The 288,358-nt window shown below is 39.7% G+C and overlaps 3 protein-coding genes and 1 non-coding gene across 10 annotated transcripts; 2 read left to right on the forward strand and 2 right to left on the reverse strand.

Annotated features, from left to right (window-relative positions):
• Positions 1-14,578: 14,578 nt before the first annotated feature.
• TTI2 (TELO2 interacting protein 2) lies at positions 14,579-26,235 on the forward strand. Of its 2 annotated transcripts, XR_011534274.1 has the most exons (8): positions 14,760-16,846; positions 17,978-18,164; positions 18,715-18,807; positions 20,410-20,597; positions 20,676-20,819; positions 23,058-23,220; positions 24,163-24,345; positions 26,038-26,235. XR_011534274.1 is itself a non-coding variant. In XM_008527527.2 (7 exons), exons 1-7 carry the CDS (start codon positions 16,200-16,202, stop codon positions 24,265-24,267), a joined length of 1,527 nt encoding a protein of 508 aa, XP_008525749.2. In that variant the 5' UTR covers positions 14,579-16,199; the 3' UTR covers positions 24,268-24,365. The 2 variants fall into 2 exon arrangements, 1 of the variants encoding a protein (XP_008525749.2); XM_008527527.2 differs by lacking the exon at positions 26,038-26,235 and having other exon boundaries at positions 14,579-16,846; positions 24,163-24,365.
• Positions 15,335-15,438, reverse strand: LOC139080163 (small nucleolar RNA U13). The gene has a single exon (XR_011534443.1). It is a non-coding gene; the product is annotated as a small nucleolar RNA U13 (small nucleolar RNA).
• Positions 22,298-34,214, reverse strand: MAK16 (MAK16 homolog). The gene is made up of 10 exons (XM_008527529.2): positions 33,753-34,214; positions 31,356-31,405; positions 31,154-31,263; positions 30,983-31,047; positions 30,629-30,780; positions 29,825-29,879; positions 26,840-26,914; positions 26,006-26,119; positions 25,174-25,239; positions 22,298-24,983 (listed from the first exon to the last, which is right to left on the reverse strand). Exons 1-10 carry the CDS (start codon positions 33,765-33,767, stop codon positions 24,789-24,791), a joined length of 897 nt encoding a protein of 298 aa, XP_008525751.1. The 5' UTR covers positions 33,768-34,214; the 3' UTR covers positions 22,298-24,788.
• Positions 34,215-46,322: 12,108 nt separating this feature from the next.
• Positions 46,323-217,462, forward strand: FUT10 (fucosyltransferase 10). 6 transcript variants are annotated; one of them, XR_011534275.1, is made up of 6 exons: positions 46,516-46,790; positions 54,435-54,786; positions 59,204-59,498; positions 106,357-107,192; positions 109,084-109,665; positions 126,776-127,496. XR_011534275.1 is itself a non-coding variant. In XM_070598499.1 (6 exons), exons 2-6 carry the CDS (start codon positions 54,706-54,708, stop codon positions 217,348-217,350), a joined length of 1,395 nt encoding a protein of 464 aa, XP_070454600.1. In that variant the 5' UTR covers positions 46,516-46,790; positions 54,435-54,705; the 3' UTR covers positions 217,351-217,462. The 6 variants fall into 6 exon arrangements, 5 of the variants coding, with proteins under 5 accessions (XP_008525746.2, XP_070454600.1, XP_070454601.1 ...); XM_070598499.1 differs by lacking the exons at positions 109,084-109,665; positions 126,776-127,496 and adding exons at positions 194,388-194,516; positions 217,297-217,462; XM_008527524.2 differs by lacking the exon at positions 109,084-109,665 and having other exon boundaries at positions 46,323-46,790.
• The last annotated feature ends 70,896 nt before the right edge of the window (positions 217,463-288,358 follow it).

Below are 288,358 nucleotides of genomic sequence, written 5' to 3' on the forward strand. Positions count from 1 at the left end.
CTCACAGATGAATCTTCTATTAAAGCCATATGCACAGATTCAGAGCAACAGATGTGATCAAATTGGAGCAAGAAGGACAAACTGATGACCAGTCATGCAGGCTTGTACAACAAAGCCATTCATGGGGAAAAACTCAAGCTGTTTACTATGCCCTGGACTATCAACAGCATTGGATTGCTACCAGTGCCAATCCCATTTTTTAAAGCATCATGCCCATTTAGTTTCCTTCTCCAATAAACTGGCAGACTGTGTAGACAGGGAGGACATGACCGATGTCACCTTTGTGCTTTTGCATGGCACTTGATTCTGCCTCTATGTGACAGTCTCACCAATAAACTAGGGGCTGTGCTCTGTAGATGAGAGAGAAACAACAGCACCAGGAGGCACAAGAAGACATTTGTGATGGCTCCTGAGCACTCTTCATAGTCTTTATCACCTCTCCACCAGTGCCATAACTTGGCACACTTTTCTTATCCATCTTCCCTTCTCTCTCATTCCTTCTTTTTCCCCTCTTCCTTACTTTTCCCTTCTTTTCTTCCCCCAGCCTGCTCTCAAATATTATTGAGAGCACCAAAGCCATTGCAGAGTCCTCCTAATGGACCCGAATTATCATGAATTGTTCAAAATATACACCAATTACTAAGAGTTTACATCCAAATGATTGTGTAAGCAACCACGGGGACCAGCTCTGAGTTTCCGAATGTTTAAGATTATATATGTTCATAAACTCTCAAGAAGGTGGCTAATATCCTCAAAGACAGGAATAGAATCCATGGTGACTTTGATATATTAAAGACACAATGCGATATAAGAGAGGCCAATAAATCCAAACCCAAAAGAAGGAAAAACTAGGTTTGCTTCAGTGTGGGAGAAATTGATTTGGAACCATAGTGCATGTCAATTTGGGCATAAGTCTAAAAATTCAAACAAATCCAAAATGCAACAGCACAACTATACCCAGCCGGAAAGTCATTCTCTCTGCCTTCCTCAGTACTGACCAAATTTCTGTTGGATTATTTCACTCAGATTTTACGTCTGCAGAAAACTAGAGAAGCTATAAAATTCCCATGAGAAAGAAACTGGAGTATTTTAAATCTGGATAAAGACCAAGGGGCAAGAACTTAGTGATGGTCTTCAATGTTATGTTGCAAGCACGAATCTCCATCACAAACTCAAACGTTCCAGAAATGCATTGTTTTCTTCCCTTTAAATTGCCTTTGACCGAGTTGCCAACTCTCTCCACATCTACAGTGTTTGCCTTTCTCCCAGAATTATTCACAAGTCTGAGTCTTATACAGATCAACCCTCTCCCCCATCCTTCTGTACACACTACTTAACCACTGAGCTATCTGTTCTCTTGCATCATCCTTGGTGCCTAGTGTGGAGTAGGGGCAGCTTGCTGAGGTGTCAAGGGCCCAGCTTATCCAGGTTCCACACAGCTGCCTCCACTGGGACCATCTCCTGGATGCTTCCTGGGAGCTAAGGGGCAGGTCTCCTCTAACCTTGGGACCTGCTTCCTTGACCCTTTTCAGGTTGAAGAGTTGTAAAGTGAACCTCTTGGATTCTACAATGAACATTTTGCTATACTGTCATGCACCGCATAAGGACATTTTGGCCAACGACTGGACCGCATATATGATGGTGGTCCCATAAGATTAGTACCATATAGCCTAGATGTATAGTAGGCTATACCATCTAGGTTTGTGTAAGTACACTCTATGATGTTCACATAACGATGAAATTGCCTAACAGCACGTTTCTCAGGACCAAGCCGTCGTTAAGTGGTGCATGATTGTATTTGTTTTATCCCATATCTATCCATCTGTCCATAATCACTGTATTTTTCAATGCATTTCAAGGCAAGCTTCAGATACTAGTACACTTTTTAAATTAAATTTTACAGCTATCTTCTCTTTTTGCAAGTGGACTGAGAATGACCAAAAATCTGCCTTGAATATGAAGTAAGCATTTTCTGATAACTTGCGGATAAATTTTGAAGAATAGCTCTGACTTCGGGTGGTTTTAGACATAACTAAGATGTGAAATCATTTTATATTTAAAATGTAGTGATGGTGGTAAAGGGGTTCTTCACTGTTTCAGGTAACTTTTAACCTCGCTAAATTATATGTTGTGTGTCGAGGCAAAGAGAAAGAGAGAAAGAAAGAGAGAGATGCATCAGGAGTGTAGGACATCCTCCCCTTACTACACATATTAACATTTCTCGCACAATTACCCATGGAATATTCTCCTTTTGGACTTTTTCCACACCCTAAATTTAGCAAGCTAGAATTATCTTTTAAGCACCAATTTAAGCAAACTTTTTTGAAAGGAAGAATGCCTATGAGGGGGAAATCTGCATTTCTTTGTGGTTAGAATGCAATGTCCTCAATTTGATTATTCTGCAAAGAAGCAGATTCCTCCTTTATTATATATTGAGCATATAGCAAAGACAGTAATCCAGCAAATGCATTACAGATTTGTAAAATTAAAAACTTCTAGGGGCTGGCCCCGTGGCCGAGTGGTTAAGTTCGCGCGCTCCGCTGCAGGCGGCCCAGTGTTTCGTCAGTTCGAATCCTGGGCGCGGACATGGCACTGCTCATCAGACCACGCTGAGGCAGCGTCCCACATGCCACAACTAGAAGAACCCACAACGAAGAATACACAACTATGTACCAGGGGGCTTTGGGGAGAAAAAGGAAGAAATAAAATCTTTAAAAAAAAAAAAATTAAAAACTTCTACATTCAGATTGAGAAACAGGCCATGCATTACAGACATCCCTGCTTTCTGTGTTCTGGTAATCCTGCACATTGAATTGAATAATTGCCTTAACTGTGCCAGGTGGATTTCATTATTTAAAGGAATTCTGTGCTGGGTCTTTTTATGACAAAAGAAGTCTTTTAAATGAGATCTATGGACTTTTCACTTTTTAATTTATAAACTTTGACATGCTAAAATCTTTGTATAAAACCAGTTTTTCTTAAAGTGAGCTGTGCCTGTAGACTAAAACCATTAGAAGCAATTTCTTTAAAGTCTGATTTGCAAAGAGAAATGCATGAAGCTAGCACAGTTGAAGAAAGAGCAGTTTGAATGAATGATTTTTGTTTGTAGTTATTGGTTTTAAAAGGGGGAAGGGCTCAGTATTTGAGAAACAAAAGTTTTGTTGGCAAGAGTCAGCGAAGAACTGTGGCTGTGTTTTAGGAAATCATGGGCACTTTCCCTTCTGCTCCTCATTATGAGATTAATTTGTATACTGGAATAAACAAAACTAGCACTGGAATCCAAACAATGGGCTTTATGTCCAGTTTGCATCTAATTAGTTGGGACACCGTGGCCTTGGCCTCACTCTTCTCCGCTGTAAAATGGAGATAATGGTAACTGCCTTAACCAGAGAATGGTTAAGAAGAGTACATAAAAGAATGTATGATAAAAACTCAAAGCTATATTCAAATATAGGCTGTTTTTGTTTCTAAGGTCATAGGGATTTAGTCCCCCCAATAAGGGGACTACATGAGAAGTCTGTAATAAATAAGAAAGCTTGTATATTTCCCCCAATCATCCTAATCGATACAGCATTCTTTATTGAGCATACAGTATGTCACAAGTGCTGCACTCAGGATTTGCTTTACTTTATTGAGCATAGCTGATATCCATTGAATTTGCCATTTGTAGAGAAGTCTGATATGGACAATTCTACTTAGAGTCAAATATTGAAAAATACATATCTAAAACTTTTTGAATTTATTCATCAGCCAATGCATATTAATTAAGTGCCTACTATGTTCCAACCACTGTGTCAATGTGGTCCCTACTCCCAAGATGTTTATAGTCCAATGAGAGAGACAGATACTAAACAAACATAACATATACGTGTACCAACCGTGACAAAGCAGTGCCTAGCTAAATTAAACTTGGGGGTAGGCAAGAAAGGCCTTTCTGAGCAAGACGCATTTAAGCTGAGACCAGAAGATGACCAGAGTTGGGGGAAGACCAGACAGAAGAGTATACGTGAGTTCTTCGAGGCAAGATAGAGCTTGGTTTATTGGCGAACAAATCTTGTGTGACTGGAGTTAGTGAGAGAGGTGAAAGAGTGGTACATGATGAGGTTGAAGGGACACAGGGATTGGATCATGTAGAGCCTAGTAGCCATTGTAAGGAGTTTTAATTTATAACAATGGGGTTTAACAAGAGAAGGGACATTATTTGAATTAACCGTTTAATGGAGATGGGATGGTGAACCAGAATGGAAGAAACAAGAGGCCAGTTAGGACAATGGAGTGGTTCAGGTGAGGTGGACTTGGACTGAGATGGTGATAACGGCAGCAAAGAAAAATGGAAGAATTCAAGATATATTTTTGCCGTAAAATCAGTAGGACTTGCTAATAGATTGCATGTGGGCTGGGAAGGAATAGCAAGGATGACAGTCAGGTTTATGGCTAAATGTCTTGGTGAATGAAAGGATTATTCAATAATAATGAGATTATAGAAAGAAATGTTTTGGAGGGGAAGATGTACATTTCAGTTCAGAAATATTAAATTTACCCATGGAACATACAAAAGGAGATAGGTAGGAATTCGAATGTATGATTCTGAAACTCAGTATTGGGTATGAGCTGGACATCCACAGTGGGGTGAACATATTGATGATGTTAAAGGCCATGGGAAGCACGAGGTCATCTTGAGAGAGAAGGCTGGCAGTGAGAACAGGATCCATGACTAGTCCTGAGGAACTACAACCTTTCAAGACCAGGAGAAAGCAGAGGATCTGGGAAAAGAGAAGGAATGACAAAGAGGTGGAAGGAGAACGAGGGAGGGTGGGCTCACCACAAGCAGAGAAGAGGTTTTAAGGAGAGAAAGATCAAGAGTCAGATGTTCCTTAGAGAGTAAATAAGAGGAACTTAAAAGTGTCCACTGAATTTGGCAATAAGGAGGCTTTTGGTGACCTGAACAAGAGCGGGTTAGCTGGATTGGTGGGGTGGAGGAAGAGTTGAGTGTGTTGAAAAGTGAATGAGAAGAGAGAAAGAAGCCATGCCTAAAAAACTGAAAAGAAACAAAAATAAGTGAGTCTAAATGTATATCAAGTTAGTTACATAGCCATAAAGAAAAAAAAAATTATTTCAAGTGACTCGAAACGTAGCATTTGATTGTAATTATTTACCAGATATATCCTAAAGACAAAAAAGAACAGCAAAGAAATCTTCAACTGTGTTCAGTAATCTTATAGTATTTAATAATTGACGCGGGGTTGGTGAGCCGAGGAGTCGAAAGAAAGATTTCTTGGGCTCTCAAGATCTGGCAGTAGTGCTCTTTTATTTAGAGAATAGTGTGGAATAGCATGGGGACAGGACCCATGGGCAGTCAGAGCTTCTGCTGCCGCCGCTTCTGCTGCAAACATGGGTGGAGTAAGGCTAAATTTAAGGCATAGGTATGTGAGCCATCTCTTTACAAGACAAAGGAGAGAACATGTAAAAAAGTTAAAATGGTATCAGTGCAGGTGGGGTCTGGCCATTGGGTGGTCCCACAACTTTTAGATAAGAATCAAATCAGATTAAGTAAAGGCCAGAAGCCACCACCCTAAATCAGTTACATTAGGTTGTCAGACAGTAACCAACTTAAGTCCTTGCCTTCCCCATTAAGAGTTTCCAGAGATAAGGCCATCCTGCCTTCCTCCCGGTGCAGAGGGAGAGGCATGGAGATTTCCTTCACAAATGCAAACGTCTCTCAAAGGGCAAGCAAACTCTGCTCCTTGGAGCCTGCTTCTCATCTGCAGTTTTAAAATTAACCGGCTTAAAATCCTCATCATCAACAACACAATTGATATTTTAATACCCTATGTGTATATTTATGATAAAGAAAGTAAGAAATTATGTTAATATTATTAGGAAGCAAGATTTTCCCTGAAAGAGAAGAGAGGAAGATTTAAAAAGTATAAGCCTGAAATCTTACATTTGAATTGGAAATATCCATATGAATTCATGGTTTATTTTTTCTTTCTAAGGAACACATATTTCCTAGATGTGCCTGCTGAGCCTGGAAGCCTAGAATCAATAAAAACTCAGGAGCAATGGCATCCCACTGTTTGGACTGTAGCCTTTAAATAACATTTCCCCTTAGAAGAAACCAGGGGCCTTTGGAGAAACGGTTGATTCAATCTTGCCATTCTAGAAAGCAAGGAAGCAATCCAAGCCTACAGGGTCATGTCAAAAAGACACAGGAGCCAAAATGAAAAGACTCCCGTTGAGCTACACATGTGTGGGAGCAGGCAATATATGGGAAACCTCCGTACCTTCCACTCAATTTTGTTGTGAGTCTAAAACTGCTCTAAAAAATAAATTGCATTTAACAAAAATTTTTTTAGGACTCCCATTGGCAAAAGATAGGACAATTTGAGTATGAAAAGAATGACAGTGGAATAAAGCTCATCAAATCTATAAAATTCCTTGAGATGGTATGAAACTAACAAGAACAACAGCAGAATATCAGGTATTCATCGAAGGCTGCTAGGGCACTAAACTCATTATTCTAAAAATTGGTACATAAAGGGGAAGATTCAAGCACACTTCCTGCTTTTCTTGTACAGACTATACTTGTACAGGGTGATCAAATAACTAGTCATTGATGGAATGTTCTTTTTAAAGCAGAGTCCCAGGTAAAAGATGTGAAAAGAAATAACAGAATTAGAAAATCGTCATTTGTAATCCTTAATGAACTAACACAATTAAGCAATGACCATCTGTGGCTGCTAAAGCCACCAGGAGAAAGATCAGTGGGGAACTTTGTATCAGAAATATCTCTCTTCTCATCAATAACAGTGGGACAACACGTGCCTCCTGGGATACAGTCAGAAGTACACAGCCCCGTCCTCTAGGGTAGATGCTAAATTTCATCCTGCCTCTAGAATGAACTAGCTCTTTACAGGAAATGGGTGGATAGAGGAACAAATTAAATGACACCGAGAAGAAGCACTCTGTGAAATCCAGAGTTTTAGTCATTTTACAGGACAAATGGCCTTGTTTCTTCATTGGCATTTTCAAAAAGGGAAGCTATAAGAAAGTTTTAAAATCTTAAAAGAGAGAATCAGGTGCAAAGTAATAATTTTTCTGTAATAAAAAATATTCTAAGTGAATGATAGATGGGGAGTTGGAGACAACATGTATGGGTTTGTTTTGTTTTAAAACATTTTGCTGGGCAGAGAAATAGGATGATGGCTGCCGACGAATATGGCATCAGGAAGAACATTTTAAGGGTGGAATAGAGGGAGAATTTTGGAGAGCTAATGGGAATGCCATTGAATGATGGTCCTCAAGGAAAAAATGTGAGCAGGACCCACCCCTTGGGTAAGACGTTCTTAGATCATATACTACCTTAATAAAAAATACATGTATAAATATTACACTGAAGACACAGACATGAAAAGGAAGCTAAGCGAACCTAGAATTTTAGATGGGAGAAAGGTATATTGCAGACGTAGTGGACTTATATCATAGTGAAAACTGACTCATTTAGTCAAATTTTCAACATTACTATGACTCTTGTTATATTGATGTATATTCCATGTTAACGAGATTCTTTTGTTTATAGCTCTCTTTATACTCTTTCAAAGAATTCTATTAAGAGCCCTTTGGTGCTTGTTGTACAAATTTTATGAACATGTGAACCTTCAAAATAATTAGTATACTCTTTAGCCCAAACTAGCCTTCATAATCAATGTTAAAAAAAATTTGTAGCCTCGTATGCAAAAGGATATAGTGCTTGCCTCATTTTCCACAGACATTCAAGGGTTGTAAATATTGTACTACCATTTTTCCATTTGGCCTGTAATCAGAAAAATAGCTCTGCTGCAAGCAGTAATTATCTTACAGTGTGTTTCAAAATCTTATTATTAACCACGTTTAGACCATATGAATGGGAAGACATAGCTGGAATACTTTGATGCTTAATCACATTAGTTTTTACTTTCAGGAGAATGAAAGGGAACAAACACTTTTTTTTTACTTTCTCGCACTTTTGTTTTTCCTTATAAAGAGGTTTCTACCCCAAATCGTTAATAATATGGTCTTTGAAAAACTGAGAGGTATTGCTAAAAGTTTAGCCTCAAAATCTCTGGAATTTATTGCATTCTTCCATTTCTCCTTAAAGGAAATATTTTAAAATTTAATCTCTTTATACATAACCACATTCATACATAAGTATATAAATATAATCATATGTCTGCTTTGTAAAAAGGTATTGTCATTTTTTCTTTCCATTTTCTTTGTTTGCTAAGCTCCTCCATCTTCCTCTCTTCCTCCTTTTCCCCACATCAGCACCCAAGATCATCTGAGAATCTGGAAAGTATCCTCCCATATTTTCTCCTTACTCAAGTATTCTTAGACCTACATACATATTATTATGGCTCTAAATATACAAACGTTCGTTTTTTTAAAGCATTGTCTTATAAACAGGAGATCATAGCTTCTCTTGCATCTTAGATTCACCGTTGAACAACATCTTGTGGAAACCCCTCCTAGTCCCCTGGTTTAGCTCCACTTCATTTTTTGATAAATGGCTGGTGAATTCCCCAGTATGGATGTGCCATTGACGAGCCTTCACTTCATTTTCAGGTGTTTGCCCTGTGAGCACTCACGCAATGAATCCACTTGTTTATCCTTGTGGTCTTGAACCTGTATCTTTACACATGGTTATTCGTATTTGATAGATTCTCAGGAGTACAGTTGTCACTGAATTCATCTATTCTTTTAAGAGGTGTTGCCAGATTGCTTTCCAAAAACTGGAGGAAGACAAAGAGTCAAGGAGAGGAAGGCAAATATGGATAAGATGTCTGCTCCATCAATTTAAATTATGTGGATTGAAGGAGGGGACAGGTGCAGGGTGGAGACCAATGCAGTTGACATAATTTTTAAAGACTGTCGGCTCTCCTAGGTCACTGCCTGGGCCTCTGTTGAGGGGGGCCATTCACAAGGTATCAGTGAGAGTGACGTTCTGGGATTGTGTACCTGGAGGATTTGGAAAGGAAGGGTAGAGCTGTGAAGAGCACAGGCTTGGGGAGTCAGACGCGCTGAGCTTTAAGTCGCAGCTCTACCACTTTCGGCTGTCAGCTCTTGGGCACGTTACTCAACTTCTCAGAGCTTCGGTTTCCTCATCTGCAGATTGGAGATAATGACACTAGCCTCCTTCCCAACAACGCCCTATCACTGTGTCCCCTGGCAGATGAAAACCTGTTGAAGGCAGGAACTATATCTAATTCATCTTTGCGTCTTCATATACCCAATCCCTAAATCGGTTTTCCCGCCTGCCAACTCCCGCAAGGCATTTTGCTCAAACTAGCGTTGATTAAAAGTAAGAAGAGAAACTATTTTTTATTATGGAAAATTTTGGACTTACAGTAAAATAGACTAATATAAAGAACATCCATGATCCACTACCCAGATTCAATATTGTCGACATGTTCATAATTTTATTTCATCCATCCTCTATCACTCCTTCCCACCACCCCTGCCATGGAGTATCTTAAAGTGAATCCCAGATATCACGTCAATTGTTAATATTGTGTGATTGGGGCCGGCCCCGTGGCCAAGTGGTTAAGTTGGTGCACTCCGCTTTGGTGGCCCAGGGTTTCGCCAGTTCAGATCCTGGGCGCTCATCAGGCCATGGTGAGGCAGCATCCCACATGCCACAACTAGAGGGGCCCACAACTAAAATATACAACTATATACTGGGGTTATTTGGGGAGAAAAAAGCAGGAAAAAAAAAGAGAAGATTGGCAACAGTTGTTAGCTCAGGTGCCAAGCTTTAAAAAATATATATATATTGAGTGAATTTCTTGTAGCAGTTCTCAAAGTGTGGTCTGGGACCCTGACAGTTTCCAAGACCCTATCAGGAGGTCTGCCAGATCAAAACTATTTTTATAATAATATTAATATATTGCTTGTCCTTTTCATTCTTGTTCTTTCATGAATGTACCATGGAGCTTTCCAACACAGATTGAATGCGGCAGCAGATCTGAGAATCCAGCTGTCTCCTACTAAACCACATATGAAAGAGAGTTGCAAATTTTCACAAATCTGTTTACAAAAATGTAAAACAATGCCATTCTTCTTTAATTTTTTTGTTTTGGAAAATATAGTTGTCATAAAAATAAGTTTTTAGGGGGCCAGAGCCGTGGCCGAGTGGTTAAGTTTGCGGGCTCTGCTTTGGCAGCCCAGGGTTTCACCAGTTCGAATCCTGGGTGTGGACATGGCTGTGCTCATCAAGCCATGCTGTGGCGGCATCCCACATGCCACAACTAGAAGGACCCACAGCTAAAAACACACAACTATGTAGCAGGGGACTTTAGGAGAAAAAAAGGGAAAATAAAACCTTTACAAAGAAAAATAAGTTTTTAGTTAATGTGCAATGAGTTTATTGTCACTATGTTTAAAAGAATTTAATGGATATTTTAAAAATCTGTCAGTTTTAAAACCTAATATGGAAAAAAATCTATCTATCTAAATATCTATCTCATGTAAGGAAAAGCTCTCTGGGGTCCTCAATCCTTTTTTAAATTAGTTTTTTAATTGAGATTTAATTTACATACCATAGGATTCACCATTTTAAAGTATACAATTCAGCAGGTTTTCGTATATTTACAAGTTGGGTAACCATCACCACTAGCTCGTTCCCAATCATTTTTATCACCTGGAAAAGAAACCCCACACCAGTTCGCAGTCACTCCCACTTCTCCTCTCTCGCTATGCCCTTTCAGACTCCACTGATTTGCTATTCTGGACATTTCATATAAATGGAATCTTTTGTGTCTGACCTATCTCATTTGGCATAATGTTGTTAAGGTTCACACATACTGTAGCATATATCAGAATCTCATTCCTTTTTATGGTTGAACAACACTCTATTGTACCTACCAACCACATTTTGTTTATCCATTCATCAGTTGACGGGCTTTCAGGTTGTTTCACTTTTGACTATTATGAATAATGCTGCTATGAACGTTTGTGTCCAACTTTTTGTATGAAATGTGTTTTTAGTTCTCTTGGCTATATACCTAGGAATAGAATCGCTGGGTCATATGTTTAACTCTGTGTTACTCTATGTTTACCTTTTTGAGAAACTGTCAAACTGTTTTCCACAGCAGCTGCACCATTTCACATTTCAGCCGCCAAAGTAGGAGTGTTCCAGTTTCTCCATATCTTTGCCAAAATTCGCTACTTTCGGTGTTCTTGATTCTAGCTATCCTTGTATGACTCAATAATATTTAAGAGTGTAAAAAGTTTTGAGGCTAAAAAGTTTGAGAATTGCTTTTCTAACTAATAGCTTACAAATATAAACATTAAAAAAAACATAAAAACATTGAAAAAAGAGAGAGCACTCAGAGATACAGAGGACAAATTGGTGGTTGCCACAGACTGGGGGAGAAGGGAGTAGAAGGAGGGGAGAAATGGGAGAAGGTGGTCAAAAAGTACAAACGTATAAAATAAATGCACCCTGGGGATGTAATGTACGGCATGGTGACTATAATTAATAATACTATGTTGTACACTTGAAAGTTGCTACAAGAGTAGATCTTAAAATTTCTCATCACAAGTAAAAAAATTTGTAACTGTGTGGTGATGGATATTAACTAGACATCGTGTTGATCATTTCGCAACATATACATATATTGAATCATTAGGCTGTACACCTAACACTAATGTAATGTAAAAAACTAAACAATAACATTATCAAATTAACAATAATTCTACAAAGTTGTGAATACCAGGGTAATCAAGTTTGCCTGAGGCAGTCCAATTTACACCTTTGTATCAGCATCATTAATAGGGTCTCCTTTAACACTCAACATGCCCTGTTTAGATGCCAAATTATGTGAACACCCTAATAATAGATCTATGTTCAAATTTCCCCAATTACCTTAAATATATCTTTTTACCATTTGTTTACTGAAAACAAGATCCAACATTGCATTGGATTGAGATGTTGTTAAAAACTTTATATTAGTTCTCTCGCCACCCCATTTCTTTCATGCTAGTTATTTATCGAAAAAACTGGGTAATTTGTGGAATTTCCCACATGCTTAGCTTGGCTGACTATACCGCCTTGGTGTCTTTTAATCTGTTTCTTTGTCCTCCATATTTCTCACCATTTGGTAGTTAGATCTAGAAGTTTGATTAGATTTGGGGTCAATTTTTGTGCAAGAATATTTCATAGATGGTGTGTACTTCCTATTGCTGTGCGTCAGGAAGCACATGATATCTGCTTGTCTCACTTTTAGCGGTAAGATAAATTAGTGGGTTCGGGTTTTGTTAGCTCCATCCAACCATTATAAAATTTCCCGTCAACATTCCACCCCATAATTTGAATAGCCCTGGATGATAGTGGCCCGGTCTCAGCACTTCATTAGAAGTTGTGAATAGTGTCTTTCCAATTCTACCAGTTCTGTTGTATCTGTCACCCCAACAAACTACTTGGGTCCCCTGAAATATATAGCAGAGAAGATACTTGACTTTTTCCTCTTATTTACCAGTTTTCAAAATAAAGAGTTGCTTCCTTAGGTGATCCAAGAGTGAATGATGAGGGATTTTTTTCTTTTAGTATTACCGTGAATTCATGGATTTGCATGTATTTGACACTTTTCAATCCACTAGTTATTATTCATTTTTAAGTCGAAATCGTTTCATCTTTGGCCAAAGGGTGTCCCTTCATCTTTGCTCTTGGGTTCTTTTGACATAACCTCAGTAGTGTTTGAAAGCCACTTGCTTTCTGGCATAATAAAATGCCACAGGCTCATCTTACACAATCTCTGCCCCAGTTCTGAAATCAGTCATTTCCTAAAGGAGTCCTGGTTCCTCTTAGTGGGCAATGGCATTTAGATCATGAATTTGGACACTAGCGTTGCTCATTGCCATTGGATTGTCATTGCTTCTTGGCCTTTTTGGTGAACACAGCTAGGATATATGTATATATTTTGGAGAAAAAATAAAAATTAATCATGAACTCATACTACCATTGCCAATTCAAATTTGCAATTATAGACCTAACTTCATTGACTGCATACTTGTATCTCTTTTATCTTTCATTGAAGACCCTGGTTTCTAACATTAAGATAGTTATTTGCTCTTTTATATACATAATACGTACAACAGCATCTAAATAACAATAGCAGTGTTATTACTAACACATATTATTACTAAATGCAGTTTGATTTCTTTACCATTCCTTTTTGTCCTTAGGATACGTCACATTAAGGATATACAGTCAAAGTAATGCGTTTTAAAGTCAGTTTCTTATTGCTCCTTGTGGTTATGCCAGTAACTCAATATATACTTCGATCAATGGCTTTTTTTTTCTCTGAGGAAATGCTTTGTTATTTTCTTTAAAAGAATAATTATGTAAAACAGTTATATGACTCCAAAGTCAAAAATACAAAACACAGTATATGAAAAGAAGTCTAGATTCCATCCCCCTTTCTTTCATCCTGTTCTTTTTTATGGGTAGCCATTTTTATTAGTTTGTAATTTATACTTCCATTGCTGCTGCTTTAAAATGTAAGCAAAGGCACACATCTTTCTTAGAAGAAAGGCGACACATACACGGTCTCAGCCTTGCTTTTTTCACTTAACAATACATCCTGGAGTTCCACGGCCTCCACAGAGATGGTCTTCATTGCTTTGTCCAGCTGCACAGAACTGCATTGTGTGGTGTACCCTGGTTTATTCAGCCAGTCCTCTGTGGATGGGCATGTGGGCCCAACAAACATTTATTACATGACTTAAGTGTGCCAGGCACTGGGGATAAAGACATGGCCTCCCGCCTCAGGAAACTCCTAGGGAAGGGGGCGAGACCTCGGTAATACAAGTACTTTCCTCATAAGGGAGAGAGATCTTGGATCCACTTAGCACAAGGGGCACGTGGAACAGGAAAGACAGGCTCACACACAGGAGGGATACAATAACTGTCTGTGGATTGGCATCTATGCTCCCACACGGGCCTTAATATGGGAGAATATCCTTGGGAGAAAACAGTATTTATCAATGTTTGAAATTGCTTAGAAAATCATGAGTGCCACCAATTGGTCAAGGAAGGGAAGACCAAATGAAACCGGCAGAGAGGAAGGGTCCTAACCACAAAATTCCTCCGAAAAGAGGAAATGTAAGTTAATACAGAAACTACGAATTAACAACAAGAGCTAACACCTGTATAGAACTTCCCACTGACCAGATAGCTCTAAGCAGTTTACATATATTTAACTCCTTTATTTCTCATAGCAATCCTAGCTAGGAACTATTATTACCTACATTTTACCGTTAAAGAGAGGAAGGCACAGAGAGGTTACCGAACTTTTTTGCCCAAGGTCACACAGCGAACCAGGGAGGGAGGGGGCAAGGAAGGAATCGCAGTAGGATACGCAGATAGGATATTTGAAAGGGTACATCTTGAAGATGGGACGAAGTGCTGTAAGTCTCCCTGCACCGTGAACCACCACCCCTGGGAGGAGACCCTACTCCTGACATCTCCCTCCTTACGCACACACATGCGCGCGCGCACGCCAAGATCAGGAGATTCCCGCAGGGCTTTCTCTTGACTCCTGGGGACCCTGAGACCGGAGAAATCCCCAGGCCAGCAGGCGACCGGCTGAACGCACCGTCGGGCTGAGCCCACCCGCCGGGCAGCGCAGGTCTGAGCGGCGGCGGCGAGGAGGCGCGGGGCTTCCGGCTGAGGGTCCCTCCCCGCGACGCCGGCTCTCCGACCCTCCCCGCGCCGGACGCGCGTTGCTCTGCGCTCCTGCCCACGCCTTGGCGCGAAGGGAGCGTGCTTCCCGGGCTCCCACGACGCAGTCGAAGCTATGTGAAGTCACGGACACAGTCCCACAGGTGGCCAGCCACCGTGACCGGCCCCTGGGGAACCCAAGGTCGTTTGACCCAGCCCCACCCTCAGGGAACCCGCAGTGAGGGGGACAAGCAGTGCAGACGTCGCAGGAGACGGGCTGGGGCAACGGGGCCGCAACCTCAGCCCCGCGCGGCTGCCCGGGAACACGTGGCCCCAGGCGGCTCCCCAGACCGGAGCGCCCACCACCTCCCAAGAAGCCCCGCGACGAAGGGGCCACAGGCGGGTTAGCGATTCGACGCTTAACGCAGGTGGATCTTTAAATGCCTGCGTCTACACACTTAAGAGAAGCTAACTCCAAAGAAAACCCACTGAAATCTGGGCAACCTAGACGTTAAAAAACCAACAGACAAAGCTAACAGGAAAACACAAAAGCAACAACAAAAGAACAGCAACAACCAACTTAAAACAAACACTAACAAAAACGACGATGATAATGATGACGATCCTTCTAGTTCATGTCAGATGGGTAATGTGCCCACGTCGTAACAAGGTTTGTGGGTGGCACATGTCACACAGCCGCGTGAACACCCAATCATCACGCTCATGAACTACAAAAGGATCACAATAAGGTTGCTGTCACAGAACCCTGGGGATGGCCCACGGACTTTTAAGAAAGGGTGACAGATGTCGTCCATATATATTCAGACTTCACGTATAAGAAGATCCTGTACATTTTTAAGACTATCTCCAATATTCCGTGATTTCTCTTGTGTTTCTACCTTAAAAGTGAAAGCACAAAACAAATCAGCGAGCGGATTATTGTCTATGCAAATTTTCTCCATAGCTCCACCTTTTTTGAACCTGGATCTCTACGGCTTTACGACACTAGGTCGTGAAATGACGAAGCGTTGCCGCCACTATTGGCGGAAGCTAGCCTTATGCTTTGCGGCAACGGCGTTAGCGAGGTTCGGGTGTTGTTAGGCACGTTGTGCGGGAAGGGCTGCGGGAACCGGTGACCGTGTTCGTGTCGTGCCTTCATGCTTTAGGGATTTATTTCTTGAACTCTTTTTTTTTTTTGAGTCCTCAAAAAGGCAAGAGTAGTTTCTTCGCTTCGCTGTTGGGAGGCTGCGATTCCGTTACTCCCAAAGAGGACTCTTTCTTGCAAGCGTTCCCTTGCACGCACTTTACTCTTAGGCTGGTGAGACTCGCCCTCCCTCCTCCAAGACGTCTCGCTGTTTTGTTTGGTTTTAGTTTTGTTCTTTGAGAGGATTCCATCCTCCGGCTTTCCTTCCCTATTTTTCCTTCCTTCCTTCGCGCATCCCCGCCCGCCCCCATCCCCGTCCTCTGGGAGAGACCAGCCCTCACCGCCGCCGGCTGAGGAATGGAGCCTCACGGCTGTCGGGAGTGCCCATCGCGGGAAGGCTCGTCCTTGCCTGGAGAGCGGGCTTCCTCCGACCTCGGACAGGCCTTGTCCCAGATTTTGCACCATCTTAGCGGCCTGGATTCCCGACGTGGCAAGGCCAGAAATGCAGCTCTGCAGGACCTCAGTGCTCTGATAGAAGCCACAGAGGGTGATGAACCGTTTGGGGGGAGTGGCACATCGCTCCGCGGAATGCCCGAGATGCTGGGGCAGGTGGCAAAAGCCCTGGAGAAGTATGCAGCCCCACCCAAGGAGCAGGGAGGTGGAAGCGATGCTCACTCTGAAGTGGCCGAGAAAGCGGCAGCGGTTGGGTTACTGTTTCTTAAGCTATTGAGGAAAGTTGGGGCTGCCGAGAATTCCTTGGTTTGCCCTGCCCGGAAGGCGTGCCTCCGTCTCTTGGCGGGACCCATCTATATTTTTGCCGTCTCGCACAGCTTGGAGCAAGCATGGACCAGCCCAAGATCGCAGGACGTTGCTGGACAGGTGCTCGCCTTACTGCTTCAAGTTACTGAGTGTGCTTCTGTGGCGGGATTCCTCCACGGAGAAAATGAGGATGAGAAAGGGAGATTTACTCTGATAATGGGACTTCTCAAACCCGATTTGAATAAGTGAGTATCCCTGCCGAAAGGGCCACCGGCTTGAGCTTCAGCCCACTGTTTTGGAATGTGAGAGCTCAGAGGAACCTTAGTTTCTTTATGAGTAAGATAAAGGTGTTCTAATAGCTGATCTCTTAAGGCCCAGAAGGTTATGATTTGCTGTAAGTGACAACTAGATAATGGCAAATTCGACATTAGAACCCGGCGCTTCAGACTCCATTTTCTAGTGCTCTTTCCAGTCCTTATTTCGACTGCCCTGGCAATTGGAAGTTCTGTCCCATTTATTTAGACGTACCTTTCTTGAGTTAGGTGAGGATGGGATTTGGGGGAGGATTTAAACTTAGGGTTTGAATTTAAACTTAGAGATCTTGAAACTCAGCGCTAGTTATTAGATAGGGATAGTTATTAGATACGGAAGCAATGTTTGGGATGTAAAAATGAAAGCCCTTTAGATTGCTGTCAGCTAAAGTATTTTCTGTGAGTTTCCACTTGCTACTTTGTTAGTATTTGTAACGCTGGAGTGATTAGAAAAAAAAACGTGTACTTAACTGTCATTTTACCAGGAACTTGGAGTCAAAATTTAAGGCTCAGTTTTGAGGCAGTCTGGGGCTTCTTGTTATTGCTTCTGAGGAGGACCGGGTCAGACAGCCTCTCTGAACCTCAGTTTCATTATTTGTAATATGAAGATAATTTTACCTATTACACAGTTATTTTGAAGATTGAGTAATGTGTGTAAACTCACTTTATAAGCTGTAAATTGCTCTTCAAATATTGATTCATTTGCTCTCTTGATAATAATAATACTGAAGGCATTTCCTTTACTCCTCTCTCCTTCCTCAACATGTCCTCACTGTAACCACCACTACCAGCACCACAGATCCTTTACATAGCTGTGGTTATAAATTGCTACTTCTCATTGGATGAGCTTTAGACAGAGCCCTGGGTGATTCTTAAATGCATTTAGTGTAAGTTCTTTGAATTATTTTGATCTAAATCTTAAAATCTATGTTATAATATCGAGTTATCTTATGTGGGATGTGTTGTTTTTCAAGGATAAGAAAGTGCTCTGTTAAGCTTCAACTGGTTAATTTTCTTTGCTAGTTAACACCATGTCACTTAATGTAGTTTCACATTTCCATTTAGGGAAACCTGGAAGAATAACCCTGCCACCAAACATGTTTTCTCGTGGACTCTGCAACAGGTCACTCGACCCTGGCTGAACCAGCATCTGGAAAGGATACTTCCCCCATCATTGCTCATCTCAGATGACTATCAAACTGAGAACAAAATCCTGGGTGTACACTGCCTCCATCACATTGTGCTTAACGTGGTGAGCAGCCTCTGCTCTCTGTCATCTGGATGGATGGGACAAACTGCCTCATCAGGGCCGTTCTCATTCATGATATCACTATTTTATTGTTGCTTATGTTAATATCTTTTATTAACTGGCTTTCTATTCATGCTGTTGTGTAACTAAATTCACTTATTTATGTTTTTTTCTCTTTATATTTTTCCTCTGCCAACCTGGTAGAGGTTGTATCTCATAGGTAATACATATGAGAAACATGGGCCATTATTATGCACATAAGGCATGGGGCATTGTCAAACTGAATAATTCGACCTTGAGTAATTAACAATTGACCTTCAAGGAGCAAAAAAAAAAAAATCAGAAACTGAAAGGGATTATACCCAAATGTCCAAGCTATTACTCAAGGAAACTTTTTTTTAAACTGTGTATTACGGAGTTTTTAAAATATACAGAGAAGTAGAGAGAATGGTATAATAAATCCCATGTGCCCATAATTCAATTTCAGAAATTACTCAACATTTTGCCAACCTTAGGAAACTTTCTTTTCATTGGGCGATTTGTCTGATTGCAGCCAGCTGCTGATTTGCTTCAGTATAACAGGGCCCAGGTCGTATACCATGCCCTTTTCAACCACCTGTACACACCGGAGCACCACCTCATCCAGGTAATTGTCGGATCCGTTCATGACTGTGAGTCTGAGTTCTCACGTTTGAGTAGAAGGTGGCGTTATGTGAATCAGAATACTTGAGAAACCTTTTCCTCTCTTGGAAAGTGAGGCTGACAACTAAAAGCCCTTGCCAAGCTGAAACTGTGGAGGTGGCAAGTGACTAGTGAAGATATCTCAGTACCAAGCAGGCATCCACATTCTTGAATCTCTACAGAAAAGCCAGTGTTTTGTCCTCATCTGGGTCAGTTACGTATCACTCAGGGGCAGCTTTATGTCTGGAAAAGTTCTATTTTTATTTATTTAAGTGTCCTTCTTTCTGGGCTGCTTTATATTGAAAAACACACTTAAAACTCCTTGTGTGTTGGATATTTTAGTGTCATGTATTCTTTCATCCAGTAGACATTGAGTACCTACTGTGTGCCAGTAACCATTGTAGGTTCCGAGAGTGAATGAATCAGACAAGGTTTCTGCCTTTAAGAAACCCCTTGGAGAGACATTTATGTAAATATATGTACTGTATATGTAAATACAGTAGGGAGTGATAGGTCTGTAGAAAGAGGGTTGTGTCAGTGCGGTGGGTGTCCAGCAGTAGGCATGTAACCAGCTTTGGTGTTGGGGTGGAGGATTCGGGAAGGAGGTGATATTTGCTTATGAAGGATGAAAAGGAGTTTCTTAGGAGGGGAAAGAACATTCTGAAGACAGAAGAAACAAGTTATATAAAATTAGAGGTAGAGGGGCTGGCCCCGTGGCCGAGTGGTTAAGTTCGCGCGCTCCGCTGCAGGCGGCCCAGTGTTTCGTTAGTTCGAATCCTGGGCGTGGACATGGCACTGCTCATCAGACCACGCTGAGGCAGCGTCCCACATGCCACAACTGGAAGAACTCACAACGAAGAATACACAACTATGTACCGGGGGGGCTTTGGGGAGAAAAAGGAAAAAATAAAATCTTTAAAAAAAAAAAAAAAAAAAAAAAAAAAAAAAATTAGAGGTAGAAATAACCTTGATTCTTATTTTATGCCTGCCTCTCCCACACCTCATCCTGCCACCTTCCTTTTTTAAATAATATTTTAGGTTTGAGTATCCAGGTACTAAGAGCCAAAGGGTTAGGGCTCTTGAGATGGTAATTTAAAAAAAAAAAAAACTAAGAGAAAACCCAAAGATCTCAGGAGAGCTAACGGGGATCACCTACACTCTGAAGCTTCAGATAGGATGGTCAAATTGGATACAAATTAGGACCCTCTTAGACTATTTGGGAGCAGTTTTATTGTAAGTACATGTAAATATCACTTAGATTTAGTAATTCTTAGACTCCTAAAATTTGAGTTAAAGTTTCAGCTCTGCCATTCTTCCCATTTTAAAGATTAGCAAAGAACAGTCTGGAGGAGAAGGTATTAACTTACTTGAGACTGTCAGATGGAGATAAAGAATGTAAAAAGAAAATTGAAAATATAAAGTAATATACAGTCATTATTGTGAGTATCTTTTAGAATTCTATGACATGGACCCCAAGGAGAGTAGATTAATGAAGTTACTGGAAAAATCAGTAAGTGTTGTGAATACAAATCGATGACTACAGTTCCCTGCCATTACTTCCTCCTAGGCTGTGCTCCTGTGTCTGTTGGATTTATTCCCTGTCCTGGAGAAAGGCCTCCACTGGAAGGGAGATGCAGCTCGACCCACCACACACTGTGATGAGGTACTGCAGCTGATCCTGACCCACATGGAGCCAGAGCACCGCCTCCTCTTACGCAGGACCTACGCGAGAAACCTACCAGCCTTTGTGAAGAGGCGAGTCCCTGGGCTGCTGGTCTGGCTGTACTCCTCAACTTCATCTCTGTGGGATTACATTTTCTCTGTTGTTTCTAGGTTGGGGATCCTAACTGTCCGGCACTTGAAGAGGCTGCAACGAGTCATCATTGGTTATCTGGAGGTTTATGATGGACCAGAGGAGGAGGCTAGATTGAAGATACTGGAAACCCTAAAACTTCTCATGCAGTATACATGGCCCAGGTATACCAACCAAGCAGAGAGTTGTGCTAAGAGGGGCAAAACTCAGCCAATTTTCTCTTCAGAACTTGCCCAGATATACTTTCAGTACAAAGTATTAAGGACATGCCATATATTTGAATACCTCCTATTTTTACACACCTGTTGGATTTTGAATAGAAAGTGGCATTTAAATGATAAAATATACCTGTAGTTACTTCAGGTGTATATCGCTCTAGATTTGTAATACATATTAGCATTTTAAAGGACATTTAGGAGAGTTACCATAGACTTGCTTAACTTCGTTCATCCCAGTGTTTCTTCAGTCTGATTGAGAATGGAATACTTTATAGCACATTATTGAACATCTGCAAAGCACTGATTAGGAGAGTACTAATTTAGGGTATGATTGCTTAGAAAGCATGTCAGCTCTGGCTTGAGGTAGGTGTCAGGATCAGTAAACTGGAACCCAAACGTATTGAGTCAGCAAAAGGCTTTCTTGCATGAAATAACGAAGTCTAATTCAGCTGGAGAGTCCAGTGCCTCAACAACATACGTACACAAATAGTCCCCGACTTACTATGGTTTGACTTAATGATTTTTTGACTTTGCAGTGGTGCAAAAGCTGTGCACATTCACTAGAAACTGTATTTCGAATTTTGAAGTTTGATCTTTTCCCGGGCTAGTGCTGTGCAATAGGATCCTATCTCGTGAGGCTGGGCAGTGAGCTGCAGCCCTTAGTCAGCCCCATGATCACCAGGGTGAACAACCCATACACTTGGAAGCATTCTGTACCCACACCACCATTCTGTTTTTCACTGTCAGTACAGTAGTCAATAAATTACATGGTATTCAACACTTTTTATAAATAGGCTTTGTGGTAGATTATTTTGCCCAACCGTAGGCTAATGTAAACATTCTGAGATCATCCAAGGTAGGCTAGGTGTATTAAATGCATTTTCAACTTGATATTTTCAGTTCAATGGATTTATCAAGCTGTAACTCCATTCTAAGTTGAGGAAGATCTACATATCTGTTCTTAACTGTATTCTCTCATTTCCTTATAATGTACCTGACAGTCACATTTGTAACTAGGTTGCATTTAGTTAGTTACTGTCTTTCTCCCCTACTGAACCATATGCTCCAGGAGGATGGAAGACCACATTGGTATACTGAGAATACTCAAGTTTACTCAGTACCTGGTATTAAGTACACAAATATTTGAGAAATGAATAGACTGGATTAGAACGAATAGATGGATGAATGAAATTGATTCTGATTAATACTGTCAGTCCTTTAAGAGCAGAGACGAAGATTCCAAGTACAGATCAGTGAGCAAATGTAGGGAGGTTAGAAGATGGATGTCATCTATGGAGGGGGCGGGGCCTAGGGAGTGGGAAACAGTGGATTGTATGTTGAATGATGACAGGTGGAGGGCTTAGTGGCACACAAATTATAGAATGCTGCTTGGTATCTTTTAGATCAAGATAAAGGACGCCAACTTTTCCCAGTCACATTTCTGTCCAGAAATGTGGTTTATTATGTATATTTTCACATTACAAGTTATTTTTCATCTTCTATTAAGGCTTTGTTTTTTATTGTGATTAAAAAAATACAAAATTTACCATTTTAAAGTATACAGTTCTGTGGCATTAAATACATTCACAATTTTGTGCAACAATCACCCCTATTTTGATTCTGAAAAAGTCCATTTCCAGAACTTTTTCATCCATATAGAAACTTTTAGAAAGACTAAGTAGAACAGGCTGGGCTTAACTGATGGTAATCTAGGATCTGGAATTAAAATGACAGAAAATTCAAATTGACAGTTAAGTCCCAGAAGCCACGGTTATTTCCCTCACTCTATTTTTAACTTCCAGGCCTGAGACTGCATAAAAGTTGAAGGACTATGGGCCATCTCCTGTTCTTTGGCTGAAAGTACAGGCAGGCCCCTGGTAAGGGAAAGTCCCAGTTCTCCCTTTCCAGGGGAGACTGTTTCCTTCCAGTAGAACCAAGCTTCTGGAGGGAAGCACTGTATTCCTTGACAGGCCAGTGGTTCTGTATGTGGGTAATCTTGTAGAAAAACATAGAGGGCTTGAAACTAAGAAATCTGGAGTCTGGTCTCTAGTTCTGCTTTCAGCTCTGTGGTCTTCAGTTCCTTCATTTATGAAATGAGGACTTTTATACTAGATGGCCTTTGAAGTCTCTTTTAGACTTAATATCCTGATTTAGAGTTTGAATAGTTTTTCTTTTTGATTCCAGAGTTTCCTGTAGACTTGTGGTCTTATTGAAGGCTCTCTTGAAACTGCTATGTGATGTAGCAAGGGATCCAAGTCTCACACCTGAGCCTATTAAGAGCGCCTTGTTAGAGGAGGCCACAGACTGCCTGATTCTCCTGGACCACTGCTCTCAAGGGCGGGTGAAGGTAAGGGACAGTCTGCAGCTCCATTCTCGTTAGGTCTCATTATCCTTAGGTGATTCTTACGATTGATTATAATTTACTCTTTATGTGCCTGACCAAGTCTGTAAATGAACATGGAGGGTTCAGGTCTCCACCCCTGAGCCCTCTACCGTTCAGAAGTTCGATCAATACCTATTCTTCCTTTAAGGCTATTCAGAACCATTTAGACCAAAGGGCAAGAGGATCAGCAGATGTCTCTGGGGAGAGGACAGAGAATGGGCAAAAGGATCATGATCAAGAGTTTATAAAATTTAAGTTCTGTTCTAGTTGTCTGAATAATAATAATAATAAAAAGATGAAATAATGGGCTATAAGCCACCAAGGAGTAACAATATAAATAGATTAGCTCAGATACCAGAAATGTTTCCTGTTTTTCAGGGGCAACTATGTTTTCCCATATTTTTTTTGTTCATATGAGAATTCTTCCTTTGGTCTCATATGCCACAAAAGTTAACTTCTCAAAGCCATCGCATATAATAGCTATGTGTGTATTTATATATACTTAATAAACTATTGCCACATTTCTTATCCCACTGAGAAATCTTCAATTGAAAGTTATAAAGCAGCATGAAAAGAAATTCGTATCTTCAAAATATTTTGAGATAATATAGTTTGTTGTGTTATTAGTTTATTCAAATTATTTCATCTTGGCTCTTGAATCTCAGGCAGTTTTCAGGCCCTAAATCCTCTCTCATCCACTTTGGCTGGTATTGAGCTGCTGCTTCATGAACCAGCAGGACATTTCCAAGCATGCCAGCAGTTTTTAAAGTTACAGCTGTTCTGTGAGCTGTCCCCTAGTGTCATGTATTCTGTCCTTTTGAGTATGGTACCAAGAAAGAAGAACCAAGGTAAAAGGGAAGGAAGTAGCAAAACAACAATCAAACCCTGCTTGGTTTCATGTTTCAGGGTCTCCTGGCCAAAATTCTCCAAAGCTGTGAGGACAGTAAGGTGGTGACCTGTCTCAGAAAAGTGCAGCAGGCTTCGGAAGGCGCTCCCGGCGATGGAACTTAACATTTGTACGAATTTCCTGAAGAGGAAAGGATTTTCTTTCTATTCCAGTTGTATAAATGTGATTATTTAAGGAAAAAGGTATTTTTATACAAACAGTATAATTTAGATCTGTGTCCTTTTTTCCTTTTACTCTCAAAGAAGTAGGGAAAGGAGAACAAGAAAAAATTGAAATCCAGACATTTCTAAATAAAGTTCGGGGGGAAGACAGCAAGGAAAGAGGGGGAGTGGGTAGCATTTAGAATTTAAAAATATTTACACCCACAAACTCATCTGTTAAGCTTCTTGGGTTCAAGCTGTTACTTCAACACATATGCCAATGCTATAAAAATACTGTGTTCACAATTTAAGGCTTTCCTCCACTCTTTCAGATTTCTTGCCAGAAGTGGCATAAATATTAAAAACACAAATACTGTGTTAAATACAACATAAAGAGCAAAATCTGGAGGTGTGTATGTGCTTAAGATAAAAGAAAGGAAGAAGTTCAAAATGTTCAGTCCTGTTTATAAATGTCTGACAGGAAATCACGTGGTTTTGGCCTTGTCCACAGGCTCTGTCTCCTGTTCATACTCTATCTCTACGTATGCTCGTTTTCTCCGCAAAGGTCCTTTCAAAGGCGTTTTGCCTTTGTGTTTGGCATCAAGGGCCTTTTCTTCTTCCTCACTGGAGGATTTATCATCCTGATCTTCATCACTGCTGGCATCCAGTTTATCCATATCCTAATGTGGGGAGGGAAAAAATAAAACAGGAGAAGATGCTAGATTCATCCCCCAAACTTCATTATCCTCTCAATTTAGAACAAACTAGAGAATTTATCTGCCTCTGTGTGTTCAGAAACCCTCATTATTTTGGGGTGTTTTAGTTTTTTTGCTGAAGGCCAAAGGACAATTTTTTACCCATAAATCTCACCTCAAAATCACTTATGTCACTCTCATCAACCTCATCATCTTCCACAAACTCTCTCTTTCCCACCTCCTAAAATAAAACATATTGTTAGGTTCAAAACACCTAATGAATTCAGCTTAGACATAGGGTTCTATTCTTTGATAAATAAGTGCATAAGTAACACAAACAGAATCAGAGTCTACTTACAAGGCAACTAGAATCTACTTATTTCCAAGTTTAATACTGTTGAATTAAAAACACTGTAGGGATATCAGTTCTCATGCCTGATTTAAATCATTGCAGGTGAGACATCTTCATTTTAATTGGTTAAAATCAGTATACAGGAAGGGATTTATAAACAGTTCTCTGTAAATTCAACTAAAACTATAATTTTAAAAATCGAAAATAGTTTACTAATAGGACAACTACACCTATGCACCTATGTGAGTGTACCACGTTGATTAAGTACCTACTTACTAAATCTGCCCTTTTCCTAAAAATACTATCACTCAGGTACTTCTCCTATATTAATAGTAAGATTAAACTCTTTGTAAATTTCAGTAGGTTCCTTACAGTATATTCCATCAGCCAATGAGGAGTCTTCATTTGTCATCTTGCAGGAAAAATTTTAGAATGCCAATAAATAAGATTAAAATTGTCAATGCAGAGTTTGTTGGCTGAACGTGGAGAACAAAGCAGCCACTACTGAACCAAAATTAATCTCATGATAGGAAAAAATGACCAATTAATTATTTTTGGTTAGGGGACAGAAAATGATATTCTGTCTCAATTACATAAAAATAGATCTAGTCTTATAGATTACTGCTTGACAAAGCAAAACACAAACAAGGCTTACTTCATCATCATCTTCATCATCTTTTTCCTCAGCATCCGAAGAGTCACTCCCTGCCTCCTGCTGCTCCAGGGCCTTGTCAAAGGCATGAATGGGGAAGTTGTAGATGTCGCCATACTGAAGAATGTAAACAGAGACTGGCTTTAACTACATTTGGATCATACACTTAAAGTCCACTGTCTGACAAGCATATTACTTTTATCTCAGTGATTAAATGAGAATAGTTAAATTGAGTAATATTTCTATATTGTTTTCAAGCCTAGAGCTGGCAATGTCTTAAAAAGCCCATTTTGACATTTAGTTGTTACTGGTTAACACCAAACAGGTAACTTCTATGAAGGATAGAAACAGATCACTTAAAATTTAGCAGTCTATAAAACCCGTGGATTGGAACAAATATAATTTTGCTGACCAAGAGGAAACAATAAGGAAAAAGTAAACTTTATTCATGTTTTCTCTGTAAAGGACACATTCTTAGAATAAAACTTACTTTAAAGAAACTTAAAAGACTAGGATAATAGGAGGATCAAAACTGTATGGCTTTTATACAGACATCTGGAATTGCTGCATTTGGGGACAGGAGTTGGGAATAAGGGCAAAAGGGCAAGGTCTCCTATACTGAATGGAGTAACAGGGCAGCCAAGGCAAGTCAGGTACTTGCGCCAGTGAAGCAATGTGAGGAAGCCAGGGCCTATATGATAGTTATTTTATTCCAGAAATAAAATCAAGGTGAAGATCTTTAAGAATAAAACACATTTCCCACTATTCCACATTTCTTAGCATGATACTACCACCTAAAAAATAAAATTTGTACCCTAAGGCTCCTAACTTTCTCACCGTATCTTGTTTCAGCCTCTCCAGCAATTCCTTCTCAATGGCATTGTCCAGCTGAGCAGCGATTAATGCCTTTTCCTACAAGACAAAAAAGAGCAAACCCATTTACTTCATTAGGACTCATGTTTTGGCCTGTTTAAGTGGAAGAAACCAAGTTTTGATAAGAAAGAAAATATAATCACCTTTTCCCTCCTGCTCTTGGGCTTCTGCCTCTCCAACCAGATATATTTCTTCTTTTCCCCCCCTCAAACTTTGTTGTGAAGCTTTGAATTTTAAAGATCCCTATGGTTTTATAAACAGCATTCTAAATTAACTTCTAACAAAGCCTTTGATCAACATACAAAGCAGGTAGGCCTATATACATTTAAGTGTCTCAGAAAAGTAGCAATCCTGAAGCAGACTTTGTAAAAGCTGAGAAAAGGGAGCAGAGACTTTTACTCATTTATATTTTCTAAAACCATTAGATTCCATGTGATAGAAAGAGGAAAAATCTCTTCCTTCAATGATCTCTCATGGGAGATGACACATGGCATCAACCTGTACCACCCACAACCAAAACATAAAAATCTATACCTTTCTAGCCTAAGATTGTGCAGCAATTTGATAGTGAAAATCCTAGAGGATTTTTACAGTGCTACATGTTGAAGCTACGTGAGAATGATGAACAGTGTGTGGGCTAAGTCGCAGTGCAGGGAGATGGGGCACACAGATCAGTTAAAAGGCTACTGCGATGTTCCTTATTCTCTACAGTGGGTGCTTACCCTCAACGGTCATCCACTGAGATTTAGCAAGAAAATACTCAAAACTACTTTTTCCTTTAGAAATTAAGTGTTACAAATATTTTTTATGCCTACTGACATTGGTGCCTTGACTCTGTCCATAAAGCCAATAGTTGTGTGTCAGATACAGTGACCAAGATATCCCGAGGGAGAAATAGTGCACCAAGTTTGACAGTGGTGATCTCACTCCTTTATTCAGAATATTACAACATGTAGCTATTTGTTTCCTTGTTTATGTGGATTTAGAGATGATACTGAATAGTTTGTAATAAGATAGGGAGTAGTTACAAAGGTGTGCTGGTTATTTAATGGTTTAGTAATTAAAAACAGCTGTGAACTTAAAGAACCATCCATTTTTCACGAAAAAATGTTCCATATTTGCCACCCTCTTCTAAGATGACAAATCGATGTCAGTGGTATGTAATATAGCAGAAGTTTTAAAAAATAAACACTCTGTTCTTTCAAGAGAGAGACAATATTTTAATAGGCTGAAAGAAATTGTTTTTTTGAAGAAAAAAAAAAAAGACCTGTTCTATGGATAGAACATTTTAAGAGCAAGTGATTACATCTATATGTGACATTGCTGAAAACATGTGTCTCTTGTAAAAACTGCAATCACATACTTAAACAATTTGGAAATAGAATTTTCCAACCCATTTAAAAATCTTCCAAATCTACTTTCTTTTTTTTGAGGAAGATTAGCCCTGAACTAACATCTGCTGCCAATCCTCCTCTTTTTGCTGAGGAAGACTGGCCCTGTGCTAACATCTGTGCCCATCTTCCTCTACTTTATATGTGGGATGCCTGCCACAGCATGGCTTGACAAGTGGTGCGTAGGTCTGCACCTGGGATCTGAACCAGCAAACCCTGGACCAAAGCAGAACATGCAAACTTAACCGTGGCACAAATCTACATTTTTCAGAGGGCTTCAAACTTATTTGGTAAAAATAAAAAATTTAATTTCTTCTGAAAGGTTTGGAAGAACAGCAGCTTGACAGTCAAGGAAGATGAAAACTCACTAGGCAGATTTGAACAAAAACATCTGTGTAACAGGTGGTGGAGAAGGAAAAATGAAAAGCAAGCGCTTAATGCAAGCACTCCAGAGCGCACTGCTCTATGTATCTCAGACATCTGTCACTTATCATGGCCCTTAAAGAGAAATTTATACTCGGCAAAAACAAAATGTTCATTTCACATCACAAACTATTATTTATAGTATACCTATTAGTGCAAGTAGACATGTATAATAACATTTATAAATAATATATTGGGGAATATGTCTAAAAATTTTATTGATTGTGGAGTATCAAAAAAGTTTCAAGACCAATGATATAACAGATTTACAATACAGAAATCTATGTGATTAATGGGAACAAAAGCATCAAGATTATTAAGGTCACTTCTTGATAGGATATGACAAATGGTCACGCAGATGTCTGTTGGTGGAAGGGAGGTAAGCAAAGCAAATCCCTAGAATCTATGACTGAAAATCTGAACTTGTCAGGAAGAGCTAATTCCTGGGTCTTGAAAAGCATAAGAAAGTTCAGGTTAAGTGAGGTCCCAGTGAGGCAGAGAGGCAGGCTTGCTTTCTGAGACAAGGGCTGGAGTTTCCTCACAAGATTTTCCAGGGATAGCACAATATTAGCACACTACTCATTACTTTAGTAACACCACCACCCAGTTTACTTAAAGAAACAAATGATCCTGATCGATTCCTTACCAGCTACTTCAAAATCCAAAAAACTCAGTTTAGTGGCGAGTATGACCTGAATTGACATGAGGCTACTTAAAAACAGTTTTTAAAAATTCCATCTAGTGTGAACATTCTTGTATTTCACTGAGGAACTACTAGCGTGTTTGATTAGAATGCTCAGACTCTGCTGAGGGTAATACATAATATGTAACATAGGCAACACATTAAATCTGAATTCTGAAACATCTGACCTCCAGAATTTCAGACAAGGAGCTGTGGATCTCTATTTAAGGTATTCTTTCTGCTCTCTATTACATATATCCCTAAAACACCCGTATTTTAACCTGCCCTGAAAGTCATAATCTTAAGATATGGAAAATCAGATATCTTATTCATTAGTTAACCGCTACCCAGAGCAGTTCATAGACAATGATGACTGAGTCTTTCTCATTGGCCCTGCCTACCAGCTTTACCCTCAATGAAAACAGAGACGCTATAAATATCAGAGTAAGTTACCTCTCTTCTTTTTTCCCTCCGCTCCACCTTTTTACTCAAAGGAACGAGTTTCCTCCTATGGGAAATAAAACACATCATCAGAGAATCCAAGTACATATGCTTTGTGTTCCTTTAAAAAAAACTAGACGAAGAAAGGATTGTAATCAATTTCGTAGGGCTCAATACAGCAAGATTATATAGTTAAAATTTTCTAGAAATTTAATGCTATAAGCAGTCAGACATTCTTACATATATTTTAACGTGGCTGGTTTCATTTTCTTTGGTCATTCTGAGACTTGCGAGGGCATCCATTATGCTAAGAGGAATGCTTCAGTGAACTACGAAAAAGGAATTTTCTGTAGAAGACTGACATCTTTAGCATTCTATGCAGGTCACAATGGAAAATATTAGAGCCTAATGCTCCTCAAGAAGGTATTTAATTAATTCTGTGGATTTCTTACCATTTTTAAAAATTAGCTTTCAATGAACCTAGAGTAAAGTTCTTACATTCCTGTTTATTCACATTTTATAGGTCATTTTCAGATCCCTAATTTTAAGATTCCTTCAGGGGGTTATAAATGAAATTTTCTGAAGCTGATTTTCAGACAGGGAGGGAAAATCAAGTTGTACTAAACTGTTTTAAAAATCCTGGAAAATCAAAGGGCACGACTTTAATCAAAAAAGTTTCTTCTTAGCATGTCATGAAAGATTATCCAAAATTGAATTTAACAGAAAGCATTACTAGAGGTTTCACAATCTCTCAGCTTCATAACATGATCCATAGAAAGATAGATTTAGAAATAAATGAATGATCCAAATACTTACTGTCGCTTTAGTGTAAGTTTTCGAATTCGAATTAGGTACTGGGTGATCTTGGTGAATCTTTGCTTACATTTGTGTCGAATGAAACGAGGCCAATAAATCAGATTTTCATCTATTTGCTCCAGTGCTTTCTCATAGTTTTTATGAAGCCGGACCTATCAAATGGAAAAAGGAAGCTTGAAGGGCGAGGGTAAATGATCAGGTCTTCACTGTTAACGACACCTATGGGGCCTTATGAGGATGGCTTCCACAGTTCAATCTACGTGTGGTCAAGGAGGAGAGACGAGCATGTGGCATTTGTGCTCCTGATCAATATAACCATTGTATGGACATGTAGTTGTATGTCCCAAGTCTTACCCGTTCCCAGAGACGCCTAGGAAAAGCTGCTCGTTCTATAACCTTCATATACAAGTAGCACTGTCCTGGAGGATGAAGTAAATACCTTTATTATTATTTACAGAGAGACCAAAGAATATCCTTTTAAAAGCTGTTGAGTAGTTCCCATGCAAGTTAAAACTGGGGAGTCACCTTTCTCTTCTTTGACAGTAGCATACTGACTGTTTGCCAGGGGACAGGATGACCGATTACACAGTCCAGTCAGGCTGTATTCATTTCTGCAAAAGCCCTGAGTCTTGGTTCTAGAATGGGAGGAAAAAAGCAAAAATTCTAAGATGGGTTACCAAGAGGGCAACTGAAGAACTCTTTGTCCAAGATGCATATTTAGACTCGCCTTATTTTGAAGGAACAAAATTGCTTGTTTCCTAGTGTATCCCAGATAACCTGCAAGACAAAGGAAAAACACACTTCAATTGCTCTGACGCAAACTGGCATATTAATCCAAGAAAATAATGCCCTAGGGCAGTGCCCTGCTTTACTGAAGGAAGGAGTCTTTGAGGAATGAGACAAGGAAGAAACGTTTTGTAAACAGTATGACATGTTTTCCTTTCTTTACAAATAACAGATTCTTGTAGAAAAAGTAAATACAAATTAGCAATAACCATAACCCCCATTACCCAAAGATAAAATTTCATTAGTGTTTTGTAAATATTTTTTGATACGTAGGTACGTTCCACCAGTATGCCTGTGAATATTTTTAGCAAAAATGAGATCATATTATATACATTTTCTAACTTTCCTTTTTTACTTACTATTTTCATTATCCATTGTTGAAGGCTACACGCAGTACTAGATTTTTGGATATACATACCATAATTTTATCTCATTAAGGGCAAGGAAAATCAACTATTGCTATCCTCCACTAACCAATATGCTCTATTCATTTAGCACTTATTCTAACTTAATTTATGTAAGGCACTGACATCCCTAAGTCCTGACACACAAGAGGCACCCAAGTATTTGTTGAATGAAGGAAGGTATAGTCCTTAAAGAGTTTTATCTGTCTGGTTAAGGAGAAAAATACGTAAGCAAAGCATCGCAAAGCAGCAGTCTAAGTGCCACAACAGAGGCATGTAAGAGTCCGAGAGCCTTTGAGACAGCTGCTTCGAGGAACCAGGAGAGGCTTTCAAGCAGTTAAAGGGAAAAATACACAGAAGTGTGAAAAATGGGGCAGCATTTTGGGAATTTTGTAAGATATGTGTTGGGGGGGTAGTGGGGTGGAGGATGGTAGGAAATAGCTAAGAGGAAATGAAACGGGAAAAGCAGGAGCTCATTCTGGCTTGCAGCTTTAAATCTCATCTCTACGTTGATGACTCCCAAACTGTCATCTCCCGAGCACTAGACTCGTGTATACACACCTAGAGGCCTACTTGACATCTCCACTTGGATGTCTAAAAGGCACCATGCACACTAACACGTCCAAACGGAGTCCTCAACTTCACACCTCTCCAAAGAATACCGTGTTCCTCCCCCAGTATTCCCGTCTCAATTAATGAAACCACCTTTGGACTATTTGTTCAAACCCAAAATCCTTTGATTTCTCCTTTTTCATCTTCACTTAATCCGTCACCACGTCTTGCTGGTGATCCTGATAAAACAGACCACTAACCATCCACTGCTTTTCATCTCCACCATTACACCTTAGCTGAAGCTACTTTCATCATCCTCTAGTCTCCTTGCTTTCATCCTTTCTCTCCTTCAGAAGCCTCTCACACAACTATAGAACTTTTCACAAACATAAATCAGATGTCATTTCCCATTAAAAGCCCTAAAAACGCTTCCCGTAGTCTACATGACCTTGCCCTGGCAAGCACATCCAACTTCATTACCTCTCTCTCTTCCCTTGATTCCTCTAGCACAGCCACACTGGTGTCTTCTATCATATTCCCTCCTCTCTTACCTCCAGATCTTTGTACTTTACTCTTCCTGACAGGATTGACTGCTTTTCCCTCAGCCCCTCAGTGGCTGATTCGTTCTCATCATCTAGGTCAGCTCAAATAACTTGTATTCGGAGAAGCCTTCCCTGATCAGCCCCATCTGAAGGGGTGTTTCCCAATTACTCTCTGTCATCACCCCTGGTCTTTCCTTTACAGTATTATTACAAAGTGCCATTGTTTTTATCTGTTCACTTGTTTACTAACTGTAAACAAGGAGACATCCCCACGAGAGCGCTCCAGGAAAGCAGAGGTCTTTGGTCCGGCTTATTAACAACCTAATCTCCAGTAATTACCACGATGCACACTGCAAGCACTTAAATATTTCTCCAACAAATAACTTAGTGAAGGAATCTAAGATGCTTCTGAAATTTTGACTGGGGCAGACAGCAGAGCAAACGTAAAGAAAAATCTAACAGAAAAAGCAGATATAAAAGTAACGTGCAAATGGATGAAAAGGATCCTTAATTTGACGTCTAAACCTCGCTGTACCGCCCCCACCCCCGCCTCCCGAGTCCCCAAGTCCACATTCAAAGTCCCTCACTGCCAGGCACGAAGGACTGGACACGCCGACCCTGTCACGGAGGTGGCGGTGGGCTGGCCCCTGAGCCCCGCTCGGGCAGCGGGCTGGAGGGCCCGGGGAGACACGTGAGAGCCCCACGCTCGGGGTTCTGGAAGCCTCGCTTCCGGAGCGACACGAGGCAAATGACCAGCTGAGTATGTGGCTCCTGAGTCGCCTAAGTGGGCGAGACACTCTGCGTAAACCCCGGGTGGCACAGCAAAAGGAAGAGACTCACATCATCAGACTGCATGCTGTCGGCACTTCAGCGTGCAGCTCCGAGCCAGGTTCCGGGAACAGCCATGCTTCTTCCGGAGAATCACTTCCGGGAAGCCTCGTCTCACCTATCGCGAGAGTTCTGATTGCCCAGCCGTGCACAGCGCCTCCTGGCGGTCTAACTCCCGCCGCGCTTCCGCGTTTTCCGCCAAGTCCGGGCAGTCCCCTGGCGCCCGCGCAGCGTGGGGCTTGTCCCCGAGCTCATTCTGGGAGTGTACACCCGGTTGATGGTGCCGTACGGCCCCGTGCTGAGTCGGCTGAGTCCCGGAGCCCCGAGGCCGAGGACGCCGGTGTGGCCGGTGACGGTCCCTGTGTACTGGCGGCCTGGCTCTCCCGGCGGCCTCTTCCCTGCCGGGCGGGGCGCGCGGGGCGGCGCGGCTGGGCTCCCGCGGCCGGTCGGTGCCGCCCAGACTCGGTCCCTTCTAACCCGGGCCCCCCACTCCCGCCTCGCTCCTCCCCCTCCCCCCGCAGACACTCGTGTTTGTGCAGTGTTGGGTCCTGGCTTTTGAAATTCGTCCATCAGATAATATTTCAAAAGACTTTCTGAAAGACTGACAGCTTTTTCCTGCTTCTTATTTTGACAGGGGAAAAAGAAAACCTTTACTAGCTCATATCGTTTTTCAAAAGAAAGGCGACTTTATTTAATACCAAAAGAGTAAGAGAGGCACAATCTCAGAATAAGGATGGACCCTTAATTTGCATATCACATTATAAAATAATTCAGTACATCATAAATGTAATTTTGCTGCATGCAGGTGAAAACTACGAATTAGAACCACCCTGGTGGAAAGCACTGATTTAGCACTGGTTTTTGGAGCCAAATTTAGGTTATAAAAACCAACTGTGGTTTACTAAATATCTTTGGGCAAGTCACTTAATCTTTATCAAACTGTTTCCCATTTGAAAAATGCGGATATGGGAGGACTAGAGGTATATTAAATGCATAGTTTATTTTGCTTCAAATGGCAAATAGTTGTGATTGTTCTCACTAGCCTACAGCCCTATACAAGGCTGATTTAGAGACCTAGACGAAAGTCATATACGTACACATGCCTTTTTCTTTTCTTTTTGGTCTTTCAACATTGTTCCTTTCTGTTTTATTAAAGTCATAATAGTTTATAACATTGTGAAATTTCACTTGTACATTGTTATTGTCAGTCACCATATAAATGTGCCCCCTTTACCCCTTATCCCCACCGCCCAACCCCCTTCCCCTCTGGTAACCACTAATTTGTTCTCTTTGTCCATTACACATGCCCTTTTATGTTAGTAAAATCAAATTTAAAACAATGTGGAAGAAATCAAAAGCTGGACAATACTCACCGCCTGCCACTCACCACACTCCCTGAATTGTTTTAAGGAGGCGAAGTGGTGTATTTTTTGTTTGATTTAGTATTGATTTAGTCCCTGCTCTCCACCAACAGCTGGGTCCTGTGAACAATCTTTTTAAAAAAATTGAGGTGTCATTGACATATAACATTATGTTAGTTTCAGGAGTACAACATAATGATTCAGTATTTGTATATGTTGCAAAAGGATCACGGCAATAAGTCTAGTTAATATCTGTTGCTACACATAGTTACAATTTTCTTCTTTTGATGAGAACTTTGAAGATCTACTCTCTTAGCAACTTTCAAATATGCAATACAGTATTATTAACTAGTCACCATGCTGCACATTACATCCTCATGACTTTATTTATTTACAACTGGAGGCTAGTACCTTTTGACCCCTCCCTTCACCTTTTTTACCTCCCACCCACCCATTTCACAACCCCATCTCTTCCCACCCTTGGCAACACCAGTCTATTCTGTGTATGTATGAGCTGGATTTTTTTCCTTTTTAGTTCAACTTATAAGTGAGATCATACAATTTTTGCATTTCTCTGTCTGATGTATTTCACTTAGCACGATGCCCTCATGGTCAATTCATGTTGTCACAAATGGCAAAATTTCATTCCTTTTTTAATGGCTGAATAATCTTCTAGTGTGCTTTGAGTTATATGAGTCCTTTGTATTTTACATATATAAAACATACAGTATACAAAATACACATAATATATAATTATATTACTGTCATATATAATATAATATTTAATATAAAATATATACATTATATATATTCTTTATATATTTTTATATATTCATATTTTGGATATTAACCTCTTATCAGGTATGTGATATGCAAATATTTCCTTCCATTTAGTATGTTGCCTTTTCATTTTGTTAATGGTTTCCTTTACTGTGCAGAAGCTTTTTAGTTTGATGTACTCCCACTTTGTTTTTGCTTTTGATGTCAGAACAAAAAACATCATTGCCAGGAGCTATGTCAAGGACTTTACTGCCTATATTTTCTTCTAGAAGTTTTATGGTTTCAGGTTCTTAAATTCAAGTCTTTAATCCATTTTGGAGTTAATTTTTGTATACGGTGTAATATAGTAGTCTAGTTTCATTCTTTTGCATGTAGCTGTCCAATTTTCCCAACACTGTTTATTGAAGTGATTGTCCTTTCCCCATTGATTATTCTTGGCTCCTTTGTCATAAATTAATTGTTTATATATATGTGGGTTTATTTCTGGGCTCTCTATTCTGTTCCATTGATCTATGTTACTGTTTTTATGTCAGTACCATACTGTTTTGATTACTATAGCTTTGTAATATAGTTTGAAATCAAGGAGCATGATACCTCCAGCTTTATTCTTCTTTCTCAAGATTGCTTTGACTATTCAGAATCTTTTGTGGTTCCATACAAATTTTAGGTTTATTTGTTCTATTTCTGTGAAAAATGCCACTGGAATTTTGACAGGAGCTGCATTGACTCTGTAGTTTGCTTTGGGTAGTATGGACAATTTAGCAATATTAATTCTTCCAATCCATGAGCATGGAATATCTTTCCATTTATTTGTATCTTCTTCAATTTCTTTCATCAGTGTCTTACAGTTTCCAGTGTACACAGGTCTTTCACCTCCTTGGTTAAATTTATTCCTAGGTATTTTATTCTTTTTGATGCAATTATAAATGTGATCATTTTCTTAATTTCTCTTTCTGATAGTTCGTTATTAGTGTATAGAAATGCAACACGTTTTCGTATCCTGCAACTTTACTGAATTCGTTTGTTCTAACAGTTTTTTGGTGAATAACCTTGACTTGCTACCACATTTTAGAAATGGCTCTTAGCAAGTTTTTCCCCTGAAGTGTGGGAACTTCAAATGGAAATGCAGAATGTAGAAACATACTTAAAGTGAGAAATACATATATTTTTAGTTACAAATAATACATGATTACAGGCTAGTTTGTGTTTAAAAGCATAAAAAAGTGAGCCTTTCATCGTCACTCCTTCCAAAAGCCTTTAATAATTCATCAAATAATTTTGGAGCACCTGCTATATGCCAGATACATTTCTAGATGCTAGGGCACCTTTTTATGCTGATATAATACAATATATACAACTCCACTTGTGAAGTATACTTACCAAAAATCAACCCTGAATCTGATCAAGCTTCATGATTTAAATATCACTTTGCATGAAACATGGGGGACGCGGGAATATGTTAGATGACATCATAGCCATGCCATCAGCAAAATCCAGAACATGGGCGATTTTCAGAACAAAAAAATAGATTTCTTCAACAAATGTATTACAAGAGAAAGAAGCAAGAGGGAAAAAAGGTAGATTGAAAGGTTAAAATAATATAAAAGAAATACTCTTGGAAATGTTGCACGGTAAATGGGTATTTGATGATATTAGGGTAGTATTTTTAATTTTTAAGTCTGATGATATTGTGATTATCATTTTAAAAAGTGTCTTCTTGGGGGACTTCTGCTTCTAGGAGGATGCAGTAGACATGCTTTTCCCTATTCCTCCTACTAAGTAAGGATAAAAATGCTGGACATCATATATAAAAACAAGCATAAGAAGACTCTGACAGGTGGAGAGAAGGCAGACTGCCTACGTTCTTGGGGGCCTGAGGAACAATGTGGTGGTGAGCTCTTTGGGTTTTCTTTTTGCCTCATATATCTCAAATTTGGAGCTGAAGAAGCTGGCATCTCAGAAATGCAATGAGTGCAAGCAACCAAAAGCCCTAACAAAAGCTTATTCTTCTTAGCCAAAGGACCAGGAAAGGGGCAGTCTGGCAAGATAGAAAACTTTTAGATAACAACCGCTCTACTCCAACTAAACACCACGCAAAAAACCAGAACAACCCCACCCATGCTAGGAAAGGCCAAATGGCAATTCTAGACTTTCGTCCTTGCAAGGCTGTACTGAGATGCCCCGAAAGCTCAGTGGGGTGGTGTCAGAAAAGGCCAAGTAAGGAGAGGTGTATGACAAGTCAGCTAAAACAAGAGGTTTAAATAAGAACCAGAGTTTCATAACATAATATGAAATTATCCAGATTTCATTAAAAAAAATCACTCGTCATAGCCAGAACAAAAAAGCTCTCAAACTAAACGAAAAAGGACAATCCATAGGTGCCAACGCGTAGAATACAGAGATGTTAGAATTATCTGACAAAAAGTGTGAAGCATACATGATAAAAATGCTTAAATGTTTGGAAAAAAATGTCAAAAATAGAAAGCTCCAGCAAAGAAATAGATGATATAAAGAAGCACCAAATGAAAAATACAATAATCGAAATAAAAAGCTCAGTGGATGGGCACGATAGAATAATGGAGGAGACAGAGAAAAGAACCAGTGAAGTGGAAGATAGACCTATAGAAATTACCCGATTTGAGCAACAGAGAGAAAATTTTAAAAAGAGAGAGAGAGGCAAAGCCTCAGGGACATGTGGGACTATAAGAAAAGATGTGACATTTCATCAGAGTCAGGGAAAGAGGAGAAAGAGGGCAGGGCTAAAAAAGTACCCAAAGAAATAATGGTAGAAAACTTCCCAAATTGGTCAAGAAACATAAACCTATAGTTTGCAGAAGCTGAGCAAACCATAAACAGGATAAACCCAAAGAAATATATACCAAGGCACATCAAAATTAAACATCTGGAAGCTAAAGTGAAAGAAAAAAACCTTGAAAGCAGCCAAGGAAAATGATACCTTACCTATAGGGAGGGAAAATTCAAATGACAGATTTCTCATCAGAAACCATGGAGGTCAGAAGGAAGTGGCACAATATTTTTTCAAGTGCTGAAAGAGCAGAACTATCTACCTAGTATCCCATAACCAGCAAAAATTTCCTTTAGTAATGAAGAAGAAATCAAGGCATACTCAGATGAAGGAAAATTAGAGAATTTGTTGCTGGAAAACCTGTCCTAAAAGAATGTGTAAAAGGAAGTTCTCTAAACAGAAAGGATCAACCTCAGAATATCAGGAGGGGAGAAAGAACATGGTAAGAAGAATTATGGATAAATACAATAGGTTTTCTTTCTCATTTTGAATGTTTTAAATTATGTTTGACAGTTAAAATAAAAATTATAACACTATTTAGTGTGGTTCTAAATGTATGTAGAGGAAATACTTATGGTGAGAGTAGAGAAATGTAAAGGGAGATAATGTTGCTACACTTCACTAAAACTAGTAGAATGACAATATCAGTAGACTGTGATAAGTTATGTACATATAAAATATAGTACCTAGAGCAACCATTAAAAAAGATATACGAAGCAATATACTCAATATATAGATAGGTAAATTATAGATAAATTAAAATGGAGTTCTGAAAAAATATTCAAGTAACCCAGAAGAAGGGAGGAAAAAGAAAGCAGAGAAATGGGACCAGCCCGGTAGCATAGTGTTTAAGTTCACATGCTCTGCTTCGGTGGCCTGGGGTTCAAGTGTTCAGATCCTGGGTGCAAAACTACACATCAGGCCATGCTGTGGTGGCATCCCACATATAAAATAGAGGAACATTGGCACAGATGTTGACTGAGGGACAATCTTCCTCAAGGGAAAGGAAACAGAGAAACAAAAAAGCAGAGAGAACAAACAGAAAAACAAAAGGCAGACTTAAGCCCTAACATATCAATAATTACATTAAATGTAAATGCTCTAACTATACTAATTAAAAGCAGAGCTTGGCAGAGAGGATTTAAAAACGTGCCAATTATATGCAGTCTATAAGGAACTCTCTTCAAATATAATGATATATGTAGATTGAATGTCAAAGTATAGGAAAAAATATATCACACAATTAAAGAAAAACAGGAGTAGGACATTAATATGAGATAAAATAGACTTCAGAGAAAAGAAGAGGGACATTATATAAGGTTAAAAGGGTTGATCCACCAAGAAGTCACAGAAAACCTAAATGTGTACACACTGGACAAGAGAGCTGTAAAATATATGAAGAAAAAACTGATAGAACTGAAAGGAGAAATACAGAAATCCACAATTACAGCTGGAAACTTCAATACCCCTCTTTTGACCACTGATAGAACAACTAGACAGAAAAGCAGCAAAGAAATAGAAAACCTCAACGACACCACAAATCAACAGGATCTAATCAACATTTATAGACTACTCCATTCAACACCAGTAGAATACACGTTCTTTTCAAGTATATATGGAACACATGCCAAGATAAACCATATCCTGAGCCATAAAACAAACCTCAACAAATTTAAAAAGAATTGAAATCATACAGAGTATATTTGATTACAATGGAGTCAAACTATAAATTAATAACTGAACATAACAGGAAAATTTCCAAACACTTCGAAACTAAATAATACAATTCTAAATAATCAAAGAGGAAGTCTCAAGAGAAACTACATTGAACTGAATGAAAATTAAAATACAACATATTAAAATTTGTGGGACACAGCTAATGAAGTGCTGAGAGGGAAATTTATGGCATTAATTACATACATTAGAAAAGAGAAAAACTCCCAGTAATCTAAACTTCCAACTCAAGAACCAAGAGAAAGAAGAGCAAAATCAACCCCAAGCAAGCAGAAGGAAGGAATAGTAAAGATATGAACAGAAATCATTGAAATTGAAAACAGTAGAGAAAATCAGTGAAGCAAAGAGCTGGTGCTCTGGAAAGATCACTTGAGAAACTTCCAGCAAGACAGACAAATTAAAAAAGAAAGAAGACACAAATTTCCAATATGAGGAATGAAACAGGAGAGAGCACTACAGACCTTGCAGATATCAAATGGATAATAAGGGAATATTAGGAACAACTTTACATATATAGATTTGACAAGTTTGATGAAATGGACCAATTCCTCAAAAAACACATACCACTGCAATTTATTGAGTATAACACGGTAAAAAGTGGGCCATGCAAATGCCCGGGGAAGGACCATTCCAAGCACATGAACAGACAAATCCAAAGCCCCTGAATTTGGGCACTCTTGGTGTATGTGAGGAACAGCTAGGAGGCCATTGTGGGTGGAGAGCAAAGAATGAGCTGGAGAGTGCTGGGAAACGAAGCTGGAGAAGTAGCCAACAGCCAGATCATATGAGACCTTATAGTTCACGATTTTATTTTAAACGGCTATTTTTGAATGGAATATTGGCATGATCTGATTTATGATTTGAAAAGATCACTCTGACTGTCATGTGGAGGCGCACGTGGAGGCAGGGGGAGCTGCTGGGAAGGTACTGCAGTCGTCAAGATGACATGGATCGGGGCTGCGGTGTGACACTGGAAGTCATGAGAGGTGGTGGAATTATGGATATATTTTGAAGACAGAGCCAGCATTCCCTCATCTATTAGATGGGAGAAGTGAGAGAGAGAGGAATCAAGGATGACTCCAAGGATTTTGGCTTGAGCTCTGGGCTAAAGAGTGGTATCTTTGTTAAGACAGAGAAAGCTGAATGAGGAGCAGAGTTTAGAGGAGGCAAGACTCGAAATTTGGTCATATTAATTTTTATTACTCACTAGATGTTCAATTATAGATGTTCGTACCTAGCAGTAAGCACAGAGCAATCCCTGCCCCACAGTGATACTGAAATCCTGGCTGGCGAACGTTGCCCAGTCCCTCTACTCCAGGGGCAGGCAACGTTCCCTGACCAGGCACGGGTTCTGCTTTCTAGGAAACAGTGTTTCCAGAACAGTCTCTTGCTTTCCAAAGCTCTTTCCTCGACTTTCTAAGGCGCGTTCATTTTCCATCCTCCTTCTTGACCACTTCTGAAGACATGACTCATGTCGGTAGTTGAGTACCCTTCTCAGTGTGTGTCCTGCCCAGAGGAGCTTGGGGGCCAGAAGCATTGTTTGTAATTAGAACAATTCCACCCACTTCTAGTCCAAGTTAAGAGCACTTTCACCATGTACAATTTTAAAAACTTTGTGAGCTTTCTATGTGGAATCTGATTTAAGTCCACTTCATTGAACAAAAGCCACACACATAATTTTTTTCCGACAAGCTTCTCTCTACAACCTTAATCCTGGCTACTCTGAGTGTGTCATACTGCTGTGGAAGGACATCTTTACAATTTTTACTAGCTCCTTTGTTTGGCTGAAAAGATCTACCAGGTATCATTTTAACTCTGTCAGAGTTCTTGACTAAAAATCTTCCTGTCTCACCTTGAGGATCTTTTACTGGTTGGGGGGACTGGAGGTGAGGACCAGTTTTATTTTCCAGTCTGCTAAATTTTGATTGCTTTATATTCCCTCTAAATTCTGCCTGTAAAGTGGCCTTTCATTTTTTTTTTCCTTTAGCTTATTTCTTTCTGTCAGTACTTTATAACATGTAGCTAAAAAATGCAAACTGACACTTTTAGCATTCTGCCTGGAAGTCATTTTACCCAGGTACACAAGTTCATCAGGTATGTTTTATACCTTCCAAGTTACTATAGGTGATACTTTTACCAAATATTTTGCTACTACATAACATGTGTCATCTTTTTTCCAGTTTGCTACAGTAGTTTTCTCATTGCTTTTTCAGTCCTTGCCTACCACCTGGTCCCAAGGCCAATGCCACATATTTTAGACTTTTTTTCCCCACAGCAGCAGCCCACTTTTAGACGCCAATTTCTGTATCAGTTAGCTATTGCTGTGTAACACACCTCTCTGTGTTAACTCAGTGGCTTAAAACAGTACACATTTATTATTGCTCATGTTTCTACAAGTCAGATGGGCAGTACTGCTGACCTGGGCCAGACTTGGCTGATCTGACCTGGGCTGGCTCACCACGTGTCTGCAGTCAGTTCGTGGCCTGGCTTGTGGCTGACTGGTCTAGGGTAGCCTCACTCACATGTCTTACAGTTGGCTGGCTATTGACTGGCGTAACAGGAGTGACTGAATCATTGTCCCTCATTGTCCAGAAGGCATCATGGGATTGTTCTGTTGGCAGCTGCGCAGGGTTCTAACAAGAGGAATGGGAACACGCAAGGCCTCTTGAGGCCTGGGGTCAGAACTGGCACCCTGTCACTTCTTTCACACTCTGTGGCCAAAGCAAGTCCCAAAGCCAGCCAGGATTCAGGGATGGGGAAATACACTCCACTTCTTGATGGGGAACATCAAAGTCACATTGCAAAGGTAGTGGATACAGAAAGGGATGGAGAATCAGGACCATTTCTGTAATCAATCTATATAGTTAGAGCAACCACTTGTTATATAGTTTGGGTCTTTGTTTTTAACTAAGTCCCTTTGTTGATTTATAGATCATCAATTAGGGGACACTTTAGAAACTATCGGGTCTCACCTAATCTTGTGCATTAATGCATTTTACAACATCCATGATAAGTAGCCATGCAGCTCCTAAGAAAATTCTAGTGTAAGGGAAACTATTACTTTTGCTTTCTGTCTTCACACATGTAATTCAGGTCACTGTCAAACAACAAAGATGACGTAAATTATTTAATCCTCCCTAATTTTTATCTTTATCCCGAATATTTTTATCTTTATCCTGAATGTGTCAATTCAAATATCACAGATCTGGGATTAGGAACATCTGGTGATGACACAAGACCACCGGTGAATAATGCTTTAAAAAGAGCTAATGGAAGATGTCACAAGGATAGTGGCACGAGTCTCCTGAATTTCCTTCTTCCCATGGACACACTGAATATACAGCTGTACATGGAGCAATTCCCTCTGAGGGAAATCCAGAATCTGTCAAAATCTTCCAAAGTGATGTGCATTTTTTTTTTTTTTAAAGAAGATTAGCCCTGAGCTAACTACTGCCAATCCTCCTTTTGCTGAGAAAGACTGGCCCTGAGCTAACATCCGTGCCCATCTTCCTCTACTTTATATGTGGGATGACTACCACAGCATGGCTTTTGCCAAACGGTGCAGTGTGCGAACCCGGGGTCAGAACCAGCAAACCGTGGGCCGCTGAGAAGTGGAACGTGTGCAGTTAACCTTTGCACCACCGGGCTGGTCCCGCAAAGTGCTGTACATTTTGCATTTCCACCAGCAAGGAATGAGAGCTTCTGTCACTCTGCTTCCTCATGGACATTTGACATTGTTTTGTTCTGTATTTTGGCCATTCTAATAGGAGTATAATGGTGTCTCATTGTTGTTTTAATTTGCATCTTTTCATATGCTTATTTGCCGTCTGTATATCTTCTTTGATGAGGTGTCTGTTCAGGTATTTTGCCTACTTTTTTAATAGGGTCGTTCGCTTTCTTAGTGTTGAGTTTTTAGAGTTCTTTGTATATTTTGGATAGCAGGCCTTTATTAGATATGTCTTCTGCAAATATTTTCTCCTAGTCAGTGGCTTGTCTCATTCTTTTGACCTTTATTATCCTTTTAATGTCCATGGGATCAGTAGTGATGGCCCCTCTTTTATTTCTGATATTAGTAATTTGAGTCTTCTTGCTTTTTCATTGGTTAGCCTAGCTAATGATTTATCAATTTTATTGATCTTTTCAAAGAACCAGCTTTTGATTTCATTGATTATTTTCTGTTAGTTCTCTGTTTTCAATTTCGTTGATTTCTATTCTAATTTTTATCATTTCTTTTCTTCTGCTTACTTTGCATTTACTTTCCTCCTCTTTCTCTATCTTCCTACAGTGGAAACTTAGATTATAAATTTTAGATCTGTCTTCTTTTCTGACATTCATGATATATATCAATGCTATAATTTCCCCTCTAAGCATTGCTTCCACTGCATTCCACAAATTTTGATAGGTTGTATTTTCATTTTCATTTAGTTCAAAATGTTTTTTGATTTCTTTTGAAAATTCTTCTTTGACCCATGTGTTATTCAGAAGTCTGTTATTTAGTCTCCAAATATTTTGGGATATTTCTGATATTGATTTAATTGGTTTTATTCCACTGTGGTCTGATAGCATATTTTGTATGATGTCTATTCTTTTCAATTTGTTAAGGTGTATTTTTATGGCCTAGTACACCTGTCTTTTGATGTACATATGTATGTACGTCTATTAGGCATATACCTAGGAGTGGAATTTGTGGGTCATAAAATATGCATATATTTAGCTCTGATAGATACTGATGGACAGTTTTCCAAAGTGCCTGTAAAAATTACACCCCCACCAACAGTGCATAAACTTCCACATGCTCCACAGCTTTGCCTTTGCTTTGTACTGTCAGTCTAAACTCTGTAGCCATTTCGGTGGGTCTGCAGTAGTATATCACTGTCTTGTTAATTTGCATTTCCCTGATGACTAAAGAAGCTAAGCGTTTTTTCACATGCTTATTGGCTATTTGGATTCCGCTTGGTGAAGTGCTGTAGGAGTGTATGGTCCCTTCCCTCCTTCTTTTTATTGGATTGTTTCTTATTGCATCTGCATCGTAGTTCTTGCTACATTCTGGGTACGAATACTTTATTAGATAAATCTATTGCAAATATCTTCTACTCTGTGGATTGTTTTTCATTCTCAATCGCGTCATTTTTTTTTTTTTTAAAGATTGGCACCTGGGCTAACAACTGATGCCAATCTTTTTTTTTTTTTTTTTTTTTTCCTGCTTTATCTCCCCAACCCCCCGCCCTGTACACAGTTGTATATCCTAGTTGCAGATCCTTCTAGTTGTGGGATGTGGGACGCCGCCTCAACGTAGCCTGACGAGCGGTGCCATGTCCGCGCCCAGGATCCGAACCCTGGGCCGCTGCAGCGGAGTGCCCGAACTTAACCACTCGGCCACGGAGCTGGCCCCTTAACCGAGTCTTTTGATGAACAGAATTTCTTACTTTTAATGATACCCAATTTGTCAATCTTTTCATTCGTGTTTGATGTTTTCTAGAAGTAGATGCCATTATTATCAACCCGTTTTCCAGAGAGGTTAATAGAGGGGCTTGGCCAGGGAGCTCTCTGGGCAGGACTTAAGTGAGCAGGCCTAAGGCAGCAATCACTCTCGGGCCCGGCCCTCCCATGGTCTTGAAGTCCCTCCCTAGGTTTATCACCTCCTGCCTAGACCAGGGCAAAATAATTTTAACTGGGTTATCTGAATTTGGAACTCAGTAGCTTGAAGTCAGTTCGTTTTCCGTCAGTAAAATAAAAGTAAATGATCATCCTGCCCAGTCTACCAAACACTGGTACCCAATTAAAGGTACAGAGGCCTCTGCTGTGCTTAAAGTGTTCTCAATTTTCCTGAATAGGTGACTTTGAACGTGCTCGAGTCTTAGTACATGTATGGCATAAGGACACTTTGGTCAAGGACAAACCGGATATATGACCATGGTCCCACAGGATTAGTACCACAGAGCCTAGGTGTGTAGAGAAGGCTGTACCGTCTAGGTTTAAGTACACTCCAGACGTTTGCGCGACGAATTTGCCTGATGATGCATTTCTCAGAACGTATCTCTAAGTGACTAGGGACTGCCACTAAGGCAAGCAGAAAGTGTCCTGTGACTTGCTCAGGAGCCTCCCAGGAACTTTCAAAAAGGGCTGGGCGCCCCAGGCTCGCCAGCGAGGGGCGGCCCGTGTTCCCTGGAACCCGGGTCCCGCTTGCTTTTAAATGGGGCACCACTGAAAACCTGGATCCAGGATGCCTCGGCCTGGACGCGCTGAGTGTGATCCCGCCTGTCCCAAATCTCCTCGCCGAGTCTTCGCCGCAGCTCAGGGGGGCCGCAAACTGAAAGTGAAAACCGGCGCGGCGGCGGCGGGCGCAGCAGCCTCCTCCACCCGGGCGAGGTGAGTGCGCGCGCTGGGTCTTTTCTGGCTTGAGTGACAGCTTGGTGGGGGCAGGATCTTGGTGCTGAGAGACAGAGAGACTTTTCCGGTGACCGTGGAGGCCGGGACGCTGCCCGCCGGACTCAGAGCCGAAGGAAACCTCCTCTTTGTGCCCAGAAGGGAGTGTGTGTAAGAGAAAGACGGAGTTGTGTGCTCCGAAACAATCCGAGTCTGTTTTGGGAAACCTTGGGCAGCACTTTCCAGTGACACTGCCTGAGATGTCAACCTGTCTGGCTGCTGAAAAAGCACAGGTGGGAGCAGGTGACCGCAGGAACTTCGCCGGAGCCCGGGGGAGGCGCGCGGGGTCCCGCCGCCGCCAGGGGCCGGAGGTTCCCACGGACCTCGCCTCTGCCACGGACTTCCCCGCCCCCCAATTCAGAACCAAGCTCTGCCTTTGCGTACTGTGAAGTCCTTCCTTCTTTCTCTGTGCCTTCACTTCGAATCACTTGTTGCTAGAATCCTGTGCTGAAGTAGCAGCGAGTCTGACTTTTCAGCTGTTGAGAACGTTGTGTATTTAATGGAGAAAATGCCCAGAACAGCAGGGTTTGGTTATCAATACGCAAGCCATTTCCTGGGTATTTTTGTACCCGATTACTGCCCTCAGAATAGAAGTCAGTTTGTATGATATAGAAATAACATCGGTGCGATTATAAGACATTTTATGGGGATCTTTTAATGATTCTTTACTATATAGCAAATGCCGCGCAAAATGACTTTTTCTTAACATCACAGCTCCGACACGTGCCCCCTACTCACTGCCACATTTCCTTGAAATAGTTGGGTAGTGTTATGCGTGTCGTGACTTGGATTGTTAATTACGTTTGTGGAATGCATGCACTCTGGCTGGGTGCAGTTTTGAATATGGCAAGTTGGTCTCCAGGGCCTCATTCCTCTTTTATATTCTTCGATCTCTCAAGATGAGACACCCAGGGGCTCGTGACCAATCTTGGGCTTGTTAATGATGTCACACTACAGTGAGGGCATTGTTTCTCCCTGGTCCACCGTGGTCTCTCAGACCGCCAGCTTTCGGGTCAGTCCTGGCCATCTGCACTGAATAAGCAGCCCAGGTATTTGTACAGTAAGGTGGCAGAGACACCCATCTAGACAGCATCCTAGCCTCAATTTTAGAACTTTCTCCTCCTGCCTGGGCGCCAGAGGCAATGTCCTAGCATCAGGGGATCATTAAAGTCTGCTCCATGTTTGAAATTGCTGTGGTAACTCTTCGTTTGCTGGCTTCCAGCTAGATGGCAGTGTGTAACAGTGGATCAAATACACAGTCTCAACTGTTACTGTTATTATGGCTCATCTTTTATTCTTCAATTTTAAAATTAATAGTTTTACAAACAGTGCATTTCTGAAAACAAATTCAAACTAGGGTTAAGTTTAGGAAATAAAAAAAGAACATAGTTTGGACAAACAATAATGTTATTCGTATTTGTGTAAGTATTGCTCGGTATGCAGCTGTTGCCAACCCATATTTAAATGCTTTCTAAATTTGGAATGTAAAGAGTTGATTTCAGCAAGAACTGCAACATCTAACTCAATTACCGGTATCCTACAGTAAACATTTGTTATGGTGTTCGTGAATATGGGTTTTTAAACATTAAAAAAACTTGTTAATTTTATTTGCAATGTTTTTCAGATATTTATTTCTTTGAGAATAAAATTTGAGTTTTCAAAAGTTAATGCTGAATTACTAAAAAGGAAAATGAAGATAAGATAATCCTAAACTTGTTATATAGAAATATTTCTTGTTCATGACGATTCAAATTGTCTCAATTCCTGTCTCTTGATTAAACTTTCTTCTTTGGAGAGTTTTTGCTCCTGGACACTATTCATGGGATTGAAGAGCTTAATTCTGGGATGAAAACTCAGAAGATAGTCTGGTCCGGCTCTTGATCTTTAGGTGTGTGAAGTATTAGCCACATTTTGTCAGTGTTATTGAACCAGTTCCTTATTCATGATTACATAAATGATCAAAGCAGATGACAATCTTTAATTCAGATCTTCTGCCAGGTAGGAACATTGTTGCAGAGTAACCAGTAGGCCCTTCATGGGGAGAGATCGGTTACTAAGACAACCTTGAAAGGAAAAAGATGAGAAAGAGTCCTGCTCTTGAGGAGCTGGCTCAGTTCGTAGTATGATACAGAATCTTCAGTCTCGTGTCCTCACTTCCACTTAAAAAACCTGTTCCTTTTGAATGCTTCTATTTGGGGTTTTATCTCATTATTTTTTTTTAATCTGGGTATGTTTTTATTTAGTTTCTACGTTAAGTAGACCCACCAAGTGAGATTGTATAATTTGAGTGCTTCAGTATGTGTCTAGAATTGAAGAATGGCGTCACCTTCAGTTCTGCAACAGAAATGTGAGGGAGCTCAGGCTACAACTTCTGTCCCCTCATTAATCACCCATCTTGATTCACATGGCTGCCAGTATCCCTGTCTCTCTCATTATTCTCTATTTGTCTCACCTGAAATGTGTCCAAGAGGATGACCTCTCCGGATAAAAATCCACGCCAAAGCACTCTTTACATAAAAATAAATGCTCAGCAAAATATGAAGTCCATTAAAAAAGAATGAGGAACACTTTAACACAAATAAATATTAATAAAGAACATTGGGTAAAAGTGGAAACTGGAACCATTGTGCCACATTCGTCAGGTGCCCCAGGGCGAGTGGCAGTACTAAGGAAGGCTTCTGTAAATTAACAAAATAGGTCAACTTTTTAGTGTTCCACAGTTACTTTATATGCACCTAATAAAGCAGCTTTAGAAGGTTTCCTAAAATTCCCCAGCCTCCTGCCTTCTCTTCACTGCTGTGATAGGAACAAGCACAATGATGTGGACGTAGATCTCCCGACTTGGCATTGCAGAGGAGTAAGGCTTCCCAAAGCAGGTAGCCTTGAAAGTCTAGGAGAATGGCTGGGATAGTGAAAGAGGTATGGATGTGGTAGGTAGGGACCAGAGCACAGAAGAGGAAGCTACATTCTGGGAAGAGCAGGAATAAAGGGTACCGGTGGTGGAAGTTGGAGAAGTAGGGTGGGGTCCAGGGAGTCTTGTTTTCTAAGCTAACGAGTTTGATCTTTATCTTGAAATCTTTGGGAAACCATTGATGGAGTTTAATCAGAGGAAGGATATCCAATCCATATTGCAGAAACAGCTCTACAGCTGAGTGGAGAGTGTAAGGGGTCAGACTGGTAAGAAGAGCAGTTCTGGGGCTTTTGGAGAAGCCAAGTAGGAATGAATAAGGAGTGTTGATGAGGATAAGTAGGGTTGAAGGGTGTTAGTGGAAAAGTGCCTGGAGAGTTGTCCAAAAGGCCCTGACACCTTCCCATCAGCCAATCACATCACGTTTTTCCCAGGACAGCCGCCATTTAAGGGATGCTCTGAGGATTTATACATTATAAAATGAAAACGTTTCTTGGGAGAGTCAAACCTATTTGAGAAATTACACTTTAATAGGAATAATTTAAGTATGGTAATTAGATACATTCCTTCTAAAGACTCTCCCTGGTATGTGTAACCTTAAGCTCAGTTAAGATAGTCGCTTATTAGCCCAATTGACTCACCAGTTACTGGAGGAGAGACTGATCAAAGGAGTCTTCCCAGGGCTCCCTGCTTTCTGCCTCACCTCTTTCCCCTGCCAGAGGGGAGAGGGAGGAAAAGGTAGAGACTCACAAACCCTCAGGGCTAGAAAGCTCTCTGTGGCGCCTAGCATTGGTTTCTCATCTTAACACTCAGAGGTGCAGGGCAGAAGTCATCTCAGTCCCATTTCGGAGACCCTTAACCTACGCCTTGGGTTGGCGCTGCGTGGCTGATGTTTGAAGCTGGCATCCTCAGGCTAGTTGGCTCTAAGATACTCAGTTTCTCTTCCGTCTGTTTTAATTCAAAATAAAGTGGAGAAATTTGAACTTATTTTAGCGTGAAAATGTTCCTGGTTTTGATGGAATAGCAGTTGTGGGAGTGTGAGGTTGTCATGCCCAGCTCCAGACCCCTCTCTGGGCAGCAGATGGCCCGCCCTAGGCAGGGCAGAAGTCAGCTCCAGGGTCCAGAGGGTGGGTTAGTGAGAGTCCATTTCTGATATTATCTGCCATGGTTGTCTGAACACACGCACATTGCTCCGTCCCGGCAAGGAGGGTTCTGGGCGCCCTCTTGGAGGACTCTGGGATTCACCCTGAGGGCAGTGATGAAACAGAAGGGAGCTTTCCTCTTGGAGGCCCATCACATTGGAGCTTGCTGGCCTTCACAGTGCTCTCTGCAGGCCCGTCTGTCTCACCAGTTGGGAGAGTGCTGACTTGATGACAAGCTCCCGGGTAATTAATACCACATATTAGAGTGACGTGCCTGGAGGCCTGATTGGTTGCTTCATGTTATAAATCATAACACCATCTACACCAGCTGGCTCTATTCTTTAGTGGTGGGTGTTTAACCACAGCGCGATCCCTGAGACCCCACGTTACTTCTGGCTTTGGGAATATAAGCTGAATTGAGATTTTTTGGATGGAAGGGAATTTGTAACCTTAAGTTCTTCGGTCACAGTTCGTACAGCCGTGTGAAGACTTAAAAGGCCCTCGGACAGCTTGAGCCGTGTGGTAGCTGTAAAGATATCCCGAACTATGGCCTTACCTTCTCGCTCCATTTTTTGCTTTCCTTTAGTCCTGACTCTTGTATTCTTAACTATCACTATTTTCCCCGTCTCTTTCCTTTCCACTGATCTCGGAGGCAGCTGACCTGATTTTCAGATGCACTTCAACCTTTGAAGAAATGTGATCTCTGGCAAATCACTTAAATTCACCGAGGCTTAGTTTCCTTATTTGTGGGAACTGAGAATAGTAATAATACCTACCTTGCCTGCTTTACGAAGTGGCTATCGATAAGATTGAGTGGAGTGATGTATCTAAAAATCTTTTGAAAATGATCTAGTTTTATACCCATTTAAAATGGTAATGTTATTTCATTACCTAATCTGGGTTATGTTAATTATAGTTATAATGAATTGCTTTTGCATATAAAATGACAATTGGATAATCTTTCTGTTACACAAGGGAAAGAAATAATGATACTTAACATTTATTGCTTACTTTCAAGAAACTGAGGCTTAGAAAGATTTAGTAACTTGTCCAGATTTATATAAATGACAGAGCCAGGATTGGAACCTAAAGTGCCAGCTCCACGTTTATGTGATTAATAGCAACTAGCATTTACTGAGTAGAAGGAAAGGTGCCTTTCAAGTTCTTGTAGATTTGTGTTACTTTTTTCTTTGCTATACCAGCCGACAGCTATTCTGCACAGGTTTTGTCTGAATCAGGCAGATAATCTGTGAGTATTAGTATTATCCCCCAAATGGGAATTTTTTTGGTCTTAGTGTTAAAAATCTTAAAAGAATGCATGAACTTCAGAGTCTGACTAGTTTCTGGTTGTAGTACTTATCAATGTTATAGTCTTGGACAAGTTACTTTACTTTGTTCAAATTCAGTTTGCTCTCCCTTTGAGATGAGATGGTAACTACTATTGCACGGAATTGTTGGGAAGATGAATGAGCTCATGCGTGCTGAGTCGTGAAGGGCCTTGCTCATAATAAGTCGCTCAACAAATACTAGTGATCTTTTCTTTGGCGAAGTATTTCTCCTTTTGAAATTCCAATTGATTGGGCAGCAACATACTTTATGTGAAGTCAACTTTGTTTTCCACTTAAAGTTATAATAAAAATTATAACAATATTTAAAAATAAGATAGCAAATAGTTATTGGACATTTATGTGCTGGACTCCGAAATAAATGTTTTACCAATCTTATATAATTCTCACAATAAGTCTCTGATTAGGTACCATTATTATCCGTATTTTGGAAATTCAATTATGGAGCAGCTAGGTTAAACTGGCTGGGGAGTTGAGATTTGAATCTTGACAGACTCTAGAGCAGGTACTCTTTTTGTTGCTAAGGAAGATTTGCCCTCAGCTAACATCTGTTGCTAATGTTCCTCTTTTTTGTCAGTGAGCCACTGCCACAGCATGGCCACTGACAGACAAGTGGTGTAGGTCTGCGCCCAGGAACTGAACCTGGGCCGCCGAAGCAGAGTATGCCAAACTTAACTACTAGGCCACTGGGGCTGGCCCATAAAGCTGGTACTGTTAATCAGTGTGGAATGTGGGAATTCATGAACGAAAGAAGAAAAATGCACTTTTGGTGATTTCTGAGACCAAGAGTCATTTTGTTGCTGAGGGAAAAAAATATCCTGGACTTACAAGTAAATCAAGGTAGATCCGTAAGAGGGAAGCATAGCTTTAAGACCTAGGTTTTTAGCTAGAATTCTGCATCTGTTTTTTATATTTCTGATTGTATCTTTAGTTCTATATCCTAGAGAGATGTAGCTCTGACTAAAGTCAGATCCTTGGAGTACTGTGAGACAACACTGCCCTCTCTCTGGGATGTTGATCCTTGCTTGGTTCTGACCTCTGTAGTGTCATTTGCCCAAGACCTTTGACTTCATAGAACCCTGGGAATAAAAGACATTCTATGGGACTATTTAGTTCATTTTTAAAACTTTTTGAAAAGATCATCCATTACAGGTAGACGAAGATCTTATTTCAAAACTTCCAAAGAATCTTATGCCCAGACAACTCACTGCTTTATTACACTTGCCATAAAAGACTAAACGAATAAATTGGTAATCAGAATTCCTTGTGTTCTGGCTGAAGCTGTTTTCCTTGAGAAGAGTTGGGGCCAGTTGGTCATTATCCATTTTTGATCAAAGTCTGAACCTTTTATTTATTTTTTCCCTAATTTTTACAGGAGTGGGTGGACAGTCCTGGTAATTTCTACTCCACTTCTCTACTCCTTTCAAACTTGGACAGAAGGAAGTTACTATATATAAGTGACTTGTGGAATTTAATCTCTGATGGCAGAGAAAATTAAGTGGAAAGAGAATTTTAGACTGATTGTAGATCTGTCACTCTCTTCTAAGAGGCTCTATGACCTTGAGCAAGTCACATCACCTCTCCGGTTTTGGTTTCCTCATCTGTGAGTGAGGTATTAGGACTATATGATAGGGTTCATATGGTCAGAGGTTTGTTTTAGTTTTTGTTTGTTTTTAAGATATGCTTTTTTTGCTGAGGAAGATTGGCCCTGAGCTAACATCTGTTGTCAATTTTCCTCTTTTTATTTTTTTCTCCCCAGAACCCCAGTGCATAGCTATATATCTTAGTTGTAGGTCCTTCTAGTTCTTCTATGTGGGATGCCTCCACAGCATATGGCTGGATGAGCAGTGTGTGGGTCAATGCCCAGGATCCGAAGCGGGGAACCCCAGGCTGCCGGAGCAGAGTGTGCAAATTTAACCACTTGGCCATGGGGCCAGCTCCTCCTTTTACTTTTAAAATTTTGGTTTTCTGCATGATAACCCTGCAGGACCACATTTATTTATTTATTTTTATTGAGGTAACATTGGTTTATAACATATAAATTTCAGTTGTACATCATTATATTTCAAATTCTGTATATGCTACATCATGTTCACAACCAAAAGTCTAGTTTCCATCTGTCACTGTACAAATAAGACTACATTTATTAAATGTTCTGCACTGTGGCTAAAAGATTATTCATTTGTTACAGAATTTTTTGATGCCTTCTGGTTTGAAGAATTTCCAGCTGCTCTGATGATAGCTTAAGAAGACTGCATGCTGTGCCCTCTCGATGCCAAGCCCAGCCCACTCAGAACCTCGGAGCTCAGTCCTTCATGGAGACCAGGTCTCAGCAGGAATGGCAGTGGAGGAAATTGGCACCCAGATGGTTCCTCCACATGAAGTTGTCCGGGGCTATGGGCCGACTCAAGAACACCTGGTAACCAGACCAGCCCTGTGTCAGTCACCCAGGGCAGGGCAGCATGGCGCGGATTCAGAGGAGGAAGCTTTTGGCCTCTTGCCTGTGCATCACAGCTACTGTCTTTCTGCTTGTCACACTCCAGGTACCAAGAATTTGGGTTGTGTAGTGTTGATTCTTGGGCCTTTGCCCCCACCCTTGCCCCCACCCTGTTGTCTCCAAGTGCTTTACTTTTTGCTTAATCTCTCAGGATTAGAGGTTTTCTGTCTAAGGCAGGGAAAGTACTTTTTTATTAACAGATGAGACTGAGGTTTAGTGAGTGGGTGTGTCAGGTAGAAACAAAATCAATGAGATAGAGGATCATTTGTGACTCTTGTAGGGTCCTGGATTTAAAGGAATGGGAACTAAAGCTCAGTCTGTCTTATTGGGTCTAAATTGAATGGTTTCCTCGAAGTCAGTCCCCTGTCATGATCACTTCTGAACGATGGCATTTTTGCAATGACTATTCTAGGAACGAGATAGTCTGTTCTGCAGAACACAAACATCTGCACTAATAAATTTGTCATTCTTGACACATGTGACTAGACCAAGGACTGTGTTGGGGTGAATGAACTAAAACATTTCTTTAGCCCTCCCATTTATTTCGTTTATAGTCATGCATCGAATGACGATGTTTCGGTCAATGACGGACTGCATATATGATGGTAGTCCCATAAAATTAGTACCATATAACCTAGATGTATAGTGGATTATACCACGTAGGTTTGTGTAAGTCCACTCTATGACGTTTGAACAGCAAAAGAATCGTCTAACGAAGCATTTGTCAGAATGTATCCCCATCGTTAAGCGATGCATGACTGTAGCTGGTTATTCTGAATTTCATTTGCTGATTTCAAATTAAAATAAAAATTTCACAATGATAGTAAAAGTATAGATATGAGTTCAGATATGTTTAGCACCCATTCAACTACCAGCTATCCATTTCAAAAGCCACAGGACTTTCGAAGAGTCTTTGTGGATGTGAGTAGTTCAGGTGTGGGGCTGGTGGAGAGGAAGGTGGTCTCTGGGCTTTCTCCTTCTAGAGTATCTTCCTTCCCCTTGATTGAGATGGAATGAGATAAAATTTACAAAAGCACTTTGGCAGCCAGTCTGGCCCTGTACTTCTACTGCCTTCTGCTGCCCTCTGGTTGGAGGAATCACTTAACTCCCTTCTGGTCTATCTTGAAGGTCCACGATCTGCTTGTGAAGGAAGGGCTGGAGTTCTCTGCTTCTTTCTATGGAAGTTATGAGAGAGCTGTGATCTCACTATGCATGTACTTTGGCACTTTTTCCAGTTATGAGGAACGCCTGTGTCTAAGCTAAGAGCTTTCCTTTTGATGTCAGAATAAATTGCTATGTTTTTGATATGTGTGACATTTTTAAGCTTCCAGATTATGAGAGATGGTGTAATTGCTGGAACTAAACCTTCATCTGGATCTTGGTTTCAGTTTCCCATCAATAGGATGGTTTGGGCTATTTCCCAGTCCTCACTGATGCGTTGAATGCTTCAGTGTTCAGAATTGCGGCAATGCTATTTTTTAAAAAAACGTTATGAATGAAAAAATGTAATGCCTATGCGTTTAGGACCATCCCCGTTTTTACAGGTTTGTAGGCTAGGCGGAGAAATTTATTCTCTCACAGTTCTGGAGGCTGGAAGTCTGAGATCAAGATGTCAGCAGGGTCGTTTCTTCTGAGGCCTTTCTCCTTGTCCTTCTGGATGGCCATCTTCCCCTGTGTCTTCACATGGTCTTCCTTCTGTACTTGTCTGTGCCCTACTGTCCGCTTCTAATAAGGATACCAGTCATATTGGACTAGGGCCTACCATAATGATCTCATTTTAACTTAATTACCTTCTTAAAGACCCTATCTCCAAATGCAGTCCCATATTCAGGTATGGGGGGGTTAGGGCTTCACATATGAATTTTTGGGGGGAACCACTTCAGCCCATAGCAGATCTTATAACATAATTAATAAATAAACATGAAAATGTTATGTTGACCCACTGGAGGAAATCATTCATTTGAGGCATCCTTTTCCATATTTAGCTGTATTTTGTATATACTATCTGTAAATTCTTTTAGTGTATACATATCTTCATTTATTTTTGAATTTTGCTTACTTTTTAGTTGCACAAATAATTCATGAATAAATCTGTAGTATTTTAAAATGAATCCCAGACATCATATAATTTCACCTGGATTTACTTTCGTATGATTCTCTAACAGATGGGGACTTTTAAATTTTTTTTTTGTTTTTTTTTTTTTAAGGATTGGCACCTGGGCTAACAACTGTTGCCAATCTTTTTTTTTTCCTGCTTTATCTCCCCAAACCCCCCATGTACACAATTGTATATCTTAGTTGCATGTCCTTCTAGTTGTGGGATGTGGGACGCCGCGTCAACGTGGCCTGACTAGCGGTGCCATGTCCGCGCCCAGGATCCGAACCCTGGGCCACCGCAGCGGAGCACGCGAACTTAACCACTTGGCCATGGAGCCGGCCCCGTAAGAATTTAATGTAAACATTTAACTATTGTCACACTCAACAAAATTAACAAAATTACTCAGTGCCATCTATATCCCAGGCCATGTTAAATTTTTCTTCATTATCTCAAAAAGTCTTTTATAATTGGTTGTTTTGAATCTAGAGTAAACAAATCTCACATGTTGCAATTAGTTCCTGTGTCTTAAGTTTTGTGGATTTTTTAGTTTTTCTTGCTGTAAGTTTCTCCTGCCCCACCTTTTATTCCATGTCATGGGCTTGTTGCAGAAACTGGGTCATTTGTCCTTTTGAGTTTCCCAGACTTTGGATTTGGGTGATTCTGTCCTCATGGTTTTGTTTAGTGTGTTACTCTATCCCCCATATTTCCCACCATCTGGTAGTGCTATCTGAGGCTAAATATTTTTTAAAAAGCTTTTTGGCAGAAAAATCTCTCCTTAAAGCAATCCCTGTTATTTGAAATGAACTTAGACCTCACGTAATAGACATTAATCAGAAATGTGGAGCAAAATCTGTCTTTGAAGTTACATCCATGGCTTTCCAAAAGCCTTTCTTTAAAGTTGTTGGTTGTACATTTGCAAGGAAAGGTTGGGTGAAAAGATAGAGAGTTTGTGGCTACAAGTCAACTCCATTCCATCAAGCTATTGGGGAACAGCCACATTATTATGTTATCATAAAAATGCTGAGAAAGCCATTGGCAAGGGTTAGGTTATTCTTCAGTTTTTGGTGGTTGTTTTACTGTTCTAATGCTGAATTTGGTGTCACAGTTGATACATGATTTTTTAAAGCGAAATAACTCTTTACTCTTTTTGGAATACTACTTGGCTTCCACTCAGTGGTAGTTAATATTTTTTTGGCCTTGGATCCCTCAAATAATCCAGTGAAAATTACAGACCCTCCCCAGGGAGTTACAGACTCTGTACTCCATCAGTGGGTAGTAGCCCTTTTCTGACACCAGGGGTACCAAGCATATAAAGAAGGCACCATCCTTGACTGTTGAGAATGGGGCCTGAGGGCCTCACGGGTCGTGTCCTCTGTCGACTGGTAGAGGAGTTAATACAGAAAAATGTGCTTTCTTTTAACTGCTTTGTTTGTTGCATAGTCTGACTAGTAATGTTTCAGTTATATTTGAAACAGACCAGCCCCTACTTTTGTGCTGCTTTCTCTAACATATTTTTATAATGCCGTGTCAATACCAAACCTTAAAGTTTGATGAAAAGGCAGCACTTTTGGAGAACAACTGCCTGTCTGTTTCCTCTCTGCCCACCCTGCCCTCCAGATTATTGTCACTGATGGCCTGGCTGTCCAGTGACCCAGACTATCCTGAAATAAATAAAAAATGTGGTTTTACTTGGGAGGGAGCCAGTACTCATGGTCTACTTCACCATCTTGATGCTGTAGTGGATATTATTAGAAATATAAGACCCGTGTTACCACTTCTTTAATTGTAATAAAAAGAAATGAACTGGTACTTTATAACTCATTTCCCCTAGAGTGTAATCTCTAGTAATAGCCAGATTATAACCCTGACTTGCACAGATTTCACGGAGACGAAACCACTTCTGGTTATCTGAAATGGAGGAAAGATGAATCTGTTATGTGTTTAGTAGTATTAAGCATCGTTGTTCGTAGATATTTTGGTCAGAGAGCAATGTGACAACAGGAGGGTCAGAGAGATGCAATGTTGCTGCCTTTAAAGCTGGAGGAAGGGGACCAGGAGCCAAGAATTGTGGGTGGCTCTAAAAGATAGAAAAGCAAGAAAACGGATTCTCTCCGAAAATTTCCAGAGAGGAATGTAGCCCTGCCAACACCTCGATGTTGATGTTTTAGCCCATTGAGACCCATTTCAGATTTATGGCCTCCAGAACTGTACAACAGTAAATGTATGTTGTTTTAAATTGCTAAGTTTGTGGTAATTTGTCACAGCAGTAATAGAAAACTAAGGGGCTAAATCATCAAGATGAATGGGAGATGTGCAAAAGGCAATGAAACAGTCTGACCCTGGTCATAATTGTCTTCTCTTTTAGGTAGTGGTTGAGCTGGGAAAATTTGAAAGGAAGAAGTTTAAAAATTCCAATTTGCGAGATGCACATGCAGAAATGGAGAGAGAGCCTACACATCTCTATCCATTCCTTGAGAAGGAAGCACTGACCCTGAATAGGAAAGGAAAATTGGAAACTGAGAGCTACCCCATTATGCTCTGGTGGTCCCCACTGACTGGGGAAACTGGAAGGCTCGGCCAGTGTGGAGCAGATGCTTGTTTCTTCACCATCAACCGGACCTTCCTACATCATCACATGACCAAAGCGTTCCTCTTCTACGGTAGGTAGGGTCTTTGCCTTTCTCCTTTTGTTTGCTGACATCCTGCTCCAAAGATGAGTTACTGCTTACCTCCCAAGGAAGAGATGGTGGAGGTCTCCTTGAAAACACCATGGCATGCCTGATTTCCTTTGCATTTGCTCTATGGGGGCCTGAGCATTTAGCAAAGCCAATAAATAAACAAGCTTGACCAACATAGAGGTGGTTGGCTGGACCACTTGGTCTTTATGGTGGAGAAGAGATATCTCCTCTGACCTTTCACATTTGGGCACTGTGCTTACTGAATTTGGTATTCAGGCAATTGGGTATTGATTATATTGCTGATATCAATTCAGAATGTCACCTGTGATAATTGCCAGGAGACTTTGATTACCATAACAGATGTTTAATTGGACATAAGCTAAGCACAATGTGCTTTATTTCATTAGTCAGATTAATCAGCACTAAAAATAGAGAGATTGCTCAGCATTGACTTTCAAGAGCAAGTTGGTGTTGATTACTTCCTGAGGCTGTTTACATGTCATGCTGGGGTTGAAGGGCAACCAACCCCAGCAAGGTGGAGTTAGCAAGATGCCAACAGCAGTTAGAAAGACAGAACTCCGGGGTGATGAGTAGTTGGGGGAAGGGGGAATACAGAGGAGCAAACTCAACCAAATATAGGCAAGGTACATCATTTGAGTCAGGAAGTCAGTGGAAGGAAATCTACTCTAGACTGGTGTGAATGTGTGTATGTATTTGTGTGTGTGTGTAAGTCCAGGGCTGGCTTTTGAGAGGTGGGACTGAACCTGGGATATAAAGCACAGTGTTCTGCTGCACAACAACTTAAATAAAGCAGAAAATGGGTTCAGTAGGAATCAGGTGGTATATATGCCGCACAGTTGGTCAGGGCTACAGAGCAATGGGCACTAGTGCCCTGGTATAGGTAAGGAGTCAGGGAAATTCCAGGTACTTAAAAATCCAGATATAATTGAGTCCAGATCCTTCCCAAGGGCCTGCTGATGTCCCCAGCCACTTGCTTTCCACCTCTTCTCTTAAAAGGGAATCAGCACAAGTTTGAGGAGTGAGGGCTGTTTGTTTAGGGCCAGGCTGGCTGCTAATTGGTCCTGAGGGGAGAACAACCAGCTGAGTAGTGTCAAATGCTAATTTTGAACATCATTTGATTGTAGGTCCCACTGAAAGTGTGATGTAATATATGGAATTGTATCACAGTAACTTTCTAAAATCTAAAGAATTGTGAATTCTGAAACACGTAAAGCTCTGAGAGTTTGTGTAAGGGATTATGATCCTCTAGTTGGTTTTGAGATGGAGCAAAACTAAATATGTGAGTTTAATTTCCCAAATTTTAACAGAAGCCCCTAGAAATATGTCAGTTATACACACAAAAGTATAGATAATATGATGGGTATGATGTACCTACTACTTGGCTTAAGAAATAAAATATTACAAGCAAAATTGAAACCCTCTGTGAGTCCCTCCCTGACCCCAGCCCATTGCCTTCCCTCCTACCCCAGAGGGAATCCATCTGAAGAAGACCCCTGAAGTTGGCAAGTGTGTGCGTGTATAAGTAGGGCTTTGCCTTTCTCCTTTTTAGTTTGATGAGCCCCATTTGTTTATTTTTTCTTTTGTTTCCCTTGCCTAAAGAGACATATTCAAAAAGATGCCACTCAGACCAATGTCGAAGAGCGAATTGCCTATGTTTTCTTCTAGGAGTTTTATGTCTTCAGGTCTTAGATTCAAGTCTTTAATCCATTTTGAGTTAATTTTTGTCTATGGTGTCAGATAATGGTCTACTTTCATTCTTTTGCATGTGACCGTCCACTTTTCCCGGCACCATTTATTGAAGAGACTTTCCTCTCTCCATGGTATGTTCTTGGCTCCTTTGTTGAAGATTAGCTGTCCATAGATGTGTGGACATTACGTATTTTTAAAGAATGTCTCCCAGAGTTTTCTGACCTGCTCCAGTCTAGAGGGATTGTTCTCTTTGCCTGTTGCACAGACACCGTCCTGCCTCCCCATCACTCTGGGCATTCCCTGTGCCTCACTCTTGTGTTGAATTTCCCATTTCTGTTATTTTTTATTTTATTTTATTTTGAGGAAGATTAACCCTGAGCGAACTGCTGCCAGTCCTTCTCTTTTGGCTGAGGAAGACTGGCCCTGAGCTAACATCCATGCCCATCTTCCTCTACTTTATACATGGGATGCCTGCCACAACATGGCTTGCCAAGCGGTGCCATGTCGGCACCAGGGATCCGAACCGGGGAATCCCAGACGGCTAAAGCGGAACGTGCAAACTTAACCACTATGCCACCGGGCCGGCCCCTCCCATTTCTGTTATGCATTGTTTTCCTTTCTTGGTTTGTGTCTTTATTTGGTGTGTTCTGAGAAAGGTTCATGGAAGGTAAGTTTCTTAAAGACTTTGTATGTGTGAAAACGTGTTCATTTCACCTTTCTCATTGATGGTTTGGCTCAGCATAGAGTTATCTATCTAATTATCTAGGCTGGAAATTCTTTTCTTTCTGAATTTTTGAGGTGTTTTCCCACTGTCTTCTAGCTTCCACTCTTACTGCTGAGGAATCCAAAGCTACTTTGATTCCCCATCCTTTCTGTGTAGTGTGCTTTTTTTCCCTCTCTTTCTTCTCTGGAGAAGTACAGAACCTTCTTTTTTCACCAGTTTGGAAATTCAGAAATGATGGCTTTGGCGTGGATCTGTTTCCTTCCACTGAGGCAGGCACTCAAATATCTGGTTACTGGGAAGTTTACAAAGCAGCGTTTAGCTTAGTGACTTTTCCAGGACTCACAGATCTGCAGATGAAACACTTCATTTACGGGTATGGTGAGTGAGACTCGATTCTTCTCTCAGGGATGGATTTGACTCCAGCCAGATTCCTAGGAGACTGATGTGTCAACCAGAATGCTTCTGGTTTGATTCTCAGATCTCAAATCTTGTCACTCTTCAGCTCCTAAAACCATCAGTGATTCTCACTCAGAACTGTATATGCCATTGTTATTATCCTGGCATTCAACACTGTGTAACCTGACTGTGACCTGCCTTCTAAACTTAAGCCCTCTGATGCTTCTAACTTCTCACCATTGTTCTTTCAGTTTCTATGTCCCAGAGTATCCTTTTTATATTTATCCTGTCAAAATAATTTACTGAATTCCTACTATTTGTTTGGCAATGTGGATGAATAATATAGTTTCTGATGTCAAAGATTATTGTCTTGAGACACAGATATTACCCAACTGTAATGCAGGGCTAAAGTGCATATATACTGTAAGAGAGATGTCAACAAATCTTGAGGGATTTCAAAGATGAGAGAGAGCACATACACTTGGAGGGATCAGGAAAGGCTTCATAAGACGTCCTTCATAAAATAGGAGAAATTTGAAGTGGCCCTTGAAGGATAATGGAGTCGGATTATATTGGGATTGGAGGACATTTCAGTGTGAAGAACAGCATGAATGGGGACATGGAGGTAGAAAATTATGTGTAATATCTGAGGCACAGCAAAGACGTTAGTTGGCTATAGCACAATTTTATATAAGAGACAGGTAAAGATTGAGGGATATATTGGGTCCAGGGCATGGAGAACCTTGAATATCGGCTTAAGATTTTGCATCATGTTAGAAGATGTTGTCAGGGAGCCACTGAAAGTTGAATGGCTTTTTAAAAACCAACTCAAGTTAACACCTATGAACCATTCCTGATTCCCCTCCATCAGATGTAGCCTCTGTTCTCTAAATGTCCACAGACATTTTATATCTCTTTTGTGTCATTTACTTGAGCATCTACTGTATGCCAGGCATAATGCCAATCATGAGGAATAAATAAGACAGATAAGGTAACTGGGCCATTTAGCTTTGTCCTGTATGATCTTCTCTTCTCAAGGAGAGTATAAAGTTCTCAATTCATCTTTGTACCTCCCCCACCCCCTCCATCAGCACAGTGCCTTGTACATATTAGGAGCTCAGGAAATATTCATAGAGACTTGGAGCCATAAAGGACCTTAAGAGTCTAACCTTCTCTCCATAAAGGTGAGAAGGCCGAGGCTCAGGAAGGTTAGAGATGTGCCAAGATTACATTGCGCTTAGCAGCAGAGTTGGGCCGAGAGCCAAGGTACCCTCACCCCGATCCAGTGCTGTCTCGCCTGTACCACATTTGAGTGTACACTCATGAGTATGATTAAACCTGGATGTTTGGGTTTTGGGATTGCTGAAGGTATATGGTTTTTAACAAACTGAATCAGAAATTCAGTTCATTAATAAGGTCTGTTGAGCAGAAAAGAAAGAAGACAGCACGCTTTTCTGTCTGAGGGTTCCAAATCCTAATTAAGTAGGTCATTTACAACTGCAGACGGGACTCTGGTGTAGCAGGATTGAAAAAGAAACAGCAGGAAAAATGATTCAAGTATCAAAAGCTGACCTAATTAAGGGAAATGGAAACTCAAAGGATTATGTGACCTCAAAGCTTTTGTAAAGCAGAATATTTTTCATTCTGTTTGTTACCTTTGTGGCCTACTTTTTCTGCTTTCTAGAGATGATTCATTTACTTAGTATAAACACATTTCTGGAGGTAATAGTTCAGGACTTTTACCAGTGAAATACAGTGAATCTTGTGTCTGGTTTGAGCCATTTGAGAAATGCAAGGATTTAGCTACATTAACAGTTCTCTGAAACAAAAAGCAAGGAGTCACAAGTGAATGAATAATCTTTTTTAACCAACAGTCCATAGAGTTACGGAACTTAGTCTTAGAAACTGTCAGTGTAGTGATTTAAAAACACAACAGTGCATATTTAAGCAGCTCTCTCTTTTTTTTTTTTAAAGTGTGCTTTTTTGGTGAGGAAGATTGGCCCTGAGCTGACATCTGTTGCCAATCCTCCTCTTTTTTTTTTTTCTCCCCAAAGCCCCAGTACATAGTTGTGTATCCTAGTTTTATGTCCTTCTAGTTCTTCTGTGTGGGATGCTGCCACAGCCTGGCTTGATGAGCAGTGTGTAGGTCTGCGTCCAGGATCCAAACTGGCCAACCCCGGGCTGCCAAAGTGGGGCACTTGTACTTAACCACTATGCCACCAGGCTGGCCTCTGAGCAGTTCTCTTGAAAGGTGTCTCTCATGAAGGAGGATTGGAGTGCCCTTGATGAGAATGAGGCTGCAGTAGGGAGCAGCTTATGCATTAGGTGAGCTTTTAAATAGAATTGTTAGTAAATATAGGTGTATGGAAAGCAAAAAAAAAGTAGGCTACTGAAATACTTTGCTTCCTCAGGAATATGAGTATTAACACACTTGATGAAGTCTGGAGGTTGTGAAGAGGAAGGACATGGGGTTGGTCATCCTCAACGGAGACCTGCAATCCAGCTCTCTAGGACTGGGTCCTGAGGAATTGGTGGGAGGCCTAGTGCCTCCACCCCCAGCCACAGGCTCCTTGTTCCCTCACTCATGGTTTTCAAAACCCTTTCTTGAATTTGATTTCATTTCTTTTCAAAACAGCCTCACATGATGCAGTCTATACAGAAGGTGAAATATAGTGACGTACATCTGAAATTTATATAATGTTATAAACCAATGTGACATCAATTTTTTTAAAAAAACAGTCCCAAAGGTAGGAATTTTATCTATTTTAGTGAAGAGGAAACTAAAGCACAGAATTAAAGGGCTTGTCCTAGGTCACTTATGTGGCTGGTAGGAACCAGGACTTTCTCCTAGTGGAAAATTATGAGGCAATACAGTCCGAATTATATTTCTGACCTTGGAGAAGACATGGAGTAAAGGAATAATCAGAAATGGGTAGTATCATTCAGGAAACTTTCTTGAAGGATAAAAGGAAAGTTTTTAGAAAAGAAGATGTGGATACGAGAGGAGAGTTTGGAGAGATTCAGACATGAGGATATCATGAGCACAGCAACTGAAATCAGCATAGTAAACGCTGGCCTCACACGGTAATGAACAGGCTGTTCTGGTTTTCAAAAGGCCTCCTGAGTGTATGTGTCTCTTTCTACACCATCTATGGATTACCATTCTCAGAGAGTTGTAATGAAATACATTTGGAACGAACGAAAGCAAACACAGTAGGCACTTCCTTTGTTTCAGGGGACACTTTGGGATTTCTTAGGCTCGGTGTGGTCATGTATAATTGAAAAGAGAGGGATGTAGGGGTATAGCCACCCCTGACACAGGAAGGGTTAATAATCACTGGAAAAAGCTTGCCAACAAACTGTGACTCGGAGGTGAGAAGGCCGGTTAGCCAATGACAGGTAAGACCTCCAGGGGGAGGCAACCTAAGACAGGCATCGGCCGCCCGGGGCATAGATGGAGACACGATATCAATATCGGGAGCAGGAGGGACCGTTGCCTAAGAGACCTTGCCTGCTCTGAGATAAAAATATATGAGCACAGCAATAACATGATAATATCAAAACAGAGGCCCAGGAAGGGCTCCTTGAGAAATCACTAAGAATTCTTGGCATTCACTAATTATTTCATCCAGAACACCTGTGTATGTCTAACAGCTGTAAGCTATGTATATATTGAAACGCTGGTTACAGTAAACTCAGAGTGGCCATCAGCCCTCTCCGCATCTATCCTGATGTGTACATTGGATTGCGACACTGACAAGGGGCAGGAGCCCAGCTGTTTGGACAGGGCCTCTCAGGGGTCAGTACCATGATGGAATCCTCATTCTTCAATGTCTGGTCCCTTTTTTCAGTTCACCAAGCATTAGTCAGGCTTTAACAACTGAAGATGTCAATCTAAATAGGAGATTCATGCTGATAGCAAGTGTGCTGTCTTCACAGTAACAGGAGTGCTGCTGCTCCTTGTTCAGGGTACCTCCTCCCAAAGATTGTTAGCCAGAAAATGGAATGAGAATGACAAGGTTGGTTAGTGAGCTCGGAATAACAGTAAACATTTTGATGGTCTTGAAGGGTAGAGGAGATAACTTGATTATCTTCCTCTGTCCCTAACAGATTAGCAGTAGCAATGATCACTGTCGTTATTGGTACCTGCTCTGTGCCAGACACCTGAGAGGCACTCTCCATGTGTTCTCTTATTTAAAATCACTGTAACGCTGTGTATTACCCAAGGCATTGTTACCACTTTAGACATGAGGAAACAGGCTCAGAGGATGTAAGTGACTTGCCCAAGGTCTCATGGATGGTAAGTGCCTGAGCTTGTACCCAAACCTCTATACCAGATTCTACAACTTGTTCTCTGTTTATTAATATTTTAGCACACTGTCTACACTAGATGCCATAAGCATGCACACCAGATCCAGTGTCTTTCTCCTCTGGAAATGCTGAACAGTGGATCCTGTGACCATTCGTCTCTGCATCTTCCTGGTTTCATGCAAGCATTTACTCTCGTTTACTCATTCCCTTTTAGACATTTCATTTGTTCATTCGTTCATTCATGCCCTATATGATGAAAAGCATGATATATGGAATGAGATGAACACACTTTATTTATTTATGTTTCTCATTGTCCCTTTAAAATCTTATTCAAGGGGTTAATTTTCACCATCCCTTAACTGACAACTCTGACAGGTCTCCAGCTTTTGTGCTCAGTCTTAGGGAATTGACAATTTTATGGCCACTTTAAGTTGCGAATACCCTGTCAAAGTTAGTAAGTGGAATATTCGGTCCCATGTAGAATCCTAACTCTGAACGTGCCTCGTGTTGTAGTTTTTTGCATTCCCCAGCTTGGACCACTTTCCTGCTGCAAGCCTGCGGTGGGAAGGGGCCTGTGGTCTTTCTGCTCTCTATGCCCTCCTTGCTCCCCTTCTCCCACCTTCACCAGCTGCTCTTTGGAGCCTGTCAGAGTTGCAGTGGGGAGAGTGAGGAGAATTAAGGAGATAGGGCTTTTCTTACTGGGCTGTGTGGCTTCATGTCCTCACAGCCTGGCACATGGATAGAGCTGGTGTCCTTGAGTGGGCCTGGCAGATGATTAAAGTGTACTTTTTCCATTCTGGGGCATTTTCATGGCATATGGAGTTTCCCTGATGGTCTTCTGGCTTTTACACTTTCCCTTCCTAGGAGGCTGCATCTCTGCTCTGGGTAGTCACATGGGATGGCTCCCAGCTCCTGGCACCCTGCAGAACACATCCAACTTCATCCTTCTGAAGTCTCCTTGTCCCTCCTAGGGCTCTATTAGGAGGACCCAAGACTCCCACATGCTCACATCTGTCTGTTGGAAGCACTCACCCACGTCTTGCCTCGACCAGCTTTGGGACTGCAGGCAGATCACAGCACAGCAGCCCTCCTGTCATACAGGCAGGTCACCGTGCCCTCACCCTCTAGATTTTCCTGGTGAGATGGGTTGGGGGAGTCAGACCCTGGCCCACAGTCCTCCTGAACTTCCTCAGACATGAGGTGGGCACTAGTCCTCTGTGTCTCTAAATTGCAAGAACATATTTCAGAGTTCTCTAGGTTGCCCCTTTGAAGCAGGAGATTTAGAACAGAGCAACAGCCTTCACCGTAGAAACTCTTCAAGTCTTCTCCCAGGCTCTTCTCTCACCTTTCTGTCTTCTTGACCCTGTTGAAGAATCCAAGTGTCATAGAATAGGTTCTCCTTCATTCCCTCTGTAAATCCTGAAAATGGGGACAGGTGTGGATTTCCGTCTCATAATTGCTTTGAATCTTGATGTCTGTCCTATCGGTTGCATCCCAATGTTCAGTTATTTGGTGACTCTGTGGAGAGTTACCGTTTGCCAGGCCCCTGGCCACCTGCTGGAGAAGCATAGGAAACCAACAAGTTGTCCCCTTAACATGATTCTATCACAGTTGATGTGTTGACACCCTTGATAGATTTCCTTGTACGGCCATCCCTGGTCGTCTTGATTGTGTTGAGCATCTCCCGAGACTCATGAGTGACATATCTGTGAACCATTCTCAGAGGGTAGAGAGTTCTGGTGATCTCATCCATTTCCTGTTGATTCTTACTAGTTTTTCTCTCGAGAGGTTGACTTTATCTCAGGCCCTGTGCATTGAATGCAGATAGTAGGTAATTGCTAACAACATTCTGGATTAAGACTTACTTGGGAGATGGCAAAGAAATGGACTTCACTGGACTCTTGGAGCAGTAACAAAGTTGAACATGAAAAAGAAACTCATAACTGAGTGATAGATTGTACAGTATATACAATATATGTATATATATGTACATGTGTATGTATCTCTGTCTATGTGTATATAGCTTTGCTATAATCAAACCCTTATTGTAAAGATACATTTCATTTTTATTTAAACAAATAGTTGTTTGTATCATACTTTACAGAAGGTAAACCCAGTTGCAGAGCTTTGTTCAGATTTCCCCAGTGACTTTGCATCTCATTAAAATTCCAAATCCTTTCCATGGCCTAGCAGAATGCCTGCCCTGCTAGGCTCACTTCTTCAGGTTCGTGTCTTACCATCGTTCACCCTTGCTGACTCCTCTCTACACTGGGCTGCTTGGGTCTCTGAAACAGTGAAGGCCTTTCCAGCCTCAGAACCTTGCACTTGCTCTTCCACCTGGGATGCTCTTCCCTCACTTATTCCTTCACACCAGTCAGATCTCTGCCTACGTGATGTTTTCTGAGAAAGGCCTCTTTCCTCATCTTCTTTCTCCACTAGTGTTCCCCTCCCACACCGCTCTCTGATGGCGTAAACCCTCGCCTGGCTTTACTTTCTTTTCATAGCACTAATTACCCTGCTGAAGTTCTCTTACTCATTTTTGGGCCAGTTATCAAGTGTCTTCCCATGTTGGAATCTAAGTATGAAAGAGCGGGGACTTTGTTTTGTTCACTGCTGTGGTCCCACTGCTTAGAACAGTGCCAGGCACACAGCAGGCGTCAGTAAACATTGTTGAATGAATGAGCGAATAAGTGAAACTGGCCTGATCCTCACATAGTCGGGGAGGAAATGAAAACACTGGTGTTATTATCTTCATTGGGTCTTGAGATGTTATAAAACGTACCCAAGTTGTGCTTGACACTCTTCTTGAATGAGTTCAGTAGACCCTATGATTAAAACTCTGTTTTATTTAAATTACATTGTATCAAATTTATTCGTGTACATAGTTGAATTAAACACTCCGGTACGAGGCTTATTTCAAAGAAACAGCAGAATCTGCCCTCATTTTCCAGATCTTAGAAGCAATCACTTTTAGCTGATTTAGCTCTCTGTTTTCTTAATGACACTTATATTGTTACTTCCTAATTTTGTAATTTGTAGTTTTAGGCATTATCCGTTGACTTCCCAAGAAGGAGCAGGAGGACTTCAGCTAGGTGGTTATTCAGCCTTTACATTATTATGACTCACATAATTGCAGTTCACAGCTCAGCTATGGAGTGTGGCTACCTTCCAGGGCACTATTTCTAGGGGTTTTCTCTTGGGCTGGTCAGATTTCCCAGAGAGGATTCTTTCGGTTCTCCACCTGCAGGGTGTAACAGGGATGCTAACCTTCTGGGAGCTCAGTGGGGAAGAAGAAGACTGAGATTCTTAATACTCAGATTGTAAACTATCGCTTATTTCTCTTTTCAGTGTGATACCCCTGATCTTAGCTAGACCTTATACCCGCAGCCCAGAGACCCTTTCTTTTGACCTCCAAAGAGTGAAAACCTCTAGGACTCCATCACGGTGGGGAAGGGACAGTTGCTCTGTTCCACAGAATAAAGGGATCTGGGTTTTTAACTGTCTCTTGAGCTGACTTTTAAGCAATCCTTTGCATTTAGTCCCATCTTCACCTCTTCTTTTGGATGTATCTGATGCTGTCAAATTCTTGAGCGTTTTGGGGGGCTTGTGGGTAAATTAGGTTGCTCACTGGCCTTCCGCAGTGCAGACTTTAGATTCATCCTTCTCGAGTCTAAGTCAGCGACTCTCATCACTCTGCTTTCCACATGATTGCTATTTATCTCTTTGTTTCTTTGGGTTTATGCCCTAAAAAGATATCTCTCGACTATTAGTGACTAGTTAATCCACCATCTTTAACTCCAAACTTAGATTTATTCATTGATTTGCCTGACAAAGAAAAGAGCTGAGAGTATGAATTGACTCTTTAAGTCTTGCCAAAGGATGAAGAAAATTTGCTCTGGCCACCCACCGCCAGGCACACGCCAGGCGCTGAGCTGCAGAAAGTCAGCATGGCCACCTGGGGGACAGTTGTGTTGTAACCTCTATCATGTCAGTTGGATATGACTGATTATCACTTTAACTAGATAAGAGCTGGCAGCCAAGGTCAATAACACGAGCACATGGCTGTCATGAGAACAGAGGCATTCAGTCTTACTGTAAATGCCCAGCGTGCAAGTGTCAAGGTCCCTGGTTGGAAAGTGAAAAAACCAAAACTTTGGAACTTTTAATGGGAGTTGTGATAATTTTGTTGATCATCCGTGTAATATCAAGTGTGGGTCATTCTTTCAACTTGTGTTAAATTCATTTCTGTTTCTAGAAAGTTTCTGCAAGTAATGCTAGTAACGGAGAACTGAACCAAAATTCTCTGCCACTTCAATTTCTAAAACTTGAGTTTTAGAACTTACTTATGTTGCTGTAGATGAGTGGTTCCAAAACCTAACTCATCCTAAGATCATAGATAAATGAACAAACAAAACCCTGATTCCCTGGGCCCTCCCCAGACTTACTCAGAATCTGTCGTGTTGAAGGCTCGTAATCTGTCAGCTGTGTGCCAGCTGGTCCACGTGGAAGATTGGCTTGAGAGGCATTTTGCAAGGCTTTTAGAAGGTGTGGAAGAGTTGGCTAGAGATTTGAAAACAAAACAAAACAAACTTTCAAGAAAGGACATGTAACCATAATGCACTGGTTTGGCACAACCGTAAGTAATGTTTATACTTGTAATAATGAAAGCACTGGATATACACTTAATCAAAAATGGATGAGGAGGGAAGACAAATGTGTAGGGGAAAGGGGTGTTCCAGGAGAGTTAAATCTGCTTTTTCCATAGCAGCAAGAGGATGGGTATTATCTAAAACTGAAAAATCATGACATAGCACATGAAACCTATTATTTAGATATTTTTGAACTGTAAATGCAGAAGAAACACTGGAAAGAATTGGACTGGTGACTTCTGGCATGTGGAAACAGGGAGTGGGCGTGGGGCAGGACACCACGCTTTCACTTTGAAAGCTATATGTAGGTATTAATTTGATACAAATAAAAACTTAGAGACTGGCCCAGTGTTGTAGTGGTTAAGTTGGTGCACTCTGCTTCAGTGGCCCAGCGTTCATGGGTTCGGATCCTGGGTGTGGACCTAGACACCGCTCATCAAGCCATGCTGTGGTGGCATCCTCCATACAAAATAGAGGAAGACTGGCACAGCTGTTACTCAGGGATAATTTTTCTCGAGCAAAAAGAGGAAGATTGGCAACAGATGTTAGCTCAGAGCCAATCTTCCTCACCAAAAAAAAAAAAAAAAAAAATTAAGAAAGATTGGACTAGTCAAATACAAAGACAGTAAGAACAGTTATTAATAAATTATCCAATTCCTAGACTTTTTTGCTTTATTAAGATACCTTTTGGGAAGAGTGTTAATAATGCAAAGACATTAATATTTTTCCTAGCCAAAGTATTCATTTCCTTTCATGAAAGAATCGTGTAATAATATTACTTGATTTTCAGTCTTTCCAGCTAAAAAAAAAATCAACTGAGTTTTGCCACAGTTAGTTTGGTACAAGGACAAAGGATTTAGTGAGCCTTGTAATGTTTAGTTTTAAGTTATTCAGTCAGGACTAGGACTTCTCTTAGCCTTGTTTCTGACTCAGCTTCTCCTTTCCTTTTCAACCCTCTCTGTTTTTCGGTAGCATGTGATAATGTAGAGATGAAAAGAGGAGCAAAAGTGGCTGGAAATCTGAAAGCATTTCTCAGGTTAACCTTAACAATCTGAAAGAAGGCACAAAAAGTGACTAGTGCCAAGAGTCAGGCCCTTCCTTCTGGCTGGGTCAGGAGGCAGTGGGCAGGTTTCATTTCTGCAGTCTCAGCCATCTGGGCCAGTGGACATGCTGGCACCCATCCCATGCCTGGCAGATTCTCTGATACCCAGAAATCCTCCGAGACAAGCTGGCAGTTCCATCCGTCAGAGCAGACAACCACGTCTCTCACAGGCACCCCCCAAAAAAAACCATGCAGCGTTAATCGATGCCTTCTCTTTGCTCTTCAAGTTTTAAAAACAAACGAAACAAAAACAATGTAAACTGAGGAGTGAGTACAGCAGACCCTTTGTTTTCATAGATTTTACAGGCACAGTTTGATCTGCCCCATCTAGACAGTTCTAGGGCACAGATTCGAGTCTCCTGGCCTTTGAGAAATGGTGGTGCCAGGGAGAGTCATGTGCCTGCTGGACAAGAATAGCCATCAGCCGTGTCTCAACTGGCTTTGTGTTATATTCTTGTTGTATATGCTGGAAATCACTTCAATAGTGAAAAAACAACCTCTCTGAAGGAAGTAAATTACTAGTGCTGATAATGGAAATGAAGAAAAAGCAAAGTGTTTTAAGAAACCATGGTTATTAGGCAGAAGATTGCTGTTTAAATAAAGAATCGAACCTTGGACTAATTTATCGTTTGGATCTTGTGAAATAGTCCACGTAACTCCATTTTTTGAGGAAATGTGCTACGATATTTGTGATTTGGGAGAATTTGGAAATGTGTCAGGATCAGCAAGAATGTCTCACTGATGTCAGGATCCGTTCTTCATCGTGTATACAACTGGCATCTAAGAGACATTTATTTTGTGTGGAGCCCTGTGCCGGGTGCTGGGGTTACCGTGGTAAACACGACAGGATCTGCCCTCATGGAGCTTATGAAGTCTGTAAATAGGATGCTACCAAGTAGGAATGTGCATTTTGGCTTTAGACAGAGTGATCAGGGAGGCCTCTCCGAGGACATAAGTTTCAAGGCTGAGACTTGGAAGATAGGAGGAGACAGTCCTGTGACAATAGAAGGAATTAACTTCAGGTATAGGGAACAGCTGATGGAAATGAGTGGGAAGGAGTTTGATGGCTGGAGGTTCAGAAAGAAGGTCACTGTGGCAGGAAGACCATGGGTGCTAAGGAAGATAGTGCGAGAGGAGATTTGAATGAGAGGCAGGGACCAAGTGACAAAGGGCTCCTGAAGAGGTTCCGTTATAGTCTAAGTGCAAAGGGAAAAGATCAGGTCTTAAGCAGGGGTGATACGATCTGATTTTCATTTTGTTCTCTCCTGATTTAAGTTTTAAAAGATCCCTGTGGCTTCTCCACGTAGAATGGATTGGAATGTGAAAGTGGAAGCAAGACACAGTTTCTACAAAATAAGTGGAAATGATGGTGCCCTGGATTAGGGTGGGAGGCAGTGCAGAAAGAAGTGGGTAGATTTGAGATGTGATTTGAAAGTAGAATTGATGTCTTGATTTCTTAGTGGTATCTATTTTCATCTATGCAGGTGTCCAAAGGGAAAAATGAACCGTGCATATTCATATAACTCGTTGGCCTCTCAGACACTTTGTTCAACCTCACGTTATCAATTTCCCACAATTGTGATGCATAAAAAATGTGAATGCAGCTATTCATTTCCTCCCTGACAGGTGAAAAAAAATATGTCAGTAAATTATTGATCACCAAATATTTTGCTTCCACAGGCACATAAATATTTAATCCTTGAGGTTATCGACATCTGCATATTTTACTTTCCTGAGTGCAGACATCTAAATTTGATATCCAAGTCACTGGTAACTCTATATTTCAGTTGGGTGTGAGGAGCAGAGATTAAAACCTAAGTGTGCAGTGGTAGTCCTATAATCCACTGCCAAAACCTTTAATGTCTAAAAGTGCAAATACAGATTCCTCAGACTCATTCATTTACTGATGACGCCATTGGCATTTAATCAGTAAATCTAGGAGAAAAAACAGCCAGTGTCATTTATATGGGTCATTCCCCCCGACCCCTCTAAGAGTCGTTTGAATCACCTGGAAAAATTAAAAGAAAAATACACCATTTTGTTTCCCACTCCATACCAAATCAACGTCTCTGGAAATGAGGTCTGGGAATCTGTACTCTTTATCAAGCTTCCCAGGAAATAATGATGTCGCCAGTCTGTCGGAGAAGAGGGGAGTATCAGGGGCACCTCCTAGATGATCTCTTAGCTGGCTTCCACTACACTAATGTTTTATGACTTGATGTAAAATCTCTGAGTTCCATCATGGGAATTTGAGGATGTATCTTTAGTTTTATATCCTGTTGTTGCTTATATATTGCCTATGATTTATTGGATGCTTAGTCTTTGATAACAGAATAGCCAATTATGACATTATGCCTTTGAGATAATAAAATCGCCTTTAAGACGTTTGCCTTGTGAGAAAGTTTCCAGCAATGTTTTATGTTGAAATTGGAAAACGGTTTGTAATTGAAAATGTGAATTTTGATGCTTCTTTCAAGGAAATTATGCAATTAACATATTCTTTTAGCCACATAGGCAACAATTTACTCTTTCAGGAGCACTTATTGGACCAAGACAGCATCTGTGACGTCTGAAAGTGTCAGAACCAGGGGCCTCCACTTAGAATAAGATTCTTATTATTTAGCTGATGCTGAACAAAAGCGGGGAATCGAAACAAAAGCATAGGGATGAGATAGAAATACTTCTCTACTGTCTCCACCCAGCAGTGCACAGACCCAGAGTGCGCATTCGCTGGGGGCGTTGCATGTGTTGCCATAAAACTGTAAAACAATTGAGGCTGAAGGGGGCTTCACGGTCATTTGACTTAACAGTCTGCCGCAGTGCACGTGTTCCTATATTCCTTTAAAACAGTCCCTTTAAGTTCCCCTATGATCAATGACTGTGAAACTCCTACTGTGAGAGACTCAAATCTGTGATACATGATTGGCTAGGGTGGCGTGTGTTCTCTTTATTCTCAAGGCAAGGAAACTCTAGTTTTTGTTTTCTTGTGTGACATCAAGCAGTTTGCAAGCTTCCTGGTTGAGTTGTCCCATGGTTTGAAGGGAAGGCGAATGCTCGCTCTCTAATTTCCTAAGTTGCCCACTTTCAGCCTCTAAATTCAGTTTTCCAACACTCCTTGGTTGGGTCACCAGTGAATGGAGAGGAGTTGAAAGCATGGAGACGAAATGAGCTTTTTGTTTTTCATGGCAACCAAGGTACTTCTGTTTTGCTTATCCTCTGACGCTGATCCCCTTAGCCAGTGCTCTGTCTTCATACTGACATTTGGTACCAGGAGAGCATTATGCTCATATAAGTAGCTGGTTTTCCCAGTTACAGTTAGCGTATGAAATGGTGGTTGGTAATGCTGGTGGTGGTGTAGAGGGTGGTGGTGAGTTTTGGCACATAGGAAGTGTTTGCTAGGCTTAAATATGAACTTGGTTATTTCTTTTCATTTTTGTTAGGATCAAGTGTTTTTCCTTGCTTCCTGCACTCATACCTCTTCTGCATTATTTACTGGTCAGCATTTTTGATGTTGTCTTCCCCTCCTCCTCAATTGCTGCATGTATTTTTGTTATGAATTATAGAAAGTACATATCTTCTTTGTAACATCTCATCATATGCTATTTTATATCACTTTATTTCTTGGAAGAAAAGTTTTTCTTTACGTTAGCCAAACTATTATTAAATACTCAGACTGATAGAAAGAACTTCTCTCTTCATGAACAAAGGCAGGTCTAATTTTATGCATTTCCACACTTAGCATTGAGATAATGGTAGCACCTTTTGGCAGAGGGAGGGTAGGGTGAGCCGTATCATAACCAAACTATGTACCCCGAATTGCTTGAGAAGCTCTGTGATGTAATAGAAAGACCTGAGGTCTGAGAGTCAGTAAGAGCTGGGCTGAAATTCATCTCCACCACTTGTTAGATCTGTAAAATTAGCACCATTACTGAATCTCTTTAAGCTTCTTTCATGTGTAATATGAGGATAGTTCTGGTTTCTTTAAGGTTTTTGTGAAGTTTTAAGACAATTCCTGTAAGGTACACAACATATTGCCTGGGGCATGGTAGATCCTGAATAAATAATGACAGAGTTATTAATGTAACCTGAGAGTTACGTAATGTTTATGTTCACAATATTCCTTTATTATCCTTTTAACATCCATGGGATCTGTGGTGATATCTCCTTTCTCGTTTCTTGTTTTTTGAGGAAAATTAGCCCTGAGCTAACATCTACCACTAATCCTTCTCTTTTTGCTGAGGAAGACTGGCCCTGAGCTAACATTGGTGCCCATCTTCCTCTACTTTATATGTGGGACGCCTGCCACAGTGTGGCTTGATTTGTGGTGTGTAGATCTGTGCCTGGGATCCGAACCAACAAACCTTGTGCAGCCAAAGCAGAGTGCGCAGACTTAACAGCTATGCCACTGGCCCATCCCCTCCTTTTTCATTTCTGATGTTAGTAGTTTGTGACCACTCTTTTTTTTTCTTAGCCTGGCTAGAGGCTTATTAATTTTATTTATATTTTCAAAGAACCAGCTTTGGCTTTCATTGATTTTTTTCTGTTGATTTCCTGTTTTCAAGATCATTGATTTCTACTCTGATTCTTTTTATATCTTTGCTTCTGCTTACTTTGGATTTAATTTGCTCTTCTTTTTATAGTTTCTGAAGGTAGAGACTTATGTTACTGATTTTAGATCTTTCTTCTTTCCTAAGATATGCATTCAATGCTATAAATTTACCTCTAAGCACTGCTTTCTCTGTATCCCACAAATTTTGATAAGTAGTGTTTTCATTTTCATTGGTTCAAAAATTTTTAAGTTTCTCTTAAGGTTTCTTTGACTTATGGGTTATTTAGAAGTGTGGTGTTTAATCTCCATATATTTTGGGATTTTCCAGTTATCTTTCTGATCTTGATTTCTAGTTTAACTCCATTGTGGTCTGAGAGCAGACATTGTATGATTTATGTTCTTTTAAATTTGTTAAGGTGTGTTTTATGGACAGAATGTGGTCTATCTTGATGAATGTTCCATGTGAGCTTGGGAAGAATGTGTATTCTGTTGTTGGATGAAGTACTGTATAGGTGTCAATTATATCCAGTTGATTGATGGTGCTGTTGAGTTCAACTATGTCTTTACTGATTTTCTGCCTGCTGGATCTGTCCATTTCTGATAGAGGGGTGTTGAAGTCTCCAACTATAATAGTGGATTCGTCTATTTCTCCTTGCAGTTCTATCAATTTTTGCCTCACCATAGTTTGACAGTCTGATGATAGGTATCTACATGTTCAGGATTGTTAATCATGTTTATATTCAGATGAACTGATATAAAGTTAAACAGCAATGATAATAGGATTGTAATAGGTTTAAAAACTAAACTAATAGAGATAGTTTTTGGGGAAAGTAGATTTCTTTCCTTTTGAGTAAGTTACTGTCTTCCTTGCTGGTGCAAGGCATCCATCTGATTTGGCGGGAGAATAGGACTGTTACAGAAGAAAAGTTTGACATTTCTATTCAACTTTGACATTGATAATAGGATATTTCCTGTACGATAATAACACCCTTCTAATGTCAGACTTTTGAGGGGATTTTCTGAATTTCTTTAGATCCTGCTTTAACATAACAGGAACTAAGACTAGGGAACTCAGCTCATTGGTTCTGCTCTTGAGAAGACACTCTCTCCTGCTGTGACAGCTTGGTCACAAGCCTTGCTATTCCATCGTAGAAGGTAGGAGAGGAAGCCTCTTGCTCTCTACTCTCTAGTCCTAGGCATTGTTGGGAAGGGAACCAAGAGAGAGAAGAGGAGGAAGGTAGAGGCCCATGCTAGACCCAAATCCTGCCTTGGGGTCAGGTTTTGAAGGGGAGACTTTATAAATATCTTGATGTGTTGAGGAAGCCCAACGCAGGCAAATCTTAAGCTAAAATGTGGGGTCCAACTTAGTTAATTGGTCAGACTGGCATGGCCAGGCAGGGGGCTTCTTGTCTGCTCTCCAAGCTTCTGTGTTCTTGAGTTGGATGTCTGCTTAATGTGAAGGTGCAAAGTGTCCACAGCAAATGGAGGTGAACGCCTAGCCACGGTCTGGTAGGGTATATGGCAGACACTTAGATACGAGGTGATTGTGTGCTCCAGTTTACCCAGGACAGCCCTGTTTTCACCTGCCGTCGCAGCATCCTCTCCAGGTAATGTCCTCTATTAGTCTTAAAAGTGTCCCAATTGTACCGTAAATGACGTGGTTATCCTCAGAGAGGTATGCCCCCAGTGAGCACTGAGGGGGGTTGGGTCATCAACAGAGCATCCCCAGGCTCTGATAGGGCCCCTAAGTTACACCAGGTGCCGACTTTAGCTGCAAAAGCAGCAGAATGTTCACTCCCAAGGTAAGAGAAATCAGAGGACACCACACAGGCTCCAGGACAACTTTTCCAATGGTACACATGCTCATGGAGACGATGTAAAGAGGGAGGTAGAATCTGAGAAATCTGACAGACGGACATTTTCACCCAGAGAGACTTAAGAGGACTGTGTTAAGGTTTTGCATTAGATTGGATTGAATCTATTGGTTTTTCCTTTATACCCGGGGATGAGGATTCATCAGAAAAATTGGATTAGTTACACAGAAGATGCATTTCGTTCCCTCTGTAATATCTGAACTGCACTACGTGAGCAAATTTTGCAACCTGGTCGCTGAAGAATTAATTGCCTTTTCTTACAGCTCCTTTGCATCTTTGCTATGCTTTCTGTCCCACGCTCTCTCAAGCTGTTTAGACAAGATCGCTGTAAGCTCGTAGCTAGTGGTCAAAACTTTCAAAGAAATATTTAGCACCAAAATGAAATAGACACAGTCCCCATTTTTGACTACTTCACATTTTCCTTCTCATTCAATACTGTCCACAGATGCAGGCGGTAGTTCATGTGTGGTTGGAGTTCACCTTATATCTGCAGTCCCGTTAAGAAGTGGTCTTCAGGGCACAGTGTATCTAAAATTGGGGAATGCTTGGAGATAGTGTGGTTTTAAAAACACAGTTTAATTGAGGTATAACTTTCATGAATTCCGCTAACCTTATGGCTTAAGATTATGATTAGCTTTATGAATCTGAGTTTCTATATAGTGTCTGTCTCAGACAACAGGATGAGTTAGGGAGTCACTGCTACTCCTTTCCCTCTTCATCTGCTTATAGGAAGCTAGAATGTGAGGGATTAATTCAGAATTTACAGAGTTGAACTTAATTTCATGAAACCCAATAAAGTGAATTTTATGGGCTCTCTAAAATGTTGTACATGGTGAGGGGGGACCAGTCTGAACTCGGGCTCCAACACCATGTGTAGCCCGTGGTCCCACCTTTTTCCCCTTCTTCTCCTGCCAACTTAAACCAATCTAAGCTCCCCTGAGTGGAGGGAGCCCACATCATCAGTGTCCACTGGAGGGACAAAGGTCATGTTAGCAAATATATGTATACAAGTCTTTGCCTTAGACAGAAAACCCCCCGTCTACTCATCTTCTTATCACCTTCTCTCTTCTCCCTTTACAGTCTTATTCTCCAAGAAGGATATCAGAGCCATCTCCATCTTCTCATTGCCCCTGTCACCGCCACTGCCCACCCCGCTGCCAACTCACTTCTCAACTCTCTGCTCTGGCCCCATCCCTCCACTGAAACAGCTCTTGTTAAATTAACAGTGATGTCCCTGTGGCCAAATCCTCCACATTGCTAAGTAAGATGAAGGCCTTTTCTAGTCCTCATCCTGTTTGACTTCTCAGCAACCTTTGACGTTGTTAACTATGTCTTCCTTCCTGAAATATCCTCTGTTCTTTGCCTCTCCAGCCCAGCATTTCTGGCTTTTCTCCTCCTTTGTCTGCCCTTGCAAAGCTGACCCTTCTCTAGGTGGCCATTAAATGTTGGAGTCCATCAAGACTCGATCCATGGACTTCTCTGTTTCTCACTCTGGACTCTCTCTCTGGGCTGGTGGTTCCCAATCCCATCAGCCTGAAGGCTTGCTCCTTATAACAATATGTAATTAAAAAAACATAGACTGCCCTATCTGTAATCTAAAGGAAAATAATTTATATTTAGTATTTCAGTATGTGCGTGCTTGGCCATATGGAAGGCATAATGAAGTAGCCAAATGCTGTGCCTCTGTGTGGAATCGTTGATTGTGAATGTGAGTATTCTTTATGCAGAGTCTGCATTGTAGACGGATAGAGGAATGTTTCACTGGCACTCGGTTACCATGAACAGTGGTGTGATTTTCCAAAATAGTGAGTAGCTCTGGGTAAATACTAAACAACAGTGCACTTTTCCCTTAAGTGACATGGTTCTTACATTCTTGGAAATTCAGTGTAAATTGAAACTAGGCAAGAAATACAAGCCTTACTGTTTATATGGAAGATGAAGTTAGATTCCAAGGTCAGATAATTAAAAACAGGTTTTTAAGTTTCATGATGTGTGGGACATGGGACATTGCTGCTCTGTGAGCTGTGCTGTGCCTTGGAAGGTGTCTAGCATCCGTGGACCTCCCATTGCCCCTCCCATTGAATGGCAGTAGTAATCCCACATCACTGTAAGACACTTGTCCCCATCTCCCCACCTCTGGAAAATTCCAAATGTCCCCTTAGCGGTCCTACCCAGTAGTTGAGAACTACTTCCCTGGGCAGTCTTCTCCATGGCCGGGGCTGCAGCCCATTTGCAGACAACACACGCACTTATATCTCCACTCCAGACCGCTCTTCTGAGCTCCATATCCAAATAACCTATTGTCTGTTTGGTATCCGATTTATGTATCACAAAGTCACCTCCAAACCCAGATAATGGCTGCAGTATCTGTACGTTTCTACGGGTCAGGTAACTAGGTGGCATCCTTGGAGCCTTCCTCCCCTTTACCCTCCATGGGTATCCACTCCATCAAAAAATACTTTGATTATATTTCCTAAGTACTGAAAATACTTTCTAAGTGGTTTTTCAGAGCTCCTCATTCTCCCAGGCTCTACCGTAACATCTTTACTCTAAACTAACATAACCTCATACCTGGACCACCACAGTGGCCTCTGGCTCACCCAGCTCCACCCAGTCAGCCTCTTCTCTGGCCTTCATTCTACTCTCCCTCTTCCTCTGGCTGCACTGATTTTCCTCTGGTCCCTCATGGTTACCATGCTGCCTTCTACCACAGACCTTATAACACATGCTGCCTCTGCTCTGGAGTGTTCCTCCTCCCTCTTCATTCTGTTTATTCCACTCATCCTTCAATCTCAGGCTGTGTCACTACCTCCAGGAAGCCTTCCTTGACATCTCTGACAAAATCAAATCCCCTCTTATGGGCTCTTATTGCATTTCATAACACATGTCTGAGTTCTGGTGTTACATTTACTTTTTTTTTTTTTTTGGTGAGGAAGATTTTCCCTGAGCTAACATCTGTGCCAGTCTTCCTCTATTTTGCATGTGGGATGCCGCCACAGCATAGCTTAGCTTGATGAGCAATATGTAGCTCCATGCCGGGAATCTGAACCCGTGAACCCTGGGCCGCTGAAGTGGAGCATGTAAACTTAACCACTACTCTACTGGGCTGGCCCCAGATTTACTTTTTTGATTAGTTGATTAATGCCTGCCTTTTCTACTGTACTGTACACTCCATGAGAACAGCGGCATTTTCTGGTTTTGCTCACTATTATATCTTCAATACCTAGCATGGTGCCTGACACACAGTAGGCCCTAAATAAATGCTGAGTGTTCCTGAAACCTGAAATGAGATTCCTGTGGCCAGAGAGTGACCTGTTCCATTTTTTGACAAGAGGGGGCAGCAGAGAGCTGCCAGAGAAGAGACCTCTGGTTTGTCTCTTAGGTTAGAAAATCCAGTTTGTCAGGCTGTTTAATCACGAGGGGGGAAAAGGAGGGAGAAATGTCAGGGTGGAAACTGAGAAGCAGAAGCACAGATTATCCAGAAGAAAAGTAGAGCCAGAGTGGGAACTTGTAGCTGGAGTTGGTAGAGGCAGCTGGAACGAGCTGGGCAGCAGTCTGTGCCCTGGCCGTTACTTGTCACAGGGCTTCCCTGAGGTTGGGAAGAATCCTGCCCCAGGGTATGGGAAAGCCAGAATGATGCAGACAGGGCGGTAAAGGAGGGGAGAAGCCAGTTTCTTCTTGCGGGCCACAGCTTTGTTTTGGAAGCTTGAGGCACAGAAGGGGTTGGTAGTTCTGTCCCCTGCATGGGGTATGGGACTGACAGTGGGGCTGTGGGACCCTGGGAAGAAGGGGAGAGAAGGAAACTAATATATCCTAAGTACCCTCTGTGTTACAGGCTCAAAATAGTCCTATAAGGTCAATATCTTCCTCGTTTGAAAGATGAGGGTGCTGTGGCTCTGACGGGTTACAATAATTTGCCCCAAGTCATGGTCACGTGGTAAACTGAGTTTTTAGGCCTAACTCTCTTGGCTAAAAAACTCATGTTCTTTCTCAGATACTCTAGAGACTTCTTACAGATCTTGGTATTGGCTGTTTCTTACTTGCTGTGCCTAAAGAGAAATATACCCTTTTCAATTATGTGCCATATTGGTAGATTCAGAATTTTTACCAGTTACTATTATCCCTGTTTACGGGCTTGTCGACTCTTGGGAAATTAAGTGTACCATAAATATAAAACATTGAAATTTAGCTGACAGTTTATAATCTCCGATTGCCAACAAGCCTCAGAATTTGAAACATCCAAGTTCTAGATGGCATGTGTGTGAGGGTCAAAAATTGCAAGAATTGTCATCCTGATTTTATATTGAAGGATATGAACTAATTGTGAGGTTTTCTTGGTCAAAATGTTAGTCAAGTGAATGCAGGAAGTAGGGTCGCTGCTCACACGTCATGAGCCAAAATTAGGATGACCTCAGAGCTGCTTACAGGATTTCTAGCCTTGAATATAACTACCAGAGAAGGAAAAGTCTTATGAAACCCTTAAGAGAGCACTTCTCAATAGAACACAGTCCACAGTATTGGAGTGTTGACTCCAGCGTAAGTTGAACACCGCGGTCGAAGCCCATCTCTTCGTGATTAGCAAAGCAGGGGTGGGACCTGAGGCCCAGGGCCTCAGGGGAGAGGAGTAACCACTCTGGGAACGGAAGACCACTGAAGTCAGGGCAGCACGGGGCTCTCTCCCTGTTATCTAATAGCAGAGGAAAAAATCTTGAAACTGGACGTGTGTCCAAGTTTTGGCAGGGAGAAATGTGTGATTTAATCAACTAGTAAGTAATGCTTAGGAAGAAAAGGCATTCTCATTGCAAAGAAAGAAGTGCGGTGAACAGCGAGTGTTTGTGTTTGTTTTTTCCTCTTGGGAGGGGATGGAAGGTGGACCTATCGTCACTTACTGTCTCTATTTTCTCCTCCAGGAATTATTTAGATTATATCCTCTGTGTTGCCTTGTCTATATTTGTTAAATAATTTGGTTTAAGAGGATATTAATGACAACAGTGATGGCTTTTCTGTATGACACTTCATCACTTAGAAGAATACTTCAGATTGCCCACAGGTGGGAAAATGAGTTCCAGAATCAGTATCAGTCACTTGCTAGACTCACCTTGCGTTTTTTGAGCATCAAAAACGTGTCAACCTTCTCTCCGGCACTATATTTGATTTTGTAGCGTATACCCTCAAGGAACTGAGAAAATGGCAAACAAGTGGATTCTTCCCCCCAAATGAATAAACGGTCATTTAGAACTCAGAACACAATTCCTCATAATCATGACATGTTCCAAAGGCAATCCCATCCACACCTTTTGAATCCATAGTGAAGCGATACTATAGCAATAATAGTCCAAGCCTGAATTCTGGGTGCTAGAAACAGGAGACTGACTACATGGAGATCATAGAAGATCCAGGACGAAGAGAGAATGTGACATTTGAAGATTGTTTTTAGTTGACAAAATATTAGGTGCGTTCCCACGAGGTGACACCAGAGGGCAGTATGTACAGTAAAACCTCATAGTTGGAACAGGCTGCTGAATTCTTACCATTTCCAATTAGGTTTTTTTTTTTTAATGTTTAAATATCATCCCTTAATTCTTTTCATTCCACTACATAGATAAGAGGAAAAAGACATTGGAATTACATACCACGATAACAAAAAGTATCTTAAGAGGATGAAGAATTTTGTTAATTTTTATTAAATTAGCTCTTAATTTAAAAAAATCAAATAGAATTAAAAGGTTTTGTTTTGATTTTTTAAAAAGGCAGTTAGCATCCCCTCTCCTCGATACCTCTCTTTCCTGTAGTTTCTTCTGGAATTTATGTTCATATTTCCAAATGATACGTGCATCTTGAGGCAAATGGTTATTGGTTTATTTTTAATGAATTTCCCCAGATGCATGTGTTTACGATCTCCCAGAATCTATGTAATATAGTCAAGTTTTATTATGTTAGAAATCATTGTTTGCTATATGATTGTTATAATTTTAGGTTTTCATCATGGCACTCTTCAGCCATCAACAACCATCGATCTTCTCGTTTGATTAACCCTCCTTCAAGCTCTGCCCCCTTCTAATTATTTTAACAATTTCTCAACATCATATCATCTCACCAGCATCGTTCACATTATTATGACTGTGAAATAGTGCTCAACATAGAGCTAGTGATTACATTTCCTTTTTGGATATTTTACTTATCTAGAGCTAATAATTGTCTTTTAAATATTGCCTAGTTTTTATTAATAATTTATCATTAATTTTATTTTAACAGTATTCCATCAGATATATCAAATACCTATATATGTGTACAGAATTTTTATGTGTATAAAATAAAGACATTTTAGGTCCGTAAATAAGATGTAAATAAGTGGTCTGACATATCAGACCTCCAGCCTCTGGGCTGGGAGTGTCTTGGTCACAGGCTGCGTGTAAGAGGCAGGGGACCTGGGATATTCTTGCTCTGTAGGTATCAGTTTTATTTCTCCCCCCAGGAACGTTTGTTCTGCAGCTCGCCTCCTGCTTTAACCTGGACTTGTTGCTCACTCATCCTGCTGCATATTCTCATTCTGGAGCCTCAGATATCCTGAGGGATTTCTTTTTTTTTGCTGCTTTATGATAAATGCCCTACTTCCCAGGTCTATTTTCTGCTTTCTTGACTTACTCTCTTGAGTGGCTGCAGCCTGTTTTCTCATTGTTCCCTCAGAAGAGTATAGAGAAGTTTGGGATCTGAGGCTGAACATCTTCTTCCCTCAGAATTTTGAAGGGTTTGCCCCGTTGTCTTCTAGAAGTCTGATGTCATTCTGATTCCTTTTCCTTTGTACATGAACTTTGTGACCAGTCAGTCACACAGGCCAGATTAATTTAGGGATGTTAGATTGCTGATTTTGGTTAGTGACAATCCGGCTTCGTGTCTTTGAAGAAAAGGTACCGTATATACTAACTGAAGAATACTGGTGTCTGGAATTGGGTTTCTCTTTAGAGCAGGTTGTTACTCTTTGTATCTGACAGTGTTTTGCTTCCAATTACTTTGCAGATAACCAGTTTTCTGAAAACTCATGATTCATGACATGCCTCGCTGTGGGTCTTTTTCTTTCGGGGGCTTGTGTCATTTCATCTCTGAAAATTTATCTCATACTATTCATCGTGTCATCTTCTCTGATCGCTGTGTTTGAAACTACTAGTAAGTAGGTATTGGACCTCCTAGATTAATTTTCTATGTTTAAAATTTTTTCTCTTTTCTATCACTTGTCATTTTATTCTGTTTTCTAGGAGATTTCTGTTTTATTTTCTAACTCTTCTACTACACTTAAAAATTTTGTTATATTGCTTTTAATTTCATCTTTTTCTTTTACTATTTTTGTTTTGTAGGTGCAATAATGTAACATCTCTTTGATTAAATAAATGATAATACTTAAGAAAGTTATATCCTATATTTTCCATTTTTTGAGGATTTCATTTTTGTTTAATTCTCTCTAGTTTGTGTTAGAGGTTTATCTTACATTGTCTGATGAGATTTGTTGTTATTTTAGAGTCCAGCATTAAACCACTGACTGGAAACTTTGAGGGGGAGATGCTTATAAGACCTGAGGACTTTCCAGGAGGCTGATGGAACCTGCCTTCCCCTTGGTGATGACTAAATGTCAGTGCAGTAGATGTGGATCATTTCTCTGGAGCTGCTCAGTTTCTGGAGGGAAGTGTTTGAGTAACATAGACCTGGCTGTCAACATTCTGAGCTGGTGGGGCTGGATCTTGGGGCTTTACTTCCCTGTTTTCATCTAATGCTCTCATTTATAGCTCTGGATGCCACCCTGCCCTCTATTGTGCCCAATGCGACCAAGTGTGGACACTCTCATTTCAAAAATATCGAGAGAGTAGTCCTCCAGTCTCCTGGCTGAGAGTCCATTGGTCATAGGCTACATGTAAGAGTGAGGGAACCTGAGAAGATATTACCATTCCGTAGTTAGATTTTTTCGTTAATCCCAATCTTTTCATCCCTCATCCTTGCCTTCCGCAGTCCCTGTCTCTTCCCGGTCCTGTGTTTCCAGTGTCCCGGGCTCAGTCAGCTCCCTCCTCCTTCTCCAGGGCACCTTCCTCCATTGAGTCCGCCAGCTCCACATCTTTCAAAATGCATTTAAATCCCTCATCTGATTCAACCCTTTCTCCACTTCTTTGTCCTTGTAGGTTTGTATCTTCTTCTGTGTGGTCATTTTAGTGGGGTTTGGGAGTGGGGAAGAGATGGACTATATTGAGCTAGGAGGTCAGGGAGGCTGAACATAATGAGCCAGGCTCTGAGCTCGCGCTGTCCTTATCGTGCATGTGTGCTTAGGTGTTGCTAAAGAAAAGACTATTCATGACACTTGCTAAAGATGGTGAGGAAGGCTTTATTCAGGGGAGGACTGTTGAGATAGGTGTAGGGACCAGGGCATGGGGTCTTGCAGTAGGGGGCAGAGATTGGGCTCAACTCCAAATACAGCACGGCAAGTGGGAATTTATAGCCAGGGAGCGGGGCAGGGGTCAGTGGATGGAAATTCCTAAGAGGGAACATCACGGACGATGGGGTTCTGGCTAAACCGACCTAATAGGATTCTTGCTGAAGGCCAGCCAGGGTGATCAGTCTTCACGTGGGGGTGGAGTGGAGGGTGAGGAACACAATCAGATGTCAAGGGTGATAGGGGATGGAAGATTCTGGTGAAACTGACAGGATTCTCGCTAAAATTGGAAAATGCAGAGGCAAATATGGAAGCTCAGAAGTCATGGTCTATTTTAAGAAGAGCTTGGAGGAGTCTGATTGGAGTTTGGTCAAAGAGAGAATCTTTGTCAGTGTCCTAGTCAACTTTTGGGGATTTTTTTTTTTTGAATAGAGAAGGAAATAATGTATTGTTTGGGAATAAAAGAAGGAAGACTATAGCTAAATTAAGGAAGACTAGTTTGTTAGGTTTAATTAGTAGCTACAGAGCTTATGCCCTTTGAAGGAAAGATACTTACTAAATATATCAAGTCATTCTGTTTGGCTCATTTTAGAGGGCACAATCTACTTACAATATATACATATTGATTATGAGTCTTAGTGCTTGCTTGATCAGAGTGTACTAATGCCTTTCACAGCATCATTGTAACATTGTTCACTTAAATTCTTCTGCACTTATTTGATGCGATTAGCACGTTTGCCAGAGTGGCTAGAGAAGGACAGAGATGCTGGAGAAGAAGAGAGACGTTTGATAGTTTTCCAAGATATGAGTGCCAGCACTTTTATTTTCGAAAATAAATTTAAGTGGGTAAACAAATGAATAACTAAAATAAACAAAACTATCATGGTCTTATGTACCTAGGAAGTAAAATGTTTTTTGTTTTGTGCTCTGCCATTCCTTTATGCATGGACTCCTTCCACCAATGCCCAGAGTCTCCTAAGACGGCAGAGCAGGGATACGATGAGTGACGTGGGACGAGTTGTCATTTGAATGAAGCATACTTCCTAGTGGTTAGCTTGATGGGCTTCAGGCCAGTGGATCTACTCAGACTGGAGCAAAAATAATGGCCTGGGCCTCAGCAGCTCCCCATGCTCTGCTACTGCAGCCCCACGGATGCCTGTGAAAGACAGGCCCAGTATTTTCAGAATCTTGCCTCTTGCATGGCTTTGTAGTTGAGCGAATCAATTGGATCAAATTGCAGTTCCAGTTATATAGTCATTGCTGAGTGTCAGTTTTTGAGGCCTTTTTATGTTGTCACACTGGCTTACTATTTATTCCCTATGCTTCACTTTCGTTTTCCTTGGCCCTATGTTTAATGTCTTTGAAGACATTTTGAGGCCTTATTCAAAAAGTAACTTGGTAATTTTGATTTCAAAGGTTCTGAGTTTTACTATTGAGAATCTTACTGTCCCAGTTCTTTAGACTGAGGAGGATGAAAATGTGTCTTCAGTGAGGATGGGTTTTAAATAGAGTGCGTTGTTATTTAATCAATGCTCATAGGTTAACTCTGTCAAAATGGTTTGTGTTGTCTGTATGATGCATGTGAGGGGATGTGACTCTTGATGTCCAGCCAGTGAATGAGAACTCAGGAATTGTCAGATGCCTATTCTGAGCTGAGAATGGTGAATGCCTTGGCAAGTACATTGAATTTTTGAGTTTCAGAGTTCTCTGATGCTACCCAATTGAAATTCGCATGTGCTCTATTTAGAGCTGATCCCAAAATGGCGTTCCAGATTATTCCCTCTTAGTGTGACATACTGTGGCTTTAAATCCAAAATGAAAAATTTTTAAGATTCTTTCTCTTCTTAACTGATGGTAGCTATGCGATTTTTCATTTTGAGATAGAGCCATTCAGTAAAGTTGGACCCAGCACATCCTCTTCAGCATATCTGCTAGGGAACAGATTAATAGAAAATAAAAATATTACTCCATGGCTCATTTTGGCCTCGTTCCAGCTGTGCTGTAGATTAAAACTACTTCAGCATTTCCCTGTCTCGCTCCTTCATCCTGATTTTGTGTTATTCTATCTTAATTTTCTTATGTACCTTGGATCAGTGAATGTGCTGTTTTTCTCATAACGTCATTCACCAATTCTAATCCTCTAATTCCTTTCATGCAAGCTCAGAGATATCTCTCTGGTGCCATTATTTTTCCTGAGCACTAGCTCCAAGTTACTGGGGGAGGATTTGTTTTCAAGGCTTGGCATCTGAATGGCCGGGACCATAACACCCAATGGCTATCCACTGCTCCTTATTAGACAGAGGGGACTTGACACTATGATCGGAAATCTGAGTGAGATGGCTGTTAGGTGGTCATCTGGAACAGGCAGCTTGCCTGAAGGATCTGGCTTGTGCAGACAGCACGGCACTGGGGCGCCTGCATGCCAGCTCAGCTCTCAGATTGCAGGGGAAAGAATTGGCTCTGATGTTTCACTGGTCCAGAATCTCAGCTATGTACTAGACTCCAGTGCATATCATCAGATGGGAGAGTCAACCCGATAAGTTTCCATTTCCCAACTGGGAAATAATTCCGGGAAGCTGTTTGGCTCTGTTGGTGCAGTGCAGAGAGCTGCTTTACTGGCTAAGAGGAACCAGCAGACATTTGGCACATGGAAATGTACACTCATGCACACACCCAAAGGCTCCTGAGTCTTATCCCTTGCCAAATATGTATCAAATGGGAGACTCCTGACTTTTCACTTGAGAAATTTCCAGTGCAAGTTCATGGGAGCATCCCTACAGGCCTTTCAGAGGTTGGACTGCTTTTTTCTCCCACAGTCACCATCAGTAGGCAGAACCTCCCGTTCTGTGGATGCTACAGGATCACAGCTATCTCAGGGCTGCTTAGCAACACAGGAGATTGATCAATTCCAGCCTCAGATGCCAGCTATTTGCAGTGCCTACCAATCCTCTGGGCAGCATTAGAATTACAGAAGTGGTGGGGAACTGAAAAGTGATGGCTTCCTTGGATCAGGGCAAGATAACACTCTAAAACCCAAATATTCAAGGACTGTTTCCCTGTGGAATGGTCATTTACTGGTGGATTGAAGGACATCTGTTTGGGTCCTCTGGTCCCCTCCGTCCTTTCATCTAGGAAGTCTTTGATTCTATTCCCTAGTATCTAGCCAACTCTCAGACATTTCCTCGAAGTAAGTATATAAGGCATCAAGGTCAGATCGGAGACTGCGTTCTGAACCAAAGCCACTTCACACGTTTTTGTTAGATTAGGTTCCCACAGCTGGGATTATCTCTGTGCTAGAAGCTGTTTATGTTGGGCTGCTCTGTTGCATTATTCAGAGGTACTGAAATCTACACCACCTCCCTCTCTGTCGAGCCTCTGGTCCTCTAGTCTTCGGATGAGTTCATAGTTATAACAACAACAAAACAGCATAAAATGGGAGAACATTAGCTCTGCTTTTCTTTGGCTATTTGCAGAGAAGGAATGTGTACAGTTTTCTGTGATGAAAGTCTGCACAAATTCTGAGTGAATTTTGAATTTATTTTACATGGGGAGTGGGGTAATGTGCCGCTCACTCCCTTAGGATCCTGTGAGTGTAGAGTTGAAAGTGACCATGCTCTTTGATCTGTCCCAAGCCTCTGTCTAACTCGGAATGCCTCCACTGGCATCCCCAAAAGATATTGCTCCAATCTGCCCTCACTCTGCTTTTTAAAATCGATTCTTGAAAGGTGAAGTTTACATAGAATAAATGCACGCATTTTAAGTCAGCTGTTCATGACGATTTATCAATCAAGATCCAGAGCATTTACCCACTCCAGAAGGTGCCCTCGTGTCCCTCTGTAAGTCAGTCTCCTTTTACTCCCTGCTCTCTGCCACCTCAGGAACCACTGATCTCATTTCTATCACCAGAGGTTGGGTTTGCTAGTTTAGAGACTTCAATAAATCGAATTGTACACTGCAGACTCTCTTGTCTGCCTTCTGTTGCACAGTGTATTTTTTTTTTTAAGGTTTTATTTTTTTCCTTTTTGTCCCCAAAGCCCCCCGGTACATAGTTGTATATTCCCCGTTGTGGGTCCTTCTAGTTGTGGCATGTGGGACGCCGCCTCAGCGTGGTTTGATGAGCAGTGCCATGTCCACGCCCAGGATTGGAACCAACAAAACACTGGGCCGCCTGCAGCGGAGCACGCGAACTTAACCACTCGGCCACGGGGCCAGCCCCTGCACAGTGTATTTTTGAGATTCCTCTATTTTCCAATCAAGAAGAGATGAAGCTCTGACTTTTAGCCTCCATCGTAGACTTAGATGATAAGAAATAAGACTTGGCTGAACATAATTCATGCCTCTTCTGCCTGCACTGAGGCTGTTGAGGACTTGAACCTTTTTTCTTTGATAGGCGTGTGGCCTGGGGAGTAACTAACTGTCCTTACGTGTCCAGGACCAGGGAAGTGCTTAGATGTGGGGTTTTCAGTGGTAAAATGGAACAAGTCAGGCAAATGGAGCTGCTTGGCTTAACTTAGCCCCCTCTAGTAGGTGCTGGAAAGAGCAGTAGGGTACCAGGTGTATGAGCTAAACAAGAGGGGAAGAGCAAGAAAAGTGGGCATTTTATGTTTCTTCACCTGGAGCTTCTCAGCTGTAAGGGACGGACCTCTGGGAGAATCCTTCTAGAGCTTTCTCCAGCTGGAGGGTTGGCTGGGCTTGCATCACTTATCACTTACCTGATTTCAACTGAGGATTTAGTTTTAACATTTTTTATAGTTTGGCCTCCTATTTTATTAAAGACACATTATGTTTTATTACTTTTCAACTTTCCAGAATACTCTTTTAAGAGCTCTAACATTGCCAACTGTTAATACTTTTAAATGTAATCAAGATTATGAAGTACATATTTGAAAGCACTAAGATTAACAAAATAAATTAATAATAATTGTTCCAAGGTGCTTTGTTTGATAGACTGCAGCTTGATTATTTTGATGTGTTTAATTTTGAAAATACAACTAATTTTTCAACTGAATTACAGGGCATTATGCTAACATGGCTTTTCTGAGGATGTGATTTATATCGGATTTCTGATTTATATCGGAAATAATTCATTAGCTGGATGTTAGCAGAACACATTCACCTGTTCATGTTCATGTAAGCTATACTCTGCCAGCTTTCTTTTTGGGGCGGATGAAATTCCTGGCAGTTAACTGTGCCGCATAATTTTCCACATAAATTCTGAAATATGATACTGGATAAGCATGCAGGATTCCTAGAGCAGTGTTTCCTAAGTGGCACTGGGGACGACATGGCCATTTTGGAGTGTATCTGTGAGCTTTTACATGTTGTACAAAGTCTGTGAGACTTTTTTACACTTCTCTTCAGAGAGGTATCTCATTTTTTCCTTTAATTTTTTGATTTTTAAAAATTACACAGGTAATGCATAAATATATCACTAGGGCAATTTAAAGAATAAAGAAGTCTACCAAGCAAAAAATGAAATTTTATTTTTACTTTCTCAATCCCTGTTCCAGTCAGATGAAATAGCTATCCTTCTAGAATTTTTATGTATAATTGAATACAGCCTATGATTTTGTTAGTGTTTTCTTTTCTTTTTTTTTGTGTGTGAGGAAGATTGGCTCTGAGCTAACATCTGTTGCCAATCTTCCTCCTTTTGTTTGAGGAAGATTGTTGTTGAGCTAACATCTGTGCCAGTCTTTCTCTATTTTATGTGGGATGCTGCCACAGCACGGCTTGATGAGTGGTGCTAGGTCCGAGCCCGGGATCTGAACCTGTGAACCCCCGGCCACAGAAGTGGAGTGGGTGAACTTAACCACTATGCCACCCGGCCAGCCCCTTGTCTGTTTTTTTCTTAAACTGAATCATACCATAGATATATATTGGTTTTTCCATTTAAACATGTTTTAAAGATTTTTTTCATGTTAGAATATATCAATTTACTTCATTATTTTTGAAGCCACATTGATTCAGTAGTAGGAAGGTACCTAAATTTACTTAACCATTCCTGTCAATGGTTATGTAGGTTCCTGTGTTTTTGTTGTGTTATGGTGAACATATTTCCATGTCTCTGCTCATATGTGCTTATTTCTTTAGATATCTGAGAATGGAGTTGTGGTGTCAATGGATAAATTAAATTCAAATTTTGTTAAATACTGCCAAATTGGCCTTGAAAATACCATACCAGTTTTCCCTCACAGTTTGAATTCTTTTGAAACAGAAATAAAAATGGATAATTATATTTTGCAAGCTCCAACAGCAAATTGGGAATTTGCTCTGCTTTTAATAAAATCTAATTTATTGCTTACTTATACATTTGATTTGTATGAACCGTCTCAGAAAAACTTAAGACACTTGGCTTATTGATTTATTTGCCAGTTATAATTTCGTGGACTTCATATGAGCTCAGAATTAGAATGAATTTTAATATTTTCCATGACTGATGGCGAAGATGTTTCCATATAATAAACACTAATGAAAATGTGGTCAGCATGGAATAGTCAAGAAATTACCTCTACCTAAAAGATCTCCCATGCTAAAGCTCAAGTTAAGAGTCCAATTCTTTAGCATTTCCTTAATTCCCATTTTCTATTCTTATAACTCACTGGTTCTTTGTCAAATCATTGACTTTGTCAAAAAATTTTTTTTGCGAAGAACTAATAACTGGATACCAAGTGTTGCTAAGACTTCATTATTTTTCTATGAGGTGGGAGTATTACTTACTAGTCTACCTTGAGTATTATCACAAGTAATTAAAATAAAACTGCTATACTTGTCAGAGTGAATGAGGCAGGAGAAAGTTCCTAAGATGATGTAGTGATTTTCTCATCAATTCATTTCACCCATTTCTCCCTAACTTAGTATATCCTTTTATGTTGACAGAAACCTAGTGACCTCATTGGGTGGAGATGGAAGTATGAAGTCAAACAGCTAGAACTATGAACTGAAAGTCCTGTTTATTTGTGATGGAGCTGATATTATTTTCAGATGACACTTGTATGAAAGGCTTTCAGTGCTTTGAGTTAATTTTAAGACTTTTTTAGAATTCCTAGTGGCTCCACATCGAGCTTTGTCCCTTTGACAGATACTTGCTGTTAGCATCCAGTTTCTACTCTTACTTCTTGCTCTCTTTCTACCTTTTACTGCCAAAATAAGCTAAGGCCTGACTTCCGCAAAATAAGACCTAAAATGCATTTATTTATTCTCTAAATAAGAGAGGTGGACCTTACTTGTTTATAGTATTAAACTTGGGCCTATAACGAATGATTTATACATGGTATTACTAATGATTGTTAAGGTGGGTCTAAAATCCTTGCCCAAGTTTGTTGTTTTGCTATTTCTGTGATGAGGCACGTACATTAGAAAATCAAGCTGGAATATCCTAGACATGATCAGCTTTGGAAGAAGTGCTTTCTTCTGCACAGTTTCTCTCTTTGTTAGAGAGACTCTAAGATGATTATACGGAGTGGGACACTGATGTTTTCAGTATAAGGAGAGTTTATTTCTCCAGGTCATAGCTTCTGACTAAGGTCAAACATGGCCCAAAGGCTAAGTGGAATATAATGATTTGGCGGTTCCATTTCTGCCTGGTGGATAGACTTGCTTTGGAAACAGCACTCAGTTGGTGTCTTGATCATTGGTTTCACAGGATATAATTAGCTTGGAGATTGATTGCTGTCTTCAAGATTGACTTTTGTAAAATGTCCCTCTGGCCAGGAGTCTAAGATACATGGACAGTGTGCGCTGAATTTTAGTTGCTTTTGAAGATGTCAGCAGTACCAAATGCCTTAGGATACAATGCACCCGCCTTATGAAAATAGCTCTTTCTTGACCCAGTTTTTAAAGTTTAGATTTTTGTCCCACAAAGTGGAAAAATTGGAAGCACATTGGAGTGAGTGCGTACACTCAATGGAATAATGCTACATGATCATTAAAAAGAATGAGGCAGCGCTCTGTGCACTGATATGGAACTATCTCCATGGCAGTTTCACAGATAATGCCAGGTTCACAAAAGTGTGCATTGTATGTTTTCATTTATATTAAAAATTTTCCTTAGTTCTAAAAAGCATTTTTCTTTTTCATATTTTAACGTCTCTGAAATCAGCATGTGCCTTGCAGTCATTGTCAGCCAGGCAGCAGCAGTGTTGTAGTTGCGATTGTCTGTGTGGGCACCAACTGGGTTGTCCTTCCATCTGGCATGGTGGGACAACTGAGCCTTTTGATGTTTCCATCAACAAACCATTTAGGGACCATTTGAGGAAAGAATATGAGTCAAGTTGTTATCTGAAAACTTTCGTTGACACCTTCTGGTAATCCAAGAAAGCATCGTCATCAAAACTGGGTGTCACTGGTTTGGAGGAAAGTCTAAGGGACGATAGTGGAGTCCTCTTTTAAACAATGATGTATTGCTAACAGTCTTAAAGGCACAGAGCAAAACATTGTACAGAAACACACGGACATCAAAGATTCAAAAGTGATTTGGAAGAGTTGGACTCTGTGAAGACATTTTAGATACTTTAACCAATTTAACTTAAATTTTTTCTTAGTATTCACAAGAGTGATAAATGATAAAACTCTATAAGCAAATCTAAAAGAGCTCTTTCAGTAAGTATAAATAAAAATTCTAAGTATAAGAAAGCGTTCTATCATAGTTTAATTGGAAATACTTTTCTTAGCGACAAAAAAATAACAGTACATCTTAATCATTTATTTTTCCTAGCTTCAGTGAAATGTGGTATCTATCCTCATTTCCCTCCCTCTTACTCTTCCTTCTATCCTTCCTTTGTTCCTTTCATCTATCCATCCGTTTTTTAAAAAATGAAGAACTTACCAGAAACTGTTAACAGAGGAGAAGGACCCGGGTGTCTGGGCATGGGGTAAGGAGACCTACTTTTGCTATTTAATCTTTTGTTCACTTTGTTTTTCTCAAAGCTATACATACTCCAAGTTTAGACGGCAAATAGCTATCTCCTGAGGTTACCACTTGCAAGACTTTTATCTGACTCTTTTGGTTGTATCACTGGATTTCTAAATAACATGCTGATATTACTATTTCAGGAGTTTTCAGTATTAGGCATTATCTGTTTACTATCTATCTTGGAAGATTTACTCTTTAGCTCAACACACACACTCATCTTCCCATATCACCACCCTCCACTTATGTTATCGCATATGATCGATCAATATTCACTCTTTACATTATTAGGACTATGCAAATGATTTTCATAGATGCACCACATAGTACACTCATTACTTTTCTTGTTTGTCCTAAGTTAATAATTGGGTCTTATTTATTTTTTCTTAATTGCTTGTTGTTTTATAGACTTATCGGAAATTCAGCCCCAAACTCTTTGCCCAGTCAGAAATGATTATTCCTTTCTTTCTCCTGCCAGGGCTATTTGCATTTGTGTCATTCTACTTTGAATTTCAGCTAAGGGTTAAAGTTTACTTTCATAATGGTAAGATCCCTTGGGGCTCATTTTGTTCATCTTTGAAGCCCCAGAGTTCCTGGCTTAAGGCTTTCCAAATAGGAGAGCTCAGTAAAACCTTGCTTTTTAGGAGTGGCTGTGCTTCTCTGAGTTAGTGGTGGTGTCTCCTGTCCCCAGGTGTGTGGGCCGCGATAGAGAAAATCAGGAGAATCAGAATGTGAGACATAGAAACACCCTAATGTGGCTTTTCCTAACAAAGAATCAATTCTTCACATGCCTCGAGAGATATCACAAACCCCAATCCAGAGTTATGTAGCCTTGCCGTGAAAGTTTCATTTTGGAGTTCAGCAGAACATTCTAGAACTCTCTGAAGTGGCTTTGCCAACAAGGCCTTGGTGACATCAGCTCCTGTCTCCCTGAGGTGGGAGGGCGTGGGGTGCGGGGAGGAGTGCCTTAGGCTGCACTGCAAACTGTTACTCCTGCTCGTTGCTTCTTGGTCTTCACAATACTTCCTTTTCCCTTTTCTAATTATTACTGTGGAAGAAACTGAATTTCCTTTTTAGATCTAGAAACTGTCAAGCACTTTAATTTGCTATTCAGCTTATTGCAGACAGCTGTAACAGGGAGGTAGAAATTCTAACAGTTATCTTGAACACTGGAAATTGTTTGAGCTTTATGAAACAAATGATTTAATCCAAGGCAGGAAATGAGAACACACTCGGTGAGGTCACTGTGAGTTTAGCTACAGCTGAGGTGATTAACAATAGGTGTGATTTATGAACTATTGCTTTCTCCTACAGTTGTGTCTTGCCCATCCTTTCATAAGCTTTAACATCTTTTGGCCTTAGAGGTTTACATTTCCGATGGGTACAAGGTTCTGTAGTAAAATCTTTTAGCAAGAAGAAAATCTTTATCTCTTTTTACCTTAAATGTCAAGAAACACAATGGAGAGGATTTGTAATTTGTGATAAAACTTAGAATGTGGTCAAGAGTTTTACTGGAGACCTTTACTTTTATCTCATCATTCTGTGTAGCTACCTGGGTCATCAGTATTCTGGATATTTTAATTAGCAGCCCAGAGAAGGAATTTACAACACAGTACCTGGATGAGGGATGTGCTTTTGATTTCAAGTAGTTTGATGGTTCCTTTCTTAAAGGGAGTCTCATTTTCTGATTTTATATTTTTCCTTCTTAGATAGGATGCTTGTACTTTTTCTGCTTCCACATTCTCACCACATGGACTAAGAGAGAAATAAACAGAAAGGTAGTTCTCTGAGGGGAAAATAGAAGCCTGGGATGGTGAAGAAACATAGTATTTTTAGAAATATCAAGGAGCAAGAGAGCAAGAGAAAACTTGCAACAGAACTTGGAATAAGAAGTTGCAGTCAGATGGAAGTTCCAAGCTTTTGAAATGGGCTTCTGTGTGAATCATAGTCTGAAAGGAGAACAGAAATTGTTTTAGGTATTTCAATAAGTGGGAATTTATTATGGGAATTCGTTACAAAGGGGTTGAAGGGCTGGTGGAGCAAAAGAAGGCAGGGGGAAGTTTATGCAAAGTGATTAACTGGAAACCACTGCCACCCCCTGGGCTGGAGAAGCATGGGGGGGGGGGGGGCGGGTGGAAAGCTTTACCTAAAGCGTAGGATGGCTTGTCTCTGAGCTCCGCTGGTGAGGGCGAGCAGGAACCCATGAGCCAGCACTCCTGGGTCATTGCCTCTGCACCTGTCAGTGTCACCATGGTCTACAATGCCAGTGTCTCTGCCACAGCACATGTGATCACCGTCCCCAGTGCTGCTGCTCTCTCCATGACACGAGAAGGCTTTTAGGAAGCGTTCCTTCTCCCCCTCCCACCTTCTGGTCTCCCTATAGTGCTCCCATTGGTGGGACCTAATTGCAAGCCAGTTGCCAGGGAACCTGAGAAATGAAGTTTGCAGGGTCTCCGCCCTGTGCAGCACAAAGCGTAACATATGAAGGTGGGAATGGAGCTGAGAAGCTAAGAAGCCAATGACTAATGCAACCTCCTTTTAGAAAAAATAGCTTTGAACCCAGGTTTAGCTGAGCACTGTAATCTTGGGCAAAAGACCATTTTAATACAAAGCTTGCTGTTTGAAATCCCAGTGGAAGGCATGGTCTGTCGGGAGACCTTGTTGTATCTGGAAGAAATTAGTCTCCACCAGAGAGACCCTGCTTTAGATTCTCTGCTTTCATGCACGGATTGGCAACATAAAGCATTGACCCATGGACCCATTTTGGTGGAAATTGTTTAAAAAATTAAACAGGGAAAAATCTTCCAAGTCTATGATATTCTCTTCTTAGTAGGAATTTGTAATCAGTATATTTCAGGTCATTGCAGGGAAAAAATGAACATGAAAAGCAACTTTGTCTCATTGTATATAGTGTTGGTCCATCATGTGAAAGCTCTAAGAACTGCTCAGATCTCTGGGTAGTGTGCTCTGAGTGGCAGCTCTTGTGTATGTTCTGGAGTCGTGTGTTGGAGTTAAGAAGAGATATGTGACAGGAGTTTCTATAGGTTTACACTTGGCTCATTGAAATGAGTATGTCATGTACCAAGGATTATAACTGCCCCAATTCTGTGCACCTGAGATCTATTTAAAAAAAAGAAAAAACAAAGGAAGAGTTATGCCCAAAGGTAGATCACGTAGCTTACTCCAAAAGGTTCAAATCAACTTTGATGGTGAAATCAATGTGAAATAGAAGACCTGAAAAGGATTGGGTTTAGGGGGAAGATGACTAGCTTAGTCTGAACATGGTGATTTGTGCTTATCTGTGGGCTATGCAAGTGGACATTTCTAGCATGCTGTTAGATATCTGGTTGAAGCTCAGGGAATACTCTGGATATAGTACAAATTTAGTTAATCTAGGACTAACTAGGTTTAGTTAAATCCTGAGTGGGGATGGAACAACAGTCGTGTTGGCATCTTTTAGACTAAATCATTGGAAAAGAGTCACTTTGGGGGAATGTGCTAAAAATAAGTAATCATCCCTCTTACCCCTCTTCCTGCCCAACCATATTGGATGTTGTCAGAGGTTTTAAATCTGAATTTGTGTCCTTGGTTGAAGGAATCACAACAGGTACATTAGGCCCCTGTTTAGTTAAGATCGTGAATTCCAACCTCCAGGTAACGGTGCTTGGGGAAGATGAGTGGCAACTTAAATTTGGACAATGGAACCTTAGACTTGGCCAAGAGGGGTCTGCTTTGGCCTTCCTCTAGCTGTCTCCTTCACATACAGTGTGAGGAGTCCACAGGCCAAGGTTACAAGCCCACCCGTGGCCATGTGTGGCCCATGCCTTCCCCCTTAGACATCACACTCCAAGTACCAGGGCCCCAGAATTCCCTGCCCCAAAGGCCACAGTGGAGCCCACTTCCAGACCCTGTACTGGTCATTTGCCTAGTGTGTCCTCCCAAGGGCAAACTGGGCTGCTAGTATGCACCCACGGCTTGAAGGTTGGCCAGGGGGTGACTACAAAGGCATGGAATGTAAAGGAAAAATTTTGCACTGGACACTTGTTAAAAATGGCAGGATAGATTTTATTTGAGCTACTATAGTAGAGGAGAGAGACTTCGGTATAGAACTGAGCTCAACTCTGAATGCAACGAAGACAGCTGGGGATTTATAGCCAACAAGCAGAGTGAGGGGGTCAGTGGATGGAAAATTACTAAGAGGATATCAAGGGTAGGAGGATTCTTGCTAAAGTGGCTAAACAGGATTCTTGCTAAAGGCAGGCCAAGGACTTAGACATCAAGCGTGGGGATGAGGAACTTGATCAGATGTCAGGGGTGGGGGGATTCTCACTAAAGCAATGTAGCAGGATTCTTTGCTGACACTGGGCTCTGCAGGCCACAGGCAGAGGTTGTAGTGAGAAGAGGGCCCAACGGAGCCTGATTGAAGTTTGGTCAGGGAGGGAGTCTTTGTCAGGATGGAACTTGCACTTGCAGGTAGAGGGTCCATGTCCATGTACACAGGGTCCCTTGCAGTATGGGACAGAGCCAGGGGTGGAAGGAAAAGGAGGCCAGGCCCCACTGCATTTGAGCTTGGAACTCTCAGGGATCTGCAAGCTCTGAATGGGAATGTGACCTTCCAGCCGCAGGTCCCTTTGAGGGACTTGAAAGGCTGATGCCAGCAGGGGTGGGGGAAGAGATTGTCTGGTGGGGACTCTTTCAGCTGCTGAGGAGAAACCTTAGAGACAACGCACTCAGATGCTTCGGGACGCACATGGACAGTGAGGGCAGAGAGGGCCAAGACCCCAGAGAGGAGGAGAAAAGGGGTGTTTCCCCTGTGCTGGTCCTGAGTGAATGGAAGGGAAGGTTTTCGGGATTAGGTGAGGGTGAGTCAGCAAGATAGGGGGCATCCTCTCCCTTCTCCTCTTTTCACCCCCTGCCAGGCCCCAAAGAGAATCATAATTTGTGGTAGGAGACGATGTTAATTTTGAATACGTTATACTCATCCAATGCGAACTGTGGCTCTGCACTTTTTTTTAAGAAATCGTGAGTATACATATGTTAAGGTAGAAGGATAAAACATTGAACAGCTGGTTAGATTGATTTATAGCCTTAAATATTTAGGCATATGGTATGCAAGACACTATTTATACTCTTGCCTCAGGCTCTGCCCTGGTAGGAGGGAGACGCAAAGTTATTGACTGGCCTACAACACAGGCTCATTAAGGGGGCTTGGGAAATTTCCATGCCCAGGGGGTAGCATGGACAGCTGCCTAATTGAATGTGGTTGATTGAGAGAGGGCTACAGCATCTATAATCGAGAGAGGGCTACATGACAGAGAGTCGATTAAGCTCAGGTAAAAGGACTCATGAAGAGAAGTGATGGGAGAAGAGGGAAGAATATGGGTCTAGAAGTTAGTGTGAGAGCATTTTGAGTTGAGTGGCCTGCCAGGGTCCCTCTGAGTTGACTAGAGCTGGACTGTCTGCAGAGGGGCGTGTGTGGTGCCTTGGTTAGAATTTAGCCTGAGGTAATGGGGGCCTTTCTCAATTACCAGCACCATTTTTTCATTTTTAGTTAACCCTCAGAACCTTAGAGAAAAATAAATAATCTGATGGTGTTGTGTGGGTAAGTGGAGGAAAGTCATGTGGAATGGCATGAAAAATAGCCATGAACTATGCATATGCTAGATGATAATATATATATAAGGCAGCTCCTTGGCCTAAATTGTTTTTCCTAAGAAATTTTAGTTCCCTCTGTTGGGGTATTTTTTGTGGGACCCCATTTTATGCGACACACAGTTTTATGGTAGAGGTTCTTTTTAAAAAGAGAGATTACCTTTGGAGGATATTTTGTGGGAGCATTTCTCTTTTCTGAATGACGGCATGCCTGTCTTCCCGGGCAGACTGGACTTAAGCTGGGTAATATTTTTGTGGCTGTATTTGGGAGTGCCAGGAGTAAGTTATTCAACAGAATCAACGTTATAGCGGGGCCAGGGATCTTTCTGGTCCTTGACCATCAGCCAGTCTGGAAATTCTGGTCCCCAGCAGGGGTTTTAGCTCCAGATAAATGACTCACACGTTGTTAGTAGAGTGGGGTTAATAATACCTGCTGCGTTCTGTTTTCACCAATTTGTTTGGGAATACTAAAAGAAGAATATATGCCCCTGCAGGAGAAAAGGAGCACGTAACATGTATCGTAAAGTATTGTTGCTTTTCTGCTTGTCTGCTATTTCTAATTCAGTCCCTATAGTCAGAAATCTGGCATCATTTGCTGGCATTAATTTTATTCCATGTTGCAATTCCCTTTACAGTGCACTTTAGTGCTCAAGATCTATTTGTGAGCTGTTACTTAAAGGAACGAATAAATTTGTCAGTATTCAGTAAACACAAAATAACCCAGGGAATTGAAAGTTTGAATCCAAAGTTATTAAATGGAAGAGCCAGTGAAGATGACCGTATAAAACTAGGGAACCAATCACTTGCAAGTTAGCCACATTTTTATGGATTTACCATAGTTCAGTTGATTTTCATTTCTTTAAAGATCCCAGTTCCAAATCTTTTTATAGTGAGCATTGCCCTGGAGTCAGAGAGAGCAAAGTAACTCAGTCGTTTCCTGAGTCACATCAAATACCTTTTAGAAATTGTTTAATATCGCCACTTGTATTCTAGGCCATGCTATCCTTGGAGTATTTTAGGTCTATCTAGTTCTAATTTCTAAAAGTTGAGTGTTTACCATCAGACACTCTAGATTTAGGGGAGGAGCTCACTGAATGAAATAACGTATATTTTTAAATCTTCCCCAGAAAATTTTGGTTTGGAAGAATTTGATTAAAAAACCTATTCTATGGCAAAAATAACCAAAACCAATAGTAACAAATATTGGAGAGGTTGTGGAGAAAAAGGAACCCTCATACACTGTTGGTGGGAATGCAAACTGGTGCAGCCACTATGGAAAACAGTATGGAGAGTCCTCAAAAAATTAAAAATAGAACTACCGTATGATCCAGCTATCCCACTACTGGGTATCTAGCCAAAGAACTTGAAATCAGCAATTCCAAAAGTCCCATGCACCCCAATGTTCATTGCAGCATTACTTACAATAGCCAAGATGTGGAAGCAACCTAAGTGCCCATCAACTGATGATTGGATAAAGGAGATGTGGTATATATACACAATGGAATACTACTCAGCCATAAAAAAGAACAAAATCATCCCATTTGCAACAACATGGATGGACCTTGAGGGAATTACGTTAAGTGCAATAAGCCAGATAGAGAAGGACAATCTCTATATGACCCCACTCATATGAGGAATTTAAAAATGCAGACAAAAAGAACAGACTAGTGGCTACTGGGGGAAACGTGGGGTGGGGGGTGGGCACAAAGAGTAAAGGGGTGCCTCTACAACACGACTGACAAACAATAATGTACAACTGAAATTTCACAAGATTGTAACCTATCATTAACTCAATAAAAATTAAATAATAAAAAAAAGAAATGGAACAAGAACAACAAATATATGTCAATTACATCTCAATAAAACTGGAGGAAAAAAAACCCTAATGTGATTTTGTTGTGTGCGTTGTGTGTGTCTGTGTGTTGTGTGTGTGCATCTTGGGGAAGTTACTAGGAACTACTTTTTAAGGTAGCAAATAATGGGAAGTGTTTCTGGAAAGTTAGGTCCCTTTAACTTCCCTGTCTGTTAGAGAGGCATTCCCCCACTGTTAAAGATAGCCCCACTCCTACAAACTAAATAGAATTCAGATGGATGTATGAGAATCTCATGCTCTCATTTTTAAAAAGCCATGTTGCTTTTTAGAGCATGCATATAAACAAATGTTTCTTGCCTAGATTCTGTGGGCCTTTTTTGCTACTATAGACTGCATTTGCGAGGGACCCTCTGCGCTTCTCCCCTTCTTTCCAACATCGAGGCTCCAGGAGCAACTTGCCAGAAGGTATAATGAGCCTGTAAGCCTCATCTCCTGGTTATAATGAGTGAAATGGTCATTATAATTGATACCAGTTTCAAGTCCTACTCCTTTTACCAGCACAACCTAAGCGGACCTAGGTATTGGTCAAAATAAGGTCTAGACATAGTCATTTTTAATTCCTCTTACACTTTACTAATGTAGGCCTCAGCGGTAAAACTGAGGTCCTCCAGTCTCTGGAGCACTGGAGGCAGGCTTTGTGTCTTTCTGCTTCTCTGTTCTGTGTTTTGGATGTGCTGTGGCACACCCAGTGTGAGGCAGGTTACGAATCACCTATGTGCCACATAACAGCAGCCGACTTGAGTCACTCACTCAAGACACCTGTGCCTGATCCCTCAGTTAATTCTAGACCCACCTTTTTTTTTTTTTTTTTTGGTGAGGAAGATTGGCCCTCAGCTAACATCTGTTGCCAATATTCCTCTTTATGCTTGAGGAAGATTGTCACTGAGCTAACATCTGTACCAGTCTTTCTCTATTTTATGTGGGACGCCACCTCAGCATGTCCTTGACCAGTGGTGCTAGGTCCGTGCCCAGGATCTGAACCTGTGAACCCTGGGGTGCCAAAGCAGAGTGCACAAACTTAACCACTACACCACCAGGCCAGCCCCCTAAACACACTTTTAATTATATCTCCTCTAATCTCTAATCTTACCTCTTGACCCCTGCCTCTGACGCCTATGGGTTGGACTCCAGTTTTCCCTCTCCCGGGCAAATGGCCTTGGTGCCCTGTACACCTTCAGTGGAAACTTTGTTCTAACTCACGTTTGTGGGTTCCAGCTCCCATCATTGGCCACTTGACCAGCTTAGAATCTTTTTGAGTAGCAACCGCTTCGATGCGTTAAATTGCCTTTCTTCTCAAATTCTCTTCTCTTTCGTGTCCTCAGTTTGTCTATTAACCTTTGCTGACCATCCAACTCTATATGCCATTAAATTTCATGTGTGTGGATGAGTATTCTTTTTGATGCTAAAGGTTAAATATAGCAAGTGCCAGGTAAACAAATATATAACCATTTTTAGATGTTAGTCTTTCATTCCTGATCATCGAGAATAAAAGCCTATTATGAAGAGAGTAGTACTTTCTTCAGCAATTTCTCTGGGCTCAATGTATGTCCTCCAATATAATCTTATTTGATCTTTAATTGTTTAAAAGTCTTTCTTGATTAATTGATTTCTCATTGATGTACAGTTGGCACCAAAGAGTATATATTTATTTGAAAGAGTGTGCACTGGCATTAAATCATTTTTATGAATTCTACTAGAGAAAATGTTTTATTCTGCTGGAAGCATTTATTTGGTGCTTTTCTTCCCAGTGGATGCTGTAAGATGGATTTTGTCTTTTTGCCATTTCCTTATAGTTAAAAACTCAAATCAGGAGCCACAAAATTATCAGTATCAGGAACGCTTTAGAAATTCTGTATTGTGTATTGTGATATTGTTTTAATTCTTCTTTCTCGGTTATAGAAATAACTTCTTCCTGATTGGGTCTCCACCCACACAGTCAGGAAACAGTTGCTTACCACATCCATCACTTCTGTCTGCACATTATCATGTTTCAGAGGTTTCCCAATTAATCCTGTGGAAGCTAGAATCACTCATAATTGTAATCCTGTTATGCCGTCTTTATTTCTTGATGTGCTTGTTAATTCATGTCCATCCTGCAGCGGTCTGTAACATAGTGCTATTATCAGCTCTTTCGTCCCTAAAAGCCTCTTGTCTACCATTTTGACTAAGATTGATTCACTGTACTTTGTTGAAATCGATCATTTTGGATTAAAAAAACATCTATCCTGTATATTTGTTCTGGCTACTTTTGCATGATTTCACTTTTTTTCCAGTTAATCAATCTACTAAGGTGGTCACTTTTCCCGTTTTGGCTTCGTTTCTCCTGCTCTTTTCTTTTGTTAAGATCTGTCAATCTCTTTAATTCTCCTGCCCCCTCTTAGGCAAACCTCTGGGAAGAAAAGCCAATTGCAAAGGCAGTGGGATAAATTTTTCTTTTAGAACCAGGCTAGACACTACTCCCATTGGCCTTTTTATTAAATGAGAAAGAGGGTCCCTCTCCTTGGGGATTCTCTCCCTGAGCAGGTTCTCGGGTGAAAGCTTCATGACGGACAACCAGGCACTTTGCAGACACTGTAACGTGCTTCTTATTTATAGCCCCAAACTCCTCTTACCAGGTGGACTCAAACTCAAACACCACAATTCTTTTGGACATACTAATACTGTCTTTTCTTCTCCTAGGTACTGACTTTAACATAGACAGTTTACCTCTGCCTCGCAAAGCCCATCATGACTGGGCCCTTTTCCATGAAGAGTCTCCGAAAAACAATTACAAGCTCTTTCACGAGCCAGTCATCGCCTTGTTCAACTACACTGCCACGTTCAGCCGGCATTCCCACTTGCCACTAACTACCCAGTACTTGGAGGGCATAGAAGTCCTGAAGTCACTCCAATACCTCGTCCCTTTGAAGTCCAAAAACAGCCTTCGAAAAAGACTGGCTCCGCTGGTGTATGTTCAGTCAGACTGTGACCCCCCATCAGACAGAGACAGCTATGTTCGAGAGCTGATGACTTACATCGAGGTCGATTCCTATGGTGAGTGTTTGCGGAACAAAGATCTCCCTCAACAGCTGAAAAACCCAGCCTCTATGGACGCTGATGGCTTTTACAGGATCATTGCTCAGTATAAGTTTATCCTTGCTTTTGAGAATGCGATTTGTGATGACTACATCACTGAGAAGCTCTGGAGACCTCTGAAACTGGGGGTAGTCCCTGTGTATTATGGATCCCCCAGCATCGCAGACTGGCTTCCAAGTAATAGAAGTGCTATTCTCGTATCAGAATTTTCTCACCCCAGAGAACTGGCAACTTACATCAGACAACTGGATCACGATGACAGACTGTACGAGGCCTACATAGAGTGGAAGCTGAAGGGTGAGATCTCTAATCAGCGACTTCTCACAGCTCTCAGGGAGCGGAAATGGGGCGTGCAAGACATCAACCAGGACAACTACGTCGATGCATTCGAGTGTATGGTGTGCAACAAGGTGTGGGAGAATATTAGGCTTCGGGAAAAGGTAAGCAAATCAAGGTTTGGCAAAGAGGTGCTAGGATGGCCATCCTGGTGGTCTCTGCCATTCTGTACCCTTCTGTTGCCTCATCACTGCTCCTCATTCCTATCAGAGAGGCAGGCTCTGCAGGAAGGTTGAAGGTTTCATCACTATCCTTTGAGGACTGTCATAAAGTCTGCTGGTCAGGCCCTTCTTCCTGAAGGCCTTAAATTCTCTTTTTATTTCTTCTGGAGGACACCATGCTGCAGATGCTGGGCAGTGAGACAAGGAGGCTGCACAGGAGGGAAGAAGGCCAAAAAATAAAAAAATTGAAAGTTCTGAATCTCATCCACATAGTCAGTCCTTCAACCTCTCTTCAATGCTGTGGTTTCTGCCAGACCCCTCACACTCATGCCCCACGGCTGCCATTTTGAAACTTATTTTCGTTTCACATACACAATCAATTAACCTCTCTGATTCCTGCTCTTTCTCTTTCTGGCATACACACATATGCTTATTAATATCTAGAAACTGTTTAAATAATAGTGAGGATAATCCTACAAGGCTTCTTTTCCTGAAATTATTGTTAATGAAGTTCTTAGTAATGTCTTTAAATTTCTTGATGCCCTTAACGTTTGTTTATTTGCTGACTTTATTTATTTATCCCAGGAATGGTCCCACTTTGTATATCACTGAATTCGTTAAAGGTAATTTATTGAAAGAAAAAGGAAGGTTAGTTTCAGCTACCTTTGAAATTTTTAAAAAATGAGATGGCCCACACATACGTCATTCCCTGGCCTGACTCCTATATACACATAATGTTTTACCTAAATTCTCTGAAGGCAGATAATTTTTGTTAAATATTTAAATGTTTATTTTGGATAGCATATTAATTTCAGTTAAAACATAAACCTAAACAGTATATGGAATTATTTTTATGTATTGCGTGTATACTATCTAAGACTTTCATTTGCTAAATAATGTTTAGACAAATTTAAAATATTTGAAAGATTATTTTCCTCATTTTAATTATTATGAAAATTTAAATTCTTTTGTCTGCTTTCATATAACAAATTTTTACTCATAAAATCATTTATTTTAAGCTGAGTGTCTTGGTCAGCAACAGGAACACTAAAGATTACATCATTCTCAGAGAATGCATCCTGATTTCCAGTGACTTCCTTTATGACCTAATTTAAAGGGCCACATTACAGCAAAAACCAAAATACACACGCTACTGCAAAGACACATAAGAAAGTAGAGACCACATTAATTGCCTGTGCTTTACCAGTTATTTATTCTGAAAATACATCAAAGCCAAAAACAGGACTTCTGAGGGTAACGATCTGCCTGGGCCATCTTTCACAATCCTTTCCAGGCTTGGAGATTATATTTACAGAAAACTCAGAGAACTACACAAACCCTGCCTGCCCCTGCCAGTCACAGAAGCCCTACTGGAAGGACTCCTGGGGCCTGGGAAAGAGGGTATAATGACCTTGATAAATAGCTTTTTAAAAGATACAGGAGAATACATACTTTCCTGCATTTCCAACAGAAACAGCTAACTGTGGTATTTCAGAGTGCCTGAAGGCGGTGTCATTGAATGTCCTTCTCTTTGGAGTCTGAATAAAATAGAGCGAGTAGCCTGTCCTCCGGTGTGCTCTGATTCCTCCCAGAGAGGTGGGCCAGGAAGATGGTTAGAAGACTTTGCTTGGTTTCAGTGAACCTGTTACACTTCTCAAATGCTAATGTGCTCATTATTGAAAAGCAGAACAAAAGATACCATGAAAGGAAATTAAAGGGGTTTAGACCAGTTGTTTTCATTTGCATTCATTTTACAAGATTTGTTATAGCTTATATATAGTATATCTTAATGTAAGCTACTTAAATATAAGTTTCTTCACTTTTTCTCTTTCAGCCAAAGGAAAGAAAGCTGAAAGAAATAATATGATTTCCTCTAACTCTGGTTATTTTTTATCTCGCAGTTGGTAATAGTTTAAGTTGTTGTATTTAGGTATAGAAAATACTATTAGAAAATTAAATTCATTTCCCCTTTCTCTACTCTCCATCTGCTCCTCTCCCTCTTACAAACACACAGACCTAGTGTATTATCTACTGCTGTGTACACACTATTATCACAAACTTGGTGGCTTGAAAGAACATACCTTTGTCCCCTCCCCATTTCTGTGGGCTAGATCATGGCTGAGCTGGGTCCCCTCAAGGCTGCAATCAACATGTCACTCAGGGCTGGGTTCTCATCTGGAGGCTCCACTGGGGGCAGGTCTGCTTCTCAACTCACACACTTGTTGGCAGACTCACTTTCTTGAGGTTGTAGGACTGAGGGCTTCAGTTTCCTGCTGGCTGGAGGCTGAGGGCTGCCCTCAGCTTCTAGAGGCGGTTCACAGCTCGTTGTCCTGTGGGCTTCCCACCGTGGCTGCTTACTTCCTCAAAGCCAGCAAGGGAGAGCGAGATTCCAGCAAGACCAGTGCTCCAGTCTTAGGTATGTAATCATCTGACGTAATCACATACATCCTCTCACCTTTGCTGTTTTCCATTGGGTAGAAGCAAGTGACAAGTAACACCCACACTCAAGGGGAGGAGTTACACAAGGGCATGAATACCAGGAGCCGGGAACCATGGGGGCCATCTTTACTGTGTCCACTACACCAAGTGAATCTGAGTAGGCTTGTTCGTTGTGTCGTCTGTTTTGTTTATGTCGGGGAAAGTCTTTCAGTATTGAAGAGGCCACCTCATGAGTTAATTTTAGTCAAGGAGCATTTATTGATAAATAATTGTGTCTGCAAAGAGGCTAGAGCAGGGGAGACAGCAGGGAATCCTCAGAAATATAACTTCATGGAACTTGGATAAGTTTTTAAAATATTAGCTGTATTGAGGTATAATTGACGTACAGTAAACTGCACATATTTAAAGTGTACAATTTGATTACTTAGGACATATACCTGTGAAACCATGGCCACAGTCAAGACGACAAGCATTTCTATCATCCTCCAAAGGTTTCCTTATGTCCCTTTGTAATCTATCCCTTCTCCACGTGCTTCCTCAGGCAACCACCTGTCTGCTTTTTGTCACTTTTGACAAAGACTAAGGCAGTTTTCTAGAGTTTTCTATAAATGGAATCATGTAGTGTGTTCTCTTTTGTGTCTGGCTTCTTTCACTCTGCATGATAATGTTGACATTTATCCACAATGTTGTGTGTATCAGGACTTCATTTCTCTTTATTGGTGAAGTTTGGACATACCGAAATTTCCTTATCCACCCATCTGTTGATGGACATCTGAGTTGCTTCCAGTTTATGGCTATTACAAATGAAACTGACATGAACATTCATGTACAAGTCTTTGTATGGATATGAGCTTTCATTTCTCTCTTGTAAATACCAAGGAATGGAATAGCTAGGTCATATGGTAGATATATGTGTAACATTTTGAGAAGCGACCAAACTGTTTCCCAGAGTTGTTCTGTCTTACATTCCCACCAGCATTGTATGAAAGTCTATTCATGGCCAATTTGATGTGGTCAGTCTTTGAATTTGTGCCATTCTGGTGGGTGTCTAGTGGTATCTCACTGTGTTTTAATTTAAATTTCTCTAGTAACTAATGATTTTGAGTATCTTTTAATGGCTTATTTCCCATAGATATCATCATTAGTGAATTGTCTATTCGAATCTTTCGCTCATTTTTAAAGAATTGGGTTGTTGTTAATCTTGAGTGGTAAGAATCCTTTGTATATTTTGAATACATGTCCTTTGTTAATTACAAAGTGAACAAATGTTTTCTTCTAGTCTGGGTTGTCTTTTCATTTACTTAACAGTATCTTTTGACATGTAAAGTTTTTAAATTTGATGAAGTCAAATCAATTTTGATTTTGATTCAAATCAATTTTTGATTTGACTCAAATCAATTTTTCATTTGAGTTAATGAAGCCAATACATTTTTTCTTCTCTCATAGTTTCTCTTTTTTGTGTTCTGTTTAAAAATCTTTGTGTTCTTCAGCAAAAAGAGGAGGATTGGCAGCACATGTTAGCTCAGGGCTAATCTTCCTCAAAGAAAAAAAACTTTGTCTAACCCAAAGTCACTAAGAGTTGCTTTTATTTTATTCTAGAAGTTTTGTAGTTTGAACTTTTACATTTAGATCTATAATCCACTTAGAGTTAATTTTTGTAGTGTAGTGTGATGTAAGAGTTGAGGTTTGTTTATTTTCGTATTCAATTGTATCAGCACCATTTGTTGGAAAGATTATTCTTTCCTGATTGAATTACCTTGGCTTCTTTTTCAAAAATCAATTGGCCATATATGTATGGGTCAGTTTCTGAACTGATGAATATGCCTGTATTTGAGTGCTGTAGCTTTATAAGAAGTCTTGAAATGAGGTAGTCTCAATCATCCAACTTTGTTCTTTTTCAAAATTATTTTCACTATTTTAGATCTTTTGCTTTTGTGTATAAATTTTAGATTCAGTTTGTCAAATTATATGAAAATTCTTGACGGGATTTCTGTTGAGACTGTGTTTAATCTATCTATCAGTTTGGAGAATTGATAATAATATTGAGACATTTAATACATAAGAATGATGTATCTGTCCATTTATTTAGGTCTTCTTTAACTTCTGTAGACAATGTTTTGTAGTTTCTTATGTACAAGTTTTATAACTTTTTGGTTAAATTTATCCCTAAGTAATTAATGTTTTTTGATACTATAATAAATCGTATTTTTTTAAACTCTATTTTTTGATTGTTTGTTGCTAGTATATAGAAATAAAATTGATTTTGTTTATTGACCTTGTATACTGCATTCTTGTTAAACTCACTGATTAGTTCTGGTATCTGTTTTGTAGATTTCTTAGAATTTTTCTGTATAAATGATCATGTAATTTACAAATAAAGGCCATTTTTCTTCCTCTGCCCCAATCTATTTGTTTTTCATTTCTTCCCTTTTTCCCCTCACTGCACTGATGAGGACCTCCATTACAATTTTGAATAGTATTGTTGAGACCATATGTCTTCACCTCGTTCTAGTCATAGGGAGAAAAAGTTCAGTCTTTCATCATTTATGAGTTAGCTGGAGGATTTTAGTTGATGCCTGTTATCAGGTTGAGGAAGTTTCCTTCTATTCTTAATTTGATGAGAATTTTTATCATAAGTGGATGTGGAAGTTTGCCAAATAATTTTCTTCATCCATTGAAATGATCATATGGTTTTTTTTTTTTAGTTTCTTTAATGGTGAATTATAGTGATGTTTGTTGAAGGTTAAATAGACCTTGCTTTCCTGAGATAAACCTCATTTGGTCATAATGTATTATCCTTATTTATTGTTGGATTTGAATTGCTAAAACTTGTTAAGAATTTTTGCATTATGTTCATGGGATGATCTTTTCTATATTTTTCTTCTGATGGCTTTGTCTAGTTTTCATATGTGGTAATGCTGGCTTCATGCCCACTCCTCTCATGTTTCTGGAGGAGTTTGTGTAGAATTGATATAATTTCTTCCTTAAATATTTTGTTGAATTTACCAGTAAGCCATCAGTACCTAGACTTTTGTTTGTGGGAAGGTTTTAACTATAAATTAACTTGTTTTAATAGATATAGAGCCATTCATGGCATTCATTTCACTTTGAGTGAGCTTCAGTAGACTGTGTCTTCCAAAGAATTTTTTTTCATTTTGTCTAAGCTGTCAAATTGATTGGCATACCATTGTTATTACTATTCCTTTATCCTTTTAATGCCTGTAGAATCTGTATGTCACTTCTGTCATATCTGATATTAATTTTTGTCCTCTCTCTTTTTTTCATGATCAATCTGAATACAGTTTTATCCATTTCGTTGATCTATCCAAATAATAAGATTTTGGTTTCCTGTTTTTTTTTCTTTTTTCTCCCCAAAGCCCCAGTACATAGTTTAATATACTAGGTGTAAGTCCTTCTAGTTCTGTGTGAGATGCCACCACAGCATGGCTTGATGAGCAGTGTGTAGGTCTGTGTCCAGGATCAGAACTGGTGAACCCTGGGCTGCCAAAGCGGAGTGTGCAAACTTAACCACTATGCCCCAGCCCAGCCCCTGGTTTCTTTTCTTACTTTTCTGTTTTATATTTTAATTACTTTTGCTCTTTATTATTTCCATTCTTTTTAATTTGGGCTTAATTTGCTCTTTTCCAAATTTCTTAAGGTGGAAACTTGGGTCGTTAGTTTTAAACTTTTATATTTTTCTAATATACATGTTTAATGCCAAGAATTTTTCTCTAGTCATCACCTTAGCTACACCCTACCAATTTAGATTATCATGTTAATACTAATTCAGTTTAAAATATTTTAAAATTTCCATTGTGATTTTTTGTTTGACCCATGAGTTATTTATTAGTATGTTTTTCAGATTTCACATCTTTGGAGATTTCCTAAATTCCTTTCTGATACTGGTCTTTTCCATTGTGTTATTACAAATATGTTATATGACTTGAATCATTTTAAGTTTACTGTGACTTGTTTTATGGCCCAGACTGTGATCTATCTTGGTAAAGTTTTATGTGCACTTGGAAAGAATGTGTATTCTGCAGTTGTTGGTGAGAGTGTTCTATAAATGTCAATTTGGTTAAGGTGGTTGATAGTGTTGTTAAAGTCTTCTATATCTTTTGTGATTTTCTGTTTACCTCTGCTCTTCATTGAGAGGAATATTGAAATCTCCAACTGTAATTGTGCATTTGTCTTTGTCTTCTTTCAGTTGTATCAATGTTTGCTTCAACTATTTTCAAGCTCTGTTATATATGTATCTAGTATTACTGCGTTGTTTTGGTGAATTGGCCTATTTATCATTTTGTTCTTCTAAATTCGTTCCTGGACAGTATTGGCTTGGTTGTAAGTGTTCTGTTTGCTGAAGGGGAAGAAGAAAGCCGTCTGCCAGCATGCGGTATTGAAAGTTACATATAATCAAGTTTGGTGAGAACCTTCCTAGGGCCCTAGTGGGAAAGATTGCGCCTCCCGTGACTAATCAGGAACCAGGAACCTATGAAAGCCTAAGTTGCAGAGATAAGAAGCACAAAATAAGCAAATAGGTCACTGGGAATAGTGGTGAGATTAGTCAATCCTACTTCTACTCTTTGGTTCCCATAACTGTGTAGTCCAGCTATTTGGAGTACAGTCTCGTATTTGGACCACTAGTTTAACAAACCTGTAGAGTATTGTCCCTGAGCTGGTATTTGAGTTGAGCCTTTAACAGGCTGTTCCAAATTTCTTTTGGGCCAACTTCCTCTGAGTGATGGGGTACTTGTAAAACCAGTAAATCCTATATCCCCTCTCATATTGTCCATTGTCCTAGTGTCATCTGTCCATTTCAATACCTCTTTCCCCTGATATAGTGGGTCCCTAGGTCTGAGTCAGTGTTGTAGAAGATTTCTTGTTGCGAAAGAAGGTATTCTATAACCCCTGGATGATAGTGCTGGCAGAGAGATGGGGGATAAGGAAGTCAAACATGGGTAGAGTAAGTGTCAGTTTCAGTAAGGATAAATTGCTCTTCCTTCTAGGGTTAAAGGGTTTCACTGTATTCAGCTTATCACTAAGTGCCTAGATGGTCTCCTCGAGGAATGGTGCCTTATCAAAAGGCTCGGTATTGGTCATTGGTGCTGGTAGGTTAGGTATTCAACAGTGGCAGTAATTAATTCTGCCTTCTGGAGTGGGAGTAAAGCTTTGGGGTCCATGCATAGCCTCTGTCATTGCCATGATGTCTTCTCTGTTCATGGGCCCCAGGAACCAGTATTGGAATGAAAAAGGAGAGAGGTTGTCTGACATCTAAAGATAAGTCATTACTGTCCACCTGTTGCTTGTGAGCTTCTTCTCAGTGGATGCTTATTGTGGGTATTAACGTAAAATGTTGATTGGGGCAGTGTTGATCTGCTCCTCTACAGATACCAAATTTAGCAAAGCAGCTGCAGTTGGGTCTACTGTTAGGTTAAGTTCATGGTAATTTCCACCATCTTCCATGATTTATCTTGTTTTTGTCAAGGGTCAAAGGTGAATTAAATGGGGAGGGCGAGCTATGGTGTGGGGACAATCCCTCTGTCTGATGGGGGCATGGATCTCTAAGCTTTTCGAAGGATATGGTATTGCTTCAAGATTTACTACCTTGACACCCCAAATAACTGAAGCAATCTTGAGAAAGAAGGACAAAGCTGGAGAAAGAAGAACAAACCTCTCTGATTTCAAACTATATTACAAAGCTTTAGTAGTCAAAACAGTATGCTATTGGCATAAAAACACATAGAGAAATCAATGGAACACAATAGAGAGCCGAGAAAAAAATGCACACGTATATGTTCAATTAATTTATGACAACGGATCCAAGAATATACAATGGAGAAAGGACAAAGTCTTCAATAAATGGCATTGGAAAAACTGGACAGCCACATGCAAAAGAATGAAACTGGACTGCTATTTTACACAGTACACAAAAATTAACTCAAAATGGATGAAAGACTTGAATGTAAGACCTGAAACCATGAAACTCTTAGAAGAAAACATAGGCAGTAAGCTCCCTGACGTGGGTCTTGGTGATGACTTTTGAATCTGACACCAAAAGCAAAAATAAACAAGTGGGATTACATCAAACTAAAAAGCCTCTGCACAGCAAAGGAAACCATCAACAGAATGAAAAGGGAGTCTACTGAATGGGAGAAAACATTTGCAAATAATATATTTGATAAGGGGTTAATATCCAAAGTATATAAAGAACTCATGCAACTCAATAGCAGAAAAACAAACAATCTTAGTAAAAAATGGTGAGAGAAGTTGAATAGACGTTTTTCCAAAGAAGACATACAGATGGCCAACAGGTACATGAAAAGGTGCTCAACATCTCTAATTATCAGAGAAATGCAAATCAAAACCACAATGAGATATTCCTTCAGACTTGTTAGAATTGCTATTGTCAGGAAGACAAGAAATAACAAGTATTGGTGAGTATGTGGAGGAAAGGGAACCCTTGTGCACTGTTGGTAGGAATGTAAATTGATGTAGCCAACTTTGGAAAACAGTATGGAGGTTCCTCAAAAAACTGAGAATAGACCTACCATAAGATCCAGCTATTCCACTTTTGGGTATTTATCTGAATAAAAAAACTCACTAACTTGAAAAGATATATGTACCCCCATGTTCATTGTGGCATTATTTGTGATAGCCAAGATATGGAAACAACCTCTGTCCATTGACAGATGAATGGGTAAAGAAAAGTTGTATATATATACAATGGAATATTATTTAGCCTTAAAAATGAATAAAGTCTTGTCACTTGCAACAACATGGATGGACTTTGAGGGCATTATGCTAAGTGAAATAAGTCAAACAGAGAAAGACAAATACTGTATGATCTCATTTATGTGTGGAATCTAACAACAACAACAACAACAACCGCCACCAAAAATCCAAGCTCATAGATGTAGAGAATGGATTGGTGGTTCGCAGAGGCGGTGGGTGGAGGGTGGGTGAAATAGGTGAAAGGAGTTAAGAGAGACAAACTTCCAGTTATAAAATAAATGAGTCATGGGGATGTGGTGTACAGCATGGTGACTATGGTTAATATACTATATTGCATATTTAAAAGTTGGTAAGAAAGTAAATCTTAAAAGTTCTCATCACGAGAAAAAAATTCTGTGTGTATCATGACAGATGTTAATTAATTGTGGTGATCATTTCATAATATATACAAATATCAAATTATTATGTTGTACACCTAAAACTAATATAATATTGCATGCCAATTATACCTCAATTAAAAAAAGAAACTTAAAGGGAAATTTTAGGCATAGTAGTACAAATCTTTAATGTAAGAAAGCATAAAATTGCAGAGTTTACTATTAGGAAGCTGCTATATTTGTTGAATGGATTTAATTTCAGCAAAAAATTAAATGATTGTGTGTGAATAGTTAATAGAATTGGGAATGTATATATTTATATACACACCCACGTATATGTGCCCACATATATACTCCACACCACACATATATGTGCTTCCCCCTCAGTTATAGAAGTAATACAAATTTATTCTAGTAAATTTGGAAAGCGTTGAAATGTATAAAGGGTAAACTACAAAATATCCTAGGTTCCCAGACTCTAGAGATAATGATTGTTAATATTTTTTCCTTTCTCTTTTCTTCACTTATATTTTTCTGTCCTAATTTTTCAATAAATGTATTATCAATATACGTAAAAAAAAAAAGATTTACTGGGCCAGCCCTGGCAGCCTAGTGTTTAAGTTCAGCATGCTCTGCTTTGGTGGTCTGGGTTCAGTTCCCAGGTGTGGACCTACACCACTCGTCAGTGGCCATGCTGTGGTGGTGACCCACATACAAAATGGAGGAAGATTAGCAACAGATGTTAGCTCAGAATGACTCTTCCTCAGCAAAAAAACATTTACTGTCGTGGCTGATGGGGCAGTTTTAAGGGATTTAACTTCATTTTTCTTACCATAATATCTTTTATTTCACAGATCAGGGGAACCCATGTGAGGTTTCTCTGAGCCGCTAAGTATAACTATCCCACATACTCACTTGAGACCCAAGGAAATAAATACAAGTTGAATTTGCAGATGCATTGAAGCTGCTGGACATAGGGCAAACCTCCCTTTGTCACATGGCCATCATGTGCTATCACCCTAACCTGGGAACCATGATAGAATTTAAGCCTCTAGTGACAATGTCAACTAGATCCTATATCCAACAGTCTTTGAAAATCTGAATAATTCTGTTTACTTTCTCCAGTGAAAAATTACACGGCAATGGCACTTTGGATCACTCGGCTTTGGTTTGTGAACTGATTTCGTTTTTGAAACAGAGTGAGGCACTTGAGTTTCCTTTGTGGCAGCTGCCATCAATTTTCTTTTTGTGCCCTCTCTGTCTCCCTCTCCATCTTGATTATACAATTTGAGCAACAATCTAGTTTCTCTGACCATCTATCTCATCTTTAGAAATGCCGTGATCCCCAATGGTGGAAGCAATGCCAGTCTGGTGTTTTCACTCTTTGTGGTAGTTCCTTCCTCCTTACCTGTTATGGTTAAGTGTTCATAAGTGGTTTTTACCCATTTGGGAATCCTTGTTATTCTAAGGACCTCAGTTCCCTAGGAACATCTCTTACTTTCAGCCCCAGCCTTCAGAAGATAGTCCCCATCCATAGCCCTTCTCTCACCAGTGTTTTCCCTATTGACATCATGAAGCAAGTGTCCCCTTGGCCCTCTCAGCGAACATAATCAGGTGGCTGGTTCTTACATATAAATCCATTCTAACTTTCCCAACCCCTGAACCTTCTGACCTCCCTCCTCAATATTATGCCAAAGAAGCTCTGGCATCTCTGTCTCATTTACAATAGACTGTCATGTCTAAGATTCAAGAAGCCATCCAACAAACTATTAGGACCAGATTCAGTTATTCTTGCCAGAACATTGAATTCCATATCATAAGTGAGTCCCTCTAGGTCATGAATTCCTATTTAGCCCTATATTCCTCCCACCCCGGTCCAACCCCTCAAGATGCCGTCCTACACATGCTTCCCCAATTCTTGCCAGTACATCGTAGCCAAGTCCTCTAGGTCTTCATTTTGGCATATAAGCTGCTTCCTCTTTGAACAGGGACTCTCCTTTCTCTCTTATGTGCTGAGGGCTGGTGATAAAACAGGTGATAGTCTTATTCATTATAATGGCGATTTACTACCAGCAGTGGGGCCTTTATTGCCATCAAGTGAGTAATGCTTTCTAGGGCCACCTCTGGCACCAACTGTCATAACCTTGGATCCACAGAAAACAGAAATGGAAGTGGAGGCATTTGTGCTACAATCTTATTAGGGAGTACAGTCCTAGAGAGGAGGAGAGAGGAACAGGTGAATGAAGCAGTGAAAGAATGAGATCCAATATGAGGATACTGCTGATTGGTTAGTCCCCAGGACCCCACCCCTGAGAAGCATGTACTGCGTCTCAGGACCAGTTTCTTTAGGGTAAGGAGTGGTAGAGAATTATCCACTGGTTCCAGCCTTCCTTTGATCAAAACTTTGCCCCACTGGGCTCATCTCCCCCTCAAGTTCAGGTTGCACATATGTGATATGAGTGCTAAGAAACGTTCCACAATGACTTCATCAGTTAAATCCTAGGAAAGGAAGTGTGAGTCACACAGGAGGAGGTCAGGTGTGCAGTTGGTTAGAGCCCTGCACAGCTGGAACAAGAGACAGGCGAGGTTGAGAGGTTCAGGTACATAAGAGGTGTCAGCTAGAGTACAATGCCCTTACCTTCATCTATGCCTACTGTCCCCTAGTCCAGAGACCCACTGTTTACTTTTCTTTGGAAGATATGCCTCAGCTTTTGCTGGAGTAGGGGAACATTAGTTTCCTGTTTGTGCAGTGTGATAATCTGGGGCTTTGTTTCTTTCCAAAATGACAACCAACTCTTCTGTTTTCAGCCCCATCTTTACACCCATTTCCAAAAATTCTTTATGCCACCAAATTCCTGAATGTCTTGGGGACTCTGCAGTATAGATTGAGTTGACTGACTGCTTTCCCACTGCTCTTTAGAACTCAGCTTTCTCAGGTCAACTAAGTCTTTTGCCACCCACCTACTGACTTTGCAACTTCCAAAATTTTGTTACTTTCATTGCCGTTATTTTGTTTGTCCTTTGAGTCTATGTCTTAATTAAAAACTCCTTTCTGTCATTTGAGTGGTGGTACTAAGTCACCACCAGGAGCAATAACCCTAAGTCATCAAAGGGCTACTTGCCAGGAGATAAAGAGCTGCTTTACATGTTCCTTCTTTGAGCACACTGTTATCTAATGTCTACTCAGTATAAGACCTATGCTTCCTGTATCATAGATGTCAGCTGTCAAAAGCCACCCAACAGACAGCTTGGATAAATATTTTTCTTCTTAACAGTTAAACATTATGTTGTAAGTAGTTTGGACGATCCTTTGAAGTTAGAATTATAAATAAGGTATGAAAGTTGGGAGGATTTCTAATAAAAAGGAAAGATTCAGCATGCCATGACTAAACGGCAGGACAATTTAGAGATTTTCTGTTTGTATGTAAAATGAACAAAACAGATAATGTCTTTAGGTTAACAGAATTTACTTTTTGGCCAGAGGTGGGTATAGTACTTCCTCATTCTTTTATATATTTTAAGTTGAAGATGTGAGGGAAAATTCCAGTGGGACATTATTGATTGCCTCATGTTTTCTCCCTGTAAACCATCCATTTCTTTATTTTGATTTTTCTTCTCTTACCTTCTTGAAGTGGTGATCTTAGAATCATAGAATGCCAGGGTTGTGAGCAGCTTGGAGATCACCGAATTCAACATCCGTTCAACTACTGATTCCTAGCATTTCCATTTGACTCTTGTTTTATATTACATTTCTTGGCTGAAACTCCCTTTATATTATTTATGCATGTCGTCTACCTTTCCACTTTGTTCTTTGACATATGAATGGTAGTCATTTTAAAGTTCCTGCCTGATAGTGCCAACATCTGAGTTCTCTCTCAGTCTGGTTCTGTTGATTGCTTTATCTCTTGACAGAGTTTTTTTTTTTTAATGCTTGTCATGATTTGTAATTGATTGCTGGACAGCATGTACAGAAATACAGAAACTGAGGTAAATAAAATTTATGGTCAGAAATGAGCTTGCTTCTTTTTCTATCAGGCTATCAGTATGTGTGGGGTTGAGTCGGTCTAGTCGGGAGTTGAGCTAAATTTGGGTTTGTGTTGCTCCTGTTGCCTTTAGTGCTCCAGAGCTTCAGATTATTCCAGTAATAATAATTATCCACTAACTAAGAGCTGCTATTATCTATGCTTAAAGTGGGAAGTGGGGACTAAATAGTTTTTCTCAATATTTCTCCTCCACCCTCAGCTTTTGGCAGATCCTACATTGCAGGGCCACAGAGAGGATCTCTCTCCAAGCTCTTACTCCTTCTGCAGTAATAAACTACTCTTTCTTGTTACTTGGTGAGGGCAGGGTGGGTTCTTTGTGGTCTTGGCAGCCTCAGACTTAGGCAGGCTTTGCATTCCTGTGCCCCAGTGGTGAAGTTTTCTCAGTGTTCCTGCCTCTCCTTTCTATGGCAACCAACTCTACCCTGTGTCTGTGGTAGGTTTGAACGGGAAAGCGTTTTGTGTCCCTCCCCAGTGGTAGGTGACCTCTGGTACCATTGTAGCATCCCAGACTACATTATAGCATTCTAGTTGCCAGCCTCCCCCACAACCATGAGACACATGAGTTTTGCTTCTACCCCTCCTCAGGGGTAGTGGATTTTTCTCTTGGATCTGGGGACAGAAGGTTTGGTACTGCTTCCTCAGTGGCTTAAGGCTCTTTCTCTTCCTGAAGGAATGATCTGGGGAGGTCGGTGGGGCTTTCTGAAGCAGGTGATCACCCTCCCTGCACTGCTCCAGGGAGGGGGACTCGTTCCCATCTCCTGCCGTGGCCCCAGTCTTCCTTTTGGGCCTCTGATGGAGGTCCATGAAAAAGAGCTTTTAAGTGAGTTTGAACTCTTTTGTGTCTGGGGCTCCCCGGTATTCCAAACTGACATGGTAGCCCATTCTTCGTCTTTAAGAATTTGTTAAAATGTTAACTGATTTCTTGTTACCTTCTTATACTATGTTTACCTGTTTCTCCTGTGTTTAGCCAAAGATGGAACAGATCATGTATGCATCTCTCCTTGGAGGGGCTTGTCCCTCTTTGGAATTCAGTTTACTTGGTTGCTGTGTGATCTCAGTTCTCTGATGGACTCAGGAGAAGTTATGAATTCGTAGATTATCTGACTTTTTCCTTATTGTTAGAATAGGAGCCACGTTCCCTGTGGAAGCAAAATATTTGTTAATAGTACTTTAGAAACAGCCTGTTTTTCTGCCTAGGACCTCAGCTGGAAAGGCATGATGAGATGCTGAAAGTTAGTTACTTCCAAAAATATCATAACTATTTCATCAGACACACTTACTTTAGGTCATACTGTGAAATATTTCTGGAAGAACACTAGAGTTAAGAGTCCATTTCATAAGATTCTTTGTTTTGTCACCTCAGATGGAACTTTATCCTACACCATTAAATGGACTCCTGAGTGCAGAGACAAGGAAATAGAGTATTACTGTCTTTCTCATATAAACAGTTATCTAAGTCAGCATTGAGAAGGCCATCAGAGGTTATGTGGTCAGCATAGCTATCGGCTGACTGGATTCAAGCATCATGAACAAGTCATCTGCTAATTTATGTTGGAACATTTCCAGTGCCAGTGATTTCATTATTTTTTAAGATAGCCCATTTTTATCTTTTGTTAGTTTTGACAGTTATATTGTTCATTATATTGAACCCAAACTTTCCTTTCTATAGTCCATTCTGAACTACCTGCTTCTGATTCTTTAGTTCAGCGGGATAAAGCCTTACATCTGTACGCATCAGTCAACAAAGGTGAGCTGTGGCCTCTCCAAAGTTGTTTCGTGGTGATCACTTTGGGCCCTCCTTGCTTAATTCTGTTCTGCTCTTGCTCTAAATACAGTTTCCACCTCCCCATGAACTCTTGCTAAAGTGACCCCATTTTGAGCCTACCTCTGGTCTTTTGAACTTTGTATTGGTATTTGGGCTTCCCAGATTTTAGGTCTTAGATTTTGCTAATGGTTTGCTATTCGGATTTGTGTTCTGGTTTTCTGTGCTTGGTGTTGTCTTATCCTCTTCACATCTGTTTCTTGTTTGCTTTTCTTCCTCTTGCTTCCTTTGCTCTCTTGTTTTCATTGGTCATGACCTCATATAGCTTCCTGAGAAGGAGTATATGGGGAAAAGTGTGAAATGTCTTCATTTTGCTCTAACATTTGAGCAATAGTTTGGCTGAGTGTAAATTACTGAAATGGGCATCAGTTTTTCTCAGAATTTTGAAGGTATTTTGCCATTCCCTTAAAAAAATTTTAATTTCAAAGTGATTTTAGATTCACAGAAGAGCTACAAAGATGGCCCAGAGTTCCCATATACTCTTTACCTGGCTTCCCCTAATGTTAACATTTTTCATAACCGTGGCATGATTGTCAATACTAAGAAATTACTATTGGTACGCTACTGTTAGCTGAACTACAGACTTTGGTCATATTTCACCAGCTTGCCCACTAACATCTTTTGTCTGTTCCAGGGTAAAATCCAGGACACCAGATTGTAGTTAGTCATCCTGCCTCCTCAGAATCCTTCAATCTGTAACAGTTGTTTAGTCTTTCCTTATTTTTAATAACTTTCATACTTTTGAAGCGTATGGTCAGCATTTTTGTAGAATGTCTCTCTGTAGGGCTTGTCTGATGTTTCCTCATGTTAAGACTTGGGTTGTGGATTTTGGGGAATAATACCACAGAGGTGAAAGGGCCCTGCTCATGTCATCATATCAGGGGATGTATGATGTCAACATGACATGTACTGGTGATGTTAACTTTGATCACTTGGTTAAGGTGGTATCCAGTAGGTTTTTCCACTGTGAGGTTACTAATTTTCCCTTTCCTCTGTATGAGTCACTAAATCCAGCCCACACTCAAAGGAAGGGGAATTAAGCTTCACTTTTGAAGGAGGAATATCAAATAATTTGGGACATATTTTAAAAACACAACAATGATTAATAAATATTTGGGGGAGATATTTTGAGGCTATGCAAGTACCATTTTCTCCTTAGAGTTTTACCCGCTAATGTTAACATTCAGCAATGAATCTCACCATTGGTTTTTTTTTCTTTTTGCTGGTGAGATTCACCCTGAGCTAACATCTGTTGTCAATCTTCCTCTCCCTTTCTGTTTTTTCTCTCCAAAGCCCCAGTACATAGTTATAGGTCCTTCTAGTTCTTCTGTGTGAGCCGCCACCACAGCATGGCTACTGACAGACAAGTGGTGTGGTTCCATGCCTGGGAACTGAACTCGGGCTGCTGAAGTGGAGTGTGCCAAAGTTTAACCACTAGGCTGTCAGTGCTGGCTCTCACCATTGCTTTTTAACTTCCAGTGTTACTGTCAAGAAATCCAACATCATCTTAACTTCTGATCCTCAGAATTGAATTTTCTCAAGAAGGTTGTAGAATCTCTTCCTTCTTCCTTGTGTTCTGAAATTTCATAAAAACATGTTTTAGCAAAAGACTGTATTGTGCTGAGCTCTCAGTGGTCCCTGTCTATCTGAAACTTAGATCCTTCAAGTTGAAGAAAGGTTTTTGAATTATTTCCGTGCATATTTCTTTTTTTCTCTCTCTCTTTTCTGGAACTCTGAATATTTGTGTATTTGTCCTCTGAGACTGGCTCTTTAATGTTAAAGAACCAATCCAGGAAGTCCAGTATTCAAATGCTTTTCCCATTTCTTTATCTTTTTCTTTTAATTTATGGAATGTATCTCAACTTTGTCTTTCAATGCTATTAATTGTTTCATTTCAGCTGTTATATATCTAATTTCTACTATCTTATTTTTTTGGTTCTCTTAATATTTCCTTTTCTGGTATCTGATTTTTTTAATCATTGATGTTCTTTTACGTCTTTTTTGTGAAGTTTTCTAAAATTTTGTTCATGCCTTGCCTCTGTTTTTCACATTGGTACCTTTCCTCAGATGTTTTGTAAACTTCGTAACCTGTTCATATTAGGGTGATTCTATTGGAAGCTCTGAGTATGAGTGGGGCATACTGGCTATTCATATTCATTGTAAGGTGATTCAGCTGGGTGGTTTCCTTAAGGAGTTCTGACTTACATCCTCCTGGACATATCACATTCCTCAGAGAAGAACCTTTTCTTTTCCTGCTTGGATTGTGAGGCTTGGGTGCCAGCATTGTGGGAATAGATTGTAGGAAGACGGCAAGAAGCTCTCAATATTTGGTGTTCATATGCTCACTGAATCCTTCTGTTTACTGTACCATGCCACTGCCCTCAACTTTGCCTCTCGTTCTCCAGGTCAAAGATCTTGTATTTTACTTCTGCAGATAATAAACCTCAAGTCTTTGTCGGGTAAGGGAGAGGAAGACACCTGGTCATGAGGAGAAGATGAAGGAATCTGAGTATCTGACTGCTTTGTAAACAGACTTTCTCTTCATTCTTAGCTTCTTGCCCCCTCTCCCACTTGCAGGAGCATCTGGTCCTCCTGAGCCTTTAGGAGCTCTGCAGTGCAAAATGGACTGGCTCCCGGCTCATCCTACTGCTGCCTTGTGATTGGTGTTTTAAAAAAATCTGTTTAGGGATTTACTACTTTTCCTTCTGCTTTCTAGTCTCTACAATTTGTTACTCCTCTGTCCTCTTCCATTCTGCTAGTTCTTATAGATGACTATCTTTTTGGAACAATTCTTTGACTCTCATTTTAATGGTGCTTCAGGAGGGGCTGAAATTAGATCTGTGTGTCCCATCTGCCATTCTGGAGTTTGTCTGTCTGTCTGTCTTCCTCCATCTTTCCCTCTCTTCTTTCTTTCTTTTCTGTCTTCCTTCTTTCTTCTCTTGGAAAATTATTGCAGGGCCAAATCCTGAAAGGGTCTTAGAAGCCACTGTAAAGACGTTGACTTTAACTTGCAATGCAGACAGCTGCTGAGGTTAGCCTGCAGTGCATCGAGGGTGGAATCAGGGAGCCTCGTCAGGAGACCATGGAAATAAACCAGGAGAGAGCTTGGACCAAGCTCGTAGCAGTGTAGGTCTGTGTGAAAGCGTTTTGAAAGCTAGGAGGTCCTGTGCAAATGTCAGATATTACCGTTGTTTGGTGGACACATCTTGGTGTAGGGGACAGTTGAGGCAGTACGAATCCATTAAAAACGGGATTCGATGTACATGTGACAACATCAGTACATGCAAAAACAGTGCTCGGTGAGAAAGGAACAAACAGAATGAGATATACAATACAAGACCATGTAAGTAAATTAAAAACAAATGCCCAGAAAATAAGAACACATTTTCTAAGAAGACATTTAAAACAAAGAGCTGTATTAAACACTTTCAAATGTGTGCCTCTGCAAGGAGGGTGATGGCAGTGGAATGTAAGAGAAAAGGAGAGAAAGAAAGAAATGAAGTGCCAGACAAATACCAGGTGATAAACAGACAAAAAAAAGGCGATAGCTTTAGAACCTGGAGAGAGCTAGGTTCAATCTTAGGTATGCTGTTGGGGACAATTTACATAACTTTTTGGAGCCTCAGTTCCCCCCTCTGTAAAATGGAGTAGACGTATATGTTTAGTATATTTGCAATAAGAATTAAATGGGACAATCGATGTAAAGTGCTAGCAAAGTGTCTCGTGCATAGAATATTCTTTCTCCTTCAACTCTGCCACAGTGTAACTATTGAGAGACTATGGATTGAAGATATTTGCTTTAGGGAGAGTTTGTGCTCCATTCTATCATCGTGAAGCAGGAACATGGGACTTGTCCTTCCTTAGCATTATTATTATTGGTATTTTTTGGTGAGGAAGATTGTCCCTGAGCTAACATCTGTGCCAGTCTTCCTCTATTTTGTATGCGGGACACTGCCACAGTATGGCCTGATGAACGGTGTGTAGGTCCGCACCCAGGATCTGAACCCGCAACCCCAGGCCTCTGAAGCAGAGTGTATGAACTTAACCACTATGCCACCGGGCCAGCCCCCTTAGCATGTGTTTTCATTCTTTTTTTCTCTTCTCTCCATGCAGGGCTTACCACCCAAAAGATGGAGGGCGGAAGTTACTCACCTGAGCTGCCCAGAGCCTACAGTGTTTACTTTCTCACCTCCAGCCCCACCTAGGAGCTCTTTGCGACAGATGTGGATACCAAGCTTTGAACAATCCAAGAAAGAAGCCCGGGCCCTGAGGTGGCTGGTTGACAGGAATCAAAACTTTTCAGTTCAAGAGTTTTGGGCCCTAGTATTCAAGGACTAGTTTCAAAAAGTGTCAGAGTGATATAGACTAAGGCCGTCTTGATGTTTATTTTCTAGGTTGCCTTCATATATGAATACAATAGGTACTTTGTTGACTATCCTTTAGGATAAGGGTCAGTTGCTGCAGTACTGATAATGAACCCTATCAGATAATAGATATGAATTACCCCTAGGGGTCACCTCTCTATTTTTTTATATTAAAAAAGTAACTGTCTGCTGTGGACACTGGTCACCTTCAGTTTACATGTCTGAACCCATGCACCTGCCTTTTGTGGAAATTCACTTGATGTAGTGCCTGCTGTCCTCGCTCCAGGGAGGCAGGGGCTGGAGCTGTGGACTCTTGATACTCACCTCACTCTCTGCCGTTATTGGTATTTGGCAAGTACAGTGTCCTGATGAGGAGCATGAACATGAAACGCATTAGAACTTGGCAATGAGAGATTCCATCTGTTGGTTTCCAAGGATGTAAGTGAGTAATAAAAGCTATGTGAAGTTGATCTGCTATTTACTCTTCGAGTCAAAAGAACATATGCGTGTTTGTATCTTTTTCTCTATACTCTCAGCTACCTCTCTGACTCTTCTTATTTTCATCTCGCCCTGCGTCTTCTCCCCATTCCCTCCAGAGTGGAATGTCTTGTGAAGACGTGCCTCTTCCTTGTGTGTTTTGATCAGTGAGATGTTCCCAATTGTCTCTTACACTGCTGACCAGAATAATAATGATATGATTTGGGCTGGACAGCCTGTTCGTTTTGATCTGTGTGAGAATGGAAGTGAATACCCCCAGGAACTCCAATTGTGTTGAAGGTGATTTGTCTTTTCTCAGGGTGATGTACAGCCTGTAGTGGGAGGCGGCCCCACTGATCTGTGAGCATTCCTTGTCATTTCTGTTCCTGTCACAGAGAAGGTTCAGCTCTCTTGTCTGGAGCATCTGCTGGAGCTCCAGAAAATAGAAGAAGAAACAACACTGGCTCCCATTTTCTTCCCATGTGAGAGTGAGAAGGCTTCTAGATGGTACCAAAGCCTGTTGCCTCCTGATATCCTGGCTTTGGTATTCTTTATTGTGGAAAGACATAAGCTCCAGGGGACAGGAAAAGTCCCTGATGCTCATGTCCCTGATGTGGCAGAAAGGGAAAACTTATGGGAGCTCCCGTGGCACTGGTTCCCCTGTATCACAAGCCAGTGCCTTTCTGTGCTTGCCATGAGCAATCTCTTCCTTAAGCGGTGCTCTCTGTGGCTGTGCCGGAGAAATGAGGACTGAAGCCAGTGCCTTCTTTTAGAAGCAAGAAAGGTCACATTGCTGGGTGGGAGAACGTGTCTATGACTGAGTTCTTCCCAATCCCAGCTCTGCCATTAACTACATAAGATTTTGTAGAAATCTCTTAACCTCCTGTAGTTTTTGTACCTAAAGAGAAGTGACTGGACTGGTCTTTGAAGTTCTTTTCTGTGTAACACTCTTTAATTGCTTATCAAAATTTAAGAAGTTTAATTTTATAGGTGTTTTTAGTAAGACAGTAACAAACCATTTCAGAGCCACTATTTTTCAAAGGAAGCACACTCCTTTGGTGGAAGAAGCATGCTTATTGGGTAGTGTGGGGATAAAAAGGAATTTATCTCTCTTCCATTTTATCTGATAATATCAAAAGGGAAAGGATTTGGAGGGGAGATTGCTTGTTAAAGACCAGATTTTAAATTGTATATTAAATGAGGTTTTTTGTTTTTTGTGTGTGTTTTTCATGGTGGTTGTACTCTTAAAAGAAAGCCCAAGATATGAATTGTGCCTGTGGTGAGATATTATCAGATAGCTGCTTATAGGCCACACGTGTGCCTTAAACCTCAACAGTTCACGTTGTTTTGTTGTATCTTGCTTCTTCATCATGAGTCCATAGATGAAATTCTCCCTAAACTTTTCTAAAGAATGTAGCTCTGGACAAATTTAGTAAAATAAAATTACTGATCATTTAGTGTGGTATAAAAATTTTGTAGAGGAAGAGATGGAGGAGAGGAAATTTCCTAGGATTGGAAATGAGGTGTATCTCAAACAAAATCAATTATGGATTCTTTGGGACTCTTTGAGTAGCCATAGATCTGAGACTTTATTTAATTTTTGGCTTAGCATATACATCTTCTGTGATAGGATTTTCATTAGTAAGATGATGCCATCTTGTCCATGGTAAGTGCTGTCGTGGAGGGAGAGGCATTCCCAACTGGAGCAGGATTCTTACCAGAACAATGGGAGCTATTCTTTTTGAATTCTGTGTAAGGACCTCAGTATGTTTTATCTGTGTTAATCCCATCATACCACACCTTTCTGTACCTCACCGTCTCCACTTTTGAAATATGATTAAGAAAGTGTTCTACCTCACAGGGCTGTTGTGAGGAAGGACTCATGGCTGTGAAGGAGTTTGTGCAATGAACGTTCTGTTTAGTGTTTCAGTACGTTTCACTTGGATTGTTCTCAAAGGATAATTTTCAAAGTGATGCGACAAGGTGGACAGAAACCTTTTCGGAAATGTTGAGGGGCTGGCCCATGGCCGAGTGGTCAAGTTCACGCACTCCACTTCCACAGCCCAGGGTTTTTCCGGTTTGAATCCTGAGCATGGACCCAGCACTGCTCATCAGACCATGCTGAGGCGGCGTCCCACATAGCACAACCAGCAGGACTACAACTACAAAATACAACTATGTACTGGGGGGGGCTTTGGGGATAAAAGTAAGAAAAAAAAAGAAGATTGGCAACAGATGTTAGCTCAGGTGCCAATCTTTAAAAAAACAAAAGAAAGAAATGTTGAAGAAAATGATTACGAGTGCTAGTCAATACCCCTCACTTCTTCATCTGAAACTGGAGGGAGCTTTGACCTTTGATCATGTAGCAAGTGTAATATTTCAGAATCTGAGTGCTGACTGGCTTAGTTGTTACTATTAAGGACTAGATTCTAGTAACTATAATATCTGTTGAGGTCATTATCATTATTAGTAACAGACTGAATGCATGCAGTGTTCTATGCGCTACTCGGAAATAAAAGACAAGCAAAATGAGCATCGTTCCTTCAGAGTCACACACTGCATATTACACATAGGAGAACTAGCTCAGTATGTCTATCTATAGAACACTACCAATCCAAGCACAGTACAGAGCTGAACTTGAAACGCCCAGTGTAATATTATGCATTTTTAAAAATCATTACTACACGTGATTCCTGCTAAAGATGACAGTTCATTAGGGGAATCCAGTGTAGAGTTAATTTTCAGTGAATGATGCTGATTATCTAAAGCGACATGGGTACAACTCTGCATAAGTGACATATGTCTTTCTTGTTACCCTCAAAGTATACAATATAGAAGTTCACAGGCCAAGAATAACGGTGGTTAGTTTATGTTTCAAGTGACTTTGCAATCCTGGATATTTTATGGAGGGCTTTCTTACCCTTTAGGAAATTTCTTTCTTTTGTTTTCATTTTTTGTTGTCATTAGTGATACCATCTTTTCTGCATCATCCTAATATCAACATATATCTTTATTTTCTTCTGATTACAGGAATAAAAAATGCTTGAAAAACTCAGACAGAATATAGAATTATGAGCTATGAGTCTAGAATAAGAAAAACCTGGTTTTAGTCCCCACTCTCCAATGTACGGTTTTTGTTACTTTGGTCAAGTTATTTGGGCTTTATGAGCCTCAGTTTGCTTATCTATGAAATGGGCATTATAATACCCATTATTATAATAGCCAACCTCCCTGTGAAATTGGATGTTAAATAAATTAATGTTCATACTTAACTCAGTAAATGCTAGCTGTAGTTGTTACAGCTATCTGTGGGCATCACCTTTTTGTTTGTGAAGACCTTGATTGCGATTGGTCCAGAAAAAGGGAATGACTAATGGTAGTACCAGGGATGGTACCCTTTTGTTCTTCATTTAGTTATTTGGTACATATCTATTGTTATGAGATAAGCATTGTGCCAGGCACGATGGCAGATATGTATGAGTCATGGGAGAGAGAGATGTGTAGGTTTCTGGGTAGGGCTTTGTGATATATGATGGTATTAAAATCAGGACTGAGGAATACTCAAATTGTACTCTGTCTCTCCCTTCCATGGGATTTCTGATGGAGTTTTACACAAAGCTCCCAATAGCATAATGGAAATCAAACAACCTTTTTATAGCAGCTGTGCAAACCCAAATAAACCCAGTGCAATGATATCTGGTAAAAGCTGGATTTGAACATCTTATTTAGACTTGAAGCCTAAGTGGGATCTTTTGTTGCCCTTTCATTTTCCAATTCTCAATCTTGTGACTGGCCTGTTCAGAGTGTCTATATCAAGAGAGAGGAGAGAAAGATGAACAGGTCTGTAGATCCAGACCCTACTTACTTATTAGCTGAAAATTAAAAAAGGGAGAAAAGAAATGGAACCTGGTCAGGCATTCTCTTAGGAGACAAGCCCTGTTTGCTCTCCACATGGTGTGGATGCAAGAACATGGGCTGTAATGCATGGGAGCTCACTTTTTAATCACAGTAACCTCTCTGCTAATAAAATGTGGCCCATCAATATCCTGAGCCCAGCCCATTAAATTAGTGACCCTATTGGTGCTGGTGGTGGCAGTTATTAAGGAGATGGTGAGAGGCAGAGGCGGAAGAGGCTCTCCATGATTTTTGTCCTCTCAACTCATTGGGCTTAACAGCCAAGCCTGTGGTCAGTTGGAGGCGTGGCTGTATCCCTGAGAGGGTGTGACCAGCCTATAACGGCAGAGGCCTCTTTTCACCTTCCTGCTATCTCCCCTTGCTCCTTTGTAGCCCCTTGGAACCAGTGGCAGGAGCAGTTCAGCTGTTGTCTCTGAAGCTTCCGAAATGAATCAGAACTGGATATTGATTAATGCTTCCAAGGGCATTTTAGGCATTAGGTCAAAACTTTATTCCCTGTTTTAGTTCCCATGAAAACTATGACCACATCATCCAATGAGCTCGCCAGAGAATGTTACACAATCAGCCCAAATAGGCCATTATGAATATTCGAAATTTTACTGCCACAAACTCCTTAATTTTAAAAAACTGATTGAGAAGGTAATTAAAGAAATTTAGAGGCCATCAGTGGAGGTAGGGGGTGATATTAATGGTTTTAAGGCAGGGACATTCTGGAGCCTAACATGAGTTGCTTCTTATAGACACAGAGTAAGCATGACTGGAGACTCACCTGATAAGTCACACTCACAGGAAAAAAAGCTAGTTTTACTTAAGAATGTCCTTGATGAAACAATAAAAATGATTCGTTTTATTGAACTTTGACCTTTGAGTGCATGTCCTTCTGCTATTCTGTGTGATAAGTGGGGAGTATGCTTACAGCACTCTGCTGCACCCCAGAGCACGAGGGGAATCTCGAGGAAGAGCACGCGTGTGGTTGTCTGAGTTGTGAGCTGAACTAGCAGCTCTTCCACGGAATACCCTTGTTCCTCAGAAGAACATCTGGCAAACGGTGGACGTTCAGTCTTGGGTTTTTGTCAGTCATCTTCGTGAAAACAAAGTGAGCCTGTCACTTTAAGAGAACTGATAGAATTTGTTGCCCATGGTAAAAATTTCAGCTTTCAAATGAAAATTAAAATTTTGGAAAACTGATTTCCACCACCTTGAGCTTGACAATCTCGTGATACTGAGAGACTTTCCTGATGAGATTAGTGGTGGTATTAACAAATGGTACTTTTGACGTTGAATGAAAATAGAGATGGTGATGTGTAGCAGTGTTTTTAGTTTATGAAAATTATAAAAACATTTTATAAATGTAATTATAAAAATTAATTTTTATAATTTTAAGGAAGGAAATGATAGTGTTATATATGGAGAGAGTGCATTTTTTTAATTAAATATATTTTTTTAATTAAGTTCCAGTGAAAATGGAACTTCCAATGGGGGATTTTAAAAATTATTGATGACTTGAAAATTAGGGTAAGATAGAAGGTAGTCAGCTTTCTTATTTTTTTTTTTTTTGTAAGGAAGATTGTTGCTGAGCTAACGTCTGTGCCAATCTTCCTCTATTTCATGTGGGATGCCGCCACAGCATGGCTTGACAGGGAGTGCTAGATCTGTGCCCACCATCTGGACCTGCAAACCCCAGGCCACCAAAGCAGAGTGTGCAAACAACCACTAGGCCCCGGGCCAGCCCCGGTAGTCAGCTTTCAATGAGGGAAAGGAAAGCCTTGGTTTCTTAATTTGGAAACAACAACAAGAAAGTATTAAAGAACAAGCAAAATATTTTTAAAATATATCAAGGAAGTTATCATTATTTGGGTCACTCAGAATATCAGGCTGTCTGGAGTTTATTAATGAATTTAATAAAGTTTTCTTGAGCACTTACTGTGTACGGGGAATTATTCTGGGCCAGCGGGTTACAGCTGTGAATGGAACTGGCAAAACCCCTACCCCCATAGAGCTTACGTTCTTATTCTGGTAGGGAAATGAAAATGGAAATACTCTAGCAAAATATAAACCACCTCCAGAAAGCTTTTATTCCTTTATTTTGTAAGGGCTCTGTGAGATGGAATTTTCCTCCTGCGTCCCTACCACTCTATGGGAAACATGAACTGTGATATAAACGGGTTATATTAATAGAGTGTATTAAACGTACTGTATTTACAAGATATATTAAAAGTACTGAGAGTTCACATTTGAAATGAGCTGGCAGGTCTAGAAGCAAATCCTTTCTCTGTCCTTTCCATTTTTTTGTGCGTGTGCAAAAGATTGGCCCTGAGCGGACATCTCTTTTCCTTCTCTTTTTCCTTGAAGAACATGTCCCTGAGCTAACATCTGTGCCAATCTTCCTCTACTTTTTGTGGGATGCCACCGCAGCATGGCTTGATGAGCGGTGTGTAGGTGCACAGCCAGGATCCAAACCTGTGAGCACCAGGCCACCGAAACGGAGTGCAAACTTAACCACTACGCCACCAGGATGGCCCCTGTCCTTTTCATTCTTTGCTTGTTATTTTATTTCTGTTCCCCAGAAGAGGAGACATTTCTTCTGTCAACATTGGGTGATTTCTGGCAAGAATCAGAACTCTGACTTGGGGAATAGCAATAGCAATGGTGAGCCCACTGGGCAGGCAGTTCCGCTCCAGCTAAACTACATCTGTCACCTGAAGTACAGGGGCTGGGGCGTTAGGGTTAGGGTTAGGGTTAGAGTCAGTGTTTACTTAGTCATAGCGCATTCAAAAGTTTTCTCTTGCAAGCTGCGTTCACTCATCGTGTATACAGATCACACGCCATTAATAAGAAGACTCATTTCACCACTGAAAAAATATTATCTGCTAGTCTGAGAGAACACAGGTCACTTAGATGAGATCTTTAAGTAGCGAAGTGTAATCAGATGTCTTCTACTTCCTGTTGTCATGATCTAAAATCCCCACTTCAGTGTGCAGTTAGCCTGGAGGTAATGGAGCAGAAACGACGAAAAGGAAACGTGTCCCTCTTTGTTTGTTTATTTTTGCAGTAGCTCTAGGAATGCCACTGAGAACGCATTTTGGCAGCCTTTAATCAGAAAGATGCTGCAACTCTCTGTGACTTTTAGCAGGATGTGTTCTCTGGAAAGACTGTGATAATAAGTAGGATGAAGTTATAATTTATCGTCCAAACTGGGACACACTTTTGAAGGTGAAAGGGGAAGCTCTTAATTACGCCAGGACAATAGACATAAACTGGGATGTGTGGTTGCGCTAGCTATAGGGACTGTAGGGGAAGACAGGGGGTTTCAGCGCCATTGAGTTCTGGAACAGTCTGTGAGCAGAGGTTGCTGGGATAAGGAAACGTTCCTCATGTTTATTAACGGTGGGCACTGTGCTGGAGACTGCCATGTACAGTTGTCACAATAGCCATTTGAGGTAGATAATTTTTCCCCCTGCTTTTATAATGCAAAACAAAATAAACCTCAGTTTAACCATGGTGGGGCTGACATTTTAAACTTTTGCTTTTAATTGAGAGAAGCCGTTATTTAAGATTTGCCAACAGCTTGTTTTTCTGGCGGCAGATTTCTCCAAGTGTCCTGGGTAGACATGATCTGTGCTCCAGCAAGAGCCTCTTGATCAATCCCTTTGCTTATGGCAATGGAAGGTACCTGGGTTCCCCTTGTCCTGGAGGAAGGGAGGAATTTTTTTGTGCTTGGAAAGGGTAGCGCCTTTAAACACCTTAGTTATGGAAAAGTCAAAAACCGATTCTAGGAAGAAGTAAAACTTTGAGTAGAATAGGTGCCATGAACTCTCTTGAAAATCATTGGGACTCAGGGATCCTTCCTCCGCACCTTATAGAACCTCCTTTCCCACACATCTTATTTTGAAAAACTTTTGGAACTGCAAAAGATTGCAAGAATAATATAATTAACACTTTTCTCCAGTTAGATTCACCAATTCATAACATTTTGCCACATTTGCTTTATCTTTTTATCTTTTAATTTTTTTGCCATTTGAAAGTAAGTTGCAGACTTCACCCCTCCATTTTCCATGAAGGGCATTCTTCTAAATCAGCACAACACCATGATTATACCCAAGAAATCAAACACTGATGCAATCGTATTGTTTAATACACTGTCCATAATCACAGTTTCCCAACCGCACCAATGATGAGTAATTATAGCTGTTACTTTTTTCTTTTCAATCTAAGATTCAATTGAGAATCACACGTTGCATTTATTTCTTATATATCTTTAGTCTCTTTTAATTTAGAAGAGTTGTCTTGTTTTATCTTGCTTTGCTTTGTTTTTGGTCTTTTGTGACACTGACATTTTTGAACTCAAGCCCATTTGTCTAATAGAATATTCTGTAATCTGGATTTATCTGATTGCTTTCTCATGATTAGATTGATAGACCCCTTCTTTTGTGAGGTTCAACGTTATTAGAACATTTCTGGTGCACTAAGAGACCCTAACTGAGGCAGCTATCAGAGAAGACAACAGCGGCCCCTGAGTAGAGACTCACTATATGAGAAAAGGGAGTCTTGGGTGGTGACTCAGGCTTGACACCCAGGTCTAGGGGATAGGTAGTTTTGTACAGTAAGGGGTGTGTGTATGTATCTGTGTGTGTGTTACTGTATGTATGTGAATGTCTGAGATTGAGAGAATGAAGGGAAGGACGAAGTGGAGGAGGGGGAAGAAAAAGTAAACTAAAGAGATATATAAAGAGAATAATAAATATGGAAACGAGCAGTAATGGTGGCAGAGAGTGAGGACTTCTGGTCCATAAATTAATTTTTACAATTTTCTATCTGTAAAGCAATTAAATCTAAGAACAACTCCTTGGATTAATAGAGCCCTAAAGTTCTTAGATTTATTAGAACAATTAGAATGGGATATTAAACCCTTTTTGAGATAGGAAAGTTGGAAGTTCATATTTAAAAAAATTAGATTTTATTTTATTACCTAAGATTGTGAAGCAAGACATATCAATTATATACATAGCTTCTCCAATGTCCTATAACTAATAGACAGATCCAAATTTCAAACCCAGGATTGTTCTGTTTGTCCATGTGTTTTCCGCCATGCTCCATTTTCTCCTATGGGGAGAGATGGAGGTTGCTGCGATTCTGTGCAGTACCCTTGAAAAAATAAAAGTCCCTTTTCCCACTGATCTGGGAAAATCCAGTTTTACTCTCAAAAGCCTTTAAAATAAGTATAAAATTCTTTACTAGGGGAAAGGAGCCTGTGTCAGGGCTCATAAGTCAACTATTTCTTCTTCAGGAAATTTCATGTGATATTGGAATTATAAATAATTTGGTTTGAATGTATTAAATGCTTGGGAAAGCCCATGGCAGCTGTGTCAACATTAAGAGATACTCCCATCTTCGGGAAGGCCTGATTTGGTGGTATCTCACCTGACTTGTTTGCAGAGTACTCATGTAATTCTGTATACACAAATACTTCCACTTCCCCATTGTGAGAGCTGGCAGAGCAAAGTTCGCAAAGGACTGTGAAGTAATGATAAATCAAAACAACAAAAACTCAGAAAAATAATGTTAGCATCTTGGAAGTGACACTATAGTAAACCACGATCACAGTTATGGAAAACCAGCTTTAAAGTTCGAAGAAAATAGCACACGATGTCATTTCCTATGCCTTTCTTAGTATGCGCCCCCAACACAAGTCCCACATCTAAGAAACAAAGATACCATTCGTCAAGTTTGTGATTCTTTATAATTTGATGCTTATCCAAAATTTCCTCCATTTTTGCAATTGTAGAGGATAATATGGTTCTCCAAAGTTCATATTCTGCCCTGTATTTTGGGAAAGCAACATTCCAAATAAAGTTTATTATGTGAGGCTTTCACATTTTCAAAAAAAGGTAGAGGGGATGACAATATCAAGAGACAGAGGGGTATGGACATAAAGAAAAAGAGTGAAAAATGCACCTTCTGAGGAGATGTGAAAGTAGTGTTAAGTTGGTGAGGCCAAACTATATGGTGACGCTGATGCACACAGTCATGGATCCAGAGAAAAACGCTTCCTAGGGGTTTCTTTATAGAGGCCAAAGTCTCAGCTTCAGTTTCAGGAAATCCCCAAACAGGAAATAAGATGTTGTAGGCTTTGGGCTTTGGGGACAGACTCATGAGAGGAATAAATTTCAACAACCTAAAAATTGTGCAGTGACTTCTTGGGTTCTGAGGACACATAACAGAGCCAAGGTGAAGCCATCCTCCCTTCCTCCCTCTACGTGCAGCTGGCTCAAGTGCCCACGGTCCTACCACCCATCACCCCAGGACCAGTGTTTCATAAACACAGCCACGTTCCTCACCTCTTCACAGCACCTCTGCTCAAGTTGCACAATCCTTAGCAAACTGGAGGGTCATTCCTGAAGGGCACGGAAAACAAAAAGAAAACAACCCCTAATCTTGTGTGGAATAGAAAGAATCTGTTTTGGCAGGAGCAGGAGGGGGACTGCTGTAGAACTCAGGGTTTAAGCAGTCTGATCTCAGCGCTGGCAGCCTCTGGGATGACCTTGGAAAAGATCTTGTGTCAACTTGATTAGAACCTCCAGACAAAACACAAGAGTTCAGCCAAACATTTGAATGTTTCCGACATTTGCCTGTTTGACATCATAGAGGGACAATTTTCATTGCACTGGGCTTCAACCTGACTCTCAAAAAAGCTGTTGGGTAGAGGTGCCTCCCTACCCCCATTCCCTCCCTTTTCCAACACCCCCACAAATAAATTATGGGGAAACATGGGACAATGCAATATATCAAGCTATTGTACGATTCACATATTACCTGGAACACAATGGAGTTGGACTGAGATTAATTTGGAGATGGACGGAAAGTGACTCTAGAGACTGGGAACCTGGATGTGTCCACCAGAATTTACAAATCTTAAAATGTTGTTCTCCTTGCTTGTACTTGCTACTTCCCAATTAAAGAGAGAACTTGGGCTCAGGCTGTGCACTGCTTCTCTCATGTTTCCATGTGTCATGTATTTCTTCAGGGCACCGCCCACTGAGATAATTGATTAATCTGAGGTAGACGTTAATTGTTTGAAGTCGGTTAGATAGGAGAATAAGATGGTCCCAGGGTAAAGATAATTTGAGAATAGCCAGGGGTGAGTGACAGCATTGCTGTTCTCTTACCTCCCACTGACTCCAGACGTTCAAAGTGAGCTTGGCAATTATCTAAGAAAGAAAGAAAGTAGCGTCATGTGGCTTTTCCCAGTGAGGCATTTCATTGTCCATTTGGGTCCCTTTGTTTACTGTATCTCAGAGAAACCATGACAACCATGTTTGTCTCTGTTTCCTCTCCCTTAAATGCTTCTGGTTCCATCTGTTCAATATTCACCAACGAAGTCAGCTTTTCATCTCTTTTCTCATAATAAGTAGAAGTAGCCTTATGTGAGTTCATTTTTAAAAAATAAGGTAAAAATTGAAATGTGGGGCTCTGCTTGATAAATTGTTCAGTACCTTCTCCACACTTCTTCTTTCTTAATTTTCAGTGGTATGTGAACATGTTTATTTATTTGATTTGTCAGAAAGTGTCTGTGCAATGTGCACAGATGTATCATCCAGGAAAAGAAAGCAAAATTTTAAAACTCTGCTTTGTAGGTATATACTCATGTGACGGAAAAAATGCCTCCTCCATTTCCAGTCATAGTGGTGCACAGCCAGATCTAACCTTGTCCCTTCCTACTTCCAAAGTCTCAGGTGGTGGCAGCTGGGAGCACCTCTCTCCTTCCTCATAAGGTGGTGTTGTTTTCTTCTAAGGCTTTTTACAAGCTCGTGGGATCATGAGGCTCTTTGATGAGCAGTGTACACAGAAAGCAGTACCTAAAAGACAGATATATATGGGTCGACTCCAGTGGGACACCAGTGGGGCTTCTTTTTTTAGAGTAGGTGTCCTTTTACAGCTAAGTCGAAGTGAAGGAGCAGTTCAAGACAGAACCAGCCCAAGCTCAGGATTCCTGGCTTATATCTAGTTTTGCATTTTTTGTTAACTACCTTTCTGACCATGAGTAAAGCATTTTATCTAAATATGAACCCCAGTTACTTCATATGTAAAGTGAAATGAAACTAGACAACATACATATAAACCCCTAAAGAGCCTTAAAGTGATATGGTTGTGTTTCATGGCTAAACACTAAATGCTAGCTAATGATTTTGCTAGTTTTCCTCTCCTCTCTCTTACATGTAGTTCTAACCTCGATCCTCATCTTATCTCACTCTATAACCTTTCTTATCTATCTTGTCCACTTCACAGTTTCAACTATCATTAAGATGCTCATGACTTAAAACATTTTTTTAAATTAACTTTACTGCATTTGTAATTACATAAAATACAGCACACCTATTTCAAGTTCAGTGAGTTCCTTCAAATATATATGGCTGTGTATCCACCACCACGATCAAGATATAGAACATTTATATCACCCCACTAAGTCCCCTCGTTCTCCTTTGCAGTCAATACTCCCCCATTCCTGGCCCGAGACAATCACTAAACTGCCGTTTTTTTCTCCTCAAAGCCTTGCTTCTAATCGTGATTAAGTACATAATATGTTCAACTACCCACTGGGAAACTTGACTTAAGTGCATCACAGGCCCCTCACCTTAGCGAAGTGGAAATCAACATCTTTCCCAATAAATCTGTCTAATCACCAAAATTGTGGATCTGAGAATCATCTATATTCCTTCTTTGCCTTCTCTTTCCATATTAATCCATCCCACTTAGTAATCTACTCCTTTAATATTCACATCTGTTCCCTACTTCCATCACTGTTTTAGTTTAGGACCTCACCAACTTCAGCAGCTCCATGGATCTCTTCTCACATCCTTCCACCTTCCAGCTAAGATGACCTTTGCGTAGCCTTTCCCCAACATGTTTATATGGTGTCAACTTCATATTCTGCTCACTACAGGGCCTGTCTCTCAATAAAACCTTTCTCTTGTAAATCAAACACTCACCAGCTTAATATCCTTTAATAACCACTCATTTCCTTTGGGGTAAAGACTCTGATATAACCCTTACCTGAATCTCCAGCCTCACCTCTTACTTCTTCCCTGTTCAGATGACCATGTGCTATGCTATACCAAATGAATTATATGTTGCCTGAACAATGTACACTTTCTTCATACCTCCACATCTTTGTGTTCACTGGTTTATTTCCTCTGCCTGGAATATTAGCTTGATGAATTCCTATTTATCTTTCAAGACTCAGCTCAGAATATTTCCTCAGTGAAGCCTTCCCTAATATTCTCAAAGGCTATTACTGACCCTCTCTTTCCTTTCATTTTTTGTTGTTAGTGCTATCCAGTAGATTCCGACTCCTAGCAACCCTGTATACAGCACAGCGGAGCCCTGCCGGTCTTTTTGCACCATCTCTTACCTTCCTGTGCTATATCAGACAGTGCTCCACTGCTATTCATAGGGTTTTCATGGCCAATTTTCTCAGAAGTGGGTGGCCACGTTCTTCTTCCCAGTCTGTCTTAGTCTGTAAGCTCAACTGAAACCTATCTACCATGGGTGACCCTGTTGGTACTTGCAATACCAGTGGCATAGCTTTCAGCATCATGCAGCTGCCACCGTGTGACAACTGACAGATCGGTAGTGTGGTCCCCTCACTGGGAAGCAACCCTTGCCACGGTGGTGAGAGCACCAGGTCTTAACCACTACACCAGCAGGGCTGGCTAATTTCCCTTATTACACATTGTATATTTCTCCTTTGTAATCACCAAGATTACACTCCAACGTGGAAAAGGAGGGAGCAATACAACTCATTTCCCCAAATGATCTTAACAGTTGATAGGTTAAGCCCATGTGTACAGACTCACTTGTGTGCACATCCACACAGCTACAGGGAACGAGGAAGAACACCTTTGTTAGTCTTCGACTTTTGGTTCAAGTTCTACATTCTAGCTCATTTGAGAGTTTTAATGAAGAGTTGGCACTTTGGGAGTGACTCTTCTGTCACATTTCATTAGATCCTCCAGTTTCTTTCACGGGTGTGGGATTTAGTATGTTCGTCATTTTTTGTTCCCCACTCAGAGTCCTGCTTCTTCTCTGCAGGTGTACATCTTTGAGCGCTGTCAAGCCCTCTGCTGGATGCCACCCCAGGTGGAGGGAAAGGGGCCTCCCTGCTGTTCTGGACTGTGTAGCACCTGCAATCCCATAGGCACGTTCTGTAGATTACCTTGTTCAAATATCGTGTCTTCTGTTACCTTCTCTTAGCCTAGTCTGGTTTGCTCCTGACATCAGGGAGAGCAAAGCAAGATGGGTAAAATCTATCCTGCAATATCTATAAAAGGACTTACAGTGATTTTTACATACCGTTTACATGTTTGTCTCCTGCAGACTGAGTTTCTTGAAGGTCAGATGGTGATTTTTTTCTCTCTATATCCCTAGTGTCCAGCACAGTGCCTGGCAGAATCAGCCAATGAATGGATCTCATTTATGAATTTGAATCCTGCCTATACTTCTGTTACCAAAGTTAATGGTTTATGTTAAGTAGCATGTTCTGCCTTAATAAAAACCTGTTGCTAAATAAATAAAAATGTGTTTGAATATCTACAAAAATGTTAGAATTTAAAACATTTTCTATTTAAAATTAGCAACAAGCATTGGTAACATTTTCTTGTGCTGATGCCTCTAATTCAATGCATTATACTTTAAAATAGAAATTAAAGCCACACCTGGAAAATTAATGTGCCTGGATAATTAATTGCTGGTGGTAGACATGTAGATATGATATACAGGAACAAGCAATATTTGGAGAACCTAGGGAGGTGAATAAACAATCAGAGAAAATGCAACCAAACAATGTACGCTTTTTTCATTAGTACGTTTGAAAGAGGAAGCTGTCAGTTCAGAGTGCTGATTGCAGAGATCACCGTGGGACTGCTTGTTTTTCTCACGTGGTGGAAGATCCTGGATGGATTGCCTTGTTTCTGTGCAGATGGTGACAGGTCGAGGAGAAGGAACATCTGGAAATCAACGGGCTTTTGATAAGTGTTTCTTGAAGGATAGGTTGTATTGTTAAGTGTCAGAAAGTTGAGTAAAGCATTCAAGGAGTCCTTTGGAGATGTATATGCCTTTGAAATGCCCACAGTGTACTGTACTTTCAGACTTTTTGGAGAGATCAGACTCCCTAGTCAGGGGCTAAAATCTGTCAGAAGTTTCCCCTGACTAACCTACCTCATGGTGACCCTTTTCTTGCTTCTGAGTAACTATGCCATTCATGTGGGCTATCTATATTCTCTATGTTTATGTCATGTATGATATCTAGGAATGATATGATGCCTTAGGATATTCCCAAGTTGTATCTTGTCTACTAGATTATCTGGTTCTAGAGTTTCCTGTCTTTCTTTGTATTCTCCATATAGTTCAATATATTTCTACTGTGTTCCAAACATTTTTACAGATGGCTGTAATGTGATTTGAGTCTCAAAACAACTTTGTAAAGTGAAAGTATTATCATTCTGATTTTTGCAATTGGGAAAACAGTTACAGGGTGTCAAGTAACTTATTCAAATTCACACAGCAATACATGGCAGAGTCCAGACTTAGATCAAAGTTCATGAACATTCTGCAATATACTTTTTCAAGACACAGAGTTATTCCAAAAGATGTACTTAGAGGTCCTTTAGCTGACAAAATAAAATGGACGGGTAGCCTTTTTTTGATCATGGAATTGCTATGTTTTTCATGTCATCTGAATATTATGTCTGTTCCGTATTAGTCATTCCTGGAGTGTGTAGTCCAAGGCTCTACTTTCAATTGGTTCTTAATAGAGGTGGGTTTGTTGGCTCACAGTGTGAAGCAAACCCTCAGATGATAGAAGATGATGGGCATGTCTTGATCTAGAAGTTTATCCAAAACAATAAGGTAAGAACTCCAGAAAGGAAATTTAGCTCACAATTAGGCATTTTGAGTGCCTCTCACAGAATTTTCTCTTTTCCTTTCCCCTGCACTGAGTGGTGGGCTAATATTTAAAAATGTAATAAATACCAAGTTCTGTAATTGCCTCATTACTTTCATCTTTGCTCTTTTCACTCTCCACTGTTCCCCTGCCATCATGGTGACACCGCCTTCAGGCACTCACAAATTTCATCCCTCGAAAATGGAGTATGAAAACATATTAAAATATACCACACATGGTGATTAATTGTCAGAAGAAAATCACCCAGAACCTTGATCTCAGACCTATCTTTTAAATGATTTATATTCAATTTATCTCACTCTCAAGCTTCTCTGAATTTTAGTGTCTCAATTGCCCTATGGTAACATTGCTCTCTGCTTCAGGGTAATTTAATAAAAAGACGAAATTACTCCGTATACATTTTTAATTGCATCTCTTTAGATAAAATAGGTTGATGTCAGAAGAGTCTTCTTTCCTGAATCAATTGCAAATGTGTTTTTAGTACAAACTGTATTAGTTCATAAGAAATCTACTGAAGCAACAGAATGCTCATGAAAAATATGCCCTGTTGGCTAGATCGTGAGTCCCAATTGCATTAGACAATTTCACATTAAATCTTTGTTTTGATGCCTCTTATTATTCAGCTCTATTTATTCCTGGGACCCACATAGGGTGTCACAATTATAAAAGTGTCATAATACCAGGTCATAAATAAGATGATCTTTAGGTACAAAGTAAGTTATCTATGTCCGAAGGTAAATTGTCCTGCTAACTTTTTCGGAGCAAGGAATTTGCAGATTGTCTCGGGGATAATTTGGTAACTGCTATCTTGGGTTGTTTTCTGTCCTTTTGATGTATGTCTAGAGTCTCTAAAACACCTTAGATTTTAGCTGGAACATCCACTCTTGTGGCTCTGAAGCAGAGCTAATTTGCTTTTCTGCATCACAACCTTCATCTGTGTTTTTGTTTTGCCTCAGCAAGTGAAGGAAAAAGATCAGGGCATTCATCTCTCACTCCATTAGAAGGATGCATTTCTGCTTTCATCCAATTAGCTACTGTAATTTGAAGCTTTCGGTGCCTGCCGATAAGGTGGGAGGCTGGCAGCAGCAAGGGCCACCGAAAGCTTTCAGAAGGCATACTGTGAGCTGCCGTCATGAGTTCTACTCGAAAGATCAGGTGTCAGACCTGTTGGCCCCAGCCTGATCCTCAAATCCTTACGTATTCATTAACCATCGATATGTGATTACTCAGGCAAGTTACAACCAGGCTTCAGACGGAGATTCTATAGGTCTGAAGCCAATGGAACCAAAGCATCCAGTAGTGAGTTCAATTCTCTTAGCACAGCTTATTCTTAGGGACAAATGGTTTAAGCAGCTGTCTTATTTCCCTCTTTAAGAGTATCAAAACCTGGATATTTTAGTTTGACTCAATTTATTTTTAGTGATCTCTTTGATATTAACAGGGCCAAGGAACTAATAGGGAAAATGGAACCTGTTGTTTCTGGAAGCTGAAAAGACTTCTGTAAATTCCCAGCACAATGGGGCGATGATTTGCATATACAAAAGGGCTTGGAGGTCCTAATGCCCCATTTTTGTGTCTCTCTGCCACTTCCTGCAACATGAGTGAAGAACACATATACTTCTTAAAATAGGCCAGATCTTCTCTGAAAACTTTAGCCCAACTATCAAGAGGATAAATACGACAGAGGTTCTGCTCCAAATTTTGGAGTTGGATATTTTCTCTTTTAGAATGATCTCCCATTTTTCCTAGGACCATTCCAGCATCAAGAAGGAGTTTGTGAGAAATAACTGCACAAGTAAAGTCTGTCTCACACAGAGAAAACTCACGGACTTGGAATATCTAGTCAATTACTTCTGAGAGCAAGGATGTGCTTGGTAAAGTGGAGAGGTCAGATAATAAACTTGGGGTCTGGCTCTCTCTTACTTTACTTATTTGGTTTCCTCATCAGTAAAATAAATGAGTTGTATACTTGGTAATTGCTAATACTTCTTTTGGTTTTAGTATTCTACAAATGGTGAGGCAGCATATTTCAATTTTGAGTTGATAAATGTTAAGCTTGTATATTGCCATTCTTGCTGGTTATTTTCATGGCAGACACCTCTAATTAATTGTGAAAACTTTCCTTGCTGGCCTTGGAATTCCAAGGCTTTAGAATCCTTCTCGACACAGAATTTCAAGCAGCCACTATCCATCAGATGCAGACAAAACTTAAATGCCATTCCAAATACAATGGACAGAGATGTAATGACAAGACAGAGACTGGACAGAGATCTGGTCCTGTGTCTGCTTTTACACTTCTGTGTAACCATCAAGAAGTCAATTAAATCTTTAAAAATTAAACTTGATATAAATTTTTGTGTGAAAATAAGTTTTCACTTCTCTGGGATAAATGCCCAGAAGTTCAATTGCTGGGTCATATGGCAGTTGCGTGTTTAATTTTTAAAGAAATTGGCAAGTTGTTTTTCAGAGTGTCTGTAACATTCCCGCCAAAGACATATGAGTGATCTAGTTTTTCTACATCTTCATTAGCATGTTCTCACTATTTTTAATTTTAACCGTCCTGATAGGTGTGTAGTGATATCTCATAGTGATTTTAATTTGCATCTCCCTAATGGCTAACAAAGTTAAACATCTTTTCATGGGCTTTTTTGCTGTCTGTGTATCTTTTTCTGTGAAATGTCTCTTCATGAGTTTGGCCCATAATCTATTGAATTGTTTCCTTTTCTACTGTTGAGTTTTGAGAGTTCTTTATATATTCTAGATACTAGTCTTTGTTGGATAAGTAGTTTTCAAACATGTTTTTTACCGTTCTATAGCTTGTGTTTTCACCCTTTTAACAGGGTCTTTTGTAAAGCAAAAAATAAAAAAAACTAATCTGTGATCTATTTTAAGTTAATTTTTATATAAGGTGTGAGACTTCCATTGAGGTTCTTTTTTTTTCAGTCTGTGGGTATTCAATTGCTCCAGTACCATTTGTTAAAAAGGCTCTTTTTCCTCCATGAATTATTTTTGCACCTTTGTCAAAAATCAGTTGGGCATATTTGTGTGAGTGTATTTCTGGGTTCTCTATTCTGTTTATTCTGTTTCATTGATCCGTATGTCTGTTCCTCCACCAACATCACACAGTCTTGAATACTGTAGCTATATAATAAGTTTTGAAATGGGTAGAGTGATTCTTCCCACTTTATCCTTCTGTTTCAAAATTGTTTTAGCTCTTCTAGTTCTTTTGCATTCTGTATACATTTTAAAGTCATCTTGTTTATATCTTCAAAAAATCTTGCTCACATTTTTCTAGCAATTGGGTTAAAAGAGTTTATCAATTTGGAGATAATTGATATCTTTACTACGTTGAGTCTTCAAATCCATGAACATGATATTTCTCTCCATTTGTTTAGATCTTTGATTTTTCTCTTCAGTGTTATGTAGTTTTCAGTATATAAGTCTTGAACATATTTTGTTACATTTACCTCTAAGTATTGATTATAAGTGTTATTGTATTTTTAATTTTGGTGCTCATATGTTCATTACTAGTATACAGAAATATAATTGATTTCTATATATTTATCTTATATCCTGCAAACTTGCTGAACTCACTTATTAGTTCTCACACTTTATTGTGGCCTCCTTGGTATTTTCTCTGTAGACAATCATCATTTCATCTGCAAATACAGTCAACTTTATCTCTTCCTTTCTGATCTCTGTGATTTTATTTCTTTTCCTTGCCTTACTACATTGGCTAGAATGTCCAGCACTATGTTGAGTAAGAGCTGTGAGAGTGGACATTCCTGCCTTTTTCCTGATTTTAGGGGGAAAGCATTCAATCTTTAACAATTAAGGATAATGTTAGCTGTAGGGTTTTTTTTGTAGGTACACCTTATCAAATTGAGGAAGTTCACCTCATTTCTTATTTTCTAAGAGTTTTTTTTTTTTTTTAATCATGAATGGGTGTTGAATTTTATCAAATGCTTTTTCTGTATTGATTGGTGAGATCAGGCCAAATTTCTTCTTTAGCCTGCTAATATGGTAGATTACATTGATTTTTTTCAAATATTGAACCATCCTTGAATCCCTAGATTAAACCTCACTTCATCATGATATATAATTTTTAAAATATATTTATGAATTCTATATGACAATATTTTGTTAAGAAATTTTGAGTTTACATTCATGAGGGATATTGGCCTTTAGCTTTCTTTTGTGCTGTCTTTGGTTTGGTATCGGAGTAATGCTAGCTTCATAAAATGAATCGGGGAGTGTTTCCTCCTCTTCTGTTTTCGGGAGGAGATTATATAGAGTTGGCTTTAATTCTACTTTTAACATTCAGGCTTGGAGATTTTTTTCTGGGCATTTAAAAGTTATGAATTTCAGTTTTCTTAATAGTTATAGGACTATTCACATGATCTATTTCATATTGGGTGAGTTGTGTAGTTTCTGTTTTTTGAGGAATTGGTCTGTTTCCTCTAAGTTGTCAAATTTATGTGTGTAGAGTTGTTCATAGTATTACTTATTATTTCTTTGATGTCTGTGGGATCTGTTCTGATATACCCTGTTTCATTCCTGATATTGGTAATTTGTGTTTTCTCTCGCTTTTCCCTGTGTCAGTCTTGACAGAGATTTGTCAGTTTTATTGACCATTTAAAAAAAACTAAAAAATTAAAATAACAAGTGTTGGTGAGGATGTGAAGAAAAGGGAACCCTTATGCACTGTTGATGGGAATGTAAATGGATGCAACTGCTATGGAAAACAGTGTGGAGGTGCCTCAAAAGATTAAACATAGAACTACCATATGACCTAGTAACTTCACTTCTGAGTATTTATCTGAAGAAAACAAAATCACTGTCTTGAAAAGATATCTGCACTTTCACGTTCCTTGCAGCCTTATTTCTAATAGCCAAGACATGGAAACAATGTAAGTATCCATTGAGGAATGAGTAGATAAAGAAAATGTGATATCTATAAACAGAATATTATTCAGCCATAAAAAGAAGGCAGTCCTGCCATTTGTGACAACATGAATGGTATTTGAGGGCATTATGTTAAGTGAAATAAGTCAGACAGAGAAAGATGAATACTGTATGACCTCACTTAAATGTGTAATCTAAAAAAACCTAAAACAATAAACTCACAAATAAAGAACAGATTGGTGGTTGCCAGAGGTGGGGAGGAGGAGTGGGTTGAATGAAATGGGTGAAGGTGGTCAAAATGTAAATTGTAAAACAAACAAACAACAAAAAAGAACTAGCTATTTCTGTCATTGATTTTCTGTCTTGTTTTCTGTTTTCAACTTTATTGATTTCCACTCGTTTTTTTTTTTTTTTTTTGAGGAAGATTAGCCCTGAGCTAACTGCTGCCAATCCTTCTCTTTTTGCTGAGGAAGACTGGCCCTGAGCTAACATCCATGCCCATCTTCCTCTGCTTTATATGTGGAACGCCTACCACAGCATGGCGTGCTAAGTGGTGCCATGTCTGCACCCGGGATCCGAACCGACGAACTCTGGGCTGCCAAGATGTGGAACATGCGAACTTAACCGCTGTGCCACTGGGCTGGCCCCATGATTTCTGATCTTACCTTTATTATTTCCTTCCTTCTGTTTGCTTTGGGTTTATTTTGCTTTTCTTTTTCTAGGTTCTTAGGTGGCAGTTTAGATTACTGATTTGAGACTTTATCTCTATTCTAATGTATACATTTAGTGTTATAAATTCTCCTCTCAGCACTGCTTTAGTTGTATATATGTTTTTTTTGGTCAGTTAAATGTATTTTTTACTTCTGTTGAGCCTTTCTCTTTACCCATAGATTATTAATAATTGTGTTGTTTAGTATCTAAGTGTTTGGATATCTTCCTGTTATTTTTCTGCTATTGAGTTCTAGTTTTATTCCATTGTGGTCAGAAAACTCACTCTGTGGGATTTCAATATTTTAAAAAATTGTAGGTTTGCTTTATGGCCCAGGATATGGTCTATCTTGGTTTATGTTCCCTGAGCATTTGAGAAGAATACGTATTATACTGGTGTTGAGAGGAGTGCTTTACAAATGTTGATTAGATTCTATTAGTTGATGGCGTTGTTGAGTTCTTCTATATACTTTCTGATTTTTTTCTAGCTATTCTGTAAATTGTTGAGAGAAGTAAAAGTCTCCCACTGTAATTGTAGATTTCTCTATTTCTCTTTTTAGTTCTATCAGTTTTTGCTTCACACATTTTTTAACTCTGTTGTTTGGTGCATTTTTTTCTTTTTATTGTGTTTTCTCTCTTGTTCAGATTGGATAACTTCTATTGTTCCACTTTCCACTTCACTGATTGTTTCCTTTGTCTCCTCCATTCTTACATTCAGCCTATTCAGTGAGCCTTTTATTTTAGCTATTGTATATTTTAGTTCTTAAATTTTCATTTGATTTTCCTTTATTCTCCTATTTCTTTCCTGAAATTTTATATTTCTTTGTTGAGAATTTCTATTTTTTCACTTGTTTCAAGCATATTCATATTCTCATTGAAGAATTTTTTTATCATAGCTGCTTTAAATCTTTTCTAGAAAATTCTAACATCTCTGCCATCTTGGTATTTGCATCCATTCATTGTCTTTTTTTCATTCAGTTTGAGATCTTCCTGGTTCTTAGTGTGATGAGTGGTTTTGGATTGAAAGCTGTACATTTTTAAGTTGAGTTTTGAGACCCTGATTCTTCTTTAAATCTTTTGTGTCAGCTGAGTTTTCCAACAGTGCTCCAGCAGAGGAAGGAGAGGTGTGTGCTGCTTTATGACTGCCAGTTGAAGGTGAAATACTGGTATCTCATTTGGTTTCTGATGACACCCCATGGGGGAACACCTCATTGCTAATGGGCAGGAGTTGGAGTTCAGCTTCTCACATGGTCTCCACTGACAGTGCGGTATGGGAGTTGTTTCAGTACTGCTAGGTGATAGAGAATGTAATGACTCTGCACTAGACTCCTTCTAAAGTCACTCCAGTGGGGAGAGAGAGGAGTGTCTCATTTTTCCTCTGGGGGTGGAAGTCTGGGCTCTTCATCTGGTCTCTACTGATACTGTGGGAGCGTGAGTCTTGTTATCAGCCAGCAAGGATGTAAATTCCGGATCCCTAATTGGCCTTCGATATCATCCAGACATGGATGTTGGGCACCTGGTTACAGCCTTGCAAGGGTGGAAGTCTAGGTTCCCCACTTGGCCTTATCTGGCATGAATGGAGCTGGGGCCAGAGTTTTTCTGTGTTTCTTAAAAAATTGTGTTAAAACATATAAATAGAAAATTTACCATTTTAACCACTTTGGGGTATGTGACTCAGAGACATTAAGTATATTCACATTGTTATGGAACATCACCACCATCCATCTCCAGAACTTTTTCTACTTCCCAAATAGAAACTCTAAACAATAACTCCCCTCCTCCCAGAACTTGACAACTACCATTCTATTTTCTATCTTTATGAATTTGACTACCCTAGGTATCTCATTTAAGTGGAATCATACAATATTTGCCTTTTGTGTCTGTCTTATTTCACTTAGCATAATGTTTTCAAGGTTCACTCATGTTGTAGCATGTTTTGGAGTTTCATTTCTTTTTTAAGGCTTAATAATATTCCATTGTATGTATATATCACATTTTCTTTATCCATTCATCTGTTGATGGATACTTGGGCTGCTTCCACCTCTTTCTCTGTTGTCAGTAATGCTGCTATGAATATGTGTGTATGGATATCTATTATAGTTCCTGCTTTCATTTCTTTTGTGTATATGCCCAGAAGTGGAATTGCTGGATCATATGGTAATATTATGTTTAATTTTTTGAGGAACCATCATATTGTTTTTCACAATGGCTGCACAATTTTACTTTCCTACCAGCAATACAGAAGGGCCCCAATTTTCCCACATCCTCAGCCAACAGTTGTTTGTTTTTGAGAATAGCCACCCTAATGGATGTGAAGTGGTATCTCATTGTGGTTTTGATTTGCATTTCCCTGATAATTATTGATACTCATACCTTTTCATGTGCTTATCCATCACCTGGATATCTTCTTTGGAGAAATATCTATTCAAGTCCTTTGCCCATTTTAAAATTGGGCTGCTTGTTTTTTGTTATTGAGTTGTTAGAGTTCTTTATATATTCTGGATATTAATTCCTTCTTTGATATATGATTTGCAAATATTTTCTCTTGTTCTGTGAGTTGCCTTTTATCTCTGTCAGTAGAGTGCTTTGATGCATAAAAGTTTTAAATTTTGATCATGTCCCACTTACCTGTTTTTTCTTTTGTTGCCTGTGCTATTAGTGTCATATCCAAAAAGTCATTGCCAAATCCAACGTCAGGAAGCCTTTCCCCTATGTTTTATTCTAGTTTTACCTCTTATATTTTGGTCTTTAAGAAATTTTGAGTTAATTTTTATATTTAGTGTAAGGTAAGTGTCCATCTTCATTCTTTTGCACGTAGATATTCTATTTTCCCAACGACATTTGTTGAAAAGACTGTCCTTTCTCCATTGAATGGTCTTGGCATCCTTGTTAAAAATCGTTTGACCATATATGCATGGGTTTATTTCTGGGCTCTCAGTTTTGTTCCATTGGTCTATGTATCTGTTTTTATGCCAGTTCCACACTATTTTGATTACTGTAGCTTTGTAGTAAGTTTTGAAGTCAGGTAGTGTGAGAACTCCAAATTTGTTCTTTTTTAAGATCGTTTGCCTATTTAGGGTCTTGGAGATTCCATATGAATTTTGGGACGGATTTTCCTATGTCTGAAAAAATGTCATTGGGATTTATATAGGTATTTTTTTCCCGCAGAGATTGCATAGAATCTGTAGATCAATGTGGATAGTACCGACATTTTAATGCTATTCAGTCTTCTAATCCGCGAACATGGGATGTATTTCTATTTATTGATGTCTTTATTTTCTTTCAGCTGTGTTTTTTAGTTTTCAATGTATAAGTCTTTTATCTCTTTGGTTAAATTTATTACTAAGTATTTTATTATTTTTGGTACTACTATAAATGGAATTATTTTCTTAATTTCCTTTTTAGATTGTTAATTGTTAGTATATATAAATGCAACTGATTTTTGTGTGTTGATTTTGTATCTTTTGATGTTACTGAATTCATTTATTCTGAAATCTGTTTTTTTATTTATAAAACATTTAGGGTTTTGTATATATAAGATCACGTCATCTTTGGTCAGAAATAATTTTACTTCTTCCTTTCCCCTTTGCATGCCTTTTATTTCTTTTTCTTGTCTAATTTCTCTAAAAAAATACACTAGAATTTTCAATATTATGTTGGATAGAAGTGGCGAAAGTGTGCATCCTTGTCTTGATCTTGGAGAAAAAACTTTCAGTCTTTCACCATTGAGTGTGATGTTAGTTACGGGTTTTTCCTGTATTGCTTTTATTATATTGAGGTGATTTCCTTCTATTCCTAGTTTTTTTCTTTTTGCTTGAGGAAGATTGTCCCTGAGCTAATGTCTGTGCTAGTCTTCCTCTACTTTATATATGAGACCCCACCTCAGCATGGCTTGATGAGTGGCATGTAGGTCTGCACCTGGGATTTGTAACTGTGAGCCCTGGGCTGCTGAAGTGGAGCACACAAACCTAACCACTATGTTACCAGGCCAACCCCTTTTGGGTGTTTTTTTAATCATGAAAAAGTGTTGAATTTTGTCAAATGCTTTTTCTGCATTAAGTGAGTTTTTCCCCCCATAATTCTGTTTTGTTAGTGTAGTGTATTACTTTGATTGATATTCATTTGTCAAACAATCCTTGCATTCCAGGAATAAATCTCCCTTAGTCATGGCATATAATTCTTTCAATGTGCTGCTGAATTCTGCTTGCTAGTATTTTGTTGGGGATTTTTCCATCAATATTCATCAGTGATATTGGCCTTTAGTTTTCTTTTCTTGTTGTGTCTTTGTCTGGTTTGATGTTAGGGTAAGGCTGGCCTTATATAACGAATTTGGAAGTATTCTCTCCTCTTCAATTTTTGGAAGAGTTTGAGAAAGATTGGTGTTAATTTTTCTTTAAATATTTGGTAGAAGTCACCAATGAAGCCATCTGGTCTAGGGCTTTCTTTTCTTTTGGGGAGGTTTGGATTACTGAATCAATCTCCTTATTTGTTATGGGCTGTTATGGACTGAAGTGTGTTGCTGCAAAAGTCATATGCTGAAGCCCTAACCCCCAACACCTGAAAATGTGACTGTATTTGGAGATAGGGCTTTTAAAGTAGTAATCAAGTTAAAATGGAGTCATTAGGGTGGGCTCTAGTTCAGTATGGCTGTTGTCTTTATAAGAAATCAGGATACACAGAGACAGCACATACATGCATTCACAAAGGAAAGACCATGAAAGGACACAGTGAGAGGTGGCTCTCTGCAAACCAAGGAGAGAGACCTCAGAAGAAAACAAAACTTACCAACACCTTGATCTTGGACTTCTAGCCTTCTAGAATTGTGAGAAAATAAATTTCTGTTGTTTAAGCCACGTAGTCTAGGGTATTTTGTTATGGCAGCCCCAGAAAACTAATATGTAGGTCTATTCAGATTTTGTATTTCTTCATGATTCAATATTGGTAGGTTGTATATTTCTGAGAACTCATCCATTTCATCTAGACTATCCAACTGTCGGTGTACAATTGTTCATAGTACTCTCTTATATTCCTTTTCATCTCTGTAAAATTGGTGGTAATATCCCCTTTTTCATTTCTGATTTTAGTTTCTGTGGCTTTCGACTTGAGTGGAAGGGTTATTGTCTAACAGTTTTCTTTCTTGCTAAGCTGTACCTTTCCTGGTTCTTGGGTATTTTCTAGTTGCCTGATTCTTCAGCTCCAGGTCTGGTGTGTATTAGAGAAAAAAGAAACCCCAGAGAACTCTCCACTGTGTCATTTCTTGGGTACCGAGCTCCTAGCATATCTACCGTCTCTCTATCTTTCAGAATCTTTGTTTGTTTGTTTTATATATTGTATGAAGGTTTTTAGCTGCACTTTTCAGAAGCAATATGGAAAAGTATCTCTACTCCATCTTCCCAGACATAGAAGTCTCAATTAATTTTTATAGTTACTTGTGAAATATGGGACTTGACTAGATTATATTACAATCCCTTCCTGGTCCATTGATCTTCAGATAGATTTGCTGATTTTAAAATGGCTAAATCTTAATTAAGTTATCATGGCCACTCTTCCCTTTAAGTGGGGAGTAGACAAATTAAGACTTACTGCTCATATCAAACCAAAGGCAGAGGCTTCATCATCCTACTCTGCTTTTAGAGGTACTTTAGGTTTCTCCAAAGCTTACCACAGTTAGGGGTGGAGTTGAGGGGTTAATTTCAACCTTTTTCTTTCTCACTGCTGGTGAACATCCTCTGTAGTCTAAATATTTTTGCTGACTTTTTCTAACACTCTGGTTATGTTATTCTCAAACAGGGACCTAACCACTGGCATCAGAGGTTCTGGAGAGAGTGCCTGCACCGGGAGTCTGCCCATTCCACCTTTCTTTCCCTTCTGGCAACCTTGTCATTGCTTCAGCCCCTGCCTTGTCCCTTTGATGTCCCTTCTGAGATCCACTGTTGTGTAGGACAGCTTGTTTCAGTTCTTTTCTCACATCAGGAGTAGTTCTTTTATATTCTACTGTGATTCCATGACTTCCTCTGCCATTTTATATTGACCTTGTCAAGAGCTTACATAGATCTTTCTTAGGTCTAAATCCCTAGAATATGCCGCAAGGAGGCTCCCTGAATCCTTTTTATGTTATTCTCACCCCCCCCCCCCATCCCACAGACCTAGTGGTGTGCTGGAGGTAGCTCTTACCAGCTCATGAGAGCCAAATGTTAAATTTTTAGGAATTTTGTGAGATGGTTGTTAAAAACAGTCACTATTAAAAATGAAGTTACATAAAATTACTGTTAAATAGAATATTTAAAAATAAAGGTGAAAAACACTCAAAATTCATCACTTCCTAATTATTTTACTACAGTTTTCTGTTACCTATACTCTTGAGGTTATTTACGTCTGTTGTATCTGTATGGTAGAAACACTATGGAATGGTGCTACCATGTGTCTTCCCAACTCCACAGTCAATGATGTCACATCAGTAGCTTGAAAATGGTCATGTTGGGAGTATTTATAATATGGAAGTTGGCAAATGCCACAAATCAGGACTAGATTTATTGTTTCGTCAACTATGTAGACTTAAGAAAATGATGGAGAAATCTTATTAATGTAGATTAAACTTAAAATTGTGTTATGTCTATAGCTGTTACATTATGAATCCAGTCATCCCTTGGTATCCATGGGGATTAGTTCCAGGATCCCCCTGCCAGATACCAAAATTTGCAGATGCTTGAGTCTCTTATATAAAATGGTGTAGTATTTGCATACACCATACACACATCCTCCTGTATAGTTTAAATCATGTCTAGATTTCTTATAATACCTAATGCAATGTAAATAGCTGTGATACTGTATTTTATAGGGACTAATGACAAGAAAAAAAAGTCTGTACATGTTCAGTACAGATGCAACTATTCTCAGCCTTTCACTCCACAGTTGGCTGAGTCTGTGGATGTGGAACCTGTGGATATGGAGGGCGAATTGTAGTCCCCAAATTGAAGAAAGTCTTCCAATTTTCAAAACCATCCCCCTATGACACAAAGAATTCATGCTCATGTCATTGACGAATGAGTGAAGTCCCAACATAAGTTTGTGTAGCTTCACTGTTGTCTTATTTATTAGTGTAAACAAAAATATCAACCAACATTCATGTCAGTACTATATTCATGCCATCAATGACATGGATGGCTTTTTGCTAAATAGCATCCTAAACAAGCATTTTTTGATAGGCTGTTTTTTTCAAAACATGGTTGAATTGCAATTATAGGTTAGCAACAGATACAAGAGTTTGCCAGAAATAAGCAAAAGGATTCTATAAGGAAAAAATTTCTATATATAATTTAAAACAAAATCTACTCAGTATTTATGAACCGTGTGCTGCACATCCTTTATATCAGTAAGATTTATAATAGATATATATATAATATATATAATATATATATATATATATATATATATATGTAATTTTTTCCTGGAGAGCCAGTTATTAAAAATTTATCAGTACATTACTCCTCAGATGCTAATCCTTATCAAGTTATTTCTGACATTTTATTTTAAAAGTTTCCTTTCACAACCATAAGATACGCTTCAGGCAAAGATGTGCTCACTTGACTCAGTTATTCTGTGTCTTAAGATGTAATCGACAAATTTACCGGCAGGTGTCACTGTGGTGTAGGGTCACAGTCAGAAGGGCTGCAGATCTGAGCTTCCTCCAGGCGTATTGCTTGAGTTGAATTGCTTCCAGTTCAGTTACACACTCAACATCTCCTGAAGTCTCTTTATGGAAAGCCATGTCACTGTTAGCAGAGACATAGTCTGTTGGTTCTGTTGGTTTGCTTGCTTTGAATTTTTAGCTCTGCTATTATGTATGTGTTCAGAAGCCTAAATACCTCTGTTACCTTTAGAACTATACATGGCCTAGCGATTCAAAGTGTAGTTCATGGACCAGCATCACAGGCGCTACCTGAGAGCATGTTAGACTTGCAGAATCTCAGGCCCTGCCCCAGACCTACTGAATAAGAATCTGCATTTTAAGGTCATCAGGGGATCCTAATGCACGTTCAAGAGAGTGTGAGAAGCACTAGTGTAAGTGCCCATATGTTGGCAGTTACTATGAAGAGAAGAACAACATGGAAAAATAACTTTCAGCCTCATTGGTCAAGACAATGAAGTTGGTGGGAAAGAGAGGGACACTTCCCGAGAGAGATGTCTGATATATTCCTTAGTGCATGTTGGATTGCCTATCCTATTTCTTTTTTTTTTTAAATTCTGTAAAGAAGAAACTGTCTGGATCTTTTCCCACATAATCTGGGCCCGGCTAACTTCTCCAGTGTTATCTCTTACCACCTCCCTTCCACACTGTGTTTCGGCCATTCTAAATTATCTGCTACTGTGACTTTCTTAAACCTCCAGTCAGATTATATCACATCACTGCTTCAAGTAGCTTCCGCTTGCTCTTAGGACATAGACCAAAATCTCTGCCGTGTTTTACAGGGGCTGCTAAGATCCAGCCCCCCTCCTCAGCGCCTCTCTTCTCCTTCGACTCAACGCTCAGCCCCCCTGGGCTTTTTCCCTCAAATGCACTCTACTTTCTCTTGATTCTGAGGCTTGGTCTGTTCTGTTTCCTTTTCCTGGAATGTTCTACCTTCAGCTCCAGCTCCTCTCTTGCCAGACTGATACTTTCTTTAAAGAACTTGGGAAGTCTGTTCTAAATCCCTTAGATGCATTCAAGTCCTTCATTATGTGACCCTCTAACACTTACATTTTCATTTTATAGTTCTTATCATGTTTATGATGACTCTTTTTGTAGATGTTTCTTTTCTCTGGTAGATTATTTCTCTTTAAAGGCAGAGAGTATGTCTGTCTTGTTCATCTGAAGACTCTACCACTGTCTTAAACACCCTACATGGTCTACTCCCCCACCTCTCCCACCAGTCCTTGACCTCTCTGCTTTCATCACCTCTTGCCACTCTTGTCTCCTCCCCTTCCCTTGTTCTTGCTGTTGCCCAACATGCAAGTTCCTCTTGTCATAGGTCTTTGTACCAGCTTACCTTTCTGCTTTGTGCCTTCCTCACTTTTTTCAGAACTTTGAGTCTTCTGGCCCAACCCTAGCCATGCTTTATAGATGAGCCTAACAGGAGGTTTGGTAATTTTCCTTGGTTTAGGGCTTGAACTGCATCTGCCTTCCGGTGGATTATTTTGTTGTCCATTGATAAATGGAAAATAACTGACCTATCTTATATACATTTTACAAAGATGTGACTCTGGGCAAAAGTTCCTTCTTCTGGAACAGCAGGTTGCTAAGGTTTGCTTCTGCACAAGCTCAGACCTGAAGATGAAGCAGAAGAGAGTGAAGAAGAGGTCACCATTGTCTGTGGGAGATAATGGACTAGAGCAAAGGAGACTTAGAAAATGGAAGGATATAACGGTAGTGAGAGTTGTTTGTTATTTTTTGGCCTATTAAAGTCTGAGAAATGGATAAGGCCCCTTCCTTCCTCATTACTCATGAGTTTACAAAAATAATATTATTGATGCAGGGAAGAAGCTAAAATGAAGCCAAACAATCCAAGCTGTGCTTTTCCTTCGCATGGAAAAAATTGTTGCTTAGAGAACAACTGTGTGTCTCCATTCTTTTCCTTCATTCGGCTCCCTGCTTAGAGAACATCCCCTCTATGCAAAGTCTTGCATTCGGGACCACACTCCTGCTTTTCTTAAGCCAATGACAACACTTAAACACACCAAACCTCGAAATCCTGATGCATTTATTCTGCTAAGTTTGCAAGTTAAACTGTCTGTTCCTATGGGAAGCCTTCCATGACTCATTCCCTATGAGGAATCTCTTACTCTTTTCCTACCTTGATGCATATAGCTGTATTCTCACTATTCAGTTTACCATGTAGTTAATTCAGTTGAACAAATATTTGTTAAGTGTCTACACTGTCCCAGGAAATGTGCTAGGTGCTGGAATTGTAAAGGTGAGAAACCACAGTGATTGCCCCCAAGGGTTCACAGTCAGTTTGGAGGGTGTACTCTAGATGGACAAGATAGAACAAAATCACACACTCAGAGTCTTGAAATATCATGACGTGTCTAGGAAGCAGCCCCCGGTTTGCTATGACTGGAGTGTAGGTTTTAAGGAAGGGAGGAAGAAGGCTCATGGCAGGAGATGAAGGGAGACCAGGCAACAACAACAATAATATCGATACTGACTATAATAGTTCACAGTAACACAGAGATGTTATGTAACCTGTGCAACACCACACAGCTTATTGGTCGTACAGCCAGAATTTGACCCAAGCGTGGTGCATATGAATGTTTGAATTTTATTATAGGTAAATCATCCAGCCAACAAGAGTTTAATAGGTACCTTCTATGCAGGAGCACTTTTCTAGTTAATTTGCCTGTCTTTCTTCCCTAGTGGTTTGTGATTTCTCTGAGGGATGAAAATTTTTTTATATTTGTTTTTGTCAACCCCACATCTTGCAGAGTGCTTGGAGTGAAGCAACAATTTAAGGAATTGTAGTTCCTTTCCCCTTGTTCCATCCTTGCTTTCCTTAAAGCAATGCTCCTGTGTCTAAGGATTAGAGCTCCCTCTAATCGCTAAACCCAGCGTCTTCCCCTCTCTTCCCTTTAGTGTTAAGTATTCGCTGGTGAGGAGATTTAGAAGGTAAAAGGATTGTTGTTTTTTTATGCTCCCTTAGGTCATGCTTTTGTTTAAGTGAGTCTCTGGACGGAAAGCAGCTAAAATATTCTTTGAAAAGGAAAGACCCATTTATAAGAAATACTAAAGGCTCTGTGTTATGTTGATGGCAGACTAGAAACATTAAATCTTACAAGAATACCTCATTATGAACACTCATAATTCTCGGCTGCCTACATTTACTTACGAGTGAAATGAAAATGAGGGGGCTGATTCTTGCTTCCCTGTGGCGTTGCTTATAGCACTGGAGACTCCAAGTCACACCATGTGATGAAAGGGATCATCAGCCTCATGTCCCCTTTGCAGCATCAAGAAGTTGTGTCATGGAAGTAATGGCTGTGGGTCCAGTAGCACAAGGAGAATAAGAAGTATTAAGGAAAAGGAAATTCCCAGCTTTCTAGATCCTATGTGAAGATAACAGCCTCCCTTTTAGTAGAGCTTGTGAGAGTTAGATCTTGTCTGAGAAAATTCTGCTGTTGCTTTGCTTTCTGAAAACATACTTGAAAATAATCAGTTATTCTTAGATCCTCTAAATGTCCTATATTTCAAATTTTCTCATAGATAAGTATGACTTATTGACTTCTAAGATTTTCCCACTTGATTCCTGGAGATGAGAAAGGAAAGGAATTGATTGAGGAAGATAGGACATTTGACACAGAAATTTGACATGAGTCACATTGCTGTAAAAGCCAGAAGGCAGCCAGCATATGCAGTTCCTGGGTGTTGTATACACAGCCTAACAGTCTTTGGAAAAGTATAATGTATTTTAATACTGTGTCCAATGGATTCACTAGACATTACATAAAGTACTTAAATGTTAGACGAAATAGCAAAATTGTATTAAGTAATATGTTAATGAATGAGTCTAAAAATATAAATAAAAAAGTGCATAAGGGTCTCTGTTGATATATAGATGCCTGCCCAGCCTCTCTTCCTCAGGACAATATCCTCTCCCTTGCTCCTACGTCTCTGTGGTTGCCCCTCTGCCATTCAGTGGGTGCTCTCTTCCCTTTACAGATTTGGGTGTGGGTACACAATAATGAGTGGCCAACTGGTGCTCTGGGTCTTCCTGGCTGTGGTAATTGGTTCATGGTTAGGCAAAGGATTCACTAGTGATCAAAAGGTTGTGGCTTCTATATCTCTGCCAAGGAAGGTTTTAAACTAAGGGTAGATTTTTAGATCAGGCCTTAATCAATGCAGGAAGGCAAACAAGACAGTCAGGTACCTATGCTGAGAGGTCGTTGACTCATGAATTGCCCCCTCAGAGGATCTGTGCCCAGAGATCACTCTCCATCACAAATTGTCCAGAGTCTGCCTGTGCAACCGTCCAGATGTGGAAGACCCTGCCCATAGCTGCAGCCTTCTGCTTTCCACCTCTCTTTCTTTCTACCCCTATTCTGAGACTTCTGAATAAGTGAGCTGCTTTTTTGTGCTCGCAGACAAAGCAGAAGAAAAAACCCCCCTGATACTATCTTAGGTTCCAACCACTCTATGCTTTCCTAGAGGAGTTAGATGTGTACACACTGAGGTCCAGAGGAAATCGTGTATCAACTCTGAATCACTGTAAGATCATCAGATGGCACTGGAAGAATTGTCCCTTCTCGAGCAGGCTGCCCTGGAAATTCTATTTCACTGAGAAACATTCAAGCTGTCCTGAATGAGTTTATCAGCTTTGGATCCACTTGAGAGATAAGAGCACAAAACCTCTACTTTTCCTGGAAAAGAATAAAAGGGTAAATGAGAAGAGTTATTTATACTTCTGGCTGTCACCTTGAGTGGGCAGTTAAGATTGCCCTATTGAGTGGCCTCTGCTTATTAGTAGAAGGAGTGAAGAAAGAAAAATGGAGTTAATGTTGCAATGAAGACATGACAGAGCCTCTGGCTTCCAGGATCGGCCTGAAATGAATTAAAGCCAAATTATACCAACAAATCTGTCATGCTGCCCTGAAAACAGGAAGTCTAGGCTGGGCCAACAGGAATTAGTCACGGCACACACTGGCAAACTCTACCAGTCAAGGGAATGAGAAATGTGCTTCATCTGCAAAAATTAACTTTTGGAATTTATACAGTGTTTTCCATTACCCACTTTCTTTTCTCCAAAGGCCAGTCATCAAATATCCTTGGCTTACTTATGCCTCTGCTGCACCATTAAGTGTATGAATTTGTGTCTGAAATGGAATCCCAGCTAGCTGTGTGCCCTTGGATAAGTGACCTCATCTTTCTATACCTGAGTTTCGTCTTCTGAAAAAGAAGGAGGTTGGCATCTCGTGATCCTGGGACTTGAACTTTTTGGGAATTGAGAAACAATGTATTAGACATTTATTGCACACCCACAAAGTGCTCAGTGCTGTGCTGGGAAATGGTGAAACAAAATATAGAAGATAAAGTCTTTTAAAGAGTTTTCAGTGTCTGCAGGGAGATGTACATTTAGAAAAATGTATTATAAAAGCAGTGATAAGGCCAACAAAAGTGTATATATATAAAAGGTATTTAACTGTGGATCGAAATGGATTTTTCTCTGCCCTAGAATTGTAGCCAAGGCCCAAAGTTGGAGAAAGACCCTATATACACCACATTCCAAAGAAAGTCTTGAGAAAATTAGGCCAGCACCGCCTTCCTAGAACTAACCAGGAGGGGCCAGAGCTGTGAAGGCCCTACCTCCACCTCCCCCCGTCAGGATAGGGGGACAGGAAGGTAGGGGAGTCGTGGCTGAGTGAGCAGCACAGTGTCCCAGGAGAGAGACTATTGCATCCTATCCCTAAAGACAAACAAGGGGGGTTCTAAGAGAATTTCTCCTAAAGACTGGAGGCAACTTCAAGACGCAGAGATTGGCATCTCATTCCTTGACTTGGGGGTGCTGAGCTGTCAACCCTCCAGAAGCACCCCGATGCTTCTGTGTACAGTGAAGGTTTTAAGGGTTATTGGAGGAGCATACTGGAATCCTAGAGCAGAGCTTACACTGTCCTTTTCAGTCCCAGAATCTTGCATGTGCCCTGAGGTTTGGGGACATACTTGAACCAAAAGAGTTTGGATCTAGATATTTCTGAGGATGAAAGGCCCCCTGGAGTAGGCCACACTAGAATGCTTGAAGGGACTGTAAGATAAAATGGGGGAAAGATGGTACACCTTGCATCTCATCTCAGTTTCACAGGCCCTGGAGGGTGTGGGAGAGGACTCCAGCAGTCCTGGCAGCTCTACGCAAAGGGCACCAGGTTTAGCTGAGAAGCAGCAGCTGTGTGCCTGTCTAGTGAGGCACTGCACCAAACCATCCACTGCTTAATCCTTACCATAACCTTATGAATACATACTATTAGATCTCCATTTTACAGATGAGATTAGATAACAGATTTGGTTTCATGTGTATCAAACTTGAGGTGCTTATTTGATAGTCAGATAGCTGTACAGTAGAGTTTTGCAAATCTCACTCCTGAAGTTAGGAGGTGGGTTTTGGCTGAACGTTTGAGAGTGGCCCATAGGTATTAATCCTTGTATCCTGAAAGTGTCTGGAGAGAGCGTGTCCTATTATAACACTGAGACAGACCCTATGAAACTGAGAACCCAAACACTAAAAGAACAGGGAGGAGAGGAGTGTGGTAGAGATGGCGTTGCTCACCATAATCCATGTCATCTTCTTCCTGGGCACCTACTTAGGTGACATCTCCCAGCCTCCCTTGCAGCTGGGTGTGGTTGATTTCTAGCCAAGGAATGTGTGAGCAGAAATGATGTGGCCATAGTCCATGCAGCCTTTCTCATGGGCTTTCCCATGCTCCTTTCCCCTTCCAGCTGACTGGGATAGAGATGTCCAGGGAGAGCTATGTAGTTGGCAAAGTCTCCATCAGCCTGGGTCTCTGAGTAACTGTGTAAGACAGAATATTCCACCCCATCACCACCAACCCTGATGACTTGAAATTGACCTGAGCTGTTAGGTGAGCAAGAAACACATCTGTTGTACTTGAATCATTACATATTCCGGAGTCTACTTGTTATGGTAGTTACCTATCCTAAACAAAGTAGAGAGACCTGCAAAAGACACTAAGAAGCATCAAAGACAGACGAGAACTTATCTGTCCAGTTGCCTCTTGTGTAGAATTCATATTTCCTTCACAAGGGAGCATGTGCTTAGGTTAGACTTGTGAAATAAGTCAATAAAGTGACTTATTATAAAATTTCTCAAAAACAGGTGAAGACTTAAATCCTGGGTGACTTTTTAAAAAACTGTTTTCCCAAAGTCCCTCCCTAAACTTCTGATTTGGTCTGCTGGAGCTGGTCTAGAGTGAAACCTCGCATCACATGCTTACAAGGGGGCACAAGCTTATTGTTACCTCAAGGCATCTGACTTGCATGTGCTCTGCTCTGCACAATCTATCAGGTCCCCTTCCTTTGCAGGTGCAGCATAAAGTTAAGGTCAATCAGCACATAATTGCAGGAACATTGCTGTGTTGAAAGCAGACTTCATTACCCTTTATGAATGCTACCTGATATTGACTGAGGTATCACAATGAGAAAAAAGCTTAATGCATCCTGCGTATTTTGCCAGCAATGTACTGTGATTACTGTGGAGGATGTATTAGAACTTTGGTTGAAAGTGAAGTACCTTTCCAATTGCATTGTGCACAGGAATATTGTAATGGGATTTGCAGACACAAAGCACACTGTCCAAATCATCAGGACACACATTTCAGACATTTTTTAGGACCAGCTGCTAAGTCATGATTCAGACACATGCCTTACAGCAAATTCCAGCTCAAGCAGCCTGCAACTTTTAACTCTGCCTGTGAGTGTGTGTGTGTGTGTGTGTGTTTGAACCCCTCTGCGGTCAGGAGACCCACAGAGACTGGACGAAAATGAAATGCTCAAAGGGGCCACTAAATAGACTTTATCCACTTGTGCAGTTGGCATCCTCAGCATTAAGATAAGCTTGCGTGGCAAAATGTTCAATTGTCATTTAAACAAAACCAAGCCCACATCTCAGGAAAACTTATCTTGGAAACAAGACCTAATTCACAGTGAGCTCCAAAGGAGAAAAGAAGGAATTGAATGCACCCGCCTCATCAAGCAAATCTGAGAGACAGCCAGTCTCGTAAATTTCACATCAACTTAGTTTGGCCTCTAAACCGAATCTGCCTTAATGCTATTTGTAGATATAGATTGCTGTCTTTTTCATTACTGTTATCAAATGATGCATTTGCGGCTCAGCTCTGAGCTCCTTGACCCAATAAGTGGATTAGATTGCCTGTTGCCTTTGTCTCTTTGGCTTTTGCTTCATCCTCAAATATTCTACCCTTATATACTACATATATAATATACGTGCATTATTATGTATGGCACGCAAACACACATGCCGGCAATCTCAATTAGCCTGATGACCCCAGCCCTTTTGGTTTTTGAGAGGACTGTGTTCAAATCTCTTACCAGAGTCATCAATCCTTTCCTGTAGCAGCAGCAACAGCTGAAATCTTCTGAGAAATGGCATGTCACAAGCCCAGCTCAGGGCTCCTTGTAGAGCTACACTCAGCAAATGGAAGATCGTGCTCCCTATTAAGCTCCTGGCTGGTGCATCACGGTGGATTCATTTCTAGAAGCAGCTTACACCCCCACCTGTCTCTGTCTTGTGCGTGATAATCACTACTGTAGCCCACAGAAGCTGCGGCCGAAAAAATTGACTCAGGTCAAGTCTTGATGATGTTATTAACTTGAAAGTATGCTCTTGTATATTTGGGAAAAAGTTAAAGGGAGAAAAATAAAGGAAGGAGACAAACACCAAGGGTTCAGTCCTGACTCTATAAGCCGAAGGATAGCTCCAGCAAGGTTTGTTGTAGACACAATCAGCCTCCGTGATTGGCTAAATATTTACTGAGGGTCCACTGTGTGTGATGTACTGTGCAGGGGATGCAGCTGTAGGAAGACAAGTGCTCTCAGCAGCCGTCAAGGAGACGCGTAATTAAAGAAATAATCTAAGTAAAGGGTATTAGCAATTGCTGTGATATGTGAACTTACATATAAGCATTTGGAAGGGGCCCCTAATGTGTTCTAGGATAAAGGGGGTTCTGGACCCAATTCTGATCTGTGTATGGGAGACAGATTTCTCACACACCACCAAGCAATTCTCGGATGAACTAGGTGTCTTACAATTCAACTGAATTTTGACACTATCTGCCTGGAGATAGCATCAGATCCTGAAGATTAAGGGCTTAGTCCCACAGGACTGCCCCCCTTTTCAGATGCCAATTGCAAGTCCAGGTTGTCATCTGTGCTTCTGACCAGTTGGCTATAGATCAGGGGTTCCAACGACCTCCTCCTTGGGTTCGATTAATTTGCTAGAATGGCTCACAGAACTCGGAGAAACATCTTACTCACTAGATCACCAGTTCGATATAACAGGATAAAACTCAGGAACAGCCAGACAGTTGAGACCCATAGAGCAACATATGCAGAAAGGGCATGAGGCTTCCATGTTCTCTCCAGGCATGTCACTCTTCCCACATTTCCATGCATTTGCCAACCCAGAAGCTCTCTGAAACACAGCCTTTAGGGTTCTTGTGGAGGCTTCATTACCTAAGCATGATTGATTAAATCATCGTCCATTAGTGATTGATTCAACCCCCTGTCTCTCTCCCCTCCTCTGATACCAGGCGCGTGGGGGTGAAGGTTCCAACCCTCTAATCACCTGGTTGGCTGTCCTATCAACCAGACACCATCCTTAGCTGGGGTCCTAAGTCACCTCATTAACATAACAGAAGACACTTTTATCCCTCTCATCAAGAAATTCCAAAAGTTTTAGGAGCTCTCTGCCAGAGACTGAGAGGAAGATCAAATATATATTTCTTATTATAAATCACAATATTGCATAGGGGAATGCAGGAAAGGTGCCTTGAGGAAGTGACATTAAGGCTGAGATGTGGCAGAGCAGTAGAAGAACTGTTTTCCTGGGAGAGCTAGATGTTTTTGGCAGGTAATAGGGATACCTGCAGCTTGTCTCCAAGATGACCACCGTCAATTCCTTTCCTCATTCACAGGCATGCCATTTGTTCACTGAGAGAAGTGGAGTCTGTTTCCTTCTCTTTGAATCTGGACCAGTCTTAGTGACTTGGTTTGATAACATAATATGGCAGAAGTAATGTTCTGGACTTTCAAGAACATCTTTGAGGAAATCTAGTGACCAAGAGTCCAGCTATCCTGACACCACCCTGCTGTGAGAAGCCAAAGTCATGTGAAGATATCTTAGAGGTTGAGATGCCATGGAGAGAAAGAAAAAGAGAGAGAGACAGAGAGAGAAGAGAAGAGAGAGCTCCATGGCGCCAGATGTGGGAATGAAGAAGTCATCTTGGAAGTGATCCACCAGCTCCAGCTGCTCCAGATGATGCCAAGCATACAAGAGCATCTTGTCCCCATCCTTATGTAGCCTTCTCCCCTCAAATCTGGGTTCATCCTGTGACTCAATGTTGGTCAATAAAATGTAGCAGAAGTGATACTGCATAATTTCTGAGCCTAGAAGCCTTGCAGCTTTTGCCTGGGCTTTTTGGAATGCTTACTTGTCTGATACTTCCTCTGGAAATTCAGCTGCCATGCTATAGGAAGCCCAAGTCTTATGGAGGTCATACATAGGCAGTCTGGTATAAAGTGCCAGGTGAGATCCCAGCCTCAAATGCCAGCCACATGAATGAGCCATCTTGGTCTTCAGCCCAGTCAAGTTTCAGATGGCTGCTCACCCATCTGCTATGAGAGATCCCAAGTGAGAATCACCTAGCTTGGCCCAATTAACCCAAGAACTATGAAAGATAATAGTTAATTGTTGCTTTAAACTATTAAGTTTTCGGGTGATTTATTGTGCAGCAATAGATAACTGGAAGAGAAACCAGTACGACCAGTGTTTAATTTGGAAGAATCCATTACAGAACCTAATGTGCCAAAAGAATTTAGACTAGGTTAATTGAAAAAACATGAAAAAATTAAAATGTAGTATGCCAAGTACTGAAAGGCAAATAAACTATTTTAGGATAGTAGGAAATCATTTGCAAGTTATCTAATTATCATTGGTGATGATTTTTATTTTGATCTATTCCAACTTTGGGTTATTCTCTCCCCTTAAGGCATTTTGAGAAGTGAAGATGTTGAATCTAGTGGAAAGGGTATAATTCTACTTCTAGATACAAAAATGTACATCAGATGGTTCTCTTCCATATGTGTTAGCAATAAAAGCATCAGTTAATCCACCAGCAAATAAAAGTTTAATGATCCCCTATATATGACATATATTTCCCTGTTCTTAGGTAACCTAAGCATTTCCTAATATAGTCTTTCTAGGCAGTGGGTAGGAAAATACAAAGCTCTGAGCAGGAGGAAACTGTACAGCCCATCACAGCGTCTGGAGCATTGTAGTTCCTTAGTAACTCTCCGTTGAGCAAATCATGTGGGAAATCAGTGCCAAGTGCTGGTCACCAACTCAAGTGCAGGTGCATCTGTACCTTCTGCAGCTCTTACAGATGATATATGCCTCAAGGGACTTCCTACAAGTCTGAAAGTTCTTCAGTCGGTGTCAAGATCAAGGTCAGATTTGTGACTGTTATATATATATGTATACGTATGTATAAATGTATATATGGATGTATGTATATATGTATGCTTGTATAAAATCTTGCTTCTCTCTCACTCTGCTTCCATTTCTGCAAAGCAATGTGTTACACTTTGTGGAGTTTACATAAATGTCTGTTTTTAGTCTGAGGTCTTAAGAATGCCCAAGATTCTGAATTACTCAATCTCCCCTTTTTAAAAGGTTGAGAGAAACAATATATTGTGGAGTAGTTAAAACTTCAGAAGGAAGTATCCTCAATAAATACAAACAGCATGAAACAGAATAAGTCTAAGCACTTTACTGCACTATGGAATTCTTATATGGAAACGCAGACATAGAGACATAGGGGCTGCTCAAAAGCATAAGTGACAGGTTATTTACGCCTATAGCATCAAAAGGTCTACCTCCTCAACTCGTCTCATACTCTCCCTGGAATTTCACCATTAAAGGCATTTTATTCATAAGTATTTGTTTGCAAATATATTACACAAAAGGAGTAATTTAGCCACTAGAAAATCAACAGAAAACAAGATTATGAATACATGGCAGGCAATTGAGGTGAGGATTAAGAATGGTGAGGTGAGGCTGGAAACTTCTATTGGGGAAAATGAAGACTTTGGCCAAGAACTCCAGTCTGGAGCTGTAGGTGTTGCAGGCAGCTTGACGGGAGGAGGGGAAGACATCAAGCCCTTATACACATATTTGCTCAAAAGTTGCCTTCAATTGGAGAATCAGACAGAATAATTAAAGTGAATCCTTCAAGATAAGAACATAAGACAGTGGGGAGGGAATGGTGAAAAATATAGGGAGAGAACAGAGACTCATTGCTCTACTTTAATCTCTGCCACTTTTTCTCTTATTCACAAACATGCCTCATTTTTGCTTTAATAAAACAGTTTTTAAGACCCGCTAGACCTTTCTATATTATTTTCACTTAGTGACCATGGCTGTAACCTCAGAGAGGAGATGCTTCCTCTTAGTAGCCATGGTGTTTCTGTGCTTACCAAGGTAAAGTAGAGAAGACAGAAACTAGTCTTGCATAGAGACCCTTAGGAAACTCTCCTGCCCTCATGATTGTCACCAGCTTCATAAGAGTAAGCAAGGCAACTTTCCAAGACCAGGCCAAAATGTTACCCACTCATACAGCACCTCTCTGATCCTCATAATAATCCATATCCCACAACAGTTAGTCAGTTGCTGACAGGAGATAGAGGATGAACAAGCCCACAGTCCTAGTCTCAACTCCCTATTAGCACTGGCTATGCTTCCAGGTAGATCCAGGTGTTCTTGACATTTGGCAGCAAAGATAATCCACCTTTGCACAACTAGATGGTATCAGGAAAAGCCAGGATTGCATGAAAACTAGGAACCCCATCTCTATTTAACTATGACACATACATTACTTTAACGAAAAAATAGGAGATATACCTGAAATTCCAAAATCCACCATAAAGACAATATCAAAGGGGAGAAGGAAACATACTTGTTAGGAGTTTTTGTTTGCAGTGATAAGTTCCTAATTAGCTTAATGAAAATGGGAACTTATTCTTCAGATGCCAGACAGTCTCATGGAATCCAAGATCAAGATTTCAGATGGCTTCCAGGAACAAGTGGAGCAAACAATAAAGCTCATCACATCCATCTCTGTCTTCATTTTTCATTTGTTCCTCTCAGTTTCTCATTTTTCTCTTTCTTCAAGTTGGGTGCTTCCATTTCTCCTGAAGACAAGGCAGGAAACATAGTCACAAAGTACACTGAGCTTTAAAGCATATGCTTCAGGCAATGGAAAGATATTGGCTTTAAGCTCTGGCCTCAAGTCTAAAAATTGTAGGAAGGGGCTCTGATTAGCTTGCTTCAGATCAGGGGTCAAGGCTGAACCAAACAGCCTAGGGCTGGAGTCACACCTGTAGACTGCTGCTCCTGAGGTAACTATATGAATGGTGACTGTAGCAGTGTGAATGAGGGAATGAGAGTTACAGCTTCCAGAAAAACCAAAGAGCTGGGCAGGCACATGATGTAGCCAATATAGAAAAGCAGATCTAAATGGTGATGTGGGCATAACATGACCACTATGAGACCATTTCTCCAAGAACGGGGTGCCCCCCAATCCTGTGTAAGTATCCCTCTATTTAAAGATGTCCAATAGAGACACTTGTTGAATCACGACTGAAGCTTCACCTAAAGCCTCACTGACCTCACTGACCACACTGAAGTGTTTCCCCACCGGACATTTCTTTTTCTCTTAGATGCCCATACTCCATAATTTCACCTGCTTTCCAAATGACACCTGGGGAGGGAATGAGAACACAGTCCCTCTCACCTTCAGACCTCCTCTTCACGGCCACAACTGTTCCCTTGACTTCTTGTTCAGCATTCCCTTGAATCGAGGGGAGAAGTGTTGGAGTCGTGGCACAAAGATCTACTTTTGCTATTAGCAAGTGCTACAAATTTGCTCTGGTGGTTGATCACCCGTGAAAACCATTTGTTTAAGCAATTAAGAATTTGGGTATAGGGCATTTCTAGGGATGAATAACCAGGTGGTCAAAACTGACTGCCTACAGTCTTGTCAAGGGCTGTTTATCAGCAGGAAATGACTTGCTTCAAGGTGACTGATGATATTTACTTGGAAAATTAGATGAACAAGACCACATATTCATTTTGAATGATTCAAAGATGACAGTATAGTGAAAGCTTTCCTTGGGCAAGACTAGTTTCTGGGTTAGCAATTTGAAGCATTTTGCCCTTGGTTTTATACACAGAGGCACTCTCTGTAAACATTCTTTTCTTTAAGTGTAGCATAAAGAGCTGAAATCATGAAACGAGAAAAATATCTGCATCACTGTTGTGCAGATATTTAATCCTAAAGTTCAGTAGGAATGTGAGGTTGTGTGATGCAGTGGAAAGAATAATAGACCAAAAGTTGGGGCCAGGGCTCTAGACCTGACTCTGTCATTCTTTACCTTTGTGACCATGGACAAGTCACTCCACTTCTAAGTTTATTTGTGTATAAAATGGGGCATGTGGAAAGAAGTGATCCTGAAGATAATTCTAGCTCTGTCGTTTTACAAGTGTAGTGCAGCTTATTATTATCAAGGCATCTAGAGAAAATTTGATGCAATCAGAAATATGATGTTATATTTGTGTGATGCTATCTTTTCTAAGGCCGTTCAAAGAATTCTGCACACTCTGGTCACAGAGGCTACTTGGCAACTTATTTTCATGACTGAGTGAGTTGCCTGTGAAATACTGCGTTTCCCACTCTTGCCAATGCTATCTCAGTGCCTGAAGTGCCCACCCTGTTGATCCTCCTCAGCTGGTTTTGCCCATAGAAAGCCCTTATCATTAACAAATCAGAAAGGGTAACCCATAAGCCCACAGTCATTGGGAAAGTTTTATTTCATGGATGCCAGATTTGAAAGCAGGTTCTGAATAATGGATGGGTATTGGCAAAGGGAGTTGACCTAGGTGAAGATATCATAGTATGGATCCTTGGGAAACTTGTGGAGCTGGAAGGGAAAGATGGGGCACTGAGGCCTTTGTGCCTAGGTGACAGTGAAAGCTGGATGGCCAGGACAGGAGGAATGGCCCCTTGTTAGAAAAGGTAAGTCAGGAGCTAAAGTCTCTTTATGGCATTAGGGTGATGAAATTCTCTTCTTCAAAGAACAATCTTCCCCAACCAAGGATGCACATTGCATTTCATGCATCCAAGGTCATAAATTCAATAGGCATTCTACAGATTACTAAGAATACTGAACTCACCTGGATCCCACAACAGCTCTGTAAAGATTGAGGCTTACCTGGGATAAATAACATTCTCAAGGTCACACAACTGAGCTCAGACACTGTTCCTTGTCTCTCTGACTCCAGAGCCTGTTACATCACACTGTTTCTCCCAGGGAAAACACGGAGCAGAAAACCTGCCTCCAAATAATTGGGAGTGAACTATGGATTTATGTATTTAATTTAACCCCAAATGGAAGCTAACGCTTACATGGTATTTACTATGTGTCAGTTACTGTCCCAACTACTTTCCACGTGTGAACTCGTTTAATGCTTACAATGTGCCTTGAACATAGCTACTATTATGAATCCATTTTACGGAGGGGAAAGGGAGTCACAGAATATTGTCCAAGATTCCACAGCCAGTAATTGGTGGATTTAAACCCTTATGACAATGATAATAAAGTGTATCATAGTGCCCCTTTTTGATAATTTGTCCCTGTTGATTTTGGAAGGTAAAGAATGAAAAAGAACACCTTGGGATTGGATGTAAGAGGGGTTTAACTTCCACACCACGTGATTTAATTTTCACAAGGGGGAGCAAGGCAGTGGGAAGAGAATACGATGTTTCTTTGTGGTCTCACCATCAGCTGGAGAGGCTGTGAGGCAAGCACACAGCCTGCTGTCACTAGAAGCAGTGGGATTCACCTCTGGCAAGGGAAGTAAAGGACAGTAACATAAGCTGCCATCAATTGATTTCTTTTTAAACATTAGAGGAGAAAAAATAGGCAGATGATAACTCAGCACTTTAAAGCTTTGTAGATTGGGATGATGTTAATCAAATCTCTAGGATAAACTTGGCAGAGTTAGATGGAGCAAAAGAGGATGCCTAGAGGTCGTTACATGCTGTGTGTCCTCACTGCCACAGCTCCTGCCCTAGCTAGTTTAATTTTTCCCAAAGATAATGAGATCAAGAGGGAGGAGACTCCACGGAGTGGAAAGAGCTTGGGGCTGAAGAGTTGGGAGATTCAAACATTTCTTAGCAATCTTACTGATTCTAGGTACTGTATGAGTCAACAGTACAATATAGTTACAAAGACGAAAGTGGGCATAATTGTATTTGCACCATCACATGTAAAGTACGCAGGATAAAGAGTGTCAGAGGTGATGGTCCCATTTTATACTGTGTTGGTCAGAGCCCGCCTGGAATAGGGTTTCAGTTCTGGGCACCATATTCAGAGAGAGTATGGCTGAGCAGAGCCACCAGAATGCTATAAACATTAGCCCCAAGGTGAAGGGAGGATTGTGACTGGGAAGGCGCTAAGGTTGGAAAAGTAGCTGCCCCAAAGAGATGAGAGAAAAGGTGTGGATCTTGGGCACTGGGTGACAACACTTCCTAGAAAATCAAAAGGAAAAACCTGCTGCTATTGAGAGCAACACATAGAGTTTGTGTAATCAAGTACTCTTGGTAGTTGCATTTTGCTTTAATAAACAGAGTTGGTTGTGTCTGACTACCCTTTTAAAACTGCGCTCCCATGTGACCCTTTCCTATCCCATCTCTCTAGTTAATTTTCCTTGATAGTCTTTATCAATACCTGGTATGCTTTATTTGTTTGCTTATTTATGATCTTCACCTATTAGAAATTACACTCACAAGGGCATTTGTTGTCTGTTTTCCTCCTGTATTCCCAGTACCTAGAATTGTACCTGACACAGAGGAGATTCTCAGTAGATATTAATTAATAGTAGCTATTAATGGATGGAAAAATGAATGAATGAATGAATGAATGAGACAGCAGCAGCAGAAGTAGTGAGATGCTGAGGAGGCAGGGTGGCACTTATATCTCATCACCTGGGTGCTAGAAGCACAGATGACTCTGACCATTGGAGATTGTGAATGTCTTGTCAGGTGGAGGTTGAGTTAGATGATTATTTCTAGACCAGTAATTTTATGAAACTTCAGGGAGATGAAGAGAAAGGGTGGAAATAGCTTTCCAAGGATTCAGTATAAGGTATGGCTCTGAGTTATTGCCACAAACTGGACAGAGTGAACTGTAAAGTGAAACGTAAAGGTTTTCATTTGTGGAAGAGCTAACAATCTGGGTGGAAAAGGAGCTCTCCAGAATATTACAAACTTTCTTCATCTTGGTGGCCTTTGGTGCCAGGAGAGATTTTGAAAACCTTTATTTGGAATATAAAAACCCACGCAGCTTCTAGTAGAACTAACCCATCACAGCTGAAGGCTAAAGACAGAGAGAGGCAGGTGGTGTGGAAGAGGAGGAAGCTCATGTTCTCTTTGAAGGCTCTCGGCAAAAATCCTTCCTTGCTTCTCTCCTAGCTTCTTGTGATTGCCTGCAATCCTTGATTCCTTGGCTTGTAGATGCATCACTCCAATCTCTGCCTCTGTCATCACATGGCATTCTCCTTGTATGTCTTCTGTCCCTGTGTCCAAATTTCCCACTTCTTATAAGGACACCTGTCATTGGATCAGCGCTACCCTAATCCAGGGTGACCTCATCTTAACTTGATTATATCTACAAAGACGCTATTTCCAAATAAGGTCAGAATCACAGGTTCTGGGAGTTAGGACATGAACACGTCTTTTGAAGGGGTGATGGGAAGACATAGTTAACCTCAATACAAGAATATACCAAAAACTCAAGATTGGGCATCTGCGGGCTAAATGAGCCAACTTTTCCTGGAGGGTCAAACCTTGCCTCCTACCCCAAAGATGCTTCCTGCGTTTCAGGGATTGTGTGTGTAGCAGGAATAGGGATCTTCCTGCTGTCTCCCTTCCATGTTCAGAAACTGCAGGACAGTATGTTCTCCCAAACTTTGACCTTGTGAGAAAAGTAAACATGAATGAAAATGAAAACAATTTAATTTCAATGTTTTTGCTTGGGTCTTTGAGAGACTAAGGTAAGTTTCTCAAGGGGCAGATTTCTCTATAATGGGATTATGGTTAATATTATTGTTGCTTCCTTTCCGATGAGAAGCTGGTGATGGTGTTCCTCTCCCTAGCCAGTGACTGGTTTAGGCTCGAGCCAATTTCAACCAATATGATTTATTTATTCTTCATTCCTTCATTCAACAAACATCTATTGAGTTTTTATTAGATGCCAGATACTTCTAAAGTCTGGCTAAAAGTGCCCTCTGCATAAGATTGTGACCGCTGTTATTGATTTTTAAAGCTTATCAGTGTCAAAAAAGAGATGTCTAAAAGAAAATGGAGAAAAATGTAAGTTTGTCCAGAAAATGGGAATCTAAAGGTAACTTTCAGGTGGCACACGGAAGGCCTTCATGGCTCCTCCAAAGGTGCTGGGGATATAGTCGTAAGTAAGGCAAGGCCGAGAACAGGATGGTGTGAGATTTCTGCAAGGAGAAGCCAGATTCCCTTTCCCATTGGATGTGAACAAGGATATGCTACTGTTGCTGACTGTGAGGGTACAAGCCTGGGGGTAAAGCTAACGCTGTGTTGAACAGAGCAGAGAGAGGAAAGAGTTCGAATCTCTGATGACATTGTTGAGTAACTGAACTAACCAAACCTTATGTTAGGACATTCTGTATATGAGAAAGTAAGTTTTGAAAATAAACATCCAACTGGGTTTGGACTGAGTTTTGATTTCTCGTGTGCTAAAGCATATAACCAACACATCATCCTTTCTTTTGCCTTTCTTCAGCTCTGCACGGTCTAAAACAACAGGAGAATAAAGAGGACAGCTCCACTCTACTTAACAATATTCTGTCTTTATTATGGGTTGTTTTCAGTGATTTTAATTGTTGCGTTTTGAAAAAGGAGATGTTTGGTGAGAAGAGAGCACATCTGTGGACAGGGAACAAGACTAGGAACTGAGCTGTGTCTTCAAGGGGATCACAAGTCAAAGGCCTTTCTTTCTTTTTGAGCTTTTTCTATAAATTGCACAGTTTAAAGGCACCTCCTTTCTTTTATAGTAATCCGTTTCAGTTATCTTCAATTTAGTCTCAACAGCCTTGAGCCGTGCAGTGGAATCCTGGAGAAGGAGAAGAAGGGGTCTGTAAGAAGTTTGGCTCACTCACATTCATCGCTGGCTGATGCACATGAGGAGACACCACATCAGGAGTGTTAGAAGGCCAGGAATTCATGCCAGTGACCCGAGGCTGTTGGGCAATAGAAACAAATGGTCATTCAGTGACCGAGACCTGTGAGGGAGCAGAGGATCATGGAGAAGGAGCTGCAGCGTGGAACTAACCAGAAGCAGAAATGAAACAAACCCACCTTCCTCAATTATGCTAGAGAGTATTCACCTTTGAGGGTTAGAGAAATGCTGGCATTTGCATTAATTTACCAAGAAATTAAATAACAAAATTAATTATTTCACTTCTTAAATTATTCAAGTAAGAATATCCCTATTAATCTGCATTTATCATCCTTCATTCTCTGGGAACTTTTCAGCATCTCCCTTTCCAGCAGTTTACTCAGATTGCATGCAAATACGTATTGCTTTGTGGCAGATAATGCTCATGGCAAGAGGCAGCTCCGTGTTTGCGTGAGTGTGAGTGTTTAGCCCTATAAACAAATATTCAAATCCATTGGGAATTTGTATCTTGAGAAATCGACTCCTGCCTCCTTTCCCACCTTCCATCTGCGTCCTTTGAAAACTCTCTCAGCTCCCTTCTCCTTAGAGTCTTCACCAGCGTGTGCTTCCAGATCTGGGTTGCGCTTTCTTTTATCTTTATTTTGTCAAGTTCTAATTGTAAATGTTTTCACTTTTCTGCCATCTGCTATTCCTCCTCTCTCCTTTTCATTCCCATCTCCTCATTCCACATTTTTCTATTTATCCCTGAAAAGAATGGCATACACTGTAAGTAGTAGACAAACTGGCAATGACATTTTCGCCATTGCCAGAAGGTACACAGAAGCAAATTCCCACACGCCAGAATTTCCCCTAAAGAGAATATGTTGTCGGAGAAGGATTCTTGTAACAAAGAAAGAAATAATGAGTGGGCCCGCTTTTATTTGTTTATTTATTCATTTCCAAGTGTTTGTTCTTTGTCTTCCTTCTAGTGTTTCCTTTCCTCTTGTTTCTTGGTTCAGATTTTGTTGTTCTTCCAGATTTTATCCTATGTGTCTTATTACAAAAATACCCTCTCAAAACATTTGGTTAATGAATTAGTTTCTTGGACTTCCATAACAAAGTACCACAAATGGAATGTGGCTCAAACAATAGAAATGTATTGTTTCACAATTCTGGAGGCTGAAAGTCCAAGATCAAGATGTTGGCAGGGTTGGTTCCTTCATGACACAGGGAGAATCTATTCCATCCGTCTCTTTTAGTTTCTGCAAGCTTTGCTGGAAATCTTTGGTGTTCTTTGGCTTATAGATTCATCACCCCAAGATCTGCTTTCATCTTCACACAGTGTTCTTCCTGTGCACAAAGGACACCAATTGTATTGGATTAGGGTCCATCCTGATGATCTCATCTTCACTTGATCATCTGCAAAACCCTATTTCCAATAAGGTCACATTCACAGGTACTGGGGGTTAAGGTATCAACATCTTTTTGGGGGACACAATTCAACCCATAACAGGTATCTTATGACTGGTCATATGACCAGTCTTCTGTGAGGACCCAAACACTGTTGAATATTATGATTTCTTCTCTACATGTCAGCAATACATCAGGGATCTCTTAGGGACCATCAAACTCAAGAATTCTATGATTTCATTTGTCAGATGTAGAACTCAGATCAAGTCTTGAATCTTGTCAACAGATCCACAGGAAAGTAGTGTTTCTCAAGTGGTCACAGAATTACTATTTGGGGATAAAACCCCTCTCATCCTTTCCTACTTTTAGTCCACTCAGGTATAGAGAAGGCATTAATGATAAGAGCATAAATCATACGCAGAGTGGGAATTGGTAATTAAGCAGGAGGACTGGGTCTTGAAGACTCCCCTCAATAGTCAGAATTGTTTGTGAGTGACCATGGTGATGTAAAGAAGGAAGCATTGCCTTAGATAATCATGTGCTTCAATTTTCCCTGCCAAGGAGCTGATTGGCTTCATCTACAAGAGGGATTTGGCTGAAATGTTTTTATCCACAATCACCCAAAGGATAATATAATTTCAAAACTGTGATCAGAGTTCATGAGATATTTTAATTTATTTCTTTTGGATACTGGCTAAGGGCCTGGGGACAATTGAAGATGATACTTAGAATCAAGAAACTGAAGTGTTGGAAGTGACAAGGACCTGAGGATTCATCAATCCCCTCACTTCATGGATGAGGATCCTAAAATCTAGAGGCCTGCAGTTATTGGGTTGGTCAGCAGAAGAGAAGAGTTGAGTCCAGGTCTCTTCATGTCTGGCCCAAGCTTCCTTCCAGAGGGAAGTTCTCATGGGGTTTTTTTCTCAGTCTCTCTCACCTCTCCAACAAACCCTCATCTCTAAAATCTCAGGAGATATTCTGGCAACGAGAATAGACGCTCCAGAATGTTAGGGCTTGATGGAGCTTTGTAGGGCATTTAGTGATTATACAGGCTATGTCCAAACACCTCACTTTACAGAGAGAGGAACTGGGATCCAGAGAGAGAAGCTGACTGGGTTCCTACCATTAGCTGCAGACAGAGCTGGGACTGGAACGAAGGTCTCCTGGTGGTTGCTTTCCTGCCTTCTTTTAGACTGAATAATTTCTATGATTCTAATTTTCTCCTTTGTTGGTTTATTAGCTATAACTTTGCTTTGCTTTGTTATTTAGTCATTTTGTTAAGGTTTATATTATGCATCTTTATCTTATCACAGTCTGTGTTCAAGCAATATTATACTACCACTTCATCTATTTTATAAGAACTTTACTTTTCTTTCTTCTCAGCCCTCATGTTATTATTGCCATACATTTTACTTATTCATATACTATAAACTCCAAAATATGTTGCTTTTGTTTTGCCTAAATAGTCAATTACATTTTAAAGAGATTAATTAATAAGAGAAAAGACTTACATATTTACCCATGTGCTTACCATTTCCTCTGCTCTTCATTCCTTTGTGTAGATCCCTATTTCCATCTGGTGTCATTTTCCTTTGGTGATAGGTTTCTTCAGCTCTTTATTTTAGAAATACAGCAAACTGATTTCTTTTATTAAAGTAATTTTTTTTTTTTAGGGAAAGATTAGCTTTGAGCTAACATCTGTTGCCAATATTCCTCTTTCTTCTTCTTTTTTTCCCCAAAGCCCCAGTGCATGGTCATATATCATAGTTGTAAGCCCTTCCAATTCTTCTATGTCAGCTGCCACCACAGCATGGCTATTGACAGACAAGTGGTGTGGTTCTGTGGAATGAACTGAACTGAACCTGGGCCAGTGAAGCAGTAAGAATGACAAACTTTAACCACTAGGCCATCAGGGCTGGCTATTTTCAGCTTTTATAGGTCTGAAAAAATCTTTGTTTCTCTTTCTTTTTCTTTTTCTTTTTTGGTGAGGAAGATTGGCCCTGAGCTAACGCCTGTTGCCACTCTTCCTCTTTTTTTGTTTGAGGAAGAGTGGCCCTGAGCTAACATCTGTGCCCATCCTCCTCCATTTTATATGTGGGTCACTGCCATAGCATGGTTTGATGAATGGTGTAGGTTCACACCTGGGATCTGAACCCACGAACCCGGGCAGCCAAAGCAGGGTGCATGAAATTAACTACTATGTCACTGGGCCAGCTGCTCACTTTCATTTTTTGAAGGATATTTTTGCTGGAGACAAAATTCTAGGTTGACAAACTCCGGCTGTCTTGGTTGCTCCAGTATCTCAGGTTTGTCTCTTCAATGCACGGGGTCTGCCAGCTCCTCCTGGGTCCCCTTCCCCAAGCTGCAGCTTAGAAACTCCCTCAAGGCAGGAAGTTGGGACAACCTTACGACTCATCTCTTTTGTTTCTCATTTCTCAGGGATCACTGTCCTTCATTACCTGATGTTCAGTGTCTTAAAGCTATTGTTTCATATAATTTTTCTGTTTTTGGTTTTGTTTTGTTTTTCAGGTAGGAGGGTAAATTTGGCCCCTGTCACTCCATCTTGGCTCATTGCAGAAGTCAGAGATAGTAGTAATGTAATCTTAGTGAATTTTCAGGATTTTCCCCTGCTCTAGGGTTTTATCAAGGATCAGGGCACCTCATGAAGTGCTCAGACATGGACTGGCCCATCTGGTTCTCAACCACTGGTCTGTGCAAGTGCTGCTGAGACATCTTTTGCCTCCATGTCCCATCAGCTCTCATGCTCCTTCTGGGCTATGCTGGATATCCAAGAGTCTTTGCGAGTCTGTTTGCCCCATTATCCCCTAGACCCAATACCATGTGTTGATTCTCTCTCTTTCTGTGATCTGTTCATCTCCCCACATCTTTGCTGGAGAGGATGTGCAAGTTCCTCTCCCAGGAGCACACCAATTCCTTAACTCTTACCACCCCTCTCACTTTCTCTCCCCATCTCTCTCTCTCTCCTTACCCCTCCTTAGCCTTGGAGAAATCTTTTTCTTATCTAGGATGGGAGTTGATATTGGAGTCTTGTCTATATGTGAGTCCTTTAAATTTTCCCAAGGGCTTAGGGCTTTGGGAACACAGAACACAGAGCCTCTCAGCCCGTTTGTGGTTTCTGCATGTCACATCCTTCCTTGTAGGCAATGTAGAGAAAGCTGATTGTTTGCCTGAAGAGAGAAGGCAGGAAAAGGAGAAATGACATGATAAAAAAGAAATTTCCAAAGCAATTATGCCAAAGTAATAAGAAATACTCTTCATTTTGCTGGGAAATTTACCTTTTGAATTTATTTCATTTATAGCTATTTAAAAAGTAGCAAAGTATTTTTTAAGAAGGGTGAGCTAAACAGAGGCTTAACTTCTTTAAATTTCCTTTTAGTATCCCTATATTTGTATGGTAAGTGTAAGCTAGATTTGGGATATATAATTACTTGGCTGTATTCAACAGTTATGTTCAAGATGACACACCAAGTTGTTATTTTTAGCATCCTGAATAAAGATATTTTCCCTTCTTAGACTCTTGTGTTCCCTGCCAGATGCACCCAAATTAACCTTGATACATTATTGATGTATCCTCAATACTCAGTTTCTATACATAATTTTTAACTAATAAAATTTTTCAAAAGATTGAAGATGCTTAACTGCATAATTGTGGAAATCTGATATATTCAGACTGGCTTGGCTTCCAGCTTCTGCAATCCTTCTTTCCCATAGTTAATGCCACAGGACCCCAAAACAGCCCCATGCTGGTCTCTAGGACCAGTTCTGAGCTCAAAATAAGTAGAACTTATGATTCTTATATGAGATGAATTTCCAGGTGGCTCCTAGGTTGCCCCTGACTTTGTGCTCCAGGTTTACAAGCTGGCCTTTTGCTCTGCTTCTGAGACACAGACTTACTCTGTGCCCCAGTTCTGGTTCTCGAGTTCCTCCCCCAACAACAGATTTAGTATTTCTGTTCTCCCAGGATTGGGTCATTGCCTCTGGCAGAGGGAATGGGCCCTTCCATCTTCAGACAGTCTTCTCTAGGGTTGATCCTGTGCCCACACACCCAGATTTCTCTATGTCTCATATTCTCAGGTACCCCGGTTTATAGCTTTGCCTATTTATTGGACATTATGGTAGTGACAGGCCTTTTCTAGCACTCTTTACCTCATTACATGCTTCGTTTAAAGAGATATTTTTTCTTAAGAACTCCTGTTGTGGCTTGTATATCAATTCCTTTGCATTAGTAGGTGGACCTGTGTAACCAGTGCCCAGTACCAAATATTTCAGCTGTTTGATGTGTATGTCCTCTCAGCACCTCCTAGAAGGCAGCCTAGCCCTATGTGTGTGTCCAAATCTAACCAAGAGCTAGATGTTAGATGTATATGTATGAATATACCATGTACACACACATGCATCTTATGCCTTACCCTGACGTGTACTTAATCTCTCTCAGTTCTGTGAGTTCCAATGTTATGCTAGCAATAGTCAGCCCCTGACTCCAACCCTCACCACTTCACCCTTCCACTCTTGACCCTGTCTGAAATTCACCACTGCCTCCCTGCTAGCTGCTGGAACAGTGACCACCACCCTTTGGCAGAGAAGACAAAGAAGGGTTGGTGGAGAGGAGTCTGGGGCCACTTTCTTTCACTCATTCGTTTATTCAATCTTTCCACAAGTATCTATCAAGCACACACTGTGTGTCTGGTACTCTCTAGGCATTTTCCACATAGAAATGAACAACATAATTTTAAAGTCCCTTTTCTCATGGAGTTTACATTCTAGTGGAGGGAGAAGACGAAAGCTAAACAAATGAAAATTTGAGATGTCAGATCCAGAACAATATGATAAAAAGAAAATAAAGCAGGATAAAGTTATAGAAGAGAAAGGTGTGTGTGTGTGTGTGTGTGTGTTAGATACAATTTTAGATACAGTGGTCAAGGACAGCCTATCTAGTAAGATTTCATTTAACCAGTGACCTTGTGAATGTCTGGGGAAGAGCACTGCTGTGAACTTTGTCAAATACTTTTTGTGCATCTATTGAGATGACCATGTGATGTTTATTGACGCCACCATTCTTCCTCCATGAGAAGAGTGCATTATTCTTTGAAGGGCTCTCTGTGACAGTTTTGAAGAGAGCCTGAGGTTGGACATGGTGAAAAGCAACACTCTGAAGTCGTATGTGGGATTCTTTTAGGATTCCTTCCTGTTCAGACTTCTGGAGATTCTCTTCTTTGGGAAGATATGTTTGCTTCTCTTACTTGTAAAATGACACAGGGAAGACCTAGAATGACAAAAGCAAAATACTTTATTGGAGCACCCTGACATTAAATTGTTAGAAAGAACATGAACATTACAGCTAGAACATTCTGGATTTAATTCTGTATTTTCTTCTTTGGAAACCTTTCTCGGCCTCATATTTCCAATCAGTATGAGGACTTTTGTTGATTGAGATGATGTTTATGTGCAAAAGAGGCCCTATTACAGTTCCAAGTCCATGTGAGATCCCTTAGCAATGTTCTCTCCATGCTCTATCCTTTGGACAAATTTTATAAATGCTTACTCTGGACTTGTAGGGTGATATTAATATTTGTGAAGAAAAGCATTATATTCAAAACAGGTGTATCTGGAAATTTCTAGTTTCTACTAACTCTGACAGTTTTTAGAAATATGGCCCTAAAGAGAGTAATATTAATAGATCCATATCATTTCTTGATTTTTTTTTTGGCTACTTATAAGTTACAGAAGCTATGCTGTATAGAGTAGATTATTCATAAGTTCTGCCATTTATCCCCTCTGAGTCATTGGACTGTAACTAGCCTAGTATTGTGGATACTGGAAATGCAGTAAAAAGTTATATTCTCTCTAGACATTGGGTTTTGAGACAACACTAGTACTAAGTACCTCTCTTCCACAAATTCATCATAGTGGGGCAAATTATCTTAAATTATATCATAGAGAGACGGAGAATGTGCACCGCAACTCTCTCATCTTCATTTTAACTTGCATAAATGTATTGTTCAGATTCCTCTACCTCCTAATAAAAGGGGTTTTTAAAATAGGGAAATACATATTTATTTATTTATTTATTTATTTATTTATTTATTTAGGAGGGGAAGATTAGCCTTGAGCTAACATCTGCTGCCAATCCACCTCTTTTTGCTGAGGAAGACTGGCCCTGAGCTAACATCCATGTCCATCTTCCTCTACTTTATATGTGGGATGCCTGCCACAGCATGACTTGACAAGCAGTGCAGAGGTCTGCACCCAGGATCCGAACCAGCGAACGGGCCGCCAAAGCAGAACGTGTGAACTTAACTGCTGTGCCACTGGGCTGGTCCCTAAGGAAATACATTTTTTTCCCAAGTTTTGGTGATTTTCTCTGTTATTTGCAACTTGGGTGTTGTGGGGAGGAGTGACAAAGGTCCAAGCAGATACATGCTTTTGCTTCTCTCACTCAAGTCTAAACTATAAAACAGTGATAATGATTTGAGTAAGAATGATAGGTTTGGAGTATTTGTCACTTTATTACTTTTCAGAAAATGTGTTACTTTATGCTCACAAAATTGTTCAGCATCCCGAGATAAGAGAACAAGAGAGAATAGAGACAATTTGAAAACTTGTTTGGTCCAGGTGATATCTGTGCCTTTTCAAGAGTCAGCAATGGTTTCTGTGAATAGTGCTTTAATTCAAAATAGGCATGGAGCAGAAAAAATAAGAATATATATTCATATTTGCCTATAATTACATAAATAAATACTGGCAAAAGACATTAAAAACTAATCAAAGTAGTTATTACTAGTAGGAGTAACGTGCATGACGTCTGGAGTTGAAGTGAAACTTCTCAATGTTTACCTTTTTATACACCTCTGAACTTGGAGCCATGTGAAGATATATAAATAAAACTTGATCTGTATGTCACAGCTGTGTTGGGTCTGAGCTGTTCAGGGCAACCCTGAGATGAAGATGTGGAGTCTCTCCCCTCTCTGCTATACTGAGGCCTCTTTAGAGAATTGCATTTCTTCTTGAGGACTCTGTGCCTCCAGTTGAGAAAAGGAGAATTAAAGCTACCCTCTCAAGCGTGTTAGGGGCAGAAACGACGGTTCTAAAGAGGATAGTCTTCAATCTGTTACCATAGCTGCTTTTGAAAAGTTGGATTGTATATAAACGTAGGGAGATTACTTTCAATTTTATTCTTCTGTTTTATTTAATTATACACAATGAGAAAATGTTACTTTGATCATCATCATCATGGCAAAAAGTAGAGAAAAACAAGATTAAAAGAATAATTCTGACCAGAAGCCAGACTGTCTTGCTTCCATGCTTGGACAATTTTAACAATTCTCTGATGCTTTGCTGTAGTAGAACTGATTTATGATCTTTGGTAGCATCTCAGCAGTCCAGGAGGCCCTCTTTAGAGGTATTACTGGGCTTGGAAGAGAGGCACAGATGAACAGAAAGAGGGCGTGCTGAAAAGTACTACAGCGTCTGAGGAGGAGAACATGAGGTCAGAATTTCTAGACTGAGATCTTCCCAAACAACAGCTTAGCCCTTTTGATCAGAAGTCCCACTATGAGCTGTTCGACTGTGCTTCTCTAGCCTCTCACACTCCTGTGGCTCTCAATCCTGATGCTCTCTGGTAGAAAGTCTGTCCCATTCTAGGGAGGGACCACCACATGCTCTGAACATCCGTCGTGTACCACCCAAGCAGTTATATCACTGCTGTCAAGATCAGCACGAGTCCTGTGACTGAAGGAGACATTCTCACCATCTGTATTCAAGCTGCCATCTTACATCTATCATTACAGACTCCAGGATGCTAAACTGAAGGCACAGAACCTCAACACTGGAACCAGCAGACTGGTATTCAAACATTAGCCTTGCAACTTAAAGGCTGAGTATTCATGGGCAAGTTATCAAACCAGTCTAAGCATCATTTTTCTTTGTCTGTAAAATGCATATAATTATAATCCCAACTTTAGAGGGTTGTTATGAGCATTAAATAAGATTATGGATGTAAAGAATTTAGCAGAGTGACTGGCACATTGTAAATGTTCTTGAAAAATGAGCTATTGTTATTGTTGTTTTATGCTCCTAAAAGACAAAATATTTAGTGACTGAACAAAAGGGTGGTTTTATACCTTAAATTTATTACTTTTCTGTTAGATACCCAGATGGTGTCTTATTCTACGATTTAGTGTTTTCTCACTTAAGCAGTTTCCTTGTTATCCTGACACAATTCTCTCAGAACAATGTCTGTTGGTCTTCCAGGTGCTCTGTTTTGGGGGTTGAATTATGCCACTGGAAATTTTCTCCACAGCTAATGAAACATCACACCAGAGTCAGACTATGAACCATCACTCTTGCCAGAGGTATTCCAACAGGTTGCTCCTCCCGGGAAAATAGGATATCCAGGCACTATCACTTTATGGGACCTGAAAATGTCCCCCATTTTCAGAATGGCTCATGTTGAAAGTTAAAGGAAATGATAAAGTAAAGTAGTCCAGAGAAGCAATTTGTATGTCAGGGAACTGTTTCAGATATTCAGTTCTTATGGGTTGAGAATTTAATATGTACCAGGCACTATACTGGGTGTTGGGTGTACAGAGGTGAATGATATAGACATGGTGCCTGCCCTCCATGGAACTCACTATTGGGTGGGTGGGAAATGGAGGTAGGTAGGCGAATAAGTAGGTAAACAAATCCATAAATACATAATTATAAAATGAGAACATCCAACAGGAAACAAACAGCTAGCTGTCATAAAGAACGATGGGGTAGGGATCAGAGAAGACCTGTTTTAATCAGTAATATTTAAAATCCAACTTCAAGGATAGGGAGATAGTCATTAAAATACATTCCAAACAGAGAAAATGACAGAATAATGGTTCTAAGGCAATGATAGCTTCGGTTAGTTCAAGGAATTAAAAAGAGGCAGTTTGCTTAGAATGTAATGAAAGGACAAGAGTGAGTCAAATCAGGTGGAAGATATAAGTAGGGGGGCAAGATCAAGCATGGTCTTTCCAGCTGTAGTACTGAGTTTGAGCATTAACAAAAAGGAAATGAAGAATGAGTTAAAGGAAAGCCAAGGAGGAAACTTTCTTCCCTCCCACCTTCCCTCCCTCCCTCCTGTTCTTCCTTCCTTCTTTCTTTCTTTCTTCCTTCCTTCCTTCCTCCTTTCCTTCTTCCATTCCTTCTTTAATTATTTAACAAGTTCTTACTATGTTCCAGTATAATTCTAGTCACTGGAGATACTGAGCTAAAAAAAAGAGATGGAAATTTAGTACTAGTGTTTCTAATATTCTAGGCAGGAAGTGATTGCCATAGTCCAGTGTAGAAGGGTGGTGACCTGATGAAGGAGTGCAGTGAAGATGGAGAGAAATTGAGGGATTTTACATCCCTCTTCTCACCCTCTACCACCCTTGCGTCAACTGCAATACTCCTGCTACTGATATTTCACCTAGCTCCTGACTTTGGTACCATAGAGAATCATTCTTTTAGCTCTCTTTCCTGACCCCTTCTTTACCCAGCTGTTAGCTGATTCCATGTCTCATTTCAAGAAAATGATGATGATGAGAAAAGCAAGAGAAAGAGACCGAAAGTACAAATCAATATACGAATTAGAACATGAATCAAATGAAAGGAAAGAAGTGTTTGGGAAGAATGAATAATGGCAGATTGCCAGCAGAAATGTGCCCACTGAAAGAGGAAAGAGATGATGTCTTAGGAAAAGGATGGATTAACCTGGTCCACTTGGAGAGATTAGGTGTAGGATTTTATAAACTCAAGTTCCCCATTAATTTTCTGGTTCTGATGCTGATGGTGGGCTGAATGTTTGGATCTCCACTTTAGCTTTAAAGAAAATGGCATCTATTGTAACAAGCCATCATAACAGAGAATCTGGATTCTAGTAAGACAAAAAAAGGACGCTTCCCCATGGGTTTCCTCTGTTGAAACCACTAGTTATGTGTGGCCCTTGAGCACTTAATAATACGTTTAGTTTGGATTGAGATGTACTATAAGTGTAAAATATTCACTGGATTTTGATGACTTAGTACAAAACCAATAATATAAAATACGTTGTTAATGATTTTTATGTAGATTGTGTGTTGAAATAAAATTTTGGATATTCAGGTAAATAAAATATATCATTAAAATTAACTTCACCTTTTACTGTTTTTAAAAAAGACTATTAAAACTTTTATATATGTAGCTCTCATTTTGTCTCTATTGGGTATCATTGCTCTAGATAATAGTAGCTAACACTTATTGAGCACCCAATGTGTTCCAGACACTGTTCTAAGCATGTTACATGTAACCTCTAATTTTAATCCTCACAATAAATTTAAAGGAACATCCTAATATAGTTCCATTTCATAAATAAAGAAACCAAGGCATAGAGGGATTAAGTAACTTGTCTAAGCTCATGCAATTGGATAGCGGCCAAGCTGGGATTCAAACCCAGCCAGCCTGGCTCCAGAGCTCACATTCATTCTCCCCATTACCCTACTTCTTGGTGTTGAGTTGAGGTTCCCTCAGCATTTAATACAGACCTAGTAGGTATAAGGAGGTCAACAAGGACTTGATGCTTTTGTGTATCAATTAGCTCTTTTAGGTTGTAAGAAACGAAGACATATTCAGGTTGCCCAAGTTGATGGGGATTTATTATAAGGATGGAGAAATAAGCAAAGAGTCCTACCAATGTCAACATCAGGTTCTGTGGAGAACTGGAAACTTACTCAGGATACCACAGTGATTCCAGTGTAAGGCAAAAGTCCCAGACTACCATTCTTAGGGCTTGTCTTCTCTTTTCCTTTGTCTGAATCTATTATTGACTAATTGCCTTACGGCTTCTATTTACCTGAGATTTCCACTAACTGCCTTCTCTGAGCATATTTCTTATTTGCTTCTACACGTCTTTGTTGTCTCTAAGATTTGTATTCTGAGTTGCAATCCATAGACATCTGTGCCAGCTGGATTGGACACTCTCCAGTATAGACATGTTCTAGTAGGCAGAATTTTCTGACAGCCTCCCTCAAAAGTCACTGGCCTTCCTTATGTTTAGTTATATTTGGGACAGCAGCCATCACAGCTATCACTAGTTGGCTGCTATGGACAGTGTTACAAGATCATATGACCCACATAATGATATTATAGCAAAATTTGTTTTTCACTAAGTGCATTCACCTACATTCATTCATTCACCAATTATTCATTGAGTATCTGCTATGTGCCAGGCACTGTTCTTGACATTTGAAATTCATCAGTGAAAAAAAGGACAAGACCTGCTCTCATGAAACTTACATTCTAGCTGTGGGAGGTGGACACTAACTAAGAAGCATAATAAGTAAAGTATAAAGTTTGTTAGAAGGGCTATGGAGAAGAAAGTAGAGTTGAATTAAGAGATTAAGAGTGTTGCTGGAATGGGGAAGCAGCTTGTAGTTTTACATAATGTGATCAGGGTGAGCCTCATTGAAGGTGAGATTTACACAAAACCATAAAGGAGGAAAGGGGTTTAGCTAAGAAGAAGCTGGAAGAAGAGCATTTAGGCAGATGGAACTTAAAGCCTGGAGCCCAAGGCCTGGCATGTTTGAGGATTGGTTAGGATTTCTGAGGATGGTTAGGATGGCTGGAGCAGAATGAGGAAGAGGGAGAGAATTAGGGGACGCAGTCATAGGGATCAAGTCAGGATGTAGTCTGCATGCTGTTGCAAGGATTATTGCTTTTACGCCAAAGAAACAAGAGTCATCCCAGAGTTTTAGCAGCGAAGTGACATGACCTGACTTACCTTCTAAGGATGCTCTGGATTTTGGAGTGCAAGTATCCTGTTAAGAGGCAAGCATGGAAGCAGGGGATCCTGTTAGCAGGCTATTACAATGCTCTAATCAAGAAATGATTATTTGTTCCCTTGGTGACAAGAATAGAGGTGGTAAGAAGTAGCTAATTCTGGATATATTTTAATGCAAGAACCAAAGGATTTGCTCACAGATTGGATGTATGGAATGAGAGAAAGTGTGAAGTCAAAGATAACTTCGGAGTTTTTGGCCTGAGCAATTGGTAGGATGAAACTGCAGTTGACAAAGATGAGAAGGGCTATTGGTGCAACAGACAGTGGGGTGTAGAGAAGATCGAGGTCAGTTTTGGCCACATTGAGTTTGATATGAATACAGACCATAAAGTGGACATGCTGAGTAGGCAATTGGATATATGAATTTGATGTTTACAGGGGAGTTCTGGTCTTAAAATATACACCACTTGAGAGTGATCAGAATGCAGATAATATTTAACGCCATGAGATTCAGTGAGATCATCAAGAGAATAAAGGTAGCTAGAGAGAAGAAGGTCAAGGACTGAACCCTGGGGTATTATCACATTAAGGGCTCCTATAGAAGAGCAAAATCCAGCAAAGGACACAGAGAAGTCACTGTGAATTAGAAGAAAATACACAGTGTGGTTCCTGAAAGCCAAGCGAAGAGAGTGGTTTAAGAACGAAGCAGTGAGAAACTGTATGAAATTCTGTCAATCAGTCAAGTAAGAAGAGGGCTGAGAACTGGGTGAAAAATGTGGATGTCACTGGTGACTTTGTTAAGAGCAATTTTGGTGGAGTGGGGGGTGGTGGAGGCTGACTGGAGTGGGTTTAAGAGATAATGGGAATGGAGGAATGAGAGATGGAGAGTATAGATAACTCTTTCAAGGAGACTTGCTACCAAAGGGAGAAAAGGAATCAGATCTAAGTTGGTGGGGGAAGCAGAGTCAAGAGAAAGTTTTACTTCTTTCTTTCTCTAAGATGAGAGAAGGACTTGCATGTTAGTGTGCTAATAGGAATGATCCAGTAGAGAGTGAAAAATGGATGACATAGAAGAGAAAGGAGAATTCAGGACTGAAGTCCGGGAGCAGATGGGGGATGGGATCTGGTACTCATGTGGAGGGCATGGTTTTAGACTGGAACAGAATTTGATCCATTAACAGGTGGGAAGGTGGGAGATATGCTGTAGAAGTCTTTGGAAGTTCACTTCTAAGTGCAGTAAGAAGTAATGTCATCAGCTGAGAGTGCTGATAGTGGAGGAGTTGTTTTGGTTTCAGTAGATAAAGGAAAATTTGGAATAATTTTCCAGGAAAATGGGTAAATGAATGGATTCTACACAAGGATGGGATTCCATAGGCTGCAAAGCCAGAAACTCTAAGGACATTAAGTGACTGTTTCCTTCTTTTTTTTACGGTATGAAATTTGCCGTCTACTTGTTTGAAAGGAGTCAAATGCTGGTCAGGAGGCTGGTCTTCACTGGCAAAGGAGAAAGAAGGAGGTGGTTATTCAAAAGATGAGCTAGAACTGGGCATTAATGATTAAAATGGGCAGGTAATTCACCTCCTTTATAACACTTCTAGCAAATGCTTAACTAGCTCTGAGACAGAGAGAGAAAGAGAGAGAGAGAGAATGGCACACAGCCATATTAGAATCTGGAGACCTGGAAAGATGTCATTCTGCAGAAGTGAGCACCTTGGCTGTGGCCTGGTGGATTATGGAAATAGATGAACAGCTCCCTAACTGATCACAGTGTGAAATGAAAAACTCTCCAAATGTTCCACCTGTAGGTCTGTCATATTAAACATTATTTCCAAGTTTCGAACCTCTATAGCCTTTAAATAAGAGAGAGAAAATTTAGAGAGAAAAGAGAGTCAGGGTGAAAAGTGCTGCTGACAGCATGATGGGGATAGGATGTTTGCTCACTGTCTGCCTCTCTTGGTGGTAAACCTGATAAAGCAGAACCTCTCCATTATGATTTCCAGAGGGCTTGACTATGAATATAAGACATAAAATGATATCAGAGAATGGGATATTATCAGAAAAACCCACTCTAATTCTCTCTAGAGAAAATAAGAGTGATTCTCAAGTTCCATTGGCTTTTGGGATTTAGTGAAATCATTTTTAGCAGACTTCTGTAATATAAAGTCTTTACATATTTCTGGGGCTGAATGCATTATTACATGTCTCACATCTTAGTCTTCTAGACTTTTTAAACCATTTTGTTAAAATGAAAATGGATGCTATGGGCAACAATTTCTTTAGTCCCTTTACCCTGTTCCTATAATCTCATGCTTGGACAAAGATCTGGGGAAGACAAACTTCTGGACTGCAAGACCCTTCACCCAAGTCTGACAGCCTAATCACAACCTGTAGAGGGGCTGGTTGTACACTCCGCTCTGTACTGTTTAGGAAATCATCTGTTTTTCTTCCTTCCAGAGCAAAAATACAAGCCAGTCTCTATAAGGTTGAGATTTTTATCTTTGTTTTCTATCTGTTTTAAATCAAAAGCATGGAGACTGTCAGCTAATCAACAGCATAGAGTATATACGGATTGGGACTGTATTAGTGACCTCAGATTTGACCTGCCCATCACACTGTGTCATCAAAAGCTCAGTGAAACAAGGGATAAGTCAGAAGGACATTCTATTCTTGAAGCATCCATTACACTGCTGGGATTTATCAAGAACTCAAATTAGAGAGAAGGAGACATAAGGAAGGCATAGTTTCCTGACTATTTTTTCCCCCAAGAATCTACCTGTCAATTCACTTCAATTTATTGAGTGCCAACTAGGCACCAAGTACTGTATCTTCAGTTTGATCTGACTCTTAAATAAGCACTAGTGAGAGGACCATCCACTTGACAGAGTTAGGTTTAACTTGGTTTAGAGGATTGCCTTCCAGTACTGGAAAGAGATTGACATTCATGCATTGATTGGGGTCCCCTACCCATAAATGGAATAGGTGGTCATCATTTGATGACAGAAAAAACTCCAACTCTGACAAAATTACTTACCCAATGGCTAAAATTTCTATCATTAAGGAAAAAAAATCCACGTACTTGAGCTAGTGTACTGACTCTCCATGAATCTTTCTAAATTGTAAATATCTTTGGGAGAACAGGTAACTTTATTTTCACTTTTTAGAATTTCGTGAAAGACGAGTTTCTCAGATAATTAGTTATTGCTCTGGAAAGCAAAGAGAAAGATCAGGAAGGGATGGAATACCACACATGGTAGACATTTTGCAGGGTACCATGGGTGGATCAAGGAGTGGCAATACAACAGAGGATTTGGGGAAGCCACTTGGCTGCACTGAGGTTTTTGAGGTCAGGGAAAGAGCATTGCGGAAGCAATGGAAGAGGTGTGTGAGTGGACTGATTTTACATGCCCTGAAGATCAAATTTTGATTACTCAACGGTTTGACCTCAGGCTACTCCGTGCCCTGAATCAGTTTGGTTCTTCCTAAAAGACTTTTTAGCTTGTCAGACTGATGTTCAGCTTGGTGTTGTAAAGCTCAGTGGCTTAAGGGCTTAGGAATCAGTGGTAGCTTCAAGCCCTGACTTCACTATTTAATGTCCATTCTTAGGCAAATCCTAACCTCTTGGAGCTTCAGCTCCCAGTCTACGAAAAGGGATAGTACAACAGATCCTTGACGTTGGAGCAGGATGATTCATAGGGACTTCACAATTCCCAAACTTGGAAATACTGTTCTTTCACATCACTTTACCCCTCAAATGTTAATAAATTGGAACAGTAAAATGTTTAATGGGCAAATTTTTAATATTTCATTGACATAGAATATAACTTGGTAGGTTCTGACATACGTATATACCTGTGAAATCATCACCACTGCAATCAAGATAATGAACATATCCATTCTCCCCCAAAGTTTCCTTACATCTCTTCCTCCCACCCTCCAACCTATCCACATATCATTAAAATTTAAGTTACCCTTAGATTCAGAATAGCCCATTTTGGTATCAAGTAGACAACAAGTTGCATCAGGATGTGGATGTCGAGTAATTGGCCAAATTCACTCAGTTTTTAAGAGCTTCGCCATGTCATATTGTCATAACACCAACAATTCAAATATATATCTCAGCAAAATTGAAAATTAATCTATGTGATGTATCTTCAATGCTGCTTGTGACTATCTAGTCACAACTGTCAAAATCTAGAAATGCTAATGGTCTATTTATTACTCACTTCATGGGTTGTTTTCAGGACAAATGCAATAACGTATGTGAAAGTTCCTCATAAACTGTAATGTGCTATCCTAACAAAAGGTGTAATTTTTATTCTATAAGTCACTGCTTTCCCCATGTGGCCTTTTCACTGCCATGTATATGAATCTTTTGGTAGCACACACAGCTTTTCTGAAATCTGTATTAATCATTAATTAGAGAGCCTTGCAAGGCTTCCACAATGTTTATTGGTGTGATGGAACCGCTTTACACTGGCTTGAGAAAAAAACTCATATGACCATGGGGAATCTTTTAAGGGTTTTGGGACAGAGTCTAGTACACGTAAGTCATAGTTTAAGCATTACTTGGACTAGTAATACCAGACTAGAATGTATAGTAAACAAAATCAACCAAGAACATTTCCCTATTCTAGTCTGTCTCTGTTAATCCTTGGGTAACACATTCAGAATAAAAAGCTCCCTTTCTCTATGATACTTGTATGGAGAGAGTGGTGGGCCAAGGACAAGAACATGAACTGAGTACATGAAGATATCATGACTGTTTATCAGCCTTGGTTAAACGTAATCTGGGTAACTGCCAGGGTCCATGCTGTCATAGAGTGAAGAAGTTTCCATCTTGAAGGTAAGACAGATCATTTATAACATTAATTGTATTTCATGGCTCTCTCCCTGACCTAAGAAAGTAATACATATAAAGTATGGAAATTCCTCCTCAATCGTCAGAGTTCAAATTCTGAAAACTCTTATAGTAGGATAATTAATGGTTGAGGAATCTATGGGAAAAAGCTCAGGGAACTGAAAATTCACCTAAGTGCAGGTATATTTTCCAAAGTCCTCATTACTATATATTTAAATATATATAAAAATAAAAAGACTAGATGGGAGAATATCAAAGACTTTAAAACAGCAATAAAATAACTCTTAAAATAGTAATAATATCATACATTTCAATTTAGCTTTCACACAGAGATGACTTCCGAGAAGATGCATGGCTGAGAGAAGGGAAGGGGGTGGATTATAACTGGAAAGAGGAATCATCAGTGCGGTGCCTTCCTCCTCCGTCTCCTGGATGTTCTCTCTCTGAGGTGAGTTCTGGAAGGTGAACCCCATGCTTGTGGCTTTAGCAGGAGGCTCATGGCTCTCCAAGAGCAGGAATAGTGCTGCGTGAAGGGCTTGAGGCTCCTGAATGAGCTTTCTCCTTGTTTGAGAAAATATATTAGGCAGGCCAAGCAGTCCGTTTAAAAGAGCTCTTTGCTCCTCTTTGTTGTGGTCAATCCTTTAAATGCCATCTTTTCTGGGTTTTGCTTTTGCACACATGTTCAAAGCGGAGTCTTTAAGTGATAAGTATTTTTTTATGAGGAAGATTATTGCTGCGCTAACATCTGTGCCAATCTTCCTCTATTTTATGTGTGGGACACCACCACAGCATGGCTTGATGAGCAGTGTGTAGGTCTGCACCTGGGATTCGAACCCATGAGCCTGGGGCCACTGGAGCAGAGTATGTGAAATTAACCACTGTGCCACCACCCCAGCCCCTAAGTGATAAGTTTTAATCAATTCATTTCTTTGGAAGGTTTTCTTTTTCCCCCAGTGTTCTCTGAGAAATGCTACCTGCCTGCTTTGCTAGTCCTTGGGAAGGGCTGGGTGATGGCCAAACACCTGTCTAACATGAAGGCCTCCACCTGCACTTCTCTGTATTGTTACAGAAAGTTAGCATGTTGAGGTGACAAGGTAAGCAATTTAAAGTCCCCTTGTTAGAGTCACTTCCAGCACTTATAAAATAATAACAGAGCATTTTTTCAGCACTATGTACCAAGTCTTCTTCTAAATGCTTCCATGATTCTCTCTGTTAATACTCATCTCTACTGAATGAACAGCTATTGTTATTTTCTCACTTTTACAAGTGAGGAAGGGAATAGCAGAAGGGAAAAGTAACTTGCCCAGGATTGTATGCTAAGAGGCAAAGTCTGGGTGTGTATCCAGCACTGTGATTCCAGGCCCTTCACTTGTAACCCATCTCTCAGGCTGCCTCCTTATGTACCGTTATTCAACACTTCTTCTTGTGATCACAAACCCCACCTGCATCTTACTCCCCAAACTTGCCCAGGAGCAACATCTCACGAAGCTCCCAAAGTATGATGGAGCATTACCCAGAGCTATCTGTATTCATGAAAGGGCGCAAAAATAATCTATGTTCTAGGGAGAAACACACAGAAGAATGAGAGTAGAGGTGAGAGTCCCATAGACCTATCTGGTTTCACAAGACTCTTTCCTAAGACAACTTTAAATTGACTTAGAGTAACTTTTGTGTGATAATCCATAATTCAAGTGGTTGTAGAAAAAGCATGCAGGGAAGTAAATCTGAAAAAAGTTCTAAATTCCTTTAAGAGAACTTGCAGATATTTTCTTTATCTGGTTTTTAGGGCCTGCCTACATTAGTAATTGCTGATTATTTTAAGAGAAAGAAAACCAATTAAATAAACTAATCTAGGGTCTGTCACCTTTTTTTCCTTGTTTCTTTTGTTTTTGTTGTTGGGGAAGATTTGCCCTGAGCTGATATCTGCTGCCAGTCTTCCTCTTTTTGTATGTGAGCCACCACCACAGCATGGCCACTGACAGATGAGTGGTGTAGGTCTGTGCCTGGGAGCCAGAACTGGGCCACCGAAGTGGAGTGCTGAAAAATTAACCACTAGGCCACTGGGGCCGGCCCTAGGATCTGCCACCTTTTACAATTGACCTTGGACCCACTTGGCCCTGTCCTAGGTCATAGTGCAGTAATAATAATAACTTTATTCCTGGCTTCGCATAACACCTGTCCTTGTTTTGTTTCTGCTTTTGTCTCATTTTTGTTCTTATTAACCTTGTCATTCTTCACATACCATGCAAGCTTCTGGAATCCATTCTTTAACAAAGGGAGTGAATAAATAAACTTTCTGTTGCATAGCTCTTTTGGAGAATAGATGAGATAATAAGAAAGTGGTTTTGAAACAGTAAAAAGCCATAGAAATGCAGTTTCTTGTTATTCCTTCCTTCTCGAATCTCTTTTCCTCCATTTGTGACTAACAAGTTTTCTCTCTTTTTGCTATACATTCTATGATATTTGTTTAGGTTCTTGTTACTACTAATCTTCGGGGCATAAAGGTTGCTGTTCTACTATATAAACAAATTATTTTGTTTTTGTTTGTGTGTATGTGTATATTTTCTTGACGTCCTCCGTTGCTACAATAATCTTTTCCGGGGGTGCTTCGTCTTTTAATCCATCATCTTATCTCACTTTCTCGCATAATCTGTTACCCTTTGATCTTCTCATTTTGCTTTCATAAAAGAAGAAAGATCAGAGCTGTTTGATGACATTTTAACCATTTTATCTTCATTCACCTACAGGAAAGGAACTATTACTTATTTTCGGTGATCAGAATATAATCAGGTTTTTACCCTTTGGCGATTCAATATTGTCAGGAAATTGTTCTGTTTATGGATCCTTCACAGGAGAATGCATCTCAGTCAGAGCAATTTTTTGAGAAAAGAACCTCACGGGACAATATAGGTTGAGAAAGTGCATCATCGGCACACTTTGCTGTTTGTCATTCATGATTTTCCAGGGTGAAGTAACATATTGTGTCATTTAAGTCTGAAAAGAAAGGAACAGAAGGGCCATTCCTCATCTAAACTTGGAAATTGAGATTACTCTATTATACCTTTTGTGTAAAATGTTTAAAAATCATGACAATTTTTATAACTTTATTTTTTATATTAATAAATATGAGGCTATTTCTTAAACAGTATTCTAAGAGCTTGAATGTGGATAACTAGAGATACCATTAGACAATAATAAAACATAGTGTTAATGAAATTAAATATGCTTGAATTTAGTGAGAAAGCCTAACTGAGGGGTTTCTAAATGAAATTTTAAAAGATCTATTAAATCATGAATTTATTCCCCTGCAATGACTCAAAACATCAGAAGACAGGCAAGCAGAAAGGAAAACTTTTTGTTTGTAGTGCCATTGAGTTGATAGTGATAGCAGAGCTGAACCCAGGCCCTTCGTCCTAGTCTGTCTTAGTCTGGAAGCTCTGCTGAAACCTGTCCCCCATGAATGACCCTGCTGGCATTTGAAATCCCGATGGCAAAGATTTCAGCATCACAGCAACACACAGCTGCCACAGTATGACAACCAATAGCTGGCGGTGTGCTTCCCTGACCAGGAAACAAACCTGGGTTGCAGGGATGGCAGCACCAATCTTAACCACTAGACCACCAGGGCTGGCTGGAAAGAACAAAGCAGGGCAAATATTCAAAATTGTAACTGTGGATGCTCCCCAATGGTAACTGAACTGCCCTATTACTTGACAATTTTGAGACCATGTCTGTGTCTTTCTCACAAGGTCACAGTCAGTGTTAGTATAAATCTCTTTTTAATGGAGTGATAGAAATCTGGTTCTCAAGGGTTTAAGAGGATTCACTTTTATCACATGTTCATATTCACCTAGGTTAATTAATGTTTAGACAAAGCTAATCTTGTTAATAGAATTGTTCAATCCTTTGTAAAATGAGGACACTGAAGACATGTAACATAGAGCCCTTTGGAGTTTGAAACAGCCACTGGTCTCACTAGAATGCCTCAGTTTGGGGAGGTGTCCATTACAGAGAGGCATTCTTACTCTATCTTACCCTCTTGCTCATGTCCTTCTTTCTCCCTTAACATGGTCCATGTGGATGGTGAGAGTCACATACAGGGAGTGAGGACACATCTGTCACCAGTGGATAAATGCACAGTGGGAGGCCTGCCACATCTGCCACCCTTTCAGGATGTCAGAGAGAAGACATCCACAAAGGAGATGCCGGGCATTGGGCTGGTTTCATGCTGCCCCTAATTTGGTGGGTCAGACCTGGTACAAACTGAGGAGGAAGAAAGGCATTGTTCCTGAGAACATAGAGTGAAGTTGGAAGCCCTCCTCTTACTACCTCTGTGATCCTGCCAGTAATTTGATCTTTAAGCTTTCATTTCCTCTTTGATAAAACTCAGATACTAGTAGAACTAACTCCTAGGGCTGTAGTGAGGAGTAAATGAAAGAATTCAGTAAGACCCTTAGCAGAGTGCCAGGTATTCAGTAAAAATTCACAAATGGAAGTTATCATTATTGTTATATAATTTGACCATTCTGTCTTTTTGGCTTCTTTTGGTGTGAGGCCCTGGGCTTTCACTAATATAGTCATGTGCTATTGACTTAAAAATGGAAAGGGATGGCTCTTCCTTTGGAGATAATATAGTTCATAACATCAGAATTTTACAGACCTCTTAAAAAAGTACACACACCCACACATACATGTACATATATGTGTGTGTGCGCATGTATATATGCACATTTATATCATATATATTTAATATTCTCTCTGTGTATCTATTGATGGGTCTGTTGATCTATGATCTGTTTCTTTCCTACTAGTAACATGTCTAGGCCTGATATCTTTAACATAAACTTGGAGAGATGCTGATTCAGAACAAAAATGAACCACTGGGCTAGGACTCAGGTTTAGGCACCTAAGGGGCCCCCCAGTCTAACTTGTCTCAATATCATGCCTCCTGACAGCTTTTGCCTCTCACTGCCTCTGAAGTGAGGAAGCCTACAGGAAGTGAGCCAGTTCAGGTGTTCATCCAGGGTGAAACAAGCGAGTCATGAGACAAAACTGAGTTAGGACCTGAGAGGATGCTGCTAGAACAATAGCTGGGGCAAATGGCTCCAAACTGTGCCTGTGGACCCAGAAAGGCACTGCCAGATTTCTTGGCTGAGCTGGGCTTGGTATGTGGTAAGGAGGGCAGATTCCCCTGAGCAGATCCAGTTCCACTCAATGATGAAACAGTGCCTCAAAGAGACTGACTATGCCCACTCGGGTACGTAAGTCTAAGAGGAAGAAATGGCAGGCTGGGGAGTCATAGGTTGGAAATGAATGAAGTTGGCATGAAGAACACACTCTTAGGAGTGGGGGCTAAAGCAGCTCCCTGTCCTCGAAGGCCTCTATGGCTGGGAGAAGGAGCCACTCATGCAAGTGCTCTGTGTCCTTGGTTGGTCCTTGGGAACAACTCACAGGGGTTGGGTCTCTTCTTGCTCAGTGATGTGATCCTCTCGGCTCTTTCCTATCAAGGACATGATCACCACCCCCCTCTTTACCCAAAGCTCTTTACCCAAAGCTCTTTACCTATTATAGGCTATAAACATTATAATCATATTAAGTATTTTACTTATGAGACCATGCTATTGTACACAGTATAATAATAATAAATCTGGCTTAAGGTTTATTATGCCCACAGGGTACCTAATGCCTTGGTAAACCTTTCCTTTTCTATTATGCTTTCTTTTTTGTCCTTCCCTAATTTTTGAAGCAAGGTGGCTGTATCTAGGACTCCAGTATTAGTTAGAAATTTAATTTTCTTTAAGCGTTTGGATGATTACAGCTGACGGCATTTAGTGAATAATTTTTTTCTGAAAATTAATATCTGCCATGGCATTGAGTAATAGATGATCTCTGAGATGTTCGTGATAAGCGCGGTAGAAATCTCATGCGGGAGGGAGGAGGAAGAGTCTAAGTGAATTAATGAGCGCCCCTTCTCTGCTCACGGCCTCCCCAAATGAAGAACCTGGTTCTCTATTTTGTAAAACACAAACCCGACCCCTAAGCAATTGACTGGAACAGAGGTGGGCCCCTGAGCTGGGACTCAGAGAGAGACTGAGTCTCTCCAGAGACTCACTCAAGAGCAGGCTTACTCATGTTAATTCAGCAGCAGAGATGTGCTGGAAAAGCAAACAAAGCTGGTGAGGAGAAAGAGAATGACATAAACATAAAAATTAGAGCAGAGATGAAAGGAAAAAGAGTCAAGACACCTTCCTATTTCCTGGTTCTCATCCCTTTCTAAGTCCGGCAGCATCCATTCAAATCTGCCCTGGGGTTTTGTGATACACCGCTGAAGTCAAATAACCAATTCCATGTCTTTCCTTAAGATAGCTTGAATTATTAATCTCATTTCTGTTATTTGCTGCCGAAGCAGCATTCGTGAATTGAGTAAATATTCCAGGTAAGACTGCCGTGACCGCTGGTGTTTTCTTTGGTGGGAGCGAGTGTGGGGTGGGGCAGGGAATAGGTCTCTGCTGCCCCATTTCAGACTGTCCCACTTATCTTACACCTTGTGCTTCAAAGTGTGTTTTCCCTTGAAGAGGTTCTTGAGAAGAAAATACTTTGACCTTGAGTTCCCCTCAGGAATTGACCCTGAGATATGTGAAACCTAGGAAAAACAACAGCTTTCTTCTCAAACTGTCAAAGATTTCTTCTGTTGTTAGAGCTGGAAGTTGATTGCACCTTTGGGGGCTAACAGTTCTTTTGTTTTGGAAAAACACCCTATAGGTTTTGCAAAGTTAAAGCCCAGATCCTATGTTGGAAAGGAGACAAGAAGAAGCTGAATTGTTCTACATAGTTATGTCAAGAGTTGTTTCCCTCCTGGGTAAAATAGCATCTCTAAGATTATGTGTGAGGAGAGGCTGACCTGTGATGACAGGGGAAGGGAAAAACTTGCTCTAATTTTTGTTTGTGTTTTTCCTACTCTGGGAGGTGGTTAAGGCCAGAGCCTCTGAAGCCAATCTCCTGGGTTTGAATCTTGGTTCTGCCATTGTATCAGTCAGGACCCAGTCAGGAGGCAGAACCACAACAGTTGCTTGAACAAGACAATTTGATAGAAAGAATTATTGATTAGGAAAAAAGTTGTTAATGAGGTGACTAAAAGGATTTCACTGAGCTAGCAACCTAAAGAAGCAGCTATCACCTCTAGGGCTGAAGGAACAAAGAGGAAAAGTTGAAATAGATAAAATTTAAATTATTGAAGAAGGAGCCCTGTGGAGATGAGACTCAGACCTCTGAGGGGGGGCCACTGCTTGGCTGGGACTGGAGTCCCTGAGTTACCAGGAGGTGCTGGTTGCCTAGTGCTGGCCTTTTGGAAGATGGGGACAAAAGAGGAAGGTGGTTCTGAAAGCAGTATGTATGCATGTGTGTGTGTGCGTTGGTGTGTGCATCCACACATGAGCAGATTATAACTCCCTTATGCCTTCTCCCAGCTTTCAGCCAAAGCTTATTGTATAGTATGTGACAACCTGGTCTCAGTTCTGTTTTGGGAATTAATGGTTTAACCTATGCCCATGCTCGGGGCAACACATAATGGAGATCAAAAGTCACTGAGAGGCTGGCCCAGTGGTGTAGTGGTTAAGTTCGTGTGCTCCACTTCGGTGGCCAGGGGTTTGTGGGTTCAGATCCTGGATGCAGACCTACCCATCACTCATCAAGGCATGCTGTGGTAGCGTCCCACATACAAAATAGAGGAAGACTAGCACAGATGTTAGCTCAGCGACAATCTTCCTCAAGTGAAAAGAGGAAGATTGGCAATAGATGTTAGCCCAAGTCTCATCTTCCTCACCAAAGTAAAAGTCACCTGAGAAGACTGGTTCTGAGATGGCCAGAGGTGAAATGTGGAAGAGTGCAGCTGAGAAACAGGTCCACCGGCAGACCATGCAGATGGGGGACAAATGGGATTCATTAATGAAAATAAAAGCATGCCATAGGGACTCCCAGAAATATGTTGGTGAGAAGAACTGGGTCAAATGGAATTGGGTGGGTAAGACTTAGACTTCTGTTTTTATTACATAACTCATTAGTTAATGGAAGAGTCAGTAAGATATTATGACAACTTTGAAAAGCATTTAAGAAACTAGAAACAAGAAAGTATTAGGATAAGATTGCAGAGTTAAATACAAATCTATTTGATGTCCAACAAGCCATAAATCTTGGGGATTATCTCTTCCACCAGACAGAAATTATTTGCATTTCTAAACAACAAAAATCAAACGTTAACAAGTAACTTTACTAAGTCCAAAAATTTCAGTCTTTAGTAAAAAATGAGATGAAGTAAATATATTGCCCTAGGCAATCCTTGGGTGACCTTTGCTCTCATATGATATTGAAAGGATATGCCACCCACCTTTTGGTGTATATTGTATATGTGTGTATATATGTGTCTGTATGCTCAGATTGAAAATTCATGAGGGTGAAAGTTGAACCTGGACATAAAAATTCAAGTTTCTAGTCACTGAAATAAGATCTGTAATAGTAAAGCAGAAAATGTCATTAGATAACCTAACGGCCATCCCAGCCCCATTTTCCTAGCTTTGCATATCATTGTTCACTGCTTGGTTCCTAAGCCCTTTTTTTCTAGCCCCTATGCAGATTCTAAAAACTCCTTTTAATAAATTCAGCTAGTAAATACCCTTTAATAAATTTTCTGCCAAGTGACTAGAATGAGTTTTGTTTTTTAATCAAGAATGCTAATTGCTATAAAATATAATGAAAGGACCTGATTTTGTGACTATACAAGCACGTTAGTGATCTTTAAGGAAATTAAAAAAGGAGGAGATGTGCCAGAAGAGTAAAGATAAAACCAAAGAAAGAAAAAGAAAGATTTCAGAAGTCATACACAATAGAAAAGATTTTTACAACAGGATATTGAATAAATGATTTATAACACCTGGGAAAGACAGTGGCCATCCTGAGGAAGCCCTAGAGGTTCATTAAGAAGACAAGTCAATTGAATCCTCATACTTTTATTTATGTGTTTTTAACTGGTCACGTTGTTTCTTTATTATTACTTACATAAAAAACTATGTATGAGGGGCTGGCCAGGTGGCTCAGTGGTTAAGTTCTCACATTCTGCTTCTCGGTGGCCTGGGTTAACGGGTTCGGATCCCGGGTGCGCACATGACACTGCTTGGCAAAAGCCATGCTGTGGTAGGCATCCCACGTAAAAGTAGAGGAAGATGGACATGGATGTTAGCTTAGGGCCAGTCTTCCTCAGCAGAAAGAGGAAGATTGGCAGTCGTTAGCTCAGGGCTAATCTTCCTGAAAAAAAAAAATACCCAAAAAAACAAAAAAACACTACGTATGAGGACTTAACAAGTGGATCATAACAGAAATAAAACACATTTTATATTTTATGTCAAGATACCTTTGTGTATATGGTAGAAGAAGCTAGAAAAGGGTAATATTGTAATTAGGAGATTTCAAAGACTGTTTTATTGAAGGATTTGAAGTCACAACAAGAGATGTCTACAGCAGCAATAGGACTGGATAAAGTGAAAAAAAGCATAGTGCCCACTGTCCAAGCTAATATTACTGTTTTCACTGCAAATTAATTTGGGATCTCTATTAATCATGACAAATTTAAAGCAATTTTGCTAATGACATGGGAAAATCTTAATATAATGTTATGTGAAAAAAGGGGGAGGTACACAGATTGCACGTATAATATGATCTCAACTGGGTAGAAAATTACCTTGAAGAAAACGTGAGGAGCGTATATTAAAATGTTAAAATGATGAACTTTGGGTTGCAGAATTATATATAGAATAAGCCTATGTTATTTTTGTAATTAGAATTAAAGTCAAAAAAAGAAAGAAAAGAGAGGCTTCGGGGTTTCTGGTAGCAGAGAAAATATGAAACATTAACACACAGTTGGTCTGATAAGCTTGAGGAAGAGGAGGTAGTTTTCCTGCAATTAAATTCTTAGAGAATTTTTTCATGTGAAATTTCATAACAAGAAAATAAATATCTCCAGTGCCTCCTCATGTACAGATTCGTACTTATATTAGAAGTAGAATAATTTCTATATTGGAGTAATTAGAATTATAATAATTTGTTATTGTTTCTTGTAAGGGCCTTTCGTAAAAACCAAGGGCATAACATGAAAAACGAGGTCAGTGAAGGTTAATTCTGGGAGGAACCACAGTACAATAAGGAGGTAGATTTTGAGTGGCTAATCTGGTCCAAGAATAGATCTGAGAGAATAATTGACTAAACCAAGGCCACAGAATATGTTAATGGAAGAGTCAGAATTAGACCTTATGACTTGATTTTTCAGCCGGACAATGCTACCCATCACCCTACCTGGCCCAAAAGAAGAAATGCGGAGCCCACTTCAGTTCCAGTGATCGCTATCTATCACTGACTTGAATTCCTTACCCCAAAATGTCCTGTGAAAGCATACGTACCCACATTTTTTCCCCTTACGTTAAACTACTTTTGTATTCCAGACTCTATCTTTCTTTGGATGAGTGTGTGCTTGTGTGTGTATGTGTGTGTGTGTACTTGCATGTTTGTGGATGTGAGTGTCTTAGATTGACAAGGCTTGGAGAGATTAGGACATATTCCATATCCAGATTTTGGCCACAATAGACCAAACTGAAAACACTTGTCCTTCAATGATTAATGGGAGAGAAATTTAGGCATAACGGATGAGAAATTTACAAGATGCTTTTAATATAATTAAAAATAATGTCTCCATTGGCTCTGAACTCTTTTCCAAGCCTAGTATTGGCTTCTTTCCAGAACTAACACATTTCACCCAGCAACTGGAGAACACACTTTTAAGAAAAAGAAAAAATCTTTCTGTCTTTGGATTTATATTTGATTGACCATAGCGTAGTTCGTGAAATTTAATATTAGGTTACCATGTTATGAAAGAATCACTGGGTTGCTCTTATTAATATTTTCATAAAATCATGGGATGTTTTAAAGCAGGAAGAAACACACTAGTTCATCTAAATCTGTCTCATTTTACAGATGAGGAAACTGAATCCAGGGAAGTTACACCATAGCTAACCATTAATCTTATGATTTTCCTTTTTTCCTTCATTCTTTCATTTGAAAAATAATTTTTGAGCATCTCTTATATGTCGGATGATGCAGTACCTCCTAAAGAGTTAAAAACCAAAAGCCATGGTTCACAGCCTTCAGAAATAACAAAGCAGGGGAGGCGCAGCATGCATTAATAAGCATTAATCTATCATAGCGTACGTTGCATTGAATTGTAGTCATGTTCCTAGAGTTACAAAAGATGAGGGAATAGTGAGATTTGCTTAGGCAGTCAGGAAAGCATTTCTAGAATGGATGACATTTTACGTGGACCTTGAAAGCTGAACAGAAATACACCAGATTCAGAAACAGGGAAGAGTCTTCAAGGCAGAGGGAAATGAGAGATACAGGATGGAAGCATTCAAGTTTGTGTCTATTTGGGGAATATCAAGGCCTGGCTTAATCTCTAGGGAGTGACTGAAGGTAAGATTGAGTAGATGAGCTCTGATATAGTTGGAGATGGCTTTATAGGGCCAGCTTGTTTCTATAAACTTTATTCTACAGGTAATGGGAAGCTATCGAACAATGTTAAGCAAGGAAGTGACAATTTACTTATTTTTCACATGGGTCACTATTTGAGAGAAATAGCTGGTGGTACTTTAGAGGATGGACTGGAGGGTGGACTGGAGGGAGGCAACTTCAGATGAAGATGATGAGGTAATAAACTAGGCCAATGAGGGTGTGCCTTACAAAGAAGAAGGAGGTATTTATGAACTTAGAATTGGCAGGACCTTATGATGATTGTGAGGGATAAGAGACAGGGAGCAGCCAAGCAGGAAAATGAGGTTTCTGGTTTTGAAGATTCAAGTCATGGTGATGCCATATAAGTAGGCTTTGAACTATATCAAAAGAGCGGTAGGGAAAAAGTTTGCATGTAGTGTCAGAGATATTCAGCTTACCAGTGATGGGACATTTAAAGGGAAGGTACACAGGAAATAAGTGAAAATCTGTGTCTTAAGTTCAGAAGAAAATTCTGTGCTGGTGTTAGTGATTTTGGAGTATTTAATGTAGGTGAAAGATGAAGCTAAGGAAACTGAATAGAGAAAGAAGAGAAGTCTAAGAACAGAATTCTGGGACATACCATATTTAAGGGATGGATGGGAGAGAGGAACTATTATAAGACATGGTTAGAAAGAATTATTTGTGTGGTAGGAAGAGAATAAAGAGCACAGTGTTGTGGGAATCATGTAAGTTATGATGCTTTCAGCTCCAATTAACAGTCAAACAAACTCAAAATGACTTTAACAATAAAGTGGATTTATCTGTTCATGTAACAACAATAACAACTGAAAACTCCCGAAGTAAGTAGGGCAGAGACCAGGTGTTTTAGTCACAAACCCAGCTCCGTTTCTTTCTGATTATCTCAGAAATGCCCTCCTCTGGGTGCTGGGTTCACCTTTAGACTGCTGGGGAAATGGCTATAGCAGTTCCATACTTTCCATGCACGTACAACCAAGTCCTTTCTTCCAGTGGTTCTATCTCAAAAGTGGGGAAACTTCTTCTCCCCAGTTTCTATCAGTCTTGCTCTTCCATTATATTGGCTTCACATACCTATTGTGGAACCAATCCCTCTGGCCAGTAGAATTCCATATGCTGGTTGCATCATACTTGGGTTTCTAAACTGATCATCAGCATGGAAAGTAGAGAGGGCTTACCTCTTCATATGGGGGGCTCAGTGATCCCTCTTTTGTCTCACAAAGTACAAGAGTGCTAACCAAAGAGGGTGAGGTGGAATGAGAGACAGGGGTATGTCTGTTATAAAAGCCAAAGGAGGAGAGAGTTTCAGAATGAAGGAGTAATTGTTCATACCAGAAATTTCAGGTCAAGGAAGATAGGTATAATAATGAGATCATTACATCTGTCATTTATGTGGCCACTGGTGACCTTTGGGTAAGACCTTTCCCAGAAGTGCTGGATCCGCTCTTGCAAAATACTCTCTGAAGGAGTGTGGCAGCAGAGAGAAGGAGAGAGAGAGGGAGTGTTAACTCAATCACAAGTCAATGAAGCATATAAATTAGTTTAAAACTATTCCTTTATTTTATTGTTTGCATCATCCCACTCTTTCGTAGGTTGAAAAAAGGAGGAAAAATTAATCCTACAATGTGAAAAGAGTGTGACAAGTTTGTGAACAAATGGAAGAGGATATAAACAAAGAGAGAATGATAAATGTATTTGGTGTGGCGAAAGGTGATCACTAAAAATGTGAGAGATGGGATTTCCATCAACATTTCATTGGGATCAACATTATGATCAGAACCATGCCATGTTTTTGGTATGTTCTGTATAGTTAATTTCTTTGCTGCGATGAAAAATGGATAGGTTTAATTTACAAGGTCAGCCTTAGCAAAATTATATGCACTTTGTAATTGTACCGTAATTACATTAAAAGGCGGAGGCAATTTTCTTCAAGTGGGGCCAACCACTCAGAAGATTGGTATAGAAAAGCAATAGGGCAAATTTAGTCAACGACAGGCAGTAGAGTTTCCACATTTCCAATGATCAGTTAAAGCATAAAATAAGTTTTCAAGTTCTAAGATCAGTAAGAATTTAATGTTATTAATTCTGTGATAATAATAATAATATTAAAGGTATCCTCATGTGGCAGATAGGTGTATTTCAGCTTTCAGGGAAAATCATTCTAGCAATGGTCCCCATTTCATTTTCATTTGTATTGCACTTTTCACGATTCATTCAATTTTCTCCCCAAGTAATACTCCTGTGAATTAAGAAAAGGTGATATTATCTTTATTTCTAAATGAGAAAACAGAGTCCTAGAAGAGTTGCTAACTGATTAGTTGGAAGTTACCAGTTATCTTGACTGCTCACAATGTTTGGGTTGCAGCTGTTCTTTAGTGAATGGAGAGTTATCAAGATATGCAAAGCAAGACTCAAGGGCATATCCTGTTAGGACCATACTGAAGCTGGGAGAGGTGAATTCTTGGGTAGTTTTTTACTCAGAGCAGACCAAATAGACTGGGGTGAGGGTAAGGCTTCTAAAGTAAAGAGCTGGACTAATGATTGACCCAGGCTCAGGCTAAGGACAAAAATGTGCAAAAAGCTTGTTTCATAAAACATCAAATTTGGAAATGACTAAAAAAGCATTCTAATATACTCTCTCCTTATACCATGAGGATGCAAAGACCCAGAGCATTATGAGCTGGGTAAGAAGCAAATCTTCCTCACTAGCCCAGTGACTCCTAGCTCACTGCTCTTTCCACTGCCGCACATCACAATGTGGAGTTCTCAAGACAAGGAGCATAAACCTGATGGAGAAGCAAGTACGGATAGACAAGTCATGTGGTTCAGAGGCTCCTCTCCCATCAGAATTCAGAGGACAGGGAAAAAGTTATTTCCCTAATGCCAAGGGAACAATTGGTCTGGTCAAGTAACAGTGTGAAGGGCACTACAGGAGGATGAAAGAAATTCAAAGCCGGAAGGACTTCTCAAAGTCTTGCTTGCTACAAACATGTCTGATGAATTACAAAGCTGGGCGTTGGGACATATCCTACATTCTCTGCAAAGATATTGAAACATTTGGAAATTTTCTGCAGTGCTGATGTAATTTGTCTTGATTTTGGGAGACACAGTCAAATTTTTAAAATTGCGGACACTGTCCAATAATAGATACCTCTCTTTTGGGGGTTAGGGATGGAGAAGGGAATGCAACTTCTGGCTGATTTATCTCTCTCAGAGCAAGAAGCAAACTGCCTTGTTTATTATTAGCCATAGTTATTACACTATTTATAATCTGTTTTCCCATAAGAATAGTATTGCAATGATGAATGACAACATATATATAGAACAAAATGAATTTATGGCAGGATGCATTTCCAGGGACACGAACAAGAAATTAGGTCGGCAATATCTTCAAGCTGTGCTGGCAACTCCAATTCTGCCGAAGAACTCACCTTTGAAGGATAAGAATGAGCAGACACATTTCTAACATGTATTAGATTGCAAACTCCCCTCCCCGAAGAGAGGGCCATCTCTTATTCATTTTTTTAATTGCTCAGCACCTTATTCATAGTGCACAATCAAATAAATGTACATAATAATAAATAAATAATAATAAATAATGTTGAAGTGCAACTGACTTTTTTATTATGACTTTCACTCATCACAAATGACTAACATATATAGGGTGCTTACTGTGTGTTAGAAACTGTTCAAGTGCTTTACATGTTTTAACTCTCTATCCTCATGACAACCCTGTAAGGTAAATATTATCCTCTCTCCTCTTATATATTCAAAGGAAACAAGGCACAAAGAGATTGAGTAATTTGAAAGATTAAATAACACAGTCAAATAAACGGTAGATCTTGGATCTAATCCTGGGCACACTGGCTATGGCCACCGCTATACTACACTTCTTCTTGTGTGTGTGTAGGGGTGTGTGTGTGTGTGGTGTGGTGTGAGTGAGGGTATGTATATTTTGCTATTAATTTATATCACTATAATTTAATTTATTTTCCCTTTCCTTATTGAATTATGTTGCAAATAGTAAATTTTTACTTTTATATTCTATTCCACTGAAGTCTATGTATTCTTGTGTCAGAACCGTGCCATAACTCTATAACATCTTTTGTTATCTGCTTGTCCCATCCCTTCTCATTTCCCTTATTTTTCAAAATTTTGGCTATTTTTCCACATTATTTTATCTTTCCTTTTTTGTTTTCGATGTCTTTTCCTGACTTAGGAAAAACTCTTCTTTCTCCAGAGACCTCAGGCCAGGAGCATTCTGTTAGAATGATGCAGGAAATACAGAGGTCAAGACGGACTCTGAGAGATAAAAAATAGCCTTAGGATGGGGATAGAAGTGTAAGGTATCAGGCACATGTGATGAGCTGGGGTTTTATCACTCCAGCCTTGCCATATTCAGCTGTGTGTGTGTGTATATGTATACACACATATACATACATAGTATATGTATATGTATACACACATATGTTTTTTTCTGGGCTTCAACTGACATCTTCTCTGGATGTAGGAAGGGTGAAGGATTTGGGAAAGCAATTATTTTAGTTCACAAAATAGTCACTCTGGGTAGAGGGGACCTGATTATTCTCTAGCCCAATGTGTCCTTGAAAAGATGGTAGCAAATATGAAGAGGCCAACGGAATGGTAGAAAAATGATTCAGAATATTTCAAAGATCTTTCTTATTGGATAAGGCTTGGTGATACCCAGCAAAGAATCTTCCACAGTTTGGGGGCTGGGGTTGGGAAAGGTTGATTTGGGGGAAAGGAAGTGGGAGTTCCTTCTGTTTTGATGATAATAATTACTATTTATTGCATGCTTACTATGGGCCAGGTGATATTCTAAGAGCTTTACATACCTTGTCTCTTTGTGCCCACCCAATTCTATAAAGTAGGTAATACCATCCTCTTTTCACAGATGAAGAAGCAAAGGATCGGATCAGCTGGGTGGCATAACTCATCAGACAAATACAACTGGCAATTCAGACCTGTTAAAGTCTAAATTCTTCGGCATGGTTTACAAAGCCTTCCACAATCTGCCCTTTGCCTTCCTATCAGCCTCATCTCGTACCACCTCAATGCAACCCCACAGGATGTTTTTCCAGTTCTTTAAATATGTCTTGTTTGCTATGGCAGATGCACTGCTATGCACTCCCCAAGGCATTTCCTTTTCTTCCCAAGAACACAGGAAACTTCCTTTCTCAGCCTCCCCTTTCATTTTGGTGGAACCATATGACTAATGGGATGGGGGTGAAAGTGATGTACAACATTCCCAGACCTGGCCCCTGCAGCATTTTACATCCTCGACTATGTTTTCTTTCTTTTTCTTTTTTTTTGTGAGGGAGATTGGCCCTGAGCTAAAATCTGCTACCAATCTTCCACTTTTTGCTTGAGGAAGATTGTCACTGAGCTAACATCTGTGCTAATCTTCCTCTATTTTATGTGGGATGCCACCACAGCATGGCTTGATGAGCAGAGCTAGGTCCACACCTGGGATCTGGGCCTGCAAACCCTGAGCTGCAGAAGCGGAGTGTGTGAACTTAACCACTACACCACTGGGTTAGCTCCCTTGACTATGTTTTCTGTTCCCCATCTGCACGGGGAACATGCAGCTGGACGACAGAACCTCAAGTTGAGCTCTTGCTTCAGTACTTGGAGAACAGTTACCCAGACCAGCTGCTCAAAGAGCTGAGATATGAGAGACAAAGTTTTATTGAATAAATATCTGAGGTTTTGGAATGGTTTGTTATACCATCTACTGTTACCAACTGTGATTAAATCACTTGCTCTAGACTAGAGGTTGGCAAAATTTTTGGTAAAAGGCTATGTCATAAATATTTTAGGATTTGCAGGCCACGTGGTCTCTTTTACAACTACTCAACTCTGGCATTGTAGTGTCAAAATGGCCTTAGATAATATGTAAGTGAATAGGCATTGTTGGGTTCCAATAAAACTTTATTTACAAAAACAAACACTGGCCCCATTTGGCCTGTGGACCACAGTATGCTGACCCCTATGTTAGACAAAAGGACTCGAACAGCATGCTGATCTCTCTGTTTAAACTTCTCTGTATTTCTCCATCACTCCAAGACTCAGCCCATCCTTTGCCTGGATAAACCGTTACTTACTTTTCATACTTTGGCTAAGATATTCCCATCTCTCCACTTTCTCTGTCTCCCCCTTCCAGTTAGGTCAGGACCTAATATCATATGTTCCCATGGCAACCACTTGCACTTCCTTTTTCATAATAAACCTCCCATTTATAATGATTTGCTCAATGTCTTCCTTCCTCACTATGCTGAGAGCTTCCTGAGAAAAAGAAGCTATGTCTATTTCATTCACTGTTTTATCTCTAGAATCTAGCATAGGACCTGGCACAGAGTGGATGCTATAAATACTTGTTGGGTAAATGGGTAACTAAAAGGCATATATTATTAACCACTGCCTTCAAAATATAGAACTTGTGGAAACTCATCCTTTCTTCCCCTTCCCTCTTCTATTCCTCCTTGTCCTTTAGTCCTTGGGCTCAATATAGCCAAAAGGAAACCAAACCCACAATTATGGTGTTATAGTCATAGTCTTGAATGGAGACAATACCACAAAGATATTTACCCTTAGGCGTACTATTTTGGTATCAATACTGACCTTGTCTTCACCTCAGTCAATATTTTTTCTTCAGGACCATAAATCTTGGGAAGTCTTCTCATAAATGCCAATTTCTGTCACAGCTCTGAAAGCTAATTCCATCTTGAGCCACATATCTGGGAAGAGGCTATTTCTGAAGTTCTGTCATCATATTGCTCTAACACCTATGAATCTGAAAAGCTTTCCAACTTTCCTCAGCATTGTAGATAAGGTTAGTGGACCACTCCAAATGGTCAAATATAGCTCTGCCATATACAAAAAGAGAAGATGGGAAAAAAGGTGTTTTATTGTCAGGATAAAGAATAAATACAAGAACTAACGAAAGCTTAGAATAGTATAAGCAAAAAAGATATGTAAAGACAGTAACAGAGCAGCTGAGACAGTGAGAAAGTCAAATAAGATGAACTTGTGCTTCTGTTCAGTGGTTTGATCTGATAAAATGTGGGGGCTGGAGAACTCAAATACTGTCACGGGCAAATTCAAAATGCAGCTAAAATTACTGGGCCTACCAGCTGACTGGTGAGCTGCGCTTTTGATTTCCCCATGGGTTCCCAATGGCATCTGTGAGCCGAAGGCAGGAAAGACAGGTTTGCCAATCTGAGAAGAGTCCAAAGGCATTTTACTCAACAGCCAGCGTCTGCTTGCCTCGTCCCTTGTCATGTGGTCATGGAGAGTCCACAGGAGTTTGTGCAGGTCAATTGGAGAGGGGGTTGGAGCAGGCAGCGTCAATCTAAGAAATTGCAGTGTCAGTTGAGTGTCAGGTGCAGGGTTTCTAGCCATTTGTGTCTTTCAGTCTAAGATATAGTCTAGGAAGTAGCTTAAATGTAATATATTTGGTGGAATAAAATCAAATTACTAATATTTTTCATAGAGGCAAGCCTCACAGGTCCTAGATGGGGAATTCATCAAAGACTATCTGACCCCAATTCATTTACAGAAATGAATCATCTCCCAAAATCTGGTTTCTTAACAGCAACTGGAATCTTTACCTCTGACACAGAAGACAATCAGAGCCTTCTAACTGCATTGCTGTCATTCTGTTCCTGGAACCCAGCTCATTGTGTTGTGCTGTAAATACCTGCAGAATTTATGAATGAACGAATGACGTGACTGACTGGCTGACTGGCTGAATGAGTGGATGAACGAATGAATGAAAGCTGTTGAAGAGAGCCAAGTTAACATTTGGCCCCAAGCTCATCCTTTTCTCTTTTTCTGATACTATTTCCACTACTACAATGATCATTGGTCAAATGGCATTATAATAATAATAACAGCACAACAATTAACAGCTATGCAGCACTTTAATATACCTTATTTTAAGGAATTTGAAGCATTTGGCCTCAGATTTCTGGGTGCATTTCATTGACTCATGTTGACCCAGGTATCAATTAATGAGTAATCACTACCTTCACCCTCCTGGGAGTAGGGCCCCTGTGTGATGGTGTCTTGCTCAGCACTCAACAGAGAGAGGAAATATTGTCATTCTGAACATGGACAACTAAATTAGGAGACCTTGATGGGTCAGTTACATTTAAAATGTAAAGCTTCAATTTATGCCTCTGATGGAATTCAGTGTGATCATTAGGATAAGTGAACACATCAGGCATTCAATATAAATGCTGGGCCAAATGTAATAAAGAAAGGAAGTTCTTTTCTCCACTGTGTCATTTTGTTTTGCAATTTGAAGGGTTGCTGCACACTGCAATTCTCCAGAATAACACAATTCTTCAGCTAAGATGCTGGATCCGACATATTTCAAGCTAATTAATTGGCATTATATAATCGCATTGTGTTCTCTAATAGTTTTGCAACATAATTTTTCATGAGAGCAACAGAGATTTCCAAAGCATAAAAAAAATGATAAAAGACAACGATGATCTGGTTGGGTTGCCCCAGCTCATTGCTGTACCAGGCTGAAGCTCTGCTTTTGGAAAGTCAACTGATGCCCTGCTGCTCAGACGCTGGGTTCTCCGGCTAATTAAATGGCTATAGCTATGCTATTTTCTTTCTGTCTTACTTTTTAAAAACAAAGTATATTCTTTTTCCATTATGACAAATTTAGAGAACATGGAACAGTAAATATAAGAACTGAAAAGTCACCCTCCTCTCTTCCTACCACCATCCATCCACATTGTAAATATTTCTTGAGTGCCTGCCATGCTCAGGCACTGTTCTAGGCACTGATAATTTCTTGAATTTCTAAATACCCATTTCAACTGAAATTAAGAGGATCTGGGTGTAAAATGTCCTTTAATGAGAGTGCAACTGGGTGAGGTTTGTCTTCAGTCCTCTGTCCATTTAGTCTCTGCCTCAGTCCTTCCACAACTCCATTCCCTGCTTTTCAGAAATTCCCCTCCCAGCACATAGCACTCTGGGTCCTTCTGTTGTTTTCTTTATGTAGGATATAAAACTTACTTTCAAGAATTGTTCTGATAAGAGTTCATGACCAGCTAAAAATGACACTTGGAAGCTTATAGCCAGCTGGGGTTCTTGGACTTCTTGGGCTCAATAAAGGCGGTTTTTAAGTTGAAAGACACTAAAGAGCATATTTTTATCTGTGATAATGGTGCATGAATGAATAAAACAGAAGACTTGCTTGGAATTTCTATTAGTGTTTGATGTATAAACGTAAGAAATGCTGTTATTCAAGTACAGTGTGATAAACAAGATCTTCGAAAACAATGTAACCAAGTGTTAAAAATAAAAGCTTATCCTCTTTATTGGTGAAATTTCTGGCATGGAAGTTAAGGTGGGTGTCAGGGGAGCAGGGTGAGCAGGTTCCTACTCCTGCTTAGGGGTAGTTCTGGCCTGGCCCAAACGTTTCATATGTTTCATAGCAGTGGAAGAGAAGGCAGCGAGCTGAGTGTGGCAGGGGGGATTGCTAGAGATCTGCTTTCCTGGACACTGTGCCTGGCCCTCTGACGACATGGAAATCGGCACAACTTGCTTAATGGATGCCACTTCATCCTGCTGAAAGCTGACCAGAAAGGGTGTCCGTTTTATAGCCCCACAGCCTTCTGAGCTTTGGGTGTCGGAATCTTGAGCAGCTCAGAGATCAAAGAGAAGAGCCCTTCCTCCAGATTTTGAAGATCAAGATTTTTCTCTAAAGAGATTTTTCTTCCAGGCGTCTCTGGGTTGCTATTAATTTGCAACCCAACTGAGTGGGTTAAAAATGTCTTTTGATCACATACCAACATGTGGTCATCAGAACACTGGTGACATTCAGCCACAAAAGAAAATCAGGGAGGGAGGGATCTCAAAGTGACCTTGGTGACAAGAGGGACTTCCTCAGTGAAGCATGCGTCTCAGGCGAGGGTCTCACAATGAGTGAACTGTGACCAGCTGACATTTCATCAGTGAGTCGCCGCTCAAGTATTTGGAGAGGGTGCATTGATCCCACTCTCCTGGAAACCCCCAAGAGCTCTCACAAAATGCCTGCTTTCATTTAGCTTTGGTTAAAACAACTAAAATTTCCATCTCATAATTGTTGAGACATCTCAACAACATAGTCCTTTCTTTCCTAGCTTGCAACTCAAACAAATATTGTTTCATTGACATCTTGCCTGTTCCCCAGCCTCATACCAATGTAAACAATTTTTCACATTGAAAGGCATTTCCCAGCAGTCCCTGAGGGTGGCAGTATTGTTCATGAGTCAGTGACTGGTACAAGAAATTAGGCACCTGCTAGGGAAATGATTTAAGGAGCATGGCTTTACACTATTAAAATGAGCAAAGTATATAATGAAGAACGAGCATTCTTTTGAGCCCACAATATAATTAATGCCTCCAGAGCCATTCACTCCAACGTGTATATGAAGTGCAAAAATAAAAGATGAAACCTAAAATGCTCATGTCAACAGAAATATATGGATAAAAGTGGCAATGCAAATACTATTTCAAATAGGCTCAATTCCAAATAATTACTTAATACACGTTTACTACCCTCAATGCCTTAGGTTCTATGAGTTATCCACAGACAGCTGGCTGGGCAAATTTAGATGATGTCAATTCACCAGGAATTTTCCAGGAGGAGACAAGCTGCTATTGCTCTCATCCAACTTAACTCTCCAAGAATTTGCAATCCATGTGGCTTATTAGTAAACACTCTGTTGTCCTTTGAGCTAAGTCATTTGAAGGTCATGTAGCAAGGCTGCTCTAACAAGATATTTGACACTTAGGCTTATGTGAATAAAGCTTCTCAGAATGATCCAAAGTGGAATTGAGCAATTAGAATTCAGTGAAACTCACTGGTAATTTTAAATGAGAAAAAAAGTCATTACCTATAGGATTGATTGGAAAGAAGATGTCGATGTCTAGGCCCAGTCAAAATCAGTCATTTCTGGGAATCAAGATGCCTGTGACAGTGTTTGGGCATACCTGGGGATGACGTCATAGCGCCACCTAGGAACATGGTAAATGATTGATGTCAGACCTGAGTGGAAATTTCAAAGGCATACATTAATAGTAGCTGAAAGGGAAAAAGCTGTAGTTTAGTTTCTACAAACAGATCAGGGATGTGAGGAAAGCCCCTGGGTATGGGAAGTTGGGACTATCCAGGTCTTCCCAGAAGACTCAGAGTGAGAGTTCCCAGACTTCTAGTTGAGTCACTTGTACCTTTTACTGTGTTTGGTCTTTGGGGTTTTCCAGTTTTCTAGAACTCTGAGAGACAGGAGGCACAGATAATTCTTCTTGTATTTAAGCGTCTGAAAAGAGGCAGCATAACTTTTCCACTCTTCATTGCTTGATATAGGAATGAATTGCCTGGTGGGTGTTACACATGATTGCCAACCATTTACTGAGTCACTCAAGAACCCTTCTTCCTGGAGGCCATTAATAATAATTTAGGAAAAGTCTTCTGGAAAGAAGTGTGATTTCTAGAATTTCAAGTTAATAAATAATATCATGTTTACCAGGTGGTTACTAAATACCAGATACTAGTACAGGTGTTTTACATGTATTATCTCATTTAATCCTCATGACATCCTCTGAGGTAGGTACTAACATTATTTTTTATTTCTTAGGCAAGGAGATTGAGGCTCAAAGGACTTCAGCTTGCCGAAAACCTGGACCAGTAAGGGACAGAGCTGGGATTCAAACTCTGTGCTTCTTTCTTAGAGGAAAGAGCAGATAAATTTATGAAACCATTGAATGGGTTTGTGAATTTATTAAATGTTCTTTAATTTGTGATTTTAGTTGGCAGAGAGTGGTTGGTTAGCTTGGTTATATTATATTGTTGACTGTTTCACAACCTCAGATAAAATCCCTTACTTGAAGCCCACCATTTTGAAACCGCATCCCATTGGTCAAAAAAGATCAGATAGTAAGAGTGTTGATGGGCTGACACTAAACCAGATTATGTAGGGAAAAGGAATAGTATCTTTTTTCACTTGAGGGGACAATGTAGGAAGGTCAACACCTAGAGATGATCGATGACTTAACAGCTGTCTCCTCAGCAGCTCAACCCTCCACCAGTGAACTCGTCATCCAAACCTGTGCCTGCTCAGGGCCAGAGCTGCTGCTTCTGCCATTACTGGAGCCCCTACACTCCCCAACAGAGATCTAACGACCAGATTTCTGCTTTATTCCCGTGAAGGAGACCTGGAAAATGTGCATGAGCCTGTCCTTAGACCACACAGTTGGATGGGTAATTCCTTGAAAGTGAGGAATGACAAAATATGTGCCAGCAACCTGACATCTGAGCAACAAAAGACCCCGCTACTCGTAAAGAGATACTTTCTGGGTCAATTGAAGTTAGGTCGCAGCACAGCTCAGTAGACTATACTCTCTGAGTACTGTCTTCTCTGGGGTGTCCAGTGATCACTGGGCTGTCATCCAGCCTTCAAGGGGCAATCCTGAAATCAGTATTGGTGCTATGCCAGTAGAAACTCCAATTGGTTTCTTTAGTTAGCTTTAATTATTTTACAGTAACTGTGGAATTGAGAGACTCTCACTCAAAGTCATTGGTTGGTATTGGCATGGAATATACAATTGCAAGCAAGTAGAGGCAGGGGAAGGGAGGAAGTCAGATTTTAGTGGGGCTTCAGGCAGTCGAGATAATCTGGGATAGGCCTCTGCTATTACAACCATTTTTGGCATCACAAGTATGTGCAAGCTATACCAGGAAGTTAATATTATAAATATAATCAAGGAACAAAGGGCCTAAATTAGCGTTTCGCAACTCAACGCTTACATAGGAAACACCTGGGAGATTTGTTGCACATTTAAATCTCTGAGTGACACCTGTTCAATAGGAACCCGATCCCTTAGCATATAGGCAGAAATTAGGAGAGCTGGTTCATGATTTAAATAGAGCTACAGTTCTCAAAATGTAGTTCTCAGACCAACAGCATGAGCATTGCCAGGGATCTTGTTAGAAATACAGATTCTTGAGTCCTACCCTAGACCTATGGATAGGACCTGGGGATAGGACCCAAGAAGCTGTGTTTAACAAACCCTCAAGGTGACCCTGATGCCTGATAAAATTTGGGAATCAGTGGAACAGAGAGCTCTCTTTAGGCCTATAATGACACAAATTAGCTGTTGAATCAGAAATTTGTGGGGATGGGGCTCTGAGATCTGTATTTTTATTATGCTTCCCTGGTGATTCTTTTGCACACTTGTTTGACAACAATTGATCTAGAACAAAAGCCTTCTTTTCCTTTTTCTTTTGCCAAGGCACTTCCCTATTATCTGCAAGGCTAAGAACCAGATCATTCCTCTGGTTACTGAAAGCCTACCTTCTTGGGCAAAGAGCAGGAGAGAAACTCTATTCAGTATATCCTTGACAAGCTTGGTATAGATACATGTGAGTGCATGTGTGTATGTAAGCATTTGAAACAATGATCAATCTCTACCCAAAAGACTTATTCTACCATGACTAAAAGTTAACAAATTCCTCATTGACTTTATTACACTGCCTGAGATTTTACCGATTAGAGATATATTTGGGTTAGTAAGCATCTTTTCAAATTCAAATATGAAAGTAAATGGATGTTAACATCAGAAGAACTTTTAGAGATCACCAATCTTGTACTTTTCTTGTGATGGTGACTGTTTAGCATTTCAGCACCTTTTCTCTAGGTGACATCCATACATGCAAGTAACTTACTCCCAGATGCCCACATAGGCACTGCCCACCATCCCATGCAATTCTCTGCAGGGAGGTACAGAAACTGACCATCAAGATGAGGTCAATAGTATCATCCATTAGCTCCAACCAGATATTATTGGAAGCCAACAACCCTGTGTTATAAACCTTTGGCTTGAATACACAGACATGTCTTCTGGGGCCAATTTTTCAAGAAGTTCAGGGTACAGTGTTACAAACTGCCCTCCAGACCCATAGCTCCTCCGGTCTCTCTGAGTGAGGCTTGGCATGTCTCTTAGACATCACTCGGTATGTTTTGATAGAGCAAGTCCATTTTGCTCATAAGCACCTGAGATGCCAGGTGTAATCATCGCTGCTGGACACAGACTGCCAGCCAGGGTCAACTCACATCCCAGTGCACCCTGCTCACTGCCAGGAAGGAGGAGAGTGTTCTGCATCCCTACAGAATTGGCACTGATATTCAGGTCAAGCATGAAAATCATGGCATTTCTGGCAAATTCTGAGGATCAAGCCTTAGTCTAGCAGGTTCAGGTGCTTTCTTAAACCAAGGTTGATGCCTATGAGTGAATCCTGCAGATAGAGCAGCCTCTGCCAGCAGAAGCCCAGACTACTTCCAAAGAATTGTGCCTGGAGGACATACTAGAGTCTGCTGCTGTTTCTTATTATCCATGGTTTCCCCTATTCTTTGTTCTCTTGTGACTGGAAACTAGGACCTCTTTCTTACCAAGATCCATGCTTCCGGCTACACCTCAGAATTCTACCACCAGCACTGCCTCTGTCCCTCTGAGTCTGCTTCAGGAGACCCCTCTTCTAGCCTGTTGCATCACTTCTTTCTCTGTCAATCCTGATTGGCCATCTACTAGTAGATGTTTTCTTATCAGGAAGCAGTAGAGGGATAGCTGGGTGAGAGATTAATAAGTGACACTTGTGTTCTTGCCAAGACTGTATACTCCCTTTCTGTGCTCTAAACAAAGTCCTCTATAAAGAAGTAAATCTTAACCACTTGAGATTGCTACTTTCTGGTGTTGCTTCCTCATCCTCTAGATTAGAAACTCTTGATGATGAACAACTCTTAATAAAGTTGGTGCGTTAGGTACCCACTCATATCGATAAGGAGAATCATGGGTAGAAAGCAACCATCCAGAAGTATGGAAACAAATAACAATGCTCCTCAGCTTATGCTGTGCTCTTAAATCTTCCTGTAGTTATGAATCTGATCCTACATGACCTCCTGGGCAGAAAGATCTTTATCTATTTGGATATCATATTAAATCATCCCTTGAACAAATATTGAAGCTTATACAGCACTGTCTCTGGGAAAACCCTGAGGGATGTGAGTTTGTGTCCAGGGAAGACAATTTCTTGAGATTAAATGTTAGTGATTTTGCTCTGAAACTCACACTCTAGAATAATTAAAAGTGGCTAGATATTATGGGTGATTTATTCCCCACTGTTACATTCTAAACAGGTTTAGTTAGTAACTAATTTTAAGAAGAAAAGGAGAGACGTCTATTCCACATAGCCATGATCTTTCTGAAGCTAAAAGTCTTGTTCACTTCTGCCTTGACCTGCTTTACCCAGACACGGACTATACCTACACTGAATACACTTAAAGGGACCATAGTCTACTGTGCAGAACTTATTGCAGTGACCTTGGGACCTGAACCTATCTCTCATCTCCTCTTAGTCAAGGTTAATTGTACTCTGCAGGAAAGCGAGTTAATAGTCAATAGACTATTTTCTGATAAGGTATGGGAACATGACACTGAGATCTTGCATCCCTTGGCAGAAGCGCTTAGACTGTGATAGTTTAAAGCTGTTGGAAGGCAATCACAGGAGTCTGCTCTTGACTACCTTCACCTCCTTCTTCACGTGATTAAACTTCACCACACATGTGCCAAGCAGCTACAGTTGGAGTGCTGATGCTCTCTTCTGGAGATGGGTGGTTCAAAAAGTGATTCTCCTTAGAAATATTTCTATCCTGAGAATTTTGGTCCCTTTAAATACACGTGGCATTTCCATCCAACTGACAGGGAAACTACGTAAAAATCCACTATGGGTATTGGTACACTGATTCCTCATTCTTCCAAGCTTGACTCCCTTTACTCTATCTGCTCACTGTCATCTTCTTTGCTCATTGCCTCCTCTGACAGCATATACATTTCAGGTGTACATTATTATATTTCGTCTTCTGTTTAAGAATATATTGTGTTCACCACCAGAATCTAGCTGCCATCCTTGACTCTGAATCTTAGTTTCTACTTTTCTTTTGGCTACTTGAATTTGGTTCTCTGTTTTTTGTTGTTACTTCTTTTTCATTTTTGTTTGACCAAAATATTCTGAATTGGAAATTGATTCTGTCTTGGGAGAAGACTTCAAAAATTTGCTCTTCTGTTCTACATGCTGAAACCATGGATATGGAGCTCCCTGCTCTCTTCTCACTTGGGTGTAGGGTGGACGGGTTGATAAATGTTTGTGTTTTCAGTCCATTAAAGTGCATGGGGTATATATATGAGTATGGCTGGGAGGCTCATAAGGAAAGTCACTGCCACCTGGTGGCTTCAAAATTTTTCTGACTTGCCTCACCCTCTCCTTCATTCTATTTTCTGACAGTTTTGCTATCCCTTGCTCATCGACTTCCTGGTTCTCTTTGATTATTTTGGCTGTGTGCCTTGGCTCCACCATCTCCTTCCTTTTAAAAAAAATTGCAACCTTGGATGTTGCAAACTTTTAAAAAATATCTGTTTTTGCTCTGATAGTGATCATCCTTGAGATTACTCCACCTTGGCTCTGGGCCTCACTCAGCACTAGCCTTTCCCAGCCCCGGTGGCTACATGCACATGAGCCCATCTCCCTGCAACCACTTTTCTCCTGCTAAGCAATTCCACTTCCTTCCTTCATTCTTCATTTGACCTAATCATTTAGTCTCCTTACCTCCCTTAACCTTCTTGACTGGATACACTCCACTTTCTCCATAGCCCTCATGGTGTGTGATTCTCAGAACAACACAAATCAGCCTAGAATTGAGGGTACCATCATGCCCTTTGCTTCATGCACTGATATATTTCTTCAACAGAGCCTAAGTTCACATTTGAAATTCTGTCATCTCTCACAACATGAACATTAATGTTTAACATTTGCTTTAGTGAAAATCCAGAAGGCTTTCTATTCTGCTGTTCAAACCTACCTCATCCTTTCTATAATTGGATACTTCTCATCTTTTTAAAATCTTCATCCTAAAAAAAATGCTCTTGATACTAAGTACTGTTAGAAGATATACTGAGGCATATTAAAAATTTTGAGTTAATTTGAACAAAAATTAATTTGAATTGGGCAACATCCAATCTTGCAGATAGAAAGGAGCTCTGAGGAGCTGTACAAAATGGAAGCCTTTTTATAGGCAGAAGGGAGCAGGAACAAGGAACTTATACGAGGTAAAAAAAACGGTTTGGTTATTGCAGAGCTACTTTCTTTTAAGGGATGGCAGGGGTCTATCAGTCAGATTAACTAACTAATGCTGATCAGATGATTTATGATTGACTGGTTTAAGATTTCATTTCTGGGAGAACCAAAACTGTAATTAAGTCTCAGTTTAGTGACGTGGGGCTTAACATAAGAGACTCCATTTTGGGCCTGTCGTCTTGTTTTTAACAGTACAATACAATGCTTTTCAGATTATGCTCCAATTGAACCTAGAGTTCTCCAGAGTACACTTCTAAAATGAATCCACATGCTCTCTTATGAATTCACAGAATACATTAAATTGATAAAATTTTCTCAAGATTTAATTCATATTTTTTCCCAATACGTTTACATCTGATGCCACCTATCTGATGGTGCCCAACTGACCAAGTAAAATAGTTAAATTAGGTTTTTTTCAAAAAGCAATATGACTTCCAGGTAGTTTCCCCTTAAAACAATTTTAAGAACCTAGCATTCAACGCATGAGGTATCACTCCTCTTTTTATATAGTTCTTGCATCTAATCAAAATGGTACCATTTGTTATTGATTAAACTGCTCAGAAGACCTCCCCAATGCAGACAAAATGCACTAATTTATACTCTTTTGGTGAGGACATTCAGTGAGTGGGAGTTTACCCTTGGTCTCTCTCTCGAGAAATTTCTAGTCCTTCTGTAAGGATATCGTGAGAGACCTTGTCAAAGGCTTGCTTGCAATTCAGATTTATCTGAAGCATTTATTTCATCATGTTAGAGCAGGTGTGTGTGTGTATGTGTGTGTAAGTGTATGTAATCAGTAGGGGCACAGTTTGTTCTTGATGGTTCCCGTGGTTTCGCCTAGTGTTTTCCATGTCACATTGTATGTGCTCATAATTCAACCTATGAATATTCCATTCCAGAAACTTGCCTGGATTTGATGTCAAGCTCACTAGTCCATAAATGACAAGCTCCATCTGCATCTTTTTTAGATAAGTGGGAACACATTTATCCAGTCTCCATAATTCCACAAAATGCTGCACATTCTCAAAGAACACTACACCATGATATGTGTTTTTATACTCAGGGAATCAACCCATTGCAGAGATGCCAGGTGCTGCTTTATGATACCTCACCCATCTATCAATATTTATTCTACGTTTTTCAGAATAAAAATCATGCTTGCAGACAAAGCAGACCAACGCAAAAACCAAATTGAGTCCCCTTTCATCTCAGTGTCATCTGTTAACACTACATCAGTAGCCCAGGCAGCTGATAACTATGTTTCTTGTTTTATTTGCTTTCAATTGTGTTTGCTCTCTTAGCATGCTTGACTTTTCTCAGCAATTTGAGACTTTTAGATATTCTAATATCATTCTTAGAGATTCAAACCAATTCTTTCTCTCTCTTTTTTGTTGTATGCTATCTTGCTCCTCTCTTTTGCATATGTCTCCTGTAATTTGAGTTTCTAGAGACTCCATTGTTTAAGAACAGTACTTTTTTCAGCTATGTCCTCTCTTTGCTTCTCACTGGGATCATTTGTAATTTTATTGCCAGGATACAATTTTTTAAAATTCTGCCAGCGCTCATGAATCATTTTCATGCTTGTTGTGTCAGTCACGACTTAAGGTGGAGGGGAGAACTTAGAGGTTTCTTCTTCATCTAGCTTGTTTCCTCAGACGAACGGAAAATGAGATTGATTAAGAAGCATATATCCTTTCACACCAAAAGTAAAAAATTAGTCAAAATGGGACCTTACAGTCCTCCCATAAATTCGTTATTTGATTAAAAATAACTTGTTACTTGCTGTCAAGTCAGCTCCAATTCCTGGAGACCCTGTGGATGAATGCCATCCACAATGTCCTGTCCTTAAGAGCCCTACTCAGCTTCTGTAGATTCATGCCTATGGCTTCCTTTATGGAGTCAGTCATCTCACATTTAGCTTTCTTCTTTTCCTGCTGCCCTCTACTTTTCCCAGGATTATTGCCTTTTCCAAAGAATCTTGCCTTCTAATGATGGGCCCAAAGTAGGACAGCCTCAGTTTTATCATTTTTGCCTCCAGTGATAGCTCAGGCTTAATTTGCTCTACCACCCACTTGTTTGTCTTTCTGACGCTCTAAGATATCCGTAGACCTCTCTTCCAACACAAAAACTAATGGCCTTTCAATTCAGTTTTAAGGAAAACCTTTTTAAAAACATCAGATTTCAAAACTACCTGATTCCATGATGTTAGTCCCTGCTTGCCCCCACTCTGCTTTGCTGTCAGCAGTAATGACCTGCTCCCTCCTGGCTCAGTTCTTCCCAGATCCAAAAACAACGATAGTCCCACTTCAGCAACTACTTGCCCACTAGTGAGTGAGAGGCAACTATTTTTCTGCTTCCATGTTTGATGTTGGGTCTGGTTGGGGAGATTATCACTATAATTTGAGTATTATCATTTGGCCTCGTTTGCTTGACTACCTTGTCCCTAGGACATTTGTTTTGTTTTTCTGATCACCACTCCAATTCTTTATTGGGACTGCAGCCAGTCCCTGATCCCAGACAGTTAGCTGGAGCCATGACAATCATGTAATCCCTGAAAGTTCCTTTCTGAGGTAAATCTACCTTCCAACATCTCTCATATCGACCCAAAGGATTTGTTTTTGTTTATAGCTCAAACATGCATCTGACAGAATTGTTGGTGGCCCACAGTCCTGCCTCCCGCTTCCTTGAAGTCTGAATATTGACATCAATCTAGATTCGTCCGTAGTTCCCTATGATTGAAGATGGTGAATGTTCCAATGTTAGCCTGCTTCAGGCTGGTTGAAGGGTTCTCAGAATCCATGGAGTTTCAGAAAGATGGAAAACTCACTCTTCTTTGGAAATAATGTAAAATCAATTTTCTAAAGAAGTTTAAAAGAAATCAAGGACTGTATTCAGATTCTAGACATTTGGCAAGATTTACAGTTTTTCACAACTTTGTTGAATTGAAGAATATTTTGAACTGGAAAGGGTATACTTGCCTACCTGAGAAAGAATATAGTAATAATACAAATTCCTTCTTTGATTGATAAAAGATCAAATCTAGAGTTTGTGTGAGATTTTGATCTTCTTGCTGAATATTTCTGTCAGTAAAACTGATTGTCGAATATGATATGAATGTCCCAGGAATTATACTTATAGTTAAAAATTTCACAACTATTCATTATTTCCATTTTAGAGTGGGAGAAACTGCAGCTTAGGGAAATAATTGAATGAGGTCCTCCAGTTAGGAAATTCCAGAACTAGAAAGGAGGGTGACGAGTCATCTGAGTTTATCTAAGATTGTCCTGGATTTAGCACTTACAGTCCTGTGTCTTGAGAAACCCATCAGTTCCATGCAAACCAGGACAATTGGTTACCCTACAAGTGAGCCCAAATTTGTAAAATTCTGAAGCCCGTTCTTTTTGCTTTAATTGCCCAGCTTTTATTGGCTCTCCTGAGCTCTGCAATATTCCTAAAAAACACTGCAGTTGAAGAACTATTAAAATACTGATAATCATCTATTGGAAAGAGAAAGAGTGAGTAGACTTTTAGCTCCTTCAAGGTCGACCAGCAAATTTTAAGGCCACTTTCTTTTGACATACCAGGACTTTTTCATAACTCATACTTTCTTCTTTGTCCAACTTCCAACTGATTCAAAACACTTATTCTCCCTAAAATGTCCCCTTTAATATTAGTGACTTTATACTGGTGAGGCTTGCTTTCTTGGTAAGAGCTTGTTTGAATTTAACTCATAAACACAGAAAAAGCATTGGAATCCTGAAAAGAGGAAAAAATCATGGTGTTAATTCTCATTACAAAATTTCCAAGCATCTTAGCAGCATTTCTTTGGTGAAACTAGAGTTTGATTAGAGAAAAGAATTTTTGTGTAGTTACAAAATAAATATGTCCTGGGACTGTAATGTACAGTATGGTGACTATAGTTAATATTACTGCATTGCATATTTGAAAGTTGCCAAGAGAGTAGATCTTAAAAGTTCTCGTCATAAGAAAAAAAGTTATGTAACTATGTATGGTAACGGATGTTAACTAGAGAATTTTTTTGATTCCTTGATGTGCATTTTGATATATTCACATTTCATTAACTCAACAGGAAAAGCAGGAAGAAATCTTTCCTTATTAAATTCTTAAATCATAAACTAGAATTATCACTACGAAATTTTAATAAATTCAGAAGAAAATACAAGAAAAGAATTTTCCCCTTAAATATAAAAAGAAAATTCTTGGGGGTGCGATGGTTACATTGAGAATGCAGCTCATTTCTCATGTGAAATCTTCCCAAGCTATTTGAGCTAGTAGTGAACATCTCCATCTTTGCATGGCATAGAGAAATTCAGATTTAGTAACAACAGTTGTTACTCGATTCAGTGTTAGGCTCCACATCACACTGTGGAGCCTTCTAGATGTATTTCTACTTCCCAAAGGCTGTGAAGTCTAGTATTCACTGTTCAAATTCCACAGCGGGCTACAGAAATAGAATCAGGACTATATCAGAGAGTAACTTAAAAGATTATTCTATGGGGAACGGATATAACTCCTCCTGTCTTTCACCTGGTGTTCTGGAGAAATATCCATGAAAAATTTGCAGAAGTCAGGCATCTCTGAGAAGACTATTTTAAAGATGCATTTAATTTTCAATACATCCTGTTGGGTGCTGGCTTTTGCTAGGGACTGGATTAGAGTGGAGAACAATACAACGCTTCTCTCCTGTCATGGGCCTTCAAACTAGGGAGAGAGCACTCTGCTTGTCTCTATGTTAGAAAGTCTACTAACACAACAAAGAATTAGTTTGTTGGGTGAAATCTAGAATCACACTTACTAGGTGCCAGGCACCTTACTAGGCTTTGGGGATGCACAGGCGCATATGAAAAGGTCATTTTCCTTAAGAAATACTCAAAACATAATGGTGAGAACCAGCATAATAAACAGATAATTACTAAAAAGCGTGAAACGTGTTAATATAGGGGAAGAAGAGAGCACTGCCGAAGACAAAGAAAGAAATAGTGATTTGGGAAATTTAATTTGACATGGGGCAAGATCAGAAAAGAGAGCTGGGAGTGGAAAAGGAGGTTGGGAAAGGGGTAAGTGGTTTTCCAGGGTCAAGACCAGCTCTGGCCAGTCTTGAGCCGGGGCTGACTGCGAAGCCACAGAGAAGCCTGGTGCCTTGGGCAGGACTTGCTCCTGTGGGAACTGCCTCACAGTATGTTCTCTGCATCTGTCAGCTGGCCACAATTTGTTCCTGCCCCCACTGAACTGAGAAATGAGTTTTAGGGCTAAATTCCCTGATCAAAAATTCATTAATCTCATCCAGTGGCTGCTTACGTTTTTTCAATTCTCATTCCCCTGAGCGAGAATACCTACAGTTTGCTCAGCTGTCACTCTCCATTCTTCCACCCAACACGCTCCCAGTGTGGGTTTCTCTCCTTTGTCTTAAAGCCTTGTCTGAAATTGCATCAACTCCATGGGCATTCTGCAAAGCCAGGAGCCAGGAGTTCATATCCAAGGAAAGTTGCCCTCACGGGCTTCACATTAGGGAAGGGCTGGTGCATTAATGACAACCTCACATTGTCTTTTTCCTTTACCTGAGAAGACAGAGCTGCTGGGATAGGGAAGGGGAGGGCAGTGATAAACTACTAGGCTTTTTGAGCTAAGAAATGTTTTAAAGAAAGAAATATGTGCAATGTGCATTAATTTGCATGTTACTACTACTGAAAGCTTTTCATATATGCATTCTCCATGTACATTTCAAGAAGATGACAAAAATAGCTAAAAGTTGACCTCATTACAGAAACCTTCTTGAACAGTGACAGGAATGCAAATCCCACATTCACAGGTTTTGTCAACAGAGAGTTATATTAATTTGTACAAATGATCCAAGGGCATAGATTCTCTATTAGCCCTCTAAAACAATGTCACATTAACCAGGATCATCAGAAGAGAGAGAGTCTTGGAGTATTTCTATGTCTAAGTTACTAAGGGAGACAAGACCACCATCAGAATGCAAAATTCTTAGAATCTTAAAAAGACTTAAAAATAAAGCAAGGACATATGGAAGCCACAGCAGGACTAGTGTTCAGACTCTGCATCAGTGTAGACCATGGGGTGTCTGGAGTTGGTGCCTCTTGCAGCCCTGCCAGGCTTCCCTCTGCTCTCCACTGGAGCAAGTCCCACTGAAGGGAGGAGAGGAAAAAGGATGCTGTAGTCTCATTGAGTAGGATGGCAAAGGCTATTTCTTTTATCATTTAGACATAGGATAGCTTTAATTACACAATTAAAAAATTGTTGAATCCCACTATTCTCATCCAAAAATTGCTTTTCTTTCTCTGAGTTTAATCCGTAGCTTTATTCCCATATGTATATATTTTTTCATGTTGTTGCCATATATATTGCACATGCAGTTTTATGATTTGCTTTTAGGAAAGGAAAACTCTAGTAACATTATTTCAGGGATATTTTCCATGTTGTTACAAAGGCTTCATGTTTATCATGGATAATGATTGAATAATAGTCCATTGACCAGATGCTTCATCATTTATATACCAATTCCCTTGATGTTGGACATTTAGGAAGGCTATTATTTTTGGCAGACTTCTTCCTCTGAGAACTCCCAGCTGTGTGGGCTGAGATGGAAAAGAAAAGATCAATCCAGGGCAAGCCAAGAATGGATGCTGGAGAACATGTGGACAGGATATCAAAGTTTAGTCCATGGAGTAGAAGTGGAATTGTGAGTGGATCAGCGTTAGATTCCAGGCTAATACAGAAGGATCTTATTTCCCCACTCCTTCTTGTTTTACTTATTTATTCCCTTTTATCTCCACTCTCTAATCAAATTTCTCTTACTCTTCCATAAATAACCTTTCCAAAGTGTTTTCAAGAAGCAGCTATTCAGAGGTTATTTGTAATTCCAGTGAGGGTCATTGGGGCAGACCTTTCAGCTGGACCTCTGCTAGCATGGGGAGGTGAGAAGGGGGAAGAGCATGGGGAAGCCCCATTTGGAGGTGATGGGCAGATAAGATTACTTGATGCTGGAATTTATCTATATGTAGATGAAAGACATAGTCTTTTAAATTAGCCTTATCATTAGCTAAGGTAGGCTAAGCTATAGTAATAGAAGACACCAAATATTTAGTGATCAAAGGACAAGTAGTTTATTTCTCTGTCTCCAAACAGCACAAAGCTGGTGTTCAGGTCAGTAGGATGACACTCCTCCATTCAGTCATTCGACTCTGCTCTCCTCAACATGTGGCTTCTAGGATATCTCTGAGTAGCCCTATTCCTGCCCACAAGAAGGGCAGAAGAGAATAAAGGAGCATGGATGGGAAGTTATATGGGTCAGGTCTGCAAGTGGAGACGTCACATCCACTTACCTTCCACTGTAGAGAACAGTCATGTGGTCGCATCTAACTTCAGGGAAGCCTGGGAAATGATCCCAAAGAAAGAGAACAGATTTGGGGGCAGTTAGTGGTATCTGTACAGTCAATAGTACGTGAGACATTTTGGGCTTCCATTTGCCCTTCTCCTTTGTCCTGTTTATCAGTTGGTTCAGAATTTTTGTGAAGAAAGATACTATGTGAGAACCCCTGAAAAGACTCCAATAAAATTCATTTTGGTAGTGAGCCAGCATTACCAATATGAGTATTCTTTCTCAGTGGTATTTGTTGGAGTAGAGGACAGGTGTTGGGGAAAGTTTGAGAAAAGAGAAGTAGAAAGTATTTCTGTGCAATGAGGTCAGTATGAAAGTCATATGGTTACACCCACCATGGGACCACACTCACTGTTCTTAAAGGTACAACCCTCTATCATTCCTGACAATCCACAAATAGACATTTCAGTTGCATAGGGCAGCATATATTCTTTAGCTAGTAATTTTAAACTCTGACATTCTGACACCTTTATACACCTCACAATCATTCACTGCATCAACATTTATTGGGTTCATGAAACAGCTTCGATTCTAGTGCAATTAGTAGATGTAAAACAGTCAAAGCATATCAAAGTTTAAAAATAAAACGAATTGGAAATTATTGGAATTAAAGATAAACTATGGGTGATAGAATACTTTTGGAATAGGAGAGGTGATTAAAAAGATTGTGTTCTGGGCAATGGGTGACCCACTTTATGTGCAGTATTACAATCAGTTCTTGTAGTTGCCGTGAGAGGGAGACACTCTTATTTTTCCCATATTGCATATTAGTATAACTGAGGCTTAGGTTACCAAGCCTCCCTGAGGCTACATGGTAAATCAGGGGCAGATCTGGGTTAAGAAGCCAAATCCGTCTAGTACCTAAGCTTGAGTATAGCCATTACGCTCTGCTGCCTTTCCTTAGGGCCACAGAGCATGTGCAGCCGCCATATTCTCAAGTTACAATATGCACATCCTTATCCTTTTTTAATAAAAATAGTCTTTATTTTAAAATCCTCCTTTCCATGTCCCTAAAACAAAACAAAATCATTTACTCAAGTGTCTTCTGAGGTACTTGCTGCCCAAAGTGTTTAAGATGAAGAGGCATGTGACTTGAGTAAGACACCTCAACTTTTCAGATCTAGAAATGGAGTCCCCTACCTCACAGAGGTTGTTTCCATTTTAAATGAGATGTTCTATAAGAAAATCATTTCATAAACTAAACCCTTAAATGCAATTGATTATTGTTATTGCTATGTGGACAAACCTGGAAACATATGAGTGAGTCATGAAATATTTTTACAATGGAAAACAAGCACTTTGGTGGAGATGAAATGCTTCCAAAAACCTGATAGGTCCTTTCCAGAATTTTCCCAATTGCATTGTTTATTTATTTATGTAGTTAGCTTTTTTCATGAGAGTTCCTTGTCCACTGTCTCTCATCTGAGCCTCTGAGATTGTGTATAATCCAATAGGAGAGTGAATTTCAGTTGATTATCAGCAAAACGAATTTGTGGGTTTTGATTCAAAAACTCTCCTAGAGGAGCGGAATATTAATGCTCTGAAAATGAAAAGCTGCTAATTGGCTGGCAGGGAATTAGACTGGTCTTATTTTTCATCAGGGCTTAACTCCTCTAGCTGCCCATATTGTACTTTCAGTCTGAAATAGATCACCGTGTTAAAATAAACACACTCCTCTTGTTATCTGAAGTGTTTTAGCCCAGTGATTTTAAAAGAAATCCTTGTCATTTTAAAAGTTCAAGAACTCTTTAGGCCCCAGGAAGGATTTATGGATCATATTCTAAAAAGGTGAAACAGAAGCCATTTATTAAATGTCATTATTAACAAAACAATTTGGATGAGTATTTAGATCTACTGAGCAAAAGGTGTGCTGGTTTTCCTCAGAAATAAAATAACTGAACATTGTTACAAACAACTGTGAGGTTGAGACATCACAGCTCCCTAAATCTCCAAATCCTTCCAGGTCCCTGTGCCTGAACACAAATAAGAAGTTGCAGTTTTCTCTTAAATAGAACAACCTGCATTCCGTAGTCTGGCCCCAAAGTCATACTTAATGAGGAAAGGAAGAGCCAAATCCGTGAATGGGGATGCCTTTCGGGGGTTTTAGTTTTCTGTCTTCCCATGGGAATTGGTTTCTAGCGGAGGTGCCTGCCTTGCTTCCCACTTTCTCTAGCTGGATATTTGTGTGTGAGATGTTGTGTGTAGTATCAATCGTACCTCAGCCTCCAGCCAAATTCAGCAGTTTCCGAGGAGACTGTCGACTGAGCAGAGGGTGAATTGAATCATCCAGTCATCCCAGAACTTGCTGTGCCCCTGTGGTTGTGAACCTGGTGGTCTATACTAAGCATTGCCATGATTGGTGCTATTGTTAGTTTTCTAAGCTCCACCTCCTCGGTCCCCCTACCCCCAGGGCATTGTAATCCATGCTTCACTGACTGCCTTTAATACTGCAGTAGCCCCCTAACTGGGTTCCCTAATTCCATTCCTGTCCCCTTACAATCTCTTTTCCGCTCAGCAGCCAGAGTGAGCCTTCAAAAATATAAATTCATTAATGTAAAATGGTGCAGCAACTGTGGAAAACGGTATGGCAGTTCCTCAAAACATTGACAACAGAATTATCATAAGAAAATGACATGTGGTCATGTTATTCTCAAGAGGCCTTTCTGAGCCACTCTATGTAAACAGCATCCTTTGTCCCTCTATTCTCTTAGGATATTTTCCTTCATAGCTCTTATCCCTCTTTGATATTATTTTGTATGTATTTTGTTTATCTATTTATTGTCTATCTCCCCAACTAGAATCTTAGTTCAATGAAATCAAGGATGTTGTCTGTCCTATTTATCACTGTGTCTCCAGTGCCTGGTCCCAGTGGGTATTTGTTGCCCAATGAGTATTTGTTGAACGATGAATGAACGAGTAGATGGATGAGTGAACCAGCGCTCCAAGGAGGGCTCAGTAATAGTATTGAAGGATCTAAAGCAGAGGGCAGGTGACTAAGCAGCCAGGCAGCTGTTGAAGTGACTCATGGCTCTGGTCTCTTGTACAACTAGTTCAGTGGTTCAGCGCCATACCCTTCCCCCCCCCCTCCTGATTCAACCTAGTGTAAGGCCACCCTGGGTGTTCGGGACACTGAGGAGTAGGACTATTATCACCTTCTCTTGTTGCCTGTGTTGCCTGACATTCTTCAGTTTACACTTTCCCCTTTCCATCCTTCGTCTGGATCTCTGCCTCTCAACTTGAGTTTCAAAGAATTAAAAATCCGAGCCCACCATCTATGCATTTTTGACAAAGCCAGGCTCAGTTGCTTAAATAAGTGATGCAATGACCATCACCTTTAGCAGAGGTGTTTGTCGTTTCTTAGAATTTTGTTCAAAAAAAGGAGGAAAAGCATACTTATTCTTTCCACTTTAGGCTCCAGCGTTCAATAAAATGTTTACCTCTTCTCCCATCTTGAATTCTTGAGGGCCAAGCATATTCTTAATTCAGACCTTAACCTTGGCTTTTACCCTTCACCTCTCCCTCCCAGGCCCAGGTGACTCTTCAGGTGCAGCTGGATGAGTTTTAATACCCATTTACTCCAGAGCTATTCCTCTAGTAATAGTCACTATCACCTAAGGTAATCTGCCTGCGTCCACACCAGAACAGCTGTGATGACCTGTCAACTTTCCCAGGGGTCATCTTAACTCTGTTTTGGTTGTGACACGGGATCGGGGTTTGGGAGTCTGAAATGGGATCCGGGCTGATATCCAGCCCGGATACATTTGCACTTGGAAAGCCGATCACACGCATATGGTTGAGTGGGTTTGTTTTTTTTCTCAGCTGCTTTTGTTTCACCCATTAAAGCCAAAATCAAGGCTGGGATGTATTTCTCAGACTCTTACTAAAATGTAATAAGGTGAGTTATCAGGTGTGTCAATTGGAAATCCATAAAACTCTTTTTCTAAACTTGAAAGTTTTCAGGGTCTATTTTTGGCTAAACTGGTATAGCTTCCTAGAGGAAAGATGTTTAAGGTGAGACCAGGGGAGAAGTAGGTTTCATCTGAGAAAAGGATGGGGCAGGAGGGAGCGTGGTGAGAGGAGAGAAAACAAGTCATGAACTTGAGGAACCACAAGCTGCTCAGCAGAGTTGGCGTGCTGCCCTGGGGCAGTATTTCTGGGGAACCCCTGAGAGGAGAGATCAGGAACCCGGGGACGAGGGCTTGATGACGTATGTTAAGGATTCAGGATGGTATTCTGAAGGCAATGGAAGTATTTAAAGCTAAAGAGAACACGATTATTTTTATATTTAAAAAATCTCCCTCTTGCTGCAAAATGAACTATGAATCAAAGGAAAAATCTGAAGATGGGTGGGAGGTTATAACAGTAGAGAGGCAAAAGATGGAGGTAGCTTGAACAAAAGCGTGGAAATCGCACTGCAGAAAAGTGGATAGATTTTTTTATAGACTTTATCTCACTCATTAATTGTTATTTTTTAAATAGGTATAGTTTACAACAGTTTTAGGTTTAAAGGAAAATTGTGTAGAGTTCCATATAGCAGCTCCCCACTCGTTTTCATATGTACAGTTTCTCCTATTGTTAACATCTTACCGTCAGTGTGGTACATTTGTTAAAATTGATACACCGTTATTGATGAATGATTGTGACCTAAAGTCCATAGTTGGCATTAGGATTAACTCTTTGTGTTGTACAGTTCTTTGGATTCTGAGAAATGCATAATGTCATGCATTTACCATTACAATATCATACAGAATAGTTTCATTGTCCTAAAAATCCCCTGTACTCCACCTATTCATTCCCTTCTCCTCCCTCTGAAACTCTGGCTACCAGTGATTTTACGGTTTTGCCTTTCCAGAACATAACACAGTTGGAAACATATAGTACATACGACTTTTTCAGCTGGCTTCTTTCACTTAGCAATACATGCTGAAGGTTCCCCATGTCTCTTTGTGGTTTGATAGCTCTTTCTTTTTAAATTGCTGAATAATATTGCATTGTATGGATGTACCACAGTCTATTTATCCATTCACCTACTGAAGAACATCTAGGTTTCTTCTAAGTTTTAGTGACTTTGAATAGAGCTAGTATAAATATACACATGTAGGTGTTTGTGTGACGTAAGTTTTCAATTCCTTTGGGTAAATACCAAGGAACGAGATTGCTGGATTGTATGGCTAGAGTATGTTTAGTCTTATAACATGCTGCCAAACTTTCTTCCAAAGTGGTTGTATGATTTTGGATTCCCACCAGCACTGAATGAGAGTTCTTGTTGCTCCAAATCCTTGCAAGCATTTGATGTATTCAATGCTTTGGATTTTAGCCGTTCTAATAGACGTGTAGCAATCTCTCATTGTATCAATTTGTGATTCTCTAATGACAAATGATGTTGAACAGATTTTCATGTGCTTACTTCCTATCTATCTGCATACCTTCTTTGGTGAGGTGTCTATTCAGATATTTTGCCCATTTTAAAACTGGGTTGTTTTTTATTGTTGAGTTTTAAGGGATCCTTTTATTTTGGATACCAGTACTTCATCAGATATGTATTTTACAAAGATTTTCTCCTAAACTGTGGATTATAATTTCATTCTCTTGATACTGTCTTTCACAGAGCAGGAAAATTTAATTTTAATGAAGTCTAGCCTGTCAATTTTTTCTTTAATGGATCATGCTTTTGGTGATGTCTCTAAAAAGTCGTTGCGATACCCAAAGTCACCTAGCTTTTCTCCTACATTATCTTCTAGGAATTTCATAGTTCTGTGTTTTACATTTAGGTCATTGATCCATTTTGAGTTAATTTTTTGTGAAAGATGTACAGTCTCATCTACATTAATTTTCCTGCATGTGTATGTCCAGTTTTCCAGCACTATTTGTTAAAAAGACTATCCTTTCTCCGTTAGATTGCATTTGCTTCTTTGTCAAAGATCAGTTGACTGTATTTGTGAGGGGATATTTCTGGGCTTTCCTTTATGTTTCATTGATCTTTTTGTCTATTCTTTCACCAATAGCACACTCTTTTGATTACTGTAGCTTTATAGTAAGTTGGGTAGTGTCAGTCCTCAGACTTTCTTCTTCTCCTTCGATATTATGTTGGCTATTCTGATACTTTTCCTTTCCATACAAACTTTAGAGGCAGTTTGTTGATACTCTCAAAACAACTTCCTGGGATTTTTGATTGAGATTGCATTGACTCTATAGGACAAATTGGGAATAACATGTATCTTAAGAATATAAAGTTTTCCTATCTGTGAACATGGGATATCTCTTTATTTATTTAGATCTTCTTCGAGTCCTTCATCAGGATTTTATAGTTTTCTAAATAGGGATCTTGTATATATTTGTTAAACTTATAACCAAGTATTTTATTTTTGGAAAATGCTAATGTAAATGGTGTTGTGTTTTTAATTTTAAATTCCAATTTTTCATTACTTATATATAGGAAAGCCATTCACTTCTGTATGTTAACCATTAAGTAGATGCTGTAGCTGTAGTAGGTAGTAACTGTGGGGTTTTCGTAGATGTTGTTCATCAAGTTGAGGAGATTCCCTTCTATTCATAGTTTGCTGAAAGTTTTTATCATGAGTAGGTGTTGGAATTTGTCAAATGCTTTTTCTGTATCTCTTGATACCGTCCTATGATATGATTTTTCTTTCTTAGCCTGTTGATGTGATGGATTACATTAACTGATTTTTGAATGCTGAACCAGTCTTGCATATCTGGGATAGGTCCCACTTGGTCCTGGTATAAAATCTTTTTACACAGTGTTGTATTTGATTTGCTAATATTTTCTTGAGGATTTTCGCATCTGTGTTTATGAGAGATATTGGTCTCTAGTTTTCCTTTTTTGTAATGTCTTTGTCTGGTTTGGTATTAGAGAAATGTTGGTTTTATAAAATGAGTTAGGAAGTGTTCGCTCTGCTTTTATTTTCTGGAACAAATTGCAGAGAACTGATATCAATTTCTTCTTTAAGTATTTCGTAGAATTCAACAGTGAAACTCTCAGCTTGGTGCTTTCTGTTTTGGAAGGTTATTATTGATCCAATTTCTCTAATAGATATAGGCTTGTTCAGTTTATCTATTTCTCTTTGCGTGAGTTTTAGCAGGTTTCATGTTTCAAGGTCTTGGCCCATTCGATCTAGATTATAAATTTGTAAGAAAAAAGTTGTACATAATATTCCTTTATTACCTTTTAGTGTCCATGGGATCAGTAGTGATGGCCCCTCTTCCATTTCTGATAATACTAATTTGTGTTTTCTCTCTTTTATTCTTAGTTAGCTTAGTTAGAGGTTTATCAATTTTATTGATCTTTTGAAAGAAACAGCTTTTGGTTTCACTGATTTTCTCTAACAATTTCCTGTTTTCAATTTCCTGCTCTATTTTTTATTTCTTTTATTCCATTTAATTTGCATTTAATTTTCTCTTCTTTTTCTAGTTTCCCAAGGTAGAAGCTTAGATTATTGAGTTTAGATTTGTCTTCTTTTCTAATATATGCATTCAATGCTATATATTTCTCTCTAAGCACTGCTTTTGCTGCATTCCTTAAATTTTGCTGTTTTATTTTCCTTTTCAATTAGTACAAAATATTTAAAAATTTCTCTTAAGACTTTTTATGTGACCCATGTGTTATTTAAAAGTATGTTGTTTAACTTCCAAATATTGCGGGATTTTCCAGTCATGTTTCTGTTATTGATTTCTAGTTTAACTCCAGTATGGTCTGAGAGCATAATTTGCATAATTTCTATTCTATTAAATTTATTACGGTGTGTTTTATGGCCCAGAATGTGGTCTACCTTGGTAAATGTTCCATGCAAGCTTGAGAAGAATGTGTATTCTGCTGTTGTTAGATGAAGTATTCTAAAAATGTCAATTAGATTCAGTTGATCAATGATGCTGTTCAGTTCAACTGTATCCTTATGGATTTTCTGTCTGTTAGATCTGTTAACTTCTGACAGAAAGTGGCTAAGTTTTAAAAAATATATAGTCCTTTAGATTTTAGACATTCTAATAGGCTTGTAGCAGCATCTCCTTGTTGTTTTAATTTGTGGTTTTACTTTTATCTTGAAACAATCTCAAATTTACAGAAAAGTTCCAAATACAGTACAAAGAATTTTTTCCTCTCCTCAACTATTTGAGAATAAGTTGCTTACCTAATGTCCCACTATCCTTGAACACGTTAGGTGTATTTCCTATAAACAAGGATATTTTCCTATATTAACACAATACAACCGTCTACATCACACTCCCAGATGCTCTCAGTCAATGGTGCTAAGGGATGTACATATGCCTATATGTATATACATTACATCTATATTTATTTATTTATATTTATATATTAAAAATCCTAAATTCATACCTGTACCTCCAATTCTTAATCCAATATGTCAGGGTTCAATCTAGCTTCCTCCCTTTCCGTGCTGGGAACTCTCTGCTGCTCTCATCCCACTCTGGCTCTGACACCCTGGGCCACTACAGCTCCCTACCACTCTTAAACATTGATGTAGATGCCTCTTTCTTTGGTGCCACCTAATAGCTTTTGTATTGAATATTCAGGAAGGGAAGGGAAAAGAGGAGCAGGAGGAGATGCAGAGGAACAAACGAATAGATTTGGGAGAGGTAGAATGAATAGGACTTGATGATTGATCAGATGTGGAGGTGAAGGAGGAACAGGAGTCAAAAATGATGCTCAGGCTTGATTCAGGTAGAGAACATAGAACAGGAACAAGCTTAGGGAACATATGAGAGTGGGAAGGAAGTGGTGGAAATGGAGCTCAAGAGAGAAATCTGGTTTAGGATATATATTTTATATTCAGCAGATTATATATAATATTTAAAAGTATGGAAATGGATGGAATTTCCCCTAGAACATATGTGTAAATTAAAAGAGAAGAAGCCTGCTTAGCACTCTAATTTAAGAGATGGGCAGAGAGTAGGAGTTGGCTATGACATGGAAGGAGTGGCTGGTACAGTGTCAGGGAAGTCCAGGGAAGGAGGTCAACTGAGTCAAATGCTGCCAACAGGTTAAGTGAGACAAAGATGGAAACTTGCCTCCTGGATTAAGCAATTAGGTGATTAGTGACTTTCAAAGTGGTTCGTTCAAGTAGATGGGAGTGTTGATGATGGAGGCAGTTCATTGAAAAAGGAATGGCAGTTTGGAAAGCATAGAGAGTAAACAAATGTTTCAAGAAATGTGTCTGTGAAGCAGAAGAGAAAAATAGGAATCTAAGTAGGTTGGGGGCAGACAGTCAATGTTGATGAGAGAATTATGCAAGTTTAAGTATTGACGGGAGACGTTGAAGACCCAGGGGTGAGGGGAAATAAATATTGTAGGTCTCTGATGAGGCTAGAGGTCAGTCATTCTCATACTTGAGGAAGAACAAACCTCACCTGGAAAACTTAAAAGATGCACAATTCTTGGATGCCAAATCTAGAGACTCTAATTCTGAAGGTCTTGACTGAGGCTTCCAAACCTTGTGAAGTTTGCTAGGTGATAACGATGCTGGTGTTTCACAGATGATACTTTGAGAAACAAGAGAAGGAAGAGATCCAGAGCACAACGATGGGCTTTTCTGGGGTCTGAAAAGGAGGTATTTTATCTCTTAGAAGCAGGTGTAGGCATGTGTGGTGTTTGGAGACAGAAAGTTTAGTGGTTCTTGTCTGGTGTATTCTATTTTCTCTATAAAATGGGAAGTGAATTTTCCCCTGAGAGTGAGGTATCAAGAAGTTTGAAGAGAGCGGCAGACTGGAAATAGCTACGATAGAGAATGAGAAACAGTGTGTGCTAATAAAATAAAGAAGGATTTCTGAGAAGTCGGAGAACCCAGTTGAGGTTTATAAACCATGAATTTGTAGTAGCAATCATCCGTATTTTTTTTCAGGTGTCTCTGATTGAGCCCAATATCCTAATGTGAGCACTGAGAAAATGGTCAGTTGGACTGATCTAAGGTTGCATTTTTCAGGTATAAAAAAGACAGAAGCATAATGAAGAAAGGAGTTGCATTTAGTGCCAAGAAAATTGTTGAGATGATAGAATCCAAAATGAATGGGAAAAGAAGTAAAGACAGGAGGACTCTAATGAGGCCAAGGGAGACGAGCCAAGGAGCAGAGGTCTCAGCAAAGCCCAGCGTGAAGGTGTCGACAGAGCTTGGTGGTCACTGACGGGAATATTTAATTGGAAGATTTCAGATTTTCAACAGTTCTGGGCGAAGCTAAACTGTAGGATGTGGTCGTAAGAGTGGAATAATAAAGTAGAGCTGAGGTGAAGGTCACTAGCGATGAAACAGGTCAGGAAACATAGGAGCCGGAGTCTCCAATAGCTTTACGTCTCTAGCTCACAAGAAATAGGAAGTGCCAAATTGTGCACACATGGGTATTTTTACTCTGTGAATTTAAACCAATGCATTACTTTTAAAGAGGAAGGGCTTATTCAGAGTGGCCTCTAATTCCAGAATGACTTTGTCACCTCACGGAACCCGGAGGCCCAGAAATCAGATTGGCTAGGTTACCTTACTCTGCTTAAGGTAAGAGCAGCTTAGAAAAATGTACTAATTACAATATCATTCTTTTCCTCATTGTGAATAACTTAAAAATTGCTCTATAATAGTGTTTTTGTAAGTATGATCTCAGACCACCTGCATAAAAATCACTTGGGGGTGACAGTTAAAATACTCCTGGGGTCAACCCTAGACCTATTAATAAAGTTGAGATGGAATCTGTATTTTAACTAGATCTTCAGAAGATTCCTATGCACCTATTATGCACAGACATACACGCATGTGATATATGTGCTTTCTATGTGTGAAGAGCATGTAAGTCTATGTCGCGTATGCATGAGATTCATGCACGGACTCACATTCTCTGAAACGTGCCCTCTCTCTGCTTCACTGAAGCACATTTTTGTTCCAGCAACTCTAGCTCCCATTCTTACATGAATGCTTAGAGAGACAATACAGAGGGCAGTAAAGCGAATTCCTGCTTATTACTCCGAGAGATACAGAGCACTCTTCAGAGGATTTTAAGCAAATATTTCCACAGATCTTATCTTTGGTTGAATTACAAACTTTGATTCCATGGTACCTACCCCCAGCAAGGGCACAATCTTTGAACTCTAAAAATTAAATGTTACCTTCACTGATTTTTTTCTTTTTTTTAAACAAAGGACTGTATTAGTTAAGGGTGAACTGGTAGAGAATTTCAGGTTTCCAAATGTCAAAAGAGGGACAACACTGCAGCTTGCTTTAAGAAGAAACCAAATGTTCTAATTAACATTTTCATCTTTGACATTTCCAGACTGCCTTTATATGTCCCTGGGCTATGATTGTAGTTTAGCTTTTAAAAATAAAAATCTAGTATTCACTCTTATCCCCATTTTTATAGTTCAGTTAATCCCATGTAGTTCATCTGCTTCGTTTATTTACATTGCTAATGCCACTTATGGAAGGCAATCAAGGATACTTACAACATTTTGGTCTGTTTAGTTTAATGCTACAATCATCTGAGATAAAAGTACCAGTTATTCTGCTCCAATAGCAAACTCAATAAATTTTTTTTCCTCGGGGTTAATGTGTTCTCTTATTTCAGATTTTCTTCCTCTTCATCTCCAAAAAGGCTCACATTTGTTCATGTGCTTCATTTCTTATTCAGCATGTAGCATCTATCAGGTCCTTATTCAGCATCCATCAGGTCCTCAATAGCTTGTTCGAAAGCTCTCCAGCTGCCTCAGTCCGGGCTATTTTTAAAAGGATTCACAGAAAAACCTGAAAAAATGAAATTATAGCAAGTTCACATTTTGCAGCTGGTTTGGACTTCATAAAGCCAGTATTGGTGTGATATTAAAAGAAAAAGAAGGTAGAAGAAATAAAATGGTCATTTATTGAACAATACTTTATGCTGATATATGTGCTAAATGTGCTATATTTTCTCTCATTTAATCTTCCCCAATTTTTTTGCAGTTGGGATTATGCTTACTATTTTTACAGATTGAGAAATAGACATGGCTCCAAGGAGTACAGTAATTTACTTAAGTTCTCTCTTTTCATCAAATATCCCCCAAACCACTTATATTTTCAATATCTATACTTACCCAGTTCCTTTAAATGTTAAAAGTCTCAGAACCTAGAAAACCAAATTTTCCTTTGAGTATAATTCTGCATCATTTATTTTCTTTACAGCCAACATCTTGAAGGAGCAGTCTACATTCTTTGGTTTTGCTTCTTCACTTCTCCTAGTTCACTCTTAACCTATAGCAATCTGGCTTCAGCTGCACCCTTCTATAGCTAAGCACCTGCATTAGTACAAAACCATAGGCCATTCTGGCCTCATCTTGCGTGCAGCATTCAGCGCTGCCCATGTCCTCATTAAAGAGCTTGACTCACTACCGGGGTTGTTATCAAGATTAAAAGAGTTAAATGTATATCTATAAAAGAGTTAAATATATGTATTTCAATTTCTGCACATTGTCCTGTTTTGATGTCTTAAAAAACACCTCTTTCTGGCTGGGGAGAGTCTGCCATTCCCTGGGCCAGCCAATTCTTAGAGGTAATTGAGAACCCAGCTAAAAGCACGGCATTGATATGTCAACTAACCAAACCACAGCCGCCTCTATCTGATGCCTGCACTCCAGGAGGCAACATTCCTCTGCCTTAATTATCCCAGGGCCAGGTACTAGGCAACTAGAGACCACTCCTGTAGCCCAAAGCCTGTTGGCATGATTCAAATGAGCCAACCCTAAACTGTTTACCTGCCTTTAGGCAATAGTGTATTAAACTAATTACCTGAGAATTTCACAAATAAACCAGAAAGGGCTGAGGAGTGTATTGGCTGAGTCTATGTTCTAGAGCCAGGCTGCCTAGCATCAAATTTTGCACCTTCCACTGATTAGCTGTGAGACCTTGGGTAGGTTTCCTAATTTATTTGGGCCTCAGTTTCCTCATCTATACAATGGGTATAATAATAGCAATCACCTTGTAGTATTATTTTAGCAGCAAGGATTGATAACTATGAAACAACTGGAAGAGCCTGGAAAATTGTAAATTCTGAATGCATTTTAGCTAATATATTAATGAGGTACATTTTCAGGGTTCAGGCTGGGTTTTCCATATGTCTCTGTTGCATATTTTGGAATTGGATAATCTTCATTTGCCAATATTAGGATAATCTGTAGCCCTAGTTGCATTTACCCCAAAGCTGGTTAGATGCTCACCCATCCTATTTCCTCTTCCTAGGCACATGGAAAGACTATTTCCCAGCTTCCTTTGCTGTTAGGTTGAGGCTATGTGATTTAGTTCTAGAAAAAGAAATGTATGCAGAATTTACGTGTATCACTTTTAGACGTGGTCATAAATCCTCTGAATTATGCTCCTCTCATCTCCCCCATCTACTGACTGCATTATTCCAGGATTACCTTGAATTTGTAAAATGACAAAGCCATCAAATAGAAGCACTTGGGTTACTAAGTCACAGCTTGCGGAGCAACCATGTGAGAGAACCACCAAACCAGGACTGTTAGCACTGGACTTGAATTTAAAAATATTCTTATTGCATTAAGCCAATAAGATTTTGGTTTGATTGCTACAGCAGTTAGCCCATTCCAATACAGATGTTTATACGGTGAAGTGTTATTTTCATAACAAAAATTTGAAATATATGTTATTGGCTTAGCAATTGGCTATGGTCGGTAAGGGAACTGAAACTGTCAGCTGGAAAAATGGTAATCTTGTTATGCAGTGGCAAGACATTTGGTTAAACTTTTTCCTGTGAGCACTTGGAAGGGAGACCATGTGCCTATTGAAACTGAACTCAAGGAGAAGAAATGAGAAACATAACTCTAGTGGTGTGTGGTTTTTATTGGCTGTGTTTGGCCAAGAAAAAGCTCCAGAAAGAAATGGCGAGATTGCAAGCATAAATGAAAGTGAATAGAGTCTGGAAATTCAGTTTTGCAGAGTTGAAAAGTCAGCTGTCTGAAGAATCTAAACGTGAGAAAAGGAATTAAAAACAAAAAAACTACTTTAAACTTAACAACCCAGTAAATCTTTTGAGGTGAATAAAATGATTCACAAAAGGATCAGTTTAAGGACAGAGTATTCCCCATTCAAAAATTATAGCCTCAAGGTAGCTATTATTAAATTGAGAGAGGTTCGTATGGTGGCAAAGAAGCAGAGAGATAAAACATATTTGAGAATTATGTCCAGGAAAGATCTTTGAGTGTGGTTTCTGGCACATAAAACTACCCAGAAGCAAATTGATCAGAAGTATTAAGGTTTTGAGGAATTTTTATTTCCAAATAAACCACATACTAAACAAACAAAAAAACCCAGTTTTGACCACTTCAGACTTCAAACAACCACTGGAACTTCAAACTTCCATAAGCGCGAGGCTGACTTCCAAGGCTCCCAGAGGGCATGCTCCCTCTCTCCAACTTCACTTGTGGCCAAAAGAATAATGGACAAGATGGTGCTCATAGAGGATGGAGCAAGGGCCACAGAGAAGGATGGACAGGGACATTCCTCTTGGAGAACAAAAGAAAACTCTTATCAAACAGCTTTTCCTACCGTCACTTCAGGGTCCTTCATGTTTTCTACTCCAAAGGACTTCAGTATTGCTATAAACCATTGACTTCTAGGCTTTCCACCCTTGTTCCCTTTTCAAACAGGAACACTTATTACTGTTATTGTGCCTCTGTTCCACCATTTCATATTGGCTGTGTTTGTCTGATGGTGGTGGGCAGATAGCTCATCTTTTAATTTATAGGTGACCAGGACACAAGGAGCCACAACTAACCCTAATGGAAGGGCTGTGACTTATCTGGACATCCTGAACTCTGAACTAGATGTGACAATTGCATGTGACTTTGGGTTGTCCTCATTAGTGAGGGGATGAGTATGCTTTGCAAGCAGAAGGAAGAGTGAGCTGAGAATCTGGTGGCCAGAAGGAAGTCTATGAAAGAGACTCACTAAATGCTCGGCAATAATATTTCCTCTTCCTGAGCACACAAGAATAATGCGTTTCTTCATTTCCCTTGAAGTTAAATTAAAATCATATGACCAATATTTGGTCAGTGATATGTTGTGCAAGAGATGCATGCTATTTCCAGAACTGGCCAAAAACTCTGGGCAAACCCACATTCTCTCTTCCTTTTAGCTGCTGGCTGAAGATGTCAGGGGTACCTTGAAGCCACAAGATGGAAGCAGCCTGGGTTCCTGCGGTGCTGTTTGGAGGAAAGCTGCCCAGGAGAACCACCTGACTAGGAATATCAACCTTGGAATTTATATAAGCAAGAAAATACGTGACAGTGTTCAATCACGGTGATTTTGGGGGTGTTTGTTTCAGCAGTTAGCAAATCCCGAAGAATACACCACACCGTGTGTTGTGGAGAGTAATGATGGGGAGTATGACGGAGAGCAATCACTTAAAAAGGCATCTTTGTTGTTAGAGTTGAAATGAAGGCAGTTTCTCATTCTGGTCTCCAGAATAACCTCAAACTCTGAATGGGTTCAAAATACTAGATCAGATGTTTAGAAGGAAGATTAATGCTGGTGGTGTTCTGGGAGTTTATCTTCATGGTGGAGTCCTCTTGGATTTCAAGAGAGATATTTGAAGAAGGGTGAACACGAAAATAAATCAATGAATTTACTATCCCTAATTCTTACTTTTGAGAAAATAAGTACTGTCTAGAGGAGGAAGGGGAGAGTGTGATGCACCTGTCAGAATTATTAGGTGCAAGGGTATCCCATCTTTTTCCAAGTTTCCCAGAGTTCTTTTTGTGTGGGCCTTATGCTGAAGTTTGTTTAGGAAGACTATTGTTTAGGGTGAAGTTTGTGTGTATGTTTCCTCAGGGTGTGTTATTCTCATTGCACAGATACCTTTGAATTTTGGCTAGAATAGTCCATGGAAATGTTGCAAGAATTGAGAAAGCAAAGGCCACTGTCGAAGAGCCTCACAGGGCAAGTATTTGTTATAGTACACGTTCTAGAAGTTACTTTCTTTACATCACTGTACAACATTGCCTTAGGGCCCAGAAAATAATGTGGGGCGTGTGGAGACCATACAAAATCTTTACATCATACATATGATTATTAACTATTTTAGGGTAAAAGAGTCATCCAGCCATGAACAGATCCTGAAGAGAACATTAAAGGAGTTATGCTTAAAGAATCAGTGACTTAAGACTATCTGAATCATGTTAATCTGTTCCAAGAAATCAGATGAATTTTAGATAAGATATTTTTCTGGAAACTCCAATAAAATAGATGGCAAGAATTAATTCCCTGATGTAACTGACTTAGGTTGAGAAAATAAATTCTTCTCCCATTTTATCTTGAACCCATTGCTATCACACTTTTATTTCCACTTCTCCACTGATACGACTCTCCTAATGTCACCAATGACCCCATGTTGGTAACCCAAAGGTGACTTTCAGTCATCTGATTTGGTCTTTCAGTAGTATTTGACATACTGTTTGTTATCCTTTTCTTGGAATAGCTTCTCCATTTGAATTCCAGGATGTCTCACTCACTTGGGTTTTCTTTGATCTCTCTTGTTTCAAGTTCTGACTTTCCTTTGTGGGTCTCTTCTTATCTCCCTGACATCTACATAAATGTTAATATTCCCCAGACTTACTCTTTTTAGTTTTCTATCTACACTCATACATTGGGTGACCTCACCTACTCTCTTGGTTTTAAACACCATCCATATGCTCATGATTTCCAAATTTATATCTCCAGACTGTACCTCTTCTATGAACTCCAGATTCATATACTAAAATGCCTACTGGAATCTTCCTTTCATTTTTTAGCAGTCATCTCAAAATGTACTCCTGATATTCCCCTGAGAAGCCTCCTTCTCATGTGTTCTTTCCACATCCATAGATTACAAGTCAGTCCTTCCAGTAGCTCAGGCCAAAGGCTTTAGTATAGCCCTAATTCATCTCTCATACCTCCCTGCATATGAACGAGCAAGTCCTTTGTTTTTACCTTCAGTATATATCCAGAATACTATGTTTCACTGTCTTGGTCTTCTGCTTCTGGTTGCGATGAAATAGCTTATAGCCATACAGCCCTTCTTCAGAGAACAACTAGAAAACCTGGATAAAACACAGAAGAAAATCAACTTGAAGGCATCAGTAACTATCAATGCATCCAAGACTTGAGCGACCGAAGTCTCAGAAAGAGAGAATTTACTGAGGCACCCCAAATTTTATGTCATTATTCCTCTCATTTGTTGATTCATAAATTGCATGATAAAAAAAAAAAAAAGCTAAGAAGCTCAGCAGGGAGTGGCAGGCAAAAGGAAAGAAGCTGATTAGGGCTTTCCTTGGTCTCACGGGGCAAGGAGAAGTATATTGGAATTTAAAGATTATAAGGACTTGATGACCCAAGACTCCATAGAGAAGAGAAACACAGAAGAGTGAATCTCATATTCTGCACTGCTTTTTCCTACCAAAGCATTTGTCTTTTCATAAGAGGTCAAGGGTTCAGGGGCTGTGAAGCTAAATAGATGACTTTTTCAGTCTCATAGTGCTGCAGAGATGATATTTAGAGTTCAGGGCCCTTGTAAACATACCAAGTTTTCAGTTAAAACTCCTGAAGGTCTAAGTCCTAGGAGTAACCAAGAATCTAAAATAGATAAGACTTTTCAAAGACTGATATGCAGCCTTGAGCAAGTTCACTTTCTGATCAGATTGTAAGATGAGCTGCTCCTACTCCTTTTGTCCAAAGTTAACATAAATCCTCTCTGGCAAAAGATAACACCCTCCACAATCTCTACATTTTTTCATGATACAATGTCCTTCAATAAAATACAGCCAATAACATGCATTCAGTAAAGAATTGCTTAGCAAACCAAGAGATGACGAAAACCAAAACACATAATGTAAACAGAGCCACAGTTGATCCATTCATTGGAGTTATCAGATATACATACCAAAATAACTATGATTAATATGTTCAAGAATGTAAATGACATCAAACTGAAAAGCTTCTGCACAGCGAAGGAAACCATCAACAAAACAAAAAGACTACCTAACAATTGGGAGAAGATATTTGCAAATCATATATCGGATAAGGGGTTAATATCCAAAATATACAAAGAACTCATATGTCTCAACAACAACAAAAAACCAACAACCCAATTAAAAAATGGGCAAAAGATCTGAACAGAGATTTCTCCAAAGAAGATACACGTATGGCAAACAAGCACATGAAAACATATTCAAAAGCATTAACTATCAGGGAAATGCAAATCAAAACTACAATGAGGTATCGCCTCACTCCGGTTAGAATGGCTATAATTAACAAGACAGGAAGCAATAAGAGTTGGTGAGGATGTGGAGAGAAGGGAACCCTCGTACGCTGCTGGTGGGAGTGTAAACTGGTGTAGCCACTATGGAAAGCAGTATGGAGTATCCTCAGAAAATTAAGGATAGATCTACCATATGATCCAGTTATCCCACTGCTGGCTATTTATCCAAAGACCCTGAAAACACTAACGCATAAAGATACATGCACCCCTATGTTCATCGCAGCCTTATTAACAATAGCAAAGACTCGGAAGCAACCTAGGTGCCCATCAAGGGACAAATGGCTAGAGAGGGTGTGGTATATATATACAGTGGAATACTGCTAAGCCATAAGAAATGATGAAATCCTGATGTTTATGACAACACGGATGGACCTTGAGGGTATTATGCTAAGTGAAATAAGTCAGAGGGAGAAAGTCAAATACTGTATGATCTCACTCAAAGTAGAAGACAAAAACAATGACAAACAAACACATAGCAATAGTGATTGGATTGGTGGTTACCAGAGGCAAAGATGGGAGAGAGAAGGACAAAAGGGGTGATTAGGCTCACATGTGTGTTGATGGATTATAATTAGTCTTTGGGGGATGAACATGATGTAATCTACACAGAATTCGAACTATATTATGATGTACATCTGAAAGTTATATAATGTTATAATCCAATGTTACTGCAATAATAAAAAAATTTAAAAAAAGAATATAGGTGGCAACATGAAGAATTTCAGCAAAGAACAGGAATCAACAAAAAATTAAATAAACACATTACAAAATTGAAAAATACAATAATAGAAGCTAAGGAATGAATAGATGAGCTTAATATTAGATTAAATATAGCTGAAGAGTGAGTTAATAAATTAGAAGAAAAGTCAGAAGGAAAATATACAGACTAAAGCATAGAGAAAAAAAAATACTGAAAATTCCAAAAAGTGCATAAGTGATATGTGGGACAGGAAAATGGTCTGACATATGTATAAATAGAGTCATATGTGGGGAGGAGGAAAAGAATGGGACAGAAGCAATATTTGAAGAACTAATGGCTGAGAATTTCCCAAAACTAATGGAAGAAATCAAGTTATAGATTCAAGAAGTGCTTTGACTCAAAAGCAGCATAAATACTAGGAAAACACACAGGAGTACATCATAATAAGGCTGCTGAAAGAATGACAAAGAGAAAAACTTGCAGCTACAGAAAAAAAACCACTTTAATAGAATCAATAGTTAGCCTGTCAGCTGATATCTCAAAAGAAATGATGCAAGTCAAATGAAAAAAAAGAAAAAAGGAATGCTATCTTTAAAATGCTGAAAGAAAATTACAGTTATCCCACTAACAAGCACCCAACTAAAGATAAAGCAATTGGAAGGTCAAATCATAATCTGTCCACTGTGTCCTAAAGACAAACAGTGTGGAGATAGTGTGATATGAGATTTTGGTGAACCTCTGACTGCCCTACCAGATAACGCCAGAGACAGTTGCAGTCTCCTTCTAAGCATGAACTAATTACAAGTGGACACAGTTATTGAACTCTCCTTGTCTTATCCCAATCTCCTCCTCCACCTTTCAGGAAGTGATTACAAAGGCTTCTTTGCCAGACTGCATAGTAGGAGGGAAATTAATGATGTGGAACTTTCTCAGTAGAATAAAGAAGCAAATATGGGTGCCAGCCCAGTGGCATAGTGGTTAAGTTTGCGTGCTCTGCTTAGGTGGCCCAGGGTTCACAGGTTCTGATCCTGGGTGTGGACCTAGCACCACTCATCAAGCCATGCTGTGGTGGCATCTCACACAAAATAGAGGAAGATTGGCCCAGATGTTAACTCAGCAACAATCTTCCTCAAGCAAAAAGAGGAGGATTGGCAACAGGTCTTAGCTCAGGGCCAGTCTTCCTCACACACACACACACAAATGCAAATGTGAATGAGGCAGGTAAGAGGAATCTAGGGACTCTAAGCTTAGATAGTAGCTAGGTGTCAAGAATCCAACAGTCCTGGAATTTGGGCCCTAAATCAGTGGATCTAGAATGGCCACTGATGCAAATTCCTTTGATGGAGGTTGGAGAGGCCAAAGAGTTAAAGAGGAGCCAGATGTGACTGAATTATGATACACGTGGACAATGAGTAATGATTTCACCCAGCTGTTTGGGAGTGCCAGCTGGCACGGAGCAGAGTGCAGCAACCTAGGGAGGATTGTGACTAACAGACGGGTTTTTGGGAAGAAATTAGTTTACTTGAATGTACTGAGCTGGACTGTTTGTTTTTCTTCTTTTATTGTATTGTGTTTATTGTTAGGATGGAAAGTTTTTTATTAGAGTAAAGACTCATTAGGGAGAGTATCCCAAAGGGAACTGTAAGTGAATTTCTGGGGGGGCAAAAGGGAAAGATGCAATGGTGTGCTGGAGCCAGCTTCTACTGGCTAGTGAGAGCCAATTGTGCACATATCTTCCCAATCTCGTGTTCAGTGATGTGTTTGGTAGCTTAAAATCTGCTACAGTGGGTGTATTTACAACACAAAATTTGGCAAATGATACAAGTTAGGGTGCCCAACCCCATAATCTCTGAGAGCCAGTTGATAAACATTTGCTGGTACACCATTGGAGCTATGTCATGTGGCAAAATTTTATAGCATGAATTATTAGTACAATCTGAACAGATTAAGATGTTACGTCTTGTAAATGCTGATATCGCCCATTGTATAACTCAAGCTCAGACTTTTCTCTAAGACCTAGTTCCATTTTTTTCTTACTTTCTGGACCTTACCCCTAGTTTTTCAATATGTTGTTCAAATTTAACTTCTATAAAATTCATTACCTTCTCTTCCAAACCAGCTTTTTTTTTTTTTTCTGGCACTCTTTACTGTGTTTCTTGATGACTTAACTAAGGGACCCAAATCAGAAATTTAGATGCCTCTGTGGTTATTATTCTCCAATGATCACCGTGTCCCTGACAGATCAACCTAGTTAGCATATACTATATTCATTTTCTTATTTCCTCTATTAATCCTGTTGTGTTGGTTCAGGCCCTCAGATTATTTTGCCTCACCCAATTTCCTCAAACATTTAAGCATTAGAATCACAAGAAAACTAGCTAAAATACAGATATTGAGGCTCCTTTTCTGGAGATTTGGGTTTGGTTATGAGAAGAGGACTGGAATCTCTATTTTTAACAAGTGATCCAGAATTCAGATGAATCTAATTCTTAGCTAAGGTTGCAAAATACTCAGATATAGAATAAAAATTAAAATTTCTAATCTTAGAATACAAACTCAGCCTGAATCTGTCTTCTGCCTGTTTCGCTAGCTTCATCTCTCACTACTTTTCTACATATCTTTTACTTCTTATATTTTTTTCATCAAACATTTATTGTACTCCAACTATGTATGAGGTCCTGTCTTTGATGCTTGGAATTACAGTGGTGAAAACAAATAAGATTGTTTTCACAGAGGTACATACATAAGTAAGCCAAACTTCACTGTTTTGGGGTCACCAAACATACCATTCCTAGGCATGCCTTTACACTTTTGTTCTTTATGTTCCTTTGGTCCAGGGTGACTTTTCATTTAGCTACTTCTCTGAGTACCTTCTCGTTTGTACCACCATTGTTCCTAGTTCATTCTTCTATTATACAAGGTTGGTTTCCTTGTCTGTGTCTTTTACTAGACTGTTGGATCCTTATAAGCAAAGCTTTAAATCCCTAGTGTCTACGCAAATAATTGACATAAAATAGTTCTCAACCGTTTATTGAATGAATATTACTCTACTAGTAAGTATCACAGTAGGGATTTGAATTGAGGAATATCTGACTCCAGAGTCATATCCTTTTAACTCTACTACACTCTCTCATCAAAGTATGGTTCACCTTGTCAGAGGAGTCATTCATTAATCATTGAAGGAGGATCAAATGATACTTGAAGACAGAATTACCACCTGTCTAAAGGGAGATGTGCTAATTAACCACTTTAGTTCATCAATATGTAGTCCAGATTGGAAAATTCATACCAAGGCGTACTTTTTGAGATTTATTAAACTAACAAAAGAAGACAGCAAATATCTCCCCTTGTCGTGGCCTAATGTAGACCTAACTTTACCAAGCAGATACATTTACCCTAAATAGGGAAGGTGACAAACTAAGACTAGGTGATGATATTTCCTAATATTAATCTAACCAATTAGTCTTAAACTCGTTTCTAGGTATAAGTCAAGCACGGCACTTGGCACATAAAATTGCTCAGAAGCATTTCAGAAATATTGGTTAGAAGAGGAGGCTGATATAGTTTGACAGAAAATGCAGGCAGCTCTCAATCCATTTGAGCATCCACTTTATTGAGGAAATTAATGCAACTTAGATGATTTTTATTCTTTAGCATAAAAAATTTGGGCAGCAAAAGCTAATGGATAAAATTTAGAGTATCTATTCTGTCAGCTGATTTGGGAAATGTGTGCTGACTCTGCTAGTTCTATTAAAAACGCTGTCCATAAAATATGCCTGGACTAGTTTGGCACAAGTTCTTTTAGAACTGCAAGAAGGACCATTATTAATAAAAACTTCTCTTGCTCTTCTAATTAATTCATAGCATTGCCAACAAAGTGTTCTTCCTCTATCATAAATTTGATTATGCCACCCCCAACACTGAAAAACTTTTGATGATTCCATATTTCCTATAAGAAAATGTGTAAATTGTTTGGCTTAACATGTTTTCTAGAGTCTGATCACCACCTATCGTTCAATTCACAATTCATTTCACTCTTCTCTCTATTCCGAATACACATTAAATTCTTTAATTACACCTGATTGCTCACTCCTAAATGCCTCTTGATTTCCCACCACCGTGTCCTTGACCAAGCTATTTTATCTGCCTTCATGCCTGTCCTCCTTGTTTCATGGCAATCTCCTACTATCACTATTGATGTTCTCATTCCTAGCAGTCCCTTGAGAATTATTATTTTCTCATCTATGTTCACACATAATTTATACATATCTGTATGAATCAAACCCTAGACACATGGTCTGATAAGCACAAGTATAATTAAGGGAACAGAATAGTCAAAACGGTTCCAGAAAATTTGGGGTATGTGGTTGCCATAATTATAGCATTTATCACTAGTCCGTTGAATCAAGCATTATATTGTATAAATCTATGAATAATTTTCTGCTCACCGTTTGTTTATTTATTCAACAAATTTTGTTGAGGGCCTATCCTGTCATAGGCCATGATGCTCTAGAAGAGAAAAGAAGTTTGTGCTTTCATAGAACTTATGTTTTGTTGAAAGAGATGGTGAAGAAACAAACAACTGACAAAATAATTTCAAACAGTGATAATTACTGTGTAGAAAATAGAAAAGATTAGTGTGATAGAGAATGGCTTGACAGATGGGAGTGGGCAACATCAGATATGGGGCAATTTCTGTGATGTATAGATTTCCTATAGAGTGATAAGAAAAAGACAAATAGTACAATAGAAAAATGTAGATAAGAACTGAAAAAAAATTCACAGAAAAACAAACCCAATGGGCAAAAAACATACGAAAAGATGCTCAAAGTCACATAAAGTAAGAGAAATTCAAATGAACAAAAAAAGATGAAATATCACTTTGCATCCATTAGAATGAGCTATAAACCCATTGCTGATGGGGATATGGGGATAAGGGTTCTCTTGTACTTTGTTTGTGGGATTGCAAAGCTTTACAGCCTTTCTAGAAGGCAATATAGCAACATCTATTAAAATCTAAAATTTACTTCCCTTTTAACTCCAAAATTCCACTCTTAGGAAGCTACCTCACAGAAACAAAAGTGCTTATTTGTAAGGACATATGTCAGAAGATGTTTATTGTACCATTGTTTCTAGCAGCCAATGACTGAAAATTTATCAATATGGGAATGGCTGACTAAATTGCAGTACATCCATACTATGGAATATTATGTGATCAACAAAAGGAAAGAAATACAGCCCAAATTTTGACATCGTTTATGACGGGTTTCGTACTTTTATTAACCCATTGATTGAGAAAATATATGATGACCAAAAGACGTTCTGGATTCCATTATATTTTAAACAAATTCATATTTTATTAATTCCAACATTATCTATATATATTTGAAATATGGGAACACATATATTTTTGAGACATACTATTTATTCAGTATACATGGTTAGTGTACATATGGATTTATAGAAAATTGACTCTGTGGCCCCTGAAGAGTCAATAGTCCTCATGTGTGAAATGAATGAGCTGGACCATAGAAAGAACACATCTGATTACACAAAGAGTTGAGTGGCAGTTACCATCTTAACTCTCCAACAGTGTTTGCATTTTAAGACATGACACTTATTCATCTGATTACATCTTGGTTCCTTTTCAGGCAGTGTAGCTACTTCTGGGGGGTGGTGTGAGAGGAGTGAGAGAAAGAAGCTTCTCCGTGGCATTTTCAATCACAATGCATGGAACGGTCTGTCCAGCTTCCAGAGTGCACAACTGTGCTGCTTGTATTTACTGTTCTACTTCTCAAGCTACATGTAAAAGCAAATTCAGGAAAACCTTATATATTTTTTTATAATGAAATATTCAAACATAAAAGGAAAATGGAGGAAAGTGTAACAAGTATCTATATAACTGACACTGAGAACAGACAATGCTAGTTTCCTCCTATCAGACTTTTTAAAGGACATAAAATGGTACAGAAACTGTTGAAGTCCTGCTCAAATCTATTCCCAGCCTCAGCTCTATTTCAATGGTTTGGATGGCATTCTAATGAGTTTTAGCTCTAGTTTATCTCCCCATAGCATGTAGGATCATCAGACTTTCTCACGGGGACCTGAATAACAAGAGCAAAGCCATCAGACTTCAAAGCAAGGGTGGATCATTAGGCTGCATTTTCTCCTAGTCCCTCTTGCAGAGAAGAAGGAATTTTCCCTGCTCAAATCCTAGGACGATGGTATGCATTTTCTCCACTCACTTTGTAGTGTAGCACAAAGCAAGTAAGTTCTGTGGTATGTAAATAATGCAGAGCTTCCATTAGCATCACACATCTGGGTCTTTTTGTTTTTATGCTCTTGGTAAATAAGGGAAAGAATAAATCAAATACCTTACTCAGGCGAGGTCTACATTACGTCAACACAGCCATTGGAAATGCCGAATGTTTATTCAATCATCTGGCTAGCAAATTATTCAGCTGTCTTTCAAAAACATTTTAACATGAAAAGTTTCAAATGTATACAAAATTATAGGCAATAGTATAATAAACCCTCTTGTATCATCATCCTTCTTCAACAATTATCAAATCATGGCTATACTGGAAAAACTCAGATTTTTCCTTCCTGGGTAGGGGAAAACCCAGGTCTTCCCTACTGTGTTTCTCTCCTGTGTGTCTCCTCTACTAATCACACAGAAAACTTCACTTCCAACACTTCTGGTCACTAAATATGTGAAAGTTTTTCCCACACCAAGCAATTCTCTGTGACATCAGCTCCATCTCTGCAATTTAACTCAATTCTAACACTATCTACCTGGAGATAGCGTCAGATCACACAGGTTAAAGACTCAATCCCACAAGACTCCCTCCCCACCCCACTTCAGATGCCAGTTGAAAGTCCAGGTTGTCACCTGTGCTTCTGACCAACTGCCTATAGATTGAAAGTTCCAGTGACTGCCTCCCTGAGTTTGATTAGTTTGCTAGAATGGCTCGCAGAACTCAGGGAAATACCTTTATTAAGGGATATGATAAAGGATACAGATGAAAATCCAGGTGAAGAGATACATAGGATGAGGTCTGGGAGGGTCCTGAGGGCAGGAGCTTCTGTCCCCATGGAGTTGGGGTGCATCACTCTCCCAGTGTGGATGTGTTTGCCAGCCTAGAGGCCAGCCAAACCCCATGCTATTGGGGTTTTATGGAGGCTTCCTCACGCAGGTATGATCAATCATTAAGTCCATTTCTAGCCCCTCTCCCCTCTCTGGAGGATGGGGGGGTAGAGCTGAAAATTTCAAGCTTCTAATCATGGCTTGGTCTTTCTGGTGACTAGCCTTCATCCAAGAGCCATCCAGAAGGCTGCCTCAATAGAATAAAAGATGCTCCTGGTGCTCTTATCACTTAGGAAACTATGAGTTTTAGTAGCTCTGTGCCAGGAACCAGGGGCAGAGACTAATATATGTATTGCATATTATCTCACAATTACCCATCTTATTTTCTCTCTAACCCTGCCACTTCCACCCTACCACTGTGTTGTTGTGAAGCAAATATCAAACATTGTGTAATTCTACCCATAAATGTATCAGTATGAACCTTTAAAGGGTAAGGATGCTTTTAAAAAACATAATCACAAAAAACGTTAGAACCCTTTGAATGTTAATATTTTCTTAACATTATCAAATGTAAAGCTATATTTAAATTTCTCTGATTCTCTCACTTTTTTTTTTTTTTAGTCTGTTTGTCTGACTCAGGATATAAATAAAGTCCATATCTTGCAGCTAGGTGATAGATCTCTTAAAATCTCTTCCATTCCATAGATTCACTTCTATCTCTCCCTTTTTACCCTAGTTATTTTTGTTGTTCAAGAAACCAGATCTTTTGTCTTGTGAATTTTCCCACTCTTGGGTTTTGTTGGACACATCTCTATAGGTTCCTTTAACACGTTCTTCAGTCCCCTGTATTTCTTGTAATTTGGAAGTGAGATCTAGAGGCTTGATTAGATTCAGGTTCAATTCATTATCTTGTTTCTGGACCAGATTTAGCTAACTTTAAAGTGGAATTGATGAAATTAGTGTATGTAAAAGTGAAGCGAGTTGAGGGAAGAGGGAAAGGGGAATTTTATGAACAAAACAAGCCATTTTCCTCAAAAGTTTGATCTTAGAATTGGGTTCTATCTAACATCTTTCAAATCGATCAGATATTTTTATGTTTAGGACATGATAGTGAGACAGAATCAAGGACACAGTTGCCTCTATGATGGATGTGAGAATGTGACTGACCTTTGGCTAGTCTCAGTTTCTTGTCTTTAAACTCAGGTTCACACTGACAATCCAGTAGCACAATTTGTGTGCTCATTTGGAAAGAAATGAAGAATATGGAACAAGAGTATAAATCTGAATGTCATAGTGCTCATGGTGTTATATCCACATCTAATGTAGAGGTAAATCTGGGATGGTCCTTTCCATCTGTGGTAGGATATTGGAATGAGACACTAATATGATAAAATTAGGTACAAAAAAGAATGGATGACAAATATATGTGAAGTGTTTAACTCAGGAAATTTTGAGTACCAGTTCTTCAACAATCAAAGCTCCTTCATTTTATTTAGGATTACAAAATGATGAGGGAAGATTTTTGAAGGAGAGGACAACTGTAAATAATAATATACTGCAAAGCACATCTCTCATCTGGTGAAGGAGAGGCAGGCAGCCATCTAAGGAGCTCAGGTGTGAATCCTCTTCCCCCTAATGACTGAAAGGCTGAGAGGAATAGATCTAACTTCCAACTTGTGAAATACAGAGGACAAGAGACAAGTGGCAGACATCCTGGGTGCTTGAACCAGGAGGAAGTTGTTATGTTGGGAAGGACTGCTTCTTCCCAGGATTTGTCCAGACACCTAGAGAAACACCTACCTGGACAGAAGTTCTTTGCTACAAGAAGCAAGAAGTGAATGTGAGATTCTTAGGTGCAGCAGAAATTTGAAGTCACGATCTCGAAGGGATTTATATAGGTCAAGAAAGGAACAATGAAGAGAGATTGCCAGAAAAGCAAACTTTTGTGGAATTCAGGAAAGGGCTTACAAGAGAGATAATTAACTTTAGGCACCTGTCATGCCCAGAGGGCGCATCTGAAAATCACCTGGAAAGCAGCTATGACAGGGGTTACTCATCTCCAAAGTTGAAATTGTTAAAGTAAAGGAAGTATGTCTTCAATGATCTCCTCTTAGCTTCCTCATTATTATTATCCGTTACAATTTTTATGCTTTACAGTTTCTGTGTATACACACACATACACATGCACACGCACACACACGCACACACACTCACATTCATTTCTTATCCTGATGCTGGCCTATAGTTTGGGAAGAGTAGACATTGTTTTCTCCACTTTATTCATGAGAAAAATGAGACTCAGAGGGATTGATTATTACCCAAGTCCTCATGGCTTTGAAATGGTGAAGCTGGAATCAGAAAACAGGTCTTCTGTCTTCTAGTCTGATATTCCTTCTTCTGGATTTTGCCGTTTCACTCAGTTTGACTATTTAATTACAAAATCCTCACTCCATTTAGTGTTCTGATCTCTCTTAAGCACTCCTTTTGTAGAGGGTTACACTGAAGAAATATTAGAAGTTTAAAAATCTGATTCAGACTATGGCTCAGGGATTGCTGCCAAATTTTTGCAAAGTGCTTTTCAATAATTCATAATTCCTTAAACATGGCAACCCACTGCTTAAATATAGCATGAGAAAATGTGCTCCAGTGCTTAGTTAAGCCAAAAGTTTTGTATTTAAATACATTAAATTTCTCCTTCTCCTCATACAAATACATTCAATGTCATCCATTTGTACAAAACACTTTAAAATAACCCTTATTGAAATATGCAGGCACTCGATATGCCATTCTGTGGGCTTGTAATATTTGTGTTGCGTTAGAGTTTTACAACTTCAGCACTCGGAGATTTATTTCCATGTAGTTTGACAAGATTATATCAAGTGCCCTGTTGTCAGAACCTCTGCCCAAGACTCTTTAGGGCCAAAGGAGAAAGTTAATGGTGAGCTCCAAAGAAAGATCAACAGGAAAGAGTCCATGGAACTGGAAGACCAGCTTTTCCCAGAGTAGTAGGAACTTGAATTCCCAGCTCAGCTCCAAATCTTCAGAGGCGATGCAACACTCTTGGCCAACTTGGGCAGGGCTTTGGATAGGGGTTATCAAAGTGTTAGTAGATTTGGTCCCTTTTGTCAAGGAGGGACTATCCTGGGAAGGTGTCTTTGGAGGAAGACCAAAGACTTGTGTTTGTTTCAAGTTTCTGATCAAGCCACGAGCTCACTGAATCTGTACCTGAAGCTGGCCTCCCATCCTGCCTTAGAACCTCGATGGCTTGATTTCTTCCTGACAACCCAGTCCTGAACTGGCCTGGACTCGTGATCCCTGTCTCCATCTCTGTGCATGATAAATTTCAGGACCGCTTTCTCGGCTCATCCTGCAGGGACAGAGTGACTGGCCACAATTCTACCTTCTAGAAGGAACCGTTCTTGCCCTATTTACATCTCTCCCACATGCTCCATTTCATTCTTGGGTCTCAGTTTAAGTGGTATTTCTGCAGAGAAAATTTTCCTGTCACTCAATCTAAGCTAGCCGCCCCTCTTATTATCTCACAGATACCCGTTTTGTTTCCTTCATTGTATTTGTCACAGTTTGCATTTATTGATTTGTTTGTTGTGTTACTTGATTTCTGTTTCCTTCTCCCCCCTCTAAGCTGTAAGCTCCCTTAAAGCAGGGGTCAGCCTTATCTTATCCACTGCCGTATCACATTACTTAACACAATGCATGGCCCATGGTAAGTTCTCAGTAGATATTTGTTGAAGGAATGATTGAATGAATGAATTCTTGAATTGAGTCTGATCTAAGTCTAGTCTGTTTGCCAATCTTGTATTGAATCGCATCTAGCAAAAGTTATGACAAAAAGTAGTAACTACTCATTTGAATTTATGTATGCTGGATGTAAGGACATGGCTCATGGTGAATTCTCAACAAATATTGAGTGAATGAATGAGTAGACTAAACTTTAGTTGATTGAAATAGCACTTTTATTCTATACAGACAATCTCTTTTATTAAAGCAGTTAAATTTAACAACAGTAACAAGGTAAGCAGGTCATTCTTTTTATGAACACGCATTAGTTTTATTTGTCAGAAAACCGATACAACTTGAAAATGGCTGAGGCGGTCCTGGGAATCATTTGAACCTAGAATAATCTCTCTGTTCACTCTAATTTACACCATGTAGCCACTTTCTTTAAGTAGATAATTTTTTAGTAACATTTTTAATAATGCAAATTTTCCTTATAAACTAATTATAAATTATAAATTAGAATTAAAATATCTCTGTACCTTGTCTTTAATGTTTGTATTTGCATAGCATCAAAGGATGCCTAGTTTGAACATAATGTCTCCCTCTTCTCATACAGGACATGTCTTTGCCTTACATGAGCTGAGCTGTTTCAAGGGAAGGATTTACTTGATTTTCTAGATTTCTCAATAAGAAATGCTTGTATTATTCCCTTTGTGTCCTTGATCTAAGGGTTTCAAATTTCTTATTTTATGAATGGCACAGGAGAAAGAGAGTACCTAATACCGCACGCAAAAGCTCTGTAAGTAATACAGACACAATTTCATTTATTCAGCTAAGATTTATTAAGCTGGAAAATATTGTACGTAGGCAAAGATATTTAAAAAATAAATAAGACATCAGTCAAGGATGAAGCTCAAGGAAGAAACTTTCAGTCTACAGATGGTCCCAGACTTAAATGGTTCTCCTTAATGATTTTTTGACTTCATGATGGTTTGAAAGCAATATGCGTTCAGTAGAAATCATACTTCAAATTTTGAATTTTGACCTTTTCCCAGGCTAGTGATATGTAGAATGATCCTCTCTCCAGGCTGGGCAGTGGCAGGGAGTGCAGCTCCCAGCAGTCCCGCATTCACCAGGGTGAACAACTGATGCGCTTACAACCATTCTGCACCCATTCAACCCTTCCGTTTTTCACTTTCAGTACAATGTTAAATAAATTACATGAGATATTCAACACTTTATTATAAAATAGGCTTTATAGTAGATGATTTTGCCCAACAGTAGGCTAATGTAAGTGTTCTGAGCTCATTTAAGTTACACTAGGCTAAGCTATGATGGCCCGTAGGTTAGGTGTATTAAATGCATTTTTGGCTTATGATATTTTCAATCTGTGATGCATTTATAGGGATGTAACCCCATCATAAGTCAAGGAAGATCTGTAGTAAGAAAGACAGGCATGTAAACAGTTAGGATACAAGATGATGGATCTCAGGATAAATGAGCAAATATGAGATGTGATGGGAAGTGAGAGGAAGGAGGGACCGTCTGGCAGTGTCCTCTGCTGACACACCTACACGTGCTCTCATGACGGCTGTATACAAAGACAGCACACTCCATCTTTGGAAATTCTCCAGGCCACATTGCTTTTGTCCACTCTGTTACACCTCATACTTGGCTTACTCTTTTCTAGACAGACTTGGCATCCACTAAGGAACAAGCACCTCGAATTGAGCCCCAGAAATAGGCTTTGCTTTCTAGCTCTGACCTTCATGTCTGCTTCAGGTCACAACAATGCTTCACAGCTTCATACACTAAATGGATAAGGCAGAGGTCCTCAACCTTGGTTGCACAGTACAATTACCTAGTGAGTTTTAAAATATACTGATGCTTGAGCCCCTATAGAGATTCTATTTTAATTGTTTGGATTGCAACGTGAATGTCGGAATTCTCTAAAGCTCTCTAGTGATTCTAATATGTGCAAAGATAGAAAATCACTTGGAGGAGGGATGCCCTGTCTCTGTGCTTGGCCACAACCTACATGGGTTCACCCTTCCTGCCACTACCAAATCTGTCCTTCCTCTGGGAAACTGGACAAAATTTTGTAGATAGTCAGATTCCTACCCATACTTGGCTTTCAATGTAGGTAGCAATTCCATAGAAACCTCATTCTCTTCTGTCAACACAATTCACAGGTGATAGACATGAAGGGTCAAAATCTCTCAAATCCATAGCTGTGACTCCTCATACAAGGGATTTTTCGCCTTCATGGACTACCCAGACCTCTGGTCTCCATTAGTGACACCTAGTTTGGCTTTAGAGGAAATCATTTGAGGTTTTGCATGTCTGCACCCAATCACTTGGGTTTATCAACTGTAAAGATCAACTGCCTGACAATAGATTAACTTGAGGAAATTACAATAATGTTGGGAAAGTGAGAAGCGTCTTTAGTGTGAGACATGGGTTGAGCTGGAGGGCTGTGTCTTTGAGATGCACTACTACTAGTTGAGTTCCCGTTTGAAGTGAAAATGTCCTCTAGTGAACAACAATGGTTGTTCCTCAGTCATGAACATTTTGCTCCTTCATGAGGATCAAATTTACTTAATTTACTTAATGGGGCAGAATTCTCCTGGGTTAATCCTGTGATAGCAATGCCAGATGATTTGACCTGTTTATATGGAGACAGATTCCCCAAAACCCCCCTACATTTTAGGTCAACATCATAGAAATATAATTTTTCTAATTTAATAGCTTAAATTCATTTTTGTGAAGATCCTCTGTTTGTCACCAGAACTCTAATGGTCACCTCTTTCTACACCACAATTTTTGCCTATTCCCGTTTACTGCCTATACATCTCAGGGGAGCTCTACCCCTCCTGTTCATAGCAGCAACAGCCTCCTTCCAGCTAGTTCCTTAGCCTACTTGTATCTCTCATGGCCCAGAAGTTAGCCAATACTTAGAAGAGACTTGTGGTCCAAGAATCTCTGAGGGAAACTCCAGAGTTCCAAAGATTGCTGTAGGATTATGTTATCCTAATCTAGATCCTGGAGGAAGGACATAAAAAGGGCAAGTACCATTTCGTTCTCCAACTCAAGCACACTGTTCATACCGACAACTGGAGAACTGTTTTTAGAGGCTCTTCAAGCTCTTACCTCATGGTGCTTACCATTTGCTTGATCTGCTATTCTTCTCTGGTTTACAAATTTTTTAAACCACCCACTTCCCCTCTGTTTCTTGGTTCCTCCTTTCTCCTGCTCTTCTGTAGTGATCACCTCATTTTCTATTTATTCCAGTTTTGACCTCTGGATTTACCTGTGAGACATGACCTCCTGTCCTGTACTTCACTCATGGTGACAAGGGTAAGAGAAAATCTGTCTCAGGGCTCCTGGCTCTTAAGCGACATTCCAGACAGCTCTATTTCCTGTCAGGCTTCATCTGACAAGGCTGGAAAATTGGGGAATTGGGTAGGGTCTTAGGAAGGGTTTGCTGGAGGAAATAATGCTGAGAAAACAAAGAAGAGAAAAGGTATTACATAAAGAAAGAACAGTAAGGACAAAGACAAGAACGTGGGTAGTAAATGAGATACTTGGGAATCTCAAGTCATTTATTTATTCGGGGCTGAATGTAAAGAGAATATGATAGAGTTTTAAGATATGAAGTCAGAAAGGTAGGCAGGACCAAAACACCAATAAATGCATAACTATAATATCAGGCTTTATATAATGAAGTGTTGAGTGTGTAGTGGGACTGCTCAGTGCTCTAATAGTTTCTAGAGGTTGCATATGACCAAGATGATTAGGAAGAACACATGGTATAACTGATGTTTGAATTGAGCCTTAATTTAAGAATATGCAAGATTTTCGTATCAGAGATTGATAGAAAAGGATGGAAGGAGATGAATTTGCATTCATGGGTGGAACGTGACAAATATTGGGTATAGCTGGGCATTTCAGGTAGGATATGCCTTTTACTATGCTATCACATTTTTGGCCTGAAACCCAAACTATCTAAGCATCACATTTTCTTTAACCTCCATAGTGCATCATCTTTATCTCTTTGACAGAAACTATCATTTTATTCAGTGCATTCTTTATTTATGTAAATGTATTATCTACTTTGGGCTTTAAGTTCTTAAAGGGCAGGGAATTTATTTCCCTCACCTTTGTATCCCCAAACAAAGGCAAGAACGGGCATAGCACGCATATAGTAGGGGCCCAATAGCTGTCTGTTGAATGTATAAATAAAGACTGAGAGTCTTCTTTCTTTATTATTATTGCTTAGACAGCCCCTTTTCAACTCTACACAAATAGTAATTTTTGGTTGGAGGGAAAAGTGTTGGATTAGGAGCCAGGAGACCTATGTCCCAACCACAGGCTGGATACTAACTCAGTGTGTGACGTCAAGTGTAAATTTCCTCATCATAAAATTAGGTCAATGATCTAACTTGTTTCCTCCAACCCTTTAGCCAACAAGAACCAATTTTGAGTCATTTGTCCACCAATTTTTCATTTTTGTTTATCAAGTAGTAACCATTCATTTTTGCATTAACTATGCCTACCAAACAGTGTCTCTGATCAAAGTGGGGTAACTGATACTAAATGGTTACCTGGTTTCTGCTAAGATCACTGGTGGCAATCTAATCGCATATAAGTATAAAATCTCCACTCTGCTTTTTGAAACATTTGAAACAGCTGATAGGACTCTAAGAGTCTGGGGAACATCATTTGGGAATCCTGAGCTAGATGGTCCCTCTTGATTCTAGTCACGAAGTTTTTGCAGTGATTCCCCCCATGTTGAATAAGGAGGAATGTGTATCACAGAATGATTTCAGAATACTCATTTCCTCTAAAATTATTGTAAGGCATATATTTAAGCACTGTAAAGTGAATCTGAAATAAACATAATCTGCGGCTAAGCGTTTTGAGGAACTAGGCATTACTGTTTGAGGTAATTAGAGACTTCCCTGAATGATCAGGAAGCCAACGACAAGAATCATTTTTCACAGCAGTTGTCTGACTTGTGCAAAGCCTGTCGAGGAAGATTGGACACAAGAGACATTTCCTTAAAGTTTCTTTTTTTGCTCTCTAAAATGTTAAACAAGAAAGTCAGGTTCCCAATTGTTCTAGCTTAATTAGGATTCCTTCCCAGTACTTTCCTCAGCTCTAGCCTTCTTTTTCATGTCAGCCAATGCTGTCCATGTTCAAATAAACCCTGAGAGGAAGTCGAATGTGCTTTTCTTTGCAGTACAAATTTCCACTTCTGTAGGAAGACAAGTAGAGCAAATTGGGTTACGACTGAGAATGACATTAAGGTGTCAGTGGAATAAGTTCTTATTTAGTTTTATTAGCTTCCTGAGAAAGTGCAAACTTCAATAGCCATATACATTCTCCTGGGCAGCACTGAGTCTGTCTTGTGTTTTGTTTTCAGCCTTGACAAGGAAACTCTTTGCCAATTTGTCTCAAAACAGATGATGGATACAATATTTATTGCCAGAGATAGTAGTAGCAAGAGTAACAATAACTTACATTTATATAGTGCCTTTACATATTTTATATTATTTAATCTTTGTAGTAACCTTACAAGACAAATTGGCATGATTTCCTCTAAATGAGGAAATTGAAGCTCATAGGGGCCGATGGTCTTGTTTAAGGTCATTCAGTGAGTCAGCAGAGAAGCCAGGATTTGAATCCATATCTCTCTGACCTTTACCCGGGATTTTCCCACCCAAAATGTTGCTTTAAGTTCTGTGATTATTTACTTCAGGGGCAGTAAGGATTCCCCTGCACGTACACAGATTAGATGCCCAGTATGCATGATGCTCCGCGTGAGCATTGTACTGAAAAGAACAAAAACAAGTGGTACTGCCTGAAAAGTGTCATCACTTTTAGGGGAGGCTGACAAAGGGGCGAATAAAATGATTAGCTCAGTTTTTAAAGAGGCAGTAAATACTATTAGCTAAGGCAGAATTGAGGCAAAATCATTGAAGGAGTAATGTGTATTTAGAAAATACAAATGACCTATATGAAAATTATTCAAGCTTAATAGCTTAGAAATGCAAATACAGAAAAATGAGAGAAATTAATCCCATCAAAACGGCAAGTATTCTTAAAAAGTGATAAGATGCAGTTTTGTTAAGAATGAAAGGAAATGAGCCTCCCATAATTGCTTATGAGTTTATAACTTGGTAACTGCCACAAGGGCAATTTAACATATTTATAAAAAACCATAGAAGTATGCATTATCATACACTGTCTGTCTTTCTGTGCTAGGTATTATGCTAGGTAGTAGGAATATGATGTAAGCAAGGTGTCATCTTTTATTTCCTGGCAAGGAAGACAATTAAATAGGCAGTTACAATAATGTGATCATTTGATGAAAAGCATATAATAGATTTTCCCATTTTTGCAATAATGGTATATGTGTGTATGTGTGTGTAGAATATTAACTCTACTAAATATATACCAAAGTTTGATGGTGTTTGTCTCATCTTTGCTTTGTAGAATTATGGGATATTTATTTTGTTTTTTAAGTTTTTCTATATTTTTCAAGTGCTCCTATTACTAATATGAATTACTAGGATAATAATACCAAATCACGAATTCCTGTTTTTTCTTACTAGCAATGAAAATCAGTCAGTTCATGAGTCATTAAGAACCAGACCTGGTAGCATATTAAAATTTAGAATTTTATGCCTGGCATACTTTGGACAAGCCTCTACTTATCCTTCTGAGATCCCAACGATCTCTGTCTCACTCAATTCTGCTTTCCTTTACTGCATCCATGTGTCTGGGCTGCTGGTGTTTGGACTCATTTATCATTAACACAGTTCATCACTGTGACAGGAGTTCAACCTTGAACCTAAGCTCCATTAGCTAATGCCCTTGCCCTCCCTCTTATTTCTGCCCAAGAGTAGAACTTGGTTCCCCAGATCTCAAACTGTTGGCTGAATATTCCTAGATACATTTCTATGAATACCTGAGAAACTCTCTAGGGCTTAGGATCTAGAGATTTTTTAGAGCATCCTGTTGTCATGTCCTTTCACCTCCTGCGTTAGAGTCAAGAGAGCTCTTGCTTCTAGGCTTGGAGGCTTAACGTTTTAGGTACCAGCCTCCCCTCCAGGGAAAGCAGCTTACTCACCGAACTAGTTCTTTAATTCCATCACCCAACACTCTGGGTCATCCTTTCTCTTCCACTGGCTCGTTGGGAGACCCCAGAGTTCCTTGCAGTGTATGGTTTACCATAAACTTCCATTCTAACTTCTTTCTTAGGCCCAACCTGTCCTCTCTTTAGCCGTGAGCTCCCCTCAGCAGCACCTCAAGCTTCTTACTAAAACCTTCTGATGTTGTACACAGGCTGAACAGAAACTTAATATTTACGACAACTGAAAACATTTTTCCCCCAAGGGTTAAGTTAAATAATCACAAGGTTGTGTGGCTCTAAATAATATTTTTAGGAAGTGATGAAATATTCTCAGTTTGGCCATTAAATAAAAAGTAATCAAAGACTATTGCAAGTCCTAAAATTTATGTGTTGCCTGATAGTTCTGTAATTTAAATAATGATTTCTCTTCGAGATCCACTAACAATAACAGAACTTAATTTTAGAAGAATTTGAAAAAGCAAACCCCTATGGCAAATATTCTTGGGAAATTTTAAAACAAAAGACAAAACATATCTAGATATCACTATAATACTGAGTAAATTTGAAAGTTGACTTGTATGTTATTTAATTATATTCTCAATATAGAAACACTTTAGCCCTGAATGTCAGAATTCCCCTTGGTTAGTTTCACTACGGGATGCTATCATTAGTCTCAGAAGGACCAGACAAATGGTGGCATAATATTAATTATTTGACAGTGCGTGGCAGTAATGGTTTGTCACCATTTTGGTGAAGTTCACTTATTTGAGTAAAATAGTTAAGGCCAGCAACTCTTCAAGTTATTTATTCGAGAGAGATCAGTGACAATATAGTCATTGTTGAATACTCCAGTATTTAGAGGATTTGGACAAGCGAGGTCATATTTGTATTAGGGATCGATGGTTGACTGAGAGTGTGCCTGATTCTCAGGAAACTCAGTGGGAGTTAGACTTCTATATTTTCATTTCTTTGCCTTTAAGCCTGAATAATTTTCCTATGGGCCATTTATATTTGCAAAGCAAACACTATTTCTTCAATGATTTTGCCTCAATTCTACCATTACAAATATTATTTATTGCCCCTTTAAGTCTTAGCCTCTTAGATAAGCTGTTCCTTCTTCTTTTTCTCCCTCACATTTTAATTTCTGGCCATCTCACTTCTTACCATTTCCTGAACATACCTGTTACCAATAGACCACTCAGCAAAATAAAAATGTTGAACTAAGTCTGACTTTCTAAGCTGGAAATCTGAAAATTCTGTTTGTATTTACCTAAGGGTGAGAAAGTCACTTTTCTATTCAGCATATCTGACACACGTTCTTATAAACACAAACAACCCAAGCATAAGCTTCCTTCTCCTTAAGAATCAACTGCCTTCTCAAAAATGTAGGGAAGGAAAAGATATTTGTGCCATATCCAATCCGGAGTCATCCCTGTTGAGAGAGCCTTGCCTGTTGCTTTACCCCAGGATCCTGACATCACTGGGTACCTTGAACTCCAGGACCACCTTCTCAGGAGGGTTAAGAATTTGGCTCAGTTGGTCTTAGCAAGAGAATGATGTGAGAAAAGCCATTCTTCCATTATTATTTGTAGATCTTTGCCATTCTTCTCAATGACCCCATCTTGGAACCTCCATACTATGTCTGGGGAATCACTCACCTTTTGAGCAGAGCCTGCTTTTCATATGAAAGTATGCTAGATAATCATATTCCCATCATCCTTTGCAGCTAGGGTTATACCTCATACCCTAAGCATCAGCCATCATATATACAGACTGGGTCAGAAGCTGCTTCTGAGAAGAAGTGAGGACTAATCAGAAGCTCTTCTGGAGATCTGTGGTGGTAGTTACAGATCTGTGGAAGCAGCTCCCAGGGCAATCATTGCAGTGTCTTGTAGCAGCAGTAGGTGTCCAGTGTTTGTGGTGCCAATGTTGGGAGCTGCAGTGCTGTGTCACAGTGAGAGCAGCAGTGATGTCTTAGACCAGTTCTGTGGCATTATTTGGGCTTTATACCCAGCTGCATGGCCCCAGAGCCTGATTCTCTGGGATTCTATAAGCAACCCAACATCATTTAAGGTAACTTTCAAATTTTGGCATAACTTAAAAGTGGCAGAAAATTTGCTAGAATATGCACGAAATTCTTACATACTTTTGGTTTAGTTTTGTTTTTATCGTTCTTAAAAAAATCTTTTTGGAAATAGTTTCAGACTTACATAGAAGTTGCACAAGTAGAAAGCAGAGTTTCCATTTATCCCTCACCTGACTTCTCCTGTTGATAGTAACTCAGAAAAGCATAGCGTAATTAGCACAACCACTGATACAAACTATTAGCTGAAGTACAGACCTTATTTGGATTTCACCAGTTCTTGTACACACTTTTTTTATGTACAGTTCTACAAAATTTTTTCTCATGTATAGATTTGTGCAACCAACACTACAATCAGGATATGAAATTTCCATCACCCCAAAGAAATTCCCTTGTGCTTCCACTTTGCGGTCACACTCTCCTCTGAACCTAATCTTTGGCAATCATTGATCCATTCCCCAGCACAATTCTGTTATTTTGAGAATGTTGTGTGAATGGAATAATACAATATGCAGCCATACACATCTCCCAAACAATAATTCTTCGAAACAATGCAGGCTAACTCCTAATAAGTAAGAGAAACATTTTCGAAACACATCATATTCTGTATAGATTCCTCTATCCATTGTCTTCACTTTGGAAACAATGCTTTGCATTATCATGCAGAAGAATCTCTGGTGCCCATCTCCTGTTTGCAGATGATGGCAAGATATGGGGCTTCAGAGCTTTGTTTCATTGATCTGCCAGATGCAGACCCATGTATACCTGTAGCCACCTTTAGGTAGCTAAATGCCCAAGACAGGCTTTGAAATGGACCTTTTTTCTTATTTTGGGCCATACTAAATTCTTTGGCATGACATCCTTCTCATTAATTCTCATTAATTAATATGTGGGGAAAAAAAGTGGTGTCAAGATTTATTACCTTCTTGTCAATAGCAAACCTCAAAGGCTGTGAAGATATGAATGTGTTTATGAGCATTCTTTTAGTTACATTTACAAAACACAATGAGCACTTTGTTGATCATATTAGTTTACAATATAATGTGCCACCACTCTCTTCATACCGGTACTGATACATGTCCTCTTTAGTAAGGGAATGCTCTCATCGTAGCTGACTCAATTTAGTAGAAACAACAATTTTATATAATGCACCTTGGGCTGACCTAGACACACTCATCCCCTACTAGTGTGCTGTCTAGCGATTGTGTGCTAGCAAGTGGTAAACTTTTCTTTACCTCATTTAGCCCTTTGGGATCTGTTGATTTATGCCTGGCATTCAGTGTAGCGCCTAAGTGCTGGAGATTGCAAATTCAATACAGGTAGAGAATTCAGAAAGACAAGAGGTATATGAAAGATGCTTTATTATTTATCCCTGTATGAGTACTGAAATGATTTTCATTTTTCAAAACATACACTAGTTATACTAATTATATGGTGATTTTATTACATATGGGGCTGTTAATGTATAAGACTAATTCCCTATAAGTAAGTATAGAAGTTTGATATGAGTACAATCATCCCTCGGTAAACTTGGGGGTTGGTTGCAGGACTCTCCGTCCCATACGAAAGTCCATGGGTGCTTAAGTCCCTTATATAAAATGTCCTAGTGTTTGCAAGCAACCTAGGCACATCCTCCTGTGTACTTTAAATCATCTCTAGAATACTTATAATATCTAATACAATGTAAACGTTATGTAAATAGTTGTTATGCTGTATTATTTAGAGTTAGGTAATTTTTTTCCAAACATTTTTGATCTGCAGTTGGTTGAATCCACAGATGCGGAACCAGCAGACACTGGAGGATTGACTGCATGCTTAAAAAATGCTCCAGAGAAAAACTGATAATTTAGGAATGATGGGAAGGGTAAGAACTTGCCGGAGGCTTGATGTGAGAAACTTTGCAATAGTCGTTTTTAATGAAGATGGGTGTTTTTCCTCCCAGAGAGGCATATCAGAATTACTTGGATGAACTTTTGAAAATATGCAATTTTACTTAGAAATATTTTGGGGAACCCAGCCCTCTGGGCTGAGCATCATCTTTGCAATGATTCTTTCTTACCGCAAGGGGTGTGCTGCTCTTGGTTGTGTTAAAACTGAAACAGGATTAAGAATCCCTAGGCTAGAGCTTCAGCAGTCTCAGTCGATAACACTTAGATAAAACTGGGGATGAGGTCATGCACTATAGAGAGAGAAACTTAAAACTAATTTGCAAGGTCTTGTTGTCAGTCGGCTGTGATACTTGAGGAAAAATGCAGAGGCTTCAAGAAATTAAGCTTTTTGTGCTTGTATAGGAGTCAGAACAATAGTTTTGGTATAAACTAACGCTGAGGGAACCAGGAGGATGAGACTCACCCTTCAAAGTGAGAAGGGAAACCAGGATCTGTGAAGCTGTACCAGCTTTCCCTTTTTTTTTCTCTTGAAATATCAGAAATCTCTTGGAATATCAGAAAGTGAAAAGTTTTTTACTTGAATGTGACTATCTTTATTCCTTTGTTATTGTCTAGAATAACTTTTTTTGTTTTCCTTTAGTATTGAATGACATTCTCTTGATATCATTTCTTGTCTGTGCTAAATAAAAGTATTTTTATCCACATTTAGGCAATTGGTGAGCTCATGGAAGTTGGCAGTCAAATAAGAATTCTAGAGCAGTGCTGTCCAACAGAACTTTCTCTGACAATGGAAATGTTCTAAATCTGTGCTGTCCAACATGGTAGCCACTAACCACTGGCTAATTGAACATTTGAAATGTGATTAGCGTGACTGAGGAACTAGTCTAAATTTAATTTAATTCAAATTTAAATGGCCATAGGCATCTAGTGGCCACACTATGGCACAGGACAGCTCAGGAAGGAAAATAAATTCAGATGAGAGACTCAGGGCTTATTTAAATTGTAATCCCGCTCACCTGGACATCCTTCTAGAGCTCTTGGCTTCTAGAACCTTAAACATTTTATAATTTGTTTCTTTGGAAGAGGCCATTCTTTTATAGGCTGTCTTTGAATTATTTTGCTCAAAGTTTTAGAATTTAAATGTGCAAGCCTCCTTTACAGAGTGTCTTTTTTTCAGGCATGTGTATTCATTCTCCTCTTGTCCTGACCATACTGCATCCTTCCCCATATTCATGAGACACACGGGGGCAAGCAAATAGAAATTAAATAAGCAGAGTTGTATGTAGAGACAGAGAACATCCTCAACTTACAAGAGGCTGACTTACAAAGGTTTATTTGTGAATTATGGTTTGGAAACTCAGGATAGGTTTTCCTATTGACTCAGGGTACAGGTGCAATATACTAAATTCATTTAACCCAAAATGTAAGTGAAGTTATATTTTATATACAAAATAATTGAAAACAATAAAGTTGCAATTCTAATAAAATTATAAAACTAAAAATAAAATGTGGCAGTTTTCTATTTCTATGTTGGGTGAGCGACTAAATGAATAGAAGGACACAAAATGTACATAGTTTCCTTGTGAGTGGGAGGGAAAAAGAGGATGTGAGTGAAGAAGCTATTAGATGAGAGAGTTCAACAAACCACCTCTGAAGTAGGACCCTCACCACTGCTCAGCCAGGAATAAGTGTGGGTAGTGGGGAACTGTCCAATGATAAGTACTGAACATTTCTTTTTTTTGCATAAGACACTGTCTGTCTTTTTTTCTCTTTAAAAATTGGCCCTGAGCTAACCTCTGTTGCCAATCTTCTCTTTTTCTTCTTCTTCTTCTTCTTCTCCCCAAAGCCTCCAAGCACATAGTTGTATATTCTGGTTGTGACATGTGGGACACCGCCTCAGCATGGCCTGATGAGTGGTGCCATGTCCGCACCCAGGATCCAAACCAGCGAAACTCTGGGCCGCAGAAGCGAGTGTGTGAACTTAACTACTTAACTACTTGGCCACTGAATCAGCCGCTGAACATCTCTAAGTTGACTGCCAAAACTGGTTGTGAGGGGGTTGTGGGCGTAATACCTACACTTTTGGTAGCTTTTATTTTCTTTTTAAGCAAGATTTAAAAAAAGAATACCTGAACTACATAGAACTTAATTTCTTCTCAATAAGCTCTAGGAATTAGTCTTTTCAGGCAGGCTTTGCAGACCCATCCTCCCCACGGGTTTGGCAAGTAGAGAAAAGTATGTGAGGAATGTCTTGGTTATAATCTTATCTCCAGCATGTAGCACAGGGTCTGATAGAGCCATTGCTCGATGTGTGATTGCAATAATAGTGGCTGGATGAATGCTATGGCTCCTGTGCAGAGCTGTTTGTCCAGGAAGAAAAGGAAGCAGTGGCTCTGTGATCTGTGGACACTTGTTTGCACTCTTCCAGAGGGTTGAGTATTATGAGTATTTTGCTTTTAGAAACCAAATGTCAATAGAATTTCCTTAGGCTTTTCTGTAGAGATGAAGGTAGTCTAGATTTGTGTCTCTGAAGTCAATTACAGTTAAAGTTTATAGAAGCTTTTACTTGAATGGAATTGCATATTACTTCGTAAAATTTCTTTAGATTATTAGTACACTCTTCTTTCTGTACTGTGGTCTAATCTACACATTTGATAGATGAAAGATTCTAAGAGGCTTGTCATCAAACTGACACCTACAATTCATCTCTTTTGGGCCCTTTTGAGAAAGACCTGGAAAAATGCAGCAACTGTCGACCGTGGGGATGGGCTGCCATTTTTCACAGTCTGACCTCAGTTCTAGTTAGCTCTGGACCGCTTCCTGGGATGCTAGTATCATTTTCAGATAGAAAAATGATCACTTAAACAAAAACTTGGAAACAGATTGTTCTGCCTTAAATCAATTTGTCTAACATCAATTTATCTAAAGTTTAACCTCCTTTGAGAATTTCTACATCCATTCAGGCATCCTTCCCCACTAACCCCTACTTTTGAGATTTTATGTTTTCAAAACATTTTGATCAAATATACTAGGCTGACTTCTGCTTTTGGACAACATGGGGTAACACAGGGACCAGATTTATCCTCTTGACTGAAACAATGGGAAAAAAAAAGACAAAATATATGAAACAATGGTATTCAGACATTGGACATCAGGCAGCATAAGGCAGCGGTCCCCAAGAGAGGGCAAACCCATAAGCTGACCCTCTGATTGCCCCAGCTGATTTCCTAGAGAGAGTTTTAGGCCACTGTGCAGGAAGAGGGAACCCAAGTGAACTGATTATAGTCAATTCCTCTATACTGTGTAATTACAATTGTAAATTTTCCAGCTAGAATTTGTGCTAGAGATATTTCCATAAAGGTTTATGTTCAGCCGTGCCCACATCCTTCTGGGGAAAGTAGTTCTCTCCCTGTCTTTCTGCCTAAAGCTGCCATGGCACAACGTGTGTGATGATCAGTCAGTGAGTCTATCCCTTGTCATCTGGTTTTGACTGATGGGCTAGGAATCAGCGTTCATGCTTAGACGGAATATAAAGATGCTGCTTGGTAAGAACTTTGCCCCAAAACCTCGCTCCATATTGGATAGTAACTAATCAAGAAGTTCAGATCTTCTCTCTTAAAGAGCACAAATGCCAACAAAAATGGAGGGCCCATAGAACACAGGTTATGTCTTAAAAAATTGAGCTATTATTTTGGTTTTACATGAGGCCTGATATCCCAGTCTTAAATATACCACAGTCCAGAGTGACTACATAGTTGCTGAGATGACTTTTCTGTTTTCTTTCACAATAAATCTCTATCACCAAAAGTAATACCTTGGTGTTTTTTTCTTACAAACTAAAATAGTTTCTTTATTTTTATTAATAATAATAGCTGTGGTTGAGTGCTTACTGTGAACTAAGTCCACATACTATAGCATCTGCCCAATGGCCTTGTAGGAAAATATATTATCATTATTACAGTTTTACAGATTATAGACCAATGTCAAATGGTGAGTGTTTATCAGAGCTGGGATTCAAACCCAAATTCAAGTTCATCTGACTATTGGTTCATGCTCCTTTTCTTCCTCTGGTTACCTTCTTTTGATCACTATTTCTTCCACCTAGGTTAATTAGAACACCTAAAAAAAGATGAAACTCAGGGCATATATTGGACTCAAAACCTGTTTTCAATGTTTCTTATTCTTGGATAATTATTACTAAAATTGGATCTGTTTTCCTTGGCTGAGTTGTCAGTTAACTGCTATTAAAATTCCAGTTAGAATGTGTGTGAATAACTATTTTTCCAAGTAATTAAATAAGAGATTATCTTCTTTTTGAGAAAATGTTAGCTGCCAGCAAACATGTTCTTAGCTAATAGATTTTAAATTAAATTTATTGTAAGTGGTATTTTACTGCTATGTGAGAGAATTGAATTCTTATCAGAAAGATTAATATTTATAATCAAAGAAACACCCATACCATTCTCACTTTTAGATAGAAGAGCTTAGATAGAACTATATGTTAAGGAAGCGAATCAGTGCAGTCTATTTATAAAGTGTGATTTGAAAAGGTGATTTTCAAAACATTCAATCAGAAAAATTCAATGCAGAAAATATAATTTGTTTTAGGAATTATCACATATATTAGCACAATTTAGATTAGCAAACTTATGTCTTTGGGGTCTATTAATCAGATTAAGATCTAGCTTTGTTTAGAATATAAGGAAAGCTGGAAGATGAACTATTGGACAACTCAACAGAAGTGGCTTGAACTCATTGGTATCTTTGGCAAGGGACTAATAATTGCTGTCAGTTTTCCAAAGACTTATAGAAGAAGTCTAGGTAATGAAATATCGTAAAATTTCTTAAACTCCGTCATACTATACATCCATAAAATCTCACGCAGTATCTCATATACTTTTCTAAGATTAAAAGAAAAAATCCTGTATGTTAAGACTTTAGTACTTTGCAGAGAATGTCTTAGAGTAGTCATTGTTATAAAAACTCCATCAGTTTCCTTCTAATTGTGCTCTTTTTTTGAGAGCTGTGTGCATGAATTTGGGTGTATCCCCATTTTTGGTCATTTTAAAGATTTAAAAAATCTTATTGAAGGTACTTATCCTTATTAAAATATGGCAGCACATAATGAAAAGTCAAAAAAAAAAAAAAAACACTAACAAGTGTACAGTAATTGAATCTTTCTCTCAGCCCAGACTCAGGAAGATAATCACTATGAACAGTTTCTCTTTGCCTTTACTAGAAATTTTTAATTGTTCACATACATATGTTTACATAATGAGAGCATATTCTACTTACTATTCTACTGTATTTATTCTTTTATATATATGTATTACTAAATAGATATCTTGGTGATATCTACCTGTCAACATATATATATCTACTTCATTATTTTTAACTGCTGAACACTATTCTTTTAGGTATGCATAATGTTATTTGTTTAATCAGTCCCATATTGGCAGGCTATTAGAGTTCTTTGAGATCTTTGCTGCAGTTATGCTGCACTGAATATCCTGTATACATGTCTTTGGTAATGTCCAAGTATACTTGTTGGATACGTTCTTAGAAGTGGCATTGCTAGGCCAAAGAGTATCTGTACATTTAATTTTGATCTTGTCAAATTACCCTCCAAAGAACTTTTTACCAGTTAGACTCCTCTCAAAAGTGAATGAGAGCGACTTTTCATCCACATGGTCTAAGGGATCTTTGTTAAACTTTTAGATGAAAATAGAATGTGGTTCTACTTTGTATACCATTGATTCTGAATAAAGCTGGAAATTTTTCCGAACTTTTAACTGTTTGTTTATTTTTTCCATAAAATGCATGTGTTGCTTATATTTCTACTAATTTTTTTTTGTTTTTCCCTCAGTTGATTTGTAAGAGTGCTTAATAAATTAAGGAAATTAGCAAAATACATTCTTATATTTTCTTGATGAAATCAATAAACATCTATGGTTGTAGATGTTTAAGGACACTATCAGTAATGACTAATATTCAAGTTTGAGTAGCCTATGATAAATATTGACACAATAACTTCATTCTAATTTGATTTACGTTAGAGGTCAAAAGAGATAATGTTCCATATGTATCATTTGTGCAGTCATGTATACCTTTTGTATACTTTCACTGCAGTAAAATTTACACAAGGTACAATATACAGATGTAAAGTGTACAAGATGAGTTTTGATAGATGAATATACCCATTTGTTCCCCTAAAAAGTTCCCCCTTTCTTTCATCAATCCCTAAACCTACCTCCTGTTAATACCCAATTTTCCTCAGATAGGCAGCCACTAATCTGAGTTTTGCCTGTTCTTAATCTCCATTTAAATAATCCAGAATATGGTCTATCTTGGTAAAGTTTCCACTTACACCAGAGTAGAATGTGTGTTCTGCTGTTGTTTGGTGGAGTGTCCTACAAGTGTCAACTAGGCCAAATTGGTTGATAATGTTTTCCTATTTCTTCCATCAGTTATTAAGCAGGGAGGGTTAATCTCTACATCTGTAATTGTAAGTTTGTTTCTCCATTCATGCTATTGCAGTTTTTGCTTTGTATATTTTAAATTTGAATTTTGAATAACCATTTGCTACTACTTGCATAAATGATTAGGATTATTATGTCCTTCTGATGAACTGACGTTTCTTTTTATCATTATGAAACGACTACCTTTATCCCTGGTAATATTCTTTGCTCTGAAATCTACTTTGTCAAATATTATTTCTACCTTCTTTCAAATTGTGTATATTTTATGACTCAATTTTGTGTCCTTTGTTAGCTTATTAGCTTTAATCTTTTCCTTTTCTAGTGGCTGCTTTAGAGTTCATAAAATACATTTGTAACTTATGACAATCTGCCTTCAGGTAATACTATATCATTTTACATGTAGGGTAAGATTTATATATCAGTATACTTATAACACTTTACAAATAGAGTAGGAACCTTATAGCAAACTTCTGTCTCCCTGCCTTGCCCCCTAGCCTCTGTGTTATTGGCATTATATTTTTACTACGTGTTATAAACTTCACAATGTATATTGCTTTTGCTCTAAATGGTCAATTATCTATTAAGGAGTGTTGTAAACTTTTCAAATGTTTTTTATATTTACCCACACATTTACTATATCTGGTGCTCTTCGTTTCTTAGTATAGATCCAGATTTCTATTTGGTATTATTTTCCTCCTACCTGAAGGACTTCCTTCAACATTCGTATACTGCAGGTCTCCTGGTGATAAATTCTTTAGGCTTCTGTATGTGTGAAGGAGTCTTCATTTCACCTTCATTTCTGAAAGATATTTGCACTGGGTAAAGAATCCTAGGTGGACAGTATTTTTCTTTCACTACTGTGGAGATGTTGTTCCACTGTCTTCTCACAACACTGTTTCCAGTAAGTTTCCTATCATCCTTATCTTTGTTCCTCTGTATGCCACATGTCTTTGTTCTCTGAATGCTTTAAAAATTTTGTCTTTACCACTGGTTTTAAGCAATTCGATTACAACGTACATTGGTATAGTTTTCATTTTTCTTGTGCTTGGTGTCCACTGAGTGTCTTAAATCTGTGAGTTTATAGTTTGCATCAAATTTAGAAAGTTTTCAGACATTGTTCTTCAAATATTTTTCCATTCTCTGTTAAGCAACTACAATTATACACAGATGAGGCTGCTTGAAGTTGTTCTTCACTGATGCTTTGTTTAATTTTTCTAGTCCTTTTTCTCTCTGTGATTCATTTTGAATAGTTTCTTTTCTTATTATTTTAAGTTCATTAATTTTTTCTACTGTGTATCCCATCCAGTGTACTTTTCATCTCAAAAATTTTATTTTCATTTCTAGAATTTTGATTTGCCTCTCTTATCTTACATGTCTTTACTTAACATGCTCCCTCTTTCCTTTACCTTCTGGAAAGTATGTGATATAGTTAAAGTAACGGTTTTAATGTTCTTGTCTACTTCTGTAGGCCTATCTGTGTCACCTCTGAGTCTGTTTCTATTGACCAATTTATCTCCTCAATGTGGGAAGTATTTTCCAGCGTCTCTGGATGTCTGGTAATTTTTGGCTACATACGAGGCATTTTGAATTTTATCATGTTTAAAGCTAGATATTTTGGTATTCCTGTAAATGTTCTTAATCTATGTGCTGATGCACAGGTAAGTTACTTAGAAATGGCTTGATTCTTTTGAGACTTGCTTTTAAGCTTTGTTAGGTGAGAGTGGAGCAGCTTTTAGTTTAGGGCTAATTTACCCCATTATTGAGCAGTACCCTTCTGAATTCTTTACCTGATGCTCCATGAATTATGAAGTTTTCTATCCTGGTGCTAAATAGGTACCAGAGATTTTTCTGCTCCATCAGAGAAGTTCTTTTCTTAGACTCAAGTGGTTTCCTCATAGGTTTGTACTGCTGACTGTTCAGCTAAGCACTTGAAGGAAGCCTTCTGAAAATCTCCAAACCTCAGTCTCAGGTCAGCTCTGTCCTTTCTGGTACTTTACCAGAACTCTAGTGGCCTTGCCCTCCTCAGACTCCTAGTTCTGTCTCCTCAATTCAGGAAGATGAACAACTGGCCCGGACTTACTTCAAACATTTCAGCAAAATAGCCAGTAAATTCCTTTTGCTTAAACCAGATTGCATAAAAATTTTGTTACTTGCGTTGAAAGAGTCCCACCAGTTTGTTGAATTTCGTGAAGCTATTTCTCATAACATGTTTTAACGTGTATAGTAAGAATTCCAGCAAAGCACAGAGTACCTCTGCAGGGGTCCATTAAAGTAAATTATAGTTAAGGGGCTTTTTGTCTGCCCAATTCAAGAGTAATTTTAGACTCCTAGAGGGATGAATAGATTAAATATCTTGATGTAATCCTCCACAAATATTGTTTCTCTCAGACTATTAAATATTATGCAAATAGTTTATTTACTTCATCTTATTATGAATATCATACATACTCAGTATGACACATACATGGGCATGTGCATGTACACCACACCTCACCATCATTTAAAAACAATTATAAATTAGAAAATAAAGATTATCCAAAATATCATGACCCAGTGATAGTACCCATCTCTATTTCACAAGAAAATTCTTAATTTGGCAGGTGTTCACAAACATTAGGGCATACAAGGCCAGTTCCGGATTTTATTCTCTTCTTTCTTCACTCTATTGCTCTTCATGTGACTTAAATTTTAATACTCCTCCATTATTTTCCTTCTAGTTGGTCTTTTTTGTGTGTCTTATCTGTGAAACATTCCCTACCCCAACATCATAACTATATTCTCATATATATTCTTCTAAAATTTTTAAAATTTGCTTTTCACATTTAGGAACTGATCTTTTTATATGACGTGAGGTAGAAATCTAATGTATTTTTTATGCAGACAGTTTTTCCAACTGTTTATTAAACAGTCTGTTTTTCCCCCATTGATTTGTATTGCCCACTTCTGTCATATACACACGAGTCTGTTTCTGGGTTCTCTATTCTAATCTATTGGTCACTTTCTCTATCCTTGCATCGTGGTGTTAATTACCAAATACTTAAAGTAGTCATATCTGATAGGACAAGTCTCCCTATCATGTTCTTCATCAAAATTACCGTGACCTTTCTTGATCCTTTGCTCTTTCATATGAATTTTAGTTGCCTTACCTAGTTTCCCCCACAAAAACAATCTGTTGTAGCCTTGGTTCAAATTTAACTCAGTTTGTAGATCAATTTGAGGGAGAATTGACTTTTGTTTTGACACAAAATCATCCAGTTCATGAAAGTTCCATAGCTATTCATTTATCTAGATCTTCTTTTAGGTGTTTTAATATTGTGCTGTAATCTCCTTCCTAGACATTTTTAGATTTATTACTACATTTTTTGGTTGTTACTTTTTTGGTATATCTGTCATCCATCTGTTTATGTATTTTTACCGAAATAAAACATTATATTGTATCATGAAATAAGAAAATATTGCTTCAAAAAGAGGGTGACCAACAATCTAAACTGTTCCTGAAGGATGAAGATGAAGAAATGGTTGCTGGATTTGACAGTTGGGAAGACATTAGTATCACTCTAGTGACCACATATTGGCTTTGGAATCAGATATATCTGCATATAAATTCCAACATTAAACTATGTGTGTTGAAGTACTCCTCTGAGTCTAATGATAAGGTCTTCATCACAGGATTATTGTGTGGGTTACATGAGTGAAAATGTTTAAAGTATATAATATCTCCCAGATAGTAAGCTGTGAGTGTGAAAAAAAGAGGAAGATACAGTGGCAGATTAAAAGAATATTAGAATGGAAGTTAGGGTTTTTATTAAACCATCAAAGAGTTAAATCTGTGGGTAGGGAAAGAGGAAAAGTCTAGTAAATAAATCGATCCAGAAGATATTTAAAATAGGGCTGATCAAATAAGAGTGATGAAAGCAGAGTGGACAGTCACAAAAGCAGAGTGTGACTGAGCAGAAAATGGGATGGAAGGAGAAGACACTTGGTTCAAATGCAAAAACACAATATTTTGGAGCCAGTTAGCATAGTTTCAAGTAGCCCTACACTTGTCCACATCCCATAAACATGTATTTTAATTTTATCATATTATGATATTTTGTTTCAAAATGCTCATCAAAAAATGGTTAACATATCCTTAATAATGAAAGAACTGTTATAAACTTTATAGTGTATCAAAAACTATTAAACTGGAAAGCAAATATTTATGGTTAGGATTAAGTTATCTGGAATAGTCAATAAATCAGAATCACTTATTGCCTTGTGATAATATGTAGAGGAACCTTTATTATAGCTAAGTGGTATATTTATTTGGGTTGTTAAGACACCTCCAAAGAGTAACTGGGACCGAATGGATGACAAACTTGGAAAGATTATGAAGTTAAGAAGGAGAGGAGGTAAAGCATAAGAAATAAATCCCTAATCCCTTGTTTAGGAAATGTTTAGTCTTATGGTGTTCAATAAATCAAGGAAGTACAATCAAAATGTACAGATTCAATAAACATCATCCTTTCTGTAACTCATTCTTATTGTTTCCTCTATTTTCTTTCTTAACAACAGTTCTTTGTATTTCTGATTTTAACCAGACCAAGCCTTCTTTGCAACTCTATGCATTTTAAGTCACATTTATATGAGGGGATGACTATAGGTTAAAAAAAAGAGAGAAGGAATGTGGATGGGAAGAAAGGACCTAAGAAACAAATAAGGAAGAAAAAAATGATAGAAGAGAAACAAGAAATGAAATGCCAGTTGAAAACAATAACAGAAGGATGCTGCAGCAAAATAAATGGACACCACTGGTTCCCAAAGTTTGATGTGTCCTTTAAAAACATTTTTTTTGATCAAAATGAGAACACATACTGCTGTCTTATAGATTCACAATGCACATTAGCACATTAAGGACTCCGAGAAAACATCAGTTTTGTTTAACTTGACATTTCCCAAATGTATGTGCTCATGGTTCTTTGTATAATAACTATTAATGTTACTGCACAAAATTTGGATTCTCTTGCATAAACAAGCCAATTAATTATGGCATCAGCTTTTGGGAACAGAAATCAGCTTTATTCTGTGAGATTGATCTGCAGGGATACACGGGGCGTGTGCCCTCAGGTCTGTCTCCCTGATTCAAGATTTGGGGTGCAACTTAAGAGATGAGGGAGAAAGGGCTGGTATGTGGAAATGCTGGCAGGACAAGTTTTGATTGGTGGGCTTCAAGCATTTGTGGTAAGGTTCTAAACATTTATGGTAAGGTGGGGAAGGAATTTTAAGACTTGATCTTCCTGGACCCCTTGCTTTTGATAAGAGTCCGACTTTAAGTTCTGGTCATGTCCTGGTCCTTTGGTTCCATGGGGAGGAGAATCTTGGGTTCCATGGTTATTTCAGGCCACGATTTCTTCTTCTGCACATGCTCTGGCCATGTGACTTTGCAAATTTTCTGAAAGATAATTTCTCAATTACTCTGTGGATAAGATGGGGTCAGTTGAACTGGTCCTGAAGGGCCTGTGGTTACATTAATAGCCATAGCAATTTAAATCCCTTGGCATACATTTTAGGAAAAACCAGAGCTCACATTTTCATTTGTGAATATTATTGAATTTTATCTTCTTCCTCTTAAGCACAACTTCTCTTCTTTTTCCATCTTTATTGAGATATAATTGACATATAATGTTGAGTAAGCTGAAGGTGTACAACATGTTGGTTTGATACAATTATATATTGTAAAATGATTACCAACATAGCATTAACTAATACTTCCATCACATAACATAATTACCACTTCTTTTTTGTGGTGAGAACATCTAAGATTTACTCTCTTAACAATCTTCAAGTATATAATACAGTATTATTAACTACAATCACCATGCTATATATTAGGTCCTTAACTTAATCATCTTATAACTGAAAGTTTGTACCTTTTGACAACCTCTCTTATCTTTGGCTGGCTTATTGTGCTGTATCAATTGTGATGGATGTCATTATATAATGCTCAATATCCACTATACCAGAAAATACTGTCCATTAGGTATGGCTATCCCATGCTTTCTAAACCATAGTTCTTCCATCTTTGAAGATGTGGTTCAAGTAACAGAAGAAATGAGATGTGCTGAGAGGCCCACAGGCCTCTATTTTAGAAAGATAGGTGTGGTAAGAAGAATAATGGCTTCCAAAGATGTTCATGTCCTAATTCTTGGGATTTGTGAATACGTTACCTCACATGGCAAAAGGGACTTTTGCAGATGTGATTAAGTGAAGGATCTTGAGATAGAGAAGTTATTATGGATTCTTGAGATGGAGAAATTATTTTCGATTATCCAGGTGGCCCCAATCTACTCCCTTGGGTCCTTAAAAGTAAAGAACATTTCCCTGGTGCCAACAACCAGAGAGACGGTAGCATGAGAAGGACTCAACCCACCATTATTAATTTAGAATATGGGGGAAAGGGACCATAAGCCAAGGAATGCAGGCAGCCTCTAGAAGCTGTAAAAGGCTTCCAGAAAGGAACACGGCCATGTTGATATCTCAATTTTATCCCAGTAAGACTTGTGTCAGACTTTTTACCTACAGAACCATAAGATATTTTTAATGTTAGGTCACGAGTTGGGGAATTTACAATGGTAGCAATGAAAGACTAATACTATATATAAGTATACAAAAGGGTAGGATAGGAGTTTGTATTGAACAAACTCCTCTAGGAAAAAATTATTTAAAAAACTTGCCTTCTGGCACTGTGGTAGGCAGAATTCTAAGAGAGCCTCCAAGAATTCTGGTCTATACACACTTTTCCCAGTTATTCAGTTAAACACTGCTACCAAAGGATTTTGCAGATCTAATTGAGGTCCCATATCCATATGATGGAGATTTGGTAAGGAAATGCCCACAGGGCATTGTATCTGGGCCTGGCCCTGACCTTAAGGTTTATCCTTAAGATTATCTGCTATGAGCCTGACTTGTAGTCAGGTGAGCCATAAAAGTGATGGGGCCTTTTCTAAGCAAAAGAAATACAAAGATTGAGAGAAATTTGACATCAGGAAGATCCTCCATTGCTGGCTTTGAAGATGAAGGGGTCCATTGCTTGTTGTAAGATTGTGGACATGCCTAAGAGCTGAGAGTAGCCCCCAGATGACAGCCACTAAGGAAATATGGACTTTAGTCCTACAACCACAAAGGAGCTGAACTCTGCCAACAACCTGAATAAGCTTAAATAGGACCCACAGCTCAAGATGAGAACACAGTCAGCCAATATCTTGATTTCAGTCATGTAAAACCTTGAGCAGAAAACCTAGCCATGCTGTACCCAGACTTCTGAACTTCAGAACTATGGCTTAATAAATGGGTCTTATTTTAAGCCACTAAATGTTTGGTAATCTGCTACTTAGCAACAGAAAACTAATATAGGCACATCATGATGTAACTTTTTTTTTTTTAAAGATTTTATTTTTTCCTTTTTCTCCCCAAGCCCCCCGGTACATAGTTGTATATTCTTCATTGTGGGTCCTTCTAGTTGTGGCATGTGGGACGCTGCCTCAGCGTGGTTTGATGAGCAGTGCCATGTCCGCGCCAGGATTCGAACCAACGAAACACTGGGCCGCCTGCAGCGGAGCACGCGAACTTAACCACTCGGCCACGGGGCCAGCCCCCATGGTGTAACTTTTAAAGGTTGCATAGAACTCCATTTCAGTCAATCATGGCATTTACATAGGGCCTGAGGGAAGGCGTTTGCCATAAGATTATATACTGTTGAGGGTAGTTATTTATCTGTTTGTCTCAGAGCTTATCCTTACACACATAGACTTGAATGAATATGTTTTGATTTGAATTAAAAAGAATCCCAAAGTTCATATCGTGTTGGGGACCCATTTATGGGATATTCAATCTTAAACACCTACATTCGTGTGATGTTCATTTCCTATTTCCATTTGATAAAACAAGACTAGTCTATATATGTAAAAGATGATATACGTTCCTATCGAAAGACTAATACTGATCACATCCCTCAAGTATGACAATAGACTTCAGGGCACTGTGTTGAGAGGAATTGCGTGGAGGATACCGGATCTGTCTCCAGTGCACAGTTAGTGGTGCTGCTCCAGCCAGCTCCCTGAGGGTACTAATAGATTGACCGAGACTTGTTAAGGAAATGCCCTCAGAGCATTGTATTTGGGCCTGGTAGCCACAGGTCCTAAAAGCACAAATACCTACTAACTTTTGTGTCTTGATTGATTCTCTTGGCCTGTAGGCTGGAAGATGAACCATACTAAGATGAAGGACTCAGAAGAGTAAGCAGACAATACTCAGGAATAAAAGGATAGTGTTAATGCTGAAGTCAGGATCTGGTCTAAGAATAAAAGGCCATGTCATAGTGGAAAGAACATGGTGCTCAGTCTGCTCATTTGTGAAATCAGAGTTGGCAAGAGAACCCAGTGCGATTCCATTTAACACAAACCAGCAAAATTTGTCTTTGGTGGACCTTAACCCAGATTTCAGGTTGAAGATAAACAGAGATCACAAAGGGATATTTATGGTAGAAGCAATAGTCTCTCACAACTTTTTCTATCCTAATTAGAAGCAGAACATATGTAAAATGATATATGATGTGTTAACATTAAATTTAAACTGTAGTATTAACATAAGAAAATATTTGGGTGGATAAGAAGACAAAATACAGTGGTCTTATCATACATTAATTTAAAAAAATTTGTATCTAACGAAATGAAGAACCCTTACAGCTGAGAGTTTTCCAAGAAAGAGATTCCTTGCCCATATAAATGTGTCTGCTACAGCAACAGTAATTTTAAATCTGTAAGGAACTAATATTAAGTAACAGGTCATCCAGACCAACTCCGTAAATGCAAGACATTATTTGATTTAGATATGAGATTTTTGTCACTTAATCATGTAATTCAGTGAAATGTCTTTATTCTAACCTCAACTTCTTTTTAGAAACTTGCATCACAAATAGATATTGGCAAGAGATAATGATTTGTTAAACTTACAAGACAATTGCTTTAGAGATTAACATTGCATATATAACATCTGTTGTTTAGAGATCGGATTTTATGACAAGTTTATTTTGAGTTTAAAAAGATGATGGAAAATCTTTTTTGTGTTCATTCTTATGGCACATACTGTCTAATGCTTTTAAAAAAGTTACCACTATCAAAAAGTAAAAGTTACCAGTTATCCAGAATTTGTTCAGTGTAAAGGTTGGACCTATTGTAATATTCTGAGTCAAAAGTGAGTACCCCTGTATCTTAATGGAGAAAAAAGCATTTCCCAATTTGGGACACTGCTCCTAAAATGATTCTTAGAGAATAAAGTGGAAGCATTCTTTTATATATATGGAGAGTAATTTATTAAGAAAACATAAAAACACTGAATAATATATGTCCCACATTTAACCTTAGAAGTCCAATGAACATCCTTTAGAGTTCATCCTTTTAGTTCTCATGTGTACTGGGAGGCTGGAGGGATGCCCAATGTCAGGACAGGTCTCATTGCTAACGTCCTCACTGGAGTTGTGAGTTTAGCAGGTAGAATATATGGCAGTAATAATACTAACAATATGTTTAAAATAATTTGGAATCCTCCAATTGGATGAATTTTGGGGTGAAAAAATCATATTTGGATGTTATTGGTTATAATACTAATTGAATCTTTGGTATGCGTTAGTTCTCACTGATGTTATTAATTGCGTTTCATTGCTGTTACTTTGTGTTTATGTGATAGCGTGATGTTTGAGCAACATCAGGTAGTACGGTTTGTGGTGTAACCAGGCAGCCGTACCAGAAGCACCAGACTTTGCTCCTAGTCTGTCCCTTGGGTTTCACTTTAATTTTTATGAATTCGCCCCTGCAAAAGGGCCAAATCTCTAATAATCTGGCATGGGGAATAACGCGTATGTTGTTAAAACATACAAGAGCTCAGACAAAGAGGAAAGAATGGGCTACACCCTCACTTGTTGAATTAGTTATAAAACAAATAAATTCCTAGGAATTTAATGAATACAAGTTCTGCGGGCCTCACAGTTGGTAATAATGAGGTGGAAAATATGAAATAGCATTTAACAATATTGCGACACAGAGAACCAGAGACAGAAGCGTTTACTTTGGAGAGGCACTGTTTTCTAATCTTAGGTTCTTGTTTAGACTTATGACCACTAGTTGGCATGCGAATACTATTTCAACTTGGAAACTGTTTATTTTTACAATTGTTGTCTGGGATTTTTCTCAATCTATTCTCAATGGTTTTAGAATGTTAGTAAAAAGGCTGACTGGTAGCTGTGCAGGATTTTAGTTCCGTGGTCAATTAAAGCTTCACAGAAATATAAAAAATTGAGTCCAAATAAAAGGAAACAGCTTGAGCCCTGCCATTCTTGATAATTCTGAGTATTCAAATTCCATCTAATTTAGAATTCACAGGAATATTTTTCCACAATGGACGTACCCATGAGCAAACATTTTTTTAAGGGGACAATTAGGACCCTCTGAGATATTCACCTATGGTTCAGGAAACTTCACTGGCCTGTAGTAACGTCTATAGTACTAGCCTTATGTCTCGTCTAAGGACCTCAGAATTTGTCCCTGCTGGAACTGCTAATTTGTCCAGATTGCGTTTCGACCAGTCGCTGGCTGGGCCTCATACAGCCCTGTTTTCATAGTTAACCATCTGCACGGGGCTCTTCCCAATTAAAATTA

Source organism: Equus przewalskii, chromosome 28, assembly GCF_037783145.1.
Source record: "Equus przewalskii isolate Varuska chromosome 28, EquPr2, whole genome shotgun sequence".
NCBI classification, from domain to species: domain Eukaryota; kingdom Metazoa; phylum Chordata; class Mammalia; order Perissodactyla; family Equidae; genus Equus; species Equus przewalskii.

What these genes read in the sequence shown, in the direction of transcription:
- TTI2 (XM_008527527.2), top strand. Translation starts at nt 16,200, where the DNA reads ATGGAGCCTCACGGCTGTCGGGAGTGCCCATCGCGGGAAGGCTCGTCC. An exon ending in CTCAAACCCGATTTGAATAA is followed by an intron (nt 16,847 to 17,977) that starts GTGAGTATCCCT and finishes ATTTCCATTTAG; the next exon opens with GGAAACCTGGAAGAATAACC. An exon ending in ATGCAGTATACATGGCCCAG is followed by an intron (nt 20,820 to 23,057) that starts GTATACCAACCA and finishes TTTTGATTCCAG; the next exon opens with AGTTTCCTGTAGACTTGTGG.
- MAK16 (XM_008527529.2), bottom strand. An exon ending in ATGATGAAGATGATGATGAA is followed by an intron (nt 25,240 to 26,005) that starts GTAAGCCTTGTT and finishes GTTTTATTTTAG; the next exon opens with GAGGTGGGAAAGAGAGAGTT. An exon ending in GTGACATAAGTGATTTTGAG is followed by an intron (nt 24,984 to 25,173) that starts GTGAGATTTATG and finishes TCCCCACATTAG; the next exon opens with GATATGGATAAACTGGATGC.
- FUT10 (XM_008527524.2), top strand. Translation starts at nt 54,706, where the DNA reads ATGGCGCGGATTCAGAGGAGGAAGCTTTTGGCCTCTTGCCTGTGCATC. An exon ending in CAAAGCGTTCCTCTTCTACG is followed by an intron (nt 59,499 to 106,356) that starts GTAGGTAGGGTC and finishes TTCTTCTCCTAG; the next exon opens with GTACTGACTTTAACATAGAC. An exon ending in ATATTAGGCTTCGGGAAAAG is followed by an intron (nt 107,193 to 126,775) that starts GTAAGCAAATCA and finishes CTCTCCATGCAG; the next exon opens with GGCTTACCACCCAAAAGATG.